The sequence below is a fragment of the Acomys russatus genome, chromosome 14 (genome assembly GCF_903995435.1).
Source record: "Acomys russatus chromosome 14, mAcoRus1.1, whole genome shotgun sequence".
Lineage (NCBI taxonomy): Eukaryota > Metazoa > Chordata > Mammalia > Rodentia > Muridae > Acomys > Acomys russatus.
The window spans coordinates 46,544,811-46,792,372 of NC_067150.1; the positions used below are offsets into that span (position 1 = coordinate 46,544,811).

General features: G+C 45.9%; 2 protein-coding genes and 1 pseudogene across 2 annotated transcripts; 2 read left to right on the forward strand and 1 right to left on the reverse strand.

Annotated features, from left to right (window-relative positions):
• The first annotated feature begins 16,023 nt into the window (after positions 1-16,023).
• Positions 16,024-16,354, forward strand: LOC127198505 (bolA-like protein 3; annotated as a pseudogene).
• A 26,603-nt stretch (positions 16,355-42,957) lies between these two features.
• Tmem266 (transmembrane protein 266) lies at positions 42,958-159,929 on the forward strand. Its single transcript, XM_051156487.1, has 11 exons — positions 42,958-43,033; positions 102,125-102,254; positions 105,247-105,435; positions 123,243-123,397; positions 126,246-126,319; positions 134,034-134,090; positions 135,090-135,228; positions 137,802-137,917; positions 150,907-151,096; positions 156,992-157,054; positions 158,761-159,929. Exons 2-11 carry the CDS (start codon positions 102,217-102,219, stop codon positions 159,351-159,353), a joined length of 1,614 nt encoding a protein of 537 aa, XP_051012444.1. The 5' UTR covers positions 42,958-43,033; positions 102,125-102,216; the 3' UTR covers positions 159,354-159,929.
• A 13,057-nt stretch (positions 159,930-172,986) lies between these two features.
• Etfa (electron transfer flavoprotein subunit alpha) lies at positions 172,987-236,888 on the reverse strand. Its single transcript, XM_051156488.1, has 12 exons — positions 236,770-236,888; positions 222,428-222,574; positions 219,282-219,363; positions 219,117-219,199; positions 213,312-213,411; positions 211,553-211,663; positions 210,665-210,766; positions 209,402-209,470; positions 205,302-205,384; positions 183,168-183,233; positions 179,127-179,207; positions 172,987-173,292 (listed from the first exon to the last, which is right to left on the reverse strand). The coding sequence occupies exons 1-12, from the start codon at positions 236,806-236,808 to the stop codon at positions 173,254-173,256; spliced, it is 1,002 nt and encodes a 333-aa protein (XP_051012445.1). The 5' UTR covers positions 236,809-236,888; the 3' UTR covers positions 172,987-173,253.
• Positions 236,889-247,562: the final 10,674 nt, after the last annotated feature.

Genomic DNA, 247,562 nt, shown 5'->3' on the forward strand with positions numbered 1-247,562 from the left:
TGTACAGATTTGAAGGCATGTGACGTAGCAGAGGAAGGCACGCCAGGTGTGAGGAGAGCCAAGTCCAGACATAAACATCCTCTGAAGGGTAACGGGAAATCCCTGAAGAATTTCTGGGAAAGGAATTGCATGGTTATATCTGCATGTTATAGGGTTCATTTTAATGACAGTGTGGAAAATAATTGGCATCAGAAAAGAAGTTTGGAATTTAGTTTAGTAGCCAAGAACAGTGAAGAAATAAAATAAAACAATAGAAATTAGGATAACAGGACAGTAATTAAAGATATACTTAAAAGAGACACTACAGAACCGGGAAGCAGAGTAAGAAAGAAAGAAAGAAAGAAAGAAAGAAAGAAAGAAAGAAAGAAAAAAAAAAAGCAAGGGTAGTTTTCAAATACTGCTGAAATGAAACAAATAAAATATAACTCTTAGGTGAACAAAACTAGTGATGACATGCCACTCCCTACCTACTTGACTAGCTAAATCACATAGTGGCAATAACCAGCTCTGACAAGGATGCAGGGAAACCAAGACCTGCATTCATTGCTGGCACGACTTTAAAACACCACAGCTGCTTTAGAAAATCCTTTGAGAGCTCCTGAAAGATTAAACACAGGGCTGGGCATGCAACTCAGTGACAGGGTGCTTGCCCACATGTGCAAGGCTGTAGAGTCAATTCCCAGGCCATGGGGTGTGTGGGGAGGGCGGGGAGGGTGGGGGGGGGCAGGGGGGGCAGGGGAGTTAAGTGTAAATTTAGCATTTAAATGTATATGAAAGAAGTGAAATCACAGGTCTACACAAACATTTAGAATAGCTTTATTCTTGCTGTCCCCAAACTAGAAACAATCTAAATGTTCATCAGCTGACAACCCCCAGACAGCGGAAACAATCCCGACGTCTATCAACTGACGAAAGGATAAACGAATTGTGGTGCGCCCACAGAATGTATACTGTGTGTCAACAAGGAGGAATTAAGTAGTCACATATGTTAAGACATGGATAAACTTCAAAAAATGCTAAGTGGAAAAGTGAGTCATAAAAGAGCACCGTCTATGATCTTACGTCCATGGAGTGTATAGAGAAGGCAGGCCTATAGAGGAAGCCTGGGACTGGGGCTGGAAACAGACAAATAGGAGGATGAGGGATCTTTTCAGAGAGACAGAATTGTTCCAGAACTGGATTATGGAAATGGCGGTACAACCCTGTAAAGGTAAAAAATGTCACACAACAATGTGTATTTCTACTGTTGAAAACAAAAGATAGCTGGGCATGGTGGCGCACACCTTTAATCCCAGCACTCCGGAGGCGGAGGCAGGTGGATCGCTATGACTTCGAGGCCAGCCTAGTCTACAAAGCAAGTCTAGGGCAGCCAGGGCTACACAGAGGAACCCTCTCTCAAACCCCTCCCCCCAAAAAAGAAAAGAATATAGAAATATATTCCATGAGTAAGGTAACATTTCCTGTTTGAGACATATTAAATTTTTAAAAGTTGTGTGTGTGCGTGTGTGTGTGTGTGTGTGTGCCTGTGAAAGTGTATGCCCCATGTGGACATGTGCAGAGCCTAGCACAGAGCCTAGCAGAGCCTAACCTTCCTGATGCTGCGACCCTTTAATACAGTTCTTCATGATGTGTTGACCCCGGCCATAAAATCATTTTGTTCCTACTTCCTGACTATAAGTTTGCTACTGTTATGAATTGTGGGTATCGGATGTGTGATCGGAATTGTAACCCACAGGCTGGGAGCCGCTAGTCTAGAAGAAGCTGTCAGATCCCCAGGCAGTTGTGAGCTTCCTCCCATGGGTGCTGGCAACCAAACTCAGGTCCTCTGGAAGAGCAGCAAGTCATCTTAGTGCCATCTCTCCTGCTCCCTAGATACACTAAGCTGAAAGTGCCATGAGGGCATGCAGAAAGAGAAGAGTGAAAATCGAGATCTCGCACTCAAGAAAGCAATCAGATTATGAAAGGACGCCTCTGGACTTGAAGCCATTTACCGTGTGCATGTTGTGTGACACAGCAGCTGGGGACTGACAGCCTTCTGTAAAGCAGTACATGTAAGCACTGGTGGTTGGAAGAGGGCCAGGGAAAGAGAAGAACAAGAGAAAAGCCCTCTCCTCAGAGCCAAGCTCTTCTTAGCAGGTTTCTGACGTTTAACTTTCATAATTCAGTATGCATATATCCTCGTTTCTACGTTTATTACTCTAGACAAGATCTGCGGCCCTGCCAGAGATGTGATCTCTTAACACTGTCCCCTACTTCCTTAACCTTTTCTCATTTCAACATTATTTCTCCCCTTGACTACATTTGTAATTTCAAATGAGATGGAGGGTCCCTTGGTATTTGCCAGGGGCTGGTTCCAAGACTTCTTGCAATCCCTGGGCACTTGAGTGGATGTATGCGTCCTATATGCATCTTTGTGTGTATTTTTTAAAATCTTTTCCAGACTACCTAAAATACCTAATCTGGTGTCAACGCTACACAGTTAGTGGGTATAGGATATCATCAAGAAATAATAAGTCTCTATGTTTAATATGGATGTAACTCTTTTCATCACCGGTTCTCAGGTGGATGAGCCCACTGGTCGTGGAGCCCACCGGATATGGATGGCTAACTGCACCTCTGCATCTTTATAAGCTGGGGTCAGTGTACAAGCTGGCTTTTTAAAAATTTATTTTATACATGTGAATGTTTTACCTGCGGGTATGTATGCATACCACGTGTGTGCCTGGTGCCTGTGGTGGCCAGAAGAGGGCATCAGATGACCCTGAAATTAAGTTGCTGATTGGGTGTGAATCACCATGTGGGTGCTAGGAATTGAACCTGTAACCTCTGCAAGAGCAGTGCTCTTAACTTCTGAGCCATCTCTCCAGCCCCACAAGCTAACTTCTTATTGTGTGATGTAACCAGTGGTGAGATCTACCTTTTCCCATTTTCCTTATTAGATATGTCTTGATTTTACAGCATCATGATTTTTTAAACATGCATATTCTGGTCTATAATCCTAATGAGCTATTTTATATTTTGCCTCTGATTTACTCTGAAAGTTGGGAAACAATAGAAAGTTTTAGTCACTCTCTCACTTGGCTGGAACCCATCGCCTAACTTTCTTTTTTTGTTGTTGTTTTGTTTTGCTTTTGTTTTTTATTTTGTTTTTCGAGACAAGGCTTCTCTGTGTAGCCTTGGCTGTCCAGGACTTGCTTTGTAGAACAGGCTGGCCTCGAACTCTCAGCAATCTGCCTGCCTCTGCTTCTCGAGTGCTGGGATTAAAGGTGTGCGCCACCACACCCAGCCTACCTACCTTTCTATGACGGGATGCAGTGTCAGATTTGAGGTCCTGCATGACTAATGGCACCTTGCTTTTGTCTTTACCCATGATAGTACTTACCTGGCCATATTAATGTACGCTGAAAGACAATGCCCAATTTGGATACTGTACCATTATCTTTCAGTGCCTGGAAATGTAGACCAGAGTATTGAGGCTCATCTAATCACAGAAACCCTGCAAGTTACCAGCTTTCTCCAGTCCCCTGAGATGTGAGGTCTTTTATTTCTGCTGAAGGTTTCAAATGTTCATGAGACTGTTATCTAAACTTATCCTTGGAAAGGCTTCCAAATAATGCTATATAGCCACGTAGGGCCTTCCAGGCTGAAGGCTCGTGCTTCTTAAGCTAATAAATAAATAAATAAAATAAAAATCTATACATTATGGCTTTTGCTAATTTATTTCTGTTATAGTACTCTGTAGCTTAGATTTGGGGAATTCTAGGTTTAATCTCCCTTACATCTATATGTTGTTACACACAACCCATTTTTAGGCATCAACGTTCTGAGGGTTTTTCAGCTTTACCTTACTGTATTCTTGCCGTTGACTTAGTGATATATTTAATCAGTCAAGAGTTCTTCATTCGCTGGTCATTTCCCCATGGCTGTAACTAAAGGATGCAACGGCTTCTCTAATCTCTCACAATGTGCCAGTTAAGAACATCTTCAGGGCTGAATGCTCAGCTATTAAGAGCACTCGCTACTCTTCCAGAGGACCAGAGTTCAAGTCCCAGCATTCGTACCAGGCATTTACTCATAACCAGCTGTAGTTCCGGCTCCCACCACAGTCAACATGTACACATACCCATAGTTAAAAAAAAATAAAACTTTTTCTTAAAAGAAAATATTTCTAGGTTCTGTTTGGTTTCCCTCATTTTGTAACTTCCAGGACCAGCATTTGTTTTCTGGGTCTTCTCTAATCAAAGTTGCTTTCCCCCAACCGCTTGAGAAGCCTTGGCTGCTCCTGTGTTGTAGCTGCTCGTTCTTGGTTGGCTCCTCTAGGTAAGAGGTGTGGATGCCTCTGATATTGTGTAAGCACATCTGCCTGCCGCCAGGCCTCACGCCCCAATGGGAATAGCAAGAGGTACTCTGTGTACCTGGGCAGAACATTTGGCTGGCAGGTTTGGTTTTGGGAAGAGCTGGCCTGGAGCCCACTGGCAGACTACAGAGCCATCCGATGACACAGAGCATAAATCCACTGCATGCCCTGGGCCAGACTGGTTTTGTATGATGCGTGATCGTGAGCATCACACACATGCACTTGTATGTATGTATGTATGTATGTATGTGTGTATATGTGTATGGAGGGGTGTTTGGCATTATTCCTCCAAAAAGAAGAAACAGGAAATAACAAGCCCAGATGCTTTATGAAGCCTCTTTTAAAAAATATACATATTTTTAAAAGTGCATGTGTAAGCTGGGCGTGGTGGCGCATGCCTTTAATCCCAGCACTCGGGAGGCTGAAGCAGGTGGATTGCTCTGAGTTCGAGTCCAGCCTCGTCTACAAAATGAGTCCAGGACAGCGAAGGCTAATACAGAGAGACTTTGTCTCAAGAAACAAAACAAAAAGTGTGTGTGTGTGTGTGTGTGTGTGTGTGTGTGTGTGTGTATGTGATATGCATGCACATGTACATTTGTGGCAATCCTTCTGCCTTACCCTCCCAAGTGCTATGGTTGTGGGACATACTGTGGGAGGAGAGCAGCCTGGTGTATATGCCCAAGCAGAAATAACTAACATTTAAAAAATATTTTAAGGATTATAAACAAACACTTAAAATCACACAGAAATATGTCACCCAAGCTGCTATGGTTTGAGTGTTTGTAATCCCTGAAAATTCTGTGTTGAAACTTAATTTCCAATGACAACACGTTAAGAGGTTAGATGTTAGGGGGTGGAGGGAAGGCTCAGAGGTTAAGAGCACTGGCTGCTGCTCTTCCAGAGGTCCTGAGCTCAATTCCCAACAACCACATGGTGGCTCACAACCATCTAAAATGTGATCTGATGCCCTCTTCTGGCCTGCAGATGTACATGCAGGCAGAGCACTGTAGACATAATAAATAAATAAATAAATAAATATTTAAAAAAAGAGGTTAGATGTCTGCAACTAATTGAGTCAAAAGGGGCCCTCTCTCATAAATGGGACTGAGGTCTGTATAAAAGAGGGTTCAGGGCTGGAGAGGCAGTGTGCTCTTCTTACAGAGAGGACCAGAGCTCAGCTCCCAGCGTCCACCATAGGGACATGCAGGCTGCCTATAACTCCAGTTCCAGTGGTTCCAATGCCCGCTCCTGGTCTCCACAGGACCTGTGTGCGCATGGGCTTGTTTATTAACAGGCATATATTCTGAGAAATGCATCTGTCCTTGGTTTCGTCCTTGAGAGGTCATGGAAGATACAGCCTACTTGACATTCATTAGACAGCATAGCCATCGCTGTGTATCTGGTGCACCGTTGACTGAAAATGCCATTCTCCAGTATGTGATTATATCTGTGGCATGTGCATTGTGGTATAGCAAAGAGAGTTAAGACAGAGCTAAGTTTATATGGTTTAAAAAAAAGAAAGAAAGAAAGAAAGAAAATCTCAAAATATTTAACATCAGATCATGGACAGAGATTTTCTTGGCCCATTATTCAGAGAAAACAATCATATTGGAAGCCCTAATTTCCTTAAATTTCTTCAGGGAAAGAGCTTTTCTCCATGAGCAGACTGCCGTCCTTACACGTCATTCTTTAAGGGGCAAGATGCTGATGGGGGATGTTTTTACAGCTGGTTTATGTAATGACCTGAACTGCCATCCCCCAAATGCATTCAGCCCTATTACTTTGCCCAAGTCTTTCCTACTAGAACTGAAACAGAATCCTCTGCTAACAGAAGGATGCAACCTAGCCTTATTACAGAAGGATGCTAAGGGTGCACCCTAGCCTTCTTACAGAAGGATGCTAGGGTGCGACCTAGCCTTCTTACAGAAGGATGCTAGGGTGCGACCTAGCCTTCTTACAGAAGGATGCTAGGGTGCGACCTAGCCTCCCTACAGAAGGATGCTAAGGGTGAGACCTAGCCTTCTTAAAGAAGGATGCTAGGGTACGACCTAGCCATCTTACAGAAGGATGCTAGGGTACGACTTGGCCTTCTTACAGAATGATGTTAAGGATGAGACCTAGCCTTCTTACAGAAGGATGATAGGGGTGAGACCTAGCCTTCTTATAGAGGATGCTAAGGGTACGACCTAGCCTCCCTACAGAAGGATGCTAAGGGTTCGACCTAGCCTCCCTACAGAAGGATGCTAAGGGTTCGACCTAGCCTCCCTACAGAAGGATGCTAAGGGTTCGACCTAGCCTCCCTACAGAAGGATGCTAAGGGTGAGACCTAGCCTTCTTACAGAGGGAAGCTAGGGGTGCGACCTAGCCTTCTTAGAGAAGGATGCTAAGGATGAGACCTAGCCTTCTTACAGAAGGATGATAGGGGTGTGACCTAGCCTTCTTATAGAGGATGCTAAGGGTGAGACCTAGCTTTCTTACTGAAGGATGCTAGGGTGTGACCTCGCCTTCTTACAGACAGATGCTAAGGATGAGACCTAGTATTCTTATAGAAGGATGGTAAGGGTTCCCCCTAGCCTTCTTACAGAAGAATGCTAGGGTACGACCTAGTGTTCTTACAGAAGGATGCTAAGGCTGAGACCTAGCCCCCTTACAGACAGATGCTAATGGTGCGACCTAGCCTTCTTACAGAAGGATGCTAAGGGTACAACCTAGCCTTCTAACAGAAGGATGCTAGGGTACAACCTAGCCTCCCTACAGAAGGACGCTAAGGGTGAGACCTAGCCTTCTTACAAAAGGATGCTAGGGTGAGACCTAGCCTTCTTACACAAGGATGCTAAGGGTTCGACCTAGCCTTCTTACACAAGGATGCGAAGGGTGCAACCAAGCCTTCTTACAGAAGGATGCTAGGGTGAGACCTAGCCTTCTTACAGAAGGATGCTAAGGGTGAGACCTAGCCTTCTTACAGAAGGATGCTAGGGTACAACCTAGCCTTCTTATAGAAGGATGCTAAGGGTACAACCTAGCCTTCTTATAGAAGGATACTAAGGATGAGACCTAGCCTTCTTACAGAAGGATGCTAGGGTGCGACCTAGCCTTCTTACAGAAGGATGCTAGGGTGCGACCTAGCCTTCTTACAGAAGGATGCTAAGGGTACGACCTAGCCTTCTTACAGAAGGATGCTAAGGGTACGACCTAGCCTTCTTACAGAAGGATGCTAGGGTGCGACCTAGCCTCCCTACAGAAGGATGCTAAGGGTACGACCTAGCCTTCTTACAGAAGGATGCTAGGGTACAACCTAGCCTTCTTACAGAAGGATGCTAAGGGTACGACCTAGCCTTCTTACAGAAGGATGCTAAGGGTACGACCTAGCCTTCTTACAGAAGGATGCTAAGGATGAGACCTAGCCTTCTTACAGCACACTCCAAGCCTTGGTATTAATGTAACAACATTATTTTCCCATCTTCTGTAATGCAGGTAAAAACCGCATATGTGTCAGCAGGCAACTTTTAACTTCCTTTTCCTTTTCTTACTGCTGTTTGAAGCAGTTCCCCTAGTTTAAAGGCCATGTAAGTTGAGACAAGATCATAACTAATACACCTCATTAAACTATTAGATAGAAAACCATTTCTTCTTATTATACCTTTGCTTCTAGTAGCTACAGAGTAGAAATGTTATATTGGTTGAAAATAAAAGAAAATAGGAAAAAAAAAACCCACCAAATTCTCTAATTTCAAAATACTAGGAAAGACTGTGTCTTAAGGTTTCATTGCTGTGGAGACATGCCGTGACCACTGCAACTCTTATAAAGAAAAACATTTCGCTGGGGCTGGCTTACACGTTCAGAGGTTTGGTTCATTATCATCACGGCAGGAAGCATGGCGACGTGCCGGCAGACATGGTGCTGGAGAAGGAGCTGAGAGCTCTACATCTGGATCCACAGGCAGCAGGAAGTGAAGGCCACACTAGGCCTAGTTTGAGCATCTGAGACCTCAAAGCCCACCGCCACAGTGACACACTTCCTGCAACAAGGCCACACCTCCTAACAGAGCCACTCCCTGTGGGCCATGTATTCAAACACATGAGTCTATGGGACCATTTCTATTCAAATCACTGCGGACTGGAAGAAAGAAATTATATAGTAAATGTTATGATTAAGGAAAATATAAAAGGTCATAAAAAAGATGACTACAGAAGATAAAGAAATACTGATTAATTTCCCTTATGTGTACATACAGAGGTCAAAGCTCAACCTTAGGTGCTGTTCATATCTCTCTCTCTCTCTCTCTTTTAAAGACAGGTCTCTCATGTGTGGTGGCCTTTAATCCCAGCACTCAAGAAGCAGAAGCAGGTGGATCTCTGTGAGTTTGAGGCCAGCCTGGTCTACAAAGGGAGCCTAGGACAGCCAAGGCTACACAGAGAAACCCTGTCTCGAAAAACCAAAAACCAAAAATAAATAAATAAATAATAAATAAAGGAATCCAGATTGTCAGTATTTGTTTTGTGCATCATGCCTTTGTTTTTGTTTTTGTTTTAAGATTTATTTATTTTATATGTAAATGCTCTGTCTTCATGCACACCAGAAGAGGGAATCAGATTCCAATACAGATAGTTGTGAGTCATCATGTGGGTGGTGGAATTGAACTCAGGACCTTTGGAAGAACAGCCAGTGCTCTGAACCACTGAACCATCTGTTGCAGTATCTAGAAGCTATCACCAGGTTCAAGGTCATCTCTGGTTTTTCAGTGTTATCTTCTAGAATATTTTTATAGCCTTCTGCTTTATGTGTGTGATGCATTTTTATTTAACTTTTGTGACATATATATAAGACTTGTCATTTGTGTCTGGAGTTCATCATCATTCCTTCTCCTCCTTCCTTCTTCCTTTATGACCCCCTTCTCCCCCCTCTTCATTTTCCTCCCTCCTTCCTCCTCCTCCCCACTTCTTCAACATGTGGAAGGCTAGCTGTTCCAGCACCATTCGTGCTTTGTCCCATAGCCCAGGCTGGCTGCCCTTCCTTGGTTTGCTAAGCACCGGGCTTACAGGCATGCACCACCACCCAGCATGTCTTTTCTGTATTGTATTGCTTATGCTCCTTTGCCAAATACTAACTGACTATCTGTGCATTGGAACATTTCTGGCTTTTCCATTCTCGTCCGCTGAACCATTTGTGGACTTATCCACTTAAGCCATGGTATTGTGATTGCATGTGCAAATAGCAAGTTCCGAAATTAGGTGCTGTAGATCCAATATGGTTCTGCTTTAATACTGTGCTGGCTACACTGAGTCCCTTATCTCTCCATTAGACGCCAGAGCTAGCTCAGCAATGCAAGAATAACTGATTAGGAAGTCTGATTGGGTTTGCACTGAATCTTTAGATTGGGTTGGGAGAAAAAATGGAATGTCAACAAATTGAATCTATTAGTTCTTCCTTGTGTTTTTCTATCAGATTTTGGAATTTTATCCTTATGTAAATTTTGTTACTTATGCCTGTATAGTTGATATTTTGGGGAGTTAATGTAAATATTTTCCCTTCTGTTCATATTTGTTCAATGCCAGTAAATAAAAGGATGGCTGGCTTCTATAGAGTAACCCTGTATCCCGTCACCTCACTGTAACAGCTTACTAGGTGAAGAGACTGGGTTTTGTAATACCTACATTCTGCGCACACTCCTCCTCCATGTGTGTATTTTAATTTTTCTTTTCTTCCCTTAATACATTAGCCAGCACATTCAGTACTGTGTTGAAGAGAAGAGGCGAAAATGGATCTTTTCACATTCCTGGTATCAGCAGAAGGCTTTCTATTTTCTCACTATTTAAATAGGTGTTAACTGGTGGGTGTTGTGGAGATGTTCTTCATAGAGCTGAAAAACATCCTCTCTACTTTTTGTTAATTCTCTCTCGTGAATGGATATTGAATTTTTGTCAAATGTGTTTACTGATGCTGTCATGTGATTTTCCTAATGGTCTGTTGAAGTTATAGATTACAGCACTTCATTATTGAACGGTGAATCAGCCTCCCATAACTGGGATGAGTTCCACTGATAGTGATGTGCATTTCTTTGTGTGCATTATTAACCTTTCAGTACATTGAGGGACATTGCATCTCTGCTCATGGGCAGATACTGGATAGATGTTTCCTTATCTGGAAATGCGCTTGGTTTTTGGAATAAGGTCCTAAGGACCTCACAGAATGAGCTAGGAAGCATTTCTTTTTTTCTTCTCTTTGGAAAAAGATTGGAGAGAATTGGCGCCATTTCCTTCTTCGTGTTTTCTAGCAATCACTAATGAGTGAGTTTGGCCCGGAGTTTTCTATTGTGGATGGTTATTAGCCACCAGTGCAGTTTCTCTAACAGAGACCTGCTCAGACTGTTGGCTTCTTCTTGTTTGAGTCAGCTGTATCCTTCAAGACACTGGCCCATTCCACCATGATTGCAAATCTGTGGGGTGTTTGCTTGCTGTTATTTTACTGTCTATACAATCTGTAATGTTGTCCACAGTTTTGATGTATTGGTGTACATGTTAATGCATGTTAATGCATGTACTGTGAAAGTAGGCATACATACGTGTATTCATATAGGTAGAGGCCACAAGCCAACCTCTGCTTACTTCTGAAACTCACCAGCTCAGTGTGGCTGACTGACAACAGTCCTCAGGATCTGCCTGTCTCTGCCTTCTCAGTGCAAAAATGAAAAGGGCACACTGCTACACCCAGATGTTCCCATGGGCCTAGCAGTTCAATTTCCTCAGTGAGCGCTTCCCAGACTAAGATATTGCCCCAGTTCCTCTCTGCTTCCCCACTTTGGAGAATGGACAGATCATTCAGATAGAAAATCAACAATGAGGACCAACAAGATAAAGGTGCTTATTGCCAAGACTGATGGCCTCATATTGATTTCAGGATCCCACATGGTGGCAGGAAAAATCAGCTTCTGCAAATTGTCTAATGACTTCTACATGTGCATCGTGACATAGGTATACCCAGCCCCTACACACACACACACACACACACACACACACACACACACACGTACACACAAATGAAAACAGAAAATCAACAAAGAAACAATGAATGAACAAAAGATGAACTGGCCAAGTTTGATGGTAGCCAGAATCCGTGAGGTAGAAACAGGAGGACTGCATAGTGAGGCCAGCCTGGGCTACATAGTAGCAAGACATCATCTCAAAACACAAACAAACAAAAGTCATGAACTATAAGGAAAAGAATGATAAATTGGATTTGATCAAAATAAAACCTGCTGTTCTTTGTAATAGGACTATTGACACAGCAAAAGGTCGCACCACGAGATGGGAGACGATGGAATATTTCTTACATATATATCTAAATCAAGCACTTAGATCTAACAGACATGTATAATGAACTCCAAAAGTACAGTGATAAGATAGCCCAGTTTTAAAATGGGAAAAATGGCTGGGCAGTGGTGGTGCTTGCCTTTAATCCCAGCACTTGGAAGGCAGAGAGGCAGGTGGATCATTGTGAGTTCAAGGCTAGCCTGGTCTACAAAGAGTGTCCAGGACAGTCAAGGCTACACAGAGAAATCCTGTCTTGAAAAACCAAAAATAAAATAAAATAAAAATAAAATAAAATGGGAATAATGAGAAGTCATTTGATCAAGGAAGATATATGAACAGCCGGTTAATAAGCACACGGAAAATGCTCAAATCCCACAGTCATCAGACAACGGTGACTTTAAAGGCACAGCGGAGTAAACAGCTGTTGGAATGCATCGCGTGGAAAGGTCTGTCCATGTCAAATGTGTGGGAGGACATGAGTAAGTCAGTTCCCGACCTCGACGAGAATGTGAAGCCCAGTTTACGAAAGAGTGTGGCAGCTTCTCAGACACTTAAGCGAACCACCATTGTGGGAGAAAGCTGCCAAGACGAAGCTTAAAAACTCTACTTCCTAAAACTCAGACCCTGCACAATGCTTCTCCTTTAAACGTGGCTTGGATTTATTAACTCATTTCTACGGGCCAGAAGAGGACAGCATGATCAGACGTATTCCCAGGTCTGGATCTTCAAGGTAATGGCTGCTTTTCTGCTTATATTCTCTTTCCTCTCTCAGGCTGCTTAACTGCTGAGCAAAGCCAGATGCCTTGACAGGAGGCTGTTCCCCGCAAGGAGTGTCAGGAAAGAGTCTAGCTCAGGTGATCCCTGAGATGGACGTGCTCCCTACTCTCCTTGACTGTCCCTAAGCTGGAACTATCTGGCTGAGTCATTCCAAGATGCCTGGTCTAATGAAACCGTGAGACAGTACATTTTGGTTGCTTTCAGCCTCTGGGTATTTGTTATGCAACATCAGATAACTAATGAGCCAGTGTATGAGCAAATTATTGCATTCCCATATATACTTACCCAAGGGAACTTTTTTTTTTAAAAAGCAAGTCTACATTTTAAAAAGGTATAAATGAAAACTCAGGGTACACTTATACACCGTAGCCAAACCAGAAGAAAAAACAAATGTCAATCAACAGGTGAATGAATAAATTGTGCCATGTATTTATAATGGAAACACTAAAATCAGTAAGAAGGAATACAACGTGGACAAACCTTAAAAGGACTATGAGTGAAAGGATATATATATTCGTATATATATGTATATATTCATACATATGTATATATACATATATACACATTGACATGAACACTTAAATGACTGAGATTATATATACAAATATATATACACATACATATATATATGTGTGTAAAGTATATGTAATATCCATGAAGTTGGTTTTTAAACATTTTTCTAAAATATAGAATTAGAATGTTGCACTGGCTTTCAGACTCCATGCACCAAAACTCCCTGGGGAGCTGTTAACAAATGGAATGACATCTCTACTCTACAGTCCTGTGGCTCTGCCGCCCTGTAATAACTCTGAGAAGCTGCATTTGTGCAGAATCCCCAGGTGATGCTGATGCCTTTTGGTCCCATTATATGGACTATAGCTTTGAGTGTTTTTAGCACTCTGGGCTGTTCAGTATCTTTTGGGAGTGACATCAGAGCATGAGATTTTGAGGGTGATGTCAGAAAGGTAGCCGACCAAAAATTCCTACCATTCTTACCTCCACCCCTGAAATCCAGACAATAAAGAACTACATTCCAACCAAACTAATTAAAGAACGGTAGAGTTGTGCCATGGCCAGCAATCCTGTAGAACACAGTTGCCCAGGGCAGTCACATAGCAGAGACTCTGCTTGCAGCCATCATCCTGCCTGAGTCAGTCTGGAAGCAGGAAGGGGTCTCCGCGTAGGGTAGGAGATAGGAGAAAGCACCCAGCAGCCCCATCACCACTGTGGGCACCTACTGGTGATTCCTTCAGTCTTTGGGTACCAAGCCTAACTAATGCAGCTCCCTAGAGTTACAGCTTGAGCTACCACCAGAGACGTCACTGATGCCCCGGTTCACCTCTTGCTTTAGTTCTGAGCTGTACCATCCAGGAACTAGAGTCACTCCTTCCATGTGTCCTGTCCCTGGTGCAAACAGCCATTGCACCTCTCCACTGCCCACGTGGCTGCAGAGCTGTCTGTCCTCCATCACAGTAGCTAAGCTGTACCTTTAGGGCTCAACTGAGGTCATATCCCACCCCCAGATGACACAGAGCATCAGCCTTCCAGAGCTACCGCTATCTCTAGTGCTACAGCTGAGCCAGCACCTGGCAACACAGGCATCCCAAGCCTCTTGGACGCATGCATAGAAGCATCACTGGCAGAACACCATGCCTAGTGTAGTGCCCTCCCTCAAAGAGCCAGAGACTCGTGGCTCACCCAAGACGTCACAGTACCTACGACATCCATTCATACAGGCGGTCCAGTCATAACTACCCCACCTACCTGGCCCTGGACGGGCCCCTCATGGTCCAAGCTGTGGTGGCACCTTGCCTCTCTGGAGAATGAGGTTTCTGTATCTTCAGGTCCATACTGCTGCAACCCAGCCCCCCAAAGCCAGGGCTACTGCCATGTTTCAATAAGGCCGGAGTCTAAAGTTATAGCTCATGGTGCCTTGTTTGCTGTTGAAGCCAGAGCTGCCCCTGCGCTCAGCCTGTGCTTTGTCAGTGCTAAGCCCCAGGATAGGTACTCTGACCTCTGGAGCCTGACTGTTCTGGTCATTCCTTCCCCTGGTCCAGCCAGTGGCAGAATGACAGCTAGGCCTTGGGCTAGATACAAGGGCGTGCCTTGGTGCAGCAGATTGCATTCACATGTGTACAGGAATGTGAGTGACATCACATCCAAAGTCCCAGGTACTACTGTAGCTTCGTTAAGACCCTGAGTCCAATGATCTGAGGCTACAGCCTCCCCGCCTGTGTCCTGAGGGATCCTAATGTGGTTGCCTGTAAGCCATCAGTTCACAACCAGAAGAGAGGCCCCCAGTAAACACGAGAAAGGTAGGAACAGGAGGATGGAGTTCCCTGAGGCTCTTATCTTGGTAGCCCATTCAGCCACCATCACAGCCATAGACTCCTCCAACGTGGACCACTGATGCAACCACAACCACAGCCACATTGCTCACAACTGAAGCTACACAGAGATGTCACTCCTCTGGCCATATGAAAGCAGGAAAAGCTCGCCCAACCTCCATGGTTCCTAAGCATCCATGTTCACTGCGCAGAACTCACAACAGCTAGGGATACGGACTCAGCCTAAACGTCCATCAACAAATGAATGCATAAAAAAATAATCATTTTTTTCTGCTGAGAGGAAGAGTGGGTTATGACATTCACAAGAAGGTGGATGCAACCAGAGATCATTATATCAGGCAGAAAAGCCAGATTCAGAGAAACAGATGTTATGTTTGCTGTCATCCAGAATCTAGGTGTGTGTGTGTGTGTGTGTGTGTGTGTGTGTGTGTGTGTGTGCGGGGGGAGAAATGTTCTCGATGGCAGGGTTGGAGTGACTATCAAGGGTTACAGAGCACATGGGTTATGAAAACAGAGTAAAGGCTTCTTTTAGGAAAATAAAGGGCCCAGGCGCTCGGAGGGTGAGGGATTTGCCATGCAATTGTGAGGGCCAGCCTTTCATATGGGCCTGGCGGCCTGCCCGTGATTCCAGCACATAGAGTTGGGGAAGAGAGACTCCTAGAGCAAGCCAGCTGAACTGGCTCAATCAGTGAGAGGCCCCGAGTCAGCGTGGAGGTAGAGTGATGAGGACACACAACATTAATTCTAGCCCAACTGCACACATGTGGATGTGTGCTTGCACATACATGCACATATGTGAACAGCATATACACATGCACCACAATCATATAGAGGCCAAAAATTTATTTATTTGTTTGTTTATTTGTGGTTTTTCGAGACAAGGTTTCTCTGTGTAGCCTTGGCTATCCTGAACTCAACTTGTAGACTGGGCTGGCTTCGAACTCATAGTGATCCACCTGCCTCTGCCTCCCTGAGTGCTGGGATTAAAGGTGTGAGCCACCATGCCTGGTTCCAAAAATTTTTTTAAAGAAAGGATATCAGAGCCAGGCGTGGTGGCGCACACCTTTAATCCCAGCACTTGGGAGGCAGAGGCAGGTGGATCGCTGTGAGTTCGAGGCCAGCCTGTTCTACAAAGCAAGTCCAGGACAGCCAAGGCTAACACAGAGAGACCCTGCCTTGGAAAAAAAAAAGAAAAGAAAAGATATGAGGCTGTGGGCTGCATCGCTCGGCATGGTGGCATGGAGCCCGGTGGCCTATGCACCTCTGCCCCATGGGAACTATGGGCTCCCTCTGCTGCACTGCGTACACCGGGTTTGCCTCCCAGACTGAGGGGGAGCTCAAAGTGACCCAGGTTCTCAGAGAAAAGTTTCCCCGAGCCACAGCTATCAAAGTCACAGACAGCTCAGGAGGCTGTGGGGCGATGTATGAAACTAAGATGGAGTCAGAAGAAGTTAAAGAGAAGAGGACTGTCCAGCAGCGCCAGGTGGCCAATCAGACACTGAAAGAAGAGATGAAGGGGATGCGTGGCCTTCGGATATTTACATCTGTCCCCAAGTGCTGACCACGCCCCGGCAACATGACTGCTGATGCTTGAAACCTGGGTGCACTAAGCTCACCGCAACCTTCCAAAAAAAAAAAAAAAAAAAATCCCTGCCAAAAAATGAATCTATTTTTGTTCATAGACATTTCTATATTATAATTATAGGAGATATGTTTATCTATTTAGAGTTAACTAAAGGCCACAGACACCTACTGCTCAAAAACAAAACAAAACAAAATAAAATAAAGATATCATTGAAAGGAGAAGGGCTGTGGTCAGGTGAACAGGAACAACAAAATTCCCCTAGGAAACCCACTCCTTTGAATGCTAGCAAAAAGACAATGGAAAATGGAATATTCAAAAGAATCTCCAAATAATTAAAACCAGTAAGTGAATTGATACAAAGTCAGTACACAGAAATCAATGGAGCCTATTAGTTTGTCTCCAAAGATGGCCAGTATGAGCGCCTTCTGCCTCTGCCTCTGCCCGCACGTGCCACTCCATAAATATATGACATCTGTTCTCATCCTTGAAACTGGAATGCCTAGTGATGTCTCCAAGCAAATATAATAGAAGTTCAGGATTTAGCCTGAGTCCTATGCTTTATATAAAAATTATGATAGATCCTATACCAAAATATGGAAGCTAAAATCTATTCAGCATCTAAAAAAACACGTTAAGGAATAAGCTCACAGCTTTGGACACAGATGTCTCAGGATACAAACAGCGTTGATTATTAAAGAAAAACTGATCACTCAGATATAAAAATTTAAGAATTTCTCTTTTAAGATGAGTTCAAAATAAAAGGATTAACCACAGATGAGCACGTAATATTCATAGCACATATACCTGATAAATGACGCATATAAAACTATGTAAAGTGTTGAGAGATGGATCAGTGGTTAAAAGCACTTGCTGCTGCTGCAGTGTACAGAGGACCTAGACTCAGTTCCCATCACCCATATAGTGGCAACAACATGTACCTTCAGTGTAGAGGAACTGACATCTTCTTCTGGACTCCATGGGCACCAGAAACACATGTGGTGCACATATATACATATATATATATGTATATATGCATGCATATAAACATGTGTCTATGTATATACAAACCATCATGGGCATAAAACAAATCTTCTTTTAAAAGTATTTAGAAACTTCCTTTATTAGTTTGTAAGTGTGTGTATGTGTGTGTGTTGGGTGTGGGTGTGTGCATGTAAAAACAGGTGCCTGTAGAGGCCAAAATCATCAGATCCCCTGGAGCTAGAGTTACAGACTTTTGTGAATTCCTGATGGGAACACTGGGTTCTCTGCAACAGTACACACTCCTAACTTCTAAGTCATCTCTCCAGCCCTAAAACACTCTTCTAAGTGAATAATGGGGGGAAAAAAATCAATACAAATCTTAAAAGGAGCAAAAGATTTTTACACTTTACCAAAAATATCTAAAAAGCCAGCATGCATACAGAATGTACTTATTCTCATTAGCTATCAGAGAAATACATATAAAACTATAATTAAATGCCACTATACAGGCTGGAGAGATCGCTCAGTGGTTAAGAGAGCTGCCTGTTCTTCCAAAGGTCCTGAGTTCAATTCCCAGCAACCACATGGTAGCCCACAACCATCTATAATGTGATGTGATGCCCTCTTCTGGCTTGCAGGTGCACATGGAGGCAGAACACTGTGTACATAATAAGTAAATCTTTTAAAAATGCCACTACACATAACTCCTAGGATGGCCAAAGCTAACAGGACCGCTAATATGAACCTTGGCAAGAATGCAGAACAATTGGAGCTCTCATGTTGGTGGCAATGTTAGATTAAACAACTCTCTAACAATGTTAAAGACATTCACCAACCTGTAACTTACCTTAAGGTATATCCGAGAGAAATGAAACCCTGTATTCACAAAATGACTTGTCCGAGACGGTTTACCACAGGCTTTGTAGTGGCCATTACCTATGATATACACTGGGACTACGGCATAATCCAGGAATGTCACCAGGAGCATGCGCACACAAACTGTGGTACAGTCACATTGTGGACCAGTACTCAGCAATTTGAAGAAAATCAATAAAAGCTATAGCATGGGTGTTGACCAACAGGTCTCTAACTGGACTGAAGGCCCATTCTGTGAGAGGGCAACTGCACCTGGCACTGGGAACCCAGCCAACTACCTAGAGCTAGTAAAGCCACGGATCTCAGTGGGGAACCTGCAAACACCACTTTACTAAACCAACTATAGTATAAATATTCGTCCTCATACTCACAGGTAAGTGCAGCGTTCACTGCTCACCAAAGAAACTTTGCAACAGACCAGGCCCCTCACAGAAAACCACAACTGGCCATAATGCAGAGAACAAGTGACTATGTGGTGCCCAGTCCCAACTGAGACATCTAACGCTATTCCTGCACCTAAGGCTTAGGGATCATTGCAGAAGATGGGGTGGAGAGATGATGAGAGCCAGTGAAGTGGGAAGTTTACTGTGAAATGTGAGAGAGGCCACACCCATGACACTGAACAAGACTTTAACAGTGAGACCACCAATGGATATGCCAGCATAGAAAGGAGAAAGCTTGCAGGGCCCCAACCCTAGACAAAAATCTATGGGCAACTGGGACATGCAGAGAGCAGAAGAAATGATCTTCTTCAGGGAAGAGTCCCCTTGCCCCACAATGGTTATCCAATATCAGGTGGTCAGCCCTGAGATTATATGTGCATATATGTGTGTGTGTGTGTGTGTGTGTGTGTGTGTGTGTGTGTGTGTAACAGTATGCAGGTTGCACTTATGTATTTAGGGATGCATGCATGTGTGTGTGTGTGTGATAATAGTTGAAGATAAAAAGGCCATAAAGAGAATAAAGACATTGAGCAAGAGGGTGAGTGTAGGGAGGGAAAGGTAGGGAAATTATGTAATATAATTTCAAAACTTAAATTATGAAGAAAAGAACATGGACACATCTTTGGGATAGAATAGTAAGCTAATGGAATCATGCACATCAAAACTAATGATTCAATTGACCTTGCATTCAAGAACATGAAAAATTACTAATGGCAATGGAAACAGAATCGTGGTTGCTTTGGGGAGCAGACTGGAATTTCTATGGTTATAAAATCGTTTGTACCTTGAGTGGCTACCATTTGCAAAACACTAAGAAATATAGAGACTGCATCCTGCTTCCAGAAAGAGGAAAACATACTAGCAAGTCATCTCACCAAGGTCTTAAGAACTTGCTGAGTCAGAGAAGAAATATCTTACAAAACGCTTACAGAGAGGACATGGAAGCCAGGCATTGAGTTCCATACCTCAAAACTCCAGCACTTTGGAGAGTCAGGCAGGTAGATCACCATGAGTTCCATGCTGGCCTGGGAGCCAGAGTGAGACTCTGTCTGGAAAACTAAATAATCAAACACAGAAGAGGTAATGAGTTAAGTTCTTTTCCGTCGAAGTTCACTATCATATCTACATTTGTATATTGCTCATTGTTTCATTAAATGATTGGGATACAAGACAGTCACAGAGATGAAAAGGACTGACTGCCGTGAAGTTTGCCGTGTTCAGCCTCGTTTGTGCAATAGCTCGACACAGTTTATTGGGTTTTGCTTTAGAAGGTCAAGAGCTGCATTTTTTTCTCTCTTTTCATATAGTTGCTTTTAAATAGCAATGCTTATCAACCACTAGTAGGTGGGGTTTTACATGCATGCGTGTTGTGCTATTATTCTGGTAGAGCAAGCCGGTAGTCAGCACCCACTCTCAAGTCCTTTGCGCGGTGACTTGAACTCTGATAGAATTCACTCCCTGGTGGGCTTTTGATTAGCTTTTGAGATTAAAACATGTGGAAATCAATATCTGTTTTGATCATACATTCAGACTGTAGACCTACAGTCCACTGTTTGGGGTTGAGATCCTGTTCTGTGGCTAGTAGGCAACCTAGTGCAGTTACTTGGGCAGGGATTCTAAGTCTGCAAGCGGAAAGGAAATTGTTTTATCTGATTTTCTGAGAATCAGGAGGATGACAGTGGAATCCCAAGCAGACCAGTTTTAGTGGACATGGTAAGAAAGCCTCTCAGTTTTGGCCCTCACAAAAGTAATGTAGGGTTAGCAACCCACTTACTGTGTTCTTTTCTTATTTCTGTTCAAGCTAGTCTTTACACCAGAACGTTCTGCCATGGTGACAGAGCAGCTTTACAAGAGGCGGCTCAGCTCAGAACTCACTTACAAATCCAAACCAAACCAAACCAAAACAAAACAAAAACAAACAAAATAGGCATAGAGAGATGGCTCAGTGGTTAAGAGCACTGGCTGCTCTTCCAGAGGACTGTGGTTCGATTCCCAGCACCCACATGGCAGCTCACAACTGTCTGTAATTTCAGTTCCAGGGCTTCTGACACCCTCACATAGATATGCATACAGGCAAAACACCAATGGACATAAAATAAAAATAAACTATACATTTAAAAAAGAACTCTTAGCCAGGCATAGTGGGGTACATGCCTGCAATTCCAGCACTCTGGTGGCAGGGGGCAGAGGCAGAGGCAGAGGCAGGTGGATCTCTGTGAGTTCAAGGCCATCCTGGTCTACAAAGTGAGTCCAGGACAGCCAAAGTTACACAGAGAAACCCTGTCTTGAAAAACTAAAACCAAAACCAAACCAAACAAACAAAGCCAGTCATTCTTTAAAAGTGTTGAATTTCTTTTGTTTTTATTTGTTTTGTTTGTTGGTTTGAGACAGGGTTTCCCTATGTAGCCTTGGCTGTCCTAGATTTGCTTTGTAGACCAGGCTGGCCTCGAACTCACAATGATCCGCCTGCCTCTGCCTCCCGAGTGCTAGGATTGCAGGCGAGCACCACCATGCCCGACAAAAGTGTCGAATTTCTTAAAGACACTGGCGCTACCCTCTTCTCTGCCAGTAGAAGGCAAACCTGCACTGTGAGAAAGCCACATATAAGAACTGCGCGTTTCATCCAGCAGCTGTGGGTGTGGCCTTCTGTCCCCACGGGACTCTAGTTTCCAAGGAAAATATAAGGATTGCCACTTAACAAAACTAAAGGTAAAGTAGAACTTGAACTTTGAAAAATATCAAGTGGAAGAAAAAAGAAATCTCTGCATGGATTGGCGTCGTTTCCTGAAGTTGTACGTGTGAGGTTTAAAAGCCAGGCCTTGGGATATGCCAGCAAAGGAGTCCAGTTTACGGACGCTTGTGTGTAATTAGCACCATGCTAAGCTCGGCAAGTACATTTTTAGATAGAAATAACAACAATAAGACCCAATTTACCAATGAGAACACACACACACACACACACACACACACACACACACACACACTGATTAATCGTTAAAGGTCACACAGCCTTTAAGGAGTAAAACGCGCTACTCAAGTAGACCATGACTGTACCCACTATGCATTGCTTTCTCAATCTGTCATCTTAATTCAACAATCACATCCTGTTTTCCTTTTTTTTTTTTTTTTTTTTTTTTTTTTTTTAAGTCAGATCTCAGTTTAAATAGTAAATTCAGATTTTTAATCAGTAACATAACATTGCTCCAAGGAGGAATCTGGGCTGGACTTTGATTATTTAGAGGTAATGACAAAATATTTTAAAGAGAAGGGGGAGGAACAGAAAAGAGGAGGCCAAAGCGCAAGGGCTCTACCTTCGGGTGCTGGCTGCGTGGCAGGAGATCGCGTTGGTATCCCTTAGTTTTTCTACGCATCAACTTTTGTGGGGAAGGTGGCTACTGGCACCCTAGAGATAGGGAGAGATTGGGTCTTGAGGTGTTCAATTATATCACTGTTTTTGTTTTGTTTTGTTTTCCAACCTTTATGGTCCCAGGATGAGGCCCAGTTGAGAAGCAGCCTCAGAAATGGGGTAGAGTTTAGTCGGGAAGATAACCTGTCACCTTATGTATATCTTGTGGGAAGAGCTGACGCAGGCACTTTTGGCTGCGTGCAGCCCGCTGCACTCCGTGGCGGGACGTGCTGTGGAGCCATCACCATGCCTGAGCATCCACAGAAAGGCGTTGGCTGCGTAGTTGCCAACCAATTTGACTAGCTCTCTGAGGAATCTGACCCTTTGGACGTACTGAAGGCATAAGAGAACAAAAGTAGCCAGTGGCGGGTGACGTGGGGAGCCCTGGTACCAAAAGCTAACTCCAATGCAAAGGGTACAGCCGTGTGAAGAGTCCCAGAAGGTCCGCTCCGCCCCCCACCCCCACCCCCACCCCAGTTTAGGCATGAGTAACAAAAAAAAAAAAAAAAAAAAAAGGTGGCGCTTAAGAAAGAAGGAATAAGGCTAGTTGGAAGAAGACCTGACTAACACCTTCAGGGGGAAGGCAGGTGGGGGGCCGGGGCACATGGCTGCGCACATCTGTAATCCCAGCACTGGGGGAGGCAGAGGCAGTCAGATCCCTGTGAGTCTGAGGTCAGCCAGGTCTACAAAGCGAGTCCAGGCCAGCCATGGCTACAGAGAAATCCTGTCTTAAAAAACAAAAATGAAGATCAAAACAAAGCAAAATGAAAACAAAAAAAAAAAAAAAAAAAAAAAAAAAAAGAAGAGGCTGAAGGAGGCAAAGTTTCAGCTGATAGATCGATTATTGGGTGGTCTCTCTGAACCGAGGTGCTCTTGAAAGGGGTCAAGGAGGCTGTGGCTGTGGAATGAGCCGGAGGCGACGGGCTTGGTTGTCGTCGCAAACATAAATTGACAGGCACAGTGGAAGCGATAGATCCTGCCCAAATCCTGAGGACAAATGTGGCGGTAGCGGCTCTCACAACTGGGGAACTTTCAAAGATGAATGAACCGATTTGGATCAATCGTGACTGAGGAAGCACATGAAAGGTCAAGAGCAGACACTGAAAACGAGGAGCCCGATGCTCCAGAGGTTAAGGAAGAGTATCCGAGAGAGAGGACTTCGGATGCGTGGGAAGCTATTCAAAGGACCGAGCAAAATTAGAATGTAATATCAAAAACCCAAGAGAAGGTGCTGATGGACAATAGGAACAGGGATTTATTCTGCAGAAATAAAAAAGCAAAGAGACTCGTGCTAAAGATTTAGCTACGGCCCATCATTTCCGGAAGCCAGCCAAGGATGTATAACGTCTCAACAGGAGGTCAATTTCGGAGACCTAGGCTACCCAGGATGTGGTGGCAGGGGAAGGCGTGGTAAATGTGGATGTGGGCGTGGCGGTGGCAGGGGAAGGTGTGGTGGATGTGGATGTGGGTGTGGTGGTGGCAGGGGAAGGCGTGGTGGATGTGGATGTGGGCATGGTGGTGGCAGGGGAAGGCGTGGTGGATGTGGATGTGGGCGTGATGGTGGCAGGGGAAGGCATGGTGGACGTGGATGTGGGCGTGGTGGTGGCAGGGGAAGGCATGGTGGACGTAGATGTGGGCATGGTAGTGGCAGGGGAAGGCATGGATGTGGGCGTGGTGGCGGCAGGGGAAGGCGTGGTGGACGTGGATATGAGCGTGGCGGTGGCAGGGGAAGGCGTGGTAGATGTGGATGTGGGCGTGGTGGCGGCAGGGGTGAGTGAGTGGGTGGGAAGGTGAGTGGGTGGGTGGGTGGGTGAGTGGGTGGGAAGGTGAGTGAGTGGGAGGGTAAAGGAAAGTAAACTTAAATCAAGCAATGCTTAGTCATCGCTTTTCCTACAAAATTATTTTAAATTGAGCAGGAGAGATGGCTCGGCTGTTGAATGATAGACTCACAATCAAAAAGACAAAATGTTACATAAGTGGGCCTCGGGTACCTCATTGAGATGTCATTTTCATAAAGCTTGATTTATAAAAACAAAGTTTGGATTAGTTAAATTTTTCTCTTTTTTAATGTATGAGTCTTTTCACTACATGTATGTAGTATGCATAGTGTGTGTGTGTGTGTGTGTGTGTGTGTGTGTGTGTGTATTACCCAGTGAAACCAGAAGAGGGTGCTGTATCCCCTAGAACTGGAGTTACAAATGGTTGTCAGAGCAATAGGGATGCTGGAAAACCGAACCCTGATCCTCTGCAAGAGCAGCAAGTGCTCTTAACTGCTGAGTCATCTCTCCGACCTCCAATGTCTGTTTTTAATTCTGAACATTACTGCCATTTTCTAAAAGAGTCAAGAAAGTCACTGTTCTTGTTTGTTTTGATTTTGTTTTTCAAGACAGAGTTTCTCTGTGTAGCCTTGGCTGTTCTGGACTTGCTTTTGTAAACTAGGCTGGCCTCGAACTCACAGAGGTCTGCCTCCCTCTGTCTCTGGAGTGCTGGGACTAAAGGCATGCGCCACCACTGCCTGGTCACTGTTATTTTTGTTGTTTCTCTTTTCTTAAATGTCTATGACTGCACTCTACCAGCTCATTTGTCCTTCGTTTAATTTGTGACTTCAGCTCACTAATGCCCTTTAATCATCTATCCTATATCTTTTCAGGACACACACCCCACCCCTCCACCCCACCCCACCCCTCCACCCCACCCCACCCCTCCGCCCCACCCCACCCCTCCGCCCCACCCCACCCCTCCACCCCACCTCATCCCTCCACCCCACCCCACCCCTCCACCCCACCCCACCCCTCCACCCCACCCCTCCACCCCACCCCACCCCCGATCCTAGTGCACTGTGCATTTTATAGGAGTATTTAGGAGGTTGGGAGATGGAAGACTGTGGAGAAATACAGTCTGGCCCTGGACTGAAACAATGTCAGGCAGCTGCAGAGGCCGGAGTGGTGGGGAAAGGCACTGAGGAAGAGCAGCAAACAGACAGAGCGATGAAAAGATCTTACACAATCAAGTGCCATGGCTTGAGATTTGTATAAGAAACCAAGAACCCTAACTGAGGCACAACAGGGAAGTGGGGAGCCATGCTCTGTCGGGGATTAACCCAAAGAGAGAAGCAAAGCCGGGTGAGCTTCACATGTGCAGGGTACAGTAGCACCACCAAAACAGTTTAAAACAGGAGCCTAGTCCCCAAGAACCCTGGCCAACATCGAGAACACCACCCGGGACTATGAGAGTTAATTTTTACCTAGTTGTGAGATGCTGACTCATGTAGCCAGGCAGGGCCTCCTAGGAATGATGTATGTTCTGAAAGTACCCCATTCCTTCTTAAGAGGGCGATCCAGAGAACATGCCTGCCCTATCTCTATCTCTCCTTGAATTTTTTTTTTTTAATCTTTCTTTAATATTGTCTACTTGGTCTGATAAATACATTTATTCCTATGCATTGTCTTTTGTTTTGTTTTTTCGAGACAGGGTTTCTCTGTGTAGCCCTGGCTGTCCTGAACTCACTTTGTAGATCAGGCTGGCCTCGAACTCACAGCGATCCACCTGCCTCTGCCTTCCGAGTGCTGGGATTAAAGGTGTGCGCCCACTATGCCTGGCCCCCATGCGTTGTCTTGTCGCCAGCATTCCCTGCATGTTTTGGCAGCCTGGACAGAGAACTTTCTCTTTGCCTCCTGTCTTAGTTAGGGTTTCTATTGCTGTGTTAAACAGGCTTTAAAGAAGCATGGAGAGAAAGGGGTTTATTTCATCTTACGGTTTATATAGTTCAACATCCAGGGAGGTTAGGGCAAAAACTCAAGGCAGAGGCCTAAAGGCAGAAACCGACACAGAGGCCATGGAGGAACACTGCTTATTGACTTGTTCCCCGTGGCTGGCTTACCCTGGTGTCCTATACCACCCAGGATGACCAGCCCAGAGGTCAGCTAGGCTTTTCCATATTAATCATCAATCAAGAAAGACCTGCCCACAGCCCAATCTGGTGGGAGCATGTTTTTTTTTTTTTTTTTCCAAGTGAGATTCAGTCTTTCGAAATGACTCTAGCTTGGGTCAAGATGACATCAAACTAGCCAGCATGCCTTCCAGGGACTCTCCTCACTCTAGTGAGGAGATGACTTGTAGAAGTCATCTGATTGGCCCATGGACCACTTAGGCTTCCTGAACTCTCTCCAGGAAGACCCCAGGACCTTCATCCTGCGGCTCTGGACTGCTGTCTCCTATCAAGGGTAGGGAGTTCCTGTCTGTGTCTTAGGAAAAGCCTTGCTTCCCATTTGCAACAAAAGAACCCTGGCTATAGGTGTTGAGCAGCCCTGAGGGTGATGGGCAAAGGAGAGTGGCCTTTTCTAATCTACAGGGTATAAGAGGCACTTTAATTCCTCCCTGGACCCCTCATCCTCTGTGTGTCATAGGTGACAGCAGTAACTCATGGGCATGGATCTGCACAGACCTTAAGGATCCTGCTTCTGCCAACTCTCTCCTCTTCATCCACTACAGCGTTTGTCATGACTTCAGAGCGGGAAAGAGCTGAGCAAGTGGCTGACAGTGTTTGCGCTTATATCAAGAGGTCCTAGCCAGGCGTCCTGAGCCAAGAGACCCACCCGTAACCAGGACAGCTGAGTCTCCTTCACTTCCACTCATGATGGATTCGACTAATTTGTGACAGTTTTAGTTTGTGAGCTTTCCCTTCAGGGTCAATCCCAGGCTCCAGAGAGAAACTGTGCCCCACCCCTGGGAATTGGGAGACACTGTATTCTGAGAGGATGCCTCACGTGAGAGCAGGCCACAGTTGAATCTGCACAGTAAGAATGGGTTTCGCTCTCGAGAGAGGAGAGGCCTGCTGCACTCCAAGGTAAATGTATGTGTCTGGAACCCATGTGACAGGCCCCGGGCTCTATAGAGCCCTCCTGACTCACCTGCTGGGATGTTGTCTTAAGAACTGGTCTAAATTTGATTCTTAGACTCTGAAAGAAAAAGAAAAGGAAAGGAAAGGAAAGGAAAGGAAAGGAAAGGAAAGGAAAGGAAAGGAAAGGAAAGGAAAGGAAAGGAAAGGAAAATAAAGAAATCAATTTCTTTCCCAGCAATGCTTGACCCTAACACACTTCCGGATCAATAGTGCTGGCTGCCGCTGCCGCCGCCGCCACAGCCACAGCCACATCAAGCTCTTGTTGCATCTGACAATTAGATTTCTTTGTCTGTAGTTTAGGAAAGGACTCAGATTTCTTATAGCCAAGTCTTCATGGCTGTCACAAGACCCCAAGACGCAAAGGGGATGTCCTGTGTATTTTACTAGATTCTCCTACACTTTTCTTCTGTTTTGGTTTTTTGAGACAGGGTTTCTCTGTGTAGCCTTGACTGTCCTAGACTCACTTTGTAGACCAGGCTGGCCTCGAACTCACAGAGATCCGCCTGCCTCTGCCTCCCGAGTGCTGGGATTAAAGGTGTGCGCCACCACCGCCCGGCCTTCTCCCACACTTTTAATTTTCCTTAAACTCAGCCACAGTTGACATCCTGGATGGCCTTTCCTTTGTATACACATTCCATGCTCAACTTCCCGCTCCTCTGCCTCCACCTGCACCTCCCTCACATCCTCCTCTTTAGCTCCCCTATTCCTCTACTTCCCCCTCCTCCTGAGAGATCTATTTCCAACCACACCCCTCTTGACCTAGACACATTCTCTCCGTCACACACTTGCTGAGGAACTTCATAGAGGAACTCAGAGAAGAACAAAAGCCATTTCCGCTCCTTTGGAGAGCAGCAGTGCAGTTTGCAAGGTCCCTACTAAGGAGGGCAGAACCATCAGCTACACATCTCTCTCCCCAGGCCTAATTGGCCCCAAATACAATCCCAATCAGGATCTTTCAGCCAGGGTCCCTTTAGCTCCATTAGGGAATTCAGGGGGTCTAACGTAGCAACATATCTTCACAATTTTAATTATCTGCTGCACCCGTGAGCAATGAGAAACTACTGCTTCCCCTGCACAAAAATTTCCCCTTGGTGAGGTGGCTAATGAGAGGACCTTGGTACCATCCAGTCACACATCCCCTTCCTCCAATCTGTCCCAAATATAAACCAAAACACACACACACACACACACACACACACACACACACACACACACACACACACGAAGAAGCCCAGTCTGGTCCTTTACCATGTGTCTGATGAGGTGTGTGTTCGGCAGCCAGTTACAACCAGGCCAGCTGCCATAGCTATCGCTGTTATGAGCTCCCACTGGTCATAGCCGAGCACTGATGTAGAAAATGATGACGGAAGGACTCACTGAGATAATAGGATGACCTATGTGTTAAAGGGAATTAAAAGGCCATTATCAAAGCCATGAACTTTAGCAACTTGTAGAACGCCAACACAGGAAGCTGCCAAGAATCCCGGTCTCTTTCAACTTAGGCTAGCTGAAGCCTCGGGCAAGGATACTAGTGTGGACCCCAGTAGTTAGGAAGGCTAAGCCATCCTGGCTGTACATTTTATAAGCCAAACTTCTCCAGAGAGCAGACAACAGCTTCAAACACTACACCAGGGACCCAGACTTCTTTCCCTACTTTATTAGACACGGCCCTTGTGGTTTTTAATAGCCGAGAGGAGACCTTAAGAGCCAGAAAAGCCAAACTGGAGGCTGGAAAGCTTAACTATGACAAGCTATCTTAGCACAGCGCCCCTGGTTTCTTGTTCAGCTCGGGTAATCTTAGAGCGCCACCTAGTGGCCAAATAGTTCAGCCTAAGGACCTAAACCAGCCTCTGGTCAGAGAGGACTCTGCTATACCCTTGTGGTCAGGCTGCACATTTCACCCACAAATGCCTAAAGCTTCCTCCGGACTAGAAGCCTCCTCCACTCTGCAGACTGGGGCCCATTGGAAGTAAATGGCCCTCTCTTCTGCATGCCGGAAGTCTGACCTCCAGGCAAGGCCACCACAACTCGGTTAAGCTTGAAAAATGCCAAATGTCCATGACTTGATTCCTAAACTACAAAGAGTGTATTGAAGAGGACCGGTGAGGTGTGGAGGCTATAGGGTGTCTGTATTTCTGTCTCCATGGAGATGAACTTGATCACATTACTTATTGATAAGGAAGTAGCGTTTCCCATCCTAGTACCTTCTAGGGTTGGATCTTCCAGCGCCCAAATCTCTTCGCCAGAAGCTCCACCCACCCTACTTTCTACCCCACTTGATCTGTATAACAGGCAAACATCTTTCAACTCAGTTTTGTCTGGTCCTATCACGCTGCCCCATTTCCTTTTGGGGTAGAGATACCATGTCTAAACTTCAGACACACTCCTTCAGGCTTTTTCGAAAGCCCAGAAGCTGTTATGTCATTCCTAACAGCTGGTCCTCCATCCTGTGATAGGCTGGAGCTCTCTGGGACCAAAGAGTCTATTAGAGCATCACTTAAGATGCTCCCCTGACATCTGAGCCACTCGCATCCCCGGACACTAACAGCTGCTCCCTTTACATCTGTCACTGATAGGCCGAGCGGCTTCCCCCGAAGCCCCCAGTCACTGAAGGGTAAAGCATGAGAGGCCACAGCTTCTTATTGGTAAACCCCTAGCTTCTAGGAGACCATGCCATGTAGCTCTTCATGCAATGTCCTTACCTTAGCAGTAAGGATGTCAGATGGCTCCTACAGGATTGCTCTATGACCTGGGGACCACAGATGAGGCTAGAGCCTCCAGCTTGCCTGCCCTGTTTGCCTCCCTCCAGTGACACTGTCCTGGGGCTACTTGTGAGTTTTCATTCTGTCTATGTTTTTATTAATTCAGTGTGCTGTGTGCGCGTACTCATCTGCACACACATGCATGTGGAGGTCAGAGGACCACTCGGCTGGAGTACTTTCTCCTTTAACCATGTGGGTCTCCAGCTAGAGGGTAAATGCTTTGACTTGCTGAACCATCTTGATCTACTGGTCCTCTTGAGATGTAAAATTCTCCCACCTATGAAACTAAAGATGTGCGAAATGGATCTTGTGTCTTCCGGTGAGTATCTAAAAGGTCAAGGAAATGGAATCTCTAGCCTTGGGCCGGGCGGGGGTGGGGGGTTGGGGGGGGGAGGAGACCTACCATGGCAGCCGGGCAGGCTCCATCACTTTGGCTAAGGGACCACCCCTAAGGAAGTAGGCTCAGCTTAGGCTGTGTTAAAGAGACAGCAGAATGAGTAGCCCTTTAACGAGATGCTGTACCCCCCCCCCCTGGCAAATCCTCTGCCTCTAGTGCAGAAGTTTAAGGGCCAAAGCCATATAGGAGTGTAAAATCTCCCACTCATAAATTTGCCTTTTCTTCTCTTTTCTGCGCACATTTTCCTTAGCATTTCGTGCCCCCTCCCACCATCCCACCCCTCTGCCCAGTACTTTGGACATCCTGCCCCTCTCTCTAAATCTTCCTCCCTGCCTAAGTGGCTGCCTGCCAGCCACGTGTCTGACCTCCATGCCAGTTTAAATGACATGGCTTTTTCTCTTTCTCTCCTCCGGGCAGCTGCTCTACTGTTTGCCTGCCCTACAGGTTTTCTTTTTAAAATTATCTAATAAAATTATCATTGTGCTTCCATGTGAGTCCATTCTTAAATTCCTTTATTAATGAGACTACGAACCCCCTAAAGGGACCCAAATGCAGCAACAGAAACACCAGGAAGTGATTCAGTGTATTTCCAGGCTGTCTTGTCATCATTCCCATGTATTAGGACACTGCTATATGCAGGGCAGAGAACACTGGGATATGCATCTTCTCTAAAGTCTGGTCAAAAATTAAATAAATCAAACCAGTTTTCCCAAGCTCCAGCTTCCATTTGTTTGCTGGGTTGGGTGATTTGGTTCGTTTGGTTTTGGTTTTTCAGTAAGCGTGGGCAGTCGGTAAGAATGCCTACCACACATAGAAGTTGTAGGTTTTCGAGAAACCGATTTTTATTTGGAAAAAACAAAAAAAAACAAAAAACCCTCAGACATTTCCTGAAGTAGGGAGAGCACCTGGGGCAATGTTCAAGAAACAAATTTCAGATGGAGACCTCCATTCACAAGGACCAGTCCCATCCAGTGCCCATCCAAGATGGTCCTGCGAGATTTCTGCTCTGCAGTCTCCCGCTCCTTCAGATCTGAACCCATATGTACTCTAAACCACTCATATTTATTGACGACCGTCTCTATGGCAGCAGAGGCCTGTTTTAGGGCTCAAGGGTGGAAGCTATTTATAAGCCAAAGAATGATAGCACACGCCAGTCGTAGCTATTATTGATGAAATAATTTGGGATCTCTCAGAGAAGTGACATGGTAACAAGTGAAAACATACCCAGCGTGCCTATTGGTTTTATTTTTTTCTTTCTTTCTTTTTTTTTTTTTTCCCAGCGTGCCTATTGGTTTTTTTTTTTTTCTTTCTTTCTTTCTTTTATTTATTTATTTATTTTTTATTCAGCGTGCCTATTGGTTTTTTTTTCTTTCTTTCTTTCTTTCTTTCTTTCTTTCTTTTTTTTTATTCAGCGTGCCTATTTTTTATCCAAACCACATTTGGGTTCTAATTTATATCCCATCTAGGCCCCCTGACTTCATGCAAAATGTAAGCCTATGTAACAGTTTTCTCTCTCATGAACCACTACATTTGACCCCCTGGCATTTACATATTAGGTACATTAAGCCATGGAAGTAAATGAATCCTCTCTGTGGCATGTTCCTTACACAGTTAGACACAGGGTAGGCTTGGGAGTGTACAAGGTTTGCCGGTCCACGTGGTCTTCTGAATAGTAACAGTTGGCCTTCCCCATGCAACAAGGCCCTCCCATCCCTGAGTATGTTGAAATAAACCCCACTTTTAAAATGTTTATGGAATGAATAAAACACTTTTCATTCCACTTAGCAACTCACAAGAGCTATTTCCCCTTCATGTAGATTGTGCCACCTAAAACATGCTAAAATCAGCCATTCGAAGTGTGATACTTCCCAAGCAAGCCTCAACTCACACTTTGGATATCTAAAAAAGGCATGTACCGTAGGGATATGCCATTCAGAGCATTCTGAAAATAAATTAGAGGAAAAAATCCTGGTTCTAGAAACTACCCCACCCCACAATGTGTATGTAACACTGGGCAACAGCACTGTGAGCCATTTCCTCATCATACAGAAGACGGCGAGAAGGAGGCAGAATATTAACACGCTGAGGACCCTTAGTCTGAAGTCTAAAATGCTGCCAAAGCTACACATCATCATGTCAGCATTCAAAAACTGGGTATCAGATCTTGGAACATTTCAAATTTTTAGAGAGATATTTTACCAGTAAATTCTATGCAAATATTCTGAAGTTTGAAAGACTCCTAAATCTGAAACACTTCTGGCCCAAAGCATTCCAGATTAAAAAAAAAAATACTTAGCATCACTACTACAAAGGAACACATGAGCACAGAGTGAATTTATACATGTAAAGTGCCCGGAGAACAAGGCCACAATCCAGACAAAACCAGATTGTGTGCGGCTGCATTTTAAGCAGCCTAAAAATGATGCTATAATGATTAACTTTGTTCTAAAAATGTGTAACACAAATTCCTCCAATTAATAGCCCATCAAGAATCAATGTCCAGGCTGGCTTCCATGCAGTTTATATAGTCTTAAACTACTACCACGTGGTGATAACAAACTCTCCACTCTCCATTGCCAGGACTAAATCTTGAGTTATTCAGGTTTCCTACAAGACGCTACGGTTCCATATGGTGATGTTAAGGACAGAAGAACTGCACTTCTCTCAAGGCCTGCGGCACCCCCAGGGTTGCTCCACATCCTGGTCTTCTTAGAGGCCTGGGTCTCTGAAGTCTAGAAGCTTAATTTATAATCAACACCCCCATAGGGCTTGTCTCTTAACACTATTCTTGAAATAAAGGCAGCAAGGAATGAAATGAGTCCTGTCTGTGGCAGGTTCCTTACACCGTTAGACACAGAGTGGGCTTGGGAGTGTACAAGGTTTGCCAGTCCACGCAGTCTTTGGAATAGTAACAGTTGGCCTTCCCCGTGCAACAAGCCCCTCCCATCTCTGAATGTCCTGACACAAAGCCTCATGACTTTTCATGTGTATGCGCCCTTCTCAGGCCTGAATATTTACCAGTCTTCTTGGTGTACAGAGCTGATGACTCTTTTTTTTCTCACATCAAGTATTTTAACAGATGTCTTTATCTCCTAATGAAGGTTCTCTCTTATGCAAATGCTATTACACTTCTATTATAGTTTCTCACCTGGTTTCTCTTGATTTGTGACTTTCACTTCCAAGTGAATGAGATTCCCCCCACCTCCCAGTTGATGGCAATCTTTGGGAGGTTTAGAAAGTTGTTGTAGGAAGTATGTTACTGGGGGGGAAGGCTTTAAGAGTTTAAAGACTCGGGCCATTTCAAGTTTGCCCTCTCTGTTTCATGCTTGCTGTTCAAGGTGTGAGCTCTTTGCTTGCTTCTGTAACCACCTTTCCTTTGCTCCACCAACATGGACTCTGACCTGCTGGAACCGTACACCTAAACAAACTCTTTCTTCTATAGGCTTTCTTGCTCTTGGTGTTTTATCACAATAGAAAAGTAACTAATGCAACAAAACCCTCCAACTTCCCCCATCATCTTGGTAACTTGTTTGACCCCCTCACCTGTATCTACTAGAAAGTCCATTTCTTTGAAGACAAACTTTTGATCTTACATGAATTTCTCCTTCGCTTTTTTGTTGTTGCTTGTTTTCCTTTGTTTTGGTTAACAGGGTCTCTCTATTGTAGCTGTGGTGGTTTGAATAGGTACGGCCCCCATAGACTCATGTGTTTGACTGCTTGGCCATAGGAAGTGACACTATTAGAAGGTGTGGCCTTGTTAGAGGAAGTGTGTACAGTGGAGGCGGGCTCAGTAGCCATATATGCTCAGGCCACACTCAGTGTGGCGCCCAGTCTCTCCTAGCTGCCTGAGGATCAAGATACAGAACTCTGGTCTCCAGTACCATGTCTGCCTGCATGCCACCATGCTTCCGCCATGACAGTAACGGACTAAACCTCTGAATCTGTAAGCCAGCCCCAATCAAGTGGCTTCATTTATAAGAGTTGCTGTGGTCATGGTGTCTCTTCACAGCAATGAGACCCTAGCCAAGACAATAGCCCAGGCTGGTAATGAAGTCATAATCATTCTGCCTCAGCCTTCCCACCCTGGAATTTAAGACAGACATGGTCCAGCACATGCATCTTTTTACTTCTTTCATATGTCACTCAAAAAAAATCTGGGCCAGGTGTGGTGCCCCCTGCCTGTAACCACATCCCTCTGGAGGCTGAGGCAGAAGGGCTGTCTTGAGTTCAAGGCCAGTCTGGGCTATATTGTGAATTTCAGTCCAGCCTGGGCTTACAGAATCAGACCTTGTCTCAACATCAACAGCAGCAGCAACAACAACAATTCTCCTTCAGTCCAGTAAGTGCTTTTCCCAAGCTAAGTAGGTATCCTTCATAATTTTTTTCTGCCTCAATTACAAGACGTTAAACAAACAAACAAAAACAAACAAACAACCCCCCCCCCAAAACAGTTTTTTTCCCTTTGCTTCCAAATGCCATCTTTAGACTACCACACTCTGGTTCACCTCACACATCTTATTTCACACTTCAGAGAACTATTCTCAATAATCCTTCTTGAATATGCTATTTTTAGATTCTTTCTCACATCTTTCTCTCTACTCTTGATAGAGGCAATTCATTAAGAACCCACAATTCAATGTCAATGTTAACATAAGGGTACTTGGAGAACATTATATGAAACAAAAATTTAAACAGATTAGTGACAGTCATGTGACCACTGGAATAAACAGAATAAAATACAAGACTTTCTGAGCTTAAGACTTCATGGTCTCCAGCAATACAAAAGTCAAGGGCTGTAAGTTTGCATGTTTTATTTTCAGCAATATGTTAGTTTTTGCTCCAGACATAGACCACCTTCTGCTTGTTGAGCCAGTGCTAATGGCACTGTGGGGCCAAGGAGCTTTGTGACAGGCACATAAATGGGTAGATAGGGTAGTGCTGGCGGGTGATCACCACTTAGAAGCCCTTCTAGAAAAGAGAATTCTACAATTCCCCAAAGTAAAGAGATTCTATCTCAAAGTCTTCTTAGTTTCACAGTCTTTTAATTTTTGAGTTTCTCCTATTTTTCCCTGCAGGTCTCAGTGTAACCATCTTGCTCACATGAGGAATGCCCTGGCCCCTCACCACGAGCCCACCATTGGCTAATCATGATGACCATGTAGACTTTTGGTAGACACTTCCATCCCAAACTTTCATTTTATTCATATTATGTTTACAATGCAAAGACCAGATGCACAGCACTTTGATGTTTCTAGTGTGCTATTTTTCTAGTTAATTTTTTAAATGGAACCCAGGCTTCTCAAGTATTAGAATTGAAAGAAACTAAAAAATGTACATGACTTTACGTGTTACGGAGAATCCTCTCTATAGTCTGTTAAATCAAACTATGACCTAAAATCACAGCTAACCAACTGTCTGTGCACATACATTCCTCCCCAAAGCATGCCAAGATGAAATCACTTACCCTCCACACCCTTAGACACTCACTCGTCTTCTTGTTCTGGGCTGCACAGTGGAGGGCAAATAGTCCTTCTCTCTGGGGCTCACCTCCACTTTTTCTGTTTAAATAGGAATCACAGCTGACGGATAAAAACAAAGAGTGAGTTTAGCAACACATGGAAAAAGGAACATATAACACAAGTTTCATGTGACTCTTCAATGACCTCAGAGAAGCTGAGAATTAGAAAGGGGAAGCTTCCCTTTGTTGATATAGTCACTGGCTCCTTCCTTAACCCTTATGTCTCTGATACGTGATTTTAAAATCCCCAGGACAGGCTGGAGAGAAGGCTCAGCAGTTAAAAGCACTTGTTAATCTTGCAGAGGACCTGACCTCAGGTCCCAGCACCCATACAATGGTCCAGAACTATCCATAACTCCAGTGATTCAATGCCTTCTCACCACTGTGGCCACAAGGCACACATACACTGCACATACATACATGTAAGCCAAACATTCATGCCCATAGGCAAACTGAAAAGATTAAAAAAAAAAAAAAAAGCCCCAGAAAAACTATTTATTGTTATTTCCAAATACAAAGTTAGAAGTTAGAGTGATAGGAAAAAAAAAAAAAAGATTTTTATTTTAAAATTACTGAATAGGAGGAGCCCTTTTGAAACATACAGGAAGAAACTTTGGGGAAGAGCAGGAATTAATATATATCTAGTTTTGTGAGTATGGTAGGTGTTTGGTAGAGGTGTGCATAAACACATGTGTGTAGAAGCCAGAGGTTGATGTCACGTGTCTTTTTTCGATCACTCTCCATCTTTATTCTTTGAGTCAGGGTCTCTCACTGAATCTGAAGCTCAGTTGGCATAGGCTGGCTGGCCAGTGTCTGCTTTCCTCTACTTACCCCAGCAAACCCTGGAATTATAGCTACATGCCGCGGATGACAGCTTTTTCTGTGGGTTCTGGAGATCCAGACTCAAGTCCCTGTGCTTGCACAGCAGGTTCTTTCCCAACTAAGCCATCTCCCCACCTTAAAATGATGCATTTTCTTATTATGAAACTATTCGCTGTATTGTCTCCCATATGAAAAAAAATTCACAAGCATTATTATAAAAAGTTAATATGGATTGTCATTTCAATACGGTGGAAATGTTCATTAGAAAGTGGAGGAGGGGGGGCTGGAGAGATGGCTCAGAGGTTAAGAGCACCGACTGCTCTTCCAAAGGTCATGAGTTCAATTCCCAGCAACCACATGGTAGCTCACAACCATCTATAATGAGATCTGGTGTCCTCTTCTGGCCTGCAGGCAGGATATTGTATACATAATAAATAAAGAAATCTTTTAAAAAAGAAAAGTGGAGGAGGAGGATATGGCATATAATATGATCCACCCTCTATTTGCAAAGTTGATTTCCTCCCCTCACCCAAGCATTTATTTTATATAGTACTGAAACAAATCAAGACAGTGGCTCGGAACACTAATTATATAAAAAGTATCATATGCAAATGTTAGAATGCATAAGAGTTCTGGACCTTTTCATAGCCACACAAATGAAAACACAATAGATTTAATAACAGTATGTTTATAAAAAAAAATTATCTACTTGACTTTCACGTTTGACCGTGTTAGCCCTTTATTTTTTTTGGATAAGACAGGGTCTCTCTGTGTAGCCTTGGCTGTCCTGGACTCTTTGTAGACCAGGCTGGCCTCAAACTCACAGCGATCCACCTGCCTCTGCCTCCTGAGTGCTGGGATTAAAGGCGTGCACTATCACGCCTGGCTTGGATGTTTTTTTTTTTAAGTCTGATACATTTTTTTTTTAAGTATTTTTTTCTCTTCTTTAGACAAAAAAAATATAATAAAAAGCTCTAGAGCTAGAGAATTCCCAGAGTGAGTCAAGTCCTCTCTGAATCAGTCCCCATTGATGCAGTAAATGAAGATGGCAGAACGGCTTAGGGGATGCGACCATGGGAGCCAGGACGCTTTTCCGGATACACCACAGTGCTGCTTTACTGGGGCACAGCACTGTGCACAGCAAGGTGGGAGGGCTGGGCTTCAGATCTCCTGAATCAGACCACCTAGGACTAAATCCAGGCTCCATACAGACTACATGACCACAAGCAAGTGAGCTACTCCCTCTGTCTCCTTTACAGATAAAGTTAATAATAACTACATTTTCAAAGAGCTGTTATGAAAAAATTAATACAAAGAAAGCTTCTAGACTCATCGTTCTGGAATTCTATAAGTAAATAAATGTCAACAATTTTTAGAACTTGCCCTAGTCAGGCTTTCTGTTGCTGTGCTGAACACCATAGCTAAAGCATCGTGGGGGAGGAAAGGGTTAACCTTAGTTTACACTTCCAGGTGACAGTCCATCACTGCAGGAAGTCAGGGCAGAAACCTGGAGGCAGCAGCTGCTGCAGAGGCCATGGAGGAGTGCTGCTTACTGGCTTGTACCTCAGGGCTTGCTCACTGTGCTTCCTTACAGAACCAGGACCATCACCCCAGGGGTGGCCCCACCCACCATGGGCTGGCTCTCCTCCATCAACTAGTTAAGAAAATGCCTTACAACCAGACAACCAGATCTTACAGAGGAGGCATTTTCTCAGTGAGGCTTCCTCCTTTCAGATAACTCTAGCTTGTGTCAAATTGACATAAAGCTAGCCAGCACAGAAGTCTATCAATGAAAACAAGGAGCTGTCTTTGCTACACTTAACACAGCCTAAGTGGAGTGCACCAGAATTGAGCGCTGAATCGTCTGTGTTTTCAAATGTGTATTCGTCGATATTCCACGTTGACAGTTGATATATGAGCTGTGTAGCCAACGAAGCAGGCCATGAAGCAAACGCAGGCTTCCAATAGGATGCGTAAGAAAGCTCACTTGAAGTCGGACAGTGGTGGCACACGCCTTTAATCCCAGCATCTGGGAGGCAGAGGCAAGCTAACCTCTGTGAGTTCAAGGCCAGCCTGGTCTACAAAGACAGCCAAGACAACACAGAGAAACCCTGTCTAAAACAAAACAAAAAAACAAAGCAAAACAACAACAAAAACAAAAGAAAAAGAAAGAAAGAAAGAAAGAAAAGAGAAAAGAAAGAAAGCAAGCTCACTTGAAAACTGAGTGTTACTTATTTGGTGATCTTCTGGGTCCAGTTACTCAGAGTATCTGACAGTCAGAAGGACTTTCTATAGATAACCCTCTACCATATACAAAAGTATTTTCAGTAATGATCACAAAATGAAATGTTAATAGCCAGGAAATAAAGACAGTGAAAACTCCCTTTTTCTTTCTTTCTTTTTTTTTTTTTTTTTTTGAAAACTCCCTTTTTCAAATCTACTTACAATCCAACATAAAGTAAAATCCTCCCCCCCCCCACCCCCCCCAGACAGGGTTTCTCTGTGTAAATCTGGCTGTCCTGGAACTCTACCAGAGGCTGGCCTTAAACTCTCAGAGATCTTTCTGCCTCTGCCTCCCAAGTTCTGGGATGAAAGGTGTGTGCCACCATCGAATGAATGCATGCTATTGTACTTTCTGTTGTATCCAATATCTGTATATGAATGTTACTAATTATGTCAAATATATTTACTCATTAAAGCCACTTCAGCAGTGTTTTTTTGTTTTTGTTTTTTTTTTTTTAATTTGCTGTTAGCGGTTACTATGAATACTTAAGCCTCAGGTAAATAATATATATTCTACGTTTGCAGCTTTCACTAACACAGCTTGGCTCTTCTTTGTACACCCCACATTAGCAAAGCTGTGTTGTAAGACATTTAGAAGCACCCACAAAATATGCACATGTAACACCAACGCTACAAGGATTTGGTGTGAAACTCCAACTTTCATAAACCATGAGGCATCAGATTTGTATACTTTTTTTTCCAGCTCACTTGAACAGAATTTTTTATCCTGAAACCAATGTTTTTTTTCAGACATTCACCGGACCAACATCTCACTAATTTGCCCCTCCATAACCCCACAGCTGTGGTATGAACACACACGACGTTCTGTGTGATTTGACGTTCTGTCTGTGTGAGTCTCTTTTTGATAATGCTGTTTTCTCTCTTCCCTCTTTCGTTTGTTCATTCGTTTTTATTTTGGATTTTTGAGACAGGGTCTCACTATATAGCTCAGGCTAGCCTTGAGCTTCCTAGGTAGCCCAGGCTGACTCTAAACTCATGATCCTCCTGCCTCAGCTTCTCCAGTACTGGGAGTACTATCGTGCCCCACCTCGGGGTGGGGGTGGGGGAGGCAATCTTTTCAAATAAAAGACGTGGCTTACCACTAAAGGCACCTTGGCATAGATGTTCTGCCAGCGACACCCTTAGAAACGGTGTTCTTTGGCAAGAAAGTAACGCACAAATCTTAAGCAGTTTTTTTCCATCCCGCATTTCAGCTTGTTTGCTTGCTGCTCCTTTTAACTGCGCACGCAATAGCTTCCCTCCCCGTTAGTCACCTGCCATGAATTAAAGCAACACCTGTGCTAATTCATAGCGGGAGGCGTTCCCAGCCTCTCTATCAGTAATATCACCTGAGGGAGTTAAAGCAACATTCTCAAGTCAATCTTCTGTCAATTAGATTTCAGTGTGTTTGAGAGGCTCCAGAGTCTGACTTTAAACAAGTATTCGTCCCTGATTCCTAAAGGCCAGGCAAGCTGAATAACGACACCTGAACAACAACCGAGAAGCCTGTAGTAGATTTCAGTTCCAGACCAATGGTAGGTAATCCCTCTCTGGATCTCAGGATTTAGTATACATGAAAATGAGAGCAGGCAAAATTAGAGAAAGCACAAAGGTAGTTTGTCACTATGTCGGTGTGTCTGTCCAGTCCTCTGTCGTCCTTCCCCCCACCTCCCCAAAGCGCTAAGGTTTCAACACCCTAAAGAAATTATTGGGCATGTGCTGTGGAAGCAACACACCACCAGGGGGAGGCATAGAGCTGACAAGCTGCAAATGTTTGGGGCTTTAAAAAAAAAAATTCCTTTGGGGTTGCGGAGGAGGGGGAAAAGAGAGACGAAAGAAAAGAGTAAAGACACCTGTGGCTGGGGAATATAGCTCAGAGGCAGAGCATTGTGTAGCACAAATGGGGTCAGTGCTGTAAAACCAAGCAAGCAGAAAAGGAATGGCAAAAGATGTCTTTGTATGTGTTTCGTATACAAGTCTCTCTCCAGGTCTTCTTGGGCAACCATAGTAGAAAAAAAAATGTTACCCAAAAGTGCATAGACTTACACTTAAAGAAGGAAAAAAAAAAACCTATTAGAACACACAGTTTCTAGATAAATGAATGTAGTCTAATTTTTCTCCCTGTCCTATTCTTAACATTTAATTAGAATTTTATTTAATTAGTCTTTCTTTGACTTACAGGTTAGGATCCATCACGGAGAGAAGCCGAGACAGAACCCGAAGCAGAAGCCATGGACAAACACTGCTTGCTGCCTTGCGTAGATAGCCAAGCATTCTCGTAGCACTCAAGACCGCCTACCTATGGCACCGCCTACCTATGGCACCGCCTACCTATGGCACCGCCTACCTATGGCACCGCCTGCCTACCTATGGCACCGCCTACCTACCTATGGCACCGCCTACCTATGGCACCGCCTACCTACCTATGGCACCGCCTACCTATGGCACTGCCCATAGTGGGCTGGGCCCTCCCACAGCAAGCTTTCATCAAGAAAATGCCCCACAGGCATGTCTACAGGCCAATGTCTACAGTTCTTGAACTGGGATTCAGTCCTTAATAACACAGACACACACAGAGTTTTTTCTTGTTCTTTTTTTTTTTTTAACATTTTCTCTCATTCTGTAGGCTGTCTCCTCTTGATTTTCTAGCGAGAGGGAGTGATTACAGAAACTTTGTAATTTCATGCAATCCTATTTATTGACTCCAGGGAGGGAGTGTGTGTGTGTGTGTGTGTGTGTGTGTGTGTGTGTGTGTGTGTGTGTGTGTGTGTGTGTGTGTTTATTGGGATCTTATTCAGACAGCCTATACCTGCATTTATATCTTAATGGTTTGCCAGCTGTCTCACCGGCACAACATTGTCGTGCATACTGTTCAATGCCTCTAAGGAAATCTTCAGTGTAGCTGTACTAAGTGGGGTGAAAGGTGGGGAATGACTTGCTGAGAACTGGTATTTATGCTTAGAACTGGTGGCGGTTAGATCCTGCCAAACCACGTGACTTCTACAACTATTTTCTCCAAGGCCTTCCCTGCTCTGAAATTCGGCGTTACAGAGGTCAAGAGATGTTGGTTGTTGAGGACCAAAGAAATTATACTTTTCCCTCCAGATGGGCAAAATTGGATGAACGTCCCTGTTTAAACATTTCTGTATTGATTAGAAGATTGATCGGAGCGCTACAGGCGGTTCTATATATGGCCTGGGGTTTAAAGTCTTCCATTCTAATTTCCTTCGTTCTGCTAGAAAGACTGGGCGAGAAGAGAAGGCAAGAAAGTCGCAGGGCGTTCCTGAAAGCCACCGGCACCAAACCCAAATAGTGATTTCTCTGGAGGGGAAGTCAAGGAGGAGATCCCTAAAGTCACCCAGAAACTTTGTGTCCTAGAGAAAGAAGGGTTTCCGGATCTTAAAAGTGTCATAACATAAGAAGGCCAGAACCCCAAAAGAAAGAATCTCTCTCTCCCTCTCTCTCTCTCTCTCTCTCTCTCTCTCTCTCTCTCTCTCTCTCTCTCTATATATATATATATATATATATATATATATATATATATATATATATATGAATGAATTGGAAACTACAAATTGCTTTTTAAAAACTGTTCACAGCAGTACATGTGAGGATTTTTTTTCTAATCCCAGATTGCTCAGTGACTTGGTCTACTCTAGGCATTCTCAATCCAGACAGGTGCTTCAAGGGCAGAATTCTTCATCTACAACACACGCCCAACACACACAATGTATCAGTCACATGAGGCTGTGATGGGGACCACTGAGAGGTGGACCATGCCTTCAAAGGCTCCTTGGGGCAGTGCACACGCCACGGGCGACAGGCAGAAACCTCGGAGGACACTGCGCGCAGCCGCTCACTGCGCACCGTGTGAAAACGCACCCAGGGAGGTGCGGTGGGACCGGGGGCGCCCACCCGCCGCTGCTCCTGCTCCTGACCGGGTCACCCGCGCCACGAGGCCTGCGTGCCCTTCGGCGGGGGTGAATCCCTAGTCGCCGTTTCCTAGACAGCCGCGCGGCCCCTCCGCAGCCTGGAACGCGCAAGCAGGAGCGGGAGCGGGCGCGGGTGCGGGCAGCGAGAGCGCAGGCGCGGGCCAGGGAGAGCCACGGGCTGGAAAGCGCGCGCGCGCTCGAGCCGGGTGGGCGGAGGGGCGGAGGGAGCGGCGGGACCGCGAGGGGGGGGGGGGGGGGGCGGAGAGGGGAGCCCCGGGAGCCGGAGCGCGGGCCCAGCGCCGCAGAGCAGAGCGAATCCTGAGCCCCGGCAGCAGGTACGTGTTCTTGCAGCCCGCAGCCGCCGGGCTTCCCCAGCTGTGGCCCGGGCGGGCGGGTGAGGGAGGCAAGGGTAGGGGCTGGTCAAGGTTTGCAGGGTGACTACCCTGGAGGGCTACGATCCTGCAACTGACCTTCATGCCCCGGGATGGGGAGCCGGGCAACCATCAGCTGGGCAGCCTGGGGTCTTCAGCTCCAGTCTGGGGATGGATCTGCTTGTCACATGCTTCTTATTTATTTTTTGCAAACTGCCCTGGTTCGGGTCCAGCTGCAGATAGCTTACATCCCATTCTTTGCCTCCGTGTGCCATCTTGCATTTATTAATAAAACATGAGCTGGGGGGTGCGGGAGGTTTGCTTCTGAAGGGAATCCCATTGCAGTATAGCAAGCGGGTGCCTATTTTCGGTTTTCAGACGTGGTGTAGAGGTGGAAATCCCACACCCTGGGGATTTGTGGCTTGGTTGGTCGTGACCACTTCCTAGTGGGCTTCCCTGGCTTGTCGCTAGGCGCCCCAGCGACAGGATGGACGGTCTGGAAAGGATGGAGGGTTTCACGTCAGTCTGGCAGCATATTCTGAGGACAGGTGCAAGCTACGGCAAACAATTCCTTGCTTGCTAACTTGCCAGGGATGCTTCAACCTAGAAAAAAAAATTCCCTCTAAATTGTTAAGGGGAGGCCTTGAATTGAGTATCTGAGACTTGTCTTACTCAGTCAAACTCATCGGGGTTTTTGCATCTGAAGACGATTAAAACGGGCCACCTGTTGGAAGTCAGACCCCACAGTCCATTCTGTTTCAGTCACCAATACTGAGATAATGATAGGCCCATACAGGTCCCTTCTAACCTCTTTGTGTTGCCTGTCGTTTCTTTTCTTTTTTTTTTTTTTCTTTCTTTTAATAAAATCTACTTATGATTTTTTGACCTCATATGTTATAGACTGACATCGTATGATTTATTCATATTACACACACACACACACACACACACACACACACACACACACACCCCACCATATCCCGAGCACTGAGTTTCTCGTTACCTGTTTAGCTTTGAAGAAGAGTGGGGAAAGTGGGATCTGTGTAGCTGCTTCCCTGCCGCTCTCCCCTCCAGAAATAATACAGTGAAAAGAACAGAAAGGGCTGGAAGCACAAAATGAAGATTACTGTCATGAAATGTGGGGCTATGACAGCTGGACTGTGGTACCTCATCTGGACCCAGTGCTGAGCTAGAAGTCATTTGTGGCTGGTTTCCTTGGGCTCCCGCTGCAAGGCTGCTATCTCTGTGTTGGAGATGAAGAAGCCAGGACTCAAAAGGCTAACTGACTTGCCCAAGGTCACACAGTCACCATCAGAGAAAAGATGCAAGTTCATCTGCATCGTACCCATGTGCAGGGTGCTGGGAGCTCAGCCTTTAACCCCAACATTGCTGCCTCGGCCGCTTTCTCATTAAGACAGGTTCGTGGGTGAGCCTATAGGCCCTGACGCAATTGTCTACTTCACAGATTCCATACCAGTTTTGTGGCTTTCCCATATGAGAAACTGCTGTTCATGAGTGGGACTGTGGGGAACTTCTTTTGTGGTGACACTGACCCTATTTTTAAACACAAGGTCCAAGGCATCCAGCTGTAAAACTATCCCACATAATCAATTATGTTCCAAAAAATCTGTTTCACTCCCAATTTAGACTCACAAAGTACCTACAGACCATGTAGAGTGCTGGCATATTTTTCACACGCCCACCCCACCCCCTACCTGTCACAAACACCCTTTTTTTTGTTGTTGTTATTGCCAGTAATCCCAACAATTTCTCATCACACTTACTTGTGGCTGCTGTACCAGGGTGAAGGAAGCCATGCCAGCCATGCACCATAATCTAGTCTCTGCAAATATGGCAATTATCCATTCAAAGCTCTTGAAGTTTATATTTCACAAGCGCGTTCGTATGGCTCAGGGGTTGGATTTTGTTACACATTCATAGCAGCTTTCATGGGCTTATAAAGTGCTGTAGTTTCATGAATGGAAAATTCACCTAACAAAGCCGCTAGGTTTTATATTCAGGTCGCATAATTGAGCAAGGAGTGAGAATGGTATAGTTGAATGTAAAAAATTCACTGAAAAGCATATCATACGGAAAATAGAACTTTTAACGATGCACTGGTATGGTGGATAACTTTAAGCAAGATATGTAAGACTCATTATTGCAAGTTCTATACGCTGTTTTCTTCCTTGGACAGTGAGTCCGGTTTGAGCAGAACTTTGCTTCATTGTATCGACTCCTATTGATAGTCCACAATTTGTATAGAAGATCTGCCTCAGAAAATAGTCCATTTTGGAAGAGTTCAATTTCCAGGGCTTATGGAAATGCTGAGGTGGACTTTTTCCACCCTGGAGATTTCCAGCCTACGGTCAGAAACTCAGAATGAATCCTGACAACACTGGGAGGAAGCAGAAGGTAAAGGGAGGTGGTGTTTGGTTTCCCGGGAAGAGAAGGGGTTTCCCTTGGAAAGTACCAGGAGCTTCTCCAGGTAGGAAGTTCAGAATTGCCAAGTATGAGGTAGACTGGTCGATTGCCTTCCGTGTGAACAGAACTTTATGTAATGCACAGATGAGCATCCTTCTTGATGCACAGGCCAACTTGGGAAATATATATTTAAAAAATCCTGGACTTTGTATTTTTCTCTGAAACATTTTTAAACTTGGAAAAGCCATTCGGGCATTACTCTTGATTCCTCTTACCGAGAGTGTCCATTTCATAGGGGAGAGGAAGGTGGTTTGCTGAAACTGGTATAGTGCATGTCTTAGTGCACCGGTGAATAAGACGCCGGGAGCTGACTTGTGTTGGCTGACCTTGCAAGTTATTTAGTTATGAGCTTTACTTATAGTTTCCCTAATTCAGTATTTTCAAGTGGGAAAACAAATATTAGTGCCAACACTTGTGAGTCACAGAAGATCACGGATAGCTTACCTGGAAATACATGAGGCTCACTGGCTTCTGCTTCTGTCCTCGATGGGAGCTGCAGCCTCCTTTCAAATGGAACCAGCTGGGGTCACAGATGCTGGCCAAGCACCATCTCAGAACTCATTTGGGACCTTTTGTGCTCCAGATCTCATCTGAGGACCCTAGAACTCCCTAAGAGTTCCTAAAGTTGGGTCATAGCACCCTATCTTAGGTGGGGTGGGATGAAGTCTATACAGAGCAAGGCCAGAAAGCTAATTCCTGCCCACCCCCCACATTTCCCCCCCCCGACCCCCGCATCAGTCAACACTGGCCTATGCTGTGCTAAAAAATAATTGTGTTATTAAGGAAAAAAAAAAGGTTAAAATTCAGTAGTCAAGATCTTTGGCACACTTAACCACACCAGTAGCCACCATTAACAGTCTTGTGGGGGATTGCTCCAGATTTTTAAGCACAGAAACCAAAACCGTACTTTCTTACAACTGCTATGTTTGGAAACAAGCAGTGGTTTTCGTTTTGTTTTCTTGCACCTGCTAATACATCTGTGATGTCTGAGAGGCCCTTGAGTGGTCCACTCCTAAACACTTTTATTCAGCCACAGTGGGAGCTGAGTGAGAGGAACCCTACAAGTAGGGAAAGGTCGAGGGAAGCGATGGGTAGTGGACAGGCCGCTGGCACGTGCTGGTAAGCTCCTGTTAGGGGCTTTCATATCCAGATCTCCTTGCAGTTACCCTGTGTGGTCGGGGGTACAGATGAGGATCTGGGAGCCCCAGAATAAACAACCCAGTAACAGAATTGATTCTGAGGCTAAGTCAGTGTAGCTCAGACCCCTGGGGCTTTTCCCTTTGGTGAAGGCCTCATGGTCTTCTGACCTTCCACATGGCTCTGCTTCCCCTTTACTGGCCTCCCTGTTGTTCCTATGCCTCAGCGGCTGTCTTGGCTAGAGTAGGTTTTTTTTTTTTTCCTCCCCTTCTTCTCTGAAATGCTCTTCCTTCAGGGGCATGTGGACTCACTTCTTTACTTCCTCGAGGCTTCACTTTAGGTCTAACCGTGCCCCCCACGCCCAGGGGGCAGCCTTTACCCTTCCTGTCTTGCCCGCTTTCATAACCCCTCCTAGCACACAGCGTTAAGTCTTCCTTGAGTTTATATCCATCTCCTCCATGGATCAAGTGTGCCAGAGGACAAAGATTTTGCCTGTGTTTTCACTCTCTTATCCCTGGTGCTATGGAAAGGGGGCTGACAGATCAAGGTAGCATCCTTGAATCCTTCCAGCTCCCCACACGTCATCCTCTTTTTTTGTTTTTGTTTTTTGTTTGTTTTGTTTTTGTTAGCAGTGGCTCTCACTGTTCCCTGCAGTGGCTTTGTGTGTTCCTTACAGGAACATGCAAAAGAATTAGGAAAATTTTTGTCTTACTTTTGTTCCACTGCTGTGAAAGAGGGAACTCCTGGGGAGAATCCAGCAATATAGAGATGGGGAGGAAGTCCCTGAGGGTCATTCTGAGAGTCTGATCAGGCAGCCAAGCATGTGGAGAAACCCATGACAGTGGAATTCTGTGAGGCTTCTTCCCCTCCACCTGGTTTGGGCTGCACAGTGCTTTTGATGACTTCCAAAGAAGGGGACTCTAGAATGCTTTGCCAGCCACCACTAAAAAGAAGAAAAATAATCTCTGTTCACTCAGAGCAGTTTTTCACCCAGGCAAGACAACCATTGTGCTTCCTGTCGTAACCTGTGGCCGCTGCTTAAACATTAAATACCCGGTGGCATCTATCCCGCCTAAGTCAGGGTGTGAGTTCACTCGCAAACGACTTACCAGCATAGCATGCCTGGCAAGTATGATCTGCAAGCACGAACCGAACCTGCAGGAACATACTCAGTAGCACTTCCTTTGGCCTAACAGTCCTGAATGTGCGTTTTTCAGGAGTATTGTTTGGGACATAGCAAAATCATAGGCTCTTTGAGGACTGGAACTGTGTAAGGGACTATACTGGGATGCTGAAGGGAGTGGACAGTCAAAGAAAGAGGCCTTGATAAAAAAGAACTCCTCCTCTTCTTCCTCCTCCTTCTCTTCTTCTTCTTTCTCCTCCTCCTCTTTCTCTTCCTCCTCTTCTTCCTTCCCCACCACCACACCTCTCCCTTCTCTTGTGAGCGCTAATGGCTGCCCTCATGGCTCTAAATTATTTGTCCTAAGTAGAATTCCCTTCCAGAAGCTACAGTCTCCCTAAAACTGTGTTTGATTTGTGATGAAAACTCCCCAGTCAGTGCCTAGCATGCAGACTAAGAGCTGCGGTTCTAACCACCCATTAGAACAGAAGATCTGTCCAAGAACATCTGCTTGCAGCTCAGCTGTTTGGCTCAGGCAGATGTTCTCAGTGTGGGGCCATAGGGCGATCGATGGCTTTCGGATGCTTTTCCCTCCTCTAAACAGCCCCAAAGGTAGCTGTGTGGAGCAGAGGCGATGTCTTCCTCCTCAATGGCTTCCCTAGGAATAGTTAAATGTTTTCATTTTACCTGCATGCAAAGCAGCTAATTGTCTCTTACTATAATTACTAAAATGCATTCTTGTAGCAAGAACAGGAGATTTCAAACCCTTGAATAAAGTCGAGGTTGCATCCTTTAGAAACCTCTCAGCTGCCGCCTTCCCTGCCAGCCCCATCCCAGGGCTAGAGTTGCTGTCATCCTTCCTGCCCCACAGGAGACTCCCGTCCTCACCTCTCTCCTGACACACAGCTCTGGTAAAGGTCACAAATGCGATAGCTGTTTCTCAGATTTCCTTCCTGATGGCTCAGCAGCACCTGACCCTGCTGACTTCTTCCTGGAAACGCTCTGTCCATCTGCCTCTCGGCACTCCATGTTTGCCTGGCCATCCCAGGCCGGTGTGGCTAAGGGGTATGAATCCTGCTCCTTGCACTTGCTCACAATGGAACTTGCAATAGTTAACCGTTTCAGGGTCCCATCATCCCCCAAGCGCCCACCCCCCACCCCGTGGAAGAGCTGTGTCATGGCTTCAGGAATGCAGATGAAAGAGTGCAGCAGTAACTAAATGTCCCCTCTGGTCATTAGCACCTCCTATACCTTTGGAATAAGACCCCCAACTTTCCCTCTTGACAGCACGGGTCCCCTAAGACCACTCTTCCTGTTCAGTTTTCCCTCCGGCTTCTCCTCCTTTCCAGGATATTCCTTGCTGGGCCACTTTCACCTTGTCCTGCTTTGCCCCCCTTTCTCTGCCAGAGGGATAAAGAGGTTGAGGGCTGTGCCTGCCTGCCTGCCTGCCTGCCTGCCAGAGCGCAGCCTGCTTTGTGACGTCAGCCATCCTCCCTTGGGCATGGAGCCTATCTCACTGGAAGATCACAGATTACTCAAAAACATCAGCTGTGATTTATACTTTTCAAAAATAGCTCTCTCAGCATTCGGCCGAACACTTTACACACAGTAGGAATTTAGCTCCTATCTTTTCTCTGCTAAGACATTGTAGTTTTATATGGACCTTCCCTCCCCCTCCCCCACCCACCCCCACCCCAAAAATCCCTCTTCTCTCTAAATTGAAGCCTGTATTGATCGGTTTGGAGTCCATACAGGATTTATAGGGAAAAAAAAAAAATTGAGTCAACAACACTGGCCCGGCAAACCCCTGAAAACCATTGGGAATGTGGAGAGATGTACAGAAACAGCTAAAAATAATGGGAGTACAGGTAATGATTTAGTACTTTGAGAAGTAGCTTGACTTCTTTTCAACCTATGAGGCTATTTTTGAAGTGTTTAGGTTTTGTGTGTATGTTGTTTTCTGTCCCAGTCCTTTCCACCACCAGGGAAAAAAAAATGAACGCCAAGGGTTCACACGACACCCCCACCAGCCCTCAGACTTGATGCAGACCTCCTCTGAGCCACTCTGTCCTAGGCCTGCATTCCTCTCCTTAGTGCCAGGTCAAGAGGACATGGAAGTTAATAGATGGAATATCCACTTAAAAAAACAAAACAAAGTCGGGAGCAGTGGCGCATGCCTGTAATCCCAGCACTTGGGGAGGCAGAGGCAGCCTGATCTTTATGAGTTTGAGGCCAGCCTGGTCTACAAAGGGAGTCTGAGACATCCTGAGGTACACAGAGAAACCCTGTCTTGAAAAACCAAAAAAAAAAAAAAAAAAAAAAAAAAAAAAAAAAAAAAAAAAACATGAAAAAGCCGAAATGTTCTTGTTGGTTAAAGTTTCTGCTGTACACATTTCAGAACTCCAATACCTATGCAAACAAAACCCACAAAAACAAAACAAAGGGGTGCAGCCATCTGCAATCCTCAGGCAGGAGGTGGAGGTGGAGGCTGGCCAGCCCCTGGAGCTTGCTGCTCAGCCAATCTAGCAAGCAGTGAGCAGTGGTTCAACCAAGCAGCCCTGCCTCACATACTCAGGTGTAGTCCAACTGGGCCCAGCTGAGGAAGACACCTGTCAACCTCTAGCCTTGGCATTCTCTCTGTTCCCCCAAATCCCCTCCTTCCCCCCTCTTTCCTTCCCTCCCTCTCACCCCTGCCCCCCATGCTGTTTCTGGTGTGCTCAGTTGGAATGAAAGGATAGTTTTTCGTCAGTATCTACTCTCTCTCTGAGGTCATGAAAAACCAGAATTTCTCTTCAGCTGTTAATTCAATGACTTTCTAATCTCATGGACTATTCCTGGGTTATTAGCCATACTCCAGGGCGTGCCCCAGTCCCAGGAGTGGCCAACACAAAACAAACTCAGTGGTATTTTTTGTGGGCTTTTTGTTTTGTTCCAGCATTTCTTTTTAATGTGGTGTTAGTCTTTTGCCTGTTTGTTTTTATTTTTTGGTTTGTCTGTCTGTTTGTTTTGCTGTGTTTTTCTTTTGTTTGTCTCTATTTTTTGTCAGAGGAAGAACATAAAGGTGGATAGTAGAGAGGTGTGTAGTAGGATCAGGGAAGAGTTGGAGGAGAAAAGAAACATGGTTTCATATATTGTATGAAAAATTTTAATAAAAAACACAGTAAGATCTGGGCATGGTGGTGCACGCCTTTAATCTCAGCACCCGGGAGGCAGAGGCAGGAGGATCGCTGTGAGTCCGAGGCCAGCCTGGTCTACAAAGTGAGTCCAGGACAGCCAAGATAACATAGAGAAACCCTGTCTCAAAAGCAAAAACAGAAAAAAAAAAAAAAAACCCAAACAACAACAAACCCACACCACAGTAAGAAAGAAAAAAAAAAAAAAAAATCAAACATCTTTCTCTCTCTAGCCATGGAAGCCACTAAGGGCCAGGCTCTTTCATCTTGTGGCTTCAAGGTGAGCACCCCCCTTCAGCACTGTCAGTAGTCTGGGCCAGGTGACCCATCCCCACGGAGCCATCCTGTGCATCACCTAAGATGTTTAGCACCAGCCCTGGTCCCTGCCACTTGATGCCAGTAATGGTGTCAACTCTCTCCAAATATGATTACCACAAATTTCCCCAAAATACCAAATGTCTTGTGGGGTATAAAACCTTCCTCAAAGCAGAACTGCAGGTCACCACAAAACACTCAGAGATGGTCTGATTTGCAAACTATAGAATTTGGGCAGTTTGGGTCACGTGAGGATTGAAGATAATGTGTGAGATAAAAATTGGTTTTGAAATTTGAACTAGTCTTGGTGTTTCTAAACAGTGCATTGATTACAAAGAATGATATAAAATAAAAAATGTAGCTGCAAAATTCAGACCATCTTAACTGGCAAAGTCCTTAGGCTCCGATGCAACAACATATTCGAGGACTGCTGCACCGTTCCTGGGCATTACAGGTGTACAAAATACTGTCAGGACTGTAATAATACGTTTATCAAACTAAAAATAGTATTTCTGCAGAACTCTGAGTGGTTTATGGTTTGAAGAAATTCTACTTGGCTTGTGGTATGGCAGCTCTGATCACCGGTTTTCTCTTTTGAGCAAAGAGGGGCTCCAAGGCAGCACTTCAGGGGTGGAGAACAAATGACAAGGTGCTTTGTGCTCTGGTGAAAGGCCACAGTTGCTCAGTAATCTTCATGGCTGTTGGGAAATATGGCTGGAGAGTTGTGACTTAGAGCCAGTCACCATTATGTTCTTTCCAAATGCAGCTGCAGATGCTGCATGCCACACCCAAGGACCGGGGCAGTTAAACACGGTGCTTGCTGGAAAACTTTAAGGCTCCATCCTTGGAGGAAACCTGCTTTACCCTGAGGTTGTTAGTTGCCTTTGGGGAAGGGAAAGGCTCGTGCTGTGCTCCCCACCGGAGTCTGGAGATAACCTGATGGATTTTCTCCCAAGATCAGAGGTGGTTGGGTGTCCCCAGGGTAGTGTGGCCAAAGACATAGTGTAGCCCAGGATGGCTTCAAACTTATGATCCTCCTGTCTCCACCTCTTCAGCTATCCTACTAGATGAGGAAAAGTGCTTGGAACAGGATAAATGACTGATGATCTGACTTAGACCAGAGGAGGGCTGGTGAATACCTAACTGTCAGCCTTAAATTGAGTAGACAGAAAGCCAGGGAAGCTGTCAACCTTGTCTTCAAGGCCAGAAAAGAGACCAGAGGACAGCGTCAGGAGAAAATGAAGCCATTTCTAGTTGTCACTCTTACACGTTGACTGGTACTAGTTCCTCCCCATTCCCAAAGATGGGCAAGAATGCCTCACATTATAATATGTCACGTTCTTTTCTTCTTTTAACAAATTGAAGGCTTGTTTATCTTTCAAACAGTTCAGAGGATTGTTAGCAATAAAGAATCATAAAGTTTGTCCATTGTTTTTAATTTTCTTTTAGACTTTTTTATTTTATGTATGTGATTGTCTTGCCTGGATGAACCATACGCATGCCTGGTACCTTCAGGTGTCAGATGGCATTGAAATCCTAGCAACTGGAGTTACAAATGGTTGTGAGTCACCATGTGATGAACCCAGGTCCTCAGTAAGAACAAGTGCCCTTAACCAATGAACCATCTCTTCAGCCCCTGTACATTGTTTTAAAAATATATAATACTACTGCATATACAATAGAGCACAGAATAATATAAAGATAACTTTATTGAGAAGTCAAAATACTCATGTGACTTGCCTTAAGTTTTTTTTATTTTATTAATTCTTTGAGAATTTCATACCATGCATTTTTTTATTGTATTCACCCCAACTGCCCCAAAATCTACCCCCAACCTCCCTATCTCCCAATTTTGTGTCATCTGTTTGCTTATTTATTTGCTTATTTGTTTGTTTATAACCTATTGACTTTCACTTTGTGCTGATATACTCCTTGGTACGGGGCCATCTGCTGGAGCATGGTCTATCCACCAGGTGTCATACCTTTAAAGTAAACTATCTGTCTTCCCCCAAAAGCCATCAGCCCTCTATAGCTCCTCAGTTAGGGGCACAGGCTCATGAATCTCTTCCTTGTTGTGGTTAAATTACCAGTATGGCCTAATAAGGTTTATTATTAGGCCTATAATTGTTATCACGACAGCATTTTCTAACCTGCTAGCAATCGATCAAGACGCAGACACCTGTTGTATTTTAAAATAGCCTTAGTTAACCTGAGGCAAGACAGATATTAATCCCCTAAACTACTTCCCATAGCGGGCAGGAATGGGATACCTGCCTCAATCCCATGTCATCTGCTTCTAATAATGTCTATCAAGCTACCTCCCATCCATAATCCCATATCTTTATCTGGGCCAAATCTCCATCCACACCGGCCATGTGCTTCTCCGCCACCTAACCTCTGGTGGCCTCCCTTCTTTCTCTCCTCTCCTCCGGTCTCTCCTCCTCTCAAGATTCTCCCTGTCTCCCCAAGCCCTGGAACCTTAGCCATGCCTATCCCATTTGCCCTGCCCAGGTGTGATGGCCTTTTATTGGTCAAACAGGTTCGACTCTTAGGCAAGGTACAGGTGGGTCACAGAGACAGCAAGCAGTAATTAGCATCAAAATACATCAGACCAACCTCCAACACTTCCTGCTCCATGACAGAGTGTTGGCTGGCTTGATTTCATGCAGGCAAAGACAGCTGCTGTGAGGTCATGACTACAGAGTTCCCCTTATATCCAGAAGACACTGCTTTGGCCTGGCCCTCTCCAATCTCTTGATGGTCACTGAGGCTTGGAGGGGGGGGTCTGGAGACACTTGGAAAGGTGTCCTATTTGAGTCCTCCATTGACACTTATTCTCTGCACTTTGACTAGTTGTAATTTTCTATGTTAATAACAACAACAACAATAATAATAACAACAACAACAGGTATACCTCTAGGGCCTATGAGCTCCCCAATCCTGGGTTCGTGGCTATATTTACAGTACCAGGCATGTGTTTCCTCCTAAGGTGGGCTTCAAATCCAACCAGAAAGTGGCTGGTTGGATTTGTACCATTGTTGCACACATGCACATATCTTGCCACACTGGCCATAATTACAGTTTACCAGGTTGACAGTCGGATAAGATTATTATAATTTCCCTCCATCGGCCTGCACAGCACCCTCCAGGACTATGAAAGCTAGTCAAGGAGGGAGAAGATTTCCTGATCAGTACAGACTTAGTCATTCCATGTCTGTGACCAATTTGGGTGGTGTCTTCAGCAACAGGGTCTTAACTGTCTAGTTTTGGTGAGCAACCAAGAACGATGGCAGTATCCTGTATTTGAGGGTGTCTCCAGAACCATGTGACTTACTTTACTATATTTATTCACGTTATTGTAGCAATACAGAACTAGACCCACAGCACCTCCAAGATGTTCCCGAACTTCAGATTTTGAAAACAAGTGCTAGGCTGAAGCATCAGGGTTCCCAGATTCTAGCCTTCGCTTTCCTACAAAGTAGAGGTATAACTGCAGACAAGTCACTTTACTTTTCTAGTCCCTGGTATCCTCTGTTTCTAGTCCCTGTCCAATGTTGGGAGTGAGCTTTGTGGTTTAAGTATTCAAAAGTAATTCCTCTCCTCCTTTAAACCCCACAGCGCCTTAAGCCAGCAGGACAACATAACTCACGTGAGTGAGCTGGTTTTTACAAATCAGATTTCAGTTCTATTTGTTGGAAGGCTCAAGCACAGATGATTGGCATTTGGCCTTAGCCTACCTGAAACCCTTAATTATACACTGTAGGCAGCTTTGTAGCATGGTCTGTGTCAAAGGACACCACATTGTCAAGTGACACATGGTGGAGATAGAATTTTGCTGCACCTTGCTCATCTGTGGATGATTGGCTTGTGCCAGAGAGGTAGCTTCCAGATTTCCAGCAGTCTGCTTTGAGAACCTGAGTCCTAGCCAGGTGGTGGTGGCAGCACTCGCCTTTAATCCCAACACTGAGGAGGCAGAGGCAGGTGGGCCTACAAGTTTGAGGCCAGCATGTTCCAGGACACCCAGGGCTACTCAGAGAAACCTTGTCTCAAAAACAAAGCAAAACCAAACAGCAACAACAACAAAACTTAAATCAAACAAACCAAAAAAGAAAAAAGAAAGGAAAACTTGAGTCCTCCTATCTTTAAAGGACTCGTATCCTGTTTCTATGGAGACAAGGCCACTGTCATTGACCACACTCATGGGAACTGTGCGAACCATAGGTCATTACACATTGGATTTGTTTCAAGACTTTGTTTATGGTCAAATATCATTGCTACTCTGGGTGTAAGGTGTTTGTTTTTGTTTGCTTGCTTGATGGTTTGTGTGTGTGTGTGTGTGTGTGTGTGTGTGTGTGTGTGTGTGTTCATGTGTGCATGTGTGTGACAGTGCACATGGAACCCAGAAGTCTGTATCAAGTCTCTTCCTCAGTCTCTATCCATCTTAATTTTTGAGACAGAGTCTTTTCCTAATCCAGGGGCTTGATTTGTCTTGATTGACTGGCTGGCAAGCCCCAGGGATCTGCCCATCCCTACCTTCCCAGTGCTAGGATTATACCTCTGTGCCACCACATGTAGTTTATACATGAATGTTAGGGACAGGTCCTCATATTTGCATGACAAGCAATTTATAGACTGAGCCATCTCTTCAGCCCCCACAGGTGTAGCTAGCTTCTTCTGAGACAGAGTTTCTTATATCCCAGGCTAGCCTTGACCTCACTATGCAGTTGAAGATGACCCTGACTTTCTTATCCTCTTGCCTCTGTCTCCTGGGTACTGAGGTTAGAGGTGAGTTCCACATCTAGTTTATGGGATGCTGGGGAGAAAGCTTCATGCATGCCTGGCGAACACTTTACCAGGTGACCTACATCTCTAGCTCTTATGTGTAGAAGACCACAGGAGAGCATTGGGTGTCTTCCATCACTGCCCGCTTTATTCCCAGGAGACAAGGTCTATTGTTGAACCTGGAGTTCACTGTGTTTCTGCCTAGGTTGGCTGGCTGGCTAGCCAAAGTGATCCTCCTGTCTCTGCCTCCTATGCCACCTCACAAGCACTGAGGTTCCAGGCACACCTAGCCACACCTAGCATTTTATGGGTGCTGGGACCCAAGCTCAGGTCTCCATGCTTACACAGTAAAAGTTTTTCCACTAAACAATCCCCCTAGCCCAGAATGGTTTTTTGGTAACAAGATTACCTATAGATATTACCTATATCTATTATAGCTATATCTCTGATACCTATTGATACTTTTGTGAGCAATACATAGTATGAATGATTTTAAATTATTTTTAATTGTGGTAGAATGCATATAAAACTTACTAGTTTAACCGCCGAATTCAGTGGTATTTGGTGTATTTACAGCATCATGCAATTGTCACCACCATCCAAGTCCAGAAAGTCTCCACTTGGCAAAGCTGAGCCTTTGCTCATGAACTGCAAGAACGCTGTTCCTTCACAGCTTCATGCTATTGATACTGCAAAGCACCTCTTTATACTGTGTTTTATAATGGGTTTTAATGCTTTCTATTTAGTTCAGCTTAATAACTTGCTGAGGACAGCAAAAAAGGTCTATATAGTGAGAATGCTGAAATTAAGGAGGGATGGGGAATGAAATGAGGGAAGGAGCTTGGAGGGCCATGTAGACTTCATCAAAGACGTGGAGCTCATAAAATGTATGAGGACATCTCTGGAGTGTTGGAGGTAGATAGGTGAAATGGCTGGGCTTGTTTCAGAAGGGCCATGTGGGTGCCACGAAAGACTGCTGGCATAGGAGGGCAACGGGAAGACAGCTGGATTCAGCAGCCTGGGTTATCTGTGAGGTGCCTGGGCTACAGGGTTGTCAGTGGGAGTGGATCAAATGGTTGGGGGTCTGGATACAATTTGGAGGTGGATCCCACGAGACTGGCTGGTGATGTTTTGGGCTTGGGGTGGGACAGAAAGACACGAATTGGGACAGACATCACAGTTTTGGGGTTGAACAACTGGAAGGGTGAAAATGCCATTTGTTGGTGTGGAGGCAGAGGAGGGGGGATGTTAAGTGGAGGAAGTGAGGGGGCTCTGTTTCAATCATGTTGCATTTCACGGTCTATTAGATAGCTAATTGAAGATGTCAAAAAGGCCGTTGAATGCGCAAGTCTGGAGTTCAGGGAGAAAAACGGGGCTGGAGTCAGACATGTTAGAGATGATATGCAGGTGGCATTTTAAGCTACGGGTTTGAATGGATTTATCTAGGACAAGAAAGAAAAGGTAGATGGGAGGACGGGTCACTGTAATTAAACGCTAAGGCATAGCAACGTTTAGAGGTCAAGGGGGAAGACCCAGTGATGGAAATGAGAAAAGAATGCCCAATGGAGGAAGATATTAACTACATGCTGTGGTCTCCTGATGGCCATGTTAACAAAGTGCTTCACGGAAGAGGACTGGCAGTCATGTCTACAGTGGCTTTGAGACTGAGCACTATTGAGCATTGCACTTAGCAGTGGCTTATGTTGAGGTGAACCTGAAGACACCATGGCCTGTGTCTATCTGATGATGGGACTTCACTTTGTTGTCACGGCAATTTGGCTGAAATTTAGCAGCACCGTTTGCCTTGTATTTGTCTGTGAACTAAGAGTGACCAAAATTAATCACATCACAGCTCTAAGGCCTCAAAACAGGTTAGTAATCTAAGCATAGCACTCAGAAAGTCCTGAGCTGAGTTTTCTGAGTCCCCAGGGCTCTGCTCTCAGATACGCATGGGTGTTTTTCAGACCGGGGCTCTATATTGTGTAGGTGTACTTTTTGGGGCTATTTTACTGTGTTCATAGATCTACTACCCTTCAAACCCCACATCACTAGATAGGTAAGAAGGAAGGTTAGAGGGGGGAAAGAGGTGTAGATCTCTCTTTTTTTTTTAAACTTTATTTCTTTTTTAAAGATTTATTTATTTATTAAGTATAAGGGCATCAGATCACATTATAGGTGGTTGTGAGCCACCATGTGGTTGCTGGGAACTGAACAGCCAGTGCTCTTAACCACTGAGCCGTCTTTCCAGCCCTGGGTGTAGATCTCTTTAGACTACTTTCTTCTGATCAGGGGTGTCAGGTTCCTGGGGGCAAGTCCAATCTTTGTAGTCAGAATATCCAGCAATCCATCAAACCAGCAATAGCAAATGCAACATCTGGAACCAGCAGCATCCAGGACCAGCATCAGCCCCTTCAGGCCTTCTCGAGGCTCTCCCATTTATACCCTCTCCAGAGTTCCCAAAATTAAATTATCTTCAGCTGGCAAAAATCATGACCTCCTAGAGCACAAGAAAATCTAAAGCAGCCCTATATTCCTACACCTGGGATTGAAACAACAGCAACAAAAAAAATAACTGGGTTTTTTTTTTTTAAGGTATTATGAACACCTTGATATCAATTTATGAGTTTTTTCTTTTTTTAATTTTATTTTATTAATTTATTCATATTACATCTCAATGGTTATCTGCTCCCTTGTATCCTCCCATTCCTCCCTCCTCCCCATTTTCCCCTTATTCCCCTCCCCTATGACTGTGACTGAGGGGGATTTCCTCCCCCTGTATATGCTCATAGGGTATCAAGTCTCTTCTTGGTAGCCTGCTACATAACTGGGTTTTTAAACCAAAAATTTTCTCTATAATTTTGTCCTTACCTAAGCCTGGCTTTGAGAATGTGCTTGGTTAAGTTCTCTATCATTCCTTCTTGAAGATCAATATTTCTTTCTTTCTTTCTTTCTTTCTTTCTTTCTTTCTTTCTTTCTTTCTTTCTTTCTTTAAAGATTTATTTATTTATTATGTTTACAGTGATCTGCCTGCAGGCCAGAAGAGGGAACCAGCTCTCATTATAGATGGTTGTGAGCTACCATGTGGTTGCTGGGAATTGAACTCAGGACCTTTGGAAGAGCAGCCAGTGCTCTTAACCTCTGAGCCAACTCTAGCCCCAATATCTTATTTCTTGATAGAAAACTACATCCTCTGTTTTCTGTCTTACCAGCTATATAAAGTCTTTTCCCTTCTAATTGGATGTTAAGCACACTTCAGAAGGTTGTTGCTAATTTTCTGTATATTCTCTTTTGATTCTCCAAGAAGAATAGTTTTCTTTTTGTGTAGCCTCTGGCTTATCATTAATTCACCTTACATATATCACATAATTTCCTTCCTTTCTACCTCTGTGAAGTACCCACTCCTTCTCAAGTTAATAGCCTCTTTTTCTGAAATTACTCTCTCTCTCTCTCTCTCTCTCTCTCTCTCTCTCTCTCTCTCTCTCTCTCTCACACACACACACACACACACACACACACACACACACACACACTACATAAATACAATCTGCTGAACCCATTTACTGTTGCTTTTATGTGTGTGTTTTAGGGCTGACCACTTGGTATTGGGTAATCAATTAGAGAGCTCGTCCCTGGGGAAGACAGATTCTTTCTCTCAGCAGTAATTAATTGCCTGTAGCTCTTCACCTGAAGGTAGGGGTGGAGGCTTGTGAGAGTTTCCCTACCCATATCCAACAGTCATTTAACAAATACATTTTGTATCCTGTTATGGGCACTGTGATGTGTCCCTCTGCAGGCTTATGTGTTTGGACACTTGATCTACAGCTAGTGGGATGTTTGGAAGATTATGGAATCTTGGAGTAGGAAGTAGGTCAGTGAGGATGGGCACAGCCTATCTGGACCTACTTTTGACCCAAGATTTCAAGCCTATCAAGATGAATACATTTCAGGGTAAGCTCCCACCTACCAACTGCCCCACTCACCACTGTGCTTTCTCTGCCATGATTGACTGATGTCTTCTTAAACCATGGGCTAAAATAAACTGTCCTCATGTAAGTTGCTTCCGTCTGGTATTTTGTTACAGCAATGAGAAAAGTAACTAACACACTGAGTCTCTAGAAAGGTGTTGATGCTCTTTTTTTTAAATTGTATTTTATTTGGGGAATTGAAGCCTCTATCTCCCTTCTACCAACTCCTTAACCCTGGGCATGAGAAAGAAGGTTGGTGGGCAGAGGGGGCACAGACCCCTTTACTTCTCTCAGCTGTTTAGGATCAATGGGTTCTTTTGGGGGCAATACTGATCTCCACCAATAGCAAGTGCAGTCAACAGTCTCTTCCAAGCCACTATATGGAAGTGTTTCTCTCAGTCTATCTCCAAGCCACCACACCGTACATCTCTGGTCTCTCCAAACTGCTACATGCCACACTTTCTCGCTCCAGGCTCCCCTATTTATCTCTCTCAGAGTCCTAGACTATGCCCCTCTTCGTGCAGCATGAGGCAGGCTATTGCCAGCCAGCAAAGACCACGCCCCACACATGACAATTATCAGCTGTGGACAAACTAAAGCCCCAAAGTAAAATCCCACACTTGGGATTGAAACAAAAACTTATTTACAAAGCATAACTGAGTTTACAAAGAAATCAAAACTTCCATTACAGAAAGGTTTCCTTTTCGGGATGCTTACCACGTCTTAGAAATGGCATTCACAGGCAAGGCAAGAAGATCTCAAAGGAAGGCATGGGCATAAGGAGGTAGCTGTCTTGAGGGGTTCCTGAGAAGGGACATATTAAATGGGATCAGAGCCTCAAAAGGTAGAGAGGGGACTGGGAAGATAACTCATTCAGCAAAGTGCTTACTTTCCAATTGTGGAGGGCTGAGTTTAAGTCTGAACCCCATGTATAAGGCTGAGCACTCTGGTGCATGCTTACAGTCTCAGTGCTGGCAAGGTAGAGGGAGGTGGATCCTGGAGCTGGATGGCCAACCAACCCAATATACGTTGTGAGTTCCTGGCCAATGAACGATCTTATCTCAAAAATTAAAAGTGATGGTGCCTGAAGAACAATACCAAAGATTGTCCTTTGGCCTCCCACATGCATGTGCACACGAATCTGCACAAGTGCATGTTTATGTGTGCATGCGTGCAAGGTAGAAAGGATTTAAGGGCAAAATATAATCACATGCGTTCAGTTGATATCCTATTTAAAGACAACGTTAAGCCTGTCTCTAACTGATACTGGCAGGTTAGCCTGAAGAGATGAAGTCAGTGTCAGCGAGCTCTCACTAAATTGTGCAGTTTGAAGGGTCTGTGGTATAAAGTTCAGGATTACCTTTTAGGAAGATGCTAATGGGGGTAACAGTGCATTAGAGGTAGTAAGGTAAGAATATGGAAATAAGTTCCCTTGATTTATATGCATGCAAGAGATACTGAGGACATATCAAACAGATAAGGCAGGGGTGTAGTGAGATGGCTCCTCATCAGCTAACGGTACCTGAGTGCAATCCCTGAGACCTGCACAGACTGGCTCCCCCAAGTTGTCCTCTGACCTCCATAGGTTCACCATGATGTGCACACACACACGTTAAAAAAACAAAAACAAACAAACAAACAAAAAACCTTGCTAAGGTCCCAATGCCAAAATTTATGTAACATAATGAATTTAAAAAATTAATTTCTGCCCCCTTCTCACCCACTGGTACCTTACATGTCTCCTGCTTTCAGCCACTAACGTTGCAGTGGCCTTTATAGGTGCCACAAGAAACCAATACAGGCAGTGTTGATTCCAATGGGAGTATAGGAGCCGGTACCTTAGTCAAAGAGATCTGATTAATTTTTTTAGGGAGTCACGTTCAGAGCATAATTATGCCCTAGCAGCCGTTACTTGACACTGTTTAGAGGAGAGGTCCTTGGGTGAAAGTGGGCACTTGGCCTCAGAGCATACAAAAACCAAAGAACCATCCATCTGCAGTGAGTACCACAGTCTGTGAGGCCTGGAGGCATGCTCTGCTGCAGTGCTGGGGGGGGTGGGGGTGTGTGCATCACTGGGCTTCCTCAGTGTCTGCATGGGGCCTCCTCGAGGGCCTGCCCCTCCACTTTGATTCATCATAACTTAGGCTCTTTATCAGCTCACAGGCCCTTGCTAGCCAGTGTGAGCATTTGGGATACGTAAAGGGAAACTTGGCTTATTTTCCTCGCACATGTACAGAAGCGGCTTTGTTTTCTTTCTTACAAATCTGAGTTTGATTAATGTGACTGCATTAGGTATGCTGAGGTTGGTTCACCCTCGAGAGCAAACAAACCAGGGTCCATGCCCCTACACTTTGTACCGTGTCAGGCAGGAGCTATGCGATGAGCCTTTAATGCACAGTCACCATTTAAGGTCACCACAGTTCCCTCTGTGCACCGTTAGGGGACAGCATACCCCCTCAGAATCGAGGGTATGAATTTTGGGGTTTTTCCTGGTGCGTATCCATAGGCTTCCTCCTGTGCTCTTTCTGACCACCTCAGCATCTTTGCTACTTCCTGCAGTGGCTGTGAGGTGTACCACACATTGCTTGGTTAACCCTAAGGGCTTAAAATACACTTCTGAAAAATGGAAGTCCAAAGTCAAGGTGTTAACAGAGTCATACATCTTCCCTTTCTCTTGGACATCCCTTCTTTATGTTTTTGTCTGTCTGTCTGTCTGTCCGTTTTTCAGTAAAGCTGGCTGTGCTTTGGCTTGGGGCTGCCTGGTTGCAGCCTCTGCCTCTGGTTTGTAGTCATTTTCTTCAGCTCTGTTGTGTGTAAGGATAGGCCGCTGTTTGGTATCCACCTTGACTCAGCGTTACCTCGTTGTAATGGATTACATCTGTAGAGATGCTGTCTCTAAGTCAGGTCACTCTCTGAGGTTTTGAAGGGCCATGCATCTTCTGAAGGAACACAGTTCAGCTCACTGCAGGTCCTAAGGTTAGGAAATTTGCAGTGTGCATCGTGACTGGGCAAAGTAAGTCGTCTGTTATTTGTTAGTGTGAGAGCATCAGGAAGCCTGAACGCAGATCGTCCTGGCTGCTCTGAGCTGTCTCCGTTTCAGATCAGGGTTCTACGCTGGGGACAGCTACCCATCTCAATGTCCCCTGCCTTCCTCTACCTGAAACTGCTCCAGCAGGACTGTTCTCTACAGACAGACCCAGGTCCCCTGCTGTGTCTACTGATATGGCCACCTGTCTCCCTCCTGTCCCTCATGCCACATCACTGGCTCTGTGGAATACATTGACCTCATCTGTAGTTAACCAGTGCTGGACTCTTTCTCTTTGCAAGAAAACGTACTGTTTTTCTTAGTTTCCTGCTTCATATTTTGTAATTTTAGTTACCCACAGTCAAAGAAATAGTAAACGAGAGATCCCAGAAAACAAAATTCGTAGGTTTTAAATTGCATGCTGTTCTGAGTTTCATAATGAAATTTCTTGCATCCTACACCATTCAAACATGGATGTGAGGCATCCCTTTATCCTGTTTTCACACTGTCTATGCTACCCTGCCATTGGTCTCTTGGCCATAAAGCTTGCCAGAGTAACTGACTCAATATCACAGTGTTTATGTTCAAGTAACCATTCTTTTGCCCAATAATATTCTCAAAGCACAGAAGTAGTGATTCGGGGGGAATCCTAATATGCCAAAAGAGAAGCCAAAAAAGTGCTTCCTTAAGTAAAAAAGTGAACATTTACCATAGGGGTGTGTGTGTGTGTGTGTGTGTGTGTGTGTGTGTGTGTGTGTGTGTGTGGATTTGGTACTACTGTCCATAGTTTCATGTGTCCACCATAGGGAGGGTTAGACTTCCCCACTACTACAATTTGTTCTGTAGATGGATATTACATTCCATTCTACACTCTCAAAACTGCTATTTTCTCATGTCACTCACCAGGAGATTCCATACAGGACAAACCCACACTACAGACACACGGCCTTTGCCACCTCATGTTGTATCTCTGCTCACTCAAGATGGCATTCGGCCACACTGGAGCAAGACACCTAGTGATCTGGGCTCTACTCGCCATGCCTGCTTGTGCCTGGCAGTCTTACTCAAACTGTCAGTGTCGGCCTGTGTAAGGTCCTCAGCTCCCCTAAGGCTGAGCATGCCTGTCCCCAACACAGTTACTGTGAGATTTTGGTGAGTTGATAAATGTCCATCAAGGCTTCCGACATGGCCAATTACAGTCATCTGCCCGCAGTGATTAAAAGCGCAGGCTATGGCATGGCTGAGGAGCGGTGTCTTGCGGCACCAAGCAGATCCGTGAAGATGCCTTCTAGACCACATGGCTACAACAGCAACCCCCCCCCCCACCCGCCAGGTAACTTTATTTCTGGTGTATCCCACCACTTTCCACCTTTTCCTCTTATTTCGAAGAATCGTTCTTCCCTCTTAAAACTAGTCATCTTTGTGCCCTTGCTTCTTTCTGTCCCCTCTCGCCTGTGGCAGAACCCGACATCAAGTTTCCATCACTTTCTATTAACTGTATTCTCTCAAGAAACTCCATTTGTGGGGCTAGAGAGATGGCTCAGAGGTTAAGAGCACTGACTGCTCATCCAGAGGTCCTGAGTTCAATTCCCAGCAACCACATGGTGGCTCACAGCCGTCTATAATGAGATGGTGCCCTCTTCTGGCAGGCAGGCATACATGCAGGCAGAACATTGTATACATAATAAATAAATCTTAAAAAAAAAGAAAAGAAAAAAGAAATTCTATTTGTGCTTTGGCTTAAAAACATGCTCAGCCCTGCAGCCCAGTTAATATACTGTTTCGGGGCCAGTGGATGTGCTGAAAGCACAAGACTTTAAACTCTCAAAAGAGGTAATGCGGATGCAATAAGTAAATAATTTTTAAAATGTTAAAGATACTGCTTGCGCCTTCCTTTCCCAGAGCCATCAAACTTTGTGAACTCCTTTAGCGTTCATCAACTGAACAAAGCTATATTGTCTAAGCACTACCAGAAACAACAGCAGACCCAGGAAGCCATCTGAAGGCCAGCACAGTCTCAAGCAAGATCCTCAGCAACCCCTGGTCTGGTGCTTACCTAGCCTTCTCCAGGCAAGTCGCCTCAGATTTTCTTCCCAGCTCAATTTCCTTTTCTTGAGTAGCCCCTTGCTCACAGCATGTCACCTGATTAGCTCATACATGTCATTTTAGATCCCAGGGCAAACATTGTTTCTTTGAAGGGACCCTGTCTTGCCTTTACTCTTGTTCAGAGTACAACTTGGTTCAGAACACAACTGTCCCTCTACAAGCACTGGGCTGCCTTTTGTGTGTCTCTGTGGTGCCTGGGCGCCGGGGATCGACCCTGGGGCTGCAGACATACGAGGCAAGCACGCTAGCCCTGATCTATTTCCCCAGCCCTCAAGTGTCTTTTGTACTTCACACAAAGCCTTATGGGAGCAGGGACCACGTCTTGACTTCCCATCCTACGCTCATGACATCTGTCTGGTGGTGGTCAGTCATCAATGATAAAAGGGAGGGGTCTTGTTCGAGTCAGTCAGGTAGAGAAAAGAAAAGAATGTATGATGACATTTTGAGCAGACTATTATGGTATGTTTGGGGGGGCAGAGAGCAGAAGCAGTGAACTCACAGAAGTGAAGTCCAGGTGTGAAATGCTCGGGAAACCCCTCTGCAAAAGTAGGTAAGCATCAGAAATGCAAATAACGGGGAAATGGCACCCTGGCCAAGGGAAGGCTAAGCCAGAGACATGAAAGAACTTTAGGTTTCCAGAACTCTGAAGACTGAGGCAGGAAAAGCCAGTTCTGGGCCATCCTGGGCTATATGGCAAGACATAGTTTAAAAAAAAAAAAAAAAAAAAAAAGCCAAAGCAAAACAAAAACAAATTTCATGAGTTGGAGAGTTTTATCGGTGAGCTTGGGGAGGGGGAGCTTGTAGAAACAGCAACAGTGAGATGGGCGAATTGTTAACTCCGCATGCGCATGCGCGGCAGACCTGGTCTACTTCCTGTGGCACTGAAACATCTGCAAAGAGTGAGAGCAACGAGTTCAGGCTGGAGACATGGTGTGATTCGCTTTGCATTTTAAGGCTGTTTTAGGCATCTGGAGCACTCACACACGGCTGGTGTGTTAGAAGACGGTGTCACTAGTTTACAGAGTCGTTCGGCAGCGTCCTACAAAGCGAGGCACAGGCACATCCAAAAGGCTGACAGTCCTATTTACGTATGTAGTCTAAACCGTTGAAACTATATAGCCGAGAACAGGCCTGTGCAAACATGTTCATAATACGTTTTTGGAGAACCTACAGCTGAAAAATAGGTGAATTCTTCATAAGCAGGTAAATGGATAAGAAACTGACGCACATCTATACAGTTATCCAGGACTGCAATAGAAGACACAGACTAAGCGCTTAAGTTCACAGATGGTAAGCTAGAGAATCCACACACACAGGAACCTGTCCTGTCTAATCCCAGTGAGGCACTGATTCAAAAGCAGCAATGCCACCTATGGTGCTAGAAATCAGGATGGCAGCTGACTCTGGGAATGTTGGGGCCTGACTACAAAGAGTCATGAGGGAGTGTTCTGGGAAATAGAAGTGTTTTAATATGTTGTTTATTTTGTGTGTGTGTGCGTGTGTGTGTGTATGTGTTTATGTATGTGTGCGTGTGTGTTTGTGTGTGTTTGTATGTGTGTGTGTGCTTCCTGTGAGCCGTGCCATGCATGTGGAGGTTGGAGGACCACGTGTGTGTGTGTGTATGTATGTGTTTATGTGTGTGTGTGTGTGTGTGTTTGTGTGTGTGTGTGTGTGCTTCCTGTGAGCCGTGCCATGCATGTGGAGGTTGGAGAACCGCCTTGGCCATTGCTGTCCTCCTTTTAGAGCCGGACTCGCTGAGTTGTCTGCCGCTGCTTCCCCCAGGCTAGCCAGCCCCCGAGCTTCTGGGATTCTCCCCTCGCCGCTCTGCTACCTATTTTGCCACAGGAAGACTGTGTTTCAGATGTAGGCTACCATGTGTGGCAAGCGTTTCACCACCCAGTGATCTCTCCAGCCTATGTTCTAAATGGCTTAATGGCTCTGTTCATATTCCCGCGCACTTCTAACGTGTTTGCTTGCATGAAAATTATTCTTCACTTTTTGGAAAATAGAGAAACACTTCCTTGGAATCACTATGAAAAGGGTAGAATTAAAACTAGACTTGGAGAGATGCTACCAATGCAACTAAAAGCTGCAGGCCTAGGATTTAAGCAGTGAAAGCAAGATATGAGGAAGGGATGGGATTTCTGAGTCATTAAGGTGAAAGAATTTAGAAGACTTCAAAAGTAGATTGGCTGAGAGAGGGTTGATAGAACATTGGTGGGCCTAGTTGGGAGAGAAAAATGTTTGAGGAGGAGACTTCCTGGGGTGGAAGATGAGCCGAGTTTCAGAACAGCCGAGGCTGATGTATTCCTGGGCATCTATGGGTCTAGTGGGCTCTGAGATTCAGGTGGGCTCTGGGTCACAGCCAGAGGGACATCTGCAGGGAGGTATCACCAAAGCCATAATGAACTGGAGAGAGTGTGTAGATTAAGCAAAGACCATAGCTAAAAACAGTCCTGGAAACCTTGACATTTAAAGGGCAGGAGAAAAAGGGAACCCCGAAGGATTTGAGGAGATGTTCAAATGTCCGTCAAGCATCCAAGTAAGGGTGAAGTGGTTCAACAAATACAGAAGGCCTGATTCCCAGCACTGCAGAAGAGCACGGGATTTTCCTTTCTGCCCACCTACAGCCCCATTAACCAAGCCCCTCCGGGCTCATCCATTCCCTCCTTGTGCTGTGAGAATGTTTGTCCTGAAGGTGCCCAAAGCTCTCCGGGTCTCTAGACGGGTAACCTGTTCACAGCTGTGCCATCTGCCACCACTCTGCAGCATTTGACAGTCTCCCTAAAATGCTTTTCCCTTGGCCTTTGTGACCTGAATGGGTCCTTGTTAGCCTCACCAGGGCACCTCTTCTTGCCTCCTGAACACAATCACTCCCTGTTTCTTTCCTCCCTCCTCTCAGCATCCACTGATGTATCCTCTAATGTATATCCTGTGCTAGGTGCCGAGGATAAGTGGAGAGTGGGCTTGGCTTAACATTCTGTGAACTTACATGCTATTCTGCATACTTAGAGAAAATGAAAATAAGTAGCTTCAATAATATAATATGGTAGAGAGTTATTCACAGGGTGTCCCCCTGGAAATATGGAGGGACCACCTGGGCTGGGAAGGGGATCAGTCATGCAAACATAAAGACCTGTGTTCAGATCCACACAAAAAGTTGGGTATAGACATGTGAGATTGCTTGGTGGGTAAAGACACATGCTGCCAAGCCTGGCAACCGGAGTTTGTTTCTGAGAGAACTTATGTTGACTTCTGACCTCCATATATGCTCTTTAAATTGGGTGTGGCGGGGGATGGCTGAAATCCCAGTGCTGGGAGGTAGGGACAGGCCAATCTCTGGTACTGACAGGCCAGCCAGTCAAGCTGAACTGGTGAGCTCTAGGCCAAGTGAGAGTCGCTGTCTCATAAAATTAGGTGGAGAACAATTAAAGAAGACACACAGTGTTGACCTCTGGCTTCCACAAGCATTCACACATACACACACGTGCACATACACAAACACATACACAAACCATACATGCCTACAATAAATTAGGAACAAGACAATAAATACAATATCATAGAGACATGGAATGGATAGTGTGCTGAGGTTGGGCACATTCCCCCCAAATCATCTCGCTCTAGTTGCAGAAATGTGTGAGGTTAGGGTGACCTTGGGGGTTGGATATGTAAATGGAGAAATGGAAAGAAATATCAAAATATTATGTATAAAACTAAAGAGTTTAATCATTTTTTCTAAGAGCAGTTGGGAACCAGCTGGGATCTTGATTAAATTAAATGGTCAACAGATTTGGGGAGGGCAGGAGCTAAGTTGCTAGAGGAAGGACAGATGGACAGAAGAGGCTGGGGGTCCAGGGCCCAGTTAGGATGCTGTTTCAATAATCAAGTTGGTGAGAAGTAATCAGGGATGGAATTAAAGGAACAGTGTGAACAGAGAGGGTGAAATTCCAGCATCAGGTTGGATACAGCTCTGAGGACTTAGCAGCTGGCTGGGGGACGTGAATGATAGGCTGAAGATGCCATTGCAGTTCTTACACAGGGGAGTTGGGTGACTGGTGACTTCATGAACCCAAACCACCAACACAGAATTAGAAACAGCTCTTTTTTTTTTTTTTTTTTTTAAGATTTATTTATTTGATGTATATGAGTGCTTTATCTGCATGTACACCTGCAGGCCAGAAGAGGGCACCAGATCTCACTATAGATGGTTGTGAGCCACCATGTGGTTGCTGGGAATTGAACTCAGGACCTTGGAAGAGCAGGTGGTGCTCTTAACCACTGAGCCATCTCTCTAGCTCAGAAGCAGCTCTTGAGTAGAAATGAAATGGTGAATTAAGATTTGGGGGGATAGGGAAGTAAGTGGATCCAGAGGGTTCTAGAAACCTACAAGAGGAACATTATGATGGGTGGATCTGAGCCCAGGGGTTCTGCTTGATCAAAGGCACCAACCAAGGACAAAACATGCAACCATCATCAAACCCCTACCCAGATCTAACCAAGGGACAGAACATTCTCCACAGTTAAGTGGAGACTGGGGACTGACTTTCACAGGATCTCTGGTGCCCCATATTTGGCCATGTCCCTTTGTTGGGGAGGCCCAATGGCACTCGGAGGAAGGATAGCAGACTACCAAGAAAAGACTTGATACCCTAGCACCATATTCAGGGGGAGGAGGTCCCCCTTGGTCACAGTCATAGGGAAGGGGGATTGGGGTGAAAGTGGGAGGGAGGGAGGAATGGGAGGATGTATGGGATGGGATAGAAGATGAGATGTAATATGAATTATTTTACCTTTCAATAAAAATGTGTTAAAAAAAAGATTTGGGGGTGTTAAGAGATGGCTTAGTGGATAAAGTGCTTGCTGTATAAGCCTGGGAACGTGAGTTTAGACCTGGCACCCATAGAAAAAGCTGGGTTGTGGTGGTACATGCCTGTAACCCCAAAGCTAAGCAGAGGGGACAGAAAAGACACCAGTGTGCACTGGCAAATCTTGTCCATTGGAAAACTTCAGGCTCAGTGACATCTTAAAAATTAAGGTGTCAAACTATTGAGGCAGATACTCAATGTCTCTTGCCTCCGTACACACATACATAGATACACATGCACGCACACACACACTCGCGTGCGGGTATGCACACACGGACACGCACACTTGGACAGGCTGTGCCCTTTGGTTGGTACTTTATGTCAGTACATAGATGGTTGCTGGAACCACTGTGCATCTCAGAAAACCCACACAGGGAATGGCCACCAGTGGGCAGAGGTGGACCGTTAAAGGGTAGCAGTATTTAAAGCTTTAGACCAGGAAGCAAACACCCAGAAAGAATTTCAGAGAAAAAGAACAAAGACTGCATGATGCAGCGAGAAGCAAGCGAACAGAGGTTATCAGTAATGTCAACTTCTCTACAGACAGGAGTGGGGTTAAAAATGCCCACTGGGTTTGGTAATTCACCAAACACAGGAAGATGATTTTCATTGCAGGAAGTGAAGAGTACAGAATTGGAGTAGAAAGAGAACAAAACCGGGAAGGCCAGTGTGTAAAATATAGTCACTTCAGTACAAAAAGACTCAGAAATTTTCCTTTCCATATAATTTGCCAGAAACATGTTTACTTGAGGATATACTCCAGCAAAAAAAAAGAAAAGAGTCCAACAAAGACGACAAAGGAATTTATGAAAAGCAAAAACAGAACATGAAGTCAGGTCTGGATGACAGTTGATCAGCAGGTCCCCAAAATAATGTGTCTGAAATTGGTCATTTAACAGGAAAATTGGGGGTTTTGATGATCACACTTTTTAAAAAACATCTGTTTCTACTTTCCATTTTAAAAAATCAATGAGAAACATCTGAGGGATAAGGAAAGCCTATGGAAGGAATTGCAGAGTAAAGCAAAATAAAATGTAGCATACTGTTGAGGGTAAAGAGATGGCTTTGGTGGTAAGAGTGCTCGCTTCATCAGCATAAGGACCCAGGTTCAGATCTCCAGCATCTGCATAAGCTTGGTGTGGCCATATGCACTTGTGACCCCCGATGGGGTCAGTGTGGAGACAGGAGGATTGCTGGGCTTGCTGGATGGCACAAACACAAACAAACAAACAAAAACCCACCGAGCTCCAGGTTCAGAGAAAGACACTGTCTCTAGGAAATGAGATGAGTGAGAGAGCAGGATGCCTGCCGTTCTCCTCTGGACCCCGTGTGCAAGCCCGTGAACGTGCAAGCACACATACACCACATGTACACGTGTGCCCCCACAGACTCAGTGCAGTATAATTTTGAACAACATGATGGAAAACAGTAAAATGAAAATGCAGTCGAACTGTCTCCATTTAATGAGTCCTTAGGTTTAATGAAACAGTGCTACATTCTTTCGGCCACGTTTTGCTTGCGCTACCTGATTCTGCAGGGAATATAATAATACAAATGCCACTTGTCGGTTTCCAGTTTGGAGCCGCGGTATGAGTAATTTCGCAAGGTATACAAAACCCTTATTCCAGAAGAGTCTAAATGGTTTATGCGTTGATGTGTGAAAAAGTATTCATATGGCTAGTTGGGGCTGAGATGCTGAGAAGGCTGTAACTGGTAGAATGGTAACCCTCCTTGCCCCATGCTAGGTTCCAGCCACTGTTCTGACTTTGACAGGTTAACTGGGTTTGTAACAGTGCTTAGACTTAGGTTCTTATTTCCATTTTCCAGGTGAGCAAACTGAGGCATGGAGAGGTGAACTCCCTGCCTAGTGTCATGTAGTCAGAAACTGGTACGGGCAATGTGGCTCCAGGTCCTTACACCCTGCTATCATCCTGCTCCCAGGGAAAGGGGGAGAGAGGAGTGCGGATGTCAGAAACTGCATCTTCCGTCCCGGAGGGGCCGAAGGTGCTGACCCCAAACTAAGCCTGGACCCTAAAATAGAAAAGTGGCCTAAGTGATAGCTTTGCAGGTTCGGGTTAGAAGTAGGAGACAAGGATGAAAACCTCATCTTCTGTCACTTTTTGTACCTTGAACCATTTGTGTTGTTATCACAGTGTGTACAGATTATTCTTATCATTCAAATCCTGACCTGGCATGGTGGCAGAAGCCTTTATTCCCAGAACTTTGGAGTCAGAAGCAGGCAGATCTAGACAATTCAAGGCCAATTTGGTCTACACAGAGTCCCAGGACAGCCAGAACTACATAGTGAGACTGTAGTCTCAAAAAAATAACTAATAAGAAAATCCTACTCTTCAGTTTTCTCCAAAAGCTTCTCAAAAGCTCTCTTGGTCCTCTGGGCTCCCATGGTGCTCTGTCCCAGACTCTAGAACAGCCGTTCTCAACCTGTGGGTCGAGACCCCTTTGAGGACCCCTTTGAGGGTCAACCGGCCCTTTCAGAGGAGTCACATGCCATGTATCCTGCACACCAGAAAGTCACATTATGATTCACAACATTAGTGAAATTACAGTTATTAAGTAACAATGAAATAATTTTATGGTTGGGGGTCGCCACAACGTGAAGAACTGTATGAAAGGGCCGCGGCATTAGGAAGGTTGAGACCATGGCTCTAGAACCTACTGCCCCTGACTTCACATGAGGCAGTGCCCTTGATAAGGCTCTGAGGGAAGGCTGTCTGTCTGGCCTTATTTCCATGGCCTTGGCACCTTGCCCTGCCTAGGGTGGGTCTCAGTCATTGCTGAGCGAACTGAATGAGTTAGCTGTTAACTAACACCAACTCAAAGAACTTGGGAGCCTTAGACGTGGCCACCAGTGCGTCACTTGGGTGCTACTGTGGGAGGAGATGGGCAGACTGCAGGGTAGATGTTCTGTTCAGGCTCCATCAAGGGAGACTCACAGAGTGGAAATGAGTCTTAGATCATTAGGTTCAGTGCCATCATTTTATAATGATAGAAGAGGAAGCAGGCCAAGGGACAGGAAGGACTCAAAAGCCCCAGCTGTATTAGCTCATGTGTTATAGTAATTGTTATCCTTTTCTTCTTTTAGGTGCATTGGTGTTTTACTTGCATGTATATCTGTGTGAGGGTGTCAAATCTTGGCGTTACAGACAGCTGTGAGTTGTCCTATGGGAGCTGGGAATTGAACCCAGGTCCTCTGGAAGAGCAGTCAGTGCTCTCAACCACTGATCCATCTCTCCAGCTCTGTGTTTTGTTTTTCTACTGGCATTTATATTTTTTTCAATGCTTACCTTGGGTTTTTTTTTTTCCTATATTCTTTATTTCTAGCATGGCTTTGAGCTTTTGTTTTTGGCTTTGAGCTTTTGTTTTTCTTTTAATGGTCTTATTTTATATTGTAAGCTGGAGCAAATTCCTCTTGGGTGTCAGTACATGATGGATGGATGTGTGGATAGATGGGTGGGTGGATGAATTAAGGACTTTCCCAGGATTATATGGTTGGTCAGCAACAGATCTGAGACCTAGCAACCATTACTGCGGAACATCAAGCAGCTGAAGGACCCAGTACAAAAGAGCTTCAGGGTTGTCATGACAACGAAAGTAGTCCTCTAATTTCCATCCTCTGCATAAGGGTCAGAATCAGAGTGTTGTTTACAGGCACAGGGGTGAAGGTGCACACCAGGGGCTGTTTACACAGGCTCTTCTTGTTATAGACTAGCCTAGGCTAGGACTTGGGAATCAGCAGTTTGATAACACAGAACGATGGATCAGATCTAAAAGATGGGTTCAGGGAAAATGCACCCAAAAACCACAGTCCTTCAGAAAACTTGTCACGAAGAGGTGGTGGTAGACCCAGCTTCCAGTCTTGGTTCTGAAATTAACCCATTGAGTGTCTCTGGGAGGTCGTTACCCCTTTCTGAGCTCTGGTTTCCTTATCCATAAAGTGAGGTGATTGGGCTAGCCCTTTGGTAACATCGAAGGGCTCTTACAGTTTGAAAACATGCCCAACACAATAAGTGAAAACTGTCTCATCAGTAACCACAGAAGGCCCATCTTGGTGCTTCTAGGAGGCCTGGCCAGACCTACGTGGAAGGAATGTCCCTGCTCCCTCCTCATCCCCAGGACACTTTACTTGCATTACTGACATCTCTCATTGCTCTAGTGGCCTCTGTGCCTCAGCTGCCAAACAATGGAAAAGCCATTCTGTAGGCAGTTGCTTTCAACCGAGGAATGACTTCTGTGGCGTTCTCAGGGCAGCTACTCTCCGCTCAAATGAAAATTTGCATTTTCACAAATTGGAGTCCTGCTCTCAGACCCCGGTGACGGGCATAAGATTTCTCTTTAATGCTGTCCACGTTTTTCATACCCTTCTACCCTCTGCCACTGTAAATCCGAACACACTGAAGAAAAACCATTCCACATCCTGAGTGCTATGCTGTCTTGACACTTCTTCACCACAAACAGAATGCAGCTAGCTTCCATGCCAGAATCTAACACAGATATCCTGCAGCCCAGTTCCCAGTAGCGTCTCATCTTCTTAGCTGCCTTGAGTTGGGCTTCGACTATCTGCATTTCTCTAAGCATTTCTGGGTTTCTGGGCTCTCACCAGGAAGGCCCATTAAGCGCTACTTAATAGCAGTGGGTTCTCCACCTCCCTAATGCTGTGACATTTTAATACAGATCCTCATGTTGTTGTGGCCTCCCAACCATAAAAATCATTTTTCTTGCTACTTCATAACTGTAATGAATTGCTACTGTTATGAATTGTAATGTAAATATTTTTGGAGATAGAGGTTTGCCAAAGGGGTCATGACCCACAGGTTGAGACCCACTGGCTGACAGTATTCTGGGGCCTTTCTAGCCCACAGCTCTAAGCTCTTTTTTTTTTTTTTTTTTTTTTAAAGAAACAATTCGGTCAAGGTTATCATTATCAATACCTTCACTATTCAGTACCAATATTCTATATTAGTTACTTTTCTGAGTGCTGTGGCAAAATACCTTATAAAATCATGTTTAGAAAAGAACGCTTTGTTTTGGCTTCTGGTTTGAGGATCCAGTCAAGCGATCATTGTGCAACTCTAGCTGGAGCAAAAGAACGTGAAACAGCTAGTCATGTTTGCATCCGCAGTAAGGAAGTTGACGGATGTGATAACACACTCCGCTGGTGTGGTGGTTTGAATGACAATGGCTCCCATAGGCTCTCGTGTTTGAATGCTCTCTCGCTGTGTAGTGGAACTATTTGGGGAGGGTTAGAAGGTGTGGCCTTGCTGGAATAGGTGTCTCACTGGGGACAGGCTTTGAGGTTTCAAAAGCCCACACCACCAAGCCCAGTCTCACTCTCTTTCTTCCTCCTGCCTGCTGCTAGGGTGTAAATCCTTAGCTACGTCTCTAGGGCTATGCCCGCCTGCCTGCTGCCACACTCCCCACCACGATGGTCATGGACTAGTCCTCTGAAGCTACAATCAAGGTCCCAATTAAATGCTTCCTTTTATAAGTTGCCTTAGTCATGATTCACAGCAATTGAATGGTAACTAAGGCAGAAGTTGATACCAGGGACTGGTTATTGCTGTAGCAGGCCTAGCCATACTATTGTTTGGAGAAATATGGAAGACTTTGGGACTCTGGATTAGGAAAGCAACTGAGTGCTGTACGTGGGGCTTAATAGGCCATGTTATCAGGAGCATGGAAGACAGTGGTGCTGAGAGCAATGTGGGCTGTGGAGGCCCAGCCCAAGAGGTTTCAGAGGGGCATGATATTACATTACTGTTCTTGTGATGTTTTGGCAAACAAAGTAGCTGCTTTCTGCCCTTGTCCTAAAAATCTGCTGGAGGCTAAACTGAAGAATGTTGGATTGATGTTGGCAGAGGAGATTTCAAGACAGCTTAGTATTGACTGTGTCCCACGGTTACCAGTGGCCACTCTTGTTCACATCTACCATGAAAAGAAGCAAGCAGCCAAAAGGAATATAAAATACAGTTTGGGGAGAAAAGAGAGAACCAAGAAATGTAATGTTAGATCCAAGTCCTGTGCTCAAAGAAATGAGAAGTTTAAAGGCCTGATGCCAAATTTAATAGAGGGAGTGGTTCTCTCTGGGCAAGATCCACCCAATTAAAGGTTCCAACTTGTGAAAAGCAAAGCTTATCTAAAAAAGGAAAGCATCAACAAGTCAAATGTTTTATATATATTTACATATACAGTATACTTACATTTTGCAAATGTAATTCAAGGAGGGAGCCGGGTTCCATCCCTAGCATGCAGCAGAACTTGGCAGCCGCAGCCATGTGGTTCTGGCTTCATCAAGAAAGATCAAGAAAGGAGTTATGGAAGGAAAGCTGCCAAGGCCAGGTGTATGACAGGTCATTCCCTGCGTAATAGGCCCTGAGAGGCCATTGCATGAAGCCATGAAGGTGAAGCCTGGATGTTACTGGAGATCCCAGGATGTTGGGCACACCAGATCTGTAGGATGCCTGCTAAGGAAAGCTGCAGCTGGGGTGTGGAGGCCCGATAGACAGAAGTTACAGTCAGCAAAGCTGGAAGGAGTGGGAGATATGAGGAGCCATCTAATAACCTCATATACATTAAACATAGAGGCACATAGGGTTTCAGTCTTGCTTGGTCCAGGATTTCTTCACTATGTCCCCATTCCTCCATTTTGGAAGGGTAACATATATTTTGTGTGATTATATGTTAATAGTCTGTAATTGGTTTCTGATGTTATAGGATATTACAGTAAAGAGATTGCCTTGAGTCTCAGAAGAGACTTTGGACTTTTAAACAGTCTTGAGACTGAAAGAATGGGGGGGGGGGGATTTAAAAAATTGGACTGAATGCATTTTGCATGACATAGCTACACGTCTATGGGGGTCAGGAAGTGTAATGTGACAGTTTGAATTGAGAATGGCCCCCATATGTTTGAATGCTTCACCTTCAGTTAGTGAAACTGTCTGGGAAGGATTAGGAGGTGTGGCCTTATTGGAGTAGATGTGTCACTGAAGGTGAGCTTTGAGGTTTCAAAAGCCCATGCCAGGCTCAGTCTCATTTTCTTGCTGCCTGCTGCCACACTCCCTGCTATGATGGTCATAGACTAACCTTCTAAAACTGCTTAAGCAAGCCCGCAGTCAAATGCTTTCTTTGATAAGTCGCCTTGGTCACGGTATCTTTTCACATCAATAGAACAGTGCCTAAGATGCCTGGCTTCCATCTTTTTTCCCTTTATTTTTTAGTCTGCAGCCTGGGTCTATGAGGTCTTTGCTCCTCAGCTAAACCTTCTGGAAACACTTTCTCAGGTTTTCCCAGAGGTGTGTCTCCTAGGTGATTCAAAATCCAGTCAGGTTGCCGATGAGAACTAACCCTGACGCCACCACTCCCTTTCAATAGCAGAGTGTAAGCACCTAAAGGTGCATCATCACCTTCATGCTTTAACAAAACACACATTCAGATTGGGAAGTGAGGGCTTGGGACCACACTGTCATACTCCATCAAATGAAAACACTAGGAACCACTTAGGCGGCACAGAAAAGAACATTTTTCTATGTGCCAGCAGAGTTGAACCTTTCTCTTACAGAGAGCCATGACAGAGGCTCATGGCAAGTCAACAGTGCTGCAAGTAAGCCCCTGCGATGGAGGAGCTACTGGGTGATTAGCAATGCATTTCTGTCCATATCCAGACCCCATATGCAGTGTCCTTGACCTTGGTCTCTTCATGAGCTATGTGCCCTTTAAGCTCTTTACCTTCCTGTGCCCTCTTGCACCCATACCACATTCATTCAATTAAGTTTTCTAAGAACCTATTGTTCTGGGTGCTGAGAATACAGAGGTAAGTAGAGATCTGGGGCTGAGGGCCCTGTCCCATGGAGTTTATACTTGAGGCCGCTGTGAAGAAGGACAAAGGAGACAGGAACTTAGGCCGGGTGATGCTTTAGTTACAGTTGACAGGGAAGTTCTCGTTACTCGGGTGACTTTTGAACAAAGTCCTGAAGGAGGCAAGAAAACAGGACACGGACAACAACGGAAGAACACTGCAGACACGGAAGAGGTGGAGAGGAAGAGGGTTCTCGGCACGGTTAAAGAATGGGGTCCGTGTGGCTAGAAAAGGGAGCTCAGGAGACACTGGAGGGGCTGAAGGGCAAGACGCAGAACACGGAGACCTTCACACACTGGCCAGAGCGGACGCCACTGGAGATGGCAGGCAGGGGACTAGCTTGCCTGGCTTAGGTTTTCTGAGGGCCTCTCCTGTGTGGAGTGTTAGGACCGTTGGTGGAATTAGGGCAGGCTAGGAAATATCTTGTAACCGTCCACCTGAGAGACAGTGGGGCTTGAGCCAGGGGGAGGGGGAGTGGTGACAACTGATATGATTTGGGGTGTACTCTGAAGGAAGGACCAACAGATATGCCAACAGGCTGGGTGTGGGGCATGAACAGGAGAAGGCCTCTGGGCCCAAGCCACTGGAAGCATGTAGTTGACATTAATAAGATGATACCGGCAATGAGGACATATTAGACGTCCAAGTGGAGATGTCCAGTAGGCAACCTGGAGGTCAGGACAGCAGTTGAGGACAAAGATGTGCAACTGTCAAGTGCATCTCCTGCACTGCCCAGTACAGTAACTATTAGCCACACACGGCTCTTGAAGTTGAGGACGAGATTAAAATAGAAAATTTAGTTCCACAGTTAGACCTGCCATATTTCCAGACCTTGCAGGGTACATGGGACTGGAATAGCACCCATGTTGAGCATTTCCTGTTTCCTGGAAGTCCTGCTGAATGGTACCAACATATTTTAGGGTCTCGGCGACACTTCTGGGTAAATGGTGGAGAAGGGTGAGCGTTTAGAATCTGGGGAGAAGTGGACGCCTGGCCTGTGAGGGTGGGAGAGCCTCCAGGAGAGGAGTGGGGTCCTGCATGCCTGCGAAGTGTTACAGCGGAGGGAAGGAGCTGGAAAGGGCCGGACTCACCAGGGCAGATGCTGCTAGGAGGCCTGATAAATCAAGGATCGGTAATTGACAGCAGATTTAACAAGTAGGTCACTGGTGACAGGATTGGTTCTGAGGCAATGGGGGCCCAGTGGTATAGTAGAATAAAAGGGGGGAAAGGCAGAAGCAGAACGGAGGCCACTCATTGTCACACCTTTCCAAATTAAATGTGCTCTGATGGGGCAGAGTAAGGAGATGGCTGTGAAGCAATATCAAGGGATGCTCCAAGGATGGGAGGACCAATAGGCCATATCGGAAGCACTTGGGGTCAGTCTCATGGTGAGGGAGAAACTGATGATGCAGGAGAGAGAGAGAGACAGTTGAGAAAGCTGTGCCTGTGAGCACAGAAGAGGTGGGTGACGTCCAATCCCCAAGCAATAGGGGCCATGCTGTGCAAGGATAGACAGTTCATTCACAGAATGGTGGCAGGCAGGACACAGCCTGGGATGGTAAGAGTGTGCAGGTCTGCTTGTGAGTGTCTTGATTCCCCTGCTCCCCCCTGGAGGTAGGTGGGGAGGTGACCTGCCTGAAGTGTGAACAGAGGTTTCACAGGTATAAAGGGAGAAGGAAGGTGTAAAGTCGACTTCCCGAACGTGGTGAGACTGATGGGACTTGCCACAGAAGCAAGATTGCTGGGCTGTACCCAGAGCCAGACTCTCTGTGTGCTCACATAGGCAGCCATTTGTGCTTTCCTATCTCTGCTGTCTGTGGAGCCAACTGTGTTCCTTCAGGATGAAGCGTGGGGCTCCCCTGTTCGAGGCTATCCCTTTGTGTCCTACTTGGTCCGGCCCCCTCTTATCTAGCCATTTTTGCTTAAATGTCTGTTACTCTGGGATGGGAGTCAGTAAACTTACGTTTGGATTTTATTGGCCATATAGACCTTAATACTGATAAACTCGGGCAATACAAAAGAAGCCAGGCCATCTGTCAAAGGTTGGACATCACTGTGTTCCAAAAGAATACTATTTGCAAAAGCAGACCAGGGACTGAATCTAACCCATGGACCATCACTTGGGCTGCTCATAGTGGTGGCCGGGATGAGGTCTCACTTAATCTCTGTAGCCTCCATAGCTGACATGAATCCAGGTACTGAGTAGTGACTCAGAAACCATTTTAGATGAGAAACAAGTTGACACAAATAGATGCTTAGGGCTGTCAAGGTGTGGACACCATAGTGTCCCAGAACTTGTCCATGGCCAGCCTTACTGTACTGTGTACGTGGAAACATGGAAACTTGAGCCCTGGATATCCAGAAAAAAAAAATCAGAGTAGTTTACTATGTATCTTATCAATGCTAAGCTGCTGTGCTGTGTGGGCAACCTCTCTCCTAGGTTCCCTGGTACACTACACAAGCCCTCCTCTCCTCAGTGCAGTGAGACTAGCCACTTCCCAAATAAATGTTCTGTGTCCATTCTGACCTATTTGTTCCTGTTTCCCCTCTGACGGGGAACACCCCCAGCCCCTTACAAAGGACAAGCAGCCTTCAGGTACCTATCATATACAAGGCATGATGGGAGAATCATAGACCCATCCCTTGAGCTGCTGCATCATATAGAGTCTGTCCTTTGCCTGTTGTGATGGCTGTTCTTGGTTGTCAGCTTTCTCATACCTGGAATTAACTAAATCCCAAGCCTCTGGGCACACCTGTCAGGGATCATTTGAGGTGGGAAGACCCACCCTAAACCTGGCCCCGCCTCCTGGTAGTGGGCTATATGAAGAACTTGGAAGAAGGATGCTTTTGGTTTTGGCTTGCTTGCCCTCACTCTAGCGGGCAAATTCACCACCTCTTTGGTATTAGAACCTACTTCTTCAGGATGTACTAGAGACCATCTGCGACATCCAGCCTCATGTACTGAACAACTATTGGATTCTTAGACTTTTCCTCAGGAGGCAGTCATTGTTTACATAGCGGAAGCCGCTGTAATAAATCACACACACACACACACACACACACACACACACACACACACACACACACACACTCATCCTATCAATTCCACTTCTCCTGAGAACCCTACCTAGTACAGTTACCCATGACCACCCCCTTAAGACTTTCCATGGAACCCCTACACACCTGACTCCTCTTCCCTTTCCACTTATTTTTAATTGACTGAAATTATACACATTTATAATATAAACATGATATTTTGAAATATGCATACATTGTAGAATGGCTAAATTATATGCTTACTACCTAGCCTGCTTATTCTCCTGGGCTCAGAACACTTAGACTCTACCTTCTTAGCAATTTTACATTCCAACCCATTATTATTAACTGTAGTCACCATGTTGCTCTCTTTTCTCCTCCTTCTCAGTCCTGCCTTCCAGTGGGTTCCCTTGGGTGCAACTGTGGATATTTTCTTCCTAACACATCACATATACTACCAGAGCTCAGCAGAAGCCTGCTCTAACTTCCCGGAGGTCAGTGGTATCCAGTAGAAATATAAAAAGATACCTATGCAATTCCAAATCTACTAGCAGCACATTACCGCATAAAAAGAAACATGAAATTAACATTGGGCTAGTAAAATGGCTCAGTGGAAAAAGGCATTTGCCACCAACCTTGAGATCCAGGAGTGCAACAACTCCACAAGTTGTCCTATGACTTCCACATGGATGCTCTGGCACAGATGTGCGCGCGCACACACACACACACACACACACACACTAGATGTATGGTTGTAATAAAAAAAGAATCTAATCTTAATTAGTTACTTTACCGCTCTATTTAGAATCCTATGATATCCACATATAATCAATACAGAAGTTATCAATGACATAGCTTTCATTCCTTTGTTTATGCTGGGTCCTCAGTGACCAGCTTGCATTCCTCACGTTTGGCACATTACACCTCGGCAGGCTGGTCTCAGCGCTCAGCAGCCATGAGTGGCTCATGGCTCCCATACTGAGTATATAGTCACACAGGGCACAAGACAAGCGACCAATACCGGCTGCCCTGAGCACCCCTAGTCTATCTTTGACTCAACTTTTGAAAATGGGGTTGTGCTCACTTTCCAGGAGAGAAAACTTGATATTTGAGCTTCTTATACCCAACTGGTAAGTTACAAAATTCACATTTGTAACCCAAATATGAGTCCAAAACCTACCTTAAAATAGAATATTTGAGGGGCCAGAGAGATGACCTGGTTAAGAGTACTGGCTGCTCTTGCAGAGGAGCCCCAGGTTTGATTCCCAGCACCCACACAGCAGCTCACAACTGTCTGTAGCTTCAGCTCCAGAGGATCTGACACCTTTTACTGTGGGCTCTGTAACACACATGGTGCACAGACATGCATACAGGCAAAACACCCCATACACATAAAAGTCAATAAGTACCTTAAAATTTAAAAACATAGAGAATATTTGGAATTCATATCAGGGAGTTAGCCTGGTCAGTAAAAACACTTCCTATACAGGCATGAAGACCTATGTTTAATTCCCAATACCTATATGTTTTTTTAAATGGATGTGTAACACATGGTTGTAATCCTGGCACTGGGGGTGAGGGGTCGGGGGGAGTAGAAACAGCCTGATCCATGAGCCCCAAGTACCATTGAAAGCCTTTGTCTCAGAAGGTGAGTGTCTGTTGAGGAAAGACGTCCAAGGCTGACTTCTGGCTTCCACATACATGTCTGCTCACACGCATGTGCACACTAACATACACACGTGAACACACACCCACACACACTTCATACATAACACACACACAAAAAGAAAGAAAGAAAGAAAGAAAGAAAATATTTTAGCTGGGATGCTTTTTGGGAAAGTAGCCAAACTATCAGCTCCATAAATATCCAGTGTTCCCAGCACCCAGGATCCTGTCAGCCATGGCCTACAGGCTCAATCATGTGAGTGAATGACTCTGGCCTCACCTTCTGGAAGGCTTGTCTGTCACTCTGGAGCCCATGTGGCTGTCTCCCACTGCACTGCTCTTCTTGGGCGCCCTTCTGTCAGGCAGTTGGTCAGTACATGAAAACATAGCCTTTTGACACTCGATTTATTTTCAATAGCTTTTGGCAGAGAGCCTTCCCTGTGTCCCCAGCCTCGAGGCATGTCATTAACCATCCTTGTTAATTTCTTTCTTTTTCCCTTACTCTGGCTGTCCAGCTAATGGGTAAACCCAGCAGCTAAGCCTGGTTATATGGTGAGAAGCCAGGTCTCCAAGTGAAGCCCATACTGACCAAGAACACTCACGACACATGGCCACCACCTCCAGCTTCTACCTCCGGGTCGTCATGTGCCATCGTGACAACTCAAGCTGTTTCCCTGCAAGGAGAGCAGTGTGACTCTCCAGGAGGGTCACACTAACCCACAGAGCCTGTGGCTGCCGGCCGTGCCTGGATGCCTGACATGAGAGCCCAGTTGCTGGGTCAGCTCGGGTTTGCTCAAGGCTGGTGAGCCAGCATCCTCCCAGGGACCTCCAAGTAGCTGGCTTCCTGACGGGGTCACAGTCAATGTCATAGATTGTCAAAGTGCAGGACTATGAGATAATTTAAAAAGGTCATGTGTCCCTGTGCTTTCTTTTGTTTTAATGTATATTTTATTTATTATAATTTATTCACATTACATCCCGATTGTTATCCCCTCCCTCTTATCTTCCATTCCCCCCCTCCCTCCCTCCTCTGCCTATTTCCCTCACCTAGACCTCTGATACGGGGCGCCCTCCTACCCCAACTGTCTGGTGACAGCCTATTAGGTCTCCTCAGGATAACCTGCATCCCCTTCCTCTGTGTGCCCACTAGGACATCTTGCCAAGGGGCAGTGACCAAATCATGGACACCAGAGTGCATGTCAGAGGTTCAGCAGCAGTTTCTCCCCCCACCCCCACCGCCAACGTGTAGAATCAGCATTCCATCAACTGGGCTTGGTTCTCTGCATGCATTGTCCCTGGCTGGTCTCCCTGTGACGCTCCTGCTCTATCCCCCCACTCTTCCCTACAACTCTCAGCACTCCCCCTAGAGTCTAGCTTAGAGTCCCAGTATCTGTCCCAATCCCCCACTGGGTGGAGTCTCTCAGAGAACATCTCTGTTGGGCTAATATCCACTTATAAGTGAATATATACCATGCATGTCTTTCTGGGTATGGGTTCCGTCACTTAGGATGATCATTTCTAGTTCCATCCATTTGCCTGTGAATTTCAAGATTTCCTTGTTTTTAATAGGTGAATAGTATTCCATTGTGTAAATGTACCACAGTTTCTTTATCCATTCTTCTGTTGAAGGACATCTAGGTTGTATCCAGATTCTGGCTATTACAAATAAAGCTGCTATGAACATAGTTGAGTAAATGTCCTTGTTGTATGGTGGAGCATCTTTCAGGTATATGCCCAGGAGTGGTACAGCTGGGTCTTGAGGTAGCACTAGTCCCAATATTCTGAGAAAGTGAAAGATTGATTTCCAAAGTGGTTGTACAATATTCCTCTTTCTCCACATCCTCGCCAGCATGTGCTGTCATTTGAGTTTTTTATCTTAGCCATTCTGATAGGTGTAAGATGGAATCTCAGAGTTGTTTTGATTTGCAGTTCCCTGATGACTAGGGACTTTGTAACCCAGCACACTAAATCTGTTAGAAGAAAAAGTGGGAAAGAGCCTTGAACTCATTGGCATAGGAGACAACTTCCTGAACAGAACACCAATAGCTTAGGCTCTAAGATCAATAATTATTAAATGGGACCTCATGAAACTGAAAAGCTTCTGAAAGGCAAAGGACACTGTCAACAGAACCAAATGACAGCCTACAGATTGGGAAAAGATCATCACCAACCCTATATCTGACAAAGAGCTAATATCTAAAATATATAAAGAATTCAAGAAATTAAACACCACCAAACCAAATATCCCAGTTAATAAATGGTGTCCAGAGCTAAACAGAGAATTCTCAACAGAGGAATATCGAATGGCCGAGAAACACTTAAAGAAATGCTCAACATCCCATACACATCTGCGGATGCTGTCGAGACGTAGAGTTTGGGCCCACTTGGTCTGAGAAAGGCTCTGGGAATCCTTATTTCTAGCAAGTAGCAGGTGGTGGTCCTGCCACAACTGGTCCAGGGACCATACCTTGGAAAGCAAGGCTCTTCTATCCCTGTCAATGTTTCATTAAAGTGGGGCATGGGAATAACTCAAGTCACAGTACAAGGCTCCTGTATGCCAGACTATACTTACTGCCTACAGGACCCTTGGCACACACCGCAGGCGACTTGCAGCAACACCCTCTACTTTCAGTTAGATTGTTGGAAGCAAGGGTGTATCCTGTTCTCCTGGGGAGATCTCTCTTTGATCCAATCTTAGACGCCTTGCAAGCTGTGGAACTCGTACTCTGTGGTTTTTGTACCAGGTACTCCTGGGGTCAGAGGCAAAATGGGTCTAAATTCAAGTTGGAACCAGGTATCAGACCTGAAGGGAAAGCTAAGGAGGTGGAAAACACCTGGTGCGGGAGTCCAGATGTGCAGGGGGTTGTGCTGCATCTCTCTGAGTGACAGGAGAGAACCTCGATGCAGCAGATGCCGCCATGAGATCAGACTATAGGCAGACCTGGAGGGAGTTTTCTTAACTAGTGACTGATGTGAGAGGGCCTAGGAAATTGTGCGTGGAACCACCACTGGGCTGGAGAAAGCAGGTTGAGCAAGACATGAGGAACAAATCAGTAAGCCTTACTTCTCCATGGCCTCTGCATCAAGTCCCCTCTTCCAATCTTCCCCCAGTCTGAGTTTCCCGCCTTGGCTTCTTTCAGTGGACTGTGACTCAGGGTATGTATTCCAAATAAACCCTTCCCAAGTTGCTTTGCATCACACGTTGTTTCAGACCCTCCAACGTGATGCAATATCGACCAGCAACCAAAAGAAACAAGATATCAAGCCACAAAACAATATGAAGGGACCCCAGTTAATACACAAAAGAAGCCAGTTTGAGGAGACTGCACGCTGTATGGTCCTACCTGACATTCTGGGACAGGAGAGGGTGTGGATGTGGAGAGAACTCAGGAGCTGCGGCCTGTTTGGGGTGATGGAGGGAGGGATGAGCGCGTGAGCTAACAGTCTCACTTCTGTGTGATGCTATGGTGGCATACACGCGCCTTTGCAGACCTGTCTAGACCCGTAAAACTTGAGCAGCACAAAGCGTGAATCCTAGTTTAAGCCTCGTTTAGTTCATGATAACAAATTAATGTTGATTTAGCGGTTTTAACAAATGCAACACGCTGATATCAGGGGGCTGCAGAGGCAAAGGCATGTGGGACTGCCCTATGCTCCCAAGTCAAATTTTCAATAATTCCAAATCTTTTATTAAAAAATAAACTCTGTTAATTATTTTTAAAACATGCTTCTGAATCAATCAGAGGAATGCACATTCAGTCTTGTTTCTCCTTAGGCACAGCGATGGTCTTGGACTTGCCAGTGGTAACCCATCCACCCAGCTGCCCCCAGCATCACATAAGCTTGTTGAGAACAGTCCTTCCAGTTTGATGTTTAGTGAAGTCAGAAAGTCGACTCACAGACTGCCCCAGGGCCTGGCCTCGCTTTCATTCTATCCTTGGAAAGCCATTGAACTAAGTCAGGCAGGTAGAAATGTGCCTGGGAGGTTGCTTAAATTTAAGTTTGCTGATTGTGACCCTGGCCCAAAGAAGTGTATAGTTGAAAGTAGATGGTAGGTTAATTAAAACAAAACAAAACAAAACAAAAAACACCACTGTAACACAAGGCAGAAAAGTGGTTCATAGCCTGTGGGACAAGGAACTTGGACAGAGATGCATGGCTTTTCCTTTTGTCCCCAGGTGGAACCCATGGGACTTGGTTAGATTTGCATGGAAGAACCCCCCCGCACCCCATATTTCCCCATTGTTGACATGATCAGGGTCTTAACATTTGATGTATAAATTCTGTATGGCAGTGTGTCTCTTTCCTTGACAAGCCACTATTAAATTGACTTTTGATGGCTTCTTAGAAGCAAGGAAGTGTGGTGTCTAACAGTAGTGGTTCCTCATGTCGCATGGCTCTGTCACACACCAGGATTAAGGGAACATGACATAGGAGCCTGAGGTGGGCCAGGAAGTTGTCATTTACTTGTTGCAAAATAGCTCCAACAAGTGTGTCTCAGCTTCCCAGCTGCCTGGTCTGAAGCTATTCCTACCCCGTCTCTCACGAAACCCGTTGTTGTTATTAACCCCGGTGAGTGAGTTGCCCAGATTAGGTCTAAGGGAAGCCACGGGGACAGGCTCAGGCCAGTGGCATCTGGAGAAAGCACAGGGTTTTTGAAGAAGAAACAAGCTGAGAATGTCTACGGGTCCCCAGGAGAGAGGACTGGAGCAAACTGAGGCCTGCGGATGCTTCTGAAGTCAGAGACCCTTATTGAGATCTCTGAGGAGTCAGCGATAAGGAACCAGCAGGTCAGTGTTTCTCAGGGAGCCAGTACCCTGGGCTGCTGAAGGAAATCCATTACCTGGACCCCTTCTCAGAACCACCAGCATTGACCTGCACATGAGCAGCTTACCAGGTGGCTGTCCCTCTCAGAGCCTCCTTAGAACTTCACTGATCTCAAAGCCAGGGGGACTGAGCCTCCTTTTTAACCTACTTTGGGGTAGGTGAACAGCCCACGGTCGACCTGCTCACTGTTCCCACAGGAAATCACCTTTCCCAGCCTTTCCACCTGTGCAGCCCATACTGTGCCATCCTGCCTCCATCGCGTCCTGCCTTTCTCCACAGCACTCAGCAGGCATGTGGCATACATTCTTATCCGTCATTACTTATCTTTTCCTTCTTTAGTTCTTCCGTTCTGATGAGATTGAAAACCTGAGTGTAGGGGTGCGGAGGGCCTGGAGAGATGGCTCAGAGGTTAAGAGCACTGACTGCTCTTCCAGAGGTCGTGAGTTCAATTCCCAGCAACCACATGGTGGATCACAACCATCTATAGTGAGGTCTAGTGCCTCCTTCTGGCAGGCAGGTGTACATGCAGGCAGAGCACTGTGTACATCTTGGAAGGAAGGAAGGAAGAAAAGCTGAGTGCAGGGATTGCCTTTGACCACTCTGCACTATGGTACATACCCTGAGCTTGGTACTTCCCAGCCCCCCAACTGATGCCTATTGCCCTGGGAGCCCTGGCCAATAGATAATACAGCCATCTACAACCTAGACACATGACTTGTTTCTCTCTGGTTTCCTCCTTCTGGGAAGAAATTCTCTTTCGGAGGAAATGAGATCTAGCATCCCCTGAGATCTGTGACCAGGGTCACCAGGTTCTTACTGGGTTCTGAGTTCAAAGTGGGCCTGGCTCTTCGAAGAGAGATGCTGCCGAGCGGCATTTCCATAAGCCCTGATTCAAAGTAGACACATCTGGTGCCAAGGAGCACTGGGCCACTGGTGTGCAAATGAGACAGTAACGGAGTTTGGCCCTTGTCATCACGACACAAGAAACTGTGGCCTTTGAGAGGAGATTGGCCTCTCTAGGGGCACAGCAACAAGCCCTGCTATGGCGGGTAGAGTCCGGGAAGCCCAGATGCCACCTTTAGGAACTTCTAACAGTATTTTGAGTGTTTTGAGCAGTGACTTACCTATTGGTGGACTACTTATTAAAAGACAATTAGCTCTTTCAAATTTTTTTTCTGTTTAATCTAAAACCTACTAGATTAAACCGGCTATATTCTACCCACTGTCTGCTCTAGGTCGTTCAATGTGTAGCGGGGAAGGAAACTAGCCGGAGCCTACAGATTGCCTGTGGGTGTGGGTTAGTTTGAGGGGTGAATGCTTATGGAAGAAGTTAGGATTCTCAGCAGAAACAATCCATAGAAATCCTTGATGAGGCAGTCCCTGAGCCATCCGAGTGTTCTTTCATTGCAAGGACATCTGTGACCACTTTGGGTTTTTACCCATCTCCTCTCTCTCTTGTCATTTCAGTACTCCATCAGGAAGGGGCGTCATTAAGCAATCTTTGACGGTTGACAGGCATCTCTGACAGCTCACGGTAATGATTACCAGGTCTCCCCTCCAAGGAGAACTTTGTTACTTTGCTGTGAAGTGTGAATAATCACAGCCTTTTAGAAAGCAGTTTTGTTTAACTATAAAAGTTTTAAATATATGCTCCTTATCCCTGAAATAACCACTACTGGGAATCCATCCCACGTAAGCAAAAGAATCAGCACGTAATAATAAAATATATCCAAGCGCTTCCCCACAGAAATCCAAATATAAACTGAGTCTGCACATGGAAATTGTTAACTGATTGGTGGGCATCCACACCATGACTAGGTCTTTCATAAAAATAATAAGTTAGAGTCCTCTGGCTTGACTTGGGAGAGGGAGTTTCTGCAAGCTAAAGGCAAGTACACCTGGATTATATGTTTCTCAAGTAAATGATGAAATATTTCTATATAGTTTTCTGAGCACAAAGAAAAAGAACGATGCACAGTTTGTTGGCACTGATAGCTACTTAAATATACGCATATGTGTATCAAGGCAAAATAACAGTAAGATAGGTAGTAGAGAAATAACAGACACCACTATGACACGAGATTGTGATAGCTAATTTATTTAGGGCTTTATTATATGCATATACATTTATAAATTGAGAAATTATAAATTAGCTAATTTCTGGAAAGGTTGTGTAGCAATTAAGAAATGGCTTTATTTTATTTTGTTAAAAAAAAAAAAACCACCAAAGTTAATCTACATAAAAGTTTAAACATTTTTTTTTATTATAATGTATCCACATTACATCCTGATTATCTCGTTGGTCTTATCTTCCTGTTTCCACTCTCCCTCCCTCTTCTGCCCTATTCTCCTCCCCTAGACCTCTGAAGGGGGGCCCTCATCCCCCACCATCTGGCCACAGTCTATCAGGTCTCATCAAGATAGGCAGCATCACCTTCCACTCTGTGCACACAAGGCTGTCCTGCCAAGGGGCAGTGATCAAATCGTGGGCACCAGCGTGCATGTCAGAGGGTCAGAGGTAGTCCACCAAACCCCAACGTGGAGAATTAGCTATCAGCTACATCTGAATAAAGGGTCTAGGTTCTCTGCTTGAATTGTCCTTGGTTGGTGCATCAGCTTGTGCAGGCCCCCTGAGTCCAGGTCCAGCCTTGATGGACTCCTGATCCTGCCAGGTCTTTCCATACCCACATTTTTCCATACAACTCTCAGTGCTCCACCCAGAGTTCAGCTTAGAGTCCCAGTATCTGTCCCAATCCTCTACTGGGTGGAGTCTCTCAGGACATCTATTTTGGGATAATATCCACTTATAAGTGAGTATATACCATGTGTGTCTTTGTGGGTCTGGGTTACCTCACTCGGGATGATCTTTTCTAGTTCCATCCTCAAGATTTCCTTGGTTTTAATAGCTGAGTAGCATCCGTTGTGTAAATGTACCACAGTTTCTTTATCCATTCTTCAGTTGAGGGGCATCTAGGCGGTTTCCAGATTCTGGCTATTATGAACAAAGCTGCTATGAACATAGCTGAGCAAATGTCCTTGTTGTGTGGTGGAGCATCTTTCGGGTACATGCCCAGGAGTGGGTCATTACCAAACTCATTCTATGAAGCCACAGTCACCTTGATACCTAAGCCACACAAAGACCCAACAAAGAAAGAGAATTTCAGGCCAATTTCCCTTATGAACATGCAAAAAATACTCAGTAAAATACTCGCATAGAAGTTTTCTATCTGAGCTCCTGACACAGTTCACTGACCACCATGTAAAGCAAAAGGCTGCTTTGGCAATGTGCATAGTTGCTGTTTCTACTTAAGATTTGCTTGGTCAGGGGTTGGGGAGAGCTAGAGATGACATCCTTTACATCCCCTGCTCATTATTGGTAATTCCTCAGCCAGGGGGATTTGTGTTCCCCTGTATCCTTGCAGAATTCTGGAGCGACAATGACTATCACTTGGAGCTAATAGAAGCTTGCTGATGGCATCTGTCCAGAGTTCCCTCCGTTCCAGCCAGGGTCACGCAGTACTCTCAACTTAGGGAATTGGGGGAAACTGAAAATTGGGAGAGGCGAATGATATTGAGGAGAAGGAAGGAATTATGATAAATGGTCCACTTAAATCTCATCTCTGAATAACTGACTCATGTTGGAAGATTAGATTTGGTTCTGTGTGACCTCGTGAGACCAGTAGTGAAGGGTAGAATGTATCGTGTCGGTAAACAATAGACAGAGGGGTCTACGGTAGGGCCCTGTGCACCCAGAAGGAAAGCCATCATGGGTCCACCCACTTGCTGAGTAAATCTGCAACTAAAAATTTTGCAGTAGACTGGAGAGTGCAGAGATGCAAGATTGATTTTCTTCATTTTAGCTCCTTGCTAATGGAGCAAGGAATTAGCAGGTCAAGGCGACAACAAGGGTGACCTTACACAGCTGACATAAAACCTCCTCATCCAGTGTGGGGGCGGGTGGAGCTGCCTTCTCCTGGGGCGTGAGCATCATACCCACAAAGGGTACCGGAGTGTAGTGATTTCTCCTACAGCCAGATTCTGCAGTAGGCTTTGTGGTATCGAAACTGTCTTCCATGCGTGCAGTATCTCCAAATAAAATCAGCATAGAGTTTTGATTTGCTTGCTTGTTTGTCTTGGGCTTTTTTTTTTTTTTTTTTTTTTTTTGACAACATGGCCTTGTAATTTTTTTTTTTTAACCAATTGGTCAATCTGGTTTGAAGGCCCAGGTATGGCATACCCTTATGACCTAGGCAACCTCCTTTCTTGTTAAAACAACTGAGATGATCTTTAATGAGGCACCATGCTCAAATGGCCAAATCATGGCTGGCCTAAGCTCTCCTAGAACTAACCTCCATCTGCCCGTTTTTCTAGTCTTCTTTGTAGCGGTGGGACCCAGCTCTAAGAAGACACCAGACGATCAATGTTAGTTGACCAGTTTAGAAAGATCTGCCTACTGAGGCTCCTCTTCGTTAAAGACAGCTTTTAATTCTTTCTGTTTTGGAGCTGGAATGAAAATGTGCAAGCTGGGGTTGAATTAGCCACTTGGCAACCACAGGCAACAAGCCTGCGGAGCACAATAGGTGCAGGGTAAAGGAATGTGCGGACGGCAAGAGCTTGGTTCTTGGTACACTGAAAACTAGTGAGACACTGACAAAGAAACTGTAGAAGACACAAATAAACATAAAAAAATAACCCGTGTTCCTGGATTAAAAGAGACCCTATTTAAGATGCCCATTCTATTCAAATCACGTGTGTAAATTCAATATAATCATCAACAAAACTCCGTTGTCATTTTTCATACAACTAGGAAAATTCTAAAGTTCATATGGAGCCAGATATAGCCAAAGAAACATTCAAAGGGAAAAGGTTGGGGGCATCCTATTTTCTGATTATGATGGCGCAAATCTACAGTAATGGAAAGAGTATGGTAGTAACATAGATCCAGATGCAGAAATTGGTGGTACAGAATGGGGAGACCAGACACCAACCACGCACATGTGACTGGGGAGCTGGCTGAGTGGCTGATGTGCTTGGCTCGCAGGCAGGAGTAACCAAGTTTGGATTCCCAGCACCTACTTTAAGTCAAGTTAAGTCAAGTGTCGTGGTATGTACGCGTAGTCCTAGCAGTGAGAGGCAGAAACAGGAAAAGCCAAACAGTCTAGCTGAATGGTGAATTCCCACTGAATTCTACGTTTAGTAAGAGGTTCTGTCTCTAAAAGTAAGGTGGAACCAGGCTCTGTGGCGCACACCTGTAATCTCAGCACTCAGGAGGCAGAGGCAGGTGAGTTCAAGGCCAGCCTGGTGTACAGAATAAGTTCCAGGACAGCCAAGGCGCCACAGAAAAACCCCTATCTCAAAAAAACAAAAACAAAAAAACAAACAAACAAAAAAAACCAAAACCCAAACCAACAACAACCAAAACAACCCAATTAAAATGGGCAAAGGAGGGTGCTAGAGAGATGGCCCAGCAGTTAAGAGTACTTGTTGCCACTTCAGGGGACCTGGGTTCATGGAGGCTCACAGCCACCTCTAACCTCAGTTCCAGGGTATCCAATGGCCTCATTTGACCCCTTTAGGTACCAGGCAGCATGCATGTCATACACAGACATCCTTGTAGGCAAAATATTCATATACTAAAGTAAAATTGTGTAATTAAAATAAAAAGAGATAAGTAGTAATAAAATGGGCATAGGTATCGAATAGGCATTGCTCCAAAGCTGAGGCATAGAAGGGCATACATATGTGAAAGGTGTTCAGTGTAGCCAGCCATCACTAAAATACATAAAGACCAGGAGACATCTCCACACAGCTGCTAACATGACCTCATCAAAAGCCACAAGATATATAGAAGAGAGAACCCTTGAACATTGTGGGGATGTACATAAAGGCAACCGATTTGAAAAACAATGTAAAGGTTCCACTAAAAAACGAAAGACACTGTGAAATTAAGCAATCCTGCTTTTGGATATAGACCCCCCTCCCACCCCCAAGAAATCAAGTCAGTGTCTCCATGTGAGGTCTAGTCTCATGTTCATGCGGCATTATTCACGGTGTCAACAGAGACGCAGAGCCAACCTAAGCCTTTGGGTTAGTCAGTGTTCCTTCACTATAAGATACCTGAGATAATCGACTATCAGGAGAAAAGGTTTAATTTGGCTCATGGTTTCAGAGGTGTCAGCTCTTGGTCATGCAGACCTCTTGGTGTTAGGCCTCTGATAGAGGGGCCAGATGGTAAAATGGCTTACTTCCTGGCCAGTAAGTTAAAGGAAAAAGAAGGGGGCCAAGATCCCACAATCCCCTTTGAGAGCCTTCTCCCCAGTGACTTATGGGCCCCTCTCTCTTAAAGTGACATCCTGGTGATCAAGCCTTTAATTCATGGGCCTTTAGAGGCCATTTAAGATCCAAACTATAGAGGGTTGGAGAGTTGGCTCCGTGTGTAAGAACACTTGTTGCTCTTGTAGAGGACCCGGGGTTCCATTCCCAGCACCCACGCAGTGGTTCACAGCCATCCATAACTCCCGTTACAGGGACTCCACCACCCTCTCCTGACAACCACAGACACCAGGCAGGGGCATAGGTAGTGCCCATACATATGAGCAGGCAAAAACATGCATATGCATAAAATAAAATACACCTAGAAAAAAGGTGCAAATTGCAGCAGACCCCACGGACAGATGAATGGATAAAGAAAATGTCTCTCTCACATACACAGCAATATTATTTAACCTTAAAAAGAAAGAAACCTGCCGTTTCAACAAGGTAAATGAATCATGAAAACGCTGTGGAAAGCGAGATGAACCAGACAATAGAAATGCAATACTACATAATCTCACTTATCTCAGAATCGAAACAGAAAGTTGACTTCATAGTAACCAGTGCCTGACTAGTGGTTACCAGGAACTGAGAGAGACGAGAGGAAAGGGGAGACGTTAGTCAAACAATCCAAACCTTTAGTTGTAAGATGATGAATACTAGAGACCTCATATGTACCATAATGACCACTAATGATAACGTGTTGTTTACCTGAAATGTACTGAGATCACAAGTGTTCTCATTACCACCAAAATAATGGTGAAGATAATGATACAGATAGCTGTATGGTGGGACAGAGACAATAATTAGCTTGGCCATGGTGCTCACTCATCATGTATGCATAGATCGTGTTTTGCTTTGGGTTTGAGATGGGAGTCTCACTGTGTTGCCCAAAGCTTGCCTTGGGACTGAAGTGATCCTCCTGCCTCGCTCTCAGAAGTACCCAAGACTACAGCCACAACACCCATCTCAAAACCTTTTATTTCACATCCTAAATATGCACAGGCTCACCAAAGCTTAGGTCCTTGGTGGTATTGCCACGCCATCGTCCTACAGAAAGGACGCGACAGCTTCCCGGGCCCTTGCTGCTTGAAAACAGTATCCCTGGTGCTGTCCCTCTGTTTTTACAGCCTGGACAGAGCGTGTTCTGCAGGTAATCTTACCCAGGGAGCTTGGCAGACAGTTGGCTTCACCTGACAAAGAGAGACAGATGTAGACTGCCTTGATCGGTCTTTCCTATTCAGATCAGAGTGGTCTGCGTGTTGGTGGGTCTGTTTCCAACAGAGATGTGAACCTTCGGACCCCCACCCTCACAATGCTAAATTAGAAACGTTACCAATGAATCCAGCAGTCTGGGACCCTGTAAGCTCCCAAGTGAATGTGGTGCCGGACAAGTTTCAAGAACTGCTGATCTAGAGGGGTCAGAAGCACGTGGGACACTTAACAGACTTCGCATCTTCCAGTTTTGAATTTGGATTGACATTTTTTTTTTTTTTTTTTTTTTTGCCGAGTAGCCTATGAATCTATATTTCCCAATGGGGCAGAGTAAATTAGACAAGGGAACCAATGAAATAAATATGAACGCAGCAAAGGAGCTGCCCCTTGACATAAGGATGGAGAATGACCCTAGCGACCTCTGAGGACAGGAGGGCTAAATTAGGGCTTCCCCTCCCCCAATTTGCTAGGTAAGAAACTAGTTGGTCTTAGAAGCCCTTTTAAACCCAAACTCCCAAGGAGGGTAGATTTGCGGCAACAATCAAACATGATATCAGGAAATAACACAAGATCAACAGGTGCAGAGCCTAGAATTTTACTGCAGCCTAAAAGGCTGCTTCCACCCACTCGAGCCAAACACAGTAAATCTTCTCCCTTCCTACTTTTACCAGGTTTATGAGGCAGCAGGTTTGCACATCAGATGTTCATTTATAGAGTGCCAGACTACACCTGCTTCGTGCTAGGCTTGTGCTCTGGGGGTGGTTTTGTTTGGAAAATATTATTTTTAAGTAACAGCCAGACTTAGTGTTCTGTCATCTTAAGGCAGTCTGTCTTCTAAAGTGTGCTCCTTGCTGAAGGCCAGCGGCTCCAGCCGCAGTGGCTAGGTACCATATGAGGCCACCCTCTTCCGGGCCTTGTTTGCTGCTGTGTTAAGAGGCAGGCATCCCTTAAAGCTGCAGCTCCACCTGGTCTGCAGGAAACTGCGGCCACCTGTGGGGGACTCTGCTTCCCATCCAGGCCCCACATCACAAGTGAGTAACTCCAGGAGGCTTCTAAATACAGCAAACACCTTGTCAATCACGTGGGAAGCTCATGAGAGACCAAGTTATTGTTCTAAAAATTAATAAAAACCAAAATATATGTTTTCTCTATACGGACTATCTTAGTCTGGTCATACCATTGATGAGGGAAAGCTTGTATTTATAGAAGCTGATTGATAAATAATATTAAAATTAAACTCAGCATTTTGTAAACCTAATGAATGAGTAAATGGATCTAGTAAGTTACCAATGGCTGCTAATGTCTTAAACAGAGGGACAATAAGGTAGCACTTGTTACTGGGTGGCCTTTAATCCCAGCACTCAGGAAGCAGAGGCAGGTGGACCTTGGTGAGTTCGAGGCCAGCCTGGTCTACAGAGCAAGTTCCAAGACAGCCAAAGGTACACAGAGAAACCCTGTCTCAAAAACAAAACAAAAAGTAGCATCTGTCTCTTATTAGAAGTTATGACACTATCCACAAAGCCTAATAAAAAAGGAACTTTAATCTATCTAAAGTCTATAGAATAATTAAAATATATGAGCTGGAGGGGCATATTGGTTTATTATATCTACTGAAGGGATACAGTCACCACAATCCAAGATTCTGGGACAAAAGGCGAGTTTTTACCAGTATTGTGCATAAGTAAAGGAAGACAGCAGAGGACCCTGTGGTGGAAGTGAGACACGTGACACGGCGTGGGCCTGGGTTGGCTCCTGTTCCAGGTGTTTTGGTCTTGGGTTGTTTTTTTTTTTTTTTTTTTCTATTGCTGTAATAAAGACCATGACCAAAAGCAACCTGGGTAGGAAAGAGTTAACTATACCTTGTTGGTTACAGTTCATCTGAAAGGGAAGCTATGTCAGGAACACGGGGCAGGAACACAGGCAGTAACACAGGGCAGGAAGTCAAGGCAGGAGCAAAAGCAGAGAGCCCAGGGAGGAGTACTGTTTACTGGATTGTTTTCCATAGCTTGTTCAGTTTGCTTTTTTAGATAACCCAGGTCCACTGGTCCAGGGTGGCACCACCCACAGTAGGCTGGACCCTCCCACATACATTGTCAATCAGGAAGATGCCCCACAGATTTACCTATAGATCAATCTGATTGGGGCATTCTCTAAATTAAGGTCCTTTCCCCCCAGATGATCACAGCTTATATCAGGTTGACAAAAAACAAAAAACAAATACCAGCCAGCCAGCATAGCTCCTTGTTGAAAAAATCCTTTAAAAAAATATAGGACAGGCAAGGAAATGTTTAATGTTATTAAGAAAATATTGACTTGGAGCTGGGCAAGGTGGCACAGACCTGTAATCCCAGCACTCTGGGAGGCAGAGGCAGGCAGATCTCTGAGAGTTGGAGGCCAGCCTGGTCTACAAAGCCAGTCCAGGACTGCTAAAGCTACACAGAGAAACCCTGTCTCAAAAAACAACCAAACTAAACCAAACAAACAAAAAGAAAGAAAATATTGACTTGGGATTGATGATACTATTTGTGGTATGCCTTTTAAAAGAAATTTTGCTTGTGAGCCTCAGCCATTAATAGTTGAACTGAAAGTGAGTGGTTGTGAGGGAGGGAGGAGGAACAGCAACACAGAGGGCAAAGGAAGGAGGAGGGACAAGGAACACTTAAAATGTTTGAAAAAGCCATAGGGAATTATATTACTTTATGGATATTACAATTGTACACACACACATACACACACAGGTTACACCAATTGCGGTAACAGTCCTTCCTCAAAAGAATCCATAGAGTATTTAACAAGCACTCCAGTGGCAGGCATGGAAATCTTCCTGTGAGTTGTTGCTCAGGGGAGTCTGAGAGGATCCCAAGACAATATAGGCTGTTTCTGTTGCCCTTGGTGCCTCTCAGAAGAAGGAGGCAAGGCCCTATTATTGAAGACACCATACATTTTGGACACTGGACTTAGAGGAATCAATCTGGGCATGACCTTGAAGCCTCCTCTCTGAGCGCTAAGCTCATAAGAGTTTCAGAAGGAGACGAGCGAGCTGCCAGTGCAGAAGCAATCAATGTCCTACCAGCTGTAACATCAACAAATCACAATAGCCAGGATGGCAAGATGTTCTGAAAGGTGCCATGGTGGCACTCATAACATGGAGGTACACACGGGTCACCTTGGACTTAGGGTCTGGTCAATATGAGGGAATTTATGCCTGGGGCTATAAATTCAGCCAAGTACCTGTGGCTGGCGAAGTCATCGAACCTAGAGAAACCCTCCCACTACCAGTTCCCTAAACCGATGTCATCTCTGACTGCAATCTAAATATTTATCCTTATGTCCTCAGACAGTGTAGCTCCCACCCCTTATCATGGAAGATTCTTTTTTTTTTCCTTTCTGAGACAGGGTTTCTCTATGTTACCTTGGCTGTTCTGGACTCGCTTTGTTGACCAGGCTGGCCTCGAACTCACAGCGATCCACTTGCCTCTGCCTCCCGAGTGCTGGCATTAAAGGTGTGAGCCACCACGCCTGGCTTGGAAGCTTCTTTTTGCAGCAGACAATCACAGAAAGCCACAAGTGGCCAGAATGCAGAGAGCAACTAACTGTGGGATTGATGTGCCTACAACACACCCTGACACTGAAGACTCGGGACATCACAGAAGAGGGTAGAAAGATCCTAAGAACCAGGTAACTAAGACAGTTGTTATGAGAGTCTCTTGAAAAAAAATAAAATAAAGAAGACCCGAGGAAGAATGAAGAAGAGAGGGGTAGAGGAATATAACTGTGGTGGTTTAAATGAGATTGGCCCCCTATAGGCTCATTTGTTTGAATTTTTGGTCCCCAGTAGGTGAAATTGTTTAGGAAGGATTAGGAGGTGTGGCCTTGTTGGAGGAGGTGTGTTACCTGAGAAAGACTTTGCATTCCTAGTTCTCTCCCCCCTCCCTCTCTCTTTCTCTCTCTCCCCCTCTCTCTCTCCCTCTCTCCTTCTCTTTTCTCTCTCTCCCTCCCTCCCTCCCTCTCTCTCTCCCCTCCCTCCCTCCCCTCTCCCCCTCTCTCCCCTTCCTCCCTCCCGCCCTCTCTCCCTCCCTCACTCCCTCTCCGCCCTCCCTCTCCCCCTCCCTCCCTCCTCTCTCTCTTCCTCCCTCTCTCTCTCGCCTCCCTCCTCTCTCCCCCCCCTCCGCTCCCTCCCTCCTCTCGCTCTCCCTCTCTCTCCCCCCCTTTCTTTCCCCCTCTCTCCCTCTCTCTCTCTCCCCCCTCCCCCCCCTCCCCTCTCTCCCCCCTCCCTCTCCCCTCTCTCCCTCCCTCCCCTCTATCTCCCTCTCTCTCTCCCTCCCTCTCCTCTCCCTCCCCCCGCCCTCTCTCTCCCCCCTCTCTCCTCTCTCTCTCCCCCTCTCTCCCTCTCTCTCTCTCCCCCCTCTCTCTCCCCCTCTCCCCCCTCTCTCCCTCCTCCTCCTCTCCCCCCCTCCCTCTCTCCCTCTCTCCCTCTCTCCCTCTCTCCCTCTCTCTCTGCTTTTATGCTTGTGGATAGATGTGAGCTCTCACTACCGCTCTAACACCACACCCTCTCACCTACTCTTGTGCTCCCCGCCATGATAGTCACGGACGTTAACCCTCTGTAACCATAAGCCCCCCAATAAACTCTGTAAGTTTCCCTTGGAAAAGTAAGACAATGATCAGTGTATGTGGTATGAAATTCTCTAAGAATACAAATGCAGTGTAATAATAAATAAAGGAAGGCTGGAGAGGTGGCTCAGAGGTTAAGAGCACTGGCTGCTCTTCCAAAGGTCCTGAGTTCAACTCCCAGCAACCACATGGTGGCTCACAACCACCTATAATGAGATCTGGTGCCCTCTTCTGGTGTGGGGTACATGCAAACAGAACACTGTATACACAATAATAAATAAATATTTTTTAAAACCCATAAAAATAATAATAAATAAAGGAGGCTTTTGTTTTTAGCACTATATGTGGAAATGTTCTCAGGTCAATATGATGATATCCAGTATCTGTTATGATTTATTTCTAATAATCATACGGGTTGGGAATGGACAGATACACAGAAGAAACAAGACTGTTGTTAAGTGTTGAGGTTGGGTGGCAAGGAGGTCGAGGTCTGTTACACAATTCTCTGCAGTGTTGTATATATCTGAAATTTTCCTTCCAAAAAGTGAAATTAAAAATCTTTACAATTTTTATTTTTTTCCTTTTTGCCTGTTCCATATTTGCCATAGCATATTGTTTTAATAGCATGTGCTTATTTTTTCCAGTTAGAGAGCCATCTGATATTTATTCTTCTTTAGTTATATATGTAGAAAGCTTGGAGTTTTCTATGTTCTAAGTTGCCTACCCAGGCAGACTGGGAGCTGTGTGAACCTAAGGGACTGCCTATGGCCTCCTCCAAAGGTCTGTTACATGGTATAGCATTTTGGAGCTCATGTTAGAATGGCGCTTTGCCAAGACCCCATCCTGGGAAGAAGTACTGTTCACCTAGCTCCCAGCTGTAGGTGGCTCCTCTCTGGCTTCATTGGCAGTTGAGGTTAGACAATCCTCTCAATCCAGGAAGACATTGTGAGAGTGTTTATGTCGAGAGGGAAGAGCTGAAACTGATTAAATGTGCATGGATGGGTAGTGGATTTTATAATCTCTACTGTATAATTAATATGTAAACCCAAATAATAATGGTTTGTTTTTTGGTTTTGGGTTTGTTTGAAGATTTTTGGGGTTTTTTTGTTTGTTTGTTTTGTTTCGGGTTTTTTTGTTTTTGTTTTGGTTTTTGGTTTTTGGTTTTTTTTGAGTCAGGGTTTCTCTGCAGCCCTGGCTGTCCTGCACTCCTTTTTGTAGACCAGCCTGGCCTCAAACTCACAGAGATCTGCCTGCCTTTGCCTCCTGAGTGCTGGGATTAAAGGCGTGCGCCACCACGCCCGGCCCAAATAATACTGTTCAGGGGAGTCATCTGTTTAATATGTGGACCTCTTTGCTAATGTCCACTGAGGTAAGGTAAAGCCTTTGCTTTAGTGAAGTGTGTCCATAAGACATCTTCCAAACTCACCTGCTCCAATTGTTTCTGACCCTTTGTCCCATGTTATTTCACCCCCCTGGTGTCAGATGATTGCTGGGTTGACCTGAGCACTCTCATCTCCTTCCGGTTACCCTAAGTTCAGCCCTTCCCCAGGCTTCCTCCCACATCATGAGATTGACCTCATCACTGACCATCTGTTCCTGGTGTTTCCCATCCTGGGAGTGTCATTTTCCTCCTGTGTGCTGTAGTCAACCTCTCCCTTTGTCTCTGTAGTGGAGCCTCCTCTCTGAATGGAGTTTCGGGGCAGGGAAATGAGGTTTTTATACTGTGAGGAATTTTTGTAGGAACAGCAGTTTGTGGTATGGTGTGACCTACAAAAGAATTAGTCCTTCCAGCAGCTTCCATGGTGGTTTGTCTGAAAACATCCAAAAGCAAGGTCTGTCTGCTTGTGTCCTCTCTGCAGGACTGTACCGGCTCACAGAGGGGTCCTCTGTGGTAGTGTCACATTGGATGGAAGAAAAGCCTACACGGTTTACCTATACCACATTTGGGGAGAAAGGCTTTACATTTAGGTCTCCAGACAACTTCTGGAATGCAATCAGGTTCGACAGATTGTACCATCTTAATCTGTGAAAGTTTCTAATCACAGTAATAACAGCCAGCACTTCCATAGTTTGTTTCTGTTTCCCAGCGCCTCCTATGCATCTGTCATTTAGGTAGCTCTGGTGTTACCCTTGCTTGTACATGGGGTGACAGAGCAGAGCAGGGAGGTGCCAGTGAAGTTACCACCCTCAACAGACTGGAAGTGGGGCTAGTTCCCCTTAGCTGCTGTCTGCTGTCTCTCACTGAAGACTCAGTTGAGAAGAAAAGAGAGACAGAATCACAGTTCATTCTGAGATCCGGGGGGGGGGGGGGTGAGGGTAGGTCACAGCAGCTCAGTGGGACTAACCTGGGTAAATGCAGAAGCCAGGAGGGTTGGAGGATGGAAGCTTCTCCATGGCTCTTTACTGAAAAGAAGCACTCAGGGACGCCATCAAGAAAATGCTGTATGGGAGACGGTGCTAAGCCCTCCATTTTTAGATGAGACTGGGAGAAATTCCACTTGGCATCTGGAGCTAATAAATCCCCATTTATCATTTCAGGCCACTCCATTTCCATGACTCTTCTAAAGGCCCCACTTGGAAATGCTAAGATCAGGCTTAAGGACAGCTGAGCCCCACTAGACATCAAGCCCATGGCTTTGGTGGCGTCTTTCAACATGACCAACCCACAGTAAGTGTCATCGGGATCTAGAATGTGAGCCTCTCGGGACATGACAGTCCGCTACTTCAGGCAACTGAAGCAAACCTCATAGTGAGACTAGGAAATGCTAAGGTTATAAAAAGACGGGAATTGCAAGGAGATTCAGAAGCCATGAGCGGGTTTCCAAACGTTCCTTTTTTTTTTTTTTTAAGATTTATTTATTTTTTATTATGTATACAATGCTCTGCCTGCATGTACACCTGCATGTCAGAAGAGGGCACCAGATCTCATTATAGATGGTTGTGAGCCACCATGTGGTTGCTGGGAATTGAACTCAGGACCTCTGGAGGAGCAGTCAGTGCTCTTAACCTCTGAGCCTATCTCTCCAGCCACCACCACCCCAAACGTTCTTAAAGGAGAATTACTCTCAGTTCCCGAAACCCAAGATGCCGTCCGGGCAAAACCACTTCATCTTAACAAGTGTTGGTGTGGTAAGTCATCAGGCAGTAAGTTGTTTCATGTCTGCTAGCTCACTGGCAAGTAATACCGAGATAAAGATGACATTCCTTCTATTATACTATGCTGTCTCTGCCCCTGTCACGGCATGTATGTGCCTGGCTCCGCAGTCGTCAGAAGCCTGATGGCTCCTGGGTGCATTCTCTATGGCACTGCAGTGTTCTGTGGCAACCGTCCTCAGCATGGCACAGTGCAAGATCACACGGCCGGGTGATCAGCGAGTTGGATCGGCTGATCCCGCCCGGGATCACCCTTCACCACAGGGCTTTGTTACAGGCCAGGCTCTAGACGGTGTGTCTATCCATCCAATAGTCCAGGCTGGCCACTCTCTACTGGTGATATTGGTGGGGTGAGAGCCAGACAAACAGTCACAAGTGTCTCTCGTGCTTCTAATGGCATCATGCCTACTATCATCCCATTGGCCAAAACAAGTCACGTGGCTGGATACACACTCAAGGGTTTGGAAAATATAACTAACACACACACACACACACACACACACACACACACACACACACCACTCTTTTGATGGGAGAAGCTGCATTGTCACATGGCAAAGGGGGGTGGTAAAAAGGTGGTGTTTACCCCTTTCAGGAAGGCTGAATAGAGCCACTAATGCACTTTATCCCCTATAGTGTGAGCTATGAGTTTCATTTCCACCTCGCGGAGCTTCTAATCTCTGCTGAGATGACCACGTGGCTGGAGATGGAGCTGAGCCACTATAACTACTGTCAAAAGTGACCAGGAGGGCAGGCAGGGGGGGAGGGCAGATGTAATTTACCCCACACTTGTTGGATTTGTACCCCGTTTGTTTCAGAAAGTTAACTCCAGCATACTTTGAACATCCCACTAACCAGAAAGTTTCAGTTTGTTCAATTCAAAAATCCCGTCTCCTCGAATAGGCCCTAAAAGAACAAGCCCAAGACAGCATCTACTTTTTAGGAAACATCTGGGGTAATTGGGATTCCCCCAGAAACACCCACTCTTTTATGACGATTGTTGAGAGACACGGAAACTGCACATCCGATAACTGTTCTGTCTGAAGCTCTTGAGTCATTTTGCAAATGTCACACTGTGATGAGTACTATTATCTGTGCTTGGCGGGGAGGAAAAAAAACAGGCTTAAGGGGGGCTATGCAAGCAAATCTGGGCATTGTGAATTGCCTGGTGAACGTGAGTGGTCCAGGCAGCCCACCTGTAGCCCTTGAATAATCCAAGCAAAGGAGGTAGGCAGGTCAGCTCTGAGCAACCCCAGGGACCATGTGTTACTGTTGGCTTTCAGACTGTTAGAACCATTTAGAATGTAGGGTTTTCCCACAGATCGTAAGTGAGGCTCGTCTCTGCCCCCCCCCCCCACCAGAAGCTCCTCTCTCCTGCTCTGTACTTTGATCCGTAGCAGACCACAGAGTGAGAAGCAACAGTCCTCAGAAAACTTCAGTTAGAGAAACTGAGGCCTAGGGAAAGTGCCACAGACTTTGTTACCAGCACCCAAGAGCAGTCTACAACAGACTGGCTGCCTCAGTATTGTCATGGCCTCTCACTCCCCATCAGGAGATGTCTGGCAGCACAGCACATAGCCGCCAACCATCTTTGCAGGGTATGTCTGTCCCCGTCCCTACTATACCAGATGCCAGTGATATTAAAAATGCCTACACAAACTGACAGAACTCCTGGTTGGTTGGGAGGTGACCCTGCCGCTGGCTGAGGCGCAATGTGTGCCAGTGAAGCTATGGGTTGGTTTTAGGGCCCAAGACAAACCTGCCTAAGATACAGACTGATGCAGACTCTTCCCTGTGCTCAGGTGAGCCCCCAGCTTTCCCACTCCCCAATCTTGAGAATGGAGATATGGTGGGGCCCATTTGAATGGGAAACAAGCAGCATTTCAGCTGTCCTTGGCCCGCCACCTTAATCCCCCTAAGGCCCCCAAGTCTCCACAGAGGTTCCTGGCCACCTGGAGTTTATATCCAGGTGGGAACAAAAGCACCTTTCACTATTGTGTCACTGATAATGGAGCCATTGCAAAGAACCACATGCACACACGCACGCACACACGCACATACACAGCACACATGTGCAGTGATTCTTAGGGCTCCAGTGCAATACGAAGTATAGTGGCATCCACTGTTTAAATGCAGAAGCTGTGTTTTTTCTGGTGAGCAGTGGGTCCTTACCTCCCTTCATGAAGGATCCCACACACACCCCAGCTCACTTGTTCAGGTCCTTCCATTCACCCTATCTGGTGAGAAAAAGGGGAGTGACCAGGCCTTGGGGTCAGTTCCTGACTGGGGAAGAAGAGCAACCTTGCCCAACTTTCTGTGCCTTCACACACACACACACACACACACACACACACACACACACACATGACTTCACACACACACATACACATACACACACACATGACTTCACATACACACACACACACACACACACCACTGGCTGAGAGAAGAGGGTATCATTGTTCTCAAGGGCTAACCCTGCTGTGTCCCTCCTCCTCTCCACCCAGACCTGCCATTGAAGGAGGAATTTCTGAAGTGGAGATAATCTCCCAACAAGTAGAGGACGAAAGCAAGAGCATGGCTCCCGTGCAGCTGGTGAGCTTTGCCTACCGGGACCTGCCCCTGGCTGCTGTAGACCTCTCCACAGGGGGCTCACAGCTCCTGTCGAATCTGGACGAAGAGTGCCAAAGAGAAGGGTAGGTCCTGGCTTGGGCCGAGGGGCTCTTGTGTAACTCCCCGTGTGTCCATGGCACCTCCCAAGAGGGAGCAGCAGAGGTAAGAGGTGCCGAGCAAAGGCCAGAAGTTGACTTTAGGTCACTTAGGTTTTGTTTTGTTTGTTTTTTTTTTTAAAACTCTGGCCTGATTTCCTCAGAGAAAGACTTTTGGGTACAGAAAAGGCCCATTGCTGCCGGACAACCTCTTAGGTCTTTTGCCATGTTTGCTTAGAACTTAGGTAATAAGATTTGTCTTCAGACTGAAATGAGCTTTAATGTTCTATTTCACGCTGAATACCTCATAGGGGTCAGGGATGTGCTCAGGCTGCATTTGCTCTGTACACGGTCACGCTGAGTATCTGGGAACTGGGCAGAATCTAGCTAGGAGCTTTGTAGATACCACCTCCCTCCCTGGCCAGTGAGAGCCCACAGGGACGCTGTTACTTTAGCTCCTCCTACCCAGCTTGTCAATCAGATCCGTGGGTTTGTTTCCCTGGTCTCTCTTACAAATGCTCTTCAAGGCAATGGTCGGCTCTTCCAGCCAGACAGAGGCAAGGAAGATAGGCATTTGATGTCCCGTCTTTCAGTGAATCGGGGTCAGAATGTTGAAGGACAGACATATATCCTTGGGTCACACAGTAGCTTAAACTTCTAACTCTCACCTAAGCATTCCCCAGTTCTGTCTTGTGGCTTTTAGACACAGAATTGTAAACACTGGCCAGCACCAAAGAGCCAGTTCTGGGCAACACTCCCAGGTGCCTGTAACCATTTTAGAACTTGCTGGCTGCTTTGAAAAAAAAAAAAAAAAAAAAAAAGGGTTTCTTGCCATGTGAAGCAAAAAAAAAAAAAAAAAAAAAAAAGCCATAGCTAAGCTAAGTTTGCAGAGCTCGCATTCCCCACGTCTGCTTCCGGAAGGGGGCACTCCCTTCCTCAGACAAATTGCCAAACAACTAGGAAGCCGCACGCCTGCTTCTGTGAGAGAGATGCCCCAGTGGCTTTCTCCGAAAACATGATTTTTCCAAGTATTGTGAACATAGCTAGCAGAACCCTGGAAGAAACTGACAGGCAAATCAATAGAAAAAAATCTCTGATGAGATCGGGGAGATGCCTCAGTGGGTTGGAGTACATGTTCTGCAAGCCTGAGGATGAGAGCATGCATCCTGGCATCCAGCCCTACATGGCTGCATGTGCCTGTAACCCCAGCGGGTAGAGAAAGACAGGTCCGGTCTGGAGAGCTCACTGACCAGAGAGCTTAGCCAAAATGGTGAGCTTCTGGTTCAATGAGAGAGCCTGTCTTAATACAACAGAGATCCACAGAAGATACCTGACATCCTGCTCTGGCTTCCACATGTACACACCCAGGCACACACCCCCTCACAATCACGTGCATACATCATGCATGGCACGCATAGAGGAAGGAAGGAAGGAAGGAAGGAAGGAAGGAAGGAAGGAAGGAAGGAAGGAAGGAAGGAAGATGTTGAGGCATGCCTGGCATGTAGTATTGACCTGAGCAATCAAAATCAGACTGTGGAGCCTGTTTTTCCCTAGCTTTTCCCCTATGGCTTAAGGCCTGAAGGGTCCAGAACCAGGACCAGCTGTGTGTATATATGGCTTATGCAGCACCACCCATCAGTGCTCATGAGGATCACAAAGCTGAGGTCCTTGCTCCACCCCACCGCTGCGCTCTCTCAAGTTCAGGAGGTGAAGGCCAGTCCATCAGTCAACGGATCTTTCCCTGAGCCCTCGGAGAGTCGCTGTTATTGCACTCTGGTGGTCAAATGCGGTACTGCAACCTCTGGAAATAGGACCGTGTGGTTGGTCCTTCTGCCCTGATCAGGCCAGTTCAAGTTTGTAGTTAAGCATGGAAGGAGAATAGGAAAACCTTAAAGATCTCTGGTTCCACATCTGCTCCTGTTACTGCATAGTGAGTGTACCACTCTGTGGGTGTGCCCCATGCCCATGTGCCACACCACAGGGTGCCCCTCATTTCTAGACCTACTGCCACGCCCCAGGGTGCCAGAGGCCTGCCTGGACCACTCATTAGTCTCTGAATTTGATGTCTGCAAGGTCTCTCCTCACAAGGCAGAGGCCTTTGATTTGATTTGTCTCTCCAGGTGTGCAGGGAAAAGATTTGCTGAGAGTCCTCGGTGGGACCCCTGTGGATGGCCAGACTGCATCCTAGAGGAAGGACTAGCCAGGCGTGAAACAGAAGCCAGAGTAAAAAGGAGCAAGCAAAAGCGTGGTGCGAGGGAGCTAGGCTGCTCTTGGTTCTTATTTCCCAGGGCTTCCCCACCATTTCCAACCTGAAGCAATACAATCCCAATATAAAGTTCCAGTTTACGGTGCTCAGGGTCACTTCTGGTCAGTAAGACCTCTTCCTGTTGGGGGGAACCCTAGGGATAGGAGTGGACCTTAGGGACCCTAATGTGTGCCTTCCCAGTGACTCATCTGCCCTGCATGCATGTCCCCCAGAACGTGGTGACGGTGGCTGCTTTAGTGTCCTAGACTCTGGGACTGGTAGGGGCTGTTGGAGACCTTAGACAGTGAGCATTCTAAGAATCTTAATGCCAGAGTGTGAAGTGTCAAGGTCACTAGGTAACAGAGGGAGTGGCACTATTTGTTTCTTCTTGTGCCGAGATCCATACCATCTGTCCCCAGGGTGCTTCCTATAGTGACTACGCACACTGACAACCCTTTCCCTCTCTTCCGGCCTCTGGCAGCCAGCATCCCACTCCATCCTTGAATGTGAGCATTCCAGGCACCTCGTGGAAGTGAAAAGATACGGTGTTAGTGTTTCTTATGGGTGGCTCATTTCAGTGAGTATTCTGTCCTCGGAACTCTCCCATGGGTATAGCATGGGCCAGAACTTCCTTCCTAGCAACCGTAGTAGTCTTCCATCCTTATATAGTCTACACGTTTGCTCATCTTCCCATCGACACTCGGGTGGCATCGCATTTTTACCTGCTGCAGGTAGTGCTACCGTGAACAAATATGTCTTTGAGTCCCTACCTTTGTTCTCTGAGGCATATACCCACAAGTGGACTTTCTGGACCACCCCGTACAGGTCCTCAAAACATCAAAAGCAGAATTACCATTTTTTTTTTCTCACAGCAGCTGCACCATTTCACGCTCCCGCCAACAATGCACGAATGTTCCGTTGCCCCTATATCTGCACCATCAATGGTTTTTCGCCATGTTTGAATTGTAGCCATCCTATGGGTGTGAGGTGTGATGTGGGTGAAGAGGTTGTGAGTTTGTGTGTGATCCTGTGAGGTAACGTGGGCCACCGTCCTAATTCACCACGGGCATAGGTGAGGAGCCAGCCTCTACTTGCTGACAGGAAACACCTAGAAACTCTCTCACAGACACACCCAGAGGTGTTCTCCAGTATAGAATATCCTAGACATCTCTAAATCCAATGAGGAGACAGCCAGGATCAGCTGTCAGCTAGCCTTTGTCCTAAGACACTTGCCTGCCGTGATCTGAACTAGAGAACTGCCTGATGCCTATAGAATTCACCTCTACTGTCAGGCAGCTTGGGGCTTAAAGAGGAAAAGCAGACTGCTATCCGTGTGCAGGCCGACAGTGCCTCAGAGCCCACCAAGGCTCCACTTGATTCTTAGTTGTGTTTGGCAGTCCTCTCTGGCCGTTCCATTTTCTTCAGTCCTTCCCTGCCCTCAGCGGGTGACATCCTCTACCGCAGCCCCATGAAAGTACAGCAGCCAGATGGACCACACAGCACCCCAAGCTCTTCCTTCTTCCTGTCCAGGCCTGGACTCATCCTCTGAGCTCAGATTCCATCACTTCCTCCTTCTCAGACACCTCACTCCGTCAGCTACAGCCTCCCCACCATCAGTGCTCCACGGTCCTCTGTCGCAACCTCCACTCCACACCCCGACTCCGGTTGGCCCCATCACGCCTCCCTTCCTCTTTGCAGCCACACTTCTTGCAAGTGTCAGTGACACCTGCTGCACTCCGTAATCCACCGCAGTCCCGTTGCAGCCTCTTTGCTGCCACACCTCCATTCTCAAGGGCATGATGCCTAACGCTGAGTCCAACTTGTTCGGATGTAGTCTCCAGGAGACACATCTCTGGGAGGGTCTATGAGGAAGGTCTGAAGGAAGGTTAATGGAAGAGGTAAGATCCGCCCTGAACGTAAGCACCACCACCCTGAGGGCTGGAGTTTTAAACTGAACAAGAACGAGGAAAGGAGGGAGCCAGCTGAGCACCAATTTTCTTCTCTGCTTCCTGACTGCAGATGTAATGTGACCAGACGCCCCACACTCCTACTGCCATAGCTGTTTTACCATGGGGTACTATATATTTCCGTTTGACTATTGAGCCGAAATAAGCCCTCTTCTCCTTTTGTCAAATATTTGCTATGGATGGCAAAAGTACGTAGCTATCGCAGGCATCCACATCTCCTTGCCTTATATTGTCCTGTCATTGCCCCTCTCTCAACATGGTGTCCCCATGGCTGCCATCACAAACATACCTTCCTCAGCCACTGTGCCTTCTAAGCCTTTATCAGTTGTCATCTGCTTGATCTTTCACTTTGGGAGTTCACACTACACACACACACACATGTACACACATGCACACACATGCATATGCACATACACATGCATGTGCACATGCACACACACGCATGGCCACTTTGATTACCCTTTTCCTACACAGTAGGTCATTTTATCCATCTCTGTATGTTTTCAACTAGTAATGATCAAAGCCATGTGTCCACCCCAAATTTCTCTTTCAAACCCACAAGCTCTTTCTGGGATCCCCAAACGCCTTTGAATCCTGACAGATGTCAATGGAATGATCTAGACTTCTAGTCCTGAGTTAGCTGCATCCTTGAAGGAAGAAATGTTCTCATCTCTATTTAGACAATTCTCACTTATAGCCTTTTTGGTGATGGCCCTTGAATCCAGACTGAGGAGCCACAACCTACCCATTACAGCCACCTCAAGTACAGCATGCCCCGAAAAGAACTCTTCCCTCAAAGTACGAATGACCCAAACCAGTGAGGCATAGAAGTTGCCTGATCTTGGTCCTTCACTACCAAAGTAAGCCATGACCTAAGCTCACTTCCAGTGGCCCTAAGCCCCGTTCCCACCTCTGCAGGAACCAATGCTAGCATGATGCCTTTGAGCTACCTGAAGCCGGCCAGTCACTTATAGTCACCGCTGCAGTTGGCCATCTTGTTCTCCCTTGTTTTGACTCACTCTGGTGCCCATGAACTTACTGCTACTCCGAAGGTGTCCACTGCAGGATGCTAGTGCCCAATCCAAGGGCATCTGGGAAGCTGGAACTCACGCAGAGTGTGTGCCACCAGGGTGAGGGTGGAGCGTACCCTTCTCCCTAACTCCCGACTCTGGGTGGTGTTGGCTGTGTTTTTCCTACATTCACCGCTCTGCTTCTCACTTTCACCCCCCTGCAAATTCAACCGCAGGAGCGGGCCCGTCTGGCACATGAAGCCAGGTGTATCTTCGTCCCTGTCCCTCCCTACATCTGCTCCCCTCTCAACCAAACGTCTCTCCCCTTCAGGAGGGATAACACAGACCTCCACGTGAAGCCACAGAGGTGAGCAGACAGTCTGGGGAGGGGGAGAAAGGAAGCAGATGTTGTCAGTCCCATCTGCTAAATCCTGCAACAACAAAACGCTGTGAGACTAGCTCGGTTTTCCTTCCTCATACCTTACACGCTGCTACCGATTCCTGCTCATCGGTAGGGCCTTAATTGTCTACTTCAGTTCTCCCTCCAACGATTGGCCGTTGGCAGCTAGTTGCTGTGGGCTGTGTGATAAAGAAAACCTACCTCAAACTCACTGGCCTCTGTAATGTGGAATCCAGCACTAAGGCAACTCTGAGAGCTTATTAGTGTCAGCAAGGGCCACGTTCCCCTGACCACCACCGTCAGCAGTACTGGCTTCATCCTGGTGCCAAAAGTGGCTTCACAGTTGGTGCAAGGGCTGCCTGTGACAGTCATGCGCTCTCATTTGTAGCTAGGGAGCGAGAAGGGTTGCCCATAATTAGCATAAACCCTTCCCAGAAGCCTCCAGCAGTTCTTGCCTGGAGTCTCCTGGGCTAGAATTGAGTCACATGGCAAAGGATGTGGGGGGAATCTATCTTTTGAATGGTGAGCTGCTATGTAGATGTGGGAGACCCACCCGATGAGCACCCCACAGCCTAAAGAGAGCCTGTGTCAGTCTGGCAAGATGGCTCAGCTGGTGAGGGCGCCTACCGAAAACCCAACAACCCCCGTTTGATCACAGGACCCACACAGCGGAAAGGGAGGACTGGCTATGACCCTCACATCTGCCCAGTGTCACCTATGTGCACATGCTCACACACGTGCTAATTTCCATGCACACCCGGACTCTTTGGAAGAAACACAGGACGAAAGCAGCAGCACGTTTCCGCCAGAATTCCGGAGCCAGAGGAAGACAGCATAACGGGGGCACAGGGATATTTTTTTTTTGAGATATCAGGTTAGAGAAAGAAGACAGACCCAATATAGCAGACACCTCTAAATAAGGACTGAAATAATTTTAGAGATGGCAGCAAGCAATAGCTAGGGGCAAAGAGGAGGGAAGAAGCACAGGGGCCTATTAAGCCCAAAATAGCCTCTTTGCAGACTATCTTAAGGTCTCCAGAAATTTCCCATCCCTCCACCCAGTGCTTCCACAGCCCCCTCCACCCGTGTTGACATTGATTGGGAAAGAAATACATTCGCAAATATACTATTTATAAGCAAAATATTCGTTCACTCCCACTTCCTCACAACTTGCACGTGGGTGCACACAGTCTTGGACAGCCTCTGGCCTCCACTCCTTCCACATGTAACCCCAGCCCTGGGCCAGGAAGTTCCCTCTAGCAAGGACCAGCTCACTGGAGACTGGGATAGAGGGCATGCTGACAGAATAAATGAATGACTTAAAGGCTGGGCGAGTGGATGGATGGGCCTCACTGGAAGAAGATGGCATGGGAAAACCCAGTTCCCCTGGAGAGTGATGTAAGCTGATCTGCATACAGGGGGATGGGGGATGGGGAACAGTAGCAGGCTTCTCATGCCCACGGGTCAAAGCTAAGCTGCAGCGGATATGCCTCCAAGGAGCATTGGTAGCTGCACTCCCCTTCACAAAGTCATCCTAAAAGAAAGAAATCAGATTTACCTCAGGGCATGCCAACTTTAGGTAGTAAGATTTTTAGAAGCGGTCAGGGTTAACAGGCATGTCCGCCCTGGTCGTGGCCGTGCAGGGGTGAAGCCTGGCAGTTCTGTGTCACATAGTTTGTGGAAAGGTGGGGAAGATGGGAGAGAGGGAAAGGAAGGAAGGAAAGAAAGAGAAGAGTTGAGACGCATTACCCTATTTTCTTGACGCCAGTGAGATTTGCCAACAATAGAATACCACACTCCCTCTGACGCACCAGGTGCCCCTGTTCACGGGTCACCTTGAGCATTCTAGGCTCCAACTATCAAATAGAGCTTTAGTTAGGATACAAAATGTATTGATCACAGGCAGTATCGTGTTCCTATAGGCCAGGAGACCCTCATGGGTTTTTTGTTTTTGGGTTTTTTGGTTTTGTTTTTTTCGAGACAGGGTTTCTCTGTGTAGCCTTGGCTGTCCTAGACTCACTCTGTAGGCCAAGCCGGCCTCGAACTCACAGCCATCCACCTGCCTCTGCCTCCTGAGTGCTGGGATTAAAGGCGTGCGCCACCATCCCCGGCCGAGACCCTCATTTTTAATTAACCAAGCAGTCCATTCACAGATACATAATTAAAATATTCACTCTCCCCACCTACTCACAACATACATAGTGTACGGCCTCAGGGGCACCACAAGATGGCAGCAGAGTGTCTCTGGGTCGTGGTGGGACTGGGCATCTGAGCTCAGCCTGGAAGGAAGAAGGTTTACACCCTCAGGCTGGGGGCAGAAAGCAAGGGGAGCCCATGTTTGTGGTGTCCAACATGAGAGAGCCCCAGGCATCTGTGGAGGCATCCAGGACCCAAAAATTGGCCAAAGAGAAGAAAGAGGAACATGGCCAACTTAGTATTTACCAAACTCCTATCAACCCAGAGGGACAGGACAGGGGAGAGGAGGAGGTGCCTGAGACTGTAGACCTGAGACTTCTTCCCACTGTCTGAAACTTTAGCCAGCTTCTTCCCCCTGAGTCAGTGAGTTCTCTCATCCAGTAGCCCCAGCTGCAAAGGTTAGCACAAAGGAAGTCCTTAGGCCTGTGGCCAGTTTGCAGAATTGAGGGGTATCTGGGTAGAAAGGAGCCCTTAATCTGACAGCACCCTAACTCCCTCCTCTGGGTCAATTTGAAGGCCTTGACATGATTGGGACCACGCATCCTTTCCTGTTAGCTGTTCAGAGATATGTGGGCAATGTCCTTAGTCCCTTAAGTAGGGACAGAGAGGTCAGAGGGGCTTACCAGCTTGCCAACCAGTAGGACACCTCCTGCCTCCTTGCCCCATGCTCTCGCTGCCACACCTTGCAGCCGCTCCCAAAGCGGATACTTCTGAGGACTCAAGAGATGTAAGATTTTGGGGACAAGCACGTGATAGGTTCCAGTGGCCCCAGCTGCACACAGCCTCCTGCCTTCTGCCAGGGCAGTGGTGCCAACCTTTCGCTCTGACTGCAGAACTGAATCTGCCCACTAGAAACTGAAATGTATTCATTTCCCCCAAAGGGCTGGGGGAGAAGCCTCTCCCGTCCACCCTGAGGGTTGGTGTATACACTCTGGGACTGTGTGTGCTGCCCTGGGTTGCTTCACGAATCATCTCAGATATCCATTTAAAGGACTTCCCTGTGGGCACTGGATTGACATTTCTCACCGGATAGGATTGTATCTCTTTGGAAAAGTCATGCGCAGCTGAGAGCATCTCCCTCTCCTGCTTTGTCTCTGGACTGGTCTAGGGCTGGGCGCCCACTGGGAGTCAAAGTTAATTTACAAGGTTCCAGGCCCTGTGGAGATGCAGGCTCCCTTCCCTTCATGTGCCCAACACCCTGCACAGTGCATAGATATGGAAGGCTATGTATTCCACCGCCTCTCAGAGTCAGATAATCCTCCTGCTAACGCAGGCATGGAAACCATCATTGACCTGACACATGCTAGTTTCATGTATGCTAGTTTTAACATTTCAGATCCTACCAGCATCTCTGCAAAGGCAGGGATTCCATTTCTAGGATTAGCAAACTAAGGCCCAAAAGACTGGACTCAGGGTTAAGTCACCATGTGGCTGGGATTAGGAGATGCTGACACCAAAGCCAAGTAGGTGCTTCTCCCACCATGTGTGTGTGTGTGTGTGTGTGTGTGTTTGTTTGTTTGTTTGTTTGTTTGTTTTCCTGACAGGGCTTCATAGTTAGCTCTGGCTGCCGTGGAACTCAAGATGTAAACCATCAAACTCAGAAGGACCCGCCTGTCTCTGCCTCCCAAATCCTGGGATTAAAAGTATGTGCCGCCACCACCCAGCTATAAATTAACCTTTTAAGTGCCCAGAACAGCTTCTGATACATAGAGCCTAGCTTGTATGTATCTGTTAAGCCAACAAAAATGAGGCATAGATCAAGGAGAGAGTTGGATTTCTGTCAAGCTCCTGGCTTTCTCTGACCATGTTCTACCCAGCCAATGAATACAGTAAAGGAAAACAGAGTGACCAGGAAATGTTGCTGGCTGTCAGAGCCACCACCAGTCCAGTGGCTTCCAGGACACCAGTGATTAGCATTATAGAAATAGAGCCTGTGGGCCAGACCAGCGCTCCTTAAACCTTTCCTACTTAAGGCAAAAGACAAAGAACCCATTATACAACCACAGGCACATAGGAATATAAAGTAGGCATACAAACCAAACATTTAGTGATAATAAATCTTAAAGGAATTTATTTAAAATAATTCTCCGGTATACACATAACTTCCCATTAAAGACTAAAGCAAATTCGCATACTAATGAGATGAATGTTGCCTGTTTATGTCTACAGGAAGAATTAAGTCGTGACTGAATCTTTGAAACTCTAAGGTAGAGCATCTTGACCTATATTTTGATTTTTTTAAAATCTGCAATGCTGAGACCAGTCACCTCACATAAGTATATTGCACAAGATGGCATGTATGTTTTTAAGTTATTGGAGAGTCTGTACTGATCCCAAGCCAGAATTCCTTTAATGGTTTTTACTTTTGGGAAAGTATGTAGCCCAGGCCGGCCTCAAACTCTCAGAGGTCTGTCTGCCTCTGCTCCTGGGTGCTGGGCCTTTAGCAAGTTTGAAATGATGTGTGTCGGCATCTTAACAAGCAATTTTAGAAACCAAAGATTCTAATATGATTCAATCCAAAGATACACTTATTTAATATCTCCTGAGGAACGATAGAAAAATACCAAACGTTTCTGTTCCCCATAGCTAAACCACTGCATGTCTCTAACAGCAGAAAGCTTTGCACATAGAATGGAAACACTGCAGTCCATGACGTTCAGTTTTCTCAGTTCCAAGTCGAGGCATTTTGGGACGTGCCCATGGTATTGTGTGACATGACAGCATGTGTTCAGATCCCAGGCTACACATCTAGTTCACTCCACGCTTGATATTTGTGGGTGTGGTACCAGGGGCTGAACTTGGGGCTCCACGTGTGCTTAGGCAATGGTTTTGCCACCCCACTACCCCGAGGTCTCTTTTGAGAGTCCCTTCTGTGTTTCTAATGCATACACATTCATGTCCACGTACACGTGGAGGCCAGAGATCAACGCCAGGCTCTTCCTTAGTCATTCTCCAACTGAGCCCACCAACTAGACTAAGCCTGCAGTCCACAGGCCCCAGAAAGCCGCCTGCCTCTGCCTGCCTGGCTTTTTACATGGCTTCTGAGGACTGAATTCAGGACTCCGGCTTACACAGCAGGCACTTTACCCACCGAGCCATCTTCCCAACCTCGTGAATTTATTCATTTTGTGTTCAGTAGCCTTTAACTGTTGCCAGCGTTTTCATCACCCTCGCTGTAAGTGGTGATGCAGGAAATCTACCACCCCAGGCTGCGCTGGGAGTAGAAAGGTAGGTTTATTGGGGACCGAACTGCCAAGGCCGTCTCTCAGGACGCATTCAGTCATATAATTGTCCCAGTTTGTTTTCTATTGTGGTTACGATCACCATGACCAAAAGTGACTGGGGAAGCAGAGGTCTTATTATATCTTATGGGTTAGAAGACAGATTAGAGCAGGAACTTGAGGAAGGACGCAGGAGCTGAAATCGAACCATGGAGGGGTGCAGCCACCATGGAGGAGAGCACCTACCATGGAGGAGACCACCCACCATGGAGGAGAGGACCCACCATGGAGGGGTGCAGCCACCATGGAGGAGACCACCCACCATGGAGGAGACCACCCACCATGGAGGAGACCACCCACCATGGAGGAGAGGACCCACCATGGAGGGGTGCAGCCACCATGGAGGAGACCACCCACCATGGAGGAGACCACCCACCATGGAGGAGAGCAGCCTACTCATGGAAGAGAGCAGCCACTATGGAGGAGAGCGGCCACCATGGAGGGGTACAGCCTACCTATGGAAGGGTGCAACCTACCCATGGAGGGGTGCAGCCTACCCATGGAGGGGTGCAGCCTACCCATGGAGGAGTCTAGCCTACTGGCTTCTCCTCCTTAGCTCGCTCAGCTTGCTTTTGTTTTGCTTTGTTTTTCAAGACAAAGTTTCTCTGTGTAGCCCTGGCTATTCTTGAACTCGTTCTGTAGACCAAGCTGGCCTCAAAATCACAGAGATCCTCCTGCCTCTGCCTCCCAAGTGCTGGCATCAAAGGTGTGCGCCACCAGTGCCCGGCTCAGCCCACTTTTTAAAATACAACCCAGAACCACCTGTCAGAGTGAGCTGTCATTCCATAATCAAGAAAACACTCCTCCAAACCTGCCTACAGGTCAGTAGGATGGAGACATTTTCTCAGGTAAGGCCCCTCTTTTCGGATGAGCCCAGCTTATGTTGGGTTGACAAAATACCTATCTAGTACAATGTCAGCCTATATGAGGTTCCGACCCACAGTCTGAGAAGCGAGGCAGAGGGAGCCAACCACCCGGGTCTCCCTTGATGATCCACCCTGACAGCCAAGGAGTCTCTGCATCTCGTGAGACCCTCCACAGGGTCATGCCTATTTGAGGGCACGTGACAACTGTTTTCATCAATTATTGAAGAGTTCAGCTCCAAGAAAGCTGCTAAGCCACTGGTATAGAAGACCTCCTCCTTCACGCTCGAGATGGGTAGGGAGGCCTGGTGCTCCAGACTTCGTCTCAGCTGCTGCCACAAACAGTGGCATCTCAAATGCTGTTAGGCTCATTCTGACTTCCCCCTCAGTTCTTTGGGAACTTAATGTGCTACTAGCAAGGTCTTCTGGCCTGGTCACCCCAGGGAAATCGGCCTTTCCACCCCATTGTCTCCATTGCCTTTTAGGGTGACTAGAGGGTCCCCACCATTTCTTCAGGCTCTTTCCAGGAGAACAAATACCGTTTCCTCTGTCCCCATCCTGAATTCTCCCTTCCACAGCCTGAGCGCACAGTATTTTGTGGGGTGGAAGAGGCCTGGCCCTGGAGGAGCAAAGCAAGCTCAACCCTGACTGGTCCCTACCACGTGGCCATCTTCACCTTTAGGATGGGGCTGTTTCAGTGCCAAGCTTGGGAACACTGCGTGACAGAGCAGAGACCTGATCCCGCCCGCCCGCCTGCCTTCCAGGGGCCACGCCTATGGCCTTATCTCCCATGAGAGAGCCTTTGAGAATTTGCCAAAGTTCATTTTCATATTCTAGAATTTATTCTCTCAAATTGTTACCCAAACAGCTAAGAATCTAAAGCAGAAGCCGCACAGGTACTCACCTGCTTTCCACCCCCGGACTCTTCTGAGGCCTCAGGAGGGGGTGCCGGAACTTCACTGGAGTACCACCCGCCTGCAGGCCCATCTGTTGGTATCCGCGGTTTGGGCAGCCCAAGTTGGCCCGAGAGCTGCCGCTGTCTTTTGTAGCAGGTGTTGGGAATAGGGGCACGCCTGCCCTCTGGTGGCAACTCCAAGAATAACACCACGCCGGGGCTTTGATGGGCTGAGGCCGCAAGAAAGCAATGTTTCCCAGTGCATGCTCCAGCTTCAGCCCAGTCAGTCCAGGGATCTTTAATTAACCGCGCTAACCGCGCAGGGATCTTTCTTTTTGCCACGAACACACATTCTCCTTGGAATGTCTGAGTCGCTCGCATTTCACAGGGAGTGGTATCAGCTGCTTGGGATTCTAAACGGGGCCAGCCAGGAGCCTGCAGCCCCACAGCTAGCTCCCGGTCCCACTGGAGGACCCTGCCCAGAAGCCCCTTTAGATTCGTCCAGCCCTGTCCCTGTCTCTCTCGTTAAAAAAGAAGACACGGCCAAGCCTACTGGGCTTCATGCTGAGCTGGTTGGCGGCCCTGCCTGCCTTCACCAACCTTCCAACACCACACCTTTTTCATCTTCGACAATACTTGTCACCTGAAAGAGCAGCTCTCGCCCTATCGCCTGGGCTCTCATTAAAGTGTTGGGGAGGACTTTGCTTCCATGACTCCATGCGTGCCCACGCTGATGCATATGAAGAGGCAGGACAGCGGTGCTACACCTTAGAATCCCCTCAGGAACTTATAGATCAGCGTCCTAACCCGGAAGCGGTGGTTTAAGGGCTCTGGGGTATGGCTTGAACCTTGGGGCTTTACAGCAACCTCTGACCTGGATGTAGATCCCGACCCCTCCACCTCCAGGCCTCCCTGTCCCAACATATCCACCCACAGCGGGTCTCTATTAGCTATCATCCTTTGTGTCTTAAGTCACTATATGTTGTGGAGTCACTGGGAGGAAAGAGGTTCCCACCGACTGTGATACAAACACCACCTCCCTGTGCAGCAAGGGGACCTACATGAACTCCCTCTCAGGCTGATGCAGTCCAGAGGCTGGTACTTAAAGGTCAAGCTTGTTTGGGCACAGCTAAGCTGCCCTGTGAGTAGAAACAGAATAGGTAGACTTGGTTTTGCAACTGCTTTGGGGTTTGGCGGGGAGATGTGCTGGTCATGCCAGGGCAGTGGTTGCCCCAGCAACATCTGTCCCCTATGCTAGGCGATTAGCTACACCCACTATGAAAGAGAATCCTGGCCTCCCTAAGCGAGCTCCTGGCTCACATCCTGGTCTTCTGAAGAGAATATGGCTACTAACCAGGAAGGCCAGTGTGTTGCCCTCACCCAGATACCTGCAGGCACTGCCTTCTTCCTTGAGATCTACCCTGGCATTGCTAAAAGCCCTTTCCAGGGAGAGACACAAACAATGGCAACCCTCCTTAGGACCTCACTACAAAAGGAAGCACCATCCCACAGACTTCACTCTAGAAAACTAGGTTATTGGGGAGGATCTACAGAGGTGTGGGTGCTTCTCCCCGAAAAAGATGGTACCCCAAAGATTTTACCCAGCAGGGACAGGGCTTTCCCATAGCTGAATACATGGAGTCCCTCTCCTCCCCAGTCTTCCTTTTCTACACTCTAGAAAAAAAATATATATATATTTATACACACACACACACACACACACACACACACACACACACACACACATTCTAGCCCTATGCAGTTACGGCAGAATTGCATACAACAGGTGGTATGCAGTCCTGAGTACCCAGGTGAGGGTCCCATGACCGTCCCCCCTTGATGAGGGGGGTATAAACAGTCATGAAGCCCAGCCGGGAAAATTCTTTTCAAGCAAGCGCAACTTACAAGCACCAGGTGGAGATCTGTTAGGCACGGGGATGATATGACCCTGAAAACCTGGTTTTAAATGTCTGCCCAACTCCTGAGTCCTACACGGGCTCTGGATTTTCCCATCACCTTACAGCACATTATAGCTTGTTTGACTCTCTCTCCCACTACAATATAACGCTTTTGCTGATTTGGGACACAGGGCCCACCTAGCCCATGCTGGGGACACAGTGTCATTTTGCATCCAGATCTGCCCCTGTTTGCATTCTGAGTCCTGCCCGATCCTCTCCCTGGCCCAGGCTCAGACTGCAGGTGACTCCAGGCCTGCCTGCCTCTCCAGCATTTTCACACTGTGTAAAGTGACCTCTCTGAACTTCACTCAGGCAAGCTGCAATTGAATGGAGAACTGTGTTTCCTTCCTTTGCTTGGGGACTGTCCTCTGGGGCAGGGTGAGCAGCAGGCTCTCTGGGCACCCTCACACTCATCAGATGGACAGGGCAGGGGGTGGACAAGTGCCAGCTGATTCCACTGACTATGAGTGTGAGGAGGCATCCTGTTCACCACTGGACGTCGCCCAGGGCCAACAGTTTTCCCAGCTGCTCGCTTTATTTATAGCTTCCAAAGGTGCTTGGCTCCCATTCAAATGACAATGAAATGGCACCAGTATTAGGGGGCAAGGAGCGGAGGTGCCTTAGTGGCCTGGAAAAGAGCGCATGTCATTGGAAGATCACGGGATGAGAGGGGCACCCACTGCACAGACTTTCCAGAGGTGCCAGCTTGAAGGCTGCGCACAAGCTGAGAGGTGGGAAAGATGAAAAAAAAAAAAAAAAAAAAAAAAGGGAGGGCCAAACAGGAGGGGAGATAGGAATGGCACATGGGAAAAGAAGTAGGGAGCAGGTAAAACAGGAGGGTGAGGAGCAGGATGACAGTTCTACTTAGCTCTGTGTGACTTCTGTTTTGGTTGACCTGTGAGAGCCTGCAAGAAAATGAGAAGTGTGGTCAATGCAGTGCATTTTAAGTTTCACCTGCAGGGGGCCACAAACATCCCACTGTTGGTCTTTGTGACTTGGGCTCTATACCCCTGTTGTCCGTTGTTTGTCTCTTAAAGAGACGCCCTCTCTTCTAACCCAGCCAGTCTCCTCCTCTCTCATCCTGTACTCTTGGCCTTTGTAGGAACTCATGTCAATCTTCCTTCCCCATCCAAAGTGATCCGCTAAGCTCCCTCCATCACCTGTTGAGAGATCTTCAAGCTTCCCTTTCTGGAACCTGCTTCCCAAGTCTGGAGAGGACCACATCTGCTCTTGGTATTACCACCGAGCCGAGGACAGAGACCGTCAGCCATCCCCATAGGTGTTAGAAAGTATCCAGAAAGACTCAAGCATGCCCAATTTTCTGCCAGGTTTCTTCAAGGCTATCACCTCTGGCCGGCAAGTTTTTTTTATTTATTTTTATTTTTATTTTTCATGAATATGAGGAAGAAATCGCCACCCTGAAAGTGTCCAGATCATTCTTTCAAAGATAGCTGAAAAGCAGAGCTGCCTTCCCAGCTCCCTGACCCGAGTCTTCAGGAGGACACTGGTCCTCCTTGCAGTAGGCTGCAGCAGACTGACTGCCCCTGAATGGGAGGGATGTGGTGATGGCCAAGCAATTGGGCCATCAGATATCATCATCATCATCACCACCCTCAGTATCACCACCCCCATCATCATCATCATCACCATCATCACCATCATCACCACCATCATCATGCCATTTCAGCCACACTGTGCTTTCAGGTTAGATACATTCTTTCACTTAGCTTTCGGCAACTCTACAAGTTAAAAATACTGTTCTTTAATTTCCAAATGGCGAAGCGGAGTCCCAAAGTGACCTGGTGCCTTTGTACGTGTTCTCAGGGCAATGGGAGCACACCCCCAAAAGCAAAGACTTCCCTGGCTTGTCTCAGCCCCTTTAGGGTGCACAATTCTAACTAAAAACAGATGCGCAGGCAGGGTCGGGTCATAAACAACCAAGTCGGTGAGGTTTAATTACAATACGCCAGCCTCAGTGGTCCCAAAGTCTCTGCTTCTCGTGTTCCCCAGGGGATGGGATCTAGTACCCTAACAGGCTCAGCTGTTCTGAACTCCTGTGACCTCCCGCCCATTCCCCACCTATGCAGCAGAGTCTGTCCTCGGGGACCTCATGTCCCCTATAAATGTCTTCCAAAAGACGGCCAGCCTGTACATGGAGTGTGAATCCCATGTGATGGTCTGTGACAAAGGCAGCCGTGGCCTAACCAGTTTGGTAAACACAGATGGCACCCACGTGGGTCACAGTGAGGCATGGCAGTATAGTGAAGAGATGAGAGTAGCCCGCAAACAAATGACCATTTATCTTTGACTCAGAATTTCCCAGACTTACCCAATGATGGCAAAATTTTTTCCCCAAGTAACAGCTGTTAGTGCCCAGCAGCACTGACATCCAAAGAAGCTGTTCTGATAAGCAGGGACCCAACCCAACTCTTTTATAACTGAAAAAAAAAAAAAAATCTAATCCCATGTACTGAGTGCTTCAGCATACTTCCTGAGTGTTAACAGAGGTTTCCCCAGATGCCAATATGGGCTTGAGTTCTGAGATGCGTAGAATCTACAGGAGTGACAACAGCTTGTCATGTGGCCCATGCCACCTAGGCGAGTTTCACACCATCTTCAAGCTAAGAAGCTTGAATCCCAGAGAGTTCCTGTAAGTTCCCAGAGGCAACCTGTAAACCCACCTGTGCCCCTTAATGAGATTGTTTTGCTGTTTAGGATCCCCCCCCCCCCTTTCCCCCCCCCATTCCCCTCCCGCCCCCGGGCCTGAATAAGACTAGTCTCTCAGGAAGCCCAGCTGCAGATGTAGCTGTGGTGGAATGCTCGCCTAGTTTGCCCAGCAAGGCCCTGCCTTCCATCCCCAGGATCATGAAGCGCAAGCCCGGGGCAACCAGGCTGTTGGTTCAAGGCAAAGCTGTGGTCAGGATCTCCCCTCAGCCCCTCAGCCCCTCAGCCCTTCTTCTCCTTGCTTTTGTCCCCACAGGTCTAACTGGCTGAGGCCGTGCTGTGGGAAGAGAGCAGCCGTATGGCAGGTATTTTTGCTCAGTGCAAGTCTCAACAGTTTCCTGGTAGCCTGTGTAATATTGGTGGTGATTCTCCTGACTGTGGAACTTCTAATAGATATAAAGCTCCTCCACTGTGAGTAGCAAAGAGAGACACACATGCGAATACATATGTCGATATTCACTGTGCATCTGCATTCCTCAGGGGTCCCCAACCTAGACTGGCATTGTCCCCCAGCCTGTACCACTGCCAAGCTGCTGGCCCTGCTGTGGCCCTGGGGGGGGGGGGGAGGGGATTGCTGCTGGGGAGGGAGCGCACTTGGCAGCTTCTCTGTCACCATCAATGTCACTCTGTCCTCTTCTGTCCAACGTTGGCCTCTTCAGTCCCCTCTCCCCAGCATTCTATGATCAGAAACTGATGAGACAAAAACAAAAGTTGGGGACCCCTGTCTGCATCCTTTTTTTTTTTTTTTTTTTTTGTTCTCATTTGGAATGTTCCAGGGTGAAATCTTTTCTGGCTTAACTAGAGTTCCATTTTGGGGAATCGATTCCCCTGTAGTAACTTAGACAGCAGCTGTGGCACTCATGTGTGTACCAGTCAGAAGTGGGTGGATCACTTACGTGTGTCCTGATAGCTTTGAAAATGCTTTTCCACATCCACACCTCCAGCCCTGCCAGTAACTGTGTGGAGCACAAGCCTGATAGGACAGGACCTCGTTTTACAGGCACGGTCGGTCAACGAATTAACCTTCGTGGGAATTGGAGACTTACCGTAGGTCAGAGGAACAGACCAGGAGACTCTAGGCCTCAGGGCTGTTCAACTTTAGGCCACTTTCCTTACTTGTGGGATTCCTTCCAGCCTCAGGGTGACAGTAGTTTGGTGCGTGTGGCACCAGGAGAATAGACCTCTTCTGATGCACGGTAGCAACATGGCTGTCAGAACGAAGGCCAACTTCCTGTCTCCGCTCTTGGAAACCTCTGCTTGGTACACTAGAGGCCCAGAGACTCAAGTTTCTGTCCCTTGGCTGTGGATGAGCATCTAGCTTATGGATAAGTCCCCATCCACCGTTCTTGATCCAGGAGGTGGACCAATTCAAGTACAAATACTTTAAAAGTGGAATTACTGGATACAGAGAACTTTCATTTTCCACCATTGACAGAATCCAGGACAAGAGGTTCGGCCACCCCCAAGATCCATTTTGTCCTCTTGTTTTCTCAAATGTCCCAAACCTGTGCTGGATCTCCTAGGCTCAGGGGCTGTCACAGCTCCCTCCAGGACACACCAGCCTTGTTTGCTCTCTGGGGGAGCACAGAATTGCTATTGTCTGATAAGCCTAGTTGGGCTTTATGTAGCCTCTGGCCCCTTGGTTCCAGTTAAAGTATCTTCCAGCATTACGTGCCCAGTACTGGTTTTACACTCAACCTGTCTTCAATTAAACCATGCTGTAGGCTCTCTTCCACGCATCCAGACTGTCTGTGTTTTATGAGACCTGACCATAACGGGGTCCTTCTTTCCCTGAAGTGGATTATATTGGGGCCCCTCCGCTTCTCAGGCTGTGACGAGGCATCGGATAGAACTGAGAACCCATCCGACACTGGAATTTTGCTTAAAATTAAGTATCCAGGAGATTGATTTTGGTGGGAGATCCAATAGCAGCTCATAAAAGGCATCTTAAATTCCATAAAATGCACAATCCAAGATTTATTGCTCTTCTAAAGCAAACCGTTAAAAAAGGCCCAGGAATTCATTGGAGAAATAATGGGGAGAGATTTTTATGTTTCTAGAATCATCTGAGGTCTTTTTCAGAGTCACACAGGCCTCAGCCTCTTGGTTTCCACTGGAATTCCTGTGGTTCAGGATGGGAATGAACTCACAGTGCCTCCAGGGCTCATCCTTTGAGGGTCTGTACTGGTTGTACTTGGCCAGGGGACCCAGGTGTCCCCTGCTATTGCCACCTTCTTCTTCTTGGATTTGCTTGAAGACCTCATTTTTTGCCCATTCCCAGGAGTCACAGATTCTAGAACTCTGGGAAAGCCAGCCCTAGCCAATGAAGCTATCGTTCTTTGACCCCAGGAGAACACGAACAGCTTGAAACAGGCCCTCCAGGGAGTCAACACGACCTGTGTGTGGCAACACCCCCACCTCCTGCCACTAAAGTCCCCCTGATTTGTCCAGAGAATTTCCTCTGGAGACAATTCTGCTCTCTTCCTACCAAAGTCACCCGACCTTTGACCTGGACTCCAGCGCCTTGCTTTTAGCCTCACTAGCACATAAACTGTGACCTGCTGGTGTTAGGAGGTAGTTTGTAGTTCTCTGTCCATTCAAATGGCCTTCAAGAAGGACTGGTTAGCTGAAGATAGAGTAAGGAGCCATCAGTGCCAACCTCACCCTTCTGAACCTGGAAGATTCTTTAGTCTGCCCCAGCCCTCAGGTTCTGCTGCTAGCTGCCCATCAGCTCCTCCTGCCATCTTTGGAAAGCACGCTGCCCCTCACTGCCATCCCCACTACTTCAAGTTCAGAATGGAAGGGCAGAGAGGCTTGCCTGGAGCCTCACACACAAAGGGCCCTGAGCTGGGGGGGGGGGGGGGGGGGGGCAGCGTGTGTGCTGTGGATCTTGACGTGATCCACTTCAGTCCACAACTTGCTGTGGTCATGACCTTTTCTTCCCTGGGTCTGGCTAGGGCACAAAGGACAAAAGAAAAAAAAAAAAAAAAGCAGTGAGTCAGTGAGCAGGAGGAAGCAAAAGAGGTGGCCTTTGAGGAGGAAGCGGCAGTGGCTAGAGAGAGGAGCATGTGGGTCACGATGCTCCGACCACCTCCACACACCCACCAGGTACAGCTGCCCTGACTCTCTGACCCGGTTACTAACAGATCTAAAGGTTTCCACAAGCACCCAGGGGTCCCCCGGCGGTCTATGTTCATGCCGCACAGCTAGATGGATGCATAGATTTCTTGCTTCTAAACCCCCACTGTGTCCTTTGCAGTTTCCAATGCGTTCCAGTTTGCTGGTGTCATTCACTGGATCAGTCTGGTCATTCTCTTGGTGTTCTTCTCAGAGGTAGGTAAAGATTCAGGCCCTGAAATCTCCTCTCTGTGGGTGACCCATTCCCAGGGAACACGGGCTTCATCTTTTATTACACATTTCCTAGTGTCAGGCCCCTCTGCTGTCCCTATGGCTGAGTCTCAACCACAGGCTATGGCACAAGAAATGGTCACAGACTCACACACGCAGGATAGTGGCCAACTCAACTGGAGAGATTTGTCTCTGAGCAGGCAGCCTCTGCTCAGAATCCAGAATCTATGCGGAGGTTATCAAGTGAAGTCCAGGTGATGGGCTATGAAGGTGAGGCCCTGCGTGACGTAGCCGAAGAGCAGAAGTTGTTGGTTTGGGCCAATGGTAAGTATTCAGGAGGCAAGGCCCAGGAAAACCGGATGCAGACGCAGTTAGGATTGGCTTGCCATGGAGCCTAGGCATAGAATACAGCCTCAGAGCTGGGTGGTGGACTTAACCAGGTCCTGTGGAAGGATGGAGCCCCAGGCTGGCAGATGGCCCTGGGACAACAGAGGCCTTTATTTCTGAAGTAGTGCCTCAGGTAGATGCTTCTTGGTTGGTTTTTCTGTAGTCAGTGGCTGAAGTTCACATCTAAAAAGCTAACTGGAATCTCCTAGCCCCTGGGTTTAATGTGGGAGTAGAACGGACCCTCACGGGTCACTTGACAAACATTAACTCCAGAACGTTCCTCCATTTTTACATGGAGAGTGAATGACACCTCTTTTGAGCAGTCCTCATGCCGTCAGCAATACTGTGGCCTGTGTTTGTGGGACATTGGTTTAACACCTGCTTCACACAAGGCCTCCTGGAAGGATAGGAAAGGCTGGGCTTCGTGCTGTGGGCAATGAAGGGCCGAGAGTTTCATGTGGAACCAGGACTGACCAGGTCAGCTATCCCTTTGTCCATGCCACCCAGGTGCCCCACCCTCAACCACAGGTACACATCTGCCCACCAAGAGCCCCAGCAGGATCTTTCAATGAAAGATAAACACAAACACATATAAGGTACAGAGCTGGGAATACACAGGCACACAGAGCCTGCTGGGAACACACAGGCATGGGTGAGCACAGAGCTGCTAGTATCCTGGATGCAGAGAGCACAGCATAGTCTCAGAGCGAGGTGGTGGGCCACAGAAGAGGATTAGCATGGGTGAGTCTATAGAGTGGGAGCAGATTTTCTGTTGTGGTCAAAGAACCCAAGAGGCCAGAACCCCAGGGTTTTCTCTGGCCTCATCAATAGCCTTACTGTCTCTCTCTCCCAAATCAAAAGAGGTCTAGGCCTCAGCTTCCTAGTTCAGAATGCTGAGTCTGGGTAAGGCTGGAAAGGGTAGCAGGAATTCTGAGCCTAGAACACTGTCTCCGCAGGCCTTGGCTCCTGTAGCTCGTGGCCAGTGAGCTTGACCTGCAGCTGAGCCAACTCCTGCAGATCCCAACCCTTAGTTCCCGGGAAGTTTCCAAACTCGCTCACTGAGGTCACTGGTGGTGCTCAGGTACCTGGAAAAGGCTTGGGATCTCCGTAGAGTACAGCTGTGCCTCTCCCGTCTCAGCTTGCTGGGATTCCTTCTTGCAGAGCCCTGGGCCAGGGCCAGATGTCTCCTTGAAGCAAACCTTGGAAAATGTGCCCGTGCCTATGACTGCCAACAAAAATGTTTAATCAGTTGCTGGGGTTCTTCCCTCTAGCCCGCTGCTTTGGTTTTACTGGCTTTTGCAGAATTTATTGCCCAGCGTTAATTTGGCATCCCCTTCCTGTCACTGCCCGAGACAAACCACCTGAAACAGACATGCTCCTGTGTCCAGGAACAGCAGCCTCAGAGGCCCGACAGCCAACCCCCACAAAGTGGGGAAGGGGCTGAGGCTTCCCACAGACTCAGCTTTCTCTGCAGAGCCTATGGGGATGAGGAGAAGGGTTAGTCCTTTGCCTTGGACCTTGTCGTAGGTGGGGAGGACAGAATGGAGCTAGGCTATCAAAACAGCAGTGAAAATTCTCCCCTGTGCAGTTTGCCTAGCATGAATGAGGGGCTGTGTATAGCCATCCCCTGCTGAGGCATCCTGGCTTGCAAGGGTAGGCTTCTATAGACTCACGGAGCACCAGGAAAACCAAGCATCAAAACCCTGGTGCCAGCAAGCTCTCCGATGTCTTCATAGCACAGGATAGGTGAACACAAGCCATTTGTGCCCTCACAATGACTGGGGTACCTCTAACCAAAAGAGCCAGAGAGCCCAGCATCCCTCAAGCAGTGTAGCAGGCCTGCATGTTTGCCTGCCAAAATGCTAGTGTGGTCCTTACAAAACACCACATAGGGCCAGGATGTAATTTAGCTGGTGCAGTGCTCACCTAACATGCATAGAGTCCTGGGATCAAATTCCATACTCCATCAGCCAGGTGTGATAGTTAGTGAGTGCCTGTGAACCCAGCACCCAAGAGGTGGAGGTAAAATGGACAGAGTTCAAAGTAATCTTCTGCTATATAGAAAGCTCAAGGAACAGCCTGGGATCCATGAGACCTTGTCTCAATATACATAAATACATACATGCGTGCATACCTACATATATACATACATATATGCATGCATGCATTCATGGGCAGCCCAAGATAATGACAGTTATGGTCAAAACTGGCCAAAATTTTCTGGGTTTCTAAGCTGTCTCTTGTCATTGCCCTCAAGAGGCCTGGCATTGGCAGGTTGAGAGGGCACCAGGAATCTGGGTGAAAGACCAGAGAAAGGCCAGGCACTGAGAAAAAAGATCTAACCAAGCAAGGCCTCTGAACACAGACCAGGGATGACCAGCCCTCTCTTCTCATCTGGGACAAATGGAGATGTCCCCTCTTAGGTCTGGCCCCTTCTTTCTCTGGTATATACCCAGGGGTGCTGCTGAGAGCCAAGGGTCCCTTGGCTGTTGGTCTCTTGAGAGGTCCCCGCAAGCCTTTCTGTTAGAAAGAGGGCTGCGTTACTCAGGCAAGTTCCACACAGGTGAGCCGCCAAGGGCTGCTGCCGCCCCAGGGCCTTAGCCTGTTTCTGAGCATTGCTCACCCCTAAGTTTCAGCTGAGCCTTAAGGAAGGATGACAGGCCCATGTTACAGCTTGGGAAACTGAGACCTGGAGAGTAGGAGGAAACTGACCGGAGTCCACAAGGGGAAGTCAGACACAGGCCCCTGGTGGGTGAGCTGTCTGCCGCCCCATCATCAACATCCCAGAATTCTGAGGCTGCTCCAGAAAGATGGGCCATTTTGTCCTGAGCTGGCCTCTGAGGACAGAGCTAGGACAAAGACTGAGAGTCCGGCTTGAGCTCAGTTCAAGGACATCTGTTCAAATAGGCCACACTTCTGAACAGCTAGTCGGCACCTTCTAAAATAAGCAGGAGTGTGTGCCCCTTGACAGACTAGGGTGCAGTCCCAGCAGGGGCCCAAGGGGAGAGTGCAGCTTCCTGGGCCCTGTGGTGCTTGGTCATACAGGGTCACCACGTCCCCACAGGACAGCAAGAATACACAAGAGTCTTTGGAATCAGAATGAGAATTGTGCAAACGGGTTTCCTAAGCAGAGCCGGCCCTTGCCTGAGACCAGTCCCAGCTGGCCGCTTAGAAGCAGAGAGCCCGGGGCTCCTCTCCCTGAGCTCGCAATAGCTCTCGGGACGGGGCCTCCTGAGATCCTCCCCAGGGAGCAGAGACCACAACAGACACATGAACCAGGGCCTCAAGGTGATGGCTGTGCAGTGGCAGCTTTAGCGGCTTCCTCTTTCCCTCCCCTCCCCCACCTCTCCTCTTTCTTCAGGCAGTGAACCTGGAACCCACCAGTCCAACTAGTCTGGGGGCTAGTCAACCCCCCAGGAGTCCTCTGGCTTTTTCCTTCCCCGGGCCCTGAGAACCATACCACACCGGGCTTTCTGCGCGGGCGGTAGGGATGTGAACTGTGAACCCGGGCCTCCCGTGTTCACAGCATTGGCAGGCTGATCCAGCTCTTGAATGTGAATTCTCATAACTCAAGCGTACAGTTTGGTGGCTTTTGGTTCATACACAGTATACAGCTGGTGCCCCTAGCTAGTCCTAAAGCAGTTTCACACACACACCCCAAATGAGACCCCGAAACCATCGGCAGTCATTCCCACGTCCCCCGTGTCCCCATAGCTGTTGCCAACCCAAATCTACTTTCCATCTCTATGACTGTGAGGATTCCTTATGTTTCCTGTTGTGGCCTTTTGTGTCTGGCTGGCTTCTGCCACTGAGCATGTCTGCAGGATTGTTCCGTGCTGCCTCCTGAGCCGGCACTCCATTCCTCTTTCTCCCTCACATTCTCTCACATGGGTATAGCACATCACTCATCAGCTGAACCAAGCATCTTTTATAAAATTTACATTTTTTTAAGGGAAGGAGGGAGGGGGTGCGTGCCTCTAAGCCACTTATCTCCACCACATGGGTCTTGGGGCTCGAACCCAGGTTGTCAGGCTTGTAGCAAGGGCCTTTAGCTGCTGAGCCACCTTAACTGCCCCAGGCAGGTGTCTTCTCATGTCAGCTGTAAGAGCTCCTCTGAAAGCAGCTTCCCAGAGATAGCCTGGGGCAGCCCCGAGCTGGCTGCTGGTCACGTGAAGTTTGTTGTCAAACCAAACTGAGCCATTCGCTTCTTTTTCTACATCAGCAGCCTCCTAGTGATTTTGGCTCCTCAGGGGATCCGTCTTCTGCCTGTGCTTTGTCTCAGGAGGGCCCTGGGAGCCTCAGTCACCAGATAGGAGATGACAGTATGTGGTACTATTCTCTTTGCTCTCGGAGTCTTGTGAGGGAGTAAGTTCAGTCACTAAGATACTGTGTGACCTTGGACAAGTCATTACCCCTCTCTGAATGTTGTTTCATGAGCGTCAACATAGGGAAACTGTCCCAGAATATGGGCTACCTTCCTGACCCTACCTGAGGTGAGGCCACTGCTCAGACTTTGGGGTAAAGACTATCTTCTCTCACCCTCTCCATGTTTCACAGTGACATGGGAGAGTCAGGCTCTAGACCTGCCGCCTGGAGCCATGAGAACCTGTGCGTCCCTCACCTGTGCCCATCTGCCCTGCACAGTGGACAGCACTTCCAACTGCTGGAAGGCTCTGCCAGGTGCACCATGGAGATGCCTGAGCAGCTGTTAGGTTCTGAGGCCCAGGACCTCAAGGGCCTGCCTTGAGTCTAGAGATTTCTAGGAACATTCCATCCTGCATCCCACTTTATGCTATGCCCCGAACTGGATTACTTTGCCTCTTGGGCACAGAATCTGCATGGAAATCTTATTCTGTTTGTGGCCTCAACCACCAAAGGAGTGGATCCACTAAATATGTTTCTGAGAAATTACTCTTCAAAAATCTCATTTCTGCCTTTTGATTTGCCAGTGACCTTGGCAATGACCTTTTGAAGCTGGCAGGTCAAATGTGAAGATAGTTGCTCTAAACAAGCTGGAAGGTGCTGCTAGCTGTTCACAGGGCACAGTCAACAGAAGTCCTCGCTCACATCGATGGCCAACTCACCAGGTTTCTGGGCCAGGAATTACAACAGTGGGATGGCTTGTGCTGTGCAGCCCAACCATGAATGTCTGTCTGTCTGACCATCCGTCCCCCATCTCTGAGTCTAGAAATAACCCCTGATCTGGAGTGTTCCAACTGCTCAGCCTTCTCCTAGGAAAACATCTTTGCTGACCTGGCCCCAGGAACAAACAGGACCTAACACTCTGCTGTCACGGTTATGTTGAGAAAGGACTGGGAGGCCACAGAGCAGACAGCCTTGATAACTGCTTGTGTCTCATTTGTACCCAGGCAGTCCCAACAGCCACTGTTCAACAGTAACAGCATACTCCCCAGCCCTGACCACCTCTGTTCCACCTCAGGAGCCTCACATGAGAACAACTGCTATGCTTTCCTTAAAAGCAAGGCTGGGGACATGGTAGGGCACGCCTTTAATCCCAGCTCTCCAGAAGCAGAGGCAGGTGGATCTCTGTGAGTCTGAGGCCAGCTTGGTCTACATTATAAATTTTAGAGCAGCTGGAGCTAAACAGTGAGATCCTGTCTCAAAGTAAAATGCAATAAAGTTTGTCTTAGTGGAAAAGCTATAGAATGTAGGTTAGAGAGGCGGGAAAGGGTGTGGCCAGGCATGATTGGAGGGCACAGATACCCCTGGTGCCCTGATACCCCAGGAAGGATGTGGGCATCTAGCTTTGCAGGCCACTGTGGTACCAGGGAAGCAAGCAGAACAGTTCAGGCACCAGCCTCCTGTCTGACCTCCTTGGTGGCCCATTTGTGCACCTGACCACCAAATCTGGTCTCAGTTCCCAGACCATAACTGGGAGACTTGTGAGCATATTTAATTTGGAGAAATGTGCACTAAAGGGGGTAAGATGGTGCCATGTTTTACAGTGTCCCTTAAAGAGCTAGAACCCCGGCAACAGCAGCCATCCCAGAGATCACATTCGGCTCCGGCCATTTCCTTTCTCCACCCTGGACCTTTTTTTTTTTTTCTGGGAAAGCCCCAGGCATTGAGGGTGGGTATGAAATGATATAACATTTCAAAAGAGAAAAGCTACCAAATTCCAGGTCTAGCACAGTAGGAGGGATCAGGCAGCAAGAAAAGAAGCCAGGAGAGCTTGTGGTGTTCCTACCGGGCCTGAGGACGCTGTGTAGCGAGGGAGGCCTCCCGTCCAGATAGCATCTTCATCTCAGCTGCCTAGGACCTTGGACAACTTCTTTAGCCTTCATTCCTCTTGGTTAGATGAGACCCGCATGGAAGGAATGGCACAGCACCTGGCTCTCGTTGGCATAACCTAGATGGCAGGTCTTACTCTCGTCAATCTAAAACTGTCATCTAACCCACCTCTGCAGCGACAAAAAAAAAGTGGTGCCCAGAGAAGACCTTGCTCAAAGACACAGTCAACCATTATTGTGTGTGATGTTAAGAGATCTGGGACCCCCCCCCCCAACCCCACCAGAGCTCTTCTTACACTTTATAGTTAAGACTGGAAGGAATTAAGGCACATGTGTGGGCTTGGAGATGGTGAAGACCAAGCAGGCTTCTGCCTTTCTCTTTATCCCCTCTTCACTGAAAGAAGACACCACCTTGCCTACACACCCACATTCCAGAAGAGGGAGAGAGGAGAGTGATCAGGGCTAAGTCCCCAAATTATCCACAGTCAGCCATTGCCCAGAACTTAGTCATACCCTCCCCACCAACACAAGGAAAGCTGGGAAATGTAGTCTTTAGCTCTGTGCTTTGTATAAGACTTAGTTCAGGACAGAGAGATCTGTAGAGAATCAGCTCTCATCCTTTGCCATGATGGGTAGCATCAGAGAGAGTCTGCAGATGTATACGTGGGTCTGTCATGACAGGAGGGACAAGAGAGGATGCTGAAGAGGGATGCAGACTCTTGGGTACCATTCACTCTAAGGGATTTGGCATATATTGTGTATGTGCTGAAGGGCTTTCAATGAACCTGGCATGGGGGATACTGAGGGGGTAGCACACAGGTGGAGGGAGGGGCTGGGCCTGAGGACAAAGAGGCCACAGAAAGCAAGGCCACCACTGTACTGGAACTGGGCTCTTATAGTGGGGGATGAGGAGGGTGTGCAGACTGAGCCTCACAGGGGACGAAGAAGAACGTTACTTGTTATTGAGCATGGAAACAGAGTTCCAGATCTGAGCACTGGAACCTTCTTTGGTGAAAGAACAATAACCGCTTTTATTTTCTTTCTTTAAAACTTGTCCCCAGACCGTTGTACGGATTGTGGTGCTGGGGATCTGGGATTACATCGAAAACAAAATAGAGGTATGAGCAGTTTCTGTCCCCAGATGCTAGAAACTGGGAAAGACTCTCATATATCATAAGAGCCCCGCTCTGCCCAGCATGCATTTGACCACAGGGTGCCACTTGGGTGGGTGGGAGGAGGTGGAGGATGGGAGGGGGCAAACGCAGGCATTTTCCAACTAATGGATTTTCTTTAAAAACTTGCAATTCACAAAAAGGCATACAGTTAGAGTTGAATCCATTTGAAGAGCCTTTGAGATGTATTTTAAAACAAACAAACTTACCCTAACTAAAATCACCCAGTGGTGGCACACTGGTCACAGAAGCTGGCATTCTTCTGGTGTTCACTCTGGGTGGACACTTGGGTTTCCTATGTGTCCACTCTGCTCCAGGGAGATGCAGGGAGGGGCGTGAGGAGAAGTGGCTATAGTGCCAGAGGCCCGGCTGCTGCCAGTGAGTTGCATAGTGGTCAGGGGCCAGGTTAAGCTTAGGTAGCCAGGGTCACCTGCATTTTCCTCTGTACGTTAGACTCTTTGGGCCCAAACCTGGGGGCCTACGCAGAGGGCCTGGCCTCAGAACGGCTCACACAAGGCCCGGCTCGGGCAAGCATAGAGAAAGTCAGTACCCACTACGGCTTAATCATGTGGCCTACATCCCTCCTCTCCTTGCTCTGCCATCCTCTTGTGAGAGGTGACACATTGTCCCTGGGTTCTTGACATGCACAGATAAAGAAGCCCCTGTGGCCATCAGCTCCTGCCCGCCAGTGGGATTCACCTCAGTGTCTGCCCAGGGTCTGGGATGTGGAATTCGGGCCTAAAGTTGCTTAAACTAAGAGCTGAGGTCGTGAGGAGTATGAAGCATGCTTGATCGTGTCCAGGAGGAAGTGGCCGCCTCAGAGAGAGGAACAGCAGGCAGCAGGAGGTGGGGTGAACTTGCAGTAGGCACAGGCTATTTGGAGAGGCTGCTCTCCAGCCTGACACACAGCCTGACCTGGAACACTGAAGTACACTCCTTCCTCAGGTGTTTGATGGGGCTGTGATCATCTTGTCCTTGGCCCCGATGGTGGCCTCCACTGTGGCTAACGGACCCAGGAGCCCCTGGGATGCCATCAGCCTCATCATCATGTTCCGGATCTGGCGGGTGAAGAGGGTCATTGACGGTGAGTACCCTGAGAGGGGGGTCATGAGGAGGCAGGTGCTGCAGCTGTCCACTTGAGAAAGGGGGACTCAGTGCTACAGTCCAGGGGGAGAATGAGGGTTGGGCGTATGTGACCCATAGCATTGAGAAATCCAAGGCTGCTCTGACCTACACAGTCATGTGTCACACTTACACCTGAGCACTCACTTCCCAGCCAATGCAACTAGTTATTTGGGAGTTTGGTTTTGGAGGGTTTCTTAGGGTTTCATTTTTTTGTTTGTTTGTTTGTTCTTTTTTCTCCTTTGTTTTTGTTTTTGACATAGAGTCTCAATTCACAGCCTTGGCTGTCCTAGAACTTGCTGTGTAGACCAGGCTGGCCTTTAGCTCACAGAGATCCACCTGCCTCTGCCTCCCAAGTAAAGGTTGGGATTAAAGGTGTGTACCACCACGCCCAGCTCTGATGAAACTCTGTACTGTGTGTATGCAAGGCCAGCCTTCACATATGACTAGAAACCTCAACCCTGAAGAACAGTGTCATGAAACTGGGACATGGTGGAGAGGGTAATGACACAGAGAGGTCCTCTGGTGTCATCTTAGGGAAATGAAAGAAGACCCAAGTCACTGGGCACCCAAAGGTGGTCCTCTAACGCAAAGGGCGTGGCTGGGAGGCCCAGCTCTATAGCCCTACCAGGGTGTGTTGTCTTCCTCTCCAAAGAGTCGGTGCTCCCCAAGGACCTCCATGCCCTCTCCTCACCAGGAGGCCCCTCAGAGGACTGTCAGAACACAGTGTAGAACCACTACAGTGGATGCTAAGGTTCTTTCCAGCCCTGAGCTTGGACTGCAATGATAGAGTTCTTCCAAAAGGATCTGCTTGACAGGTGTATGGCAGCGGGATGACTTCCTGGGGGAGGGCAGCCTCTCCCCTCCCCCTTGAACATGAGGACAGTGCTTCATTTCCACGCTTGGTCGTGGCTATCACTACATTACAGCATTTTCACTGAGCTAGAATGTGGGGGATCCACCCAACTTAGGATGGGGTGGCTCGAGGAGCTCACCCAACACATTCTTCTCACTTGAGAGATGGAGAAACTAAGTCAAAGAAGGGTTAAAGGGTCACACTATGACTGGTACTCAGAACCATGATTGAAGCCCAGGACACACACACACTCACATACACACACACACAGAGTGAAACACACACACACACACACATGCAGAGAGACAGATACAGAGACCGTCAGACAGACATACAGAAACAGTAAGACAGAGATACATACATATACACAAAGTGAGGTGCACACACACACACACATATACACAGAAAGAGACAGAGAGAAATAGTATGATACAGACAGACAGACAGACAGACAGACACACACACACACACACACACACAAACGTCAGTGGTTTGATTCATCCCTCCTGCTCAGAGGGTCCTGTTCTGGGCTCTGTCCGGTGAGACCACCTGCTTCCCTCAGAGCAGGAGCAGTGCCTTTGGATCCTGCCAGCTGTGCACAGCTGCGCATTCCTCACCAGCAGAGGCTGGCAGCATCCTTTGAGCCTTCTTCTCCTCAGATCACACTTGCTGAACTAAGGAGTGCTAATTTGCCATTCTCACCCTGGGTGTGAACTGGTCTCAGGAACAGCCCAGGCAACAGCAGTTAGGGCCAGCTTGGAGGTTGGAGGCTGTAAGTACTCAGTCTGCCCTTCTCGGGGTGTAGCACGGTCTAGAATGCAGTGGCAAGAGACACGTGTGACCTGTGACTGGCCAGTCTGAAAAACTGGGAAGGGCTGGGCTTTGGAAGGTGTGAGACCTTAGGGGGTAAAGTGCAGAGGTCAAGGTCAAGATCTGGAGTTGATCTTGAGACTTCTATGGGTCCTAGAGCTGCTAACCCCCAAGTGGGGGAGGGGGTGTGCTACTGTTCTCTGAGAAATCATGGAGACTCCATAATCAGAGTCCTGCCTTTCTCCTCGGTGACTTGCTGTGTATCAGAAGCAGGAAAATCGGAAGGAGAAACCCAGGTGATCACAGGTTTCCACACAGCCTGAGCTTACTTCTTTCTAATGGAAGCCTGTCGAAAATGGCTGGTGTCACTCACTTCCTGTCTACTCAGTGTGCTTAAAAAAAAAAAAAAAAAATCACTTTCTGTTTTGTCGCTCTGCTGCACATACCATGCTTCTCAGAGTCCGAGGTGGCTGCACCAGCGCTAACCACCACTCATCCTAGCCAGGAAGGATGAAAGAAGAAAATACAAAGCAAACGGAGCCCCTCAACTAACTGCTGTCCGTTTGTCTGTCTGTCTGTCTTTCTGCATCCCTACCCACTGCCTACCTCAGAACTAGCCTTTATCGATGGATTGTCTCCAGAAACCAAAAAGTCTACATTCAGTTGTACCCCACGCCCACAGGACGTGAGGTCCCCATCTCTGCCAGGATGTGTCCTGTGGACACCTGCAACTCTAACGGAAGCTAGAATGTCATCACTCTTGGTGGTTGTGCCTGGATTTTTTTTTTTTTTTAAGCTGCTGCTGGCTGGATGCTGGGCTTACCTCCCCTGAGCCCAAGCCCAGCTCTTCACACGGCTCTTTCTTCCAGCCTACGTCCTGCCAGTCAAGTTGGAGATGGAGCTGGTGACGCAGCAGTACGAGAAGGCCAAGGCCGTCCAAGACGAACAGCTGGAGAGACTGACGCAGATCTGTCAGGAGCAAGGGGTAACGCGTTCAGATCTGCCCGTTTTTGTCCAGACCTTGCTGAGGACCCTGTAATGTCACGAAGTCAGAGCTTGGGGACTGAAGTCAGGGAGCAAGCTCAGCCCCTGAAGATAGGCCTCGCTCAGCTCCCCACCCATGCCCAGCCCTAGCCTACACTCCACTCCCCGCGGACCTCAGTAAATGTGCGACTCCTCAGCCACAAATTCCCACAGCTGATACATGTGGGAATCTGTGGGATAGCACTACAAATTGATCCTAGGAAATGTCCCCACAGGATTGTGTACACACACACACACACACACACACACACACACACACACACACACACACACACACACACACACGCACAGAGAGAGAGAGAGAGAGAAACAGAGACAGAGACACATGAGAGAGGGGGAGGACAGAGGGAGGGAGGGAGAGAGAGGAGAGAGAGAGAGGAGAGAGAGGAGAGGGAGAGAGAGAGAGAGAGAGAGAGAGAGAGAGAGAGAGAGAGAGAGAGAGAGAGAGAGAGAGCGCATCTTCAAATCATCCCCTTGGAATGTCTGAACCAGTTCTTTTTCTGAACTTTGGGAACATGGCCTTTTGTTCTTACAAAGTGTTTCTGAGGGACAAGAAGAGCCATTGTGGACTCAACCCTCAGCACATTGTCCAGGGGTCCCTTGGGCTATGGCTGTCCTTATGGGGCTCTATTCTGAAAAGACAACCATGCAGCCCCTAAGGGACTCTCCAGCTCCACTCAGTTCTCTCACCGGTATACCCAGCCTGCTCACCAGGGCCCTGCTCCATGCCAGACATGTGCTAAGCACCATAAATACCATTCCAGATGGGCTATGGTCCAGGCTTCTCCTCCTGGGAGCTTTGGGAAACTGCATTTGGTGGCCAAAGCATATACAGAGACCATGTGGTTCCATGCATGCCTCACAGGGACCCGGTAGGGGAGGCTTTGTAGAGAAGCTGACCTGAGCGGAAGAGAGCAGGCAGGAGGCCCAGCATGAGAGTGGGGACTGAGCTGGGCAGCAGATCTCATGCCCCTTGTGAACTAGGGAAGGCCGCAGGAGGGTAGGGATGGGTTTGGGGTGTGGATGGGGGGTTCTGGGCTGATCAGGGGAAAGAGGAAGTGGCTCTGTGGAAGTGTTCATCTTCCATGGATCTTTCTGGCTGCTTCTGGAGGGTGGGTAGGAGGGGACAGGTAGAGACAGGAAGCCTGAGTAATAGCGATCACCTGGGTAAGAGCAATCACCTGGGTAAGAGCAGACCTTGGTTTAGGCTGGGAGTCTGGCACACTGAGAGGGGGCCAGCTGGAAGTGGGACCCAGAAACCAACCCAGAGTGGGTCAGGGAGCTCCTGGTCCCCTGTGCAACAGGAAAACGCCACTGCTGTTGGTAACTTGAGAGAGTCAACACAGTGCTGCCTTGCTCCTCCTAAACATACAGACGCCCAGCAGAGAGCACAGCCCTGCCACAAGCCACCGTCATTCACCGTCATCCACACAGGTGCTCCATGGCCAGGAAGAAGGCATAATGGCCAACTCACATATCCCATATCGCATATCCTGTGTCCTGTGCCAAGTCATTCCCCGCATGTAGGCTCTCTCCTCGAGGCCTTGGGAAGGGAACTCCCTCAGAGTCTGTACAGGAAAGAGTGATAAATAAGGAAGGCTAGGTAGTGCCATCTGGAAAAGAGATGAGCAGAAATGAACTGTTTTAATTTAAAAAGCACCTGAAACCTGTCCTGTTAGTTAAGATTATCGAGCGGGACAGACAGCTGGGGTCCCTGTGGGCCGGGCCGGGGTTGGGGAGTGTGTGGACTCGAAGATCAGGGCTCAGTTCTACGGAGAGAGTAGGAAGCAGGCCACTGATCTCCGAAGCCACAGGCCAGAGACAGCACCTCATTGGCAGACAAGCCACTGTTTGAGACTTGACCAGGCAACAGATGCGCTGAGAGGAGTGAGTGTCAGCCATGTGGTTGGGGCAGCGTGGGAGAATGATCAAGAATACCCATTAGGGAGAGACTTGCTTCCAAGCCAGCCCTGTTGCTTAGTGGCTTTGTGGCTTGGGCACTGATGGGACCTTGGTTTTGATCATCTGGAAAATGGAGATAGTAATAAAATCCTCAAAGGATGGTTCTGAGCTTTAAATACTGACTAGTGGGGGCTCACTCAAACGGCCTGCACACATACCTGCTTTATAAATAAACCTGAGAAGTGGCTTGCCCACGTAACCCTCTTAGAGCCAGGGACAGATCTCGGCATCCCACCTCTGATGCTCTTCTCTCCCAGCCCACCTTGTTGGGGGGCCACTCCTTACCACGTGTTTTCTGTTCAGGCTCTGTGAAAATATTGCTCTGAGCTGGTGGTGCATGCCTGCGCCAGCATTCACGGGCAGAGACCTGTGAACTCAAGGTCAGCTTGGTCTAAGTAGTGAGTTCTCCACCTGAGCTACATAATGAGTGAGACCCTGTCTCAGAAAAGATGAAAGACCATTGCGCATATCAGGCATGGGGTAGCGTGATCCACACCAGCCAAAGAGCAGCCCCTTGCAAGCGCTGCTCAGGCTTCTCAGTAATCTATAGTGTTTTCAGAACGTCCAGCCTGCTGTCCACCCAGCGCTGCAGCAGCCCATCATCCTAGTCATTGCCACAGCTCTTGTCTCTCACAGCTGAAGCTCCGACAGAGCATAGTTAATAGGAGCCTTCTCCAAGTGGGAGTCATGTGTGCCGCACACAGAGAAACTGACCTGTAAATGTGAACCACACAGGTTTCTTGTTTGATTGATGGTTGACTGACTGATGGATTGGTTTTTGGAGATGTAGATTTCACTGTGTAGCTCCGACTGACCTTGAACTTAAGACCCTCCTACCTTCATTTCCCCAGCACTCAGGGCAGACTATCCCACTTTGCTCACTCCTTTAAATATACTTACAGAAATATTTGCTATGGTTTCATGCATACTAGTTCTTTTTTTTTTTTTTTAAGTGTTTTTTTTGTTGTTGTTGTTTTGTTTTGTTTTAGTAGTTTTAGGTTTACAGAGTTCCCACAGACCCTGTGCAGGGTCACCCGTTGCTGATATCTTGTATTTGTAGCATTAATTACAATGAATGATCCAATACTGGATGTTTGTATGTATTCAAATTACATCCATTCCAGGGTCCACGGTCCATTTCGGTCCTCCTGTCTTCTTAGGGGCCTCTCTATGACAGCGCCTCACTCTTTCTTTGTCTCAACAACTTTGATGGTTTTGAGGGCACTGGCTGGGTGTTTTGTAGGGGTCTCCCTACTAAGATTTGTGGAGGTTTTCTCTTGGTGATATTGTTTGGAAGGAAGCCTGTAGAGGTAAGGTGCTATTCTCACCCAGAATGACAAGGGCACACACTATCAGCCGGATGCTGGCCTGACCACCTAGCTGAGGCTGTTAGGTTTCTCTATTATAAAAATTCATTTGTTCTTTGCTTCGTGGCATCTCATTTCTTACCACAGGCCACAACCAGCATGCCCCAGAGCCCTTCACACCTTAGATGAAAAGCCTGTGACAGCATTGGTCCAGTCTAGGATTTGACAGGTGAGGAAACTGAGGCCCATGGAAAGAGAGTGTCACAGAGCTTGAGGAAATGCCAGTCTCTGGGCTCTTTGCACACATGCGCATGTGCGCACTCGTGTGCGCGCGCACACACGCACACACACACACACACACACACACACACATCACATGAAAGCTCAGGTCTGGAGAGAAGAGTCACTATTTTCCCTCATGATCCCTTCCAACCGTTTGACACCTTTTTATTCCTCAGAGTCCTGTGAGGAAAGGGGAGCTTAAAGGACCCTGTTGGGGGAAGACTCTCCGTAGTCTATCTTGCCTCTGGACCCTGGCCAGCTCTTTGCATCTGTTGCTGCATGTGCACTCTCCTCACAGCCCTCAATTGTGAAGGCCTCTATCTACGCATGCTCTTCCCTGACAGGACAGCAGCCAGAGTTCTAATCCCTTCTAGATTAGATCCATCCCCTGGATGGATGCCAGAGGAAGTGGCTGGTGGGCCGTCCTTCAGGAAGGCAGTGTGGACCAGCCCCCATCTCTCTCTCAGTCCTGGCTATTTCAATTATCAATGGCATGTTAGGTTAGTGGTTCAGTCGATGTGGCACTGTGTTCTTCTGAGTCATCTTACAACCACTTCTGAGAGTTCATGCTTGCCGATGCCCAGGCTCCTGCTGCAATTCAGAAGCAGAGTCCAGAGCCCCATCCTATCTGCTCTTTGTCCTTCCAGCCTTGCGACAGCATGTGGCCCAAGCTAGTGCAACCTGGCACACTTAGGGAGTTAGTGTTCACCTCTGTAGGATCCCAGGGGAAGTGGAGTGCTCCCTCCCCGGCCACACTCACCTTGAGATTTTGGGAAAATCCTGATGGTCTGGGGATCACTGTAGGGTGACTTGGGGCCAAAGCAGTCCCATGGTACCCGTGTACTCCTTAGTACAGCTTAGACCCTGGGAAAGGATCAGTTCCCAAGAGAAGCATCCAATGGGCGGCAGACTAAGGGTGCCAAAGGTTTGTTTATGGGAGTCGCCAGCAAGCTGGTTCCGATCTTTGCTTCACCAGCAACTGTTGTTTCCCCCCTATCTCCTGGGCACCCAGCTTCTTCATTGAAAATATGAAGCCCACAAAGTTGTTATTGCATGGGTGCTGTGAGGGAGCAGTTTAATTGAGTGACATGTATGGAGGCTCTTGGTGTATGAGAATACAAATATTCCTGAATGGATTTCCGTAACGGTCACTATTTACAAATGCACCATCAAATACATGATGTCCTTTGACTCTGATGCTCAAGATTGCCAGGCTAGGCTTTATTAGTCCCTCTACAGGGACCCCTAAAGAGAAAGAGTCGCTATACAGTCACCTAACCTATAAAATGAAGCTGGTGGGCTCACAACCCTCTTGTATAGCGGGAGGCACAGTTTCAGTCACCAAAATCCTCCCTGTAAGAGACTGTGTCCTTGGCCAGTTTCCCTAAGAAAAAGATGACAATCCCCACCCAAGCTCTATGCATGTCTAAGGCAGAGAAGGTAGAAGGATACACACGTCTGTGCTCACGTGCAGGAGCGAGGGCAGGCTTTGTGGGTACAGAGGGTTGGGAGTGAAGCAAATCATCTCCTGTCCTGGCTTGGTCTGGTCCTGATGCTGAGAACCCTGAGCAAAGCTCATAGCTCTATATAAACCTTGCTCACCTTTGAGCCTGTGCCTAGAGCTCAGAGAATGGGTCAAAGGGCAGGAATAACAGAAGCACATATTCTATACTGCCTCCACAGTGGCTTATTCTAGAGAGTTCCTTCCTTCTCTGCAGAAGTCTCAGGCCCCACTTTTTCAGCACAATAGCCTTTGTTACCTGGGCTTTTCAAATTTTTCACTGAGAGACGTAAAGTTGTGTGTTTTTTTTTTAACATGGGAAGTGGTTTGTAAAACAGCTGATAGCTTTAGTGACAAGCCTATTTAGCTGATAAAATTAGCCATCAGAGAAATAACATATGTTATCCTTTTACTATAATTTAAATTTATGGCCATCTACCAGTCATCTCCACATTGGATGGAAAGGGGCCAAGGTCGATCTCAGCCTCACCCTGCTCCTAAATCATTAGTTCGCAACCGTCTCCTGATTTTCATTGTTACCAACAATGGCCAAGCTAATGGAGATAAACATTGGATGCCATCCCAGCAGCAGGGCAGCCTGTGCAGACGGCATTGGCAGAATGGAGCCAAATGACTGCTACTGCATTAGATGCCATCGAGCTGCTGGCCAAAGAGTGCATCGATCAGGATGCGGCCCATGTCAACTGGACTCTGTGGCCAGCCCATTAAAGGCAGAGGAGGCTGGGTGTGGCCACCGTGGAAGGGCCTGCCTCACCACTCCATGAATGCACACTCTGGAGCTCTCCCTGGATCCCTGTTGATCAGGTTGGGTTGTTAGATTGGAAATACTTGCTTTAATTTTTTTTTTTTTCCCCTAGCTTAGGGATGGGCTTTTGTGTAATGTTTGCTAGAGGAAGAGCTGCTTTATTTTGTCGTCAAAGGCACGGTGCACCTACCGTGGTCAGAGGCCAGGCTCTTGTGAGCTCTGGAGATGCTAGGGCACATGTATTTCTATTGAATGTTTTTAGTGGTTGAATGCAGGGTGTGTGTGTGTGTGTGTGTGTGTGTGTGTGTGTGTGTGTGTGTGTGTGTGTGTGTGTGTGTGTGTGTGTGTGTGTGTGTGTTGGGGGGGGCTCACCTATCCTGCTTAGGAGTACCTGAAGTTTCTCCTTCCTTCCTTCCTTCCTTCCTTCTTTCCTTTCTTCCCTCTCTCCTCACCCTTCCTCCTACCCTCCCTCAGAGTTTCTTGGCTAGATCTGACTGATAGTTTTGATTACTTTGTGAAGCTTGGGCCAAGGCAGGTGGTGAGGGTGGTAGTGAGCACACTCACTCAGTATGCCCCTGAGCCACACTAACACGCTCAGCAAGCCTCTGCCCCTGAGCCACACTAACACGCTCAGCAAGCCTCTGCCCCTGAGCCACACTAACACGCTCAGCAAGCCTCTGCCACTGAGCCACACTAACACGCTCAGCAAGCCTCTGCCACTGAGCCACACTAACACGCTCAGCAAGCCTCTGCCCCTGAGCCACACTAACACGGTCAGTAAGCCTCTGCCCCTAGCCACACTAACACGCTCAGCAAGCCTCTGCCACTGAGCCACACTAACACGGTCAGTAAGCCTCTGCCCCTAGCCACACTAACACGCTCAGCAAGCCTCTGCCACTGAGCCACACTAACACGCTCAGTAAGCCTCTGCCCCTGAGCCACACTAACACGCTCAGCAAGCCTCTGCCCCTGAGCCACACTAACACGCTCAGCAAGCCTCTGCCCCTAGCCACACTAACACGCTCAGCAAGCCTCTGCCCCTGAGCCACACTAACACGGTCAGTAAGCCTCTGCCCCTAGCCACACTAACACGCTCAGCAAGCCTCTGCCACTGAGCCACACTAACACACTCAGCAAGCCTCTGCCCCTAGCCACACTAACACGCTCAGCAAGCCTCTGCCACTGAGCCACACTAACACGCTCAGCAAGCACTCTGCCCCTGAGCCACACTCTCAGCTAAGTGATTTATTGCTTCTTTCCCTTTCGTTCATTCTTCTCCACTGGGGCTCCAATTGTGTGTGTTTCACGTCTTGCACACCCTTTTCTCCTACTGGCTCTCCCTCCTCCCCCTATAAGTTTTGGGGTTTTTTGTTTTGTTGGGTTTTCGAGACAGGGTTTCTCTGTGTAGCCCTGGCTGTCCTGGACTTGCTTTGTAGACCAGGCTGGCCTTGAACTCACAGCGATCGCCTGCCTCTGCCTCCTGAGTGCTGGGTGCACCACCATGCCCAAGGACCTGCCTTCCATCTTAAAGCTCAAGAACTCTCCCTCTCTCTGCCCAGGCTGCTGTAACGCCACCTGAGTTTTCCTTTACATACGGCATAGTCAAGCATGGTCATTAAGGGAGTAGGGAGCCCAGGCTGGTCTGGAACTTGCCTTCTTCTGGCCTCAGTTCTTCCCGTGATGCAATTCTGGGTGTGTGCCACTGCTCCTGGCTCACTTCCTTCCACGTGTCTACTCACCATTACTTTTAGACCCTTACACATTAGCTTGAACACTCATACACGTGTGCTTCTTTCTCTTGTCCTGCGTGACGAGGCTTTCCTGCATCCTCGCATGGCGGGCCAGTCTCAGTGTGTGCTGCACGGTTGGTGACGCGTGTGAGGGTTCTGGATTATGCTATCTTTCTTAAAGAGTCAGTCTTCTGGGGAAGGTTTGCAGCAGCAGCAGCAGCAGCAGCAGAGTCAGCCCTCATGACAACACTGAGGGTTAGCGGATATGGAATTTCATTAGCCCACCCCAACCCCAAACCCGGGGTCCCGGGGCAAGACTCAGAACTCCGCCAGTCCATTTGTCTTGAAGTGGATTGGAAGTGAAGTGAAGCCCAGAGGGCCAATCCCGTGTGGTGGAAGGGATGGGCTAAGACCGCAGGCCCCCTCCTCCGGGCTGGCTCAGTTCCTTGTGAGGACCTCATGCTCTTCCCCAGCTGCCACCAAGCTGGCCTGGCCTCTGTTTGGCTCATCCACCCTTCCTATCCCCAAGGCTCTAAGTTCCCTGACACAAGGTCATGGAGGCTGATTGCCAGAGGCAGGGGCTCCCACACTGCATCTCGCCTTCCCTTTCCCCTAGTGCCCAACACACACGCTTCCTCCCAACCCCAGACCTCAATTAACTCATCCAGCTAATAGCACCCTGACATTCCTCTGACAACCCTTCAGTCAGCTGGCAGTGTGTGTTGGGGGGGGGGGCAGCACTGTACTGTACGTAGTCGTGTCGAGTGTCAGCATCTGAGGGTCTCGCTGGGACACATTGAGAAACCCTGAGGGGCTGTCTCAGCCAGTGACCAGAGTAGAGTGCCATCTGGCCCATCAGCAGTTCTCTCATAAGGAGTCGGTCATTCTTACACAGGGTGAAGCCTTAGAGCACCCAGCCATCCTACGTCCTCTTGACGTGAAGCATCTAAAACCTGCCTCCCACCCAGCTCAGAGCCACACAGCTTTAATCCCAGCACTCGGGAGGCTGCTCTCTCTCTCTCTCTCTCTCTCTCTCTCTCTCTCTCTCTCTCTCTCTCTCTCTCTCTCTCTCTCTCTCTCACTCTTATTGCAATACACACCATGTAGGGACACTGTCACCTCTTAAATCGATTCTCTTGGCTTTCTTCTTATCTCTTCTGTCTCGCTTTCATCTTCCTCTAAATCTGGCCATCTCTGGGCTGGACTGCCACTGCAGTAGGCCCCGGTGGGCATCGCTGCATCTCACCTTCTCCACCCTGCAGTCAGCATGGTGCTCACTCTATCTGGGTCACAGCACCAATGGCTGCCGCTCTGTCCTGTATGAACATTTCCTGCTGTTTCCTGCTGCTCTTTAAATAAAGACCAAAGTCCCCGATATATCTCACACGGGTTACATGGCTCTGCCGGGCAACCTTTGCAGCCTCCGCAGCCTACTTGCCTGCTGACCCTGCATCTGATATAGTCCTCCTATGCCTTAGGCACTGCCACGGGACTAGCCATGTGCTTCTCAGCAGAGATGTGTCCCTTGCAGTGGCACAAGCCATCTCCTCCCTTGGGAATCACCCAGGACTCACCTCTAAGCCACGGTAGGCATTTTCATTCCAAAGCATGTAGCTGAACTCTAACATGGCCCCTACCTCACTTCTGCATGAAGAATGAATGAATGAGAAAATTACATGGACTTGGTGTTCTCATTTTCAGTTCAAAACTTGTTTCCGAGCATATGTGGTCTTGGCCTGGGCAGGCCCTGACCTCCGCCTGGCTGGCCTGAATTCCAGTGAGACTTCGCAGAGCAGCTCCGTATCGATTACAGGCCATCAATAATGCATCTGTTCAGAGGGGCCTAGGAAGCCATTAGCTGGGCCTGCAGACTCTGATGCATGGCCTTGGAGAAATCAGTTGCGTGTGCCCATGGGAAGTTCCCATCAGCCTAGGCAAGAGGGCCTCCATCCCCACAGAGCTGGGGAAGATTACCTCATGGACTCCCTTGACCTTCAGGACCTTGTTTCTAGAGAAGTGGCCCCTCACCCCCTGGAAAGAAAATAATATATATATATAATTTAAAAGGCCACCATAAAGTTTTCAAGCCATATTCTCGTTCTCTGCAACTGCCAGCCCATTTACGGGCTGGGTTGTTGAGGTCCAGCGTCTCCAGTCAGAAGCTGGGACTGGGGCTGGGACTATGCCAGGGTGAGGGATCCATAGCCGACCCAGGTTTGGAGTATAACAAGGAGCTACAGTCCTGTGTGGCCATGGGCTCAGAGCATGCTCGCTAGTGGAGGGGGAGATTCTTGAATCTAGTGGGTGTGTAGCCAGGATCAGGACTTAGTCTTTGGCCAAAATCTGGGCTCAGTGTTTGTGGCGAACTTTTTGTCTCTGCTTTGGGTTAAAGTTGAAGCTCGGGCTATAGCCAGAGTTAGGCTCCATCAGAAACCACAAGAACGAAGAAGCTGACTAGTCCACTTCATTTACTTGCCAGTGTCTGAGGGCCTCCTGGGCGTACACACAGCGTGTAAGGCCTATGTTGGTGCACCGTGGCTCTTATTGGCTTGGGAGAACTTATGCCCAACTTCTCTTGGTGTACCATGACATTGCGCTAATAGATTGAAATCAACCAGGATGGGTAGGTGCACTGCACTACAGATAGGGGCATACACTGCAAATCGAGTAGATTTTGCTTTTGTTAGTTAGTTTTTGTGTTTTTTTTTTTTTTTTTTTTTAATGTTTTGTCTTTTGCATGCAGACTAGAAGGTTTCCTCATGGCATTTTTGTAACTATTAAGGTTTTGTTTCTGTTTAGTGGCACACTACGGTGGTGGTAAACTATAAAGTAATGAATGGTCTTAACAGAAAATGGGGAAGGCTGCACATTTGCATCTGATCTGCATCTGAATGCACCTGCCTCTCTGATGCCACTAAAATGAGAGTTGAAGAGAGAATCCAAATGAGTAGAACGTAGGAAACTGTGAGTCTTGTAGGCTGGATCAAAGAGGATACCGATGTCAAAGGATTTAATGAAATGGATGAAATACTGACTCATATATAAGGACAGAGGATTTGTAGCTGAGGAAAGGGACCAGTTCTGCCCTCAGAACCCCAGCAATTCTGGAAGGAGAGGGATGTTGTGTGAAACATCAGGACCAGGGGGCTAGGTGAAAGTCTACACAGCAATCTAAACTACTCCATGGCTCATCTAGTCGGGAAGCCACACCCTACCCCAAAAGGAGCCATGGGTTTGTCCTCTGGAGAAATGGAACCAGAGGCTCAGCACATAAGCCCTGGGCTGGGCAGCTGCCTGAAGGGAGAGACACAGGCTGAACTAAGAGTTGAAAGAAAGTGCCCCTCCCTGGTGATGGCCCCTGACCTGCGCCCAGTGTAGAAGCACCCACCCAGAGGCCCGTCCCTGACTGAAGGTTAATGAATTCTCTAGAAACATGAGTGACACCACCATGCATATACTAACACTGGGAGCTGCCCAACACTCAGCCACTGCTAGGCCATTCCAGTGTGAGTGAGTAAATGCCCTCGGTTGTGCTCATGTTCAACTTTCATAAAAACAAATGAATTGGAAATGAAAGTAGGGCCTGGGGGCATGGCACAGTTGGTAATGTGGTTGTCTAGAGTGCAGGGAGCTTTGGGGGTCCAGTCCCAGAGCAGCAGGGAGCCAAGCACAGTAGCATCCCGGCACTCAAAAGGTGTGGGCGAAGCATCTGAAGGAGAAGGTGAGTTTGAAGCTAGCTGAGACTATATGGGGCCCTGTCTGAGAAGGAAGAAAGGAAGGTGGGGGGGAGGGGCCAAAGTGTCTGAATACAATCAGTGTGATGCAGAGAATTCAAAGAGGCTGCCATAGGTGGGAGACCAGGAAAAGCCCCTCTGAGGGGAGACCAGGCATGTGATCTGGGACCAAGGGAGCAGCAGGGAAGTGCCTTGTGCCTTTACAGAACAGCCAAAGGAGACGAGAGGGGAGGAGATGAGGTCGGCAGTGTGGGCAGGCTCACACTGGAGGCTTTTCAAGCCAAGGGCAGGGAGTTTGGGCTTTCTCCCACGTGTGGGAGCAAAGCAGTAAGACGGGACAGGGGTGTCATCTGACTTAGGTTTTCCAGGGTAAGGACATGTGGCTGTCAGACGATGACCAGCCATAGAATGGGAGATGAGTGAGTGAGCAGCCTAAGGGAGCACTTGAAACTGGCGCTGGGCAAGGGAGTGGGTTGGATGAGAGGAAACAAGGAAGGAAGGAAGGAAGGAAGGAAGGAAGGAAGGAAGGAAGGAAGGAAGGAAGGCAGGCGATTTTTGACTGTAGCTAACGAGATAAAACCACCTGCAGAACAGGTCTGCAGAGACAACGGAGTGCTGTTTTGACTGGGAACATAGTGTTAGTATGCAGGCAGCTGGAGGTCCCAGGCTGACATTTTAGTAAGGGGGCTAGGAGGCAGATAGGCTTTGGGGCCTCATGGACAAGTAGGTAATTGGCACTCTGGCCTGTGTAGAGAGGGTGCAATGTGCACCTTGAACACTAGGTGGCAGTGAATACTCACTACCGCTTAGCATACACAGACCCTTTGTCCTACACCCAGCCGTCCCAGTAAAATTTGGAGTGATCTATCTCAGTCACAAACCTAAGAGACATTTAGAAGCCTTTGTAAGACGCTTTCCAACAATGATGATGGTGGTGGCTGTGGTACTGTTTTGTTTTGGTTTGTTTGTTTGTTTGTTTAACCAGGTCTTCAGTAAGGAACATAAAACTCAGGAACAAAAATGTGTTAACAAACCAGGAAACCAAGACCAGAGAAAGTGAAAAAACCTTCCGAATATTACAAATCCCAGTACTAACTGGAGAGCCATCTCCCACAACTCATGCAAGAGGGAAACGGGTATCACTGGGAGACAAATAAGCCGGACCAGCATGTTTGTGAAGCCAGAGTGCTCCAGTGTGGAGCCTCCTGACTTCTATTAAGCTCACCTGCCCAAGGCAGCGTCTGAGGAGGCTTTCCTTTCATTCCTTTGAGGCCCACAAGTAGCTAAAGGCAGGTTCAAATCCAGATGTCCTGACAACCGGTCCAGTGTTCTTCCTACAAACTACAGCTGTCTTTATATTTACAGCCATTTTCTTCATGTAGGGCCTGAAAACGGTATTTGGAGACAGAGGGTCACACTTAACGGTTTGTAAGTTTCTCGTATGTTATGTAGCTGAGAGCTCACACAGAGGACAGTGTCCTGCCTTTGGGTGCTCAGCCCTTTGACCCTCACATCCTACTCTGCCACCCAGGTGCTAAGCGCCTAGTGAGACTGCAAGCCCCTGACCTTCCCACCGGTGCCACCCTACCACCATCCCCACCCGAACCCGGGCAAGCGCGCCCACCCACAACCCTTCTACCTCTCGCAGTTTGAGATCCGACAGCTGCGTGCGCACCTGGCACAACAGGACCTGGATCTCGCAGCTGAGCGGGAGGCGGCACTGCAGGCCCCACACGTGCTGAGCCAGCCACGCAGCCGCTACAAGGTGGTGGAGGCCGGGACGTGGGCCGAGGAGACAGCTGGAGAGAGCATCGTGGAGGAGCTGAGGCCCTCTCAAGGTGGGCATGTGGTCCCCCAGAGTCCCAAGAATTCCTCCCTCACCTCACCCCCGGTCTCTGCACAGAGAGACTTGGACATAGGCGTCCAGGAGTTGGACCACTTGCAGGTCTGTGCTTTTTTATCTGCCCCTTACTTGCGACCTGTGGTGGCACTCAGAAGTCAGTGAGTGCCCTCAGAGGCCAGGAGGAGCGGCTAGCCAGGGGATCTTGACACACACTAAAAAGTATTCAGATCTAGTAAAGCCATTGAAAGGCCTATTGGGAATTAATAGTCGTTAGTTCCCTTGTACTTGGGGGGAAAACAAAACCTGACAAAAGGAAGGCAGGCTTATCATACTGGGAGAGCCGCAGGGGTGGAGTGGACGCCTTGTAGCTCCAGGCAGGAACCAGATGAAAATTGGTACTGGCTCTCTTCCTGTCTTGCCTCTGGAGCCTCAGCAAATGGGATCGTGCCACCCACTGTTAGGATGGTCTTCCAAGCTCTTAGCCCAGGCTAGATACTCCCCTACTGACCTCTCTTCAGTTCAGAACCTCTGGTGCCTAGAGGTTTGTCTCCTGGGTGGTCGTACATCCTGCCAAACTGACAGCCAACGTTAACCATCACAGTGGTTGAGCCAGACTCCTAGTTGGTGGCCTGAGACCTTCCTAGCGGACTGCCACCTACCAGGGCCCAGAGGAGAAGTCCAGGAAGCCGCACTGCCTGGCTGCATGGCTTGAGGCCTTGGTGATCTCACCTCCAGCCTCCTCCACTGAGGCACAGGAGGTGTGAGGAGTCCAGTAGTGGGAACATCTCCACCTCCACCTCCAGCATGTCACTCCCTGACTTCACGCCTTAACTGGCTCCCTGGGCTCTCTCTGGAAAATGTCCATGTCCTTGGAGTAGCGTGGTCACTTGTTAGATGCCTGTAGCAAAATGCCTCATAGTTCAGGAGGCTACAGGTCTGAGCTCAGGGTGTCCCTCGCTCTTCTGTAGCTCTTGGCAGTTGTTGGCAATCCTTGGAGTGTGGAAACACCACTCACCCTCTGCCTCCATCTTTACATGGCATCTCCCTTTCTGTCTGTGTCCAGACCCCCTATTTGTGCAGGGTCCCCCCCACTCTAATATGACCTCATCTTCACTAATGGCGTTGCAATCGTGTTGTTTCCAGATAAGCTCACATCCTGGTAGCAGGAATTGAAACGTCAATATAACACGTTGAGGAGGGATATGTCTGTGCACTCAGCAACAGATGCTACGTGAGAGCCCTTCCTCGCCCACCCCTGCTCTATTACCCCTGTGGCAGCCCTCAATACCTTCGTCTCTTTTGATGCACACTTACCTTGTGTGCTGCAGCCACCCCCACACAATTCAGCCCTCTGTCTGCATGGTCACAACTGTCCCCAGAGCCCTCAGTGGCACAGCCCGTGCCTCTGAAGCCGAGGGCAGAACATGGGGCGGGGGTGGGGGGCAGCTGTGAGGCTGTGAGAAGCTTCCATGATTCATGGCCTGAAGTAGTCCAGGGACTCAGGACATCTCCCAGCTGATTTCTTGCTGAGCAGGAGCCATGTCCAGGGTGGGATTTCCATGACAGTAGAAAATTACAATCAGATGAGCGAAGAGCATTCTGGGCCACTCTGAAGATTAAGGAAGGGCACTGTTTGTTAGTAGCTGTGACCTCCAGGCTAGCAGGGCTTGGAGGCCCCTCTGCATGCACAATCGGACACAGACAATGCAGGCGTTAACCTGCAGACATAGCAATGAGTCACAGGAGCCTTGGGACATGGCCAGTATCACCTCCGCATGGCTGTCACTCCTTGAATGGGGGAGGGTTGCTGGGGATAGCAAGAGTGCGTGCTCCAGCCCCAGCCCAGCCATATCCCTCTGAGAGGGAAGAGCATCCCGAAGTTCCCAATAGGTCCCAGTCAGACAACATCAAGGGCCTTCTGTTTAGACTTGCTTTAGCACAAATCATTTTTAAAACCTGGGCTGCAAAGTTCCAGGCTTTGGGGCCTGCCAAGTTCACAGTGCCCCTGTCTAGTCATTAATACTTCTCTCCCAAATTTATTAGTCTTGAAGCGCACCCATAACTTATGAATTACAGCTTCTGGTGGGAGCGCTACAGATTTCACCATATATCACCACTTTGGCATATTACCCTCCCCCCCCCCCCCCCCCCCGCTTGCTGCACCAGTGTCCAGAGCAGCAGCCACAGAGGTGCCTCTGCCCAGTCTGCCCTTGGCCTTCCCTCTGCCAAGCAGCAGGGAACAGGAAGTTGAGCTGGCTGCCCTTGGAGAAGACAGGGTCTATGTGCTGGTTGAACACAAGGTACCCTTGCTGGCCCCTATAAAGTGTTGAGGACCCTAGGAGCCCCAAGGCTTGTTAGACCTGAGAAATCCTCACCCAGAGTAGTATTTGAAGTAGCCTGAATGAGTTCGGGGATCCAGGTCTGCCTTTGGATCCCAACTGGGCCTTGAAGGTCACTTAGCTTCCCTGAGGAGGGCTAGTGTCATGACCTGTACAGTCACCTGAGGCCCTGGGCTCAAGCTCCTGCTCTTGCCCTCCAGAAAGATTTGGTGTTTTTTGAGCTCCGATGTTCAGCAGCTTGTCAGGTCTCAGAGTCCCTGAAGCTCTTCCCTGAGAAAGCCTGGGGGCTCAGGTGTGTGCCCTGCCATTAGACAGGGCATTGCCGCAGGTGCCCTGGCGATGTCAGCATCTCAGTGAGTGCCACTGAGCTGTGGAGGAGTGGGAGAGTGGGAGCAGGAGTGGGGTACAGCCTCTTGGGCTTTGAGATGTGTAGGTCTTTCTCAGGCCCCCCTTGCCACTCAGCCCCATGGAACACAGCCTGTCTCTTCATCTGCAGGAGGCTTGGCCCAGTCAGCTCACCAGCCTTCCTACCTCTGCCTTGACCAGCAGGTCTGGAGCTCTGACCAAGGCAGTCAGTGCCAACTCTGGACTCAGGTTTTGCAAAAACGGGCTGGGTTTGCAGAGTGCTCCCTCCTAGGGATGAGTGTCAACCCCAGAAGCCAACAGGGATGCTGTGGGCCAAGGGCTCAGACAGGACTGGCTGTGTGTATCCACTCACACCGGTGGGTCTGTATAGCTCCCCAGAAGCTTTGCCTGCATCATCCCCATTTTATAGGTGAGGAAGCAGAAGCCCAGAGTGGCTGAGAGATTTGCCTAAGACCACACAGCAAGTGTCCAGACTGTTTTCCTGTGAAGCCTATGTTTGCACCTTCTCTTCCCACAATCAAGGTCTGTGAGGTTCCATCCTCAGGGACCTGCTTCCGCAAACCCCTAGGCCTCCTTAGTGGAGGGAAAAAAAAATCAAACCAGACCTTTGTGGGAGGGGCTTGTTATTAGGTGGAAGGTGGGCTGCGCTGTGGGAAACTGGCTGTGTGGTCAGGTATTCCTCAGCCCCAAACCCCAGCCTCATACCCAAGGACACATGCTGAACACTTTAGGGAACATTTCATGGTGGCTCTGTGGCCTCCTGAGTGGGAGGCTTGGAGGGCCTGCAGATGTGTGACCTGTCCAGACTCCTGTCTTGGCACTTGACATATGTTACACCAAAGTACTGAAGGAAATGGGTGTCATGTGGTTCCTGTTCTTAAAAGCTTAGTATCCCCTGTATGGATAGGGATGAAGGCTCAGCATGAAGTATGTAGTTCCGAGGCCAGCACTAGAGGAGACAGGGTAGACCTCCTGTGTAGCATGGGCCTAGAACAGGGGCAAAGAGCACACCCTGAACAGGACCCCGGCGGCTACTCAGGGACCAGCCTTGATAGCTAGTACATTCAGAAAGTAAGTGATCATTAAACCTGGAGAAGAAGCCATGAGGTCCCACCTAAGTCTGGAAGTAAGGCCTCAGTAGAAGGGTCGAGGTCCCTTGACCAGTTAAGTTACAGGCTAGATGAGAGCTGGGGTATTAAGGAATGTGAGGAGGCACTTGAAGGAGCCAGGGTCTCTGTTGGGGTAGGGACCCCACTCACCAGTGTGAAGGCTGGATGAGCTGGGGGGAGAAGGCATGAATTCTGCTGTGGACCTGTTGAGTCACAGGGAGCTGGAGGTCATCCAGGAGCTGCCCAGGGACCAGCGCTCAGGAGAGAGGGCTCGGCTGAAGGTTACCCACCTGACTGAACTCCTTTTTATCAGCAGCCTGGTGAAGCTATGGCATCCTCAAACACGTAGTCAGTGGAGTAAGGAGACAACGCTTAGGCACTTTGGCGGCTGAGATGTAGGATACCTGCAGCAGGCTGCTTAACAAGCTGCAACTCCAGGCTACCACCACCCACCCACCCACCCCAGGTCTGGGATGGTGGTGAGGAACCGGGGTAGAGCTCACAGGAGTGCAGTGTATTGAAGGCCTGGCCGGGGCCATGCCTACAGAGGAGAAGCCAGGCATCTGCTGCCCAGGACGTTGGCGTGAGTCGGCAAATGCAGTTGCTAAACACATTTGCAGGGTATAGGTTGTTGTGGGGGGATAGCTATGCCAGGATCAGGACAAGTATGTTAAGCAATCACAGCCTGGTGGGGATGACAGTCACGATGGGTGTATCTTTTGGTTTTTCATGTGCAGGGCAGTTTCAGGCGCTGTAAAGCCTTGTGTGTGGTAGCCATTTATTTCCCAGTGAGATGGGAAACCCCTGTTTTACTGAAGGGTGGATGTCTCCCACCTTCCCAGACCTTGACCTGACCCCCACCCCCAGGCAGGAACGCCTTGCTTTAATCGTTGGCAGAGGGCCAGACACACTGTGGCCCTGAAGAACACAGAAGAACGGGGAGTTGCCCAATAACAGCTGGTCATTACAGACTCTCAGGGAGGTAGATTCTGAGATTTTTCCTCAGAGTGCAGACCAGTGAAGAGTCCTGGGCTGACAGGAGGCATGATTCTTCTCTGGGAGCTGGGGGGAGGGGCAGGGGGAAATGGGATGAGCCAGATGATTCTGGAACTTTCCTGGGGTTTCAGGACCATCTATCCATATAGCCCAGCTACATCAAAGTCTGTAAGAGCCTTGCTAGGGACCCTCATGTAACAAATGAAGAAACTGACGCTAAGCAAGGAGACATCACCTGATGAAGCTTTAGGGCCAATGGTAGCACCAGAAAACAACACCTAACTGAACAACTCCTGCTGCCTGATCCAGGGGACCCAGTGTCCCTGCACCGCCCATGGCTTGCTGGGAAGTCACTTCTGCTTCCCAGTGCAGTGGCAGAACTGGACTGCAATTATAGTAAAGGCCACAGAGAATCTGTGCTAGCTAGTGCCCGAGCCAGCCTGAGCCCCACCCTCCACTCGGCATTAATGCTGAACACACCTCTGACCGCAGGCATTTTCAAGATCAAAAGAGGCCAAGAAAGCTTTTAAGATCCAGGCCTCTACCACTCAGCCACTAGAAGGTGGAATGGCTTCAGCAGCCAACTCAGGTGTGTCTCAGAAGATAGCCTCAAAAAGCATTGAGTCTGTCACCTGCAGACCTCAGCCGGCAGATAAACCAGAGGGTGTGGTGGTCCTTGAGGTCTCCGCAACCTCCTATAGGCGTGTATCGAAGGGCTTCTGTGTGTCTGGCTGCACTCTAAGAATCTGACCTGTTGGGGCTGGAGAGATGGCTCAGTGGTTAAGAGCACTGCCTGCTCTTTGAAAGGACCTGGGTTCAATTCCTAGCACCCACATGGCAGCTCACAATTGTCTGTAACTCCAAGATCTGGCACCCTCACATCAACACACATAAATTAAAATTAAATAAAAACATTAAAAAAAAAAAAGAATCTGACCTGCCTCTTAGCTCTCTGTCATCTTTACAATAACTGGGGAGCGTAGCCATTACTATCCTTAAGGTGGCTCAGAGGGCAACTTGGCTAAAACATGGCAGGTAACACACCGTCACGTGCCACCTTTTCTGTCCCCATCTCTGTAGAAGCCATGGTGAAAGATGACATGAACAGCTACATCAGCCAGTACTACAACGGGCCCAGCAGTGGTAAGTCTGGGTTGGGACTGTTTGCATGCCCTATGCAGGCCCCCGGATACCTGTGACTCCAGCAAGCCCTAAACCCCAGGATAGGTACAGTCTGGCCTGGCTTCAGGTAGCAAGGCCTAGTGTTACAAGCTTGTAGACTGTGATGGTGGAGCTCAGGGCTGAAACACTTAGAGCTTTAAGCCTCAGCAGATGGGTTAGTTGAAACTCGGATGCCCCCGGGCTTAGCCTATAGGTGCCAAGGTCAGGGCAATCTGGTCTCTGTCCCAAGAGAGTTGAGTATGGACTCCTACAGAGGGAAGGGTTTGTAATCCAGAGCTCAAGTCATCTCCCAACTGGACACATGCTCAGGTGGCCTCCCGTGGAAAGCTTTGGGTGGTCCCAGCATGATTTATGCTTCCTTAATTGAAATCCTAGGGGATGGTTAGTGTGTTTTCTTTAGGGGAAAGATTAATTTTATACCCAGACCTCTTAGCATAATGTTCAGCCAAAATCTTATACCTTGAGCTTGGATTTTACAGTCCTTGAAATTCTTGCAATCTATAGGTATAGAAAATACATGCTATGTACCATATATTTGATTGGTTTTCTTCTCTGTTGTTTAACTCCCTGGAGTCACTTCTCTCTTTCCTGCTTTCTCCTAGTCTCATCCAAACTGCTGGCTCTCTATCTCTGACTCCCTCCTCAGTGTAGCTCTGTACCCAGGGAACTTCACCATCACCCTAATGCCCCTCATAAAGAAAGAGCTGCTTACTGTTGACTGCCCTGAAGCTAGTCAGAATGTGCCCCTCTCATCCCAGCCCAGCCCATCTAAAACTCCCAACAGTGTGACAAGGTGGATCCCAGAGGTCCTTTGGCTAGCCAGCTGGTAAACTCCAGTCTCCATGAGCGCCTGTCTTAAAAAAAATAAGGTAGCGGGTATTAGAGGAAGGCATCCAACTCGACCTCTGGCCTCTTCACATACATGGGCATGTGCTCCTGTGCTCTTGGGCAAGCACATGTACCAATATCAACAATAATAATAATAACTCAGTGGCTCAAGAGAACCCCAGTTCCTTTTCCTGGGACAAGCTTTCTGGGTTGATTGGGATGGATTAGGTTAATCTATTGTGGAGATGTTTCTGTCTCTTTATTTACACAAAGTTCCCACAGCAGCTGTGTGAGGTCCTCGTCCCCGTCTGTCTGTCTCCAGCACTCAGAATACAGCAGTTGCCACTGACTGAGCACAACGTGGGCCTCGAGGGCAAAGCATTAGCTGAGTTCTAAAGTGTCCATCCGCTGGGAAGTGTTGTGGAGCCCTCTTCACGGGTGACTGAAGAGTGTCACACGTCTGCACTTCAGCTCACCAAGGAACATTCCCCCCTCAGTTCAGGCAGTGATAGTGACCTGGGTTCTCGAAGGCCTCTTTTCACCATGGCTGCTTCCAAGGCCTGGCCACAGGTCTGTTGCCCAGCTCCACACCAGGCTTCAAAGTCCAGCTGGGTGGGCAGAGGTGAAGTGTGATCGTTACAACCTTTCTTAGCCAGGCAGTGGTGGCACACACCTTTAATCCCAACACTTGGGAGGCAAAGGCAGGTGGAGCTCTGTGAGTATGTATGTGTGTGTATGTATGTATACATACATATATTTGTTTTATAGAATATAATGAATAATGTATATTAAAATATATATATATATATATATATATATATATTTTATCTTTCTTGCAGACAGTGGGGCCCCAGAACCAGCAGTGTGTGTGGTCACTACAGCTGCCATAGACATCCACCAGCCCAACATGGCCTCAGACCTGTTCTCAGTCGACCTGCCTCTGAAACTCACTGGCAACAGTACCTGTACCCGTGCCACCTCGGAGACCACGTCCCATTCCACCTGTGGCTCAGTCACCAGGGCGCAGAGCGCCAGCAGCCAGACACTGGGCTCCTCCACAGACTGTAGCACCCCCCGAGAAGAGCAGTCCTCTAAGCCTGGACCTTCTACCCTGCCACTGCTACTGCCCCCTCAGCAGCAGGTGGCAGAGGCCACAGTCCAGGACCTGAGGTCCTCTGTGTCAAAAGACCCCTGCTCATCCCATAAGGCCTTGGACCCAGCACCCCTGGCCCAGCCTACCCCAGCAGGCTCAGCCCAGACCAGCCCTGAGCTGGAGCAAAGGGTCAGTCTGTTCAACCAGGAGAACCAGGGGGCCCTCGCTGTCCTTCAGATTAAGCCTGTCGTCCACTTGCAGCCCACTGCTGGCCTGGAGGAGAGGTTCAGATCTTTGGAATCCAAAGAGCCAGCGTTGCATAGGGTTCCTGAGGCCTAGAGAGAAAGCCTACAGCTTGTTGAGTGGAAAGAGGGAGACAGCCATCTTGAAGCTCTTTCAGGACCCTAGAGGCTACCCAGGGCCAAACACGGGGCTCAGGATCCCACCTGGCCTCCCTCAGGGTGCTGTCTGCCTCCAGGGAGGTGATGCCAGGCAGAGGCCACATGCCTCAGACCTCAAAGTCCAGAGCTGGGGCCTCCTCTTGCCCTACTCAGGAGAGGGTGGTGCTCCTGGCTGGGGTTTTCGGGTTTTGTTTGTTTGTTTTTTAAACCATTTTTTTTTTTTTTAAAACAAAAACCAGCCTATGGCCCAGCTTCAGCAGGGTAGAGTGTCGGGGCCAACTCAGCCTATTCCGTTGCCTTTGTTCCTGATGCCCAGCCCGGATCCTCGGGAACAGCACTGTGAGCAGGGGCTGCCCGGCCCCACCCCAAGCCGTCTTTTCAGGGATGCTGTGGGAGCCGACACAATCACAGAAGAGACCAGGTCTGAGCCTGTCTCAACTGTCCTCTCATTTCAGCATGGACATTTCCAAGTCATCACAGGCCATTGAGGGGATTGATCTGGAGGCGGGAGGGGTCTGGGAGGGAAGGGGCAGCCATTTTACAACCCTGGCTTTAATTTAAAAAAAAAAAAAAAAAAAAAAACTGCACTGAGACTTCTGGGTGGCAGAGGCTTCTGTTTGCTCTCCAGTGTCTAGAGTGGCTCAGAGTCAGCCAGGTACACACTTAACCTACGCCGCTCCATCTCCTCTCTGGCAAGGGGAGAGTCCTGAACCTATCGGTGTCAGCCAGAAAGTGCTTTCCCTCCCCTCCTCTCTCTCCAGCAGGCTGGAGCCCACAGCTGTACCTCCCCAGCAGCTATTGGACCAGAGCACCAACAGGGGTGGGCATAGGGCTCAAACTCAAACTTAGTCCGGAGCTAAGTTCAACATCTTGTCCATAATAATGGTTTCAGCCCTTGTTTTGCCATCTGCCCAATTACAAGCAGGTATGACATCACCGGCTCCCTGCCCACCCCTGGTCATTTTCCAAGTTACCTGACCCCCAACTCAAATCCCAGCCTTGGTGAGGCCCATGCCTGCCTGCCAGTGGGGCTGGGCTGCAGCTGGCTCAGCCTGAACCTAACTTCTCTTCTAGCTTTCTCTTCTCCATCACATCCTCCTGGCTGCTCTCATTTCTCCTGCTCAACATCTTTCAGAGTTTGGTGTGCATGACCACCATGTTGCCTCTTGTGTATGGGGTAGGGCAGAGCAGTAAGGTTTGCTGTTTTAAGGGTTCCTATTCCTCCGGCGACTAGAGGAAGGAGCATCACTGCCATAGTGAAGTAGCTCACGTCTTTCAAATCTTTCTCCCCTTCACCCTCTATAGGTGATCGCAGGGTCAGTGTGCGGCCCGCCCTGGCTGTAGTAGGCCGGTGTCCTCCAGTTCCTGGGGCCTATTGAGTTAGCCCTGGTAGGGCAGCAGTCCCCTTGTGTGACCAGCAGCTGCTCCTTTGCCTACTTCTTAAGTTATTAGACCTAAGTTCTGCTTAGAGGCTCAGGGCACAGGGCCACACTGGAAAGGTAGTTGGAAAGGAGGGAACAGGCTTGGGTACTTCACAGGGCTCTAGGGTCCACTCCCTACCCTCACCACCACCCCGCCCTTCCCCATCCTAGGAGCACGTGGCCCCATGCCAGCTCATCATTTCTCCTCAGAGTCTTGTGGGAATAAGACACTGCCATCTCACAGAGCCCACTTTTGCCTTCCTTATTTACCTATGTTCCTCTAATGCTCCTTCATTCTCGCCTTTCTGAGATTGACAGTGACTGCTGTTGGGGGAGGGCCAATGCGGGCTACTTGCTTCCTGCTCAGAGGGGGTGGAGTCTAGGGGCTGTTGCTACAGGAGAGGAGAGGCTTTTATGATGTAGATTCCTGAGGGCGGTTCAGGGCGCGCACCGGGGGTGGGGGGGTGGGGAGGGGTGGGGGAGGGGGGTCAGTAAACTTCTGCCAGGCAGTGCATCTAGCCCTCCTCAGACCATCTGTTGTTGGAGCAGAGGGTTGAAGGAGGGAGAGGAGGAAGTTAGAGGCCACTACAGTCCACCCAGGAAAGTCCCACATAGTAACTAGCAATCAGCCCCAGGCTGGTCTCCAGAGTGATGCGCCCAGAATCTGCTTTTAGATGCTTTGGTAGCTGTCAGCGAAGCCTAATCTCAGTCTGAGGTCCCTCCCAGGTGCCTTCTGGAGAGAGACAGAAGAAACGATCTAACTACCATTCGAGTTTTAGTTTAAACAATAGTGGGCCTACATCTCTTAGCTGCAGGTTGGCCTGGATTAAACCAAGATCATGTCTGAAAATAACAGTCGCAGGCCTTTACTCTTTGGGTGTTTCATTGTCCTCCATTCTCCCTCAGTGTCAGAAGGCCAGCCTGACTCCGGAAAGGGGCCTGGAAGACACTTTGATACAAAAACACTTGGGTCTTATAGTTAGGGAACTATTGCTGTGATGAAATACCATGGCCAAAGCAACCTAGGAAAGACTCACACTGCCACCATCACCGTTAGTCATCGAGGGACGTTAGACAGGAACTCAAACAGGGCAGGAACCTGGAGGCGGGAGCTGATGCAGAGGCCATGGAGAGGCGCTGCTTAGGGGCTTGCTCAGCACACTCTCCTATAGAACCCAGGACCACCATCTCAGGGGTGGCCCCACCCACCATGGGCTGGGTCCTGCCCCATCAACAACTAATTAATAAAACACCTTACACCTGGATATTATGGAGGCATTTTCTCAATTGAGGTTCCCTCCGTTCAAGTAACTTCAGCTTGTGTCAAGCTGACACAAAACTGTCAGCTCAGGTCTAAAGTAGAAGGGCTAAATCCTACCTCCAGACCCAGGTTCTTAGCTCAAACAGCGCATGGCAATTTATACATAGAGAGCATTTGTTTACACCAGACAGGAGACTTGATGCTGAGGCCAGTGATGACTGGCTGGACCCAGGGCACCTGTCTTCCTTATAACCTGTGCTGATTTATCCAGGTGAGTTCTTTTTGTTGTTGTCTTTTTTTTTTTTTTTTTTTTTTTTTTTGAGACAGCGTTTCTCTGTGTGGCCTTGGCTGTCCTGAACTCACTTTGTAGACCAGGCTGGCCTCGAACTCACATCCATCCGCTTGCCTCTGCCTCCCGAGTGCTGGGATTAAAGGCGTGCGCCACCACGCCCAGCCATCTCCTACATTGCGCATTAGGAATAGGAACCTACATGCTTTCCCGTTAGGATCCTTAAGCTTTGTAAGTTCATCGGTGAGTGGTAGAGGGCAACCACAATTAAGAAGAGTCAAGACAAACCTGTCTTTAGCAGTGCCTAAACCAAGACCGGCCCTAGCTGGGCTTGGAGGGACCAACCACGTGCAAGCCCGTATCCACAGTCAGCTTGTATGTGCCCACAAATGGAGACAGACAGTCTGAAAAGCTCTCTGTTTTTCTTTATCTGCTACTGAGAAGCTCTGTAGCTTCTGACTTCCCACTGTATCCTGCAAGGGAAACATCCCAGGGGATAGTGGGGCTTCCATACCTACTCATGGCTCAGGCTCTGCCATGTCCCAGTTTCCTCCTTTAGTCTTCCTTATGGTCGTACTGACTCAGGCCCAGGCCCACACAAGGGCCATTGTCAATGTAAGCCACACAGAAGCTGCACTGCTGAATACCCTGGGCACACACTATATGACAGGCATTTCTCAGCTCCAGCCTCACATGATCCCTAACCCAAGGTCTCGACCTTTAACTCACCCAAGGTTAAAAGAACTGGAAGGCGGAGCCAGATGCAGAAAGGAATCAGGCAGACCCCCATCCCATCAGCCCATCGCACAAATTGCCAAAGGAGAATACCTGGGCGAATCCAGGAGCCTTTATCCGCCTCATGCCGTGGCCCCACCCACCTACCAGTTCTCCAGGTGTTAGGCATTTGTAGGAGCCCCAGAGCCAGGCCTGTTTTCAGCAGCAGCTGGCAGGCAGGGTTGTCCTTCCTCACAGGCTTGCCTCTGCTGCTCTGCATCCCTCTGTGGTTCCTGTATGCACAGGCCGGAGGCCTTTCAGGGAGACCGCTGGCTCTGCAGGCTTCACACCTGTGACTTGGTTCCAAGTCTAATGCCACCCAAAGTGAAACAGCTTTATTAGTCCTCTCAGACCGTCCAGCACGGTTCCAGACGTGTGCTGGGCTTGCATTTAGGCCAGTGCTGCCCTGCCCGTTGGTATCCACCTTCCCTAGTACACTCCCAGAGAGGGTGGGTCCTCTCTCTAAAAGTCCCCTCTGTTGCTTTGGGGTGCCGCTCTGGGACTGCGTCTTTTACTGACAACACTTGGCGGGAAAATGTGACGCCCTTATCAAACACAGGGACCTACAACAACATATCAAGCTCCACTCAACAAGAAACTGGTGGTTGTAGCACTCAACCCACGCTCACAGCTGTGGGCAACTCCCACCCTGTCGTTTACTCCTTACATGGTTACTTATCCACTAATAGTTCCCACTAAAGGCCACTTTATTTTTTTTTTTTTTAATCCTCTAGTTTATGACAAGCCTGTGTGCAGAAAAATCAGGCATTCTTTTTTTGAGTCCCACTGGTCAGAGAAACCCCAGTGGGTTGGGCCACAGTGAACGGGACCTCTGCTGATGAGCTCTCTGTACATAAAAGGATTCTGTCATCCCCTCTCCTCAGCACCCTCTGAAGATCTATCAAGATGGGCACGGATAGCATGTTCTCTCCTTTCTCCTTAGCAACCGTGAAAGGAGGGGTGGCTCTTCAATACTCTGTGACCTTAATGAATCCCTAATCTGGTATGATCTTTCATTCGAAAATACCTCTGGAGTAAATGTTTCCGTTGACTCCTTCCTCTCAGGTCTGTAATATGTAAGCAAGCATGCTGAGCGCCCAGAGAGGTTGAATACCGAATGCTCTTTTCCCTCAGTCTGTTTATGTCACACGCGTTTAGAAAGTGAAATAAATAAAACAGGAATGGCCAGGGCATGGTGGGACAGAAGCCAAAGCTGGCTACAAAGAGTGAAGAACAGGAGGAAGAACACGCACTGGGGCCTGGGCAGAGCGCTCCTCTTGCGCCTCCCACTCACCATGCTGGCTCTTCTCCGCCTCTCGCTGACACCGGTACCTGGGAAACTGCTGCTGGGGCGAAGGGTCCCAGACATACATTTTGTTAAGTCAGTCCTTTAAGTGCTACTGAGAGCAGACAGAAGAGCAAGCTATGAGGAGGAAAAGGAACAACTTTGCCCCTTCAGGATAGGAAGGCCCACACTAGACATGTGAGCGGGCCCTGGCTCCTTCCCTTTCCTCTGGCGGGCCTGTTTAGGTATCCATCCTGCATTCCCCATGATCTCCATCCATTTTTCCTCCCAATGTCTTCTGGAAAAAGCAGCTACCACCTCGGGAAGCCTGCTTGCATTTCGTCTACCTGTGTCTACCTCTGAGCAAGAGGGTGGCAAAGGCATCCAAGGGCATCCAGCTGGCATGTGTTGGGTATGACCAGGCCGGCCACAGGGAGGCTTTTGTGAAGATAGCAGTCTCAGAGGTGGATTGGGTCACTAGTCAGCACAGTAAAGCCTCCATTTCTCGGGCCCTTCCACACTTCAGCAACCCTGTGAAGCAGGCTGAAGTCCAGATTAAATGTCTTCAGGTCAACATTAGCAGGAGGGACATCTGGTGCCAGCCTGGGCACTGGTGTTCCCCGACTTCAGAGCACTTGGAGGTGGGGGGGGGGCTGTCATTCCTGTCTTCTGCTTCGTGATGGGCAAGATGACACTACAGGACCTGTCATCTTTAGGGCAGGAGCCTACATGGTCAGTAACCAATAACCTACCTCCACGGACAGAAACCAGCCACCTTCTTCAGCCAGCCACCACTCTATTGAGCTCTGTGGTCCCCAGTTCTGAGCTAGTGCAGCTGATCAAGTAGATCAGCTGGGGCCCGGGCCAGATGAGCACTGCAGACCCACTGCCCGCCAGCATCCGCCTCTACTGTGAACCTCAGCTCCAGCAATGAAGCGCAGGACAGTGGACAATGAAAGAAACCTTTATAGGGAGATTTTTTTTAAAAGAATAAGACAATCAAGCAAGGCATGGTGGTGCACACCTGAAATCCCAGCCCTTGAGAGGTAGGCAGATCTCTGTGAGTTTGAGGCCAGTCTGGTCTACAAAGCGAGTCCAGGATAGCCAAGGCTGCAAAGAGAAATCCTGACTCAGAGTTGGGGGTGGGGGGTGGGGTGGGGGTGCAGAGCAGGAAAAAGACTATCACTTTTTATGGAGTAGTTTTGGCATAACTTCAAAATCGAACCACTTCTAGAAAACAAGAGCAGGGAACTATGGATTCTCTCTCCTAACTGAGAGCCAGCCATCAGACCATTTGAGCAAACGGAATGTCAGGTGGCGATGTCGAAACAGCCCTGCAGCAGAGGCACCACACGTATGGAATGCAGAGGCCTGCATGAGCAGGGGGAAGCCTAGTGTTAGGAAGAGCATTGGATAGAGCCATGTGGGGATATATACAAAAGATCAGTGTGGGGCGGGTCGCTGAATGCCAGTTTGAGGTGACGTTCATGCTTTGGGAATATGCCACAGAAAGGCCTGCAGCAGAACCTCATGGCTGCAGTGAAATGATTGTCCAGAGAGGGACCAGTCAGTACAGAGGCAGGCAAGATGAAGAACGCGGGGCCTATGAGGGTGAAAACAGGTCTGCGCATCCCTGCGTGCACAGGGAAGGGGAGGAGTACGGCAGAGAGTTGAGAAGCCAAGGTCTAGGGTGTCTGAGACTTTGGAACGTGTAGGTGGCGGTCTTCAGAAACATGAGTATACACAGGACACTAGACAGCATTACAGTTCCTTCCTGAGTCCTCTCAGGAGAGAGGGCGAAGGCTAGGCCTCAGTTACACTCCATCACAGAAAGGCCTTGAGGCAGATACTTGAGGCCTGTGATAAAAGCTCTGGCTTTCATGGCCCCCCAGAGTGCTATGGGGGGCTGGCTGTGGAGGTGGGAGGACCAGCTCAGAAAAGCTCACTCTGGGGTCCCAAGGGAGACTCTCATAGAAGAGGGGGCAATTGTTGCCTGCTGTGGGAGTAAGCAGGTGATGACAGAAATAGCTATGATTATTTTCTAAGGGGACAGGTGCTTTTGACAATCTCCCCTCCTTGCCCCAGCCCTGCAAAGTAGATTCTACTTCCTTTGCTTTGCAGGGGGGGAAAAAAAAATACAGGCACAGCATGATGAGATTACACACCATTACACACCACTTACTAGTAACATGAAGTGGCAGGACTCAAACACAGGACTGCCGGTGAGAAGCCATGTGGGCAGTGGGAAAGCAAACCAGGCACCAAGGGGAAAGCTGAAGACACGCAGAAATCCGGACTCTACCCCTCCTCACGCCTCTGCAGTCTGCAGTGCCCTAAAGGGCTGGCCTCCTTGCTCAGCCTTACCTTTGGAGTCTTGAGAACTTTGGGACCATCCTGACAAGCTGAATCCAACAAACAGTAAGGACAGCAAGGCTCAGAGGCAGCAGCGTATGGGCAGCCTGCAGCCCTGGCTGGAAGCCACCCAGGGCTGGGAGCCGTAAGGCCTTCTCTGCATGGCATGCACGATCAACCCTCCTGAGCCTCACAGCAAAGATTCAAACCCAGAGCCTAACGTTTCAGGTCAAGTCATACAGATGGGGAGAAGAGGACAATAGTCCACAGACCCTGTGTGGCCAGAGGCTGGCATGGGGCATCCATTCCCTCCATAGCTTAGAAAGTGCCCTTTTACCCCAAGACTACCCCGAGTTCTTAGGACTAAAGAGAGACCCTAGAATTGGGTATACTTTTCCTGAGATGCCCAGATGAGAGGTCCAAGTTCACAGTACCCTGAACCCTACCTACGGCTTGTATAAGCTGCTGAACAAAGACTCCCAACTCTGGGTATCTGAACTGATATCTCAGAGCTGGATTAAGGTCTACTCATCCCTGTCCACCCCAACTCCAGGTGCCGCTATCCCTGCCAGTGTGCTAGGCCTGCGGGTCTGGATCCCTAGACCAGCCCTGTTTTCTGTCTTGCTTTGTGACTCCAAGAACACCTCTGAGCTCCTCCCTCCCTAGCAGAAAAATATTGAGTCCTGTGTGCCCCACCCTTGAGGGTTGCTGGGATAACTAATGACATAATGGAAGGGAAAGCCCTTTGAGAATGTTTCAAGGGAAACACAAGCTGAAGGCTCCCTTATTAATAATAGATGCCTGGGGTGTGTTTCTGCCAGCCAGCGCACGCTCAGCACTTCTGGGGCGGATGCCCAGGAGATGCTTTGTTATTTCATTTGCTGCCACTGATAGTTCAGAGTGGGGAGGGAGGTGGTGGGACTGACAGGTACCCTGCCCTAGCTCCAACAGCCAGCTCCTGCACTCTGCCTGCTGGCACACATCCTCAGGTTTCCTTGCAAACAATGTCTCAGAGTCACCCAGTTTCACACAGGAGGGACCTGCCTTTTCTTTCTCCGATACTGGCTCTAAACCTACCCCTCAGATATTGAGGAGATCATTGTTTTTCAGATTTTTCTTTTCTGGGCTTTATTGCTCCAAAGTTTGTTTTTGTCTCCTGATGCATAGTTAATTTAATTATCCAAAGAAAACGATGGAACACTTGCTACTAATTTATTACCAGCTACCAAGGACACAGCACTGACATAATTTCATACAGAGCCTCAGGCTGCAGCATAAGGGAGCAGGCTGCCTACTCACCCTGAACAACCAAATGAAATTGACTACCCAGGAGGTCAGCCAGGACATTAAACAATGTGATGAGTGTGGCAGAACCCCGTGCCTGAGATTTACAGCGCACCTTTCACCCCACACTCCAGGAGCTTCCCCAACATCAATTAGGCCTCATAACTAGGAGGACTCACCTCCGCCTACACTGCTTAAAGAAGGCGCATGGACTGTGGTTCCTGGTTGGGACAGTGCCACAGGAGAAAGCAGGCTGGAGCCATGCTGCAGCACAACATCCCGCCCCCGATTCCTGTGCAAAGCACAGAGGGACAGCAGCCTACAAGAGGTCAGCTTGTTCCTGGCAACCTCCATGCTTGTTCACGCTGGCTCTTCTGCTTAGGATGCACTCCCTCTTCTTTCAGCCATCCCTCTACACCTGGCCAGCTGCCACATCTTTCCTCTACTCCAGATCACCCCAGCTGGGGCTTGGGTGAGGGAGGGCCTTGGTTGTTTATAAAGTTACTACTAGTCCCCAGGCAGGCTGTAAGCTCTGTCAGCTTTTGTCTTCTCATCTGTAGGATGGGGATTCAGGAGACTTTAATGGCACCATGCATCTAAAGGTCTCAGCTCAGCATCTTGGGCATACGAAACTCTCATAAGTTACTGTCTTTACCCATATAGTCTGAGATCTGTCTACACATCCACAGGTTAAGACATAAAGAGTCACTCTTTATGTAAGCAGTCAAGTCACCATCTTGCAGATGATGAAAATTGTCTAAATGGGGAAGGAAACCAGTCACAGTGGGCCATGTCTGTCGTTCTGGCACTCAAGCTGAGGCAGAGGATAGCCATGTATGTGAGCTATATAGTAAGTTCCAGGGCAGCCTTGGCTACAGAGTGAGTCAGTGTCTCAAATAATGATAATTTATTCACATTTATATAATATAAATAACAATAGCTAATTATTTATTATTAAAGACAATTAAAAGAAGAGAAAAATAAATAGACACCTTTTAACTAGGGTCTAGCCCAGCTGTCCAGGTGATCAGCCTAAATGTCCCCAGGTGGCCCAACACAGGGACAACAGCAGAAACTTCTAGAAAGCCCAGAGGGAATCAGCATCTGTACAACTAACTGCCTGGCCCATGTGACTAGTTGTGGGAGGTAATGACAGTGATGCCCCACAGGCTGAATCTGCCAGGGCCTCCATCCTACTAGACTGGATGACACAGAGAACAAGTGCCAGCCCCCTTGAGAGGAAGCTCCAGTTCCACCACTGCCTCTTGCTACTACTGACAGGCTTGCAGCTCTGAAGCTATGCACACAGAAGAGAGTCCTAGGGGAGCTGGGAGTGATGAGGAAACAGCATAGAGAGAAAACAAGAGTCCTGGAGGATGGGGCTGGAGAGATGGCTCACTTAAGAGCACTGCCTGCTCTTCCCAGCACCCACATGGCAGCTCACAACTGTCTGTAACTCCAAGATCTGACACCCCTACACCAAGGCACATTTAAAATTAAATAAAATATTAAAAAAAAAAGAGTCCTGGAGGAGCAGAGGCTGGCATGGGTCCCATATGTCACTGGCCACGCACGTCTCCGGCCATGCAGAAGGCAGCAGCAGTGAGGCAGCTACACTAGCGACCATCCAGTATGCAATCAATTCTTAGTAAGCTATATTTGCCAAAAATTCTGGTTTATGTTCCAGTTCTCCTACTTGCTTTGTGACCTGGGGCAAATTCCTGTGCATCCGATCTCCTGAATTGCTCTCCTCCTCACTAACAGGGTGCTGTGCACCAGCATTTTAAAAGCCAAGGTTATCAGCAAGTCTTCTTCATCCAGGCTCCAGAGTCCCCCGAATCTAGGGTTACACGAAATCCTGACAGTATACCCCCTTCTATGCTCTTTTTACAGGATTATCAGTCTCCTTCCAGCTAACTGTATCCATCTGGCACAGTCAATAGGGTTCTCTGGGTCTCCCACTTTCTCCAGCTCACTTTTATGTCCACCAAAACAAAACCCCTAGTCAGAGGCGGCATGAAACGTAGCCATACTGAGCATTCCTTTCAGAATGAGAACATAAGGTGCATTTACGGCTGGGGTTTCCAGCCCTCCAGCCGGCGCAGACACACCCAGGCTCTGGCGGCAACCCGGCTCCCCTGCTACCCTGGGAGGAAAAGCTTGCTCTCTGCCAGCCTCACCCACAGCACTGGACCCATTTACACAGTCTCTGGGGACCCATTTTGTAGCCAAAGAGTTTTCAGCTAAACCCATTCAGGGCACGAAGCCAGAGGACTCCTGTAACCTCCTCCAAATGGCTTTCATCTTTTCTCCCACCCTCCACCCCCCATCATCGTGAATATACCACCAGGTCTGGCTAGTCCTCTAGATAGGTCATAGGCCTTCCACAAAGAACTCAGTGGCTTTCCATTGCCAACACTTGCTCAGGTGGCAGGGCCTCAAGTCATGCAACTTTTAAAAAAAATGTTTATTATGTATATAGTGTTATGCCTGCATGTATGCCGGAAGAGGTTATCAGATCTCACAGATGGTTGTGAGCCACCATGTGGTTGCCAGGGACCAGCCTGGGAGAATTCCAGCGGAGCAAAGTTTGAGAAACACTGGCTTAGGAGGGAAAGGGCCTCCTAAACTTGTCAATGACCCCTACAAACAGGCTTCCCCAAACTCCACGTTTCTGCCCCTTACCACCTTAACTATCCACATGAACTCTGAGCTCAGTTTCCTCTTCAGCCCTCCACGCTAACGCAAAGGCCCCAGCCCCTCAAGAATCCTGGTCCTGGTATAGCTATGTGAATTTGGGAAAGTTATATAACCTCGTAGAAGTGATAACTATTGCTGTAAACCAACCAATGCAGAATAATTTACGCATCATTATGAGAACGGAGGGATAAGAGACAGTGCCTGGCTATATGGACAGGGAGTACTATATAGGCCTGCAGAACACCTACCTATGTGACAGCGGTCCTGTAAGATTGCAATGTTGCTGCCAATTTCCTGGTGTGTGGTAGTACCATGGCATAACATATTAACCACACATGTGTGGGATAGGTGTAAATGAGTTGAACTGTGCTGCTGGTCACAGGAACACATATACATACTATGAACACTCAGTGGGTGTAGAGTTGGCTGGCCCATCTAGGACTGTATACTCAATGACATCTGGAGATCAAAACAGACACCTGGCGAGTGACTTGATTATGCTACATGCGATCGTGATGGTGATGAGCTGCATCTAGTAAACACTGGTTCTTGGAGCTGCAACAGGGCAGCTATGACAGGGGGAATCAAGTGGGAGGAAGGCTCATCAGTTCAACTCAGAAGAAAGGTGTAACTGGGGTGCTGATCAGCATATCTCAATGGGAGTGCCCCTACAGCCATCACATCTGCCACTGCTCCTGTCCCTGCAGCAGGGGTGGGAGGTAAATGGAGACCCCTTAAAAGGCACCTCAGAGAAAAAAGATGCAGCAGTCACAGTGATGAAGTGACTGAAGCCATGTACACTCAGGCAATTCAAGTTACGGTTTCCTCTCCTCTGTGCCCCACTGTTTCAACTGGGGCAACCAGAGCAGAACCAGATGACCCCATAGCTCTGGCACTCCAGGGTCCCATGGGACTAATGTGTTCATGACTTGTGACGAGCTCTCAACTTTACTGCTGTCCTCTCACCTCACTAAACAGCTGAAATGTCACAGCTTCCAAAAGTGCTTCGTCACAAGTGACTGAGTCAAAATAGGCTCAATCAGGCGGCAGCAGCAGCAGCAGCAGCAGCAGCACACGGGGTGTAGAGGTCGCACCGCCCTTGTCTCACGGTTCATTTCCTATCTCTTCCTTGTGGTGCTGCATGGTCAATCCACAGTGCCACCTCAGCTTGAAGGTGTGTTTCCAGTTGACAGCTCTTCCTCTTCCTCCTCCTCTTCTTCTTTTTTCTTTTCTTTTCTTTTTTTCTAGACAGGATTTGTTTGTGTAGCCCTGGTTGTCCTGGAACTTGCTCTGTAGACCAGGTTGGCCTTGAACACACAGAGATCCACCTGCCTCTGCTTCCCGAATGCTGGGATTAAAGGCTTATGACACCACTGCCTGGCCGTTGGCAGTTCTTCTACTTTGCAGATGACTCATATGGCCCTAGACATTTGCCCATGACTTCTCGCAGGCCTAGGCGTAGCCTTGCCTGCCTGTCTCAGATCTGCACTTATCCTGACTTGTTCTCTTGGAACATCAGGACCCTAGGGCAGAAGAGTGGAAGCAACGGCTGCATGTGTAGGAGCCTGGTTGCTTTTCTCCACATAGAGGGAACTACCAGGAGAGTAAAGGAAAGGGCAGAGCATTGCCTGAGCAGAATGTCAAACTACCTGCATAAAAGGTTATACTGCCTCAGAGTGGTCCCTCCTCCTCCACTCCCCATCCTTAGCAGACACCAACTCCTATAAACTGACAAACCCCTAAAGCAGACGATGGAAATTTAAGTTAAACCAACCAAATACTTTCAGCATGGTTAGGTTTAAGTCAGGCTTACTTCATCACACTATTTTTCTGAAGACGAGAGTGTTTCTGGAACATGCACCCTTTGTGGTCAAGTTTCTGTAGCTCTGATTTGCCAGTCTAGCCCCTATCTCTTGGGATACACCATTCAATAATTTTACTAGGGTGACTAGGCTATGAGGATTTTCATGCCTACAGTTTTGCCTAAAACAAAGAACATCCATGAAGACAAGAGAAGAAATGAGCGATGGTGCCATGATGGTGAAGGGAGGACGATCTGAGACAGGGTCTCACTATGCAGCCCTGTTCATCCAGAGACTTGCTATGTAAACTAGGCTGGCTTCACAAAACTCCGCTTGCCTCCAGGGTGCTGGAATTAGAGATGAATACCACCACACTTGGCTAGAAGTGGATTTTTATTTCCTTCAAATTTCTTCTTTATTTAAGAAGGTAGGCATGTTTTTGATAGTAATTTTAAAGGATGACAAAAAAATTTTACTATGTATTTTATTACAGAATTAGAAAATGCCAAAAAATAATTGTTTGGAACCACAAAAGATTAAAAAGGAATATAATAATTGATTGATCAAAAGGCATTTTAGCTGCTGTTAGCATATTTTCTTTCCCCAGATTATGAATTTCTACGATTTTAGCTGAATACTTTTGACAGTTTCCTTAAGATACGATTTTGATTTATTTTTTCTTCAATATTTCTGTCATTTCAGGAACCACCTACAAAACAAACAAACAAAAAACCAAAATAGTAATTAAGCATCTTGAACCCTCCCTGAAACAGGCCATTAGCTCTTGGGGAAGCCACAGAGGCTAAAATCGTGGCAGATTTCTTTTCAGCAACAAGTGCCATCCCTGCTCACTGGGTCTCTCCTCCCAACCCTAGTGAGACGGCAAACCCTCTGTGGGGATGGCTCACGAGGAACACCAGCTGTCATGGTCTAGAGCCGACTTATGCCCAGACGCCTTTTGACACAACCACAAACTCAGATGTCTCTGAACATGCCTCGTAGGAGGTTTGGTTCTTTTCTCCAGGGCTGAGAGCAGCAAGACCTTTTCACCTTTGTATTTCCTACCCGACATCCCTCCTACGTCCACTGTGCTCCTCACTTTCTTTCAAGTCCTCACACCAGTGTCACTGCTCAGAAGGACTACACTCCTCCAACACTAGCTTTCTCAGTCTTGCATTGCACACTTCATAAACATTTTGTTGGCTTTCTCGATATATGTTACTGTCACATGACAAGTCAAATGAACTGAACATTCAGGAGCATTGCTTTTCTTTAAAATGAAGATTTTGTGTCAATGCTGTGGCTGATCAGCAGACAGAAGAAACCACAGCAAACACAAATGACTGAGCAGACGCCCATTCTAAAACAAAATTAACTGTAACCTTTAGTCCTCATCAGGTCAGTGGCTGCAACTAGAGCACAATGCGTTCTGGCTTCCTGGACAGTAGAGGAGAGCGGAGAGTGGACTGTGGGATGCCACACACACATTCTCAACACTAGTTGGGCCATTTGTGTAAAATATCAATTACCCAGTCTGCAAAGGGCTGTGGGCTGCCCTAGATCACAAGATCTCTGCTGACTGTCGCACTGATGAATGCAACCTCTCAATTATTCAAGAGAGCTACATTTCCACCAGGTGGAAATAATGCGTTCCTACAAAATTTATTAAGGAAATTGTCGACATGTTGTTTCTTCCGAATGTCACTTTGTCTCCAGTCTATTAAAAGGCCTGTATTTACCATGGAGCCAGCAGGCATTCGCTCAGGGCAGCACTAAGTGCTGGCACCACTTCCCCTGGCTTTCCTCAGTGGAGGGACCATGAGCTCATGCCAGTCACAGGGTTGACATGCTGCTGGAGCCTCGTGTGGGACCAGCTTATTTCACGAAAAATATGCCTTAGCACAACATCTTTCCCAGGAGGTCAAACATTTAGAATATATAATTAAAAAAAAAAAACAACACTCTACAAAATGTCCCCTCACCCTATTCCCCACAATAGAGTCAAGGGAATTTTCTCTTGCCATTACTTATTCATCTTTAAAAAAATCAAACCAACAATAGACTTTATAAGGATTCTATATAGTCCTTTAGGAGAAGATGCTAAGTGTAAAGGCTGAAAGACCTGGATTCTTATTTTTATTTTCCTTTAGATATTGCAGAGGTAGCCAGCCCTATTCAGTAAGAGCAAATCAGAGAAGACGAATTTAAAAAGAAGGCTGTCTATTGTTATAAACATATGATTCATATGTTCCCCTTAGAGTTGGGAGAATGGAGAAGTTTCTGGGTAAGGGTGATGAAAATGTACTGGAATTAAGTGATGGCTGCACAGCTCTGTAGAGATGCTAAAAGTCAACAAACCGCACATTGAGTGTGTTAAAAAATTATTACACCTTATACAAGAATGTGGGAGAATGAGAGAAACAGCACCACACGCTCCAAATTTTTAAGTAAGGAGAGACCAGTGTAGCCTAGGAAAATTCAGAACATCATACTAGAGGAGAAATGAAATTTGGGAGACGGAAGGAGGGAAGGAAGAAGGGAGAGAGAGAGGGGATGAGGTGGAGAAGGGAAGCAACAGAGATAAATACTTCAGGTTCAAGAGGTAACAGAGAGTATCATGGCTGTGGTGGGAAGACTGGTGGCATAACAAATCTACCCCAGGGGCACACTACGGTCTCTTCAATAGATGGTGCAGAGCAAATGGATATCCACAGGAAAAGAATGAAGGTGGGTCTCTATTGCACACCAGATACAAAAATGTACTCAGAACAAATCAATGACTATAATACAGAAAGCCTAAGAGCGAATCTTCATTGCTTTAGATTGGCTCTCAGGTGCAATGAAAGGAAACAATAAGCAGACTGGGCTTCATTAAAATTACAAGTATTTGCACATCTGATATTATCAAAAAATTAAAATAAAGTCAGGCATGGTGACACCACCTTTTATCCCAGAACCTGGGGAGCAGAGGCACACAGATCTGAGTCCAAGCCCAGCCTGGTCTACATGGTGAGTTCCAGGCCAGCCAGAACTACAAAGTGAGACCCTGTCTCAAAACAAAACAACACAACAAAACTTTACTTAGTGGGAAGACATATTTGAAAACCATGTATTTGATAAGGGGTTTGTATTGAGTATAAACAAAAAGTCTTACAAGCCACCAAAAAGATAAACAACCTAACCAAAGTCTTTGGATATGGCTCAGCATCCAAGGAGAGCACTTCCCTAAAATGCATGAACACCAGTTTCTGCCTCCTGCACTGGAAAAAAAGAGAGGGGGGAGGGAGGGACCTGGACAGAAATGTTCAAGAAGCATATGTTTGAATGTCCTCAGCATCATTAGTTACTGGTAAAATATATTGCCAGTAGGAACATGAAATGGTATAACCTCTGTGAAAGCAGTCTAAAAGGTCTTCAAAAAGCTAAAATGGAATTATTACATGACTAGGCAATTCTGCTGTATGTGCATGCAAAGAAATGAGAGCAGAGATTTGAACATATACTTGAAGCCCAATGATTAACTATAGTGTATTAGGAAAAGTTTTCTTAGGTATAACACTTGAACCACAGGCAACAAAAGATTAAAAAAAAAAAAAACAGATAAGTAAAACTTAATCAAAATTTAAAATGTTTCTACCCTCATGAAAGTGAAAAGGCAACTCAGGATGAGAAAGCACACTGGAAACCACTCCTGATAAAGATCTTACTTCTAGCTCAAACACAACTCAAGAACAACCTTTAAAAACACAAGAGTCATTTCTACAGGGAAAATACATAAATGGCTAGTAAGAATTCAAAATAGTCAACATCATCAGCCACCAGGAAAATACAAATCAAAACTATCAGATGCCACTTCACACCCACAAGGACAAACAGTGACATGTGCTAGGGAGTGTCTGGAAGATTCAGAGCTCCACATCCTTCTGGTACGACTGCTATGAAAGCAAACTAACACAGACTCCTGCATCAACTCCACATTAAGAAAAGAACTCCAAAGAAATAAACACTAGTGTCTGTACAGAAATCTACACGCTGATGCTCATAGCATCAGTACTCACAATAACCAAAAAGCAGAAACTACTGGATGGCAAACAAATGTGGCACTTCAGTGATGGGTGCTGTGTGTCAAGAGAAAGAAATGAAGGACGATGGCATGGCTGAAGCATGGACAAGCTTGGGAAAAGCATCCAGAAAGATCACAATAGTAAGGGTTCCAGCTACACATAGAGGCCAGGAAGAGCAAATCTGCACACAGCACAGAGGCTGTGGGTACAGGGCTTCTCTGCAGTGGGACGGACTATAACTGCCATTAGGCTCACGGTACAGCAGCATGAACCGACTAACGATCAATGTATTATGTATTTATCTACACTTGTTTGTGTGTAAGTGTGTGGATGCATGCGCATGCATGATTACCTGTGAAGAGATCAGAAGACAACTTTGGGGGCAGGTGTATGACCTCTCATTCCACCATGGGAGTCCCAGAGATAAAGTTGTCAGGGATGGCAGTAAGTGGCCATAATTGCTGGCCCTAATCATGCATTTTGAAGATGTACTAAAAACTGTTTAAACTGTGCATCTGTGTGGGTTTGTGCATGTGAATGCAGGTGCCCATGGAGCCAGGAGCCAGTGCTGGACCCTGATGCAAATGTTGGGAACGAAACTCAGGTCCTCCACAGAGCAGTGTGTGCTGAGCCATCTCTTCAGTCCTGAGTGCTATGTTTTATAAGGGCAAACTTTACAGTATGAGCATTTTAAAAAAATTTTTTTTATTTTTAATTTTTTTTTCAGTATGAGCATTCTATTTCAATAAAATCATTAAATTAAAGAAGAGATCAGGTAGTGTTCAATGTCCTGTCATTCTAATACTTTTTGTATTAACCAGTTACTTATCTATTGGAACAGAAAATACAAACAGGTAGGCTAGTATTTGTTAGAGATTGCAGTAGATGCAGAGTAATCGCAATTTTCATTAGCATCTTTAAGGTAGGCAGTGGAATATTTACAGTACTTATGATGAAGGTAACATTCAGCAAGATTAATTTGGCTGAGATAATTTAACTGGTATGAAGACAGCAGAGAATTTAAATTAAAGCCTCTTGGTACACCATAGTAATTCCATTTTGTGTCCTAATTCAAAACTTTTGAAGGGTAAAGCTGCAAAGAGACAATAAATTTTTTCTTTTGTGAGGCTGGGAGTGTGGCTCAGGGTTAGAATACTTGTCTAGCACTTTTAAGACTCTGACTTTAATCCACAGCAACACGTGTGCACACGCACACCCTCTACCTTCTTTTCATATCAGCGCCTTCTTTCACCTAAACTCCCCTAACAGTTACAACCTAGGTCAAAAAGGAGCAGCTGACCTATATGAACTCTAAATTCTTGACCTAGAACCTCAGCATCTCTGAAGTACGGCTCTCTTCTTCCTAAGACAAGGCCCAGGCCCTTCAGAGGCTTCTCTGAGTAAAAGGATATAGGCGGAGAGAGGGCAGCCTCCTAGTTTTTCCATGCAGTCTGAACTAACAGTGAGTTCACTGAATTCTCCATCTAGTCTTCATGGCCCTGAGTCAGTCCTCATCTGTGAACTGCTCTGCCTCTTGTCCCAGGCTGCAGCCCCTCCAATGTGGCTCACGTTCCTCAGTGTAGTGTCATGGATTTCTATTCTAGCAAACCTGTTTCTCTTAGGGCTGAATGCTACCTTCAGAGTGTCAACTTCTGTAGAAGTGGCTCTGCACAGACAGGCCAGGGCAACGAGTGGAGGCTGGACCAACCATGAGCTCCATACCTTTAAAGTGGCCAAGTACATTTCAGGTGATCATCAACTATAATTTGCTAAATAAGTTTATATGACTAAAGTCATCTTTCTCATTGAGAAGGCAAACACACAGGAAATAGGAGGGTAAGAACGTTTACAAATGAAGTTTTTTTTTAAATGGGGAGGAACCCCATGTTTCCCTTAAACCTGTCACATGAGAAAGACCTTTCTTTGTTTTTGTTTGAGACAAGGGCTCTCTGTGTATCCTCCACTGGCCTTGAACTCACAGAGACCCGCCTGCTTCTGCCTCCCAGTTGCTGGGATTACAGGCGTGCGCCACCGCACCCAGCTAGACCTTAACTGTCCAACTCAGCAAGCAGAGCACTCTTGCTGAGCCAGCTAAACTGCACTGAGTGTCAACTCTTCCCCTGAGTGTCCTCAGCCATCCCTGAATGAAGCGCTTGATGCTCATTTCTTTAGCACATTTGCCAAATGTGGTCCTAAGTCCTACCTATGGTGTGACCTCACACTATGCTGATTTAGTATGTGATATGCCAAGAGCTCTGTGGATATTTTACAATCTGGATTTCTTTGAAAGAAGAAAGCTATGCTGCATAGTAAGTATACAGTATATATAGTAACTACATTTTAAGTAGGACAAATTATATAATATATTAATAACATACATACAGATGCCCAACACACATTTTTGTCTATCATTTCATCCTTGACAAAACCCATTGGCTGTCAATGCGGGTAACAGCAATCCCTCTCAAGACCAGCTTACCTTAAATAAATCTGCGACTATTCCATAATCTGCGACCTGGAAAATTGGAGCTTCTGGGTCTTTGTTAATAGCCACAATTGTCTGTGGAATGAAAACACACCGTTGGACTTCCACCAAGAAAACACACTACACTGTTTGGTGGTTCCATCTTAACCTCTCTCTTACAATATATTAATATTCTTTTTATTTTAATTGAAAAATAAAATCATTCATATTACATCTCAATTGCTATCCCATCCCATGCATCCTCCCATTCCTCCCTCCCTCCCACTTTCACCTCATTCCCCTTCCCTATGACTGTGACTGAAGGGGACCTCCTCCCCTTGATTATGATGCTAGGGTATCAAGTCTCTTCTTGGTAGCCTGCTATCCTTCCTCCGAGTGCCATCGGGCCTCCACATCAACGAGACATGGCCAAATACGGGGCACCAGAGTTCGTGTGAAAGTCAGTCCCCAGTTTCCATTTAACTGTGGAGAATGTCCTGTCCCTTGGCTAGATCTGGGTAGGGGTTTGATGATGACTGCACATATTGTCCTTGGTTGGTGCCATAGATCGAGCAGAACCCCTGGGCCCAGATCCGCCCATCATAGTGTTCTTCTTGTAGGTTTCTAGGACCCTCTGGAACCATCTATTTCCCTATCTCCTATATTTCTCTCACCTTTTTTAAAAAAAAAAGAATTTATTATTTATTTATTTATTATCATGTATACTAATATTCTTTAAATATCCACCAAACTAATTTGGAGCATCTATGCCAACATTATTAGAAGGTTTTGGGTTGTATTGTAGTAAAATATCTACCACTTAGCCCATCTTTGAGAAAAGAGTTTAAAATTATTAAAATTATTATCTTCTTAAAATTCTTTCTTAAGGGGAAAAATGATTGATTTTAGACAAAATAGTAACATATCTATACCCGAAATAATAGTGTTTCTCAACTTTTGTTTCCTAAATATTCTATTCTATTTATTATTCTAAAACCATCCTGGGTCTGTTCTGAGTATATAAAAACTAATTATCTTGCAAACCTGCTATTAAAGGGGAACATTTAAAAAAAATGTAAAAGTCCTTCTGTACTCATCAAATAAATGCAATAAAAGAAAACAAGTCACTGGGTCTCTTGTAAAAACTACCAAAGATTAGTCCTACAGACACATTCTTAAATATGAAAGCTGTGGTGGCTACTCACAGAGTAGCGAAAAGGTTTGACATTCCTATAGTTAAGTAAAGTTAGAACTGTGACTCATGTAGTATTATTTTAGCAGATAGTAGATTATAATAATCCAGATTGCTAGAGTAAAGTTTAATTTCTAACTACCTGTCACTGCATCTTGAGAAACACATTAGTATTATTTTGATGTACTCTAACCTAAAATAAAGGCTTCAGAGCATGTTTAATTCCTCTAATAGGATTCCCGAATGGGCTGGCAGAACATGCCAGAATAACTGATTTGGAGCTCAGCGAGCCTTGAAGATGACCAGCTCAGAGACAACCTATGAGTCTCACATGTGAGTCTCAAATGCAAACGCGCCAGGACAAGCACATGGCCCCACAGGCCCGGCTCTCACTGAGGCGCTTATCTTCTGGGAATGTGTGCCCGACCCACAGCTAGAAGCAAAGACACCGATGAGGGCTAACACTTGTCCTGGAAGCCACCTAGTCACACATTTGACAGTTTAACCACCTGACAGCTTTTTCATTCAACTACACAAAAGTTATCTTAAAAGAAAGAGCACTTAACAATGGGCTAGGAACCACAATGATATTAAAGAGAATGGATGGGTATACTTTTCTGGATTACTAAAAGTAGTATTCTTAAATTATCAATTGTAAAACTGCTATGATAAAGTCCTGTTTGCTCTCAACAGCTCCTTGTAAATTCAAGTTTTTCCTACTTTTTTAAATGAACACCCTGTATTCAACTACACTACTGACCTCTCACTATGCACACAGTCCAGTATATTGACTAATTTGCTGCAATAATCAAGTCTCATATTCACTATACTACACTACACACTAATGAAAGCTGCAGCTCAAGGCAGGCCCGCTGCACACACCTGTAGTCCCAGCACTCGGGAGGCAGAGGCAGGCAGATCTCTTTGAGTTTGAGGCAAGCCTGGTCTATAAAGCAAGTCCAGGACAGCCAAGGCTACATAAAACAAACAAACAAACAAACAAAAAACCAAAAAAAAACCTTGTCTTAAAAAACAAAAACAAAAACAAAAAGAAAACCCTGCAGCTCATAGACAATGCAATTATCAAATTTAAGTCATTCTACCAACTGATTTTAGAATTTAATCAAAATTACCAATAGAAATCATTGGCTCCCCACCCACATAAGACAGAGATAATGGTAGTTGAATATTTTTCTTTTCTTTTTTTTTTTTTGCGTGTGTGTGTGTGTGTGTGTGTGTGTGTGTGTGTGTGTGTGTGTGTGAGAGAGAGAGAGAGAGAGAGAGAGAGAGAGAGAGAGAGAGAGAGAGAGAGAGAGAGAGAGAGAGAGAGACAGAGAGAGAGAGAGAGAGACAGAGAGAAGTGGGGTCTATAGACCAGGCTAGCCTTGACTTGATCTTCCTGGCAGTGGAATATGCCATCATATCTGCTGGATTTTATTCATTTAGTCTTTTAAATAATTATCTGTTGACCGGATGAAGAGATGTCACTGTTAAAGTTTATTCTCACAGATTATTCCTCAACTCTGGTCTCTATATGTCAGCTGTTCCTAGCTTGCTTAGACATATATTATCAAGCCTGTCTTGCTTTCTTCAGTAACTAGTCCTGTTGCCAGGTGAGGAAGGTGAATTTTCACCAGGGTCATCATGGCACACATTATCCTTTATTTTGGAGAAGCAGTGTTCTAGACACATGTGAATTGGTCTAGATAAAAATGTATGTTAAGGCTTCTGGTATTGGAGGTGTGCGTGTGTGTGTGTGTGTGTGTGTGTGTGTGTGTACATGTGCGATCTTGAGTGTGTTAATGCGTAAATCACATTTTCCCCACTGGCACTGATGTATTCAGAGCTTAGCAAAGAAACCTGTCATCCAACTGTGAAATGTGACTGGGTCTGAACCAATTCACTTAGAAGCTACAAAGAGACAGCGCATGTAGTTCTTCAAGTTAGAACTTAAGCCTGTTAAAAGTTTTATTATCTTTTATATCCAGCTTCCATCTGAATGGATAAATGCAGGGTTTCAGAGGCATCATGAAAGATAAGTTCATAATTCAAACTGTACATTGTTATGCATGAGTTAATATGTCATACTCTGAAATATATGTTCAGAGTTATTACAGAGGATTTCCAAATGGAGTCCAAGTACTGAGTTAAAATCAAGTATTTGGCTACACAGTGCACCTTCAACAATTACCAAGGCATTAAGATTGCCTGGTACTCTAAAGCAGTGGTTCTCAACCCAGCTAATACAGTTCCTCATGTTATAGTGACCCCAGCCATAAAATTGTTTTTGCTGCTACTTCATGGCTGTAACTTGCTACTGTTATCAATTATAACGTAGATATCTGATATGCAGGGTCTCTGGTATGCGATCCCCAGAGGGGTCACGACCCACAGGTGAGAACCACTGCTCTAACCCAAAATGTATCAGTCACACATTTTGAACAACACAGAAGAGAGTGGTTCTAAGAGGGCATCAAGTAAAGAAGACAAGAGAATCAGGAGGCAGAACCTTATTAAGTTGCTTAAGCCTCACATTTTCTACCCACAGACTGTTAGAGCTGAAACGGACACTGGTGATTACCTAATGCCCACATTTGGCAGGGAAAAAAACAAAAAACAAAAAACAAAAAAACCAAGGCACAGGCAGTCAGGGCCCAGCACATAGTAATCACATCTTAGATTGAGCTGTGTGGTGGGATGAGCTGCCCCTCCCCCTAACGGCACACTTCAGGCAGGGGATAGCAACTTTAGTCTCTCAGTTTCAAATCTATATTAATGTGAAGTGTCAAGTTACACATACTAACTACATGAATATAGAAACAGGAAAACTTTTCCTTAGCACCTTAACTACAACACACAATTACCTTGCTGTCCTTCATCCCAGCTAAATGCTGGATGGCTCCAGATATTCCAACAGCAATATAAAGTTCCTGAAACAAGAGAGCACATTATTAATATGCATTTATACTATGTAACACTTTTGAGGCAGAGTCTCAGGCATCCCAGGCTGTCTCAAACTCACTACCTAGCTCAGGATGACTTTGACATTCTGACCCCGGCCTCTGCTTCCCAAGCGTTGGTATTACAGGCATTCACCACACCTGCTTTATGGAGTGCTGGGGCTGAATCTGTGTTCACTATGGCTTTGTGCATGCTAGGCTAGCACTGTACCATCTATGTGCTACATCTCCAGCCCTAGATGATACTTTACAAAGTATATACCATTATCAATTTAAATCTTATGCAAGAAATACGAAAAATGAATTACTCAACATACACCATTTAAATAATGCTTTTTTCCCCCAATTTTTGTACCACAGTTCTCTTTTTCTAGTAAGTTCCTACAGTAGTGGTGCATAAAAATACATACACATACTGATCATTTACAATGCACCAAACCCTGCTCAGCATCTCACAGCACCCATCCAGTTTCATGCTGGCCCCAAGGCACACACTTGAGTATCACTGTGAAGCTAACATATGTTGTATCTGCCCATTTGCAACATGCACACACTGTACATTAACATGAAAACCCACAATCAAATGTATTAAAATAGATTTTGTTTTGCTTGTTTGCCTTTTCACAAAAGGATATCTGTAAAAATGGTAATAAGGACATACTTATTAAACTTCCTATTTATAAAGGCCAGAAATACAAATTAGTGTCAAGAGGTTCTAAGTGTGCCTGTGTTCGCAGACGGATCGATGGATGGGCATATGTGTGCATGCAGTAACCAACTTCTGGAAAGCATTGGGAGAGACTTTCCAGAACCCAACACAAAGCCTCCCACATAGGAGTTTCTGAGCAATGATGGCATCTGCATCTCTTCCTGAACCTCTACCCCCAGTAACTACAAGGAAATCACAGCCAACTACTGTTCTATCCCTTTATCTAAATTTCTTTTTAAAGTGCCAATGTTTGAAAATTAAAAATACCATCATGGAAGAGTGATTTAACAAGCACTTAATTACAAGAGCTTAGCTACTTCATTTTGTCTACTAAGTATAATTAAAACTTCAACTGAGGGCCTTTTCCCACCCATAAACTGGCATGCCCTGGCTTGGGTGGGAGGGGCACTGACCATGTAACCAGAATGTCACTACTTGGGGTGAGTCACATGGAGGAAGCACTGAAGGTGGCTCTGCCACACTTACTTGTATTACAAGGCAAAACACTTTAAAGATACTGCAGTGTGAGGTGGTCTCACTTTGCTTTTTCTAATGTTTAGGACCTAACTTAACAACTGCCCACTATATCAGAGAGCACTCAGCTTGGATACAGGAGTACTATGGACCTTCAGTGCTACATATTTCATAAAGCCTAGGTGTATACGGACATGCACAGGTCATGTTCCCTCCTGGGGGTCTTTTCCAGGAACTGACTACCATGAGCAGAGATCTTTCAGCTCTGATGCAGTCCCCTCTAGCATGCTGGTAGCATAACCACAATCCTTTTCTTTAAGAACATAAAGTGTCCAATTACTTCCAGAACAGCAGTGCCTCTATGTAACCTGTAAGCAGTCTTGTCTCCACAGCGAGTTAATCAAGTTAAAGGAGCTGTTTTCTGAGCCAGCTGCACTAGTCTTTCCCCACGTTATTCTTATAGACTATTACTATCAGCTATTTTTAAAAAAAATGTAGTGTTACTGTGACACAAGAGGTGTCTCTCCTTTCCTCAAGTCTGCAGACAGCAAAAGCAATTTGCCTTAGATTCTGTATCTTGGGAAGAGATGAGCGGTCTACTACAGAGAGGGAGGGGAACAGCTGCATGTGCTCCGTCCTCAATGTGCCAGAACCTGCACAGCTGGATTGCAGCATGTGTCACCACACCCAGATGATGTAACGATGTTAAAGCAAACGAGTCAGATAGTTTCTCACCAGCCACTTTCCTAGGTAGATTCTCAAAGCAAGTACTGGAAAAGATCAATAGTCCTATAAATGACTCTTTTGACATAAAAATTAAAATTCAATGCATCTTAAAAGCTCCATTTGTAGTATGAAATGGTAATAAAAATGTTAGCTCACCCTGGCAGTAAATACAAGCATAATATAAATAAGTCTACTTTGAATTTCTGCCTCTGTCAAATGAATCCCACTGCCTTTTACAATAAATGTATCAAGGAGACAAAAGAATCTTGGCCAAAGCCAACCCAAGGCAAGTGCTTCAGGCTATGACTCCACTATGACCAACAGCAACAAGCCTAATGGATCCATCTGACCAATGGAACTTCATTTTGTTGTGTTGAAACCTGGGTCTATCAGTAAAAATCAAAGCACTGAAATAAGAGCTCAGAAGGAGCTAGGGTTTTGGGCTGCTGTGCTGAGGCCTATAGCTCTCAGGCAGGAAGAGAAACTGTCTTCTTCCTTTAAAAAACATGTTCAGGCAATTAAGACTAATATCCTAGGATGTTTCCTCGGCCTCAGAAAGCATTTTTCTGTATTTCAATAATAATAATAATAATAATTAGTATGAACAAACTCTACAGATGCTAATTTATGGAGCACTTCAGATACTTTTCACAACACAAGGCAATCCCCGCCCTGAGGCACTTTCCTTCTAAATCAGTCAGATAACCGGGAGAGGAAATGAGAGAAGACGTTGGAGGGGAGAACAGCAATTAAGGGTTCAAAAAGAGGTGGGATTAGAGACAGAAGCAGGCACTGGGAGAAGGAGGGGGCATCTTGAAGCTAATCCTAGGGGCTTTAGTAAATGTAGGAAGAGAAAAGAGCAAGAGAATGGGAGAGGGGAAGGAAAGAATGGGGGGAGAAGGGAGGAAGGGGGAGGACAGACAGAGGGACATGAGCAGGGACAGAAAAACAGACCCACCACATATCTGGTAGCAGTGTGGGCTGGTTACTCTGTGAGGAAGAAGTAAGCTATGCGATAGGAGAAGGACCAAAATGATGTGGGAGAGAGCCTGGCCCAAAGAAAGCGCTAAATCTTTTACCTTTTCCAAATGCTAAACACAAAAACAAGCAAACAAACAAACAAAAAGCCCTACACCTACAGACCCATCCGAAAAACTCAGGGGCTGGGACCATGAGCCAAACACCAAGTCTCAGATGCTGCTTTCAGGCATGCATAAAAGACAGGGGGGGTTAATAACCCATGTTCCGGAGACTGTTCAGATCATAATCAGTTATTTAACTTCTCAATGCCCCTGCCACTTGCTCATCTTAAAACTAGGATCATAACAATTTCTACTTCTTAGGAGGTTTCAATCTTTAGCACAGTGCCTGTTTTCCCAAGACACACTGATGCACCATCTCTCACAGTCTGAAATCTGTTCAAATCTTAATTCTCTAGTTTCACTGGCGAGTACCCGAGGATGGACTCGGGACTACTGTGTACAGTTAAACAGGCTGTACACTGAGCTACTCTGGAGAAAGGAACCATTTATGCCAGCCGCTATCGATCTACACTTTTATTACAATAACTTTCCAACAGATGGCAGCACAGGAACTTGAGAAAAGGATACTTTATAATTCAAAGGAATTGAATGAAGTGAGGCAACAAAAATCCCCTGTGATGCAAATATTAAAATTTATAAGTGTACCAGATCAGGAAAAAGTTCAATGGTGATAGCTGATTTTTTTTTTCTACTTTGTGTGTGCATAGCCTAAAGGCCAGAGATCAACACTAGATATCTTCTTCAATCTTTTTCCCCTTTGTTTTTTGAGACAGGGTCTCTCATTGAACCTAGAGCTCAATTTCAATTTGGCTAGGCTGGCTAGCTAGCAAGCCCCAGAGATCATCCCCTCTTTACTCCCTCAGCACTAGCATTATAGGTATGCAATGTTTCACACAGTTTATTTTGTGTTACAAATATACTTTAAAAATTTCCCTTGCATATCTCATATAATCATATAACGTATTTTGATTGCATCCACCACACTCCTCCTAGTCCCTCCCAATCACACATGCTCTTTTTTAAAAACACACTAAGTCCAATTAGTGCAGCCTGTAGGATGAACTACCAGAGCCTGCTCCTTGAGGAATTCTAATTCTCCTCCCCCAACAGATTCTCAGGTGGGAGTGGGAGTCAATGAGCACCTCCAATGAGCATGCTCAGATCTTGTGCGAGAAACCACAGCCATTGTAAATTCATGAGCACAACAGCCCTGTCATGTCCAGAAGATACTGTTTTACAGCAATCTTCCCCAATCTCTGCCTCTCACAATCTTTCTGCCCCTTATGTTTCCTGAGCCTTGGGGGCAGGAGGTATGACATAGATACCTCATTTAGGACTGAGCAATCCATAGTCATTTATTCTCTGCATTATGAGCTGTTATGAGTCTTTGTCTTAACCACCATCCATTGCAAAAAGCTTTCCTGATGAGCATTGAGAGAAGCACTCATCTTTGAGTACAAAGGTAAGTATTTAGAAACAGTCTGATGTGGCATCCATTCAGTAATAACAGTAGTAGGTTTTCCTCCAGGACCCATGACTTCCCTAGCCATGGGTTGACCCAGTTTACAGTTTCAGTACATGCACTGTGTCCTATGGAGTGAGCCTTCAAGTGGTTGATTACCACCCCCTCACTCCACAACTGCACCAATATCCATATCTTGCCAGGCCAATCATTATTATAGCTCACAGACAGCTCGCTAGATAAGACTATCGATAGTTTTTCTCCTGCCAACCTCCATAGCACCCTCTGACACTATAAAAGCTAGCCAGTAGGAAGGAAACTTCTAGACTTAGCACTACCCTGGTTTCTCCATGTCCTGTGACCCAAGTATGCCACATCTTCGGGATCAGGGTTAAACCATCAAGTTCTGGTGAGTAACCAAGAACAGTGATAATGGCTTGAATTGTTTCTAGGAGGGGGGTCCCCTGAAAAACACCTTAAAGGGAAGGATCCCATGGGGCCTTCAAATGGATACTGAGGCTTGAAATCAGGTCCTCATGCTTGCACAGCTTTATGCCCTGAGAAACCTCCCCAGCTTGGGAGCTGATTGTTTCTGTTGTTGATGTTGCTGAACCTTAAGGAATACGAAGCCGATATGTTCTCTGTCCTTGTCCTCAAGGAGCTTACAGTCTTAACAACACAGCTTAAGTGAACTCATAAAAAAGGAAAAGGGGGGAAATGGACAGTTGTGGTCTCTTGTGTAAACTGACTTCTTGATTGGCCACTTGGAAGCATAAAGGCCTTTAGGACCAGAACTGTATTTTTAGCCTTTTGCAGTGCATCTGACCCTACTTTCTTAGTCCTTCAAGCAACACATTTTTTCTTTAATGGATGTAACTCAACACATGTATGGCCAACTGCGGGAGACTTTAGTGCTTCCACAGAAATCTAAGGACCCTGGTGAGTTCAATGACCAATCAGGCTCGGCTTCCTTGGGAAGCCAGTAGCACTAATATCATGGACTCAGATCTCAAAAGAGCTGGAAATCTAAGGGATGTAATCTGACCAGTGCTTCTCCAGGGAAGCTGAGTGCACAGGCTAAAGGGAAAGCTGTCTCCCACTTACAACACTGATTGTAGCCTAACACTATTAAGCCTAAAACAGAGATATTCAATATAGATACTGTGGTAAGCCACATGTTTAAAATTTTTAGTCGTGTTATGGTAAAAGAAAATAGCTGAGACAAATTTTAATAATATAATACCAACTTAGACTAACCACATTTCCAATGGCAAAACCAACACAAATCCAAAATAATTGTAGAAGTAAAGAAGAGCTTTTCATAAGCTCTCCTGGACATTGTGGGGTGTGGTCTAGATGCAGAACTGATGGCTGTTCCAAAAAGGAATGCTAGCCAAGCAGCAGAAGGACAGCAGCACAGCGGAGCCAACCAGAGGGGCCCAACAAATTTGCACTAGAATTCTGGTAACATGGGCCACTGTGCGAAAGCCAAAGGTGGATACAAATTGTACTGGCTTAATATAGGAAGGACACTCAAAAGGCAACTCTCCACCTAGTAAATATTATTTCCTAGTAATAAATATTATTCTAGAGGGACCTGAAGAATTTATCCTCAAGTTATGTATGCCCTCAAAATAAAGACTTGGAGAACAAAACAAAACAAAACAAAAAATCAGTAACAGAAATTTAAAAGATACCTGGAATAAAGCACCAAAAGGTGCCAAGTATATTACAACATGTGTAGGATTTAGTTAAAGGGATGGCTACAAACATACTAGCCAGATAAGTTAGAATTTTTTGTCTAAATTCATTAACAATGCTGCAAGGAAGATGGGATGACTCTGATGTAAAATTATATATATAATTTTGTAATGTATAAAGCTGAAATTAAATTAGTTTATAACACAAACTATGAATTCTTTTTTTCTTTCTCTCTTTTTCTGGAACTGGGACAGGGTTCTGCCTGGAACAACTTCAGATCTGCCTTACTTTAAACAATGGAGAATAAAGAAATTTAAACATTGACTTTTTTGTTTATATGAAATATGGATATGAGCAAGAATGGTTATATTTGGAGCGTTTGGAGCAGAAAACTAGCTTGGTGTTGTTTCTACTCTAAAATTCAATCAGGTTTTAAATTTCTTTACTACCAACTATCTCCCTCTCTAGATAGAGTTGGGGGAAGGAACATGAAAAACTACATTTTGCCAATGGAAAACATTTAAAACACATTATATAAGTAGTTCTCATTAAATAAGTTGAGAGAGTTAATGCTATGCTCTCAAACAAAATCCCCACACTGCCTGAAATGAGCTTTGCAGAAGGGCATTTACTTCTCAGCTCTCTTTTCTCAGTAGTCTGGAGGCAGAACCTAAGCAGCAACTGTTACAGCTAAACAGAGCACAGGACAACGCCAGGTGAGGCTAGAAATGAATTTATCTCAGCAGATAACGAATGCTCCTTTGAGGAATAGGTTGACTGAACCATATTTTCTAATTACTGCAGGCCTCCTATAAATTAATGTTGCTATTATTTCATCCCACTGTTCATTTTAAAAAGCCAAACTATTTCCTCTGTTTGCCAAGTTGTGTTTAAGACTCCTTTTTGGAAGAGGCTCCAAAGATTAAAAAACAAGTAAGTATCTGTGGCCCTTTTCTCAAGCAGTCCTCTGCCTATATGGCCAAACTGTCAAGCAGGGTTGTGGCTAAACTACATTTACATGAATGGACTCAGTCTCACTTTAAAGCTGAAATTCTGTCCCATTCATGACTTTCCCATCAGGCTAATACCTTGTGCTGAGACTGCCTCAAGGCTGACCAGGATTCAAGACTGCATGGCAATCATACAAATTTGTTGTTGTTGACACAAGAGCACCCACACTGTTCTTTATTATGTTATGTCACTGCCCTACAAGAACTCTGCCACAAAGTACTCCCATTGCATAAAAGAGAGAGCAGAGACTTAGGCAGGTTTACTGAGCTATCTGAAGTTCCACACCTAGAAAAAGGCAGGCTTTTTGTTCCTAGCTTTAAGTTTTTTATACTTACTGCCTTATACCATCACTCTTACCCTTCTCTTTTTCAGAGACTGACTACTTAGGATTCACTCTTAGGGCCAGAGGTATAACTCAATCAGAGACACTTGTCTACATATGCAATACTCTGGGCTTGATCCCTAGCACTGAAAAATTCTTAATAATACACTCTCAATAGAATTCAAGTATCTAATCTAATATTAACCACAGTCAGCATTATCATTCTAGGAATTAGATCCCCAGAACTCATTGTCTTTGATTTTTTTTTAATTTATTTTTTTATTTTTAAATTTTATTAATTTATTCTTGTTACATCTCAATGTTTATCCCATCCCTTGTATCCTCCCATTCTTCCTTCCCTCCCATTTTCCCCTTATTCCCCTCCCCCATGACTGTTCCTGAGGGGGACCTCCTCCCCCTGTATATGCTCATAGGGCATCAAGTCTCTTCATTGTCTTTGATAATGGAAACTTCGTACCTTTTGGCCACTCCCACCCCACTCATCCACCCCTGCCACCACCTTCCAAATTGCTGGGGCGATACCACCACATCAGGCTCAAAGCTTTATGTGTATTATTTATTTTTATTTTTACTTTAACATGGATATTAAATTTTTATGATATACATGTTGAAAATTACATATATAAAAAAGAAAATTTGCCCTTTGACTCCTTTAGTATTATTTTTAACTACAGATTTCAATTACACAGTATGTATAGAACCTTTAAAAAGTTTTCCTTAAGGAAATGTTTTCACATCAAAATATGATTTAATTACTTTGCAAAGAAATGATTTTCCTTTACCTAACTTGTTTCTACACTAATTCACATTTCTTTCCATTTGGAGAAATATAATTTTAGTAAACCTAAAACAACAGAAAGCCAACTATGAACTTGTACATTGCCAAATCTACTTATGTGGTTAACTCATTGAAATGTTTGAGTGTAAGACACAGAATACTTAGATAGAATACTAAGATACACAATCTAGTCTATTACAAAGCTTTTCAATTTAGAAAGCCATATATAAAGTTTATTTTGACCACCAAATTGTTATCAGCAAATTTCTTTCCTTTTTGTTTTATTTTTAAAATTAACTTGTTTACTCACTGATCATAGCCCCCTCCCTCCTCTCCTCCCAGTCCCACCCTCCTTCTCTCTTCCCCCCCCCCCCCACTCTTTAGAAAAAGGGCACCACAACAACACACCCCAGGATATCCAGTCGCATCATGACTGAGTCCATCTTCTTCCCCTGTGGCCTGGTGAGGCAGCCCTGCCAGGGTAATGATCAAACAGCAGGCAACAGAGTCCATGTCAGAGACAGTCACCACTCCCCTTACTAGAGACCCACATGAAGCCTGAGCTGCCCATTGGCTACATCTATGTAGGGGGCTATATCCAGTCCATGCACGGACCTTGGTTGGTGCTTCAGTCTCCGCAGTCTTCCCCCTGGGCCCTGGTGAGTTGGCTCTGTTGGTCTTCTTGTGGAGCTCCTGTCCCTTCCAGGTCCTTCTATCTTTCCCTCCACTTTTCCACAAGACTCCCTGTACCTTGCCCAATGTTTGGCTCTAAGTCTTAGTTAGCATCTGTTTTGATTTGCTGCTCAGTGGAGCCTTTCAGAGGGCAGCAGCTATGGTAGCCTCCTGCCAACAAATTTCTTAATAGATCCAAGTCAAAATATATTTTACCTATCTGTAGAATTTGGGATCTGTAAAGGGCCACTGTGATAATCTATGTCACATATTTTAATCAATAAAAATAACTCTAGACTACAAGAAACAAAGCTGGTTCTAGAGCCCAGACTCTGACTTCCAAGCAGTGCTCTTCCCATTCCCAAGCTGTTCTCTCCCCAAAATTCTAAAATCCAGGCCATTGCTTAACAAAGGCTTTCTTTTCTTTCTTTCTTTCTTTCTTTTTTTTTTTTTTTATTTTTTCATGACAGGGATTCTCTGTAGCTCTGGCTGTTCTGGAATTCACTCTGTAGAGACCAGTCTAGCCTTAAACTCAGGATTCACCTGCCTCTGCCTCCTAAGTGCTGGGATCAAAGGTGCCCAGCTAACAAAGGCTTTTTTTATGTTTAATTGACCACTACTTAGGTAATAAGAGCTGCACAGCAACGGGAGGAAAACAGTTTGGTGGTTTTGTGAATGTTACAGAGTATGACCCAGCACTTCTAATCCTAGGTCTACGACCTACAAGTGACATCAGAGAAGCAGAGGGAGAGAACCAACTCCACAAAATTGCCCTCCGACCTCCACATTCGAGTTGTGGCCCGTGCCTACGTAACACATTATATACAGTCACAATAATAAAAAATTTAAAAGAAAGCTTTCCCCTTGAAATAATACACAATTTCCACCTTCAAACAACTTAATTTGGGAGATGGGGGTGGAGTGGGAAGATGGCCCAGCAATTGAAGCACTGCCCTCACAAGCATGAGAAACAGTTTGGATCCCTAAGAACCCACATAAATGGCAGGTGGTCATGGTAACTTCAGCCCCAGGAGCCAAAGGCAGGGATCCTGAGAACAAGCTGGCTACTGGGATTAGCCACAAAAACTCGAGATTTGACTGGGAGACTGAGTCTCGAAGAATAAGGTGGAAGAGCTATCGAGAATAATTTCTGACATCAACTTTGAGCCTTGATGAGTACTCACACCTACACATGTATGCCTCACCCCTCAAGACACATACATGAAAAAAAAGAACAAAAAAAATTAATGGTCCATCAAGATGGTTCAGAGTAAAAGCACTTGCCACACAAACTTGACAACCTAAGTTCAAACCCCACACCCCGTGCAAGGCAGGAGACTCCAACCCACAGAGCTGCCCTCTGACCTCTACCTACATCTGTACCACAGCATACACGAGCCCATACTCAGATAATAATTAAAAAGTTAAAAAAATATTCAAGAATCTCCTTTGAAAACAACAATTGGGGAAAACTGGGTATAGCATTTAGAGGAATTCTCTGTATCTTCTTGAGAACTTTTCTGTAAATCTGTAATTGTTTTTAAAACTATATTTTCAAAAGTGATTTAATACTTCTGTTTGTGTGGAGGTCAGAGGACAACACTAGGGAGTTGGTTTCTTCCTTCCACCTTGTGGGTTCTGCGGATCAAACGCAGGTCATTAGGTTTGGCAACAAGTACCTTTACTCACTGAGCCATCTCTCTGTCCTCAAATGTACATGTCTCAAATAAGCAACCTAAGTTGGGAAGGCCAGCTGGAGTTACACAAATCTTCCTTTACACATCTTCATAAAGTTAAAGGAAATGAAATACAGCTAGTACCACGGAGAAAGACAATGCCAGGAGAAATATAATAAGTCTCTAATACATGTAACCTAACTAGAAAGCCTCTAAAACAGTAGTTCTCAACCTTGCTGATTGCTGTGACCCTTAAATACAGTTCCTCATGTTGTGGTGACCCCAACCATAAAGTTATTTGTTGCTACTTCATAACTGTGATTTTGCTACTGTTATGAATCATAGTGTAAATATCCGATTTACAACCCTATGGGGGTCCCGACCCACAGGCTGAGGGCCACTGCTATGAAATACTCTCATTTTAGAAATGGGCCAGGCTGGTGGCACATACCTGCAATCATAGTACTGAAGGAATAGATGCAGGATGCTTTCTACAAGTTCAAGGCCAGCCTGGTCTACATCATGAGCTCCAGGCCAGCCAAGGCAATACATTGAGACCTGCCTCAAAAACAACAGACAGACAGACAAATGAGCTAGAACACATACTCTTATCCTTCGGGGGCTTGGAGGCGGAAACTATTTCCAAAACGCTGTTTGTCTTCTAATACTAACATATAATTAAACTAAGTTTTTTTTTGTTGTTTGTTTGTTTGTTTTTTGTTTTTTTAGTTTTCGAGACAGGGTTTCTCTGTGTAGCCTTGGCCATCCTGAACTCACTCTGTAGACCAGGCTGGCCTTGAACTCACAGCGATCCACCTGCCTCTGCCTCCCGAGTGCTGGAATTAAAGGTGTGCACCACCACGCCCCGCTAAACTAAGTTATTAACTTTTTTTTTTTTCTTTTTCTTTTTGCTATCCTGAGACAGACTCTTGCTCTATGATACAAGTGGCCTGGAACTATACATCCTGAATTGGCCTTGAATGTGTAATAATCCTTCTGCCTCCTAAGTGATGGCATTACAGGGGTATGCCACCATACTCAGTTTTAACAGAGAGAGAGAGAGAGAGAGAGAGAGAGAGAGAGAGAGTGTGTGTGTGTGTGTGTGTGTGTGTGTGTGTGTGTGTGTGTGTGTGTGTGTGTGTAAATCCAACTACTGAACTATGTGTGATAAATCCACTGGGTGTAATTCCATCTGGTACACTGTCTTACATTCTTTGACAATCAAATACACACATATCAACTTGAAGCTACACACAAAAATAAATTCATCTTTATATGAAAGACCCCCACAAACTACACAGCGTTAGCTTTTCAGAATGTAAATTTACATGTTTTATTCCTTTCAAGTTACCAAATCTAGATGGCTAAAGAAGATTTGCTATCTACTCTAATTGATTTTCATGTCAGCTGTTAAATTAGGTTGACTATGTACAAGACATGTCAATCTATCATCCAGTAGCATGCTTTTAAGCAGGCAAACAGGACAGAAAGGGGAGAATGAATATATACAATAGTCTCTAAAATTTAAATAGATTAACTTTATATAATGAAGTGGTAATGCATAAAAAAATTCTACTGTTCCAAGTCTTTTAGAATAAATGTAAAGAAACTGGCCTGATAAATTTTAGCTGAGAATATAAACCAAAGATATAAATAGAACTGCTAATTTTTGGCAACTGCACAACCAAAAAACATATACACACAAACCACAACCTACAAATGCTGTACCTTCTCTTTGTCACTTAAGCTTCCCTGTAAAGGCTTTGATCATCCAGGCCTTGTAATTACCTTTTAAGAAGCATGCTTAGGGTGTTTTCTGGACTGCGGGTCCACACAGCATTTCTCTTTGTCCTCTTGGGGACAGAACATCAATTGCTTTCAGCCAAATGCACTCACATATGAATATTTTAGTACAATTTAATGCTTCTATACCAACCCCAAAGGAAAAGCGCATCAATTTGTGAACACAGTTCTCTTAGAGCTAAAAGCCAAGCTAGATAATGCAGTATGAAAGGGGTTGTCAACCTTCAGCTTTTTAGCAAGTTAGAGGGCAGCCCATCCCATAAACTCATTCCCAGTTGTGTACAAATAACTCTATAAAGTTTGTTTCCATACTGACTTTTCAACTCTAGTGAAAATTTAAAAACAAAGGTCAGAAGCAAAATGTACTGTCTTGGTAAATTCTCCTAAACTGCTTATTCATCTGGTAACTTTGATTCTATTCATTTAATGTTAGAATTATAAACCGGAAGTTGATCTGTCAGTAAAATATCAAAATATAGGCAAAGTAATCCATACCTACCAAGAGGCTGCACTAAGGGCAAGGACACAGTTCCTGGCAACAGATAATAGATTCTTTAATGATTACAACATGCCTATGTGTTTAGATGGCTGGGAAGGTCAGGTCAGCACCATCAAGCAGATCACAGACAGCAATCCAGAAGAGGAATTACACCCAACACATCAAGGCTTTAAAAATCATAGAAATAAAATCTAGTCATAGTGTAAACCTAAAACTCTGAGCCTCAATAAGTATTAAATGACAATAAAATACAATAAGTCAGACAAATATCAGAGAAATAATTTAATGGTTTTTCATGATTTCAAACTACAAAATCTTCTAAGAATCTGTAGGGGGTCGGGAGGTGACCCAGTGGGTAAGAGCATTTCCTGTAAAAGCTAGAGGATCTCATGTCAAATGCACACTACCCATGTCAAATCTGGGCACAGCCCATGCGCCTTGCAACCCGAGCACTGGCTAGTGGGTCCAGGCAGATCTCATGCCTGCTGGCTAGCCAACCTAGGTGAAAATGGGGAACTTCAGATTCAGTTGAGAGGACCTGTCTCAAAAATTAAGGTGAAGACAAATAAAGAAAAACAGCATCTTCTGGTCTCTGCAAGCACATATAGGATGCAGACCCTACATGTAAACACATGCAAGTTCATGCAACACACACACAGATTATACACATATACAAAAGATTTTGTAAATAGTTACTGTAAAATTAACTAGTGCACAGCATTTGTAACATGCCAGGCAGAGTTCTGCGTTACATATACATACAATACCTCATTTAACCTTTTATTTTTAACATATCTTAACTCATGTATTATTTACAACTCTGTGAAATAGGGAGTCACCATGATACAAATCATGAAAGTGTTACCACAAGAGATTAAGTGATTTATCCAAGGTCAACAGAAAGCACATGGTAACATAAAGCAGAACTCTGGCAGCCTGACTGGCATTTAGAGTCTTAACTAACCTTCCTTCCTGCTTTCCATACTTCTCCCTCCCTCTCTCCCTCTTCTCCCCTTTCTCTCCATTTTTTTTTTTTAACAGAGCCTCATGCAGTCCAGCCTGGCCTGGAACTGTGTACAATCTGACCCTCCTGCCTTAAATGTACTAGGATTACATGAGTGTACACTGAAGGTGTTTATAATCTGAGTGAGATTACACAATGGTCCCTCAGCTGCTGCTCAGCTACTCTCCAGATAGGACTGTGTATTATGTCCACACTGTACATGCAAGCAAAGAGAGCATAGACATTCATTTTAGAATTTTTTTCATAATGCTTTTTGATTCAAGACTTTAGAGGATGGTTAAGAGTCCCTTATTTCCAATATTTCAGGAGCTGGGCAGACCCTCTACCACCCTGTTTCCAATTACCCTGACACCACTGAACCATTAGTACAGCTCCCTCTCTGTAACATACAGGCCATCTATAAAATATCTATTAGAAAATGGGTTGTGTGACATATTCACATATAGGAAACTGAAAAAATAAACAAACAAAACCAAACAAAAAACCAGCCGCCTGTATTTACATAGATTAACCTCAAAAAATAAGATTATCTAGGTATAAAGAACCCATATAGAGTGCTGCTACTAATGTTTTTAAAAATACTGTATAGCGGTGCTCTTCAATATTTTTAGGTCACAGCAGACACATGATGATAACATAATATGTTACCCTGCAGTTAATGAACAAAGTTGGTCATAAAGTCTATAGTTCAAAAGCTGAGACGATCAGTCTCTGGCATACTTGAGAGTTAAACTGGTTCCCTTCCCTTCTCCTAGACAGGACCCTGCTCTATGGCCTATGGTGGAATCACTACTCATGGCGATCCTGTTTTATCTTTCTGGGTGCTAGGATTGCAGGCACACACTATCTAGCTACACACGGTCCCCAAACTGAAAAGCTCAGCCATACACTGTTTAGAGATTTGCACAAACATAGTAAAAATAAAAATAGTATTAGAACAATAAACACCAAATTTAAAATGACAGTTACTTTTGAGGAAAGACTACACATTCAAGGAAAATTTCATGAGGCTTTTAATAATATAACATTGCTTTTTTGGGGATGGGGGAAATTTGGGACAGGGTTTCTCGGTGTAGCCCTGGCTGCCTGGAACTTACTCTGTAGACCAGGCTTGGTGTCTATCTAACTCAGAGATCTAGAGCTCTAGATCTCTGCCTCCCTAGTTCTAGGATTAGAGACATGTGCCACCACCACATGCCTATAACACTGCTTCTTAGGTTGGGGGCTATTTCAATATTATATTACATATACTTACATAAATATACATAACTTTAGAGGAAAATAATGGGAAATAAAAGCAAATACAACAAGTGTAAACAATATTTCAAGCTTAGCTCTAGAATTTTAATCCAGTAACATGGCTACTCTGGCTGGAATACTGACACGCTCTTAGTACACACCTTTAATCTCAAACAATGAAGGTAAGAGTTAAGTGTGTAGAAGTGAGGAGTCAGAGAAAGAGTTAACAGACTAGGAGATGCCCAACCTTGTTTTGTATGGCTTTTGCTTGGTAGCAAGTGCATTAGGTTTACTTCTTTTTGTCCCAGATTGTCTTTACCCTGTATCTAAGTTCTACTCATCTGGTGAGGAAGAGAGCTGAGCTAGCACCTCTATACACTCACCACCTGACTTCAGATCCAGTCTTTCTAATAAAATTCATTTGAAGAAGGGCTTGACACCTTAATTGCCAGCCTGCAGTTTTACCATAATATAAGCCTGAATAGCAGACACACAACCAGTTTCTGCCTCTCTTGGAAATGCACTTACTATACAGTTGGCCCACACTGAGAGGCATCATAAAAACAACCCTATAAAACTACTGTTCTATTTATAGTAAAGATATTGTTGAGGATGTCAATCAATAGTGTCTTCTTTATATGGACTCAAGGGATATAGCTCTCTGATCTTGATACCAAGCCCAATGATATTTCCCATGTACAATTAGTTTATTTTACCTTTGGGACACCGTAAATCAGAGCACTGATCTTGTCTCCTAACATGAGCTGGCTTCTAGAAAGCCTAATGCCAAATTTGTGGCCCACATCTAGAGAAGGCCACATAGCTTTTCAATCTTTCTTTATTCGCCACCTAAACTTTTTCAAAATTATCTAAAGTGTCACCTACCACAAAGAAATTGGAAACGCTTGCCTGCCATAGATAGGTGGTCGGGAATAGGTCATGAATACTGAGAGAGCTTAAGACTGAAGCCAAATAAGGACCAAGCACTACTGCTCACCACAACCAAGACGCCAAAGGCTAAGCAAGCACGACAACGCATGCACTACTAGCCCCAAAAGTAGCTTCTGTCCCGGGGGATCAGTGCCAGTAATGAGTATGAAGATACACGATAAAACTGGAATACTAAAATACAGAAAATGGGGGCTACAAGATGGCTCATCAGCTAAGGGCACTGGCTGCTCTTCCAGAGGCCCTTTTTTCCCAGAGTTCAATTCTCTCTCTCTCACTCACTCACTCACTCACTCACTCACTCACTCACATGGTGGCCTACAACTGTCTGTAATAGGATCTGATGTCCTTTTCTAGTGTGTAGACCCGAATGCAGACAAAGTACTCATATACATAAAATACATACATAAATAAAGAAATCTTTAAAGTACTAGAAAATTGAATAAAATCACAAACACAATTTGGATATAAAATATAACTGTACTAGAACTGAAGCTGGATAGATGGCTCAGCAGTTAAGAGCACTAGCTGCTCTTCTGGACGACCCAGGTTCAAGTCTCACCATCAGCCTATAACTCCAGACCCAGGAGATTCAACACTACCTTCTGGTCTCTGTAGCACCAGGCATGCACATGGTGCACATACATACATACATATATACGCGTGCGCACGCACACACACAGAGGTAAAATACCCACACATATGAAATTAATTAAAAAAGAAGGTCAAGCTGGGCATGGTGGCACACACCTTTAGTCCCAGCACTTGAGAGGCAGAAACAGTAGATCTCTTAGTTTGAGACCAGGCTGGTCTATGAAGTGAGCTCCAGGACAGCCAACGCTACATAGAGAAACCTGTCTCCAAACACCAAAATAAAAAACAAAAAAAAGGAGAGAAAGACAGATAAATATGTAAGGTAGAGAATGATAGAGGAAGATGTCCACTTCCACAAACAGAACACACACACACACACATGCACACACGCGCGCACACACACACCACACACAGTAATAAATGTAAATAAATACATTTATTTAGGGGCAAAAAGCCACAATGTTACCTAATGTAAAACAGTTCAGAAAAAAGTATATACATATATATACACACTTGTACATTGTATTTTTTTTTAGCTTTAATTTTCTAAGCTTGAAATTAACTCCAAATCAAAAGTTAATTAGAAATAAAAAGCAGTCATTGTCACAACAGTAAGCTGTGAACTAACCAGTGGCTTCTGATCAAGGGTCTACATCCCTCAAGAGTGTGAGGCCATGAGGCCACTGGAAACTATTTCACACTGTGTAAATTGTTGTGACTGACAGAAAGAAAAAGGCCATGTAACTAAATTCAAGGCATATTTTGGGTATTATGTATTTTCTCAAATTAATAATAAAAAGTAAAACAGCTATTCTGTATGGATAAGAAGACTGACTTTCTATGTACTGTTCGTTCAATCAGTGAACCTTTGGCTCCTTACCATCAGAAGAACAGTGGTGATACTTTCAAAAGTTGTTTTAAAAATATCAACAAGTCAAAATACTGGATATTATAATAACAAAATGGGAAAAGAAATAAAGCCTTGAAATGTTCAAAAGTGATAAAATGGTCCATGAAATAAGACTAAATGAATGTGCTGTGTTTAGCTTTAAAAACAAAGAATATTGTATTAGTATTAGTGAAATGGATGTAACAGCACACAGTTCAAATGGGTGGAGGCAGGGAGAGATTTTTAAATGCTCAGAAGTGTAATTCTTGCCAATAGTGGGATATGGCTGCCAAAAAATCTAATGCAATATTAAGTAGCATTAATTAAGGTATTATTTAGAGTGATAATAACCCAACTCCACACTAGTCAGCAAGCATATGAAGTAATACATTCAATTCTGGGCCTCACGTCTCACTATGGCCCTAAGGGAAAAGCTTGTATCAGACTTATCTTCCTGATAAAACAACTATAAATCTGGTTCAAAAACAGATAGCAACTGTTTAAATATGTTGGGGATCAACACTGACAGGTAGAATTTGAGGAGCCAAAATTCTGTAGGTGAGAGAAGCATGCAGACAGGGGTCCAGCATACACCTCCTCTTTTATCTGAGGTATCTGCAATTTCTCCACAAGGATAAAGGGCAATATGAAATCAAGCCCTTTAGATAAAAACCTGTACTCTGACTGGATGAAGGAAGTACATAGAAGATATGTGGCTGCCACACTAGCTGGAAGTGTGGAGAAAAGTTCCAGAAAAGAGAGAACCATGAGGGAGAACCACAGATTCCCATTTCAATACCCCTCAGGATGAGAGCTTGCAGCAAATGAGAAACAGACAAGAAGGTCTTCAGTTAGCTATCCTATCAGAAACATAAACAGACAAGAAGGTCTTCAGTTAGCTATCCTATCAGAAACATAAACAGACACACCACAGATGTGCAGAAAGCAAACAAGAAGCTCACCACTAGAATATATTTTAAAACTTCCTTAAGGCAACAGTAAAAACAAGCAATTCAATTAATAAAAGCAAACAATTTCAATAAACACTTTAAAATTTGCAGGTGGCCAGTAATACAATACATGCCCTATAATCCTGAAGTCCCTCATGACGTCAAAGTAAGACTGAGAAACTACGACTGAAGAACTCATGAATCACTCATGTGACTCTAAACTAGTATCATTTGCTATAAAGGACATTAATGAAATAACAGTTAAAATCCAAATGGAGTCTGATGACTAGATAGTATTATATGTCAATGTTAATGTTCTGATTTGAAAGGCTGCATTATGATTATGTAGGGAAATGCATGAATTTGAAGCCGGCCGGGCATCACCTCAGCAAATTACTCTCATATGGTCATACACACACGCACACACACACACACACACACACACACACACACACACACACACACACACAAATTTGTTCTATACTTGCAAATTGATTGCTTCCCAAAAATGTGTGTGTGTGCGCATGCAAAACATATATGGGGGACTCTGCTGCTGAAGTCTGGCATTTCCAGATAGCCTCTGAGCTCGGTATTAGAGACTCATTTCTCAGCTGGGTTCCCTCTCTGCCTAATCTGGGGAACCCCAGATCCTCTAAGGAGCATCCATAGCCCTCAGGGAGATTACAAGCCCAACCCTTTCCTGATAAGAAACCTGTTCAGCAAGCACCATTCCTGGAAACACCCACCCATGCTAATGAGACCTTAGCTTTTAGCAAAGACCTTTAAGCAAACCTGGAGTTCTTCCTCCACCCGTAGGATAACTAGGTGCTGTGTGCCCCCTCTTATGATAGGACTGTGCTACTGTATGTAAATATAGTGGCCCCTGCGCCCCTATTTCCAGCAAATCAAACACATTCACCCTCAAAACCCTGCCCACTGCCTAAAGTTTATAAGCCCCCTATTTGACCTAAATAAAGGGGCCAGCATCATCAATTTTACCAACTGAGACTCCTCATGTATTCTGAGGAAGGGCAGGCTCTCCTCCTCCCTGAAGAATCGCCACTAGAGCCCTGGGGCTTGGCTGCCAATCAGTCAGCCATGTACTGCTAGCCACTTTAAGTCTCTGTCACTCACCAGGGTTTGAGCACAGATCGCTGCCCACTCCACCTACTGCAACGCCTGTCTGTGGGGCAAGCATCTGGCTGTTCTTGAAGCAGTCATTTTGTCCACCCAGACAAAACCAGCTCCCGCCTCTGCTTCTCTTGGTTTTGGAGTTCTGAGTGAGCCTTGTTACTGGTTGCTCAAGAAGCAGCCACTGGCTCGCCCACGCAGCCTGGCTTAGGTTTCAGAGCCCTGAGCTCCTTTGACCCAGCACTTCACCCTTTTCTACCCAGAGGCGTGTACGCCGGTTTCGTGCTCCCAGGCCTGAGCTTCCTGGGAGAGTAACGGACAAAGCCCAGGCTCCCACCGGACACCAAACAACCCGTATCTATGAATATACATCTATGCCAGTAATGGGCAATCTTCATTGTCAACTTACAATCACCACTGGAACAAAATATGTCTCTGTGAGTGCTTTTGAAGGTATTTCCAGAAAAGCCTTAACAGGGCAGGGAAGGCCCACTCTGAACGTGGGTGATACTATCCATGGGCCAAGATATCTGACAGAAGGAAAAGGGGAAAGTGAGCTGGGCACCAGTGTTCATCTGTTTCTTGACAGGATTCAATGTGACTTTAGTAAGTTCTTGTCACGTCTTCCTCACTATAATGGACTATACCTCTTAAACTATGAACCAAAACATTCCCTTCCTTCCTTCAGGGGCTTTGTCTGGTATTCTGTCGTGGCGACAAGAAAAGCAACTAACACAATGCCCACTCTGAAGAGTTGTATGAGCTACATTAAAGTCTTCAAAGCATTTAATGCTTAATCTCCTCATGAGCAAAATACAATAGTTCTATATTATAAAAGTAATGCTGAATAGAACTAACTGTATGAAACTTACTTTCAATACAAGAAAGGATGCTACCAGCCACTCTGTGCACTCTGCTCCTGTTTTATAACTATGAATGCCCCCTTTCTGTCACAGTAAGTCTGTTTGCTACTTCAGTGTATACACTGAATTTCTTATAAAAGTAGTTTTGATTAGGAAGCTGTTGATCTTTTATGAATTCAAGCCAGGATGTGTCTACTCACATAAAACTGTACATGCAAGACTTCCACAAAAAATATGTGTGCCACACCTAATTAAATGTCATGGACGGCTCCAGCTCATCTGCTCAATAAATCCACTTTCACAGCCAGACTAATGTGGTATGACAAGCAAGTCAGTCACACAGCACTTTGACTTAATTTATGAATAGTTTTAGTGCTTATAGTCAGTACTGAGACTCTCTCTGCTTCAAGTAAGCTAAGTAACACAAAATATATTAACCAAAAGAAGAAAGATTGCTTCACTGAACTTTGTCAAAATGAAACATTTCAGCTCATCAAAAGAAAAAGAACAGGAAAGTCCTAGCATGGGAAAAAAATTCACAGTACATATCTGAAAAATAATTCGTATACAAGCTACATAAAGAGACTCCAGAAAGACTAAATAAATAATCCAACTTTAGAAGGACAAAATAGATATTTTAAAACTAGCTTCAAAGAGATGCCTTAAAAGAATTGGGGGAGGGGAAAACATGATTAAAATATTCTGCATAACATTTTTTAAAAGATGATTTTGAAGTGATTATCTAATAGATTAGGGTGCAAAGAGACTTTAATGGATACAATACAGTATCCTATGTTGAAATAACAAAAACATTGAGTTACACAAAAATATTTTCCTCATGCAATATAAATCTAAACATGTTGAAAAACGATTCAATGCATTACTTAAGAAATATGAATGGTCAAGTGATGTTTTAAAAAACTGAACTTTCAATTCAACATTTCCTATGTTTCCCTTTAAGTTTTGCAAGGTTTTTAGAACACTGTGTCTGGCTAGGTGTGATGGCTTAGGCCTGAAATCCCTGCCCTCGGGAGGCTAAAGCAAGATTGCTGAGCTGCTGGCCAGCTGGACTACAGACTGAGACTCTGTGTCATCCTCTTGACAAAGAGGAAAATCACAAGGTCAATTTACAATATCAACAGTAAAATGAGTTAGGAATGCAGCTCAGTGGACTAGCACTTGCCAAGCATATACAGAGTCCTAGGTTCTCTCTACCACATCACACACACAAACTAACAATAATGACAATGACAGTAACAACACAGCATTGTGACCTCATATTGCTTTAAATCTTTTTGCAAAGTAATTCCTAATTTAAAAACTGCTAAGCATTTTATTAAGACCAAAAACCTCCAGACCCTGTGAGGACACATTCACCATCATAACAGCTAGATGTATAGGACCATTGAGTAAGATATAAATCACTGAAATTATTGCCCAACAAATACATACAGTGCTGATCCCCACAGAATTCTGCAGGGCATATTTTATTGCAATACTTACTGGCGCTACTATTTTTCCTGTCTGACCAACTTGCATGTCATTGGGAACAAAGCCAGCATCCACAGCAGCACGGGAGGCACCAACTGAAAGGGGAGGAAATGTCATTATTTTCAAGCTCTATTATTCATCTAATGAGATAATCACCAACAATTAGAAAATATCCTAATATTGTACAGTCAGAAATTATCACATAAAGATTCACTTTTGGAGAAAATCCTGATCAAGGATTTGTAACTGATCATGGATTCTAAGTACTAGGTACAGATACATTTCCAAGAAAATAATTTTCATTGTGTATTATATTCTTTCTTCTTTTTAAAAGTTAATTATTTAATTATTTATCTATATTGAGATAGGGTCTCTCTATGTAGCCCTGTATATCCCAGAACTTGCCATGTAGACCACACTGGCCTTGAACTCATAGAGATCCTTTGGTCTCTCCTTCCTGGATAATGTGTTTAAAGGCATGTACCACCTCTCCAGCAAATTTCAATTCTCTAATTTGGCTGGCTTCTGATGTTTTTGTTTTTAAATAAGCATTCATAAACACCACATTACAACCTACTTAATGAATACTATACAATGTTCCTTTCTATATTAACTTCATGTCTTTTGAAAAATGCTGTATAGTAACATTATCTCTATGATCAGATGAAGTCATGTTTAACACAAAATTGAGGTTTAACAAATATCTCATATTAAATTAATAAATAAAAATATAACTGGGGGCTGGAGAGATGGCTCAGAGGTTAAGAGCGCTGACTGCTCTTCCAGAGTTCCTGAGTTCAATTCCCAGCAACCACATGGTGGCTCACAACCATCTATAATGTGATCTGATGCCCTCTTCTGGCCTGCAGGTGTACATGCAGGCAGAGCACTGTATATGTAATAATAATAATAAAATGGTACTGTGTGGATTCATTCTTCATTAACTTTAATTATATATATTATATATATATATAATATATAATATATATATTATATATATATATAATATATAATATATATATTATATATATCTGGTTTCCTCTCCACAGGGAGACCTTTCTGGAAAGTAAAAGAGTCAGGCATTTTTTTCTGTATACTGTTGCATTAATTTATTCTTCTTGTTCTACTTTTCTAAGAGAGAAGCTCAAATGGCTGCTTTTCTTTTCTAATACATACTTAGTTCTATAAATTTCCTTACACGAGCTCATCCTGGTGGTACCGGCCTGTACTCCTAGGGAAGCTGAGGCAAAGAATCACACGGCCAGCATGGGCAAGGTAGTGAGACTGTCTCAAAGATTTGAAATTTAAAAACAAACAAACAAAGAAGAGTGTGGGGGGGGGGCGCATGTAGACACAGCTCAGTGATAGAGCAGCTGCCTAACCTGTGAGGCCCTCAGCTCAATTCCCAGTGCTCAGGGATAAAGCCCACCCACCCACCACTGTTTACACTTTTTTTCACTCAGTTCAAAATATTTCTTTTGAGATGTTTTCCTTTACTCATATGTTACATAGAACCATGTATCTTAGAAGGTTCCAATTATGTTTGTTACATCATGCTCAAGCTAAGAAGAGAAGCCGTATGATACCTCTCTTTTACATTTATGAAGGGGCTCTCTGGCCACAAATGTCTTTCTTGGTGAATGCTCCCGTCAGCTTGAGAAACTGCTGTTGTGTAATGAAGACATCAACAGATGTTAATTCAATCCAGTTACCTGCTGAGTTCAACTGAGTTTCCCTGTTCTATACATTTCTGATAGAATCATTGACCTTTACAAGGTAAGTCTGTAACAGATTTTTTTCCTCCTTAATTAACAAGGCTTTATTTTCATTTTTTTGTGAAAAATTCTCTACAGTATAATGCTTTAGGTTCTGGCAATGTTTTCACTGAACTAGAACTGTCTCTCACATGGCCTGCAGGAATAAGTTCTAAGTGCAGCATGTATTCCTTGGTGTTCCTCCACATCTGAGAGATGGGGCAAAATGGGCCAAATATGTTACAAGGGTAAGCTGTCTGTGTGAAGGAGGAACCTGCCTTGGGAGTGCTGACATGCACCACTCCTACAGAAATGCTTGGTTCAGGAGGCACCTCTTCATCCTTCGCCGCACACCAACAACCAGAGTTGACCCAAGCCCCTTCTGCTGGGCTGAGTCACCCTCTCAGTCAAGTGCCCTGGACTCTCTTCTTGCTATAATTCAGGCTGTAAAGGATCTGCGCCATCACATGACTGAGCCGCACCCAAGTATGACAAGCAGGGACCGCTGTCGCCTGGCCTTAGTGATGGGATCTCCCGGCACCGTCACCACCCAAAACTCTTTTTGCAACTTCCAATGCCAGTCAGTTCTGAGCGGTTCCTAAGGCTGGGCCCTTTAGCTGCAAAGATGCCCAACTGAGGAATATACCCGCAGTCCCGCCTCTCCCCTTTACTTCTAAAGGGTAACTCCACGGGTAGAGAATTCTAAGTTGCTGGGTTTTTTCCTCTAAATACTCGAGGACTTCTATCCCATTCTTATCACATGGTTCCTGAAGAAAAGTTGAATGCGTTTATCTTTGCTATTTTTCTAGTGTAAGACTTTTTTCCCTCCATTTTTGTTTCTTTCAGGATTTTTATCTTCATCTTTGACTTGTTATAGCTTGTAACTTACACACATCCTGAGCTTCCTGGAGCTTTGCTTGGGTACGAGGGTCTGGAGCACTTCTCAGGCTTTGGTGTATGAACCACTCCTGCTCCTTTCTCCCATCCCCCCCACTCTTCAGTTGTTGTTACTGTTTACTTTGTTTTTTTATCATGTTACTTGTATTTTTTAGAGTGTCCCCTAGTTCTGTGATACCTTAGTGCTATTTTCTAGCTCTCTTTTTTTTCCTTGTTTTTTTTTGGCTTTAAACATGTCTGTGGCATATCCTGAGGCTCAGGGATTCTTTCCTCGTCCTTCCAGTGTACTATGTTCATAAGATACAGTCATTTCTTTTTCTTTTTTTTTTTTTTTTTTTTTTTGGTTTTTCGAGACAGGGTTTCTCTGTGTAGCCTTGGTCATCCTGGACTCACTTTGTAGACCAGGCTGGCCTCGAACTCACAGCGATCCACCTGCCTCTGCCTCCCGAGTGCTGGGATTAAAGGCGTGCGCCACCACGCCCGGCTTCATTTCTTTTTCTAAGAGGTTTTTTTGTTAATTTTTATCATTTAAAAAAAAATCTTTATCATTTTTATTATCTTTATCAGAATAAAGAAAAATACATTTATTTAGTAGTGTGTATATATGTAAGCTATACAGGAATCAGATGTGGAGGTTGGAGAATAGCTTGCAGGAATCTGTAGTAGGCTCTAAAGTTGACATTTCATTACTTTACCAATCAAAACTAGACAGATTCCTAAGATTTGGCAAATATAAAACTGCCATACAAACTCTTTAAAAATTACTAGGATATCCAGCCCCCTTTTCTGAGAAGTTTCAGCATTTATTGTCAGCCTAAAAAAGCCATTTCAGGGGCTGGAGAGATGGCTCAGTGGTTAAGAGCACTGCCTGCTCTTCCAAAGGATCCGGGTTCAATTCCCAGCACCCACATGGCAACTCATAACTGTCTGTAACTCCAACATCTGATACCCTCACACCAACACACATAAATTAAAATAAAATAAAAGCCATTGCAGGAAGAATGTAATAATAGTCAAAAGTAGAAATCATGCTACGCAAAATAAGTCAGATGCAGAAAAGTAAGTACCTTATTTTTCTCTCATGTGGAATCTAGATTAAAAAAATAAAGACATGGAAGTAGAAAGGGAACTACATGGAAAGAGAAAGAGGAAAAGAGGAAGGTAGAAAAGAAGTAAGTAATCAGGAGAAATATGACCAAAGTATGTTCTGCACATGACTAGAAATGCCATAAGCAAATGCTGCTTTGTATAACTGATAATATAGTCACATAATAAAGCTCAGTCAATGAAGGAAAAACTAGAAAGCAAAATTACCCGAAGCTGTGGAGGACTGACATACAAACATAATGAGAAGTGTTTCCAACAGAAAGAGAAAGAGAGCATCAGCTCACAGAGAAAGAGAGCATCAGCTCACAGAGAAAGAGAGCATCAGCTCACAGAGAAGAGAAAGAGGTCCCTTACCTGCAGCATGCAGCTGATCTGCCAGGTCGTAAAGAAGCTTAAAGTTCTCTCCACTCTTCAAGCCTCGACCTTATTCAAAACATAATACGATTAGGTACATACAAGTTGTGCTCTATAAAATGTTTGCTATTTTATATGCCCAACCTAATGCTCATATTATAAACTGCCACCTCCTCTGCAAAGCCTTTTCTGACTTCTATGAAGCATTCGTCATCGCAGTTAATTAAATACATGAAGACCACTGTGATGTCTGCAGTTTCTCCACTGTAATGGAAGCATGTTAAATGCAAGATGTAAGTCCCACAGCTGTCCAGATCACTGCTCTAGCTGCAGTGTCAGCAAACTCTTACCAACACCTGGTAAAGATTCCCGGTGTGACTACATGCAGTGCCTGCTAGACTTCAAACTCCTTGAGCGCAAACACACTCTTATCTTTTGCTTTCCTCTCTCGAGGAAATCAAAGTACAACAGGCCCATCATAGAACAGATAAGGACTAATATTTCCTGAATATAAAAGCCCATAAACAAGACATTTGCAAAATACTAAATCATTTCATTTCCTCTGAATACCATTAAGCAATAGATGGCTGTTGGGAACATTAATTATTTTTTAATGTTTAATTTGGAAAGATTTTAAAATCATATCAATCTTTATCTTCTCAAAAGTCAGTCCACAACTACAAAGAAGCATAATACAAAAAGAGGCTAAGTCTTAAGCCATATTCAGGCTCTGACACTAACTGTGAAGGGCTTCCCAAGGTCACCCACAGAGACCTGTAGAACACTGAAAGCCATTCAAAGTAGAATGGAGCAGGGGATTTATATTCAACTTTGAGATTCCAACCACTTTTCCACAATTCACAAGCCAATCAAATGCCACAGAAAAGCATGAAAGTCTGTAAAGCAAAAAAACCATGTGGCAAGGGTGTGGGGATGAGACTTGTGCCCTGCTCCCTGTTGCCAGTGACAGATGTGTGACAGGAAACCCAAGTTCTATTTATGGTCTAAATTCATATTCCTGCTAAAATATTACTAATACTTGCAATTTACCAACTTCTGTCATTTGAAAAAAAAAATTAAAACAAAACAAAAAAACCTATGCTGCAGACTAGATTCAGCTAAGTAGCACAGAGCTTGTCTACCACATGCGAGATCCTGGGTTCTATCCCTAGCACCACCGAAAACTAGATAACATTGTGCTCCTTTAGTGAGGTTTGTGTACAATATAACTTACGTCATCTTCTAAGTTCCTACTGCACTTACCACCAGACACCACCACTTTGGCACCAGTTAGTTCTGGTCGATCACTTTTTGTCAATTTCTGGTCAAGCCACTCTGATATTCCCACTGGTGAAGAACTTGGTGCTGCATACATTGATAAATAAATTAAAAATGAGGATGACCTCAAGTTACATAGTGAAAATTATTAAAAACACACACAAATGTCTAATTCTAGGAAGCTTAAAGTCACGCATTTTCATGTTCCCAATTTCATTTTCTTTAATTACGAAACCTAAAGAGGACACAACTCTTTTGGGAAGTCATATACCATCCATAGGTCCATGTGTAAAAACTGGAATAACCCATTCTCTCTAGTGTTCAATAAGATGGCAGACATGTTAAAATGTAGGCCCTATTTTTACTATTATTACATTCTTCTATTATGTTGAACCATTCAAATATGACAATGAGACACAGTAATGAGAGTAAAAAAGGTCCAAACACAAACGTAACAGAGTAATCGTAATCAATTGGGCTGGAGAGATGGCTGAGGGATTAAGAACAGTGTCTGCTCTTCCAAAGGTCCTCAGTTTAATTCCCAGCAACCACATGGTGGCTCATAACCATCTATAATGAGATCTGGTGACCTCTTCTGGTGTTCAGGGGTACAAGCAAGCAGAACACTGTATAAATAATAAAGAAATATATCTTTAAAAAAAATCGTAATCAATCCTCTCTCCTATCCTTTAATCTACCAAAGTGATTATCCTTGTACCAAAATGATACAAAACAGACATAAATTGTAATTATTTATATAACAATGGGACATGAGTCAGTTGAACTTTTACTTTGCACTAGAAATTAAACCAGAGGTTGTTTCTTAGAAACAAGAAGTGCCAATCTATCAAAAAGGCTCATATGAACGCTTACCCTTTTCTGAGCCAGCACTACCTCCACTTGTTGCTGCAGCCTCAAAAGATGTTCCTCGAACAGAAAACACCTTCACTTTTTCATCACACTTTACTGTACATAATGCATTTCCTGAAACACAAATTTTATTATGAGGAAGGAATGCCAAAAGCATACCACTCAGGCTTAGAATTTATTTTATGAAGATGAAGCAAAAATAACCATGGACTACTTGTTTCCTACATCTGCTAAGTACAGGAAAAGAGGAGCACAAGAGTGAAGAGCTTCGCCAGGGACTATCTGTACGACTCTGGATGTCTTTGAAAGCAAGAGAGTTACTGTCTAGAATCAATAAACTGAAACAGGTGCCACAGTAGGAAGGCACACCTCCTCTTCAGGGGCCAAGACTGAAGCTTGTTTCTCCCAAACTAACCCGATCAGTAGCCTAAAACTACAAGCTGCTATACCTTAATACAAATGCAACTGCTATACATGCCAAAGGAAAATATATGAAAGCATGACATAGCATAAAGAACAATTTCAGCAGCTTTAAAAAGATTAGAGACATTTCACATTAGGAGTGGCTGACATTATGACCAAATACTTGAATATTACTGAATATTACAGGTTTGATTTAAGACTCAACTTTAACCAGAACAAAGAAATTACTGCCTTCTCCACCCCCCACTCCCACCCCCTGGATCAATGTGCTTAGAAATGATCAATCAACTAGAGAGACGTTGAAATGAATCATTTAATGCACAGGGAACTGGAAAGAAAAGACTGAGAATACTATTTTACAAAGAAGGTTTTGCCTTTCCAGTTACTACTTACAAAATATAGCTCCTGAAACAACTGCTGCACAAGGACAACAGCAATAGGCATGCTGATGTGGATGGGGAAAGCGCTCAGGTCCCAGCCCTCAACACAGAGCTACCGGCAGCTAATGACTGAGAGAGAACTAGTCTCTCCCAGGGATGAGCCCCTTAACTGGCTGTCCAACACAAAAGTAGCCGGCTGTGAAATTATATACACACCAGCAAACTAAACAGGCCCAGTAGGTTGTATTTACATATTTGTGTGTGTGTGTGTGTGGTGTGTGTGTGTGTGTGTGTGTGTGTGTGTGAGAGAGACAGACAGAGAGACAAACAGAGAGAGACAGAGAGAAACAGAGAGACAGAGAGAGAGAGAGAAAGAGAGAGAGACACACTCACATAGAGAGAGAGAATAATAAAGAATAACAGTAACAGGCCGGGCGTGGTGGTGCACACTTTTAATTCCAGCACTTGGGAGGCAGAGGCAGGCGGATCGCTGTGATTCGAGGCCAGCCTGGTCTACATAGTGAGTCCAGAACAGTCATGGCTACACAGGGAAACCCTGTCTCGAAAACCAAGAAAAGGAAAAAGAAAAAAAGAGAATAACAGGCCATCCGTAAAGGGGAATGACACAGAGGGGTTGAAGGGAGAAGTGATGTAATTACATCTAAATTAAAATTTTAAAATACACACACACACACACACACATGCGACGGCAAACTTAATTTTTATTAACTACTAGGCAGGAAACTCACTCCATATACTGAAGAGCCAGTATAAAAACACCATGCACATGATAAATCAGAAAGAATGACATGTCAGGGTCTAACAGCAACTCTCAATTAAAGCATTTCTCAGAAACCTTTAAGATGGTCCAATCAATCATAGGTTTGTTTCCAAATCCTATTTTTAAATTCATGTATACTCTGAACATTAGCATATTGATTATCTTCCTTGCAACTTACCTGCATAGATAGTTCTCACAAATGTGTCAGGTGACTTGATCTCAATGATGTCAGAAACTGGGGCAACATCAAGTTTGGCTGCTACTCTGGGTAGAAGGTTCTAAAAGAAAAAGCAGTGATCTACACACGGTCAAGTCAACTGATACAATAATCAACAATGGTATCTTCTAAACCTCTTTAAAGGAAGGTGCATCTTCCAAATAAATTTTATTTCAAAATCAAGTATTTTATGTATCGCATGTGTCTTTGGACAAGGGACATGAAGCCCAGCTTTTGAGGTAGTCTGTGAAATTAAGTGCCTACCATTACTTTATATTAAAAGTTATAGAAGATTTATAGTAATAAGATGATTCAGTTTGATAAATTATGAGATCTACTGCCCTAATAAATATCAAATACAAAGTGTGACAGTTATGGATCCCTCAATTTAAACAAGAGAAAGAAAAAAAAACCTAGAAGAGTAAAATACTGAAAAAAATTTTATTATATATATTTACCAGATGATATGAAGAAAAAAATTTCAACAAATGTTACAACCTTCGTCAAGTTTATGCTGCATAAACAGATCAAGCTCGGCAGCCTGTGTGTCACATGTAATGAGTAGCAGGAAAAAGCACATATGCTCTCGCTGAAACAGGCACGGAACAGTCCAAAGTAAGCACACGTGTAACTTTGCTCTCAGTAGCAGCAACCTTAAACAGGTCAAAATCTCCTTGGGTCTCAGTTACCACACCTCATGAGGGGAAAGAGAATCTCCACATGTCTATTTAAAATTCTGTGACTCTAGAACTCTAAAGCAGAAGAGAGTCACTTAGTGAGAACTGAATTTCCACATTCTGGACTGAGGTTCTTTTATAGAATATAAGTAATTTTAAAAACAAAGCACTGCTTTTTTTTATTAGAATTTTTTTACATATACATCTATATTATTACACATATATACAATAAACTACCTACAGCAAGAAGAACCATGACACAATCAGGAATTATTTAAGTGTTACATTCTTAGTGTTTTGGCTAGTTGTATTTGGCAGCCTTGAAAAAAACATCTTTCCTATCTTGGTGAGTTGAAGCCCTACTTTTTATTCCACAAACAGAAATGCTGACTTTTACATAGCTCATTCAGTGGCAGCCACTGGTTTCATAACACTCCTTCTGGCAGCCAGACTTTGAAGATAACACAACAAAATAATTACAATGTATTAGCTTTGACTAGAGTGATTTTTGTGGTAAAATAACTTTTAATAACCATGTTGTATGACCGTAAGATTCTAAGCATACTGAAGGTAGAGGGTTGTGTCTTTTAGTTCTTCTGTTTTTACTCGTGACTCGATATGAAGTGATGCTGCAAATACTGACAGAATCAGTTTCCTCACACCTGCATTAGATAGCATTCCTCTTCCATGAATAAAGAATTTGGGCCTTGATTACTAAAAAGTACCAATGTTAATTTTATTGCTTCTGTGACTCTTCCTCTTCCACCCTTCCCCCATCCCCACTACTCCTCCAACCCCAAAGTCTCCTTCCACTGTCGCCTCACTTGCATTCTACCATCCTGCCCAACTTCCTAAAAACCCCTTCTTTCCTCTGTGGTCCCCTTTCTACTTCATGACCTATACCAGATACACGCATATAAACATTAAAAGCTAGGAACTGCACCCCAGAGCACGAAAAGAAATGTTATATTTGTCTTTTTTGGGTCTGGGTCATCTCAATATAAAAACTTACAGGTCCATCTATTTTCCTCAAATTTTCATTATCTTAATTTTTTACAACCATGTATATATATTTTCTATATCCATTTTCTGTTGATGGACATCTCACTAGTGTGAATAATACAACAGTAAGATATGCAAGGATCTCTGTAATTGGATATAGGGTCCTTTGGGTGTAAGCCCAGGAGAGGCACAGCTGGGTCATAATGGTAGTTCTACTTTCAATTCTTTGAGGAACCTAGTTTCTATAACGGTTGTACTAGTTTACCCTTCCACTGGCAGTAAATATGGCTCCCTCTCCTGTACATCCTCACAGACTCCTCTGTCCTTTGTTTTCTCAATGATGGCCTCCCTGATGAGGATGAAGTGGAATCTCATGTTTTAATCTGCATTTTCCTTATGGTGAAGGAGGTTGAACATTTTGACAAGTACTGGATATCCCCAAAGCCATGTGTTGAAGGCTTGGTTACCAGCCTTTACTGCTGCTAGGAGACGACAGAACCTTTAAGAGGTAGGACCTACAGCAAGATAGTTGGCAGTGTACCTCAAAGGAGGTATTGAAATGCTCACTCCTTTCTTCCCCCTTTCCCTCCCCTTCCCTTCTCTCTGCTTCCTGGCGCCTATGAGCCATGATCTCCTAACTCACTACAGGGCCAAAGTGACTGAACAAAATGGTTGAAATCTCTGAAACCATGAGCCAAGAGACATACATTCTTCCTTCTTGTGCTCAGGTACTTTTTTCACAGTGACATAATAAGTCATATATTATGCAAAAATAAACACAATTTGCAAGATAGTCACAAACCTACTATAGTCACTCTCATTTCCAGTGCACTGTGGGTTACAGCAGCAGATCTATTCTGTGGCTATTCTCAAGCTCTCGTCTGTCACAATAGAGAAGTCAAGGCCAGAGTACTAACATTTCGGAATTAAAACACAACACACACCATTTCTTGGGCTCAGGTAAACTCTCATCAACCAAAGTCAAAATCAAATCACCCAACACAGAAATAGTACTTTCGGAGACTGGGTGGCCTGCAAAGATTCATCCACCAATTTAGAGGAGGGAAGTGTTAAAATGTGTAATACCACGTGTTGGCAATGTAACAATATCTTCCAAAAATGTTTTAATTACTCACATATTTCACTTCCAGAACTCTATTTTAAAGATACACAGGTATACAAAGATATATGCGCAAGAATGTTTTCCTGGAAGCAAGTGACTAATACAACCTAGCTGACCCTGACTAACATGGAATGTTATGCAACCAAACAGACAGACCCATTATGAGCTAATATTTTCAAGACACTATAAAACAAAAGCTCCTAGTCATAAAATAATAAAAATATGTATGCACATTTATATAGACTTATATAGAGAGGCCTAAAAGCCACATCATTGCTAAGAGGCACAGTCCTGAAATAGGGAGAGTGGGCTGGATGTATGAAGGACTTGCATCCTTGTTCTTCATGCTAATATACTATAGACAACTTTTCTAGCCAGAGCGTATTTGTGCACAGCTATTTTTTCCTGTACTGAAGACTGAACCTTGGGCATCGTGTACACGAGTAGTCAAGGCTCTATCTACAAATCAGCCCCCTTTCCTCTGTGTGTGTGTGTGTGCGTGCACACACATAACTGTTCACATGTATACATCTGTGTACATATATAAGATGGCCACAGCAGAACTTTCCTCTATCACCCTCCACCTTATAGCCTTGAGGCAAGGTCTCTCGTTGAACCAGACACTGACTGTTTGGGCTAGGCTGGCTGCCTGGCAAGCTCTCAGTCTCCTCTGTGACCAACCCTCCAGTACTGGAGTTACAGCGACATGCAGCCCTACCCTTCTGTGGGTGCTAAGGACCTGAACTCAGGCCCCCAAGCATGCAGAACAAGGGTTCTTACCCACTGAGCCATCTCCCTAGTCCTCTCTTTTACTTTTTATTTTGAGACAAAATCTTGCTAAGTTTCCTAGATTCCTACTGTCTCCACCTTCTAGGTAACTGAGACTATAAGTAAGCACTGGTTACTCTTCCAGAGGGCCCAGGTTCAATTCCCAGCACCCACATGGCAATGTACAAGTGTCTTAGTTACTTTTCTATTGCGGTGTCAAAACACCACGACCAAAGGCAACTTATTTAAAAAAACAAAACAAAACAAAAAAGCATTTGATTTGGGGTTCATGATTCCAGAGGGTTGAGTCCATGACTACCATGGCAGGAAGCATGGTAGCAGGCTAGCCAGCATGGTGCTGGACAGGAGCCGAGAGCTCACATCTCTACCCACAAACAGGAGGCAGAGAACACTAACTAGAATAGTGTGGGCTTTCTGAAACCTCAAAGCCCTCCTTTGGTGACACATTTCCTTTATCAAAGTCACATTTCCTAATCCTTCCCAAACTATTCAACCAACTGAGGACCAAATATTCAAATATATGAACCTATAGAGGTCATTCTTGTTCAAACCATCACTCCAGTCTCGGGTCGGATGGCCTTTTTTGCCCTCTAAGGGCATTACACCCATATATGAAGGCAAAACACCCATACACTTTTTTTTAATGAAAGAAAATAGAATAAAAGAAAGGGAACTGGGAGTTGAATTCTTGGGGTCCCACGCATGCTAGGGCAACACTACCTCTGAAGCATACCCCTATCTGCTTTTTCTTTTTTGTTATCTTGATTAGATCACATTACTTGTCTGTCATAATAACTTTTAACTGTCAACTTAACACTATTTAGAATCACCTGGGGAGTGCCAGTGAGTATGCTTGGGAAAAATTAATTCATATTCTCTCTCTCTCTCTCTCTCTCTCTCTCTCTCTCTCTCTCTCTCTCTCTCTCTCTCTCTCTCTCTCTCTCAGATTTATTTATCACAGTGCTCTGCCTGCATGTGAGCCAGCAGGCCAGAAGAGGGCACCAGAACTCATTATAGATGACTGAGCTACCGTGTGGTTGCTGGGAATTGAACTCAGGACCATTGGAAGAGCAGCCAGTGCTCTTTACCTCTGAGCTCTCTCCAGCCCCAGAAAGGATCTTTCTTGATTACATTAATTGATGTGGGAAGACCCAGCCCACTGTGGGAAACACCCATTCCCTGGGTTTGGGTCTTGAACTATATTAGTGTGAAGAAGTATTGAGCACAAGTAAGCATGCATCCACCCATCTCTCTGCTCTTGACTGTGGGTGTAATATGACCGGTTGTCTCATGTCTCTGCCATGACTCCCTGTCACAATAGATCGTACCCTGGAATTTTAAGTTGAATAAACCTTTTCTCCCTTAAAGTTGCTTTTGTCAGGGTATTTTATCACAGTTTGCATGATCAGACTATAACCATCCTTAAGAACATCCCTAAGCATAACACAGTCCTTCCCAAGTCCCTAAGACTTAGAGTTTCTATTATGTCATTCAGCCATGCAAGTAAATCACCTCTTAAGATGAGTAACTAAACTGGGCGGTGGCACAAGCCTTTAATCCAGCACTTGGGAGACAGAGGCAGGTGTTTAGGCCAGCCTGGTACACAGAGTGAGTTCCAGGACAGCCTGAACTACACAGAGAAACCCTGTCTTAAAAAAAAAAAAAAAAAAAGAGTAACTAAACACAATGTACACACATACACACACAGAGAGAGAATTCAAATTAACAATAGTTTTATCAGGCCAAATTAGAAAACCTAGAAGTGACAGGTTAATAAATTATAATAAAGTTCTGAAAAAAGCCAGTGTGGTGGCACATACCTTTAATCCCAGCACTGGGAAGGTGGAAGAAGGCAGATCACTGTGAGTTCGAAGCCAGCCTGGTCTACAAAGTGAGTCCAGGTCAGCCAAGGCTACACAGAGAAACCCTGTCTCGAAAAACCAAAAAAAAAAAAAAAAAAAAAAATCCTGAAAGAATGCTTATCTCTGACAAAATTTGAAGATCTGGGAATGAAATTTTAACAGAAAATTTGCTGAAATCTTGAAACAATAAATTTTAGCAGTACTTGCCTTAGTATGGCCAAGTCAAGACTAGCTATCTAAACAAAGACCATTACATTTCTGGCCCGGTGAAATCCACCCTGCTCAAGTAGTGAGGTCAGACTCCATTTCTCACCTTTCCAAAAGCAGATGCTCCAGCACAGATGTGTGTGTAATTAAACTGCTTCTGAGTTTCCAAAATCAATGGTGTCAGTTCCTCTGAGGAAGAAACACATCTCACGTTACTCTCATAACCATATATCCAAGCGGAACAGATACTGTATTTCCCTGGACACCTCACCTGGAAGGAGGCCTTTGTATGCATCATGCTGAGCCACCAAAACCTTTGCTACACCAGCTACTTTACAGAGGTCCTGGGCCACCTGTGACAGAGAGAAGGGTTTCTAAGTATCCACTGGGAGAACCATGGACCACTGTGAAGTTTTAACCAAGCATTGGTCTTTTTTTCTTTTTCTTTGAGACAGGGTTTCTCTGTGTAGCCTTGGCCATCCTGGACTCACTTTGTAGACCAGGCTGCCCTTGAACTCACAGTGATCTACCTGCCTCTGCCTCCCGAGTGCTGGGATTAAAGGCGTGCGCCACCACGCCCAGCCAAGCATAAAGTCTTAACAGCCAAGTATAAAAGCTATTGTTGTTGGATTTGAGATGGTGTAGTATATAGCTAAGAATGCCCCAGAGGTTGACACAGCTGCACACTTAGTCCCCAGCTGACCGACTGTGTGAAGGGTTAGGAGGTGTGTCCTTGTTGAGAAGGTGCGTCAGGGTGGGTTTGAGGTTTCAAAAGCCCACACCAAGCCGGGCAGTTGTGGCGCACACCTTTAATCCCAGCACTTGGGAGGCAGAGGCAAGCGGATCATTGTGAGTTCAAGGCCAGCCTGGTCTACAAAGCGAATCTAGGACATCCAAAGCTACACAGAGAAACCCTGTCTCAAAAAACCAAAAAACAAAATAAAAACAAAAACAAAAAAGCCCACACCAGGCCCAGTCCTCTCCCTCCCCACCTCCATCAATAGCTAATTTTAAAATGTCCTACAGACTTTCTTATAGAGGCATTTTCTCAATTGAGGCTCCCTTCTCTCTGATGACAAGTGTAAGCTGGCATAAAATTAGCTAGCACAGCCAATAAAAACAATTTTTACAAATAGTAAAAACATTGTTACTTTTTTTTTATTATTATCTTGTTTTATACCTTTTCCCCAGAAGGGTCTTGCTACCAGCCCTAGCTAGCCTGGTATTCACTACGTAGCCCAGGCTGGCTTTGACCTTGCAGCAATCTTCAACCCTCAGTCTCCAGAATACAAGGATTACAAATATGTGCCATTACACTAGGTTTTTTTTTTTTAATTCTTTGTTTAAAATAAAGATTATTATTATTTTTTAGTTACATGTCTGAAGAGGGCACATATGTGCACAAGAATAAGGTGTCCAAGGAGGTCAGAGGCACAAGATCCCCTAGAACTGAAATTAGAGACAGACATAAGCTGTCAACAAGGGTACTGGACATCAAACCTGGGTCCTTAGCAAGAACACTCTGTATGCTTAAACACTGAGCTAGCGTTCTAGCCCTTAAAAGAATTTTTTTTTTTTTTTTTGTGTGTGTGTGTGTGTTTTGTTTGTTTTTCCAAGACAGGGTTTCTCTGTCTAATAACAGCCCTGGCTGTCTCGGACTCGATTTGTAGACCAGGCTGGCCTCAGACTCAGGTCCGCCTGCCTCTGTCTCCCAAGTGCTGAGATTAAAGGCGCGTGCCACCATGCCTGGCAGCATTCTCCCTTTACAGTAACTTGAATAGGAGTGGTTTCTGTTTATTAGTCTCTTCTGCCCACTGCCTTCCACTTGTTAACTCACTCACTGATGAGTGGGCACAAGAGGCCAAACCACCGACCTTCTTCCATGGACTAAAAGGCTTCACAGTGTCCACTGAAAGGAGGAGGCAGTGTAGCTCTGCTGGCCAGGTGCTGAGCAGGACACTCACACTGTCCTACACAGAGATGCACCAGTGTCTAGCATCTCTGGCTGCAAGAAAATTCCCAATTAAAAACCCATTTCATTCCAAGTTGCTACATAGAAGTTTGGATATAAAATAGAACAAAATTTCCCATTGAAACATTTTTTTCTGTCAAAACTGCCAGTATTACATAGAATAATCACCTTCTGTTTATAATTAGCAGCTAAAGAAAATATAAAACTGGAATCTGTCTACACTATTAGCAGTCATCTTTATTAAAAATAAGAACATGACATACACAAGACTGTAACTGATTAAATATCAGTACGTCGAGCCGGGCGTGGTGGCGCACGCCTTTAATCCCAGCACTCGGGAGGCAGAGGCAGACCAGTTTCTCTGAGTTTGAGGCCAGCCTGGTCTACATAGTGAGTTCCAGGATAGCAAAGGCTACACAGAAAAATCCTGTCTCAACAAAACAAAACAAAACCAAAAGTAAAAGATTCAATAATCATCAAGAGGGATAGGTTAAAGAAAGCCACATAACCTAAAACCTGATGAATACCAAGTTTAAGCTGGGTGCAATGGCACATGCCTATAATCCCAGCACTCAGGAGGCAGAGGCAGGCAGATCTCCATGCCAGCCTGGTCTACAAAGGGAGTCCAGGACAGCCAGGGTTACACAGAGAAACCCTGTCTCGAAAAAACAAAACAAAATTTCAAATTCATGCAAGGAATTAGAAGTGACACCAGCATTCTGAACTTGCATTACCACCTGCTTTACATCAATAATTTAGTAAAATATACAACCTGCTAAAAAAGAAGCATTCTCTCTCTACATGTGCTCCTCTACGAGGGCCAAGCCCCCAGTCACACTCTTGGCAACTGTGACATGGGGGAGGGGAAGTGGTGGCTAAAGTTTTGTAGCCGTGACAGGCTCTTGTCTACAGAGCATCTCAATGGCACGGACCCTGTAAGTCATACTATACGATAAACTTTCCCAAGAGTTAGTTTCCAAACTGTTACTTAACAACCACATTTCCTACCACCTGTAATTTGGGAAGAATGGGACTTAGATTTGAGTTTGTCTACCACTTAAATATTAGCACCTCTGACACTTTGCCCAGATTGGCCATTTTCTGGAATTAGAAGCAATTAACAAGTATATTCATCAATATAAAAGGGATCAGCTATTAACATCTAAGGGGACTCAGATACTGACATTCTGCTTGGTACCTGATGGCACAGGATAGTGCCAACAGAACTAAATCACGCGTTCCACCTCATTTTGAAAGATAAAACGCTTCATGAGAAAAAACTTTTGGTTCTTTTTTCACACATAGTAATGGTTGTAACACTGGCCATTTAATGAGGGTTAGAGCCCAGTTTGGGTTATGGACCTCAGCATAATTCTCTGTTGCCATCTTTCGCAGTCTCTTGATGGAGATTATATTTGCTATAGCTGACCTTAAAAATCTCTCACCTTGTCACATTTGGTTCCAGCTACTAAGCAGGACACTTCACCTCCAAGGCGTCCAGCTGCAGTGATGGTGTTTAGAGTAATAGGTGCTAGAGAGTCATTTGCATGCTCAGCTATTACCAAGGTACTCTGAAATCGGAGCAATGAGGCCTAAGAGAAAAGGAGAGGAACATTAATGTAGTCTTTCAAGGTAACTGTTATGCATGTGCGATTTAAAGAAAATATTTGGAATGCAGTGTTCAGTTTGTAAGTGCATTAATAAAGTGCTTCCTTGATGGCATAAATTAAGCTGTCTCTATCTTTATAATATCAGTACCCTTACCTAATAAAACCCAAAATGCAAGTTTGTTTCTGTGATAGCTAGACTTTTTTTTTTTTCCAGACAGGGTTTCTCTGTGTAGCCTTGGCTATCCTGGACTCACTTTGTAGACCAGGCTGGCCTTGAACTCACAGCGATCCTCCTGCCTCTGCCTCCCAAGTGATGGGATTAAAGGTGTGTGCCACCACCACCTGGCAAAGAAGGAAATGTGTTTTTTTCCTTTTTTAAAAAATATTTTTTATTAATTTATTCATATAACATCTCAATTGTTATCCCATCCCTTGTATCCTCCCATTCCTCCCTCCCTTCCATTTTCTCCTTACTTCCCTCCCCTATGACTGTGACTGAGGGGGACCTCCTCCCCCTGTATATGCTCGCAGGGTAGCTAGTCTCTTCTTGGTAGCCTGCCAGATCTGGGCCCAGGGGTCCTGCTCAAACTATGGCACCAGCTAAGGACAATACGTGCAGTAAATTTTGAACCCCTACCCAGATCTAGCCAATGGACAGGACACTCTCCACAGTTTAGTGGAGAATGTGATCTGACTTTCACACGAACTCTGTGCCCCATATTTGACCACGTCCCTGGTGGCACTCAGAGGAAGAAAATCTTAATTGAGAAAAAACGCACCATAAGATCCAGCTGTAAGGCATTTTCTTAATTAGTGATTGATGGGAGGGCCTATTGGCGGGAGGCGGGGGGGGGGGGGGGGGGGGGGGGGGGTTCCATCCCTGAGCTGGTAGTACTAGGTTCTAAAGAAAGCAGGTGAAGCAAGCCACTAAGCAATACTCCTCCATGGCCTCTGCATCAGCTCCTGCCTCCAGGTTCCTGCCCCATTTGAGCTCCTGTCCTGACGTCCTTCGATGATGAACAGTGGCAAAACCAAAGTGTAAGCCAAACAAACCCTCTCCTCCCAACTTGCTGTTTGGTGTTTCACAGCAGCAACAGAAACCCCAAGACAGCTTGTTTCTTTCTTTTCTTCTTTCCTTCCTTTAATCCTTCCTTTCTTCCTTTTTATCTGTTTGTCTTCCCTTCTTTTTTAGTTTTTTTCTAGACAGGGTTTCTCTGCGTAACAGTCCTGGCTATCCTGGACTCCCTTTGTAGGCTGGGGTGGCCTTGAAGGCCTGCACCACTACATGCAGCAAAATGCAAATTTCTTAACATTAAAAAAATACTTATAGCAAAAGAATTTTCCCAGGCTGGAGAGATGGTTCAGTGGTTAAGAACATTGTCTGCCCTTCCAAAGGACCTGGGTTCGATTCTTAGCATCCACATAAGAGCTCACAACTGTCTGTAACTCCAGTTCCAAGGATACCCTCACACCAATGCACATAAAATAAAATGTAAAAAATATTTTCCCCACTATAAATAACTGCTATAAACCTCAATTTAAAATCCTTAAACACTGGAGGGAGGGGCCTATGATTGAGGGGTAAAGTGAATTAATTAGTTAAAACAATAAATAAAATAATTAAACACAATATATTAACTGTCAAGCTTGAAATTGGACAAATTCTATCACCAATTACATTTAGTTACATACCAGACTTCTACTTTAAAACAATAAATAAATAAAATAATTAAACACAATATATTAACTGTCAAGCTTGAAATTGGACAAATTCTATCACCAATTACATTTGGTTACATACCAGACTTCTACTAATGATGTTAAAACATTAGCATATTTAGAAACAATGGGCTTTAAATCAGTTACTAAAGTTGATTACCATTGATTGTGGATGAGGGGATCATCATTCAATATAAAAGTAACTAAAAACAGAAACCTGTTTTTAAAAGCTGACTCAAAAGATTGGAGATAGCTCACTTGGTAAAGGCACCTGCCCTGTGCCTCAGGGCCTGAGTTCCACCTGGATTCACATGGTAGAAACACAGCACTGATTCCCTCAAGTTGTCTTTTGACCTTCTGTCAAAAGATGTACTTTTTAAAAGCCTTAAAGACACTAAGCAGCAATTTTCCTGAAGTTTCAACTGTTTGAATGTGCTTTGTAATTATAAGGGGTGAGCCGATCTCCTATTGAGCCTTATCCAGCACAGACTACCAAACCACCACCAAAACATAGTTCAGGGTCACCCAGGACACTTTCAAAAACTAAGAAAGAAAAAGAAAGGTGACGAAGAACAGTCCCCATGCTCAAGGATGTCATGGGAAGTCAGACGTCTTCACATATAACCAACTGTAAGATAGACAGTCTTTCAAATGAAGAGAAGCAAATGCTGAAAGGTGCAGATCATGCAGTAAAATCAAATAGAGGAAAGGGAGCATTTTTAGGAATTAGTGTGAAAAGATGAGAAATGGCACCAGAGACACAAAGAAGAAAAACTTGGAACTGATCCTCGTAGGATGGCATGAGAAAGTGAGGGAAAGGCACTTAGATCAAATAGCACAGGGGTGGCTTCACTTAACAAAAATCTTCCATTCTACAACAGGAGTAAAGAGTGTCACACAAAGCTGAGCCAGAGTTTAGAAACCCACAAGGAAGGTATGAAGGGGGGAGGGTGGCCGCTGCTGCTGCAGCTGCTGCTGCTGCTGCTTTTTTCCCTCCTACTCTTTTGGTTTTCTGAGACAAGGCTTCTCTGTGTAGCTTGGCTGCCCTGAACTCAGTTTGTAGACCAGGCTGGCCTCAAACTCACAGAGATCAACATGCCTTTGCCTCCTAAGTGCTGGGATTACAGGCATGCACCACCGTGCCTGGAGATGGGAGAAAGGCTTCTTACATAATTAATGGCCAATCTCTAAAGATCTCTGGGCTATTTTGAAGGTTTTAAGTGTTACAAATAACATGAAGTAAATAATCTTCCAAATTAAGTATCGGCACAACTTTAGTAGAAGAAAATTACTTGGGCTGAAACGATCCTTCTGGCTGGAACTTGAGCAGGCTCTCACCTGGCTGCTTGGCCTCGGTAAGCCAGGGTCAGCCCTACTCTCAACAGGACACGTTCCTTCTGTCCCTAAACTCTAGCATTCACCCTCGACCTCCCAGCCCTCTTAATCCCATCTACCTACCAAACCTGGAAAGCCACAGGCACACACCTCCAGAGGCCAGAGACCCTAGAGCAAGCTTCCAATAGCAGAAAACTCTCCAAGGTCACACTATCCCAAGGAAGTGTGGCAAGCAAGGAAGTAAGAGGATGTGGCAGCCAATGATGCCAGAGGAAGGACTGCAGTGCCAACAGATGACATTTCTTGGCCTTTTTTCCCTTTTTGATTATTGAAAAGGTGAAAAATGTTAATTTGGCTTCTTGAGGGTTTTTGTTGTTTTGTTTTGTTTTGAAAAAGGTCTCAATGTATCCTAGACTAGCCTCAAACTAGTAACCGTCTTGCCTCTACTTCTCAAGTACTAGAATTATTGCAAGTACTGGCAAGCTTTGAAGAGTGTAAGATTTGTGATAGCCAAAGCATCATAATAATTCATAATAATTACTTTACAACCAAAATTTTTCAGAAAGAAAGGTAGAAATTCAAGTTAAAGTGAGGATTTTTATGCACAGCTTAAGATGAGAGATGGCTCAGCAAGGAATGACCTAGGCACCTGAGTCCAATCCCTGGAGCCCAAGTAACAGCTGGAAGAGGGAACCAACTGTACAACTGCGCTCTGACCTCACACACACCTGTTCCGGGTGGGGGCAGGGAGCCGGTGTTGCTGCACAAGCTTGGCAACCTAACTGATCCTTAGAAGCCACATAAGGTGGAAAGAGGATCAACTCCACAAAGTCCTCATCTGACCACCACACACATGCCATGTGGACATGCTCCACAGTTCTCACATACAACACACATGTGCATACACACACTTTCTAATATTTAGAAACACTAATATTTCTAAATATTAGAAAGCTTCCTTTTTACTACTTTATAAAGTGACTTCTAAAGAGCCATTTCAAGCCTAAGTCAGTCACTCTCCAGCACTGTTCATTTGAGACCCAGAGAATAACTGGAATTACTATTTTTTTTTTTTTCAGTAACAAACATAGCTAGTACCATTCTAGATCACAGGTAAGAAAACTCATATACAGTAGCACCCAGTTTAAATGTCTGCTCCCACCTAACACTATTATCTTTCTTGTGTGGGTTTGGCAGGACGTTTATTGAGGAGTATTATAGAGAACCCCGACTCCCTGAAGTGGAGTGGGACTGGGCAATGGGTTAAGCTGAACTGCACTGTTGTCTAGAGGCAACAGAGTGCAGGGACGCTCTCTCACCAGCATGGGCACTGAGAGCTGGGAATTAAAGTAAGGGTGTAGTCTCCTTTTTAGATGTGTCCAGATATTCTAGGACTTTTCTCTAAGTCCCAGGTCCTTTGGTCCTTTTCCATGTGTTCCACACTACTTTACATGGAATCCACGTTTTATTTACTTATTTGAGGGCTTCTCTATGTAGCTCTGGCTATTCTGGAAGTCACTACGAAGACCAGGCTAGCCTTAACCTCACAAGTGACTTGCCTGCCTCTGCCTCCCAAATGCTGAGATTAAAAGGAGTGAACCACCATGCCCAATTCCATATTGTTTTTAAATAGGTTTTTCTTCCTTTTTTCCATAATATTTATTACTTGGGGATTTCAAATTATGAACCCCAAGCCCCATCACTTCCCAGTCCTCCTAGGTCTACCTCCCACCCTTGGGAACCCTCACCAAAAAAAGAAAGAAAAAGAAAAGAAAAAAGAAAACAAGTCCAATTTGTGGACCCATATACTCACTGGTGCATGGTCAAACTCCTGGTGGCCTGCCCCTTTAAGAAAACTGAGTCCTTCCCCACTTGTAGCCCCACCAAAAACATCAATTCTGGAGAGCTACACTTGCTAGTTTCTAAGACTTCTCTTTGATGGCTCTCGGTAGAGGCTGTTACTTTGGGAGGAGAGGAGAGGAGTTGTCACAGAAGCCTTCTCTGTTCCCCTTTCCCATCAATACCATGGCAAAAGTACCCCCTTGACCTTTACAGTCAGCAGGAGCTCGGATCATGAACTTACACATGGTTTCTGGCAACAGTGCAACCACAGGCATCCACATGGTCCCTGGTGTCAGAAGATACCACTGACCTTAGCATGGGCTCCTGTGACAGTATAGACCACTGACACCAACGTGGCCCTCTGCCACTGCACGGGCCAATGGGCATCATCACAGCCCTTGACGGCAGCACAAGCCAAGGACATCAACATGCCTCAGATGGCAGCACAGGCAGTAGTATGGCCCTTGCCAAGCATGGGGCCTCCCAGCACTCAAGAGGCAGAGGCAAGGAGATCTCTATGAGTTCGAGGCCAGCCTGGTCTACAAAGTAAGTTCCAGGACAGCCAAGGCTGTTACACAGAGAAATGCTACCTCGAAAAACCATCCACAGGAACCTCCAGCCTCAACACAACCTAGGGTAGCAGACTATGGATACCAAAGTGGCCTCCAGGGACAGCACTGACCATACAGTCTTTTGAGCAGGTCCAATCCAGAAAATGAATCATTCTTGCCTTGGACAGCCTGTTGCTGCTCAGGACCAGGGCAATCGTGCTGCTGCACAGCAGGTTCAGAGGCTGCTGCACACCACCCTGTCAGCCCTCTCAGCGATATCCCCCCACCCCCATCCACTGCAGCCTTCCGTAGCTCTGCCTCTCCACCACTCACTCATCGCTCCATTCCTTAGCTTTTCTACTCCTCCATTAAACAGTCATTTATCATAGTGACACTATTCATTCATTCATTCATTCATTCATTTTGTCCAGACAGCTCTGCAGGCAAATATTCATTGCAAGGAGCTGTTGATATGGTTCAAGGAGTCTGGGTTACAGAAGCACCATAAACATGGAACCATTGGCAAGACTCGTCTTAGATATCTTGCTGTTGCCCAAAGTCAGAGTGATGTTGCAGCTAGATGCGGCTTTCAGGGCAGGTCCTGTGCAGGTCCTGGCTGCTACACACCTCTTTACCCTTAATGTCTGCCCGCCCCCGCAGGCTTGCTAGGCTCAACCTTTGTGTTTGTAGCCCATGGGCAGCTCTGCCACCTTGTGCCTTTCATCTCCCAGCAGGGCAAGCAGCACAGGCCACAGTTACAGTGGCTCCGCGCTGGGAGCTGGCCAGTGGGCCTAGGGCCAGGCTCATTCAGCAATGACTGGTTTCTGTGGGAGCTCCAGAGGGCTGCACATCTCCATGAGCTGGCATCCCCACTGCTCATCAGGAATGACTTTTGTGTTTGCAGCCTGTTGGCTGAGACATGGCAGCGAAGGGTATAGATTTGTCATTCTCCATGCCCAGCTCCATTCTGCTATCTGTCCTTCAGGTTTCATGAGTCCACATGTTTTTTAGTTTTTTAAATATATTTTATTAATTTCATGAGTCCACATTTTAAAGACATCTTTCTATAAGCCTTTCCTTCCCTGCCCCCACTAGTTATTGCTGGCCCTACAGATGCCCTTTCTGCTGCTACATCACGCCTAGCAGCCTCCCTGAGTCTCTCAGACGGCAGCAAATGTCTGCAGCCACCGCCATCTTTCTCCTTCCCCTTAAATTGTTTTAAATAATCAAATTAATGTGACTGGTATTTTGTTTCTACTTCATCCTCAGACACATCATATTAAAAATAAAACATGTGGGCTGGAGAGATGGCTCAGCGGTTAAGAGCACTGACTGCTCTTCCAGAGGTCATGAGTTCAATTCCCAGCAACCACATGGTGGCTCACAACCATCTATAATGTGATCTGATGCCCTCCTTTGGCCTGCAGGTGTACATGTAAGCAGAGCTCTGTATACATAATAATAAATAAATAAATCTAAAAATAAATAAATAAATAAATAAATAAAACATGTTAACACACATGGCAATGGTAAGGTGATTGATTTAAAATGGAATAAACAAAAAACATTTTATTTGTAGATATATTTATGTGTATAAATGTTTTATTTGCATGTACTTATGTGCACCACCTAGAATTCATAGAGCTCAGATGAATCTATCAGATCCCCAGTACTGGAGTTATTGGATGGTTGTGAGCCTATCATGTGGGTGCTGGAACTCCAGTGCTCTTGACCACTTAGGTATCTCTCCAGCCCATTAAAAAAAAAAAAAAGTATTGACTTTGTGTGTGCATATACACACACATACCACAGTGAGTATGTGGAGGTCAGCATATAACCTAAGGGAGTCAGTTCTCTTCACAGTGTGGGTTCCAGGACCCATCAAACTACAACTGTCAGACTAGATGGAAAGCCCTACCCACTGAGCCATCTCACTGACTGAGTGGTAGAGCCCTGTAATCTCACTCAGCTCCTAATAAGTCTAATACAGGAAGATCACAAATTCAAAGCCAGCCTGCGCTACAAAGTAACAATCTGTCTCAAAATACAAACTAAAAGAGGGTGGGTATAAAGCTCAATGGTAGAACAGCCGCCTAACATCCCCAGTACCACAGTAATAAGTATATAAAAAATTAGAGAAAAACCATCATTTTCATGTAGTAAGAGCTTAGTAAGCGTCAGTTTCCTAGGACAATGCAATACCCTTTTAGACTTTCTCCAGCCCCCAAAGGATTGTATGCTCCCCAAAACCCATTCATTCTTCCTACACTGATCCCTCTTAATGCACTTAGCACATATCTTCTCCAGGCTACTTGCACCAAACAGGCAGGGACTCGGCCCATCTTCTTCCCACTATGAATTCAGTATCTGCTCCTGTGCCTGGCACATAAGTGGCATTCAGTGAATCCTGAGAGACTAAATGAAAGTTTCCCAAAGTATTTGGGACCTAAAGAGCAACACTCCTGAATCATCTGTAACTTAATCACTGTTTTAGTTACTATTCTCACCAGTGTGACCTGGCTCATCGTGGCAGGGAAAGATGGCAGAACTCAAGGGCTAGGAGCACGCTGCTTGGATTCCTTTCTGGAGCAGAAGAGAGAAATGAAGGCTGGTGCTCAAGTGGCTTTCTCCTTTTTCCACACTGTTTATGCCAATTAGAACCTCAGCTCAAGGGATGCTGCCACCACTGTGAGGGCAAGTGCTCCTCCTTAGCTAAGCTCTGTGACCACATTCACAGGCAAACCCAAAGATGTGCCTTATTAATGCCCCACATGTTTTGGCTTTGGTCTGTTTGTTTGTTTTAATCAAGAGCCTCTCTATATAGACCCAATGGCCTGGAATTCAATATGTAGACAAGGATGGCCTCCAATTCAAGAGATCTGCGTACCCCTGCCTTGTAACTGCTGGGAGTAAAGACTTATGTTAGCACACTGGGCTCCCTAATCCAATCAAGTTGACAATCCAATTGGCCATCACAAGCATCCAAAGACATATAAGGGTACCTAGGTAGCTAGTACGTAATTTGCTAAGTCACTGACATAGATACGTGTAACAGCACGGTCCGGTGCTTTGTATTTGATCGCCAATTATTTTCCCCACCCCACCCCCAGGTCTGCTTGCTGTCTTTAATGAGCAGACTCCTCACATATACCAATATCATGTTTGTAATCCTTGCCTCTAAGTTATCCCTGATGGGCTGAATGTCTACACACCTGGGCAGAGCAGAGTAAGGAGGTGTGGGCAGAGTTTGAGGGCTTCTGGGAGAGAAGGATCTTGGAAGGAGACTGGGACTGGAGGAGGAAAAGGAGCAGACGCTCCATGGAATAGGAAAGCACCACATGGACCAGGAGAAGGAACTCTGAAATTCTGCATGGAAAGAAGTGTTCCAAGATGAACAACATAAGCAAAAATAGCCCAGATAGAAATGATTAAAGCAGATGCTTGGGATGGGGGATGGGAGATAATGTAAGGTAGTTTAGGGGGTTAATATCTGCCCAGCCCCAGGTAAAATAAGTATTATTCTAAAATACAACAGGTGCATTTGACTTTTACTGATTGATAGTGGGTTAGATAATACCACAATAATAACAATTATAGGCTAAATTTTATAATAAACATTATTAGATATTATTTACTTACTACAACAGCTACTCCACCATGCTTCTTGGGAATTCATCTAGATACTTACTACACTTGGTTCCAAAGAGCAAAATGTGACTTTTCTTTTCATTTGCATTCCAGCCATTTGCCTGTATAAAGCTTAATCTTTTACCAAGCAGCATACTTGTTGAGTGCAAAGTTTAAAGTGTTCACCAGTCTCCCTATATCCTCTGCGAGCCAAACTTATAAATAACACCCACAGACCCCCTGCTAGCTGCCCCCTTTCTCCTTCACTCACAGCAAGCTGTCCTCATCTCTACCCCAGCACTGAAGCCCATCTCTCCAATCACAAACATGCTTGATTACTTAGTCCAGTGAACACACTTTGGCCCTTCTCTACTCAAACTCAACACTGCTGGCACTGCTTTTGTTTTTGTTTTCTCTGCTTCTCACCACTGCAACTGCTTGACCTAGTGCCCTGCAGACCCACCCATCCTAAAGCAGTAAGTAAGGGGCCAGTTAACCTACTTCTCCCCTAAGCACCCTTAGCAAAGCAAATGGAAAGGACACAGGATGCAGGGTGGGGGAGGGACTCAGGTTTCTGCTTTATTTTTTCTTAACTAAAAGACAAATAGAAAACAGCAGGAATAAGCTATAAAATCTTGTCAAATACTACCTAAAGGAATTAAATAATATATAATTAAAGTCTCATCCCTATTTTAACATATTTTCTCATAATAAAATGTATATTACATTTCTGTACTTACACTACTTTAACCTCTTTATTAATAAAACATAGCAGCTTTTAACTATGACTAGAAATGTCATATGACATTGATTATAATATTAAAAACAGTCGATTTACTTCATTTTAAAAACAGACAAGACTCTTAGTAGACACATTGGAAGGCAGCATAATTTTAATGAAATCACTTTATGTAATAAATTTTGTTTCAGAATCACACCAAAATTGGCTCTCTTCTTTCAAAGGAAATTTAAATTTGCATGTGAATCACAGAGTTCAGTATCATTTGTCAATGTTCGACAATGGGCTCTGAAAAATGTCCTGTCCTTAACAGTCCACAGCTTCTCAATCATGACAGACACTTCTTCCTGTCTGCCAATGAGCACAAAAGCAAGAGCACTCAAATGACCTGGAAATGTTGCTTCACTTTCTACATAAAAAAAAATTTTGGTCGGGCGGTGGTGGCGCACGCCTTTAATCCCAGCACTCGGGAGGCAGAGGCAGAGGCAGGTGGGGATTGCTGTGAGTTCGAGGCCACCCTGGTCTACAAAGTGAGTTCAGGATGGCCAAGGCTACACAAAGAAACCTTGTCTCAAAAAAACTAAAAAAAAAAAAAAAAAAAAAAATCAAGAAAAAAATTTTTTAATTAATGCATAATAATTAATACAATAACTCAGCAAGAACACTAACAGCAAATCCTTGACTATTTTCCTGAGTGCGCTCTCCAGCTCTATAACTTGACACAAAATTACCTTCACTCATGGGTGTCCTAACGCAGGGACTATGATGCAAATATCATACGCAGAGAGAGGAAGATTACCATGGGCTTCGGGCCAGCCAAGTCTAGACAAGGCTTATCTAAAACACACAAGCAAAACCATCTTCCTTCAGATGACTTTGAGGATCTCCTCCAGAAGGACACTGCTTAGTGACACAAATAAGCTAAAACCAAAATGGCTTAGATAGTAAATATGTCATTAGTTAAAACATGTATTTGGAGCCGGGTGTGGTGGCTCACGCCTATAATCCCAGCACTCGAGAGGCAGAGGCATGTGGATCCCTGTGAGTTCGAGGCCAACCTGGTCTACAAAGTGGGTCCAGGACAGCCAAGGCTACACAGAGAGACCCTGTCTCAAAAAACAACAACAAAAAAAAAAAACCCAAAAAACAAAAACAAAAACACCCCATGTATTTGGGTTTTTCAAAACACCATAGCTACGGAGGTTTGGGGTTTGTTTGATTCTTTAATTTAGATTAGGAGCTGGAGAAAGTGCCCAGTGGACAGTGTGCTTGCCCAGCAAGTATGAGGAAGAGTGTGAATCCCAGAACCCATTAAAGAAAAAAAAAACAGATCTATTCGCTGGCTGTAACCCCAGACTTCAGGGCAGCCTCAATAGCCAGGCTACTCAACTCCTGCAAGCTACGCATACACACACGCACATACGCATACACACACGCACATACGCATGCACACACGAATACATCACATACTCACACATTAAAAACAGCAGAGATTAGCCGGGCGTGGTGGCACACGCCTTTAATCCCAGCGCTCGGGAGGCAGAGGCAGGTGGATCGCTTGAGTTCAAGGCCAGCCTGGTCTACAAAGTGAGTCCAGGATGGCCAAGGCTACACAGAGAAACCCTATCTCGGAGAAAAAAAAAAAAAAGCAGAGATTTAGAGCCGGGCGTGGTGGCACACGCCTTTAATCCCAGCACTCGGGAGGCAGAGGCAGGCGGATCACTGTGAGTTCGAGGCCAGCCTGGTCTACAAAGCTAGTCCAGGATGGCCAAGGCTACACAGAAAAACCCTGTCTCGAAAAACCAAAAAAAAAAAAAAAAAAAAAAAAAAAAAGCAGAGATTTGATTAAACCATTTTGTCTTTATAGTATCATAAATTCATATAAACAGTAGCCAGATTAAATTGGTTCCCACTTGGGCCGGGAGTGGTGGCACGCATCTGTAATCCCAGCACTCGGGAGGCAGAGGCAGGTGGATCACTATGAGTTCAAGGCCAGCCTGGTCTACAAAGTGAGTCCAGGACAACCAAGGCTACACAGAGAAACCCTGTCTCAAAAAACAAAAAACAAAACAAAAAAAAGTTCCCACTTTATAAATATGGGAAGAAATAAGGGTGATAAGAATGATAATCTCTTAAACAAGGACACCTGGATTTATACATATATAAATAGCCAAGAATAGAAGGTTCTTCCTTAGCATAGAATGCTAAGTAATAAGAGAAAGGAATCGTGGATTAGAAAAATCACTATTTCGTATCACAATACTATTTTTCAATTAAAAATCAAGTGTTAACACGAGTAAGTGAAAATCCGTGAGAAACGGGAGTTTTACACAGTCCCACTCTATCTTTGTAACTAGTTAAAAATTACACAGATATTTACTTAACACCAGGAAAACCTGGCAAACAACTTATTACCTAAGTAAGTAAAGTTAAGATTTTCACTAGCGGGACAAACTAGTGCCCCGTGCTTCCTCCTACAATGGACTGAAGAGCAAAAATCACAGCTGACGTCCCTGCCAAGAATACAGGACCTGAGTGTAGTCATGAGGGGAATGTCAGGCAGACCTAAATTGGGTAACAGTCTACAAAACAGAAGTCCTGTGCTCCATAAAAATGCCAATGTCATAAAAGCCAAATAGAAAGGCTGAGGAACTTTTCTAACACAGACTAAATCAGCATGAAAACCTGAGGAAGTAGATAGAGTGCCTTGGATGGGGGGAGGGAGGCGCTTCAAAACCTTGTTGATTGCTTTGCCTGTTTTTGTTGTCCTATGAATCTAACAGAGGCATGGGTTCTACTACACGGTCAAGTCCTTAGCCTCTTCCTTGTAAAATATCCAGAGAACCATTTGAATTAAAGAGTATGTCTAGAAAAACCATGTGTATGTGCCCTGAGAGATAAAATGAATGTGTCAACTGTTAACAGCTGGTGAAATTCCAGGAAGGGTTCTGGGGAATGTTTGGGTTTTTTGTTTTGTTTTGGGTTTTTGTTTTTTTGGGTTTTTTGTTTGTTTTTTTGTTTGTTTGTTTTTTTGTTTTTGTACTATTTTGACCACCTTTCTGTATATTTGAAATTATTTTAAAATTTAAAAAGCTAAATATGCACTTTGTGTGTCCATCTGAGTGTGTTCCAATCATTTGTTTTGTGCTTACAATTCAAACCTTAAAAATATTAATGACTTCAGGCGCTACCCTACTAAGCTTGACTTCTAATTTTAAAAATAAGCCAAGGTCACAGTTCTTGGCAAATGACAACAAAGGTTTGGCAGTGCTGCCTATATGCGGATTCCGCTCTACAAAATTACCAAATCCTGAATTCTCCTTACCACAGTTATGCTGGGCATGAAACCTATTCATAAGATTGCCTTTTAAGTACTACACAAGTCTTCAAGTCAGGTTCTGGTGCTTGAAATTTCCCCCTAAACACGGTCTTCACTTGCTTATTGGCACTCTTTAAGGTAGTTTAAAAAAAAAAAAAAACTCATGGGAGAAAGACTGACTAGGAACCTGAACGATATGTTTGATGTTTGTTTTTGTTTTTAAGCAAAGAGAGAGAGAGAAAAAAAGTCTTCAAACTCCCAAGAAGCCCACAAGTTGTGTCCCAGAGAGAAAAATCCCAGTGATGATTGGGAGAAATGGAACTAAAATAAATAGGAGAAATATTACAAGGCATCTGGATAACTTCTAACACAAGGCTCATGTTGTTTCTCTAGCAACCTAAATGTGAATTAGAAAATCTCCAAGCTCTTTAAACTACTGACTTGGTCTCGGTCAGCCTCCAACTGCTGTTCGCTTACAGCACTCAAGTCAAAAATGTTTTTGTTTTGTTTTGTTTTTGCGAGTCCTGGTTAAAAACAGACAAGCGGTAAACTTTGTCACCACGGAAGAAGCATCGACAACTTCGTAAGGCCATCAGTTCCCCGGCTATTGAGCTATCAGTCTGCGGGTTCTCAAGACTGAACCCCAGCCTGGTACCCTCCCCGGTTCTCCACCCAGCCCCTACCCTCCAGCCGAGCAGCAGAGCAGGAGCATGGACGCCGCCCACTCCACCCCTGCCCTTGACAGTGGGCGTTCAGGGCAGCCACAGGGCGCCCGGGTTTCGAACTCTTCTCCCCGAGAGGCTCCGCGGCGGCTGCTCCCTTCCAGGCGCGAGACCCCCGAAGCCCCGAAATGACGCCCGAGAGCGTGGGAACCCGAGCCGGGGGGGGGGGGGGGGAGGGGGGCGGGGAAGGGCGACCCGGAAGAGGTCAAGGGCGGAGGCTCCTGAACTTTGACCCGAGGCTCAGAGCCCGTGACCTTCGCCTGGCAGGGTCAGCAGGCTGCGGCTCGCACGGCGCCTGCTCGGCCCTCCCTGTCGGGACTCACCGCCCGCCGGAGCTGCCGAGGCGCCGCTGCTCGAAACATTGTCTCTTTTTCTGTTCTAGTCAGCCCAGCTGTACCCTCGGCCTCAGCGTCCTGGAGCGCGTGCGGGAGCCGCCGCCTCCGCCAGAGCCCCGAACGCTCGCGAGACGCGAGACGCGTAGGCCCAGGAGTGCGGGCTCGCGTTCCCGCTGGCCCATTGGGCCGTCGCGCAGCCAATCAGGAAAGCGGAAAGTTAGAGGCGGGACTTGGGAGTAGAGCAAAGGTAAGGGAGGGTGTGCACTGGGCAGCTGACGATGGACTCCCTGGCCGCCGGCTGGCTGGTCTCTGACTCAGTCCTACAATGGCCACGTTGTCTGGACTAACTGGCCAGCTTTACGCAGCTTTCCATCCGTGAAGAAAACTCCCTCACTATATTCCTGCTCCTCTCATTTATTTTCATAGTATCAGCTCTACAGGTGTAATGTGCCAAGCATAAAGTGAGGAGAATTTTTAAAAAGCATTAGGTGTTCTGCCAAGGGGACCTATGGCACTCTGGGAAAGCATGCAAAAAAGCTATTGTAAATAATATAGGGTCTTTTGAGGTGGCGAGATTTGAGCCGGAGTCTAGAAGGAAACGTGGGCACAACAGGCATGGGGAGAGATATGGTGGGAAGATCCCGGCACAAACTACAAGATTGTGTGTGCTGCACACAGCACACCCGCGGAAGAAGGCAGAATGGGATGAGGATGAGCCACACCAGAAGGGTGGGGCCAGGTTTGAGGTACACCCTGATCTCTCCACTCCCCCCCCCCCTTTCCTTGGGCAGCCCCACTTCCACACCCTGCTGCCAATGCGCACAGCTTTTAAAACCTCTCTTGCTTTTTTGTTTTTTTGGGATGGTTGTTTTTTTCCGAGACAGGGTTTCTCTGTGTAATATCCCTGACTGTCCTGGATCCGACTGCCTCTGCCTGGGATTAAAAGCCTGCGCTACTATGCTATTCTCTCTTGCTTTTTGGATGGACTAATCTATCTGCCTTCTGGACTGTTCAGGATGTCGCTCAAAACTCAAGCCCTGAGCTGGACAGTGGTGGATCGCTATGAGTTCGAGGCCAGCCTGGTCTACACAGAGAAACCTTGTCTCGAAAAACCAAAAACCAAACAAACAAAAACAAAAAAACCTCAAGCCCTACTTCACAGTAGTGAATTTCACCTTTAAGAGCTAGCTCACAGTAGCATTCCTTCACCAAGATCATCCTGGTCCCCTACAATGAATCTAGGACTGTGACCACCTAAGCTGTCCATGGGAGGGTCATCTAGTATTCTGTTTATCATCACTTTCTCTTTCCAACCCAACCCCCCACATTGGGTTCAAATCTAAGTCCTAGTGAAAGAAGAGAGAAGAGTACTTTAAATAAAAACCAAAAGGGATGTTTTTATTCAAATAATATTTTTAAATGAGGTATGAACTATCTCCATCCTGCCTCCATGACAAGGCAAAACACAAAAGACGGGAAACTCTTCCCTCCCCCTCCCCCTCCCTCACCCCCATGGAACATCTCTGGCACATCCCAGGCCCCAGTGAAGCAGCAGCAGCCGTGCCCAGGAGAGGCACAATGCCCATGGGGCATGATGGTGCCAGGCAGAGCAGAGCCAGTGCAAAGGAAGACAGAGAACCAATTAGCCAGACTCACTCTGAAGACAGAAGAATGTTCTGAAGAACTGGACGGGGGAGGTACAGACATATATGTCAAGTACCAGAGAAATGTATATGTGAGCGATTGATGTCATGACAATGTTCCCTGTAGGCGTTTGAATGCTTTTCTTTTTTTTTTTTAAATATTTTTATTTTTACTTTTTGGTTTTTTTTTTGAGACAGGGTTTCTCTGTGTAGCCTTGGCTGTTCTGGACTCACTCTGTAGACCAGGCTGGCCTCGAACTTATAGCGATCTACCTGCCTCTGCCTCCCGAGTGCTGGGATTAAAGGCGTGCGCCACCATGCCTGGCTTTTGAATGCTTTTCTTTCCCACACAGTTATAGATGCTTTGGGGGCAGAAGGCATAGCTTCCATTAGCTATAGTTTATATATAGCTGCTGGCTATTTGTAAAAATAGTTGTACAAAGACCAGAGGAAGGAAGAGAGGGAAACGAGGCAGCAGAGAAGAGTTGCCTTCAGCCAGTCCTTGAAGTCTGACTCTATTCATAACTCCTTCAGGATTCCGAGTTAAAAGAAGAAGTTTGTGTGATTCGTGGGACAATCTGCAGCTCTGTCTGGGAGCTACCCTTGATGCTCGTGGTCTCCTCCCTCTGCTAGCATCTCCATTGAGCTTGAGCTAACCAGGTGCCTCATATACTGAGGACCAGAGTCCCTAACTACCAGGCCTTTCTCAAGCCAGCATTACTGGCTTAGATCACTATTGATCAAGATGGCAGCTTTTCTTCCTGACTTCTGACCCCTGCACATAAGTACCCCAAATTCCCAGATGACAGCTGTAGCTCAATAGACTTATCAGGTCCAAAAGAAACTCAAAACAAATGGCTAACTCTGGTGCCTATTAGCATAGCAAAGTGTCTGCTGGCCTGCAGGCTCGCCTGTGGCTCCCCTCAGCTCTTCTCATGAGGCTCCCTGCCCTAAACTTCTTCAGCTCATCAGCTTCCCTTCTTCCACCTTCTCATTCTTATGTAACCCTGCCTTTTGGCACCTGGTGTATAAAGGGAGGAAGTGACATGTTTGAGGATGGTTTTTTGAGAGAAGGCTTTTATTGTAGCTATGAGGGAGACTATGGACACAGGCATCTGGAAGAGTCCAGAGGAGGTAAAGAAAGTAGACTAAACGTGACCAGTAGACTGAAACAGGCCATGGGGGGAGGAGAGAAGAGGTCGAGGAGAGAAAGCATAAAAAGGTGAGAGAGAGAGAGCCAAAGAGAGCCAAGAGAGTGCCAAGAGGGTAGGATGTAGAAGAATTTTAACCCAGCAACATGGCTTCTCTGGCAAGGGAACACATCCAAAAACCTTCTAGGTCTGTGTGGTCCAGCTGGAATGACACATCTTTAGTCCTAGACAATGAAGGTAAAGTTAGTTTGTAGAAGGAAGCACCCATGTTTGAAAATGATATCTAATTGAAGGGCAAAGTGCTAATCAGAAAGATTTGACAGAATGAGTCGGAGATCAGATGTGCCCAACTCTCATGAGAACAACAGGAAAGAGAAGCTACTTAAGATCAGTGCAGTAGAGTTGAGACAGTAGAGTGGGTACAGTAGAGAGAGAAAGAGAGGGTAGACAATACAGTAGAGTACAGTAGAGGTCATGGAGACAGTACAGGAGAACAGTTCAGTGCAGTTTGGTGCAAGTCAGTTGGGAGGGAGTTGAGAGGCAGTGCAGTGGAGTTGAGGTCATAGCAGTTCAGTTCGTGGAGTTCAGAGGCAGATTTAACTGGGAGAGTTTTACAGAGACAGGCTGCAGAGGAAAACAAACTAGACACAGGTGAAGATACAACAAGCCAGAGAAGGAGCCAGAAGATTAGAACAGATTGCTAGAGTTAGTTTGAGGCCAAGCACAACAATTTAGTCAGAATCTAAGAGAAGCCATTTTGAATCAGTCAGCTTGGAGAGGAGTTTGAGCCAGAACGTCTGAGTTGAACCAGCCAGCCAGAGCTCAGAAGGAACAAGAAAGGGTGGGCTTATTCAGCAGTAAGTCTCAGAGGCTGAAAACATTCTAAGCCTAGGTTAGACTGTATGGAGGCTAGAAGCTTCCAGGACCAGGCCTAGGTTAGCAGATTGAGGCAGCAAGTAAATTACAACAGGTAAATAAAAAGTGCTCTTACAGTAGGGGACTGAGTTTCTTTTGGACCTAACAAGACGTCATCGTCGTCGTCGTCATCATCATCATCATCAATTATCTCTGTGTAGCCCTGGCTGTCCTGGAACTCCTCTGTAAACCAGTTCTGGCCTTGAACTCAGAGATCCACTAGCCTCTGCCTCCTGAGCGCTGGCATTAAAGGTATGCACCACCAGGCAAACTCAATAGGACTCTTGCTGAGTCATCTGGCAGAAGATTTCTCCTTCAGAGATCAAAACAAAACAAAAAAACGCTCTACCATTGCAGGGCCGAGGGTCACACCACCATAGAAACTCCTTTGATTCATGGCACTCTGAAGGATGTACCCCTGACCTTGTAAAGTCCTACCTACTAAGAAACTGTAAAATTGTAGAATACAAGATGCTTGTTCGCTTGTCCAGCCTTGCTTGCCTCCCCCAGTTCTCGTTAATGCTAACTTCAAAAGTTCCCCCCTAAGCCGGGCGTGGTGGCGCACGCCTTTAATCCCAGCACTCGGGAGGCAGAGGCAGGCGGATCGCTGTGAGTTCGAGGCCAGCCTGGTCTACAAAGTGAGTCCAGGATGGCCAAGGCTACACAGAGAAACCCTGCCTCGAAAAACCAAAAAAAAAAAAAAAAGTTCCCCCCTAGTTTCCAGAATAGTTACATTTAAGTTTCCATATATCAGATGTCCCTAACGGCTTTCAGGAACCTTTCAGGAACCGCTCTAGAGACCCACACCCAAGCCCCCACAAAGAGCTTCCCAATGCCAGATGTCCTAATGTCCATATGGTCTAACTTGATAAGCAACCCCACCTGCTTTGTGGTTTTAGCCTTTAAAACTAGCCTGTAACAGCTACTCGGGGTCCTTCACCTCCCGAGTGCTGAGGGGCCCTGACACATCGACAATTGGGACTTCTGATGTGTTGGTAATAAATTTTACATATACCTCCAGCCTGTGTGACTTGAGTGGTCTCTCGCGGCAACCCCCTTCCTGAATTGGACTCCAGGGTCCAACACTACAAGCTCTGCTTTAAGTGGGCCCTCAGCATGTCGTTCCAGCTATCTGGATGACAGTGTGGCTTGGAATACAGTGGTCCTTGACTCGTTTCTGGAAATTATAGCGAGCTCAACTGGCTCCCTCCTTTTCCATTCTCATTCCATCTGGGCCGCCAGCCTAGGGGAGTGAGTGCTCTCCTCAATAAGGGTGGGTCTTCATCCCTTAACTAAACTTCTGGAAACTTCCTCACAGACATGCCCTGAGGTACATCTTCTAGGTGATTCTAAATCCAGTCAAGTTGACAAGACTGGCAGTCACAAGTAGCCACCTCAGCCTTGGTAAGTGGGATCCACACTGTTTTGCTCCTGCTGCCACTCTTTCTACCACCGTGATCCTGGTACATGCTGCCCTCAGGGCCAGTCCGGGGTGGGTAAAGACAAAGGTCGGCTGAGTGAGCTGGCCCAGGCACTGTTGTCTCCATTACTTGGTTCCTCTTCCAAGATGGAGTCTCCCAGATACTCATCCAGCCTAAGGCTTCTTGTCCCTGGCTTTCCGACCCTCTAGCCTTTGCTTCTCTACCCACATAAAGTGGATGATGAGCTCCAGCTCTTAAAACGTCTTCCTTCCCCACTGTCTTTCAAAGCTGTTCCTACATGAGGCTGTAGTGCCCGCCCTCTGTCTTCAGCCTGATTTTACATACTGGACAGACTCCTCATAAGCTACCCAAGGGGTTTCTCCTCCCCGTGTTAGCAGGTCATAAGGGTGGAACTGGTGTATTTAGGGATGAGTGCAAGTAGAACCAGAGAGCATAGCAATTTGTAGAGTTGGTAGCTTAGTCAAGCTTCTACCCACAGGGTTCTATGATTTGATGGTCTTTATGGAGCCCAGTTCATGATGGCTAGCGCCTGACACTTGGTCACTTGATGTCCTATGATCAAGCCCAGTATCACACCAGAAGTTTTTTGCTGTTGTTATTTGATGCTTTTTTTGTTTGTTTGTTTTATGTTTTTAAGGCATATACATTTCTACTTCAGATGTCATGGTTCAGCATATGCCACGGGGTTGTGCTGGGACGCTCCAGCAGAGTTTGCCATACAGTCTACACTATAATACCTTTTTAAAATCAGGATGGAAACACACACGGCCAAGTAGGAGGACTGTCTGTACTGCAACCAGTGTCCCCTTCACTGAGCTCCACTTATATCCATCAGTCTTTTGTGTCACCTGGCGTGTGATCTGGGGCAGTAATTTTAGGTACAGAATGAACTGCATTCAGAGCCCAAAGAGAGCATAGAGTTCTCCGGCACAGGCTGCCTTCCTCACGTTGGGAAGTACAAGATGTAATCTTTTGTCTTTTCGTTTGGACGGGACAGCCTAGCATGCTTCTGCCTCTGGACCCCTAAATATCTTATGATGCAGCAATCCCCTGTGTCTTTTTGTTTGTTTTTCTTTTTTGTTTATTACCCCCTTCCCCCTCCTCCTCCCCTTTTCTTGTTTTTGTTTTTCATGACAGGGTTTCTCTGTGTAGCCTTGGCTGTCATGAACTGGCTTTGTAGACCCCAGGCTAGCCTCGAACTCAGAGAGATCTGCCTGCCTCTGCCTCTACAAGTGCTGGGATTACACACACTGCAGTATATGTGTCAGGTGAATGTCTTAATGTGCTATCCACTTTTTGTACCTCTGGCTGAGTTAGAATGACATCATGGCTGTGGTAGTTCAGTGTTCTGCCATGTGTTCAGATGGTGTAGATCTCTTCCAGCTGTTATGACAGATGCTAAATGTTAGCATAGCCCTGGAGCAAAACTGTGACTGTATAGTGTTGCTTATTGTACTTGGATGCGTCATTCTGAGTCTACTTTTCTCATAGGGATAGAACTCTCTTGCCAAGTCAATGGCCATTAACATGTATTTGATGCTATGTTCATCTACTCTAGTAAAGGTGAGTATGGTGAGTGCTAGACAAGTGCTCCCTGAGTGGGTTGAGTACTCTGCCTATCACTATCCTCCAGGTTCAAGCTGACTTCTTCGGGGTTAATACTGGTGAGCTTAGTGTGAGATAACTATTAAAAGCCAAATCCTGTTTGTTACTGTCAAGGGGATATTTTCACTTTAACTGTGGATCTTAACTGACTGTTAACAATTCTTCCTAATCTCCTGTAACATTTTCTTTTCTTTTCTTTTCTTTTTTTTTTTTTGAGATAGGGTTTCTCTGTGTAGCCTTGACTGTCCTGAACTATCATTGTAGATCAGGCTGGCACAAACTCACAGAGATCCACCTGCTTCTGCTTCCCAAGTGTTGGGATCAAAGGCGTGCGCCACCATGCCCAACCTCCTGTAATATTTTCACAGAGTAGTCTAGCCACCCCTCAAGCTATTTTCCTTGTAGTTACTAACCTTTCCCTCATCTTTCTCAAAATATCTGGTATTTACCAGCACACAGTTCCAGCCAATGCTAGTGTAACTTCGGCATGTGGACTAGCACCTTATGCTCCGGGCTGTCTGTGTTCACCTACAGCTATGGTGGGTCCTCAGTGCCAGTGCACCAAAGAGAGACACATCTGAGGCCCTATCTTGCATTGCCTGCTTTTTCAGACGCTTCCTATACTGTTTTTCTAGAAAGCATGGTCTGAGAAAAGGCTGAAGTGCATGTTAAGGTATGGTCTAGGGTCCTTCTGAACGTTAGGGATCTAATAGAAGCAGACTGGGCAGAGGGAGAAGCTGGGCTGGTTGGTATACTGAGTGATAATCCAACAGAACATGAGTTATTCTGTTGTTAAACTAGATAACAAGACATTGTGTATCCATGCTAAAAGATGTGACATATGTGTACATTAGCAGACCAGGCACTTTCTACAATAGTCTTCACAGACCAACCATCAGAAACACTATAAAAATGGCCTTAGAGAGTTATCTCAGTGGTTAAGAGAAGGCATTGCATGCAGGCGTGGTGGCGCACACCTTTAATCCCAGTACTGGGGAGGCAGAGGCAGGCAGATCTCTGTGAGTTTGAGGCCAGCCTGGTCTACAAAGTAAGGCTGGGACAGTCAACGCTACAGAGAGAAACCCTGTCTCAAAAAACAAAAGCAAAAACAAAAGCAAAAGAAGAAGAAGAAGGAGAAGAAGGAGAAGAAGAAGAAGAAGAAGAAGGAGAAGAAGAAGAAGAAGAAGAAGAAGAAGAAGAAGAAGAAGAAGAAGAAGAAGAAGAAGAAGAGCAGGCATTGCTCTTTCAGAGAACCTGAGTTTGATTTCAAGCACCCATGTCAGGCAGCTCACAACTGCCCGTAACTCCAGGTCCGGGGAGAATCTAATAGCTCTGGCCTCTGTGGATACCTGCATTGATCTGTACATGTCCCATATACATCACACATAATTAAAAATAATAAAAATACATTGTATGTCATAATATGAGAGTATCTATTTATTTATTACATTTTATTGATTTTGTGAATTTCACATCATATCCCCCAATCTCACTCATCTGCTCGCTCATCCCTTCATATCTGCCCTCCACCCTTGCATCCTCCTCTCAAAAGAAAACATCCAATTAAAATGAAAATAAATAAATAAGAAACATCTCGTTATGGAAGCTGCAGTGTGTCATGGTGTGTCACATAGTACACCCTTTTGCCCAAACAGCTTTGCTTGCAAATGCTCATTGCAATGAGTCATTGGTTTCTGCTACATCATCAATACTGGATCCTCACTGGGACACTCCTCTCTGATCTCCTATTTCATGGAGATCCTGTAGCTTTGATTCTGTAGGACCGGCTTCTTAACATGCTTCAGCAGTTCACAGATGGAGTAGTTGTTGGGGTGGGCCAACTCACAGCCCTGGATCTGGGCCTGGGTGGAAGCTGAGTTGGTCAGCCTGCCAGCTCTCCTGCACCTGTGCTGCCAGGGCCAGTTCTTCTGCTTTGCTCAGGCAAAGGGCAGGACCAGCTCTTCCACTCTCATGCCCTTGGGACCAGCTCTCCATAGCTGCCCAGGTGAGGGTTGAGGCCAGCTCTCAAGTTCATGCCATCAGGGCCAGCTCTCCCACATCCCTGCCACCAGGGCCAGCACTCCAGCATTGCCTTGATGAAGGGCAGGTCCAGTTGTATGCAGCCCTCTGACATTAACATGGCCTCAGGTGACAGCCCAGGCCAGGGACATTGTCATGGCCTTTAGTGGTAACATGGGCTGTGGGCATTGACACTGACCTCTGCTGCTGTAGGGCCAAGGACCTGGATATGGCCCTTGGCGTGTCACCATGGTCTCCATTTGCAGTGCAGGCTTCTCACATGAGACTGTCCTCACCACCCTCAAGTCTCCAATTCTGCCTCTCTTCATAGTGAACAGCCATTCTGATTTTCTCTCTCCCATCTCTCTACCACATACTTGCTCAGTGGAGTGGTGTCCATGGTGGGCAGGCCATGAGGTAGGCAAGCCACATGGTGGGTGGGTAGAAGCTTCTGGATGTTTCTAAAATACATTTTAAAATTTAAGAGAAGAAATCACATGACCATCTCAACAGACGCAGAAAAACTCTTTGGTGAAGTTCAGCATCCCTTCATGATAACAGCCTGGAAGAGCCAGCCAGGCAATGGTGGTGCACACCTCTATTTCCAGCACTCAGGAGGCAGAAACAACCTGGTCTACAGAGCCAGTTCCAGGACAGCCAGGACACAGAGAAACTCTGTTTCAAAAAAAAAAAAAAAAAAACCTGGAAGAAACTATGAATAAAACATACATTGAAAAACAGCCTTTTTTGCCGGGCGGTGGTGGCGCACGCCTTTAATCCCAGCACTCGGGAGGCAGAGGCGGGCGGATCGCTGTGAGTTCGTGGCTGGCCTGGTCTGCAAAGTGAGTCCAGGACAGCCAAGGCTACACAGAGAAACCCTGTCTCGAAAAACAAAAACAAAAACAAAAACAAAAACAAAAACAAAAAAGAAAGAAAAACAGCCTTTTAAACAAGAAGTAGTAGGGAAACTGGATGTCCATATGTAGAAAAATGAAATGAAATCTTTATCTCTCCCTCTGAACAAATATCAGTCCAAAGGCTTTGATGTAGGTTCTGAAGTGTTGAAACTTCCAGAAGAAAACGTAGGTGAAGCATCCAAAGATACAGGCCTGGGCAACAACTTTCTGAAGAGGACTCCCAACAGCACAGGACATAATCCTAAAAACTGATGAATGGAGATACATGAAGCCAAGAAGCATCTGCATGGAAGAGGGAACAATCAGGAAACTGAAGAGGAAAAGAATGGAAAGGACTCGGGGCTTGGGTTTAGCTGGGTAGTGTAGTTCAACCCCCAGGCCTGCAATAATGAAACAGCAACCATCAAGCAAACAAAAACAGAATGTGGGAAAGATTAAGCTTTGTCACAGGTGGAAGCAGTCTTGGCGGGCTTTACCCTTGGGGCACCCCATGAATACCTTGTGACAGACTGAGTGAAGCCATCCTGGGCCTGGAATTCAGGAAGCAGACCGGGGAACCCCACTTGGGCTATTGTTTTTCTAATTGACCCTCAACGGGAGACGGAGACCGCCCTTCCCACATGACTCAGGCAGGTGAGGAGGAGAGAACAAGTTCAGCCCGGGCTTGGGCGCGTGTGGAACAGCAGACAGGCCAGACCAGCACGCGGGCCAGAGAGACACCTAAGGACCGTCCCGTGGAACGGATATCGGAAGGTTCACTCTTTTGTCCCTTTAACCTTTTTTCCTTCTTGTGTAAGCTAATTGGGTTGTATAATAAAGTTTAATTGTTAAAAAACAGAGCCAACACAGAATGAGAAAAAAAATCTTTGACAACTACACATCAGACCAGGAAATAACAATCTAGAATATGCCCAGTATGGTGGCACACACCTTTAATCCCAGCCAGCACTCAGGAGGCAGAGGCAGGCGGATCTCTGTGAGTTTGAAGCCAGCCTGGTCTACAAAGAGAGTCCAAGATGGCCAGAGCTGTTACACAGAGAAACCTTGTCACACACAAAAAAAAACCAAAACAAAACAAAATCTAGAATA

Coding starts and splice junctions, on each gene's coding strand:
- Etfa (XM_051156488.1), bottom strand. CDS start 236,808: ATGTTTCGAGCAGCGGCGCCTCGGCAGCTCCGGCGGGCG. Junction 219,200..219,281: donor ATACAAAGGCCTCCTTCCAG/GTGAGGTGTCCA, acceptor TTTCTTCCTCAG/AGGAACTGACACCATTGATT. Junction 211,664..213,311: donor TGTGAGAACTATCTATGCAG/GTAAGTTGCAAG, acceptor TTTGTGTTTCAG/GAAATGCATTATGTACAGTA.
- Tmem266 (XM_051156487.1), top strand. CDS start 102,217: ATGGCTTTGGTGGCGTCTTTCAACATGACCAACCCACA. Junction 126,320..134,033: donor TCTTGGTGTTCTTCTCAGAG/GTAGGTAAAGAT, acceptor ACTTGTCCCCAG/ACCGTTGTACGGATTGTGGT. Junction 134,091..135,089: donor ACATCGAAAACAAAATAGAG/GTATGAGCAGTT, acceptor CTCCTTCCTCAG/GTGTTTGATGGGGCTGTGAT.